Genomic DNA, 288,358 nt, shown 5'->3' on the forward strand with positions numbered 1-288,358 from the left:
CGTTTTTTTCCTTCCTCCCAAATTTTTGTCATTGTGCTTGATGCTTCAGTATTTTCCAGGTGGACCTGGTAAGAATGAAACAGCAGTGGATACAGACTGGTATTTGGATATCTGCTTTGTTAGGGGTGCTTCTAGTAATTTGATGGTGGGTTTTTTTTTGGCAATTAGTTCTTTATCAGGATAGCAAAATCTATCTTTGAGTGATTTAATCCTCAGCTAAGTCCTGGCGACCCACCACTTATTTTGCAAACAGTTGAGGTACATTTCACTCCTTTCTTATTTTTGTTACTCAAAAATTGTGTCACTGGATTTAAATAGATATTTTGACCTTTCAGTGTGATGACAGTTACCATCCTCTGAAGTGAAAAATTTGTAACACAATTTCTACAAATACTACAGGAGGCTTCATTGGGTACTTGCACAGTTTTGTGAGCTCTGTTATGGGAGGGTTTTAGCTTGAAAATAACCTGTGAGCTTTGTTTTACAAAGGTTTTAGCTGGGAAATACCCTAGAGGCAGGATATTTTTCTGGGTTGGTAAAAGTACTCAAACTCACCGAGGTAATTCTATTATGCTCTGCCTTGTTGGTGAAGAAAGCTGGATTTTTCCCAAGTCTGATCTTGGTAATTCTCTTTTGACGTCCTATCTGCCTGAGCACAGTGTTTTGGTTTTTTTTTTCCCTGGGTTCTACTTCCCATAGTTTTCACGACTTGTGCACATCAGCACTTCTTCTCTGTAACACTTGATGAGATAAAGGACAAATTTTTCCAAACAGGAAAACTCCATGTTTTTCTCATTTAATTTTTGCTAAGTAGAAGTTTACTGAAATTGATTTTATTCAAATGAAGACACAATAATAATAAAAAAATAAAAGAGCAAACTACATTGAGGCTTCACATTATTGCATGATATTTTTCAATGTCACAGGCAAACCTTCAGTTTGGGATCAATGTATTGATTTATATCTACTGAAGGTCTGGCCTGAATAAAATTAACATGTATATATGCCTGTCAAGAAGCTGTGATCTTTTAAGAAAATCTCTGCCTGTTATCAGTGCTGTAACTGTAGCAGATTCCTAATGTTGCACTTAGAAACCTTGTATTTAAAATGCACTTTAGCACTTAGGCGCCTTCTGTGCAATAAACCAGCTAATCAGGAGGAAAAAAATCTGTTTAACATATTGGTGATATAATCCTTGTGAAGCTAACTTCTGTTAGGCAGAGGCTGCTAAGCACACAACAGGCAAGAGATAAGGGAAAGAGAAAAGTTGGGAAATGTTGCCAAAATGACACTAAATGTTAATGATCCGATCACAAAAATTGTCCTTCAAACTGGAGTGTGTAGTAAATAGCAATGAATAAATGTACTTGTCAGGAAGATTTGATTTGTCTAGCAAATCCTTACTGACATATACACTCATTTACTACTATATAGCCTTTTGAAAATGCCATTCCAGCAGAGCATAAAAAAGGTTATTTAGATTAAGTATAGCAACAAGATGAGCAGCATACTGAGTTCATTGGACTACAAGCACATTCATTTAATACCCAGTGCTCCATTACTCTGAATGAAGCTGTCTCTGAAAAAAACAATAGGAAAGAAACAGCAAATAAAAACAAGCATAATGATTTAAAACTAAAAGTATAAGCTTCAGTGTAATGCTGTGTACCACCAATATCTACATTCAGCCCCTGTACAATAGTGCTGGAAAAGGCATAACCATATCAGATGGTGCAAATGACCTTCACCACCCTTTCCCTCCCCTGCTTCCTGACAGCAAAATTGTGACAAACAAAAATTCATCTTCATGAGCACCATTTGAAAATACCTCACAGTGAAAGGAAAAGAAAGAGTCAAATCCAACTTTACATGGCACCTTTAGGCCTGCCTTTCTCATTCAGGGGAATCACATGACACAGTCACATTCTGCACTCTGCTGTATTCCAGCTTTATTGAAAGGATCATTGGGTAGCAAAAAAAGTAGCCTTGTTCTTTGATAGATCAAAGCAATGTTAACATCTCATGATATACCACTGGCTTCAGGTTTAGTGCCTACCTACCAGCTTGTATTTTTTCCACTCTTAATTTTATTGCCATCTCAAGTCAACTTAGGTCTTCCTATATACAGTTTCTGCTGTTATAGGTTAACAGCTTCACATCCTCTTCCTTCAACTCAGGCTTTTGTCAGGAGCTGTTCAAGCATGACAGTCAGGTCAATCATTATTATGATTGCTTCCTTGCATGCAGACAGTGCATGTCTGACACAGAGAGAAACAAGGAACGTCAAACTAAATCCAAAACAGAGTCCAAGAAATGCAAGTGTATGTAGACACTTGCACACACACTTTCACATAGGTGTGTACACACACAGACATACAACATAGTATAAAATGTCTGCACTTTCACATTTTTGACCAGTATAATTGCACATTGTGGTGAAAAATATGTGCAGAATTATAGGATGGCAGCATGTAAAGACTATGCCAGAGGTTTTCACTATTACACTTTATACCAAGTAGTATATAGTGTAAGGATGCTATATTGTGTTCCTTTCCTGGAAGTCTGATTGCAGTCTTCCTTTCTTCAGTGTATGTAGAAAAAAAAGATAAAGCAAAAAGGGTATTGCACTGAATCATATTAGCTGATAAATAATACAAGATCCTTTTACTCAGACCCCTAAACAAAATCTCCCACCCACAAGACTGCAGGAAGAAAGTTTGAAGCTGCATAGCTTATGTGGCCCTGAATATGTTTTCTGTCCTTCTCTGCCCAGCAGAATTCAAAGGTGTGTATTAAGAGCCAGCCTTTCTGCCTGGGCAAACTAAGCACCAGTTCATGCTCAAAGGCTTCCCAGAAGAACACACAAGAAATTGTAACTGCATTATCTGTCTGTCTAGAAGAGAAGTTTAATTGTTTGAGAAGAACGTATGTTTCAGTTGGCTCATCACTATCTCTTGTCTGAACAGTAGAAAAGAGAGAACAATTTTCTACCTCTGCCTTCAAATAAAGCAATTACTAAAATTATTACAGGGGCTTAATAAACATTCCTTACAAGTTTACATGAGCTCATTAGCCCCACTCTTCTTCTTTCTCTTTCCCCTGTTTTTCCATTTTTTAAACCCTTGCCTCTCTTCTCTTCTCTTCTCTTCTCTTCTCTTCTCTTCTCTTCTCTTCTCTTCTCTTCTCTTCTCTTCTCTTCTCTTCTCTTCTCTTCTCTTCTCTTCTCTTCTCTTTTTTGTTTTTTTTTTTGGTAGAAGAAACACTGTCATGCTTGTGGCAGAGCAGAATAATCAGATCAGTTGAGAAAGCAGATGTAGAGAGCAGAGGAGGAATAGAGGGACATGATCTTTTTTCCTCCAGATGCCTTTCCCTGCATCCTGCTCTGCTGTCATTCTAAAAATGAGAAAAATGAGGACCAAGTAAATTGGCTTATGTTCCTGCAGACCCTTGGATTGGTACCATGTTGTGGCTGTAGAACTACATGCACATAATCTCCAAACTATTTCAAAAAGCTTAGTGTGCCTATAGTTTATCTGCTCACTGTACCCTGTGCAATTTATTGAAAAATAGAGAATTTTTTTGGGGTGAGGCTTTCTCTTTCTCTCTGTCTTGTTTTTTTGTGGGTTTCTTTTTGGTGGGTTTTTTGTTGTTTGTTTGTTTGTTTTGTTTTTGTTTTTGTTTTGTTGTTGTTGTTGGTTTTTTTGTTTTGTTTTGTTGGGGTTTTTTTACCAAATTTGGGACCAGTTATATAAGAAAATGATGAAAACTCAAAATCTGTTAGCTATTTGGTTGGGTTTTTTTTTTGAAGGCTTAACAAAACTTTTTCATCAAAACATTCTTTTTATTCAAAACTTCATTTCTGTGAAAAAGGAAAAAAACAGTTTCACACAAAAATACTTTGACTAATTACATTCATAAACAAAGACTCACAGAAACCTCCTTATCTTGTGCATTAAAAGCTAACCTAGGTATGCTCAGATAGAGCATTTCCTGGGTATGTGGGTATGTGTACAGGGGCATATACAGAATCACAGATATAGAATCACAGACTATGCTGAGTTGGATTATCAGGACCATCAAGTACAACTCCTAGCCCTGCACAGGACACCCCAAGAATCACACATGTACCTGAGAGCTTTGTCCAAATTCTTCTTGAATGGCATCAGGCTTGGGGTAGTAACCACTTCCCTGGAGACCCTGTTCCAATGCCCAACCACTCTCAGGGTGAAGAACCTTTTCCTGATATCCAACCTAAACCTCCCCTGACTCAGCTTCATGCCATTCCCTAAAGTCCTGTCACTGGTCACAAGAGTGAAGATATCGATACCTGCCCCTCCTCTTGCCCTTGTGAGGATGATGAAGATGGCAACGAGGTCTCTCCCGAGTCTCCCTCATGCTGAACAAACCAAGTGACCTCAGCCAATCCTCATAAGCCTTCCTCTCCAGAACTTCCTGTCTTTCACCATCTTCATGGCCCTCCTTTGGACATGCTCTAATAGCTTAATGTCATTTTTATACTGTGGTGCCAAAAACTGCACACAGTATTCAAGCTGACGTCACACCAGTGCAAAGCAGAGCAGGACAAGCACCTCCCTCAGCTGGCTGCCAATGTCTCTGTGCATATTAAACAACCCAGAGCAATACCTCTGCCTCCCTCTGCATCTCTTTTTTATCTCCTTCTCTGCTTATAGCAGCATATTTTTCTTGGGTGCTTCACTGTAAATCTAAATTATGTGCTTATGTGCAGCAAAGCACTCTGTGTTCATAGTCAGAGCTCAATTGAAGAAATGGAGTTTAGCTGAGCACTCTTATTATGAAACTTCCTGGAGACCCAAATGCAATTTATTTTGGACTAACAAGTTTACTCAGGATTCTCCCTTTGCAAAGACTAAAATGTCAGGTGACACCTTTATCATAAGTCCACTTCCAGCCTGAGAAAGAGAGGGACAGTTACCAGGCAGATCCAAAGCCTGCTGAGAAAAATAAGAGCTTTTGTACTTTTCAGAGCCAGTAGGACTTGGGCAATAACTGAAGGACTGAATTTGGGTTCCCTCCTTATCACCTTTAGCAGAATTATGAATCACCATTTCAGAGTCTACTTCTCTTCAACCCAAAACAGTTGTTATTGGAAAACTACACACAGCAATAAAGAACCCTGTCCTCATATAACCCACATCAATAAATAACTCACTTCTAATTGAAATTATAGAAAAGGTTTTGCACTTCTACTGCCCATTGTGAGAATACAAACCACAAAATCTTATTAAATTATTAAGCAGAAACCGATCCTTTTCAATTCCCTGTTTAGTACTCACGGTATGATGCAAAAGCCTTATTTCTCTTTAATTGGCTTATCTATAAAAATGATAATTTTCAGACAGTTGGTAGTAAAATCCCTCAGGACTTCAGGAAGCATAATTCCCTTTTTAAAATTCTCTACATTTATTAATGAACTTGAAAAGTAACACTTAAATTTGCTCAGTAGGTTTTCCCTCCTGTGCATTGTACTCTCTACAGACTTTACTGGTGAACTTCAGGCAGTTCTTCCTAATTTTTACCTCCAAGCTATGTTTCCCAAGTGCTAACCTGGATAATCACTGTTAAATTCTGCCCATTAAATGTTTTTGAGAAGATGGAAAGTTGCATATTAGATGTATTTCACCAAGGCCAAGACATGGGCAAGGAATGGTAAGATGCAGGCAAAAAGGCATGCTCACCCTGATTTTCATCACCGTGCTTTTCAAGTCTGCATTTTGTTATTTTCATACTAAAAGAGCACAATTATGTTCATTTCAGTCTTGTCAACCCAGTTTACATTAAGGGAAATGGGAAGGTGCAAAAGCAGATTCTCTTTCAACTCTTATCTACCAGGATTGCCTTTTTTTTGTTTTACCATCTCTACAAGATCCAGAATTAGGGTTCTAGACCTCTCATTGGATTCTTCGGTATTACTGCAATGAAAATGAAAGATATTTACAATCATTTGAAAAGCATAAGTCACATGTTCTACAAGGGATGTAATATTTTGTTACCTTATGTATAATTTTCTCAAGTTTGACCATCAAAAAGAAGTAATGCTAACATTTTAGAATAAATATCAGTCCACCATTTCAATTTTTGCTTTCGCATTAAAGAGTGAGGACATCAACTCAGCTGAGATGCTTATCCTTTGAAAAGTGATCAAAGACTTTTTGTAGATATTGCTTATATGTTCTCTACCTACTTAAGAAATTTGTTTATTTGTTAACCTTGAAACAAAAGCTGCTGTGTGGTTACTAATAGTTCCTTACTGTATGCCAGCAGAAAATGAGTGTATGATGACTTGGAAGACCAGCATCCTTAGTCTTGAGCAAATGAGATCAGATAACATTACCCAAGCATTATCACAGAAAATCTTATCTTCTCAAACATCCTTTTATCACTTTTCAGGAGCAGAAGGCAGGACACTAAATGTGTACATGCTTCATAGGAAATTTTCCATTAGAGTAAAGTGGGATTTCTAACACTGACTGTGATGAACATTATCAAGGGAGAGTTTAACTACTGCCTGGCTGGGAGACAGCTCAGTGAAGATTGGTGAAGATTTGAAACAGCTGGCAGGTGACAAGGGGATATGGTAGGCTGGCACAGGAGCTCACCAGAATGAAGGTAGCTGTGCAAATTTTGCACTTAAACTATATTTTTTGCAAATGTGGTGTAAAGGGATAAAGTAGCACTAGCTAAGCATCATTCCTGCACATGGCAAGGGGGTTGGAACTAGTTGATCTTTGAGGTCCCTTCCAACCAAAACCATTTTGATTCCAATGTGCTATGCTCAGATGAAATGGTGGTTACCATTTCCAGCTTGGATGAGTCCTCCTTCCCTCTTGATTCTCATGAAAAACACCGTGTCCCAAGCTACAGACAGTCCAAATAGGTAAAGCAGGGAAAGAAGCAAAAGGAAGGGAACTACAAGATATCATTAAGTAAGCAGAATGTGAGCCCTTCATCTCAGAAGGGTGAGTTTCTTAACATTAGTTTCACTTAGTACTGCTCTTACTTTCCTGAGAAGAACGCTCACTGCCTTTGCTATGTTGCATACAGAGATTCATTTCTAATTGAATTGGGATCATTTGGTAAAAGTCAAGCCTGCAGTCACATCTGCATTTGAGGGGGAGGTGAAATATGACAAAGATGTGAGTTGGCCCTACTGGCTTAATTAGCCAACTCTTTGAAGAAAGAAGGCAAAAGTAAAGGGGAAAACAAAGCCTTTTTACATGCAATTAATTCTGTCAAAATAAATAAAGAGCAACATAACTGTAGTTAATGGAATTATAAAACAAAAATTCAAAGGAAGAATAATTCTTAGGTTGTGTTAACAACCTGTATTTATGGTTTGTGGCTGTAAAAATAATGCAAGTTTGTGATTTTTGTGCTTTTTCTCTGATGGATCAATGGAAAGATATTTAGAAATATATCAGGAATATAAAGAGCAACAGTATTTTATTTTGTTATTGTAATTAATTTTATTTTCTTAGTAAATTAGAACACAAAATCCCTATATTTTGAAAATTTATATTTTCCTATTGCCTTCATTGCTAAGGTGTTGTGGGATTTTTCATTTGTTTGTTTATTTTTTTGGTGTTTTGCCTTTTTTTTTTTTTTTAGTCTATCATTTCTTTGTTATTCATGTTACATTATCCTTAGGCTCAATATGAAAATCTGCTGTGGATCTGACCAAGAAGGTCCAAGATGCAGAAGATTTCTAAATTGTTTATCTAAATCTAGAATGAAAATATTATGTTTTTATACAGGAATACACTTCTACATCATGAAGAGTGTTATTGGAAAGCAGCAAAAATGTTCATTTTTTACATTGGGAAATTAAAGCAAGATAGAAAACAGTGATGCTACAGTAATCAAAGCATCTGTTTTTTTAAGTTTGAATACTTTCCCTACTGAATCATACTGATAAATAAATAAATGAGAGCTTATTATCATCTTTGTGTTGCCACCGTGCATGATCATTTGCTCTGTGAATTCTGTTAAGCAACGTTTAACATAGAGCAAAACCAAAATCCCTTAGGTCTATCCCTAGCAAGGATCCAGCACAGAGTTTTAACCAGAGGCACTGTGAGCAAGTCATCTATGCCAACAAATTTAGGTGGCTGGGCATATAATTTTTCTGCTTCCTCACTGACTGAATGACCATGTTAGTATAGCAAGCATAAATACTATCCTTCACTTTTGCCAATATACTGCCAATGCTCATCAGGCTTGAATATAGAATAAGGTGGAAACAAAGCAAAAGTGATTTTATTTAAAATGTGGGCAAATATTTGCAGAAACTGTTTTGCATTATTTTTCTCCTCTGTTCAGCACTCTCAGTTCCCAGTGGTATGATGAGAGCTTGAAATACAGAATGTCTCCCAGAGGTGCTCAGCAATTTGCAAGAACAGCCCCACAGCTAATATATTTTTGGTTCAACAGCTTCAAAATAAATTAAAATATTTCTGGGTTCTGCTGGCACTGATAAAGATTGAATAGATGGGAGCTATTTGAGCAACTTATTAGGAGGGCCTGTCTTACTGAGTTTTCTTTCTTTTAGGACAAGTTCATCAATGCAGTTTTACAATGTTTTATTTCTTTCCAGGACAAATTCATGAGGCAATGTTTTAATGACTGGCATAACTGTATATTAACAGATAGGAAAAAGAAGGAAAGAAACAAAGGACAGTAAATAATCACCTTGTAGCCTAATTAACTGTGAAAATTTTCTGTATAAACTGCAACTATGCTATGCCTAGTACACTGGCCATCAACTGTGAAGGGAGGAATACTTCCATTGCAAAAAAGTGTTGTATATTCCAAGGTTCTTGCAACCATTGGCTGGTGGGCTAAGTGTTTAATTGAAGGAAATGAACAAGATTCAACTGTAAAGAAAACTTTATCCATTTTTTCAGAAATTTCTGAGGACAGGCCTGGATATGGTTTTTTGGTATAATTTTATACCAAAAGTGCAGAGGATTTTAGGCTCTGACTATAAAGAATTAGAGGACTTTCCACCAATAATTAGTCTCTATGACTCATAGCTATCATGAGAATGAAGGCATCAAGATGATGCAAGTGTTACTGCAATACTGAGAAAACAAACTCTAGACACATGCTAAGGAAAAAAAAATTGGAGGATATCATAGCAGTATGATTACTATTTTTAGTTTTCCAGAAATTTTTGTATCACCTACAGCTCTTTTTGCCTTTCATTTAATGTAAAACCTGTAGGGATAAGATACCAGATGGCACAGTTTTGAAGTTTTCTTTAGAAAAGAGTTAATTTCTGCACAAAATCAAACCTCAGTGTAATGTTTCACTTAACACACCCCAAACTTCTTGTGGTTGAGCAGATCTGGAAAGCTGAAGTTAAATGTAATGTAAAAAGAATGGGAAAAATGCTTCAGCCAGGATTTACTTACTCATTACAACTCAAAGTGCCCTTGTGTTTGCTATCAGAATTTGCCCAATATATTTTTCCTTCTTTTGTTTGTTTATCTCCATTAGGTTCCTGATTAAAAGATTGATGTTGATTTTAAGTCTGCAGTATTCAACTTTTAGGTGTTGGTAAGTTATGACTGATCAGATAAATTACACATTTTTCAATTTCTCTCTGGTGCAATGAGTCACTTCTTATAAACATTTGCAAACAAATTTATTATTATCTATTTAAATTACCAATTGACAAATAAATTCTAACTATAAGTTCATGAAATTGCTTTATTTTTAATTGTCAAGATCTAGCTTCCTATTTTCAGGCATGCAAGTACTAAAAGTGCTGTTTTCCCATTGCAGAACGGGATTTTTTTATTGATGTTTTTTCATTGGCGTAAATTCCCAAATCTGGTGCAGAGGCCTGAACTGAAATAATATTTTTCTTCACAAGCCTTGCAATAGTATCCTCAAAATGTCTTCTCCACAGCTTTTTAACATGATCCTTAATTTTGACTTACTCAAGAATTAGTCCAGCTATTGAAATTGCAAAAATATTTGCTTGTTTAATAAAGTACTCTTGAGGTTAATAATCTGCAAATCTGACCTACTCATCATTACTATCACTGCTATTTTTTTCCTACATTTGTGGAGCCTATCTTTTATTTCCAGAAGTGGAATTTGGTAATACTTTATTTACAATGCAGGTGCTTCAATGAGCTTATCTACAGAAATGCCTCTTGTATCTATTTAAGGATAATGTTCTGAGCATTGTGATACATGTAAACTTTTCTAGAATATAATATAAGCTATAAAAACCAGATTATCTGCAGAAAAATGGCTCCTAGAGGGAGGTAGAAATAGCACAGCTTGAAATGCCTTGTGCTTTGTAATGTCCTTAGCCACCAGCAAGGCAAGTGTCCTGTGAAAAAGACAAATGCCTGACTTCATAGTGTATGCAAGGATGTAGCTCAGGAGGGTTTGCTGGATAAATATGAAAGCACAAGCGGGAGTTTGTTCTTCTCTCACAGCACTTCTAATGGCATAGGACAGCGGGGAATAATCCTGACTGGGATCTGGATAAATAAGAGCAATGATTTATGTCTTGCTTAAACCCATAACTTGAGGGTAGGAGGGCGGAGGGAAAGAGACACCGTGCTTTACTCAGAGGAAATCAGTGCAAATTTTTCCTACAAAGTTGGGAAAACAGGATTTTACTCTCAAGTTTATAGAGCTGAGGCCAATAGGGAACTCTACCAAAGGCATTTTACAGTTTTCCATGTGGGGCAACTCCTTAAAATTTCACTTTTTTGTCATCTTTTCTCTATTTTCAATATATTCCAATGGGATCAGGCATAAATAATAAAACTAGGCGACTGTTCAACAATACTGAAGGACATTAGAGAAAAATATTATTTAAATCTGTTGAACCAAGTTTAGTCAATGACTAGCCAGCAAAGATTTGACTTGACCCACTTAGAAGCTACAGACTGCCTTCAGGAGCCTAGTTGGATTAGCACTGACTTTAAATCTCTATTTGCTTTCACCACTGAACAACAAAAACTTCAGAAAGTCAACACGCTCTGCACAGATGTAAATCAATAGGAAAGTTTCAGGTCAAAACAGGGTAAGGGTGAATGGTGGCATTTAGTTTATCCTCTAAGACAGTCAAAACCTGTATTACTGCAGTGGCCTTGGCACAAACATTCCATCATTCAATTTTTTTATGTTTTATTTCAATATGAGAAGTTTCTAAGGTATAGAGTATCTTGGGAATCCATTGAGGGTAAATACTGGTAGATCAATCTTTAAGAGGTCTTGCTCTGCATGTGCATAAGAAAGAGAGTGATAGAAGAGATGTAGGGCTTGGTTTGTTACTGCTTTTCACTTTGCATATTGTTTTTCTGTGCCAGGAACAAGATATCCAGTCTACTAAATGCTACCAATTCAGAAAAGTAGTGTTTTACATACTGCCCTGGTACATGTTCTTATGAGCTCTGAAGCAATTGTGACTCTAGTCTATTACAGGCATGACATTAGCTTTGTTGCCATAAACCATGCAGAACAGCAGTGAAGTGTTGTGAATATCTAGGATGAAGGACATAACAAATTCCTACTATTATTATAAGAAAAACAGGAGAAAAGCTACTGCCCACAAAGTACAAACAAATGAACCCAATCATACATTTTATAGTTGAGGCAAAAATAATGCTTTAGGAATTTCTTCTGGGGAAAATGGAATTTATGTGACCCAATATTCTCACATAGCAACAGAGGAACATTCTCTGTAATAACTGTAGTCCAGCCTCCTAAACAGGATCTCCAGCTTTACAAGGTTCAAGTCAAATACCTTTACTAACTATACCAAGTTAGGGCCAATTTAATAGTTTTAATATTGAATTGATACAATGAGTAAGAAATAACACATTAAGCTGTTTTTCTTTATTTCAGAATTTTATAGAGCAATTCCACCTTTATGTATAGAAAAATTTCAATATAAGAGAAAAACTATAAAAGCAAGTACTTACAATGGGGCTAAATAAAGCTGCAAAATTTAAGACATTTAAGACTCTAGATAGATGGATTCTGATTTTCCATGAAGGAAGGTCGCATCAATCATGAAAAGTCTTTTTCACCACTCCTGCTTGGTTCATTTATGAGTGGGATGCACTTACAAACTGATGTTTTGAAAGTTTACCTCTGCAGTGTTTCATTAAAATCTATAAAGTTATGTAATTAAGACATCTGGTAGTGTAAAGCACATATCTGTGACATGTAGAATGTAAACTTTTTCCGTTGCATGAGCACAGGAAATTGAAAAAAAAAGTGTTTGCAAATCCTGTGTTTAACATGTCTATACTCAGTGACTTTCAATAATCTTAGATTTTAGTTTATTTCCTTTAAAGGCAACATTGCTAGTTTAGGTAATGTTCAGTGTATTTGTATAAAAAAAAGTTTGTATAAAGTTTAAGACATCTCAAAGTCAAAAGTTTGCAGAGATAAAGATAGAAAGGAGTAAAAAGAAATAGTGAATAAACAGAGTAGACAAAACCATAAAAAGATGACAGGTGAGCAGAAGAGAGAAAGCTTACCAAAATGCTAACTTTGGAAAGAAAAAGACTTTGTTTAAACTTAGTGTAAGTCTCAGTGTCCAGCTGAATAACATCAGTGATATTAAGCATACAAAGGAACTGTGCTAAATGTGAACTTCTTTCACAGTATAAACTTTTAAGTAGTGTTCTGCTTTGTTATTGTAATGGGTAAAATGAACAAATATCTCCAGTTCTACAAGCTTTATTCTCCTCCAGATTGTGCAGAACTTCATCTGTACAAGTCTGTCCTACACTGTACATCAGGAAGGTTTGCACTCATGGTTTGAGTTGTGCTAGAACAAAGAAAATTAATAGCTATTTAATTAGTCATATAGTTTATAGGGGTAATTCCTTCATCTTAAATTTAAATTATAATTGGAAATTTCAGATCTATTTCTTTACTGTTCTATTTAGTCTCTCTTGAAATTGAGAAAATCAGTACTCCTGGAAGAAGTGGAGGGTCAGACAGTTTTGACTATGCTCAGAGATGGCTCAAGATTATCATAGAAGTTATAAAATTATTGGCAGCTGTTCCTATTATTATTCTTATAATCAGAATGAATGTTTTAATCTTCCAGTTTTAGGACTGTGTTCTCCAATAAGTCAAAATTTAATGCTGCACTTACGTTTTTTCATGTTGTTTTTTAATGTTATTTCTTTAGACATGGTATTGATATTGGTATTTACAACTGGTATTGAACTCAGCAAAGAATGAAACAAGTCCATACTTACACTTATTGAAAACAAATCTGTATGAAAAATTAAGAGTGAGAATTCTTGGAAGACCTTACAGGCTTTAGTTATCTATTATAAATTGAAAAGGAGATGAGTGCCAAAGACTCTCAGAGTCCCTTAAGAACTCACCTTTAAAATCCTCTTGAAGGCAAGAAAAATGTCAGAGAAAATGTCCAATTCCTTTGCCACAGAGCTAAGCAGATCTGATAGTTAACTTCATGCCCATCACAAGCAATACTTTTCACTTCTTTACGAAAGAAACATTGGAGAAAAAGAAAGATGATATAGGAATCTTTGGAAAAAATTTTACCAAAACAGCTGTGAATTGGCAACTGTTTATTTATGAATAGGCAGAGGATGTTTTAAATATTTTGTAAAGTGTGGTAAATTATATAGTGATCACAGTGATTACAATTTCTAACATCACTAAAAGCGAGGAGCAGGAGATGGAATGAGAAGGGCTATCTGCATTGTAGGGCAGATAATGAAACCTTTCTGTGAGTTTCCACCTTCTCCTATCTGATGCATATTTCTGGAGTTACGTACTTCTCTGGACTGTGTAGAGCATTTGCAATATGAAGACCTGTCAAACACAATGCATTGGCCATTTCTTATTTTATAGAAATGTCTTGGTTTTTGCCAAAACTTGCATAGATAATTTATCTGAATATGTGTATTCCTTATTTTCAGACTTAAATGCTTAAGTCTTTAAACAACGACCCAAATTATAGTAATCAATGGAGGACTTTTCTTTTACTTCACCTAACTTAGGATCAGTGATCATTTTCCAAAGGAAAAAAAAAAGAAATCAAGAGTTTCTCTTAAACTCCAAAGGTCACTTGTAGTAAAATTTGAATTAATTCATCTTCCGCTAGTTTGGAAATGTATTTGTGTGTTTTTCTTTCCATCACATACTTCAAGGTTATTATGAGGCTTGTTAGCATAAACAAGGAGAAAAAATGCCTGTTGAGGCAGAAAAAAGTGTATTTTTAAAGCATTTATTTATTAGTACAGGTGAAACTAGGCACAGATTTACCATCAAATGAGCCACCCAGAAGACATATTAATTGGAACCGTAAATTTAAGTGAGCAATATAAAATACATACTGTGAGCCAAACCTGAATTCATAATAGGAACTCTTTTCACTGCAGAAACTGAAATATAAGAATGAAGCCAGTTTTGTTAGAGAACTTATATTTGTTTTATTGCTCACAGCTATCAAACTCTCAGTTCATGTAAAACATTGCAATTTCATAGATTTTACCAGAGCTATGCAGTTTACACTACCCAAAGATCTCAGTGTATCTAGTGAAAGCAGCACAGATCTAAAGTACTGAGTATGCTGATAAATAATTCCAAGAATGTTATCAGTAATTAATTCAGAATATTGAATGCACCTAAATGACATAACTTCCAAGAAAATCCTAGAAAATTAGGAAGTTTGCCTATTGCCTGTTGATATATTTGTAGGAACAGAGGCTTGTTGTGATTAATTTCTGAAGGTAGTTCAACCCATGTCTTAGAGATATGTCTTAGGTGATCTGCTGTCAGGGTTAGGCTTGTATCCCTTCAAAGGATATGATGTTCTGTAAATAATATGTCTTTGGTAGCCATTGTTGTGGTTACTGTTGTCAGGAGAGCAAATAAAACTGACAAGAAGGAAGAGCTCATCCTCCTGAAAGAACCGAGTGTTAGAACCCTCTCACGCACCTTGGTCCTGCCCTTTGCCTTGGGCACGGCCATCTCTCAGTTCCCATGACTAGTCTGCTGGCAGGCAAGAATTGCAATATCAGCTCTAGTCCTGATATGTGGAAACAAACAGAGTGGGGTTTTCAGCACTCAGTAACGTAAATTAGAACACAGTGAGATCCCAATCTGGCCTTCAGTGCCTGCATTTTGCCAGAAGATGCAGAGAGGCAGCATTAACTAAGCCCTTTTCCAATTAAAATCTGTGTAGAATAAGGAAAACTGTTCCGAATGGAATATTAAGAAAATTGTCTGAATTTTTCCTTAGTGCCCTGCTTAGAAAAAAAACAAGGCACGCTTAGTAAGGCTTATAATGCATTACTAAATGAGGCCCCATCTGGTTGTTCAAGTGAAGTGTAAGTTTTCTTCCCAGACAGATTCCCCATTGTGGCTGCACCACAAGCCATCCTGCTAGGAGAAGCAAGAGAAATGGAATATGAATAATAATAGTAATGTAAAGTAAATATATCTCACAAAATAATTAGCTGAAGGTATATGTAATGAAGACTCAGCAGATATTCACAGTGTACTACAGCTGTACCCTATGAAGATTTTAGCCACACTTAGAGTCAGAGCTATGCTATTACTGCTATATATCAGGACTTTATAGTTTAAAAACAGTGTTTTGTGGTTTATAAATTTAACTAAAGTTTGCTTAGGGGGTGTCAAGAAAGGAATAAATTTTTTTGCTGTATTAAGGTTCAATATTTGGATCTGTAGAATTCCTCTATAAAGCTGCTTCAGTTGTTTTCATTCATAGGAAAACAATCTTTTGTTGACTCTGATACCTCACTATACTTAAAACCATTTAGAAATTAATGGCTAGGATCTCTTGCTGTTTGTATTTTAACTGGCAGTGCAATGCTGTCCCATTCAGTTTTGAAAACACCTTTTTTTTAATGTATACTTTTTTCTTACACAGCATTTGTTTTAAAGCTAAATGATTTGACAACAAGTCTGTACCACTGGGAGCTTTACTACTGACTTCAAGGGGAACAGATGAGATCTGTATAGGTCTTTACCTTGGCTTGAACAGACTTTAGATGAATGCCTCTGGTTTCATGTTATACTCAGCTGTCAGTCTTGAGTTAAAATGAAGAAAATGCAACTCCCTCAGGTGAAAAAACCAGAATCATGTTTTTCTTGCATCTTCACTATACTCATGGACAATGCCCAGTTGACACATTGTGTGTTTCTTGTAAAGGAAAACCATAGCATTTCAAAAGCAGCCCTTCCATGACCTTGAACTTTCAGTATATGACTGACCATGTTACCAAAACTGCTGTGTCTTAAATTATGATGAACCGTAGAACTTCACAAGAGTTATGCCTTGCATGTCTTTACATTTATTTGCATGTATAAAGAAAATTTATGTGAGTGGATTTTTTTAGGAGATTCCTTAGTTGCATATCACTTTCCACTCCGTAATTCAGATTCTCCTCTTCCTTGGAGAGGAAGAGCAATTATTTTGCAATTACCGCAAGAGCCTCATGAATGGTCTATATCTACTTAAGAATTCCACCTCTTGAGGTCAGTGATAAATGTGAGATATAACTCATATGATACATTTCAGCATTTTATAAGAAAATATTTAACAGTTCAGGTTGAAAAAGAAACAAAAAATTTTTCTTATGTAGTGAAGACTTTTTCTTACACTCCTGTTTCTACAGAAATTAGATCATGTTCCCACATACATATCATACACAAATATATATATAATAAAAACCCTTCAAACTTTCTTGGACAAACAGTGTTTACTTATTTCAGTAAAAAGTAATAAAGGTAATTAAACAACAAAGAGTTCTAAGATTAATATTTAAAAGTCCAGCTAGTTTCCTAAGAATTAAGGACATTCATCTCTTCAGCATTTTTTTTTTGCTCTTGTTTCAGGATACAGAATACTTGAGCATAATAAACAGGTACAGTTGATCTAATTTTAACTGTCTTAAAAAGCCAAAGGTAGGAAATAGTCATACACAACTCACCACTATAGTATTACTTAGACAATTTAAGTCAATCTTTACTGTTATTGAGATGTGCACAATTTGTTCATTGAGTTTTATATTTTTATCTTTCTGAAGGTATTATGTCTCTTTACATTTGTAACTTACAACATGATAACCCAGGTTCATTTGACTTGTCAGCTGAATTATGTTTCAGGAGACTTTCAGTATTTCTGGCAAGCTGGTGCTTGATAAGTGTTAAAAACAAAACAATAGACTTGAAAAATCAGCTCTTGAGTGCAACAATCCAGTTCAATTTGCAGCATCTGGAAAGAAAATCAAATCCTTTCTGGGAAGAATTAACACAGCAATAATGAGCCTAACAGCAAAGCATGATGCATAATAAGACATGTTTTGGTCTTGTGTCATTGAACATTATCTCCACTTCAAAGGTGTGTAAGTAGCAGTATCTTTTCCCACATAGGGCTAACCTTTAAAAAGTGCACATGCAACTTCAGTTTTTCCCTGCCCATCTGGCTACTGAAATCTCTGGTAACAGAGACAATGAAATCCAAGACATGGCAAGTTTCCATCTAAAATCTAGTGGGACAAAAAGTTAAAAGTTGCTTCAGAAATGCTACTTCTGCTCATATCTGTTTCTTTCAATGACAACACTGCAGTGCTTGGCATTAGCCTCTCCTTCTTTTTCATTAGTAGCCATCAGTTAAGGATATTCTGATTGGACTGCTGTTGACATTTAATGTACAGCCAAGTGCCATCTTTCTAGTGAGGGAATACTTGTTTCAGCTTTTAAAACCACAAAAAACTCCTTAACATGAACTTCACATTCATGTTTTATTTAGATCATTCCAGAAACTATGAATCACTTCCTATTATGGATAATTCAAACATCCAAATTCCTATGTCATAAAACTTCAAATCCCTGCCTTCTACCTCAAAATAACAGCATAAAATTAATATCAAAATCTGGCCTAATCCCTTTCATTTTCTTAAATGAAAAAGGACAATCTGTTCAATCTCCAGAGTTATGCTGCAGGCAGAAAGTCCAGATGGATGTCAAATAGTAGATGAAAGTCAGTGATTTATGAATATTTTCATTCATTAATCTACAAGCACCTTTAAAATAATAAAGACAAACATAATATTTACAGCTGGAGAAATTAAAGTCTGAAGATAAATGTTCTAGTCAGTGTTACAAGAGAGGTCCAGGCCTAGAAACAGAAAGCAGAGCTGGACTTAAATAGCTTCTTGGGTCTGAAGTAGAAATCATGGCAGGTATTAATGTAAAAGGTTGTAAGATATTTATTTAGCTTACTGTCTTTTGCTTAAATGTTGTGGCCATGCAGATTATTTCACGTGGTTTTATTTAGCTGACAGGCTCTTGTAAAAGAATTTTGAGTTACCATGGTCTTGCATCATAATCTGTCTGTGCATTTTGTAATTTCTGTATCTTGTTAGATTTGTTTCTGTTGCATCCACTGCAGAGTATCCTGTGCAGGAGTGAATTGCAGCCCCACAAGCCACTCCTCAGAAACTCACCTTGTGCCCTCCCTTACCTTCTGACAGTCAGCACAGTCCATTACTGAGAGGACAGACCTGTTAACCTGCTGTGAAGCAAAATAGGAACTTAAATACCAGGTAGCAGGCTAAGGAAATAATGAGAAACATGAGAAACTGAAGTGAACTGAAATAAGTTCATTCAGCCAATAACCAGATTTGACCAGCAAAAATGAGCTCTGAGAAAAAGGTTCAAGTTTGTGGCTTAATTAGTGCTGTGATTTCATGGTAGATTTCATTAAACATCCAGGTGGAATTGTATGCTGTATTATCAGAAAAGATCAAAAGCCACCTGATTCAAATGGTGCTGACTCTAAAGAAGTGACCTTGACAGTAGCAACTGATACACAGCTCTGCCAGGCTGCACAAGATGCTCTCCTAAGGATCCACATCTTCCAGATTGCCTTAAGTTTATTTCAGATATGACTCACTCCCAAAGTAATTTAAAAATGGGTTAGTGATTTTGGAATAAATTAGCTTTCCATAGTTCAGAATGTTGTTTCACAAAAGGCCCTGCATAATTATTAATCATATAGATAGTAAAATATTAAGTTGTTTACGATAAGTGGAAGTCTGGGAAGAGATTTACCGTGATAGCAGCTCTGAAAAGACTTCCAGAAATATATTTGCTTTGATGCAAATCATAGTTGTTTGTCCATTGCACTTTCCATGTAAAGTGAACCCAGGGACTAAAAAAACATTACTATTAGTAAGGAAACAATGCCAAATGCTAATGTCTTATTATGAATAAATTTTCAGTCCCTAATGACAATTGAAATTGTCTTGACAGGGACCTGGGTAAAAGAAAGGCTTCTAATTGTTAATGCCAACAACAAAATTAAATAAACACCTGCACAGAGAGTGGTATATCAACTTTGGAATAACTATATTTTTCAGGATTTATTTTTTCATGAGACAGATATATTTAATGTGTAGTTTTCAATCACCATGATGCAGCTCCACATTGTTGGTATAGAGAGCATGTTGCAAGATGATGTCATAAATTTATTAAATAGAGTGTGTTTTGTGACAAAGTAGATCATCCAATCAAGGAAAAGAACCAAGTACTTGGTTTTAGGCAACCAAACACCTATACCCAAAGGAGTACTTGCAAGCAGTCAGTTTGCAATAACACAGGCTACAAGTTGCTTGTGCAGAATAATCAGCAAGTAGTTGGGAGGAACAAACAAATGGTAGCAATCATTGTCCGCTCATAGGTAATTACCATAAGAAGAAAAAGAACTAAAGTAATTGAATAAAATGTACATAGATTGTTTACTCAGCTCTATTAGCAGCAAGCAGCATGCTCTCATTAAAACTGAAAGACGAGAAATAAAACATTGCTTAGAGTCTCAGTGAAACAGTGATATTGTTTTCCACAACATTACCTGGCATTTTAAAGAACACTAACAGAAAACAAGAATTCAAAAGGACCCCACAAATACTTATGCAAGTTTACTTATTCTGTACAGATTATGCACTGTGTGTTGAATACAGTTGCCACTGCCAAAGATTTCACTGAAATTTGAGCAATAATTTATAGCTGGATTTCACACCTTCTGATACCAAGAACAGCCTGCTTTTATTTGATAAATCTTAGCAACTGGTACCAGCAAAAGAGATAAAAATGCTACACTCTGGTCAGAACAGCAAGAAACTTTCAATGGTATTTTTTTAGGAGAAAACCCTTTCACAGTCATGTTTCTTTGTTTAAAAATATTTCTGCTTCTGCATTGTTTTAACATTTTTTGGGTGCCTATATTTTCTTTTTGTGGTAGGGGAACTTAATTTTTATATTCTTTAAAGAAATTTTTCTTGGCCTAAATGGGTGTTTCCATTTACCCTTCCACAATTTGTCAGCTGGTCCAGAAACCTCTTCTACAAAATGATAAAAAAGCACAACTGTACAAGCCAGCTTCTCTTTACTCATGTGGAGTAAAGCGAAGATTTCACTTCCCTCAGGGCTATAGGTAAGCACGCATTAGAGAAGTGACTGGAGAGCTGTAAGACTGCTTTTGCTGCTGCAGCATTCATTCTACTGGACAGATTGTCTTTAACATGAGTCACACAGGCCAAGATTGCAATTTGTAGTTCTGTTTTACAGAAGTTACCTATAGTTTATGCACACATGTATAAACATATGTATGTCCATGTACATACATACAGAGATACATTTATTGATATCTGCCTTTGTCTGCTTATTCTTGTCTTTTTCTCTTGTCTGATACAACTCTTCCTTTGAGCATTTTAAAGATATTTGCTAACTCGATGACAAAGTTAAATTCAGGTCCAAAAAAACCCCAAACAACTTTTAGTATTGGCTAAAATTAGTTTTGAAATGCAACTTTGCCTTTTAAGAAAGCCTTTATATAATTTTTAAACAACATACACAGCAAAGGCATCCTTAAAACCACTTTTACATTAGTAGGTCATACAACTGAGTCCACAGGGAAAGAACCTTATTCATTATTTACATTTTAGTAGCACACCTTGTGTAAGGCTCTGTCCATAGAGACAGCCAGGCAGGTGGTTCCATTGATTTCCTGCAGCATTCCCAAGAACAGGCTTTCAAAAACCCCCCAAAGGGCTGTATGCTGATGTCTGAAGTAGAAGTGCAAGGAGATGGTATCTGGCTTTACACCTTGGTGTTGCAAGCAGTACTTAAGCTGTGCAACACACCGTGGGGCAGAAATCTCCAAACTGGCTTGAAAAGTTAGGTCTAGAGCTGGAAATATCTTAGGAATATAAATGTATTGTGCAAGCTAATTATCCCAAATGAGAGGGAAGCCTAATTAGCAAGGAGAGTACTCCTGACTAGGTGTGCATACCATTCTTATGGTGATTCCATATAGATCACTGCTGCTGACAGTTTTCAGTTTTAAACAACTTTTGCTCCCAGTGAACGCTCGTGTGGGTGTAGATTTAGCTACTGAGGTAACAAAAAAAAAGCTTTAATATCTCTGGCATTTTTCATACTTTTACCATACATATGTCTCTGAATTCAAGGATCTCCACTTTCTTTTCTTGATTTTACTGCTCAGAATCAGTGTGAGAGACGGAATTAATTCATAATTCCAAAAGTAATAGGAGGTCAGAAGAAAAAAAGTGCTATATTTATCTGAAGATATGTTTCTCTTAAGAGTCAAATAGATTTTAAATTTTCCATAAAGAAGAAGAATAAACAACTTACTTTTTTCCTGACCCACCTCTAGGAATGGAAACTTGGGAAGTGCCTGGAAGAAAACACAAATAAGTACTTAAAAATTAGGCACAATAAGCGAAATTGATAGAGGTTATGAAATATTGTGCTGGTCATGTTGACAGGACAATGAAATATAAAGGAAAAAGAAGCATAAGAGATTAATCTCATGACAGGCATGAGGAAAATGAAGGAAAGGACAAGGGAGGAATTTGTGTATTTTAGGGCTCAGGAAAAATTATTCTGCTGGTGAAGTACCTCTGCGCTCAGCTGAACTGAGCTGATTATTATTGTCTTAGGGTGTCCAAGGCTGAGACTGCTATGGTTTTCCTTTAGCACACAACAAAAAACAGAGAGTGAGCTGTCCCTTTTCACTGGAATTTTTCTTTTTTTCTTCAAAACTAATTTCTTAAAAATCAGAGTTATTTACCAGCAGTCTGACCTCCAATCTTCTCCGACTACTCTTTGTTATCCCACAGCTCTCAAAAGGAGGAGTAAAATGTGAGATGAACAGTAAGATTAAAAAGGCTTCTGGGGATCAATTCCATCACTACCAAGGGCAAGAAGACATGGGTTTATGGTCAGTTCAGTGTTTTCTCCAGAGGAGCCATTTCCTGGAACATAAACATTTAATTTAAGTATATTGTGTCAGCAGCATTTTTGGGGCCTGATCCAGCAGCAATAATTGCAAGTTCCTAGGCAAGGTGGCCTTTGGGTTCCCATTAGTGCAATAGGGTTGCAATTGCATAGTCATTTGCACTTCTGCTCTGTGTGATCAACCTTTGGCAGCTCAGCTATCCAGCAAGAGGCCAACCTGCTGCAAACATGGGGCACACGTCCCCTCCTCGGCTCCTGTCATTGCTGTATTCTGCCAACTTCCTGCCACACTGTTTGAGGAAGAAAACCTTACTTGAAAATGGTGCTTCTGTTTTCAGTGTTCTAATATTATCTCTGATGCGAGATAATTTTACTCTATTTACCCTTTATCCTGCATAAGGCTCTTGAATAAAATAAAGTGGTCAAAGGAGAAAGCGTTTGCTTTGAGTTCTTGTCCATTGTATGAGACTAGGGGTGTGATGTGGAAAGAGAAATTAATAACACGAAGCCCAAAACTAGACAATTGCTAGATAGGACAAAAACGCTGTAGCCCTTCATTGTTGCCATTTTCTTCTGTGGAATGCACGTTGTCTGCCATGTGGCTTGGAATTATATTCAGCTCACTGTTCCCTTATTCACAGCATAACTGCATTCCTTTAACAGAGCCCATTTTTAGATACTAAAAAAAATAGAAATTAAAAATCCCTCTTCCCTCCCCAAGTGAGTATTACATCTCACTTATTTCTGTGCTTAGTCACATTCTTTCAAAGCTTAAAGTATCTGCTGGACCCAAACACCATCAGCTGTGTCTAGAGAGTGCATACACATGCATTTAGACACACACCCACCTACATATGAAAATACATTACTCATTCAGATATATCTTTGTGCATTAAAACATATTTTTACACATAAGTGCGTAAACATAGAATTTATGTGCCTCTACCTTTAGTTCTGATAAATAGCATAAACTGTTTGATAAACTTTGTGTCTTTATCAAGCTGCAGAGACAGACTGAATTCAGCTATAGTATATGTGTATATACGAACATGCACATGTGCGTGCACATGGATACATGAGCTGTATGTGCGTATAGACACACAAGAACAGTCTCCCCAGTCTTCCTAATTTGTGAAACATGCTTTCCTGTTGAGGCACTGTGAACAGCAAATGAAGCAGAAAGCACCCAGCACTTCACAAGTCAGATGCTATCTTGAGGCTCCAAGGATTTCTTAATTGAGTAGGGTGAGGTCAGGAGCTAAAATGACTGAGCAGCAATGATGTGTGCAAAAACATTTTTGCTGCTTCAATTTCCATTCCTGACATCCAGGAAACATCTCTCTGAGAAAGAAGAAAACCTTTAGAGCATCACCAGTGGAGGAGAACAGGATTTTACACTGAACTGTTGAAAGAATAAGGAATGCATCCAATGCAAAGATTTATGCAAGAGAGCACAAGCAGCATTAGTTTGCAATTGTGAAATCAGGATGCTGGGCTTATTTCAGCTCCTGCCCCAAATATACAGTGTGATCACTTTATCTTTCTTTATCCCTTTATCTACTAATTAAATTGGAAATGCTCTGTTGAAGGCATTGAACTCTGTACAGCTCCTAATAAAATCAAGACTCAAGTCAGGAAGAGAGCCACTGAAAATATTTGGGTAAATATCATAGGTATGTAAAAAATTGGTCAAATCTATTGATGCCTCACATGATTAATAGCCTGAAATAGGAAGTAATGCTGATGAATTAAGATGGATTTTACATATACAGTGAGCAGTATTCTCCTATGATCATATCAGAAAACAAGTGTTCTAATTTGTGTATTCATGTTGGTCTTGATTTGACTACTGGTGTATAAACTGTTATACAACTGTTATATATGAGCTGGAAGAGACATACATCATGAGCCATCAGCATGACCTTACTCCTCATGCCAGTTTCATACTACCAGTTGTTTAAATAGTCTTCATTTCCTCAGTCTTCAGGACTTTTTGTGGGTGACCTTTGAACATGATAACTCAGAAATTGAATTAGAATTCTGCCTTTTGGTTGAATCTAGAAATGCATACATTTGCAATTACATTCTTCATGAACTTGACAAATACTTTCATGATGGATAATGCACTCAATGAACAAAAATGTTTGATTACTTCTTAAAACTGGACATACTTTGAGGAAAAAACAGTATTAACAGATACCTTCTAAGAATTTAATTGTTACTTTGCCTCACCGAGTGTGTGCCAGGTGACTGTAATGTCTCCATGCTTACCAGAATTATTAGTTTACATTACTCTACTATGCCCTTTTTTCCAGTTTGTACCAGAACTTTCTCTGTTGATCCCTCTTGGTTTGTTTGTTTGTTTGTTTGTTTGGGTTTTTTTGTTTTTGGTTTTTTTTTTTTCAATCAGCTATTATTTTCTCTATTTTATATTTCTCAGTCCTTCAGGTCTCCCTTTCAATACATGACTAATTCTATGCCTTTCTACACCCGTTCTTATTCCACAGTGTCTAAATTCTAAATCCACATCTACCTTCTCTTTCATCTGCTTTTCTTCCCCAAGTCCAAGATCCCTGTTTCTCCATACCCTTATAATACCACCAATTCCATCTTGATTTTGCTGAAACCACACAATATCCAGTTTCTGCTTCACAGTTTGGCCACCAACTGAAATTTGATTGACTGGCTGAGCATAGATAGGACTAAATAAGCTGTTATTTAAATCTTTTCAGGGCCAGCTTTTGAAGTGCACCAAAAGAATGGAGGCCATCAAACTTCAGCACGTGTCAGCAAATTTCAAACTCACTGTGTTTAATTAGCTTTGGAAAAATAATCTTACAGATCTTGCCTTTTCTATATACCGAGACAGTATATGCACAGTATCACTGCAATCTGCTCTGGTGTGCTGAACCCTGGCAGTGAATTTTGAATGTCCCTCTCTCTGAAATCTTTTTTGCTGCAGCAAGTTTTCAGTATCATTGAAGTCTTGGCATGCTAGTTTATGTATAATTAATATAGACCACTTAAGTTTTCTTTGAAAAACACCAAAGAACCATGGTTTATGTTATTTGGATGCTACCTTGCCAACAAAGATTAGGAGTTGAGATTCTGTCATGTGTTAAAATTTTTTATGGGGCCTGAGTAACCAGATGATGAAAAGCAGGTCTTTCCTCCCAGAAAATAAATCTTTAGTGAATTCTTCAGGTCTTTGAAAACAGAAGAATAAAATAAAATCTAGACTTGTACCACACACTCTGTTTATCCTGAATTAATACAAAGTAGACAGAAGTTAAATATTTAAGATATGACCCATCCATTGGAGAAAGCAATTTTGTATAAACACTGTCAGATTTCAAAGAAGTGTTTTTCAATAAGCCATAAAATTAATATCTGAGAACACTGCTCTGATGAAATTCCCCTCCTAAATGGGACCTCATCCTTCTGAACTCTGGTTGAAAATTTCATTTTAAATCAGGCTCTCTAAGCCTGCTTGCATTTTTTAAGAAAGAATTAAAGACATATCTTATGACAAGGCTTGAGCAAACAAAGTAGCATGGATAAACCAAAAATGACTGAAAATTTTCCCCTTCTGTGCTCTGACTTAAGCCCCTTTCAAGAAATAGACAGAATAAATAATATTGCATTTATATAATGTATCTTTCTGGTGAGATCAGGAAGAAACACAAATAGAAAGGTAAAATTAGTATTTCAAAATGGTATTCAGGAATAATCACTATGCTTATTTTGTCTGGCTCTGGGTCCAATAGAGACCAGACAGGACTTTGAGAAAAAATAAAAATGTACAGTTAAGAAAGAAGAACTTCACATTTTGGTCAGAACAAAGGCTCCATTCTCACAGAGAGTTTGCTGCTTCGTTTCCCGGGCTTTGTGTTAGCAGAGGTTTGAGTTCATTATTCATCTTGGAAAAGGAAGACAACTCTGGTCCTCTAGTCAGATTGATTCCCATGATCCATCAGGTTCTCAGGCACTGTCCCTCACTGAGTATGTGAGTTGACTAAAGCATCAGCTAATTACTTTGAGCTGTATTCCTCTGCAACAGAACAGGGAGCCTTTCAGAGCTTCAGCACATCAGAAAATACAGGTGGCTGCTCATAGAAATGTTGAAATGAATAAAGTGTTCAAATGCCCTTTTTTAAACTTGAGTTTTAATTTGGTTCATTTTCATACTGCAAAATAACTTTTGATGTCATGTGGTGCTTCCTACGGCTAATATTTCATATATTATACAAGCTGTCAGAAGAAAGCTGGGTATCTTGTCTGGGGACATTTGGAACATTTGGCAGTCAGTAAGCATAAGAGGCAGCTCAGATTTTCAATATCAGCTTATTAAAGTCATATGTCTTAAAAATCATCACAGATTTCTATGCACAGTGAGGAAAATGTTCATTCCTATCTAAGATAGTTAACACCTCATTAGAAGGAGGAGATTACTTGCTTTTCAGGAGAGTTAACATTATTGAGGAATGAAAGTAAGAGTGATGGAAGATCTGAGATATAAGAGGTTTTGTTTCTAAGTTTCACTGGAAAAGACATTAGCTCTGATCAGATGGCTGAACTAGCCTCATTCACAGCAGGATAAGAACTCAGTTCAATACAGTAGGACTGCTTAGAGACTCATGTAGAAATTTTGTTGAAACTAAATTGAACAAAAAAAAAATTTAGTCTAGAACCCCTAAGGAGTATCTGAATCATGCTAAACAGTATTGCAGTTATCTATGAGAACATTTTCAGGACACTCGGAAAAAGCAAAGTACTGAGAAGTAGGAGGAAGTACAAACCAGGAAATTATGGATCAGACTTTCAGAGTTCCTAGGAACACAAAGGTACAGATAAATATAGATTATGTATACATATAGGTAGACATAAAAATCTTTATATTTATAAAACTAATAACAACAAATCAATCAACCAAACCAAAACCTGGTTTTAACATGCTAAAGAATGAGTTAGGAAGTAACAGCCAGCACAGACTTGTCAAGAAGGAATAATATCAGGCCAATCTAATAAGTTTTTCTAAGAAAAGGTAGCTGATAATGTGCGCAGAACAAGTGGAAGGCATCATATCTTAAGAGATTAACAGGTATGCTGCTTATCAATCTGGACAATATTCAGGCAGAGTAAAACTATAATTTTCAGAACCTAAAATTTTTTGAATGGAATAAGCTTTCTATTTATTCCTCACAATTAGAACAGGAAGCAACAGGTTTAAATGGCAGTAAGAAAGATTTGGGTTGGCAATTGGGAGATAACTTTTCAACTATAGGCATAGCAGAGCACTAATGTACACCAAGGGAGAATGTGCAAACTTCTGCCACTGGAAGTTTTCAAGAACTGGTGAAACAAAAATCTGTCAAAAACAGTTTAGTCATAGCTGATCTTGCCTTTGGGCAATAAGATATATTAGATGACCCCTTGGGACTTTATTTACTATGATTCTGTGATTCCCATGTAAACAACACTGTTGACTCAAGTTCAATTAATGCTCAGAAACTTACATAAATTATTTTAAGAAAAAAAAATAAAATGTACAGTTAAAGAAATATTACCTGTGAAGATTAGACAGTTTTCATTATTTTACAAAAATCATAACGATGAGGAATGCTCGAATGAAGCTACATCTCCATGATGACCTTCTGCCTCCCTGCAGTCTGCTGGCTACAGTTGCATTTCACAATACTTTTAGGTACCTCCCTTTTTTACTACCCACCATTTCACTGTCCAAGTTGTAGCAGAACTTTCAACTCAAAGATACTCTGTTTCCAGATACTCAGTTTAGTATCTGGAAAATTGCCCAGAAGTAAAGATTCAAGCTAAATTATTTGTGCACTAACATCCCTCCTGAATATATCCCCACTACCCTCAATGTCCAAAACAACAATTAGGTTTGCCCATGGGATAGGAGAAAACACCCAGAAGGGCTTTTGAGGGTTCAGAACTGGCAAGGACTGCATTACAGAAATAAGGCTTCTCATAAGGGCTTGGTCAACCTGGTTGCTCAATCCTGGGAGCTGAGTTTGCTTTAGGCAAGAGCATGGTAAGTCTGAAGAAACCTCCAAAAGAATTTTATTCTACATAACAGAAGTTGTTAGCTGGCACTGAACAATGAGGATCTTCATCACTGCCTTGCTCCAAAGATTTCTTTTAATCCTCTTTATTTAAAGCACTTACCTGAGGAAAATAAAATAAAATTTAGGTACCTTAATCTCCTATCTTTCAGCTCAATAATACTGAAAGATTCAGAAATTTGAAGTTACACTTCCTTTTGACCACAGAGGGAACCAAGGCAGGCCAAGGCCCTCATTCAAGCACATCAGAGAAGTCTGTCAAGACAGGAGTAAGGAAGGTAAAGTTCTGGGCCCAGGTTATCTGCATAAATCAAGAGAGATGAATTAGGGCTAACTCCTCAACACTTCACTCATCAGCCAGGATAACTTCGCAGTGTGTAGATCAATCGGATATTCTACAGAAAAGTACAAAGACTCTTACAACAATGTACCCTCAAAACCACTATCCTGTTTTCTTGATCTTAGAAATGTGTGATAGGAGGTCTCTGCAGCAAGCATACAGCTTTCAGAAATATGAAGAATTCTGTATAATCACAATGAGATCTGAAGGTATGAAGGTGCAGGGAGTAGAGAAATTTCAAGGCATTGTCGTGATCTCTGTTGTTGAGTTTCATTTTCTGCAGGAGTATCTTTCTGCTCAAGTCACTGCATCCCTAAGGCTGATGATATTTTTTTCTTTTTTTATGGAAGAAAAAATTGTTTACAGAGGGTGAGTTCTTATTCATGTGCAGCTCTTGGGAGGGAATCGGGCCACATAGCAGGAAGTACTGCACATCTTGAGAAAGTAGCAGCTGCCTTTTGCAGACTCCAGAGGCATATAAAGTTCAGACTCTGTTTATGTCTTCAATGTACTGAACACTACCTAAACTGAAACAAACTTCAGAAGCTGTTGGGGAACCAGGATCATTACAGCAGATGTCTGAAAAAGAGAGATTATCATGTATTTATGCACATCTTTGTGCAGATAGACAAGCACACAGTTATTCACTAGAGCATGTGGTACTAGGTAACTGTGAAATAAAGCCAGGGGTATTCAATTTTAGTAGGGGACAAAAAAAATGTATTCTCTATTCTACAGAAATTCACTTGCTGATGGTAATGGCTGGAGACCCTTTAGATGAACTTGGCAGTGGCATTATAGCTGCTTTGTGGGTATTTTAGAAGACAATCTAACTAAGAAAAAAACCAAGCAGAATTACTAAAATGCACAAAGTGCTTGAGTGGCTGAGCTTCTCACAGTGAAAAAAACCCCAGTGTCTTAAGTAATCCAAGACACACATTTCTGCATCAAGAAAAGTTTCTTAATTTCCAGTGCATCACCAAAGTTAATATAATTGCAAATAGAACTTCTTGTAAGTCTCATCTTTTCTTATGGTCTGGTAATTTTCCAATATTGCACCTTTAAAGTGCAGAGGTACAATGTGATAATCCCAGTTGGATCCAAAATCTAATTATTACAGTGAAAGAACACAAAATGGAACAAAAGCATAAAATTCCTCATCAGAATGAACAAGGATGGTGCAACTTCAAGCTCACATCAACACAGAAACTCAAAGGGCTAGAAACGTGCTTATGATGATGTATACTATGTAAACTAGTTCTACACAGCAGTTGTGAGGCTGCACCTGGACTACTGTGTGCAGTTTTGGTCCCCTCAATTGAAAATAGATGCAGATAGACTGGACAGGGTCCAAAGGAGAGCCACAAATGCGATCAAAGGGCTGAAGAACCTGCCTTAAGAGGAAATGCTGAAGTAGTTAAGTCTTTTCTCCCTGAGGAGAGAGGGGTCAGTGGGGAGCTCATCACAATATTCCACGAGTTTTAGGATGACTAGAAAGATGACAGAGGGTCCCCTTCACAAGGAACCATGAAAAGAAAACAAATGGCAGTGAGTAAGAACTGTACTGGGAAAGGCTTTATCTGGACATAAGAAAGGAGCTTTTTACGGTGAAAACAGACATTCCCTGGAACCACTGGTCATGGAAGTGTCCATTACAGGGAAGTTTCCAAGATGCAAATGAATAGGGTTTGAAATAAATGGGCAGGAGATCTTTCTCCTTTTTAATGCCTTTATTAAGAAGAATCAGCTCAGGTGGGGAGAAATTGACGAGTTGCGCCCTCGCCGCCGTTGCTCCCAGGCATGGCATGGAGAAGGAGGAGGATGCAGCTTTGTCCACTGGTCTGCAGACAGAGCTGAGGATTCCTCCTCACAGGAGAGTCGTGGAGTCCTTCGTTTGTTTGTTTAACACCCCGGGGTGTCTTTTTAATCAGTATCTTTTAGGTTAGGGTGAGAAGCAAAAAGGGTCTAAGCTGGTACGGGACTACACTCCCATCCTTAGACGTCACTTAAGTCACTTGTTGGCTCGTGATTTTAGGGGTTTTTCTTGTAAAAACTGTAAAAATTCGGGGCGCAATGCATTTCTCATCTGCATACTGGCTCTGATGTCACTCCTATTCTCTTTACCTTGGAGGGTCTGTCCTGGTGTCTTCTTGGCAAGTGGCCAGCATCACGGAAACAATAGTTAATCACCGGCCATTAACAGGTAATTAAGGAACTTTTCTTTGGCAGCGAAACCAAAGAGGTCTGACTGGTCTGACTTGTTTTTTAACTCTGAAACTCCAAAAAATACAACTTTCTATTCATAACAGGGTTTTATATAATTTTCTCTAGGCTTCCTTTCCCGCTGAATGTTGGACTAGGTGATATATCAAGGTCCTTTCCAACCTATGTTGTTTTATGATTGATTCTATAAACACAAAGAAAGCACCTATCTGTTTTTTCTCTTTTACTACCATCTTATATTGCTTTTCTTAACAGCAAATGATTCACAACTTTCTATTAGAAGAAAGTAATCTATTCCTTCAAAAGAATATGCATGACAAATTTTTTTCTGGCAGGAGTGAGGCTCATGTATCAGATATTCCAGATTTTACTGCAAGACCTATCTTTTTACTACCTGTTTGCATGACATTATGTTAGTCTACAGTGATTTCTTGTGTACTGTGGATTATGTGTACATTAGATTACGTGTCTGAAGGGAAGGCTCAAAACTTATTCGGACTGCTTAGAGCTATCTGCTCCAAGGTTCTCAACTTCACTTTGGAATTGCAGTTGTAGTTTAAGTCTGAGACATTATCTCTGCATTTGAATGCAGTGTTTTTCTTTTTTTCTTTATAAATAAACTAATCTCAGAAATGAGCTGCTAAGCATTCAGCTGATGAGGAGGTAAGCAAGCAAGCTCCACTTTGAGTATTGTGGCTCACTCCATTTAGTACCTACTTTGGTGCCCAGGTTTGGCTTAAAGAAACATTTTTTCCTACCCCCCATTTTTGCATAATGACTCCCAGGTGGCAGAAATTGCTGAGGAAGATACGTTCTCCTAACACAAAATTGTTTAATGCTTCATAGCCCACTGCTAAGAACCAGAATTTGAGGTTTTGGTCTCTGTTTCAAAGACTGTGCATGCACTTGACTTTAAATGGTAAAGATGCTGAAATGGTCTTGGGAGGAGAGAATCTCCCAGATTGGTGTCTAGGCTATCTCCTAGTCTCATGTGGTAAATTGCATAATTAAGAAAAAAGTTAAATGGGATTTTGACATGTCAGATTTTTCAAAGTTGAAATCTCAGAGCTGGTCTGCAGCTGAAGTCAACTTTAGAGGTGTTTTCTTGCTGTTCTTTACTACTTGCTTATGAACACTGATTTTGATAGGCTTGGGCAGTTAGGGTCCCAGCAAATCCATGCCTAAATTCCTTTTAAGTGCACATGCTAAATTTTCTTTTTCTCTTCAATGCATGGACATTCAAAAAGTGTATCTGACAACTTACAAAAACTACTGAGAACAGCAAAAAAAGCAGAGACATTTGTTTGATTTTCCCTGATAGCTCAAGTTTATGAATTCAAACACAGGGTGCAAACACGATTTTTATATAACTACCATTGAAGAGAGGTGCTTGTGACACCTGGAGCCTTTTCTAAACTTTTCATTTTAAGATAAATTAAATAATATATATTCTTTCTAGATACCAGCCTGGTGGTAGCTAGGCATTTCTCAACCTTCTAAATAGACTGAAAACAATAGTGAGGAATTAACACAATATTTTGCATTAATGACATAAATGAGGAGATCACTGTTGTAGTCAAAGGTAATAACAGAATCTGAAGTTTCCAGTTCTGCCTTTATATATTTTTGGTCACTCTATGCAACTTTATCTTCTAGTTATCCTATGTTTTTGCAAAATGACAAAAAAAGTTTAAGCCATTATAATATATTTATACTAAAAAAAAGTATGGAGTACATTGTGCAAGGGAGAAGAAAAATTAGGATATTTACTCGAAAATTACCATATAGCCAGTTAATAGAAGATTATAGGGAAAAGAATGAAAATTATACTTACTAATTTGTAGTGAGCTGTTAGAGAAATAACTTTGGATACTACTTAAGTGTTTTTTTTAAATACAAAACACAGTGAGGCAAGAAAATCCATTGCTTAATGCTCTTTCCTCATTTTAAATGAAAACACTTTTCGCTTCTTTCCCCATACCTGAGCCTCTTGCTTTCTATTTTTTCTCCATTTTTTTGTTTCTTTTTTTTTTTTTGGTAATTTTTTTTGTTTGGGTTTTTTGTTGTTGTTGTTGTTGTTTTGTGTGTGTGTGTTTTTGTTGTTGTTTTTTTGTTTTGTTTTGTTTGTGTTTTTTTTTTTTGTTTTTTTTTGTTTTTTTTGTTTTTTTTTTAATTTGCACAGCCTGCTCCACAGCACATGGATATTCCTGAAGGAGCTGCAGCCCATGAAGAGGCCATGCTGGACCATGAAAAACTGAAGCCCATGGGAAGGTCTCACACTGAAGTGGGTAAAGAGAGTGTGGAGGAAGAAGCAGTAGAGAGAAGTTATCAGGCTGACTGCAGTCCCTTGCTCCTCATCCCTCTGAGCTACTTGGGAAAGACAACGTATAGGAGCAAGAGATGAGGAAGTGAAACGAACCTGGGGAAGAGTAGGCTTTAGCTCTTGTCTCTGCTTTAGTTTCTGTTTTTGTCTGTTTCTCACCATCAGTGAGAATTAGAAATTATTTGCCAATCAGTTAATTTTCCCCAGATTAAATCTGTTTTGTCCATGACAGTAACTTGCTAAGTGACCGCCCCATTTTTATCTTGACACACCAGCTTTTCCATCTTATTTTCTTCCCCTGTCCTGTTGAGGAAAGGGAGTGAGAGAGCAGCTGGGTGTGCATCTGACAGCCAGCCAAGGTCGAGACACCAGATTCTTTCCTTCTCTGGAGCTTGCAGGAAAACTAGAAAGCAAACAGATTTTATCTAGTCAAATAATATTTCGTGTTTGAAATATTTGTGTCAATGTGAAACCTCATGCATGTTTCTCTCCTTCAAGTTGAAGGACAGAGTTTGTGGAAACAGTGATTTCTCCCAGTTTTGGTATGACAAGGAATTTTAGCCCATAGACCTCAGTCCCTGGTGTGTACATGTCACTGAAGCAGAATGTAAGGCCAGCTTGAAAAACAACCAAAAAAATTATTTGAGTAAGAATGGAAAATACAGATTTAATTAGGGCAACAATGAATAACTAACCTCTGGGTCAAAATATTTATAGGAGGGAAAAGAAGTACTCCTCTAATAATACAGTGACAAAGTAATTGCTTCTGATATTTGTCTTTGGTCAAGGCAAAGATCACATATGTTCCTCTCCTTCCCAAAGAGTGACACATAACAGAAGATGAGAAAAGTCTCCTAATCTGGACACATCTGTATATGAACATGATTTTTCAAAATGTTTAAGAGTAACATACAAAAGTGGTGACCTTCTGATGAAAAAAACATATCAATGACCATGCTTCTGCTGGGATGACTTTGGCTTTTGACCCATTTCTCTTTAATTTCAGTTTCAAACTCTTCTGTTTGGAAATATTAAATGGTCTGGATTCATTAACTAAGCAGTTAGTCAGCTAGCCAGACCATCCAAACACTTATTCATCTATTATTTATTTTACTGAGTGCATTGTGTACCTCAGCTATTGAATGTATGGGTTTCAACACTGTAAGTTCAAAGTGTAGGGGTCTTTTTCTCTGTGAGCGTCAGAAAATATTATGTATCTATTTGTTATTCAGAGGCTTCTCTGAGGATTAACAGCTCATTACTGGCTCCAATTCATGGTCTTCTGCAGCAATATTTCCTGTCCATTTGGCTTCAGTGGAATATTTTCTCTCACTGTTATGGCCGTCATGTAATAGAGAAATCTGCACAGCTCTGCAGGCCAGATTCAGACACACAAAGATGTGCCCAGCAGCATCTTTTTCCTCATAATATGACATAGAGAAAAGATGTTTCTAAGTAAGTTCATCACCATCTAACACTAACTTGCAAAATTTAAAAAATTATTTACATTTAAAAACCTGTATACTGACTTAATAGTATTGGGTAGAAACATAAGAATAACCAATTTCTTTTATATAAAAGTACCATAAATGAGAAAACTTTAGCTTTGAAAACTTAAATGCCTTTGTGGGTAGTAAAAGCCCACAGAAAGACAGGTACAATGATTATAAAACTTTAGAAAATATAGAGACAACTGTATTTCACACTTTTTTGTTTATTTGTTTGTTTGTTTGTTTTCCAGAAGCGATTATTGTAAGGGCCAAGTTCTTAAGGAAGTCCCTAAGGTAGGTGTTCAACATTCAGGGCCCAGTTATAAACATAAAGGCAGCCAATGGCTTAACAGAAGGAATTATTTCATCAAAGGTGAAGTAGACAGACAAGGTTTGCCTATTTAGCTGACCTGTGTAAGCAAGTCACCATTTAGGAGGAAAATATAGGTAAAATAAAAAATATTTTGGATTTTGGTGCCCTTGGAGTACTGCCATTGAAATATGTTGTCCAAATGATGAATTGAAAGGATATTCTTCAATATTCAAAGTAACCTTGTTCTTCTGAAACAGAACAGCTTATCAATAGCTCTGTAAATATCTTTAGGAAAAGGCATTCCATATAACAAAATGAGTATTTGTCATGTTGCATGACAAAATGTATGAAAAGACATTGAGTCTCAGATGTAAAATATATATTCTTATGAGTTATGTGTGTGCTCTTATGAGTTTTTATGTATATTTTGTTATTCATATAATTTTACTGTTTAATAATCTAATATTTTAATTTATTCTCATGTCCCATGAGAGGCAGAGTAAGCTTCTTTTAGATAGATCCTGTTACTGCTGATCACCTGGGCCATTGGTCTTGTGAAGTCTTGGAATCAATACTCTTCCTGAAACTTAAAAATCGTGTTTTCTTAAAGAGGTAAATTAATGTGTCAATGCTATAAATAGAACCTAGAGACAAAGGCTGCACCAAATATTCAGTTTCACATATTTGAACTTGCCCTTCATTCAGAAAAAGATTTTGGGATTTCTATACTGTGCTGCAAGAATTCCATGCTCACTGGTCTTTTCCACATAAGGAATTCTTAGATAAAGTAAACATTTAGGTTTTATCTTTTACATGGTTTGAAATTTGCATTTACTTTCCAGTTGTCTTGTGTGACAGATGAAGGTGAGATAACTTGATTCTTTTGCAAAGGAGTGAAACAACTTGATAACATTATAAAGACTAAGTACTCCATTTCAGTGCTTTATAGACAAGTAGAGAAACACAGTAGATTATTATTAGGAATATTAATTATTGTGTCACTTTGACACATAATGCAGATCAACTTGTACTTGTGTGAATTGATCAAAGTTTTCAGATCATTGTTTTATAGAAGTAAAGAAATCACTAACTGCAAAGTTCCCTCATCTTTTCATTATTTATTTTATCTCATGTTCCTGTAAATATAAATACCCAAAGATAGTTGCCATAATAAGATATATGCAAGCAGTGTAATTCCACAAAGCACTGAGATTCACTTGCCCTCTACAGACCTTTAGATATGACTAAAATCTAAAGCTAAAGTTATCTTTAGATAGACTTGGACATGGGTAAAGGCATTAGAAGCAAATACTGTGGCTATTGTGTCTTCAGGGAAAATTCCACCTTCTTTAGAGGGATTTGAGGATGCATACTTCTAGCTTAGAGCTGTTGGAAATGAGAATCAAACTTTTCTCCATCAGATTTTGTCTCTGCTTTTTAAGATCCAATTATTAGGGCCATAAGAGAGGTGCCTCTGCCCACATTAAGGTGCAAACAAGACCATATGTCAAGTCAATATTATGGATTTTATTTAACAGTAAATGTGAGGTAAAGAGAGGCAAAAAGAAATAGGAAAGGGATAGGGAGGCAGGTAGGAGAGAAAAAGAAAGAGAGACAGGTTAATTAAAAGATATCACCACCCGTGGGTCCCATTGGTCCTTTTTTTCTGGTCATCTCAGCGGTGGGGGTCCTGCAAAACAGAGTTCAATAGATTAATAAATGTTCAGGTGTTCTGAGGAAGGCCCAAGCACTTCCCCTGGGTGAGGGGAGTTTTACACTGTCTTTTGTAACCCTGTGGATCCCGTGCAGTCCTCTGGTGGAAGGGGCTCAGCAATGGGCTGTGGGCTGTGGCCTCCCCAAGCTGGACCTGGCCAGAGCTGATTTTCAGCGCCGCTGCAGAACTGGTTGTCCTAGTGGGCACATTCTTCTTCCCCAGCCTTGTTAACCTCTCCTTAGACCTGAGATAACTGGACAAAGGCACAACCTTTTTCTTACCTCAAATTCTTATCAGGTGGCTTTAACTCAAAGTCCAAATCTCCAGGTATTTGCAGAGACATGCTTGGCGGGGGGTGGGTTTTGGTTGCTTGCAGATAAGCAGCTGCTTTGCACAGTTTGCTGCAGAGGGCAAAGTCCTACTGTGATCTTAACAATGTTGGAGGCAATCACGATCTTTAGGTCTTTTACACTGTTACCAATGAGATATTAACAAATTAGTTACAAACTGATACAAATGTGATTTCTGAAGGTAAGGAAGATGCTATGGAAAACTGAATTTGGAATTAGCGATGATTCACTTAACTAAGAAGCACAAAGTAGTAGAAAATTATTTATTTGGATAAGTAAAAATAAATTTTAAAAAATGAAAGAATAATGAAAATTATTGGTGTTGACTTTCAAAGATCTGCCATTTTTACTGCAAGTAAGGCAGAAAAATATTGAGGAAAGACTTCTAGACTTAATTATACAAATTACTTCTTCTGTAAGAGAGACAGAATAAATAGGAAGTCTATATGGACTGTAAAAAGAGAGATCATCAACTCCATCAGGGAAGTGTTAGATCTTGAAAAGGTTGTTTTAACAAGTAAAAGATACTTCAGCTAAATAAAGAGGACAAGAACAAGGAAAAGAAAAGTGGGGTCAATATACAGTGGGGATATGTTGGAGATTAAAAGGGAGCTGGGAACTGCCCTCAAATGAATAGGATTTTTTGTCCCAGTTTGAAATAGCATAATGATGTCCGGTAAAGTAGATCCTGAGGAGATCATCTCCACTGAAACAAAAGACTTTCTCTCCTCCACTAAGTAAGAAAAATTAGTGTAGTAATTGTAACACAGTTGCTTATTCAAATTTATAACTATTTATGGCAACACATTAAGCTAATTTAAATTCTAGCAAATTCAGTTTCACCCATTGTTAATAGTCTGGGATTACAGTAGCTGTTGAGAATTCATATGTTCCCTGGTTCTTTTTTTGATAGTAAGAATCTCCAAATTCACCCCATTTCTTTCAAGTGGATTATTCCTCACTTCAAAATCAGTGAAAGTATTAATCAGCTTTTCCAAATGAATGAGTTTGAATTGTTTTGTTTCCTTGTCCCTTAAAGTTAAGTTAAAAAAAGACTGAACAGACTGCTAAATGGGTGATTTGAAACTTTCTCTTTTCTCCATAGGGAGTGAAAAGATATATGGAAGGACAGATCCTTCTCTTTGTGCTCTGTATGTGCAGCAATATAAAAACAAAGCTCTCCTGTGAGCTGGAGCCTTCTCTCTGAAGCATACATCTCCTTTTGCAAAAGTTAAACTAACAGAGAACTTTAGTTTTCTTTAAATTTTTACAATCTTCAGAAAAAAGAAGCCAAAACAAAACAAAACAAAACAAACCCAAAACCAAAACAAAACAAAAAAAACCCCAAACCCAACAATACCAAAAAAACCCCCCCAAAACCAAACAAACCAATAGCCAAACCCAACAACGACAAAAAACCCAAAACCCCAAACAAACCCAATGCAGAAAAGTGATTATAGCAGAGCAGATAATATACATAAACTTCTATATATGCAGTGTACATGTATGTATGCATCTTACATACTCTAAGAACATCTGGATTTAAAAGATTACAGTGGATCCTTGCTGCATTTTTACAGGTTTCTTACAAAAGTGACAGCTTGGTAAATAAAAGTTTGGATACGAAAATTGCCAATCTAATTTTGAAACAGAAGTAAAAAAAGCTTTCTGAGTACTTTTTGAGTATTTAAGGAAGAATTAGTTATCATAGTTCCTACACTGAGAAAAAAATCATGTATGCAATCACGTCCAGAAAGAATTTTTTTTCTTTTTTCTATGTATCATTGGGGGAAAATGAACCACAACATTTTAAGCCAACATTCAACAATAAGCAAAACATGAGCATGAACTTTGAAGGAGACCATAACTAAGGAGATGAAAGAAGTGAAAAATTACATAAAACCAGGAAAATTCTCTTTGTGGTATATTTTACCATAGATTTTACAAAGAAACCTTAACTAATGGAAAGACAGACTTGGTCTAGGAAAGAAAATAAACGAAGAAGTTGCCTATGAGAGCAGATAGTTGTCCCTGATGAGCCAGACAACCCTTTCCACTTCAATGTTCCAAAGACATTACATACTCAGGTGGGGTTATTGAACCAACTACTCACCACAACCTCCAATGGGGATTATTTCACTTGGTTTACCCTAGCAAATCTTCAGTATTGCCTGTATCATTCAGGAGCTGGTGGAAAGATGCTTAGCAAGGAAATGAAGAAATAAGATCTGACACCAAGTGAAGTCCCTGGCTGAGTCAGGTAAGCTATTGTCTTTCTTAGTCCACTTTAGGTTTGTTAAAGACCCAGCTCCTCACAGAGTTTACTTCTTCTGAACTGGTGAGTTCTTTGATGACAAACTGACTTCAGTGCAAGTTGAAGTCAGTATTTTAAGGGCCACACAAGAACAATCCAAGTCCACAGGGCATTGTTTAGTGACGTAAATGCATAGGTTTTTTGAGATGGTCTGACTTTCTAACACCTCATATCCAAATTCCTGTAAATTGCACCTGTCTTTACAGCCTCCTGAGCAATACTAAATCTCCAGAATGCTTTTAAGGTGAAACTTTTCTAGTAAGATAGACAAATGTCATGACTTTCTTTGTAGAAACTGCAGTTTATCCCAGTTTTCTTGTACCAAATTTGTTCTTCCTCTACAAGGCTCTCTTCTATTTACTGCTCATCGGCTGCTTTTAAGCCCAAAAGTAAACACATTTTTATACAGCTGTCTGGATGCAGTATTGTTTGTGACAGTTCTTTGGAAGTTAAGTACGCAATATTGTAGTAGTAGTAGCACTAGTAGTACTAGTAGTGATGATGATGATGATGATGACAAAACCTTTTATTATCAATGTTGTAGTTGTTATTATTATTATTATTATTATTATTATTATTACTATTACTATTACTATTATTATTAAGGGATAAGTTGGGAAAAAATTGCATCCAGCATTTCCAGCATTCATCCAGAAATAATTTCTCTGATTAGGAAAGAAGGTAAATATATATATTACGATATACACAAGTGATGTGTTATTCCCCTTAATAGAGAACAGAAAAGAAGAAGGTCTGGTAAAATCTACCCATAAAGAAGATTACATTTGCTGGTTGTATCCCACTTTGCAGAAGGAAGCAGTGAGGTTGGGAAGTGCCTGCACACCAGGGATGGGAACAGGCTCTGACTTTTTATGTCCTGAGAGCTTTAGGTCCCACCTCAAGTTTTGGCTCCAGTGTAATTCTCGTGTTCACCAGAATTTTAAGCTGTTCAGAAGTAAACATGGGTAAGTGTTTGAGGCCTCATTCCCTACCCATCAGTGGAAAGAAGAAGTCTCTCCCTACTGAGAAATGGGGTGAGAAGAGAAGCCCTTGACTCCCTCCATGGACAGGCCTTGCCCTGCTTCACTTCAGGGCTGAGACAGGGACAGTGCCCATGGCTCCCTCTAAAATGTAATTTCTGAAGTTAAGTGAAATAAATGGGCAGGAGATCTTTCTCCTTTTTAATGCCTTTATTAAGAAGAATCAGCTCAGGTGGGGAGAAATCGATGGGTTGCGTCCTCGCCGCCGTTGCTCCCAGGCGTGGCACGAAGGAGGAGGATGATGCAGCTTTGTCCGCTGGTCTGCAGACAGAACTGGGGACTCTGTCCTCATGGGAGAGTCGTTGAGTCCTTGGTTTGTTTGTTTAAAAACCCGGGGGGTCTCTTTAATCAGTTTCTTTTCAGGTTAGGGTGAGAAAATAAAAAGGTCCAAGCAGGTACGGGACTATGCTCCCATCCTTAGACGTCACTTAAGTCACTTGTTGGCTCGTGATTTTAGGGGTTTTTCTTGTAAAAACTGTAAAACTGTAAAAACCCAAGGTGCACTGCATTTCTTATTTGCATACTGGCTCCGATGTCACTCCTATTTTCTTTACCTTGGAGGGGTCTGTCCTGGTGTCTTTTTTTTTGGTAAGTGGCCAGCATCAGGGAAACAATCAGTTAATCACTGGCCATTAACAGGTATTCGAAGAGCTTTTCTTTGGCAGCACACCTAAAGAAGTCTGACCGGTTTGACTTGCTTTTTTTAACTCTGAAACTAAAAAAAATACAATTTTCTATTCATAACATTAAGTGATCATCTATTTTAAAATTAGAAAATATCACTAAGGTTTCAGAGCTCCTGGTGTGGAGAAAAATGCAAAGATATAAACTCTGAGGGCTCAGTAACAAATGCAAATTTTAAAAAGAAAAATAGCACTATTTTTAAACCTCATGGATATTTTGTGGGGGCAGGGAGATGAGGGAAGAGTGCAGAACTGATAAAAAAAGGACTGATTTTGTATTTTTAAAAACAATCTGGGTTTGGCAATCATCCACCATGCTCTAGAAAACCAAGATGTATTCATGAATCTTCCTATTGTATTTTGTGGCTTTTTATTTACAGGATAGAACTATAAATGAAAAATTATGTTAACTGCTTTTGTAATGCAAAAAACAGGAACAGCTTTTTCCTCCCATCTTGCTTGCAGAATCAGAGCCAGGTGAGTAGATTTTTCCCTTATTTATTTAGAAAAATTTCTCTAAAAGACAAGTCAAACTCGTATCTGTTCCCTAATGTGCAGTTAGTACTTATCTGATGAGTTTGGTTGTTTTGTTGTTCTTTTTTTCTAAAGCTATTAGTTTATTTGAACACAATATTTTGAGAGCAACAGACACTTTTCTCTTTGTTGACTCATAAGCACTAAAATGCCATTTTTAAAAAGCATTTTACATAAGCTTAAAAAATCAGAATTAGTTATATGCAGACAGCAAAAGGAAATAATTAGGAGGGAATATGGATATCTCAAAGCACATATTTGGTGGCTATGATATATCTTAAAAAATAATTAGAAATATGTATAGAGAGGAAGAAATTATTTTGGATAAGAAAGAACAAAAAATAAAACCAGCAATATAAAAAAAATTTTTTTGCCTTTTTTCTTTTTTTCTTTTTTATTTTTTAGCATAAGAGGAAAATGGACAGAATTGTCTATTTGTATTTTATTGAGAATTTCCTTAAGGTTACTTTTAGTCTTTGCATTCCAAGAATCACAAAATAATCTGGAAAGCATTCAGACTTAAAAAAAAAAAAAAACAAACCCAAAAATCAGAGAAAATAACTCAAAGACTTTAAGACCTCATCCTCTGTAATTCTTGTGGGATTTCTGATCCCCTGGCTTTTTTGATTATATAGGTAGGCATAAAAATAAATAAAGCTTTCTGATGCATCTGAAGTCTGTGTGCAGCATGTTCCTAGCCAGAAGCTGAATGTTGGACATATATATGACTGCAGTGGAATGAGTGTTATTTTAGTTATGCAATATCCTCCCTAGAATAGTCCTACTTTTGATAATATTTAAAACTTAAGTTTAATTTTGGAACATTTCTACCAGTCTAACAGACCTGACAAATCCAATCCTTTTAAAGCCAAGGTTTCTAAGGAAAAAAAAAAGAAAGAAAAAGACTTCTAAGATGTCAGAAGCCTTTTCAGACACCTAATAGACTTACTGAGCCAAATGCAAACATTTTAGGAAAAGAATGTGCCATTAGTGTCTTTGATATATCATTATTCACTGTTCTGAAGGCACAGATTAGTATCAGTTCTTCAGATAAGTTTTATAAAATAAACTGGTTTTTGGAGACTAAGTCTCAAACAACATAATGAAATGAGTTTGTTTTTGACTTGTCTGTGCTTATATATTTCAGAAGACCAAGTAAAATTGAATATTGCAATACATGCCATTTCTTAGCACATAAGGATTGACTATTTATTTTTCCATTCTTGTGTGCTTAAAGATAGCATGGAAAGACACCTTAAAAAATATATATGTATTTAATGTGCAATGAATCTTGACAATATATGTCATGGTTTGACCTTGGCACAATGCCAGGGCCCCCATGAAAGGTGTATTTCCAAAATGGTTGCTGTGAGCTGTGACCCGGAAACAGAAAAAAGCAGGCTCCCAATTGGGGATGGAGGGAAAACACAACACATTAATAATCTACAACACAGAAACATAAGGGCAAAAAAAAAAAAACACACACAACAATCCAAAATGGAATACTCCCAAAACACTCCTCCTCCCCCCAGTTCTCTAACATTCAAATCCCCTCTAATACATCGATTCTCAGTCTAATACCCTCTTTCACACAAGCTTTCCCCCAGTTAATCAAGAGAGTCTCCCTCTTACACCATGGGCTTCCCCTGGAAACACAGTTGGAACCTCCTGTGCTTCCATGTCACACGCGGCAGCCGCCCGAAGAAAATCTGCCACGGTGACCATCTTCCTTCCATGTTCTGTGCTCTCACCACTGTCCACGGATCTAGACTGCTCCTTGGGTCCTTTTAAGAATGCTTTGTCGCCCAGTTCCAAGAAATGGCCACCTCTCACCATTTGGGACACCTGTCCCCCCCATATTTTTACTCCCCTGGGGCCTGGGTCTCGGGAACAGAGATCCTTCGCTGAAGGCAGAGGGCTCCACCACACCCTCCCCCTCAGTCTCTGTTCTCTCTACTTCTCCTCACGGCCTTATCATTCCTGGCCTCCGGCCATCCGCCTCCCCCAAGGCTGCAGTCTCTGCATTATCAGAAGAAATTGGTCTCGCCCGTGGCTATGTAAGAGAGAAGTCCAGCCAAAGCCACTCCAATCATCTCTTCCATCTGGGGCACTCTCATCTGCTGGTATTTTCTTCACCTACTGGAACCTTTTCTTCTTTCCCATCCTCCGTCCCCTCTAAACTCTCAGCTGGGGAAGAAAAGTGTTTTTACAGCTTCCATTCTTTCAACAGTAAGAGGGTTAAAAGCTCAGCCTGGTCTCCCAGCGGCTGGGCACCTTGTCCCCCCGCTGCTTCTCCTCCTGGCCGTGGTGCCGGCACGAGATATCACATTCCAAGCCAGCACAGTCCCTGCCATCCTCTCCCAGGGGGGATGCCCAAACCATCCCATGTTCTCTTCCACCCCTCCTCCTGCAGGAGCCTCTGGCCTTCTCCCCTCAGGCTGCATGGCCTCCCCCACGCAGACGTAGCTGGGCTGGGGGAGGATATCAGACCAGCTCACCTGCTGCCGGGTCAAAGAGGAAGTTCCTCTGGGAATGCTCTGCTTTTAACCCCTGTGTGTTCTCAGAGGCGTGTCCAAATCTCAGTGGCCAGCACAGCTACCATTTTCAGATCTGGCCACTGATTGGCCTGACCTAGACCTTTCAGAAACACACTTGCGGGCCAAACCACAACAATATAAAATACTGAAATTTTAAAAGCCCATGCAATCCTTGGATCTTTGAGAGCTTTGGGTAACTCTATAATTATGACAGCATATATGAGTCAGTTTTACTTAAATTAGTAACGGCACTGTCATAAAATCAAACAAAATTGAACTTTTAAGCCACAATTTTACCTGCAAGTATGATGACATTCAACCCTCAGAAGGCAAAGAAAACAATACATACAATCACTCTAAAACTTTGGCTTTTTAGGATGAAAAAAATAAATGCTTTTCTACTGCAATGTAGCTGTGCAAACACCTTCAAAATTAAGATTTCTACAAGGTAACTTGCCTTTTACACTGAATAATTAATCAACCTGTCAAAATACAGGAGTAGGTGTGACCTATAATACAAACTATTGGGAAATGCATGTCTGATTTTATACCTGCTCTATACCAGGCTAAATATATCAGGTGCAATACATATGACCTAAAGGAGTATTCCCATAAATCTGCAACTGCACAATAAACAAGTGGTCATGGAAATATTATCCTGTGAAGCCATTCCGCTGGCACTTGCTCCTTTTAAATGAAAAAGTGCCACAGAATGGCCATTTTATCTCTTGCACTCCTTAAGTTTAAAATAAGGCAGTTCTCCTGGCTGATGAAGAAAGAAGCTGTGATCAGACACTTAGCAGCAGAACCTGAGCCAACAGTATTTACCTTTTTTGCAATACTATCTTTTCAATAGAAAGGCAGAATTTAGAAATTTAGGATATACATTAGAGTTGCATGAAAACTTATGTCTCTGAAATTTCTTTATGCTTTCTTTCTTGGACTTCATAAGAGTCCATGAACACTGCACATAATAATCTAAAAATTTCTTTTCCCATTAAATTAGTGAAAAAAATATAGATCTTTGACCATGGAATTTAGCTGAGAAATAGATATAAGAAATAAAATTAGTTACTTCACTAAGTATAACTAAACTATATAAGTCCATTTGATTTGATATTAATAGAAATTTTGAATTTAGAGAAAAAGCCCTCAAAATTTCATGTAGTTTTGTTGCTATAGGACTGTTTGTATAAAATAAGTCCCACAGTAAAATATTAATCTTTCAGATATGAAGTCTATTTGCAAAGATTATCTCTGTTCCTAGCAGAAATGGTGATTTGTTTGTGCTCATGGTGTTTGTCAGAGAACAGACAAACATGAATATTTCAGAGACCAGCCTGCTCCAGAACATAACCCTGTTCCTCTTATTCCAGCCGGAAAACAATGTTGTCTTATAAACTGTGATGTTATTGCATTTTTTCTTAAAGTAGAAAAATATTGTAAGAGAAGTATTTTATTCTTTCTCAGCTTTGCTGAAGGTAATAGACTTCCTTCCTAGAACCGTCAGAAAATGAGAATTTGAGACTTGAGACTTTAGATTTTTTTTTTCATTGAGGGGTTATTGTTTAACTAACACTGTAATTCCTACACAAGGAAATGTTCTTTTTGTGTTTTAATTCCTGCAGCCAAGGGTGATGTAAAATCCTATATCCATTAAAATAAACTGTATTTTTCCAACAGTTTTGCACACACATCACTCTCACTGTTGCATTGTGTGAAGCAGATGAACTATTATGTCTCAGAATTATGCTGTAATGATAATGTCTTTCTTTCTAACCTAACTTCACAATTACATTGCAGGAAAAATATAGGATTTAGGCAAAGTGTTAGGACAATATGACTTTTGTAATCTAAGTCTTAGATTACAAATTACTTGAATACTTGAATTGTAGGAAACAGGCATTTCAATGTCCACTACAACACTTTATTTGTTGTTAGAGTGTCATGGTAAATTTTATATCAAGCAGTGATTATTCCCTGAGATCAGATCCACAAATGAGATGAGCTTTAAAGATGGATTGAGCCCTGGCTTTAATGGTAACCAATTGTTAAGATCCCAAATTGTCTCATTATAGGAAGTTTTCTGTCTTTTTATTAATTGTGATGGGCAACATTTAGAACCATAGAAACAGCGTTAGATTCAATAGAAGACAAATCCTGCTGCCTTTTGAACAAAACACTTCACTTGGGAATAATTCACATATTATATTCTTGCAATATTTTTTAGTCTTAAACATTTTGTTAATGCAAAGCATATCATCAACAAGAGAAAACACTTGTTTGTGTTGAAATACGTGCAATAAACTAAATGCAGTGTTCCTAGGTGTAGAGTTATTCATACATACTGACCAGACAAGGACCTCATGTTCTTGATGCTGGTTTGGACATTGATAGTTATTGCCACCCCAAACGTATCTATGTTTAAGACAGGCAGGTGTGTGATCATCTGCTTGAAAACAGAAGAAGGGTTTCAGCTCCTACCACACAATATAATCCTTGTTCCTTATCCTTTGCTCTGCCACTTCCCTCCTCCTTCCTTTCTTTTTAAATGCAAAAGCATATCTTCTAATTTCTTCTCTTTTGCTTGAGGGTATAAAGAGATTTAGGGAAACGCTGTCTGCATGAAAACACCAGGAAACTACACTATAGTTTCTTTTCTTCCATCACTGTGGAGCAGATACTTGATTATTCACATGCCAGTTTTCATTAGTGTTTCCAGTGCTGTGTCCCTTTCCTTAGCTTCTGGAAAAAATTCCTTGCAGCTAGCTGCATTTCTGTTTATAATTCTACAATGACCACTTGGCTCCTGTTTCAGATCAAGGACACATGCAGAAGGAAGCCAAGATACTGTAGCCTTTGGATTGTAAATTCAGCTAGCTTAAAACTACATTTTAAACATTTTCTTATCCATTTGTAATAAGACAACCTGTGGAATAGCAATTTATGGAAAAATCCAGGTTCAAAGGAATCTCTGGAGGTCATCTGCCAGAACCTTCTTGTGAAAGTAAGGCCTTATTCAGATTAGGATTTTCAAATTAAGCACTGAATATTTACAACAGAGAGATTCTTTTGGGCAACTATCCCAAATCTCAGTTTTTGTCTTTGTGAAGAACTTGTATACAAACTGAATTTACCCTGAAGGAGTTTGTGCTCATATTCTCTTCTCCTGTTGTCATGCATCCTCATGAAGAGAAGATCTCCATCTTCTCTTTAACTCCTTCCAGATACTGGAAAACTGGGGTCCACCTGAGTCTTTTTATTACAAACTTGAAATTCTCCAACATTTCTTGGTATACCAAGTTTTTAATTATCTCAGCTCCTTACTGGTCTTGTGCTAGACTCATTCCAACCTCCCTCTTTTGAACCGGAGACATCAAAACTGGACACAGTATTCCAGGTGTGGCCCAATAAGTGTCTATATAGTCAACAATAATTTTTCTTTGGGAACAGGAGTAACTTAAGAAGAATATACCAAGTAAAACATGTCATGTATAAAAGTTTAGCGATTATGTGAGTATGATTGTGCACAGAGGCTTGTATGTTCACAGAATACACATATAAATGAGGTTGTAAGTGAGAGATTTGCAGCTTGAAAATTTCAGGTAGGCTTCTGTGCCTGAAGAAATTAGAATGAACATAATAAATATACATCTAATAAGGTAGTTACTGACCAGTTTACTTCTTCCTTATATGTTTTCCAAAATTTATTCCTTTTTTTTTTTTAATTTCCTTTTGCCTTTGGGACCCATCTTACACAACCTACATGAGACAAAAGGAGACCTCCATAGAAAAAAATATAGAACAAAACTCTTTTCTGTTTCACATAGGAATTATCAAAAAAAAAAGGCCATTAATTTAGAAGGTTTGACATAATGATAATTTAAAGGAGCAAGGAAGTGAAATTTGTGCTTTTTTAGTTAAGGGTACCCTTTCCTAAGTGGCAGTGCTTGATTTTCTTTTTAGATTGGATAAAGGGAAAAAAAGGGAGCTCAAAAATTAACCCAGTGTAAAAATTTTCTTGATATCCTTTGATCTTAAAACAAGAAGAGTGCTTTTTTTATTTTCTCTTTCTTGAAAAACTGGCTGTCTTGCTAAATAGGGTTTTCTCTTTCCAAGCTGCAGTGAAAGGGTTACTGTGCATGTTCCTATAGTCCTCTCTCCTATGTTCGCTGGTCTGTCAGCTGCTAGGGTTGGGTTCTTAGCAATATTTCTGTAAAATACCAAGTGGAAGACTACATCCTAATGACCTCCAAGACTTTCATTCAGCTTTCCTGGTTGCAAAGCTGGTATGCTATGTCAAAAGCCCCATTGGTTATCCTGACATTAACAATTTTAGAAAGATTTTTTTTACTGAATATTTCTGGGTTGGATATTCAGTTTTGCTTGCAGATCTGTATAAGGCAATGAGATTATACTGATGTCAGAGACCAGCAGAGTATTTCTGATTTGAGGAGCTCTCATATTTCTAGCAGATGAGTCTGCATATTTTGGAATTTAATCTGGAAAGCACTGGGTGGAAAACATGCAAAGGCGACTGCTACCTGACTTGTAAATGAATAACTCATATGAATTTAGGCAAGTACTGCAAGTTTTGCAAAACTCTATTACAGAATTTCCCGATAAAAGTGTATATTTACTGAGTACCAAAGCTTTTTTCTTAAGAGGTCTCTTCTATAATTTCCTCTATCTGCTATCTAAGTGAAAAGACAGAAAACAGAAAACAACATTTGCTGTTAGTTTATTACTTTGGCTCAGGGATTCTCATATTAGTGTTAACTGCCACTGAGAACAGCAGGTGGTAATTTCCAATGGAAACGAGCAGCTACTAGACCAGACAACCCTCATTTACTTACACCTTGTGCAATGCTGCTCGGGAATATTGTCAGCTGTGGGCTCTTTCTCATTTGTCCTTGTTTTAGCTGACATTGTCATTCATGACTATACTGTGAGTGTAAATGATGATCTAATGTCACTTCTATAATTACTTGGCACCCTGAATAAACTGTAATCCCCCTGGGTCAATAACTGCTCTCAGCTTGACATTCAATAAACAAGGTTTGGAGAATTGCTGTAGTTTCACTTTTTTTTTTTTCTTTTTTTTTAATCCCTCCTGGTGCTTTTCAGTGAACGCTATTCAGGAGTAGTTCTGGACCATTAAGAAAAGAAAAGAAACAACTGCACACAGTGGGAGACTGCTGAAGGGACGCCTCTGATTTTTAACACTTACTTACAAAGGCCTCTTACCTGTAGGGTCCAATTCATCTTCAATGCAATTTTTGAGAATTACTTCAGGGGGAGTGAGACCTCCCCCAGTATGGGAGGCTGCTCTTTGTCATGTCATGAATCACAGTTTCAAGGGCACATATTACAGGTATTGTGACTATGTCTGTTGTATCCCTCCTTTATGCCTGAAGATTTTTGTCAGAACTTGACTTTTGTTGTTGTAGCCTTGAATGTGGCTTCACATAATGCAACCCAGGTAGGTGCAACCAAGTCTTTCAGTTACAAAATAAATTGCCTCTGTCATGCACAAGGATGACATGCAACAAGGACAAATCAAGCATTGTTGCAATGCTGTCTGTGTTGGTTTCTGCTGCTCTAACAGCCACCCAAAAATTGCGGTTCTGTAACTACTCAGGGTTCACTTCTGCCCAGACTGCCTAAAGGTCACAGTAATCTGGAGTTTCATTCTCAGTTTTCCTATACCCTTTCCATCTGTGATGGAAACAATACCTTGTTTGCTTGTATATTGTCATGTCCTATGTGCACATGCCATTGTCTAAGAAAAATAAACCCAACTTGTCCTTCTGCTTCTGCCAAACCCAAGAAAGACTTTATTGGGTGGTAGGATTAATCATAAGGTAAATGCAGGTACAGCAGCCACTGCAAGAAATTATTAATAAACTAAGATTATGGTAAAGCTGAGAAGCAAATTATTTATAAATAGCAAAGGTAAAGAAATAGGCCAAACCTTCCATAAGGTGAGGGCTGAGAAAAGTAAATATGGAACTGCTTTGAGGACTTAACCTTTCAAAAGAGACTTGCATGACACAGAACTTCAGAGTTACCTGAACTTCTGATCTGTATGCCATTATTTGAACAAGGAAGAGCAACATATAAAGAAAGAGTGAAAGGGAGAAAAAACTGAAGTGGTCCAGCCATTGTGTACAAAATTGAAAGAAACTGCAAAAAAGTGATCATAGGAAAGACTGGATTTGATGATGGATGGTGGATGATGCCAGAATTTCTTGTCAGAGAGGTTGTGTTCAGTCTGAGACCAATATTTAATTGTTTTTCAAGGACAGATGGACTCTGAGGACTCTTAAAAGAATAATTTACTTTAACCAATCTCTCCTATTTATATTGTTTCTATTTACTCTTTATTATTTGTTATAAATGAAAAATAGCCAATTTTAATTAAAAAATTAAAATAGAATTTATTTCGTGACTGTAATACAGTCCCGACAGCCACCAATCAATCGGACAGCATACCACCCCCGGGAGGTGAGCTGGGTGGACGTGAGATTGGCCTCGCTAGTACCAATTCTTCCCCGTCCATGCTGGGTGCTCCGAGGCAGCGGGTTCTTATACAGTTTATTTTGCCCACGGCAGAGTCCCTTTGTTTCTTTCTGAGTTCTTCATATTCAAGTTGGTTTCTTTCTCTGGCTCGGGCTGCACAAAGCCTTCGTCCGGGAATAGAATAATACACTTCCCCAATTCCCGAAATCTGGCATTCAGGTGGAAGGTGTTGATGGCCCTGGTCATTTCAGATAGGTATCTTGTTAGGGCCGTCATCGCTTCTTGGGCGTCACTGAGTGCATGTTTCTGTGAATGCCCATCTCCTGTACGGCCGAGGTTTCCTTCCCATGTAAATGTTGTGATGCCTCTCTGCCAGTCTGCTGAGGTTTCACCATCCTGGGGGAGAATCTCTCCCCCCTCCCTGTGTACCAGCCGTTTATTTTACACGTATATATTTTATACACCTTTTATTTCCACAAATTACTACCCATAATTCTTACATTATTTTATATAAAATTTAGAGGTATGTTTTGCATACAGCTCCATAAAACTTTGGAGTCACTGTTAAATGTTGATACTGCAAAGAGTAATAAGCCAGCTGTCCCTGCCAGCAAAGCTGTGCCTCTCGCCACTATGAACAAAAACACAAGAGCAAATCAACATTTGCCTAATTGAATATCTGTGTTTTTATGACCAACCCTGTGTTTCTTCTAAAAATAAATATATTAAAATATGCATTGGTCCCAGATAGACCATTCATGAACATGCTGAGAAAGAGTTGAAAGTAACATAGTTGGCATGGAGGCAAGGGCAGGAAAAGAGGGTTGCTTTTCTGGAGTGTGTTGTTAAGCAGCAGAAATACACCCAAATCTTATGTTAGGGTGTCTGTTGGTCTATAGACAAACATCCTGGACACTTTAGTAATGCTGTCAGTTTTCAAAATAAAAATGCATGTAGATCTTTTTCCTAAGATACTTTTCAGTGCCAACATATAGTGAAATCCATGGAGATCCTTTCTGTGTGCAATTAGGTAGTAGAGGGACAATAAAAATTCTTAACACTCTCAGGAATAAAAATTGTAGCCTTAACCACATTATATGTAATAAGTTCATTAAATTGTTCCCTATAGCTTTAAACTCCTCTTAAACACCATTCCCTGTGGCTGGGAACTAAGATCGTCACACAGGAGAAAATCTCTGCACTTAAAAAGTAAAAGGAAGAAAAATACTTTGTTCCTCTACATATCAGTAAGAGAATCTTTATAGGGGACAAAGTATGGAGGGGAAATAGAAATGTAGATGGATTTCATCATTATTTTTGTCCCCTTGAACAGTCATGTTACCTTTCTTGATCAGTGTCTTTGTCAGAAACCCTTCACAGCATTCAAAGACTGACTCAGATCAGGAAGTGCAAATGAAAACTGAGTGAGCGATGAGGACCAGAGAGGATTCAGCACTGGAGAGGAAACAGAAGACCTGTGGAAGAAGGAGCAGAGCTTGAAAGAAGCAGAGGGGACAGTGCCCCAGAACATCATTAATCTTACGCATATAATTGCATAAATTGGCTCAACATCCTATGACCTTCACTGCACCACTGGCAGTACTCACTCTTTGTGCTGCTGTGCAGGTGTTCTAGGACAGTAAACAGCACAAACCATGCAACCCATGTCTTTAACAACTCATTCTTGACATATGGAGAACAAAATGAAGTATGGCAAATCCTTGAGGGCTAGAGCTTCCATAAGCATAGGGGTAAAGCACAGGGAGAAGGTACATTCCCTGTCCCGGGAAAGATTCAAAGTCAGGTTGGACTCTGAGAAACCTGATCTAGATGCAGATGTCGCTGATCATTGCAGGGCAGTTGGACTAACCGGTCCTCAAGTACCTTTGAAACGTCACCTCCAACCCAAACTATTCTGTGATTCTATGATAAACAGCTTACGCTCTCCTCACACCGGTTTGGTGGGTTTTTCTTTTTTGTTTGTTTGGGTTTTTTTTTTTTTTTTTTTTTTTTTTTTTGTTTGTTTTGTCTTGTTTTGTTTTTTTGGGTATGTTTGGTTTTTTTTTTTTTTAATTCCAGGAAAATATTGTTCAATGTTTTTAAGAATTTTTAATGTATCAACATACTTATTTTAGCACCATGATAAATCCCTTTGTTGCTTTTCTAATGTCTTTTAGCAAGTTAATGAAACATTTTTAAAATATTTTTGTCATTTGACTAACAGGTGTGGCATAATTCTGTATTTGTTTTTCATGGAATGATTGAGTTTAATGCCTTTTTTTTTGCATGCAATGAAAATGTTAAGGATACAAAATGCATGCAATGTGTACTATTATGTGTTAAAATATTATCCAGGCTTTTCTATCAGAGAACTGTCAACAATACTGCATATAAGACTAATATTTATCATTCAGGCACAAAAAAATATATTTTTCCCCATAGCACCCGACTTAGTGATTTTTTAAACTTTATCATAGTCCAACATCTTGACAGCTGACTCTAATAAATGCTCTTATTAATGATCACTCTGTCTGTGTCCAGCTACCATCACCCTGACAAGGCACTCCTCTAAAGACCCTGAAACACACAGAAAAGCCAGGTGTATTGGCCTTCCTGAGATCTAAGCTACTACAAGGTCTTTCCCAAAGAAAGCTCTTTCTTCATAGGTGCCACACTACAGATATACTGAGAAGAGCTGTTAGGGACTCTGGACATAAAACCTCCCAAAACCTCAGGATTCAGAAAATGCTTTTTTTGTTGGAAGCAAGCCAGAATATGAACATAATAGTCAGATTTGCACCATGTAGTGATTAAGTAGGAAGTGTAAAGTGGCAAAACTTGTTGATGTAGATAAAGGCCAGGACAGTAGACACTACCTATGTGTAATTCTTTGGGGCACCTGCAAAAGTAACAGGTTTTTTGAAGTTGAGAGAATGGTCTGAATATCCCTTCCAACAATGTATTTATATCTGATCTACAGCATTGTGTTACAAGATGCAAGGCACTTCTCCCTGGACTTGTTCTCAGTTCAAGGAGGTTCAGCAGGGTCCAGAAAAGCAGAGTCTAATTTTTAACTTTGTCCCTATTTCTAGTCCCTATAATGTGATCATGACATACTGCAGATCTGTGTTAGATATCACTCACTTTTCAACTCTGGAACACCCTGGATGACTTTAACAATTAAATTTTTTTTTAAATTACTTCTGAGATTTACAATAGCTGTCATTAAGAGACAGGACAACATATGACTGGACAACATCCTTTGAAAGTGAATAGTGACACAGCTTTCTTCCTGCATTACACTGAAGGACCCTTGTTCCTTAGTACCACACGGTGCCATTTTGATGTGCTTAATCCCTAACTGTGCTGCCTTCCTTTCCCATTGTTTATTTTCTAGGAAGATTATTGATCTCAGAACAACAAAAAATTTCCCTAACCAAACCAATCCAAACCAAAATGTAAAACAAAAACATTTATGCAGACCTCTTTTATTCTCTAATTGTGCGGCCATTCATACTGTCCTTTGATTCCTCCATCCTCCTCTGGCACAATCAACTGTCTAGCAAAAAGGTTGTGAAGAGCCTGTGTTTCATACTCCCCAGAGTACAATCAAAGCTCGAAAAACCAGGGGTGTGTTGCCAGCTGCATCACTCATTTCTTGTTGTATGCCTGAAACCAAGGCTGCTCTGAATGTCTGTGGTAAGTGCTGAAGTAGCAATGAGGAGAGGCAGAAATCTGAGGTAGGGAAACGTCTGTCTGCAGTCATGAAATGACAGAACTTTTCTATTTTCACAGAATTCACACAGACAAATATACCTGTATCAGAATTATGAAATACAGGGGACTGGATATCAAGCAGCTTTCCACTGGATTGAAAAGCTCAGACCTAAGCCAGATCTGCTTGGCCCAAAATCTGTCATTATTTAGCATTTGTTCAGTGAGCTGTGTAAAGTGAATTGGGAAGTTAATCTGATTTTAAGAGCAATGTGATTTGTTTGTTTAAAGATCTTTCTCTGGTTGTCTAAGAAGAGAGACTAAAGGTTGGGATAAACCAAGCTGCATTTAACTTTATTTTTTAAGCCATTGGAAAAATAACCTTAATTTTTTGCATATAAATTTCCAAATATTCTCCTCAACTAAAATTATTAGTACTTTATCTTATTTACCAAATTTTTTGATTTGGGTAAAAATTTTTTTTGGATATTGAAAATAAATTTATTGCTTTCCATTATTTTCTTTGCCTATCATTTTCATAGATGGTTAGTTCTGGTTTATACGTTGTTCTCTAACAAAAAAAAAAAAAAAAAGGAAATGCACAGACAGACAGAAAACTGAGTGGGGTGCCAGGGACTAGAGATTCTGAGAGATTGAACAGGATTACATACAGTTTTCTTTTCTTTTCTTTTCTTTTCTTTTCTTTTCTTTTCTTTTCTTTTCTTTTCTTTTCTTTTCTTTTCTTTTCTTTTCTTTTCTTTTTAATTTTGTCTTTTATGTTGCAGAAAATAAAATACTCATGTAACACTCTTGAGAAAAAGGCAGTTAATCTTTGCATTCTTTCACTGAACATCTTGTGCTGCCACAGGTTCTGTATCTGGCTGTCAACAGCCTGGTCACAGAGACAGTTACAGATCTCTGTTTAATGGTTCAAAAAATAAAATTCAAAGGCGAAGGCTTATATTTTCCTTGGTGTTAGTCAATAAAAGTCACTACATCTTTTTATTGTAACTTTTATTATGTTTTTAAATTTAAGTCTTTGTCCACTTTCTCTTCCTTTTCTTCCTTATTTTTTACTGGAGCTGATGACCAATTTCTGCTCCAATACAAAAAGCTTTGTGCCTTTGATAAATTACAGCATTTTTCAAAAGACTGTCATTGCTTTAATGATATCCCTGTCTTGAGATGTTTCACTTGTGTTTTGCTCCTCTAGAGAAAACTTATGCTATGTACTTGGAAGCACAGTCCTTTTACATTTCCATACCTAAGAAAGTCTAATGAAACATTTCCAATTACAGTAATTTCAAGCTGTTTTATTTAGACCTTACAGAACCAGACTACTGGGTCTTTGAAGGAGCACAATACTGATTTTTCCTTGATCCCTCCAGTCCAGCAAGGCAAATACCGCAATTTCCTTGCACCACATAATATCAGGTTGCTTATATGAATAAAATCCATAACATATCTTTAGGAAAACAACACCACTGGATATACAGCCTTATATAGAAAGAACATCCACAGTTTTTTAAGAGCACCAGGCCTTGACTGACAATAAGTGCAGGTTTTAAGAGTTTATGGCTAGTTTTTGTCAAGAAAAAAACCCCAACTAAACAAGACCAAACAAGGTAGCCATCTGCAATAGCACCATCTGCTGGTCCTCAAAATTTGATACAAATTGTCATCTTCTGGCTGAAAACCATACTGCTCATCACAGACACAGTTTATGAGCACTTACTTGTAGGGAACGGCCAGTATAAATGGAAAATTTTGCAGTAAAAAGCAGCTCAGTTTAGTCCATAATGACTTTCTTTCTTAGAGTGGCCAAAAGTTGGCAGGAGTTCTTGTTTCTTTTAATAGTAATCTGTAAGCTTTAGAATGGGAAATGTTTGCATTTTACCTGAAATTAGGATTAAAAATATGGAGTTTAAGTTATTGTGGGTGATGCATGAAACTTGTCTAAAAGGAAATTTGTAGCAAGTGTGAGCCATTATTTTAAAAATGTTTTTTCTTAAAATGGAAGATACGTATCGTTACTATAGAGATCACATTTTGGTCTTAGTTTCCATTAATTAAATTAAAAACATATTTTTTAGATTGGGTAAAGAAAGACAGACTCAGACTAACTGAGTAAAATGCATAATACAGAAGAAAATTTTACAAATGGAACGAAAAAGAATGAGGTGAAATCTTAAGTGTTATCAGCATCTCTTAAAACAATTAGAGGAGAATGTTGGGTTGTCTTCAGATCAATTGCATTGTTTCTCAAATGGTGATAAAGTTAAATGAGGTTACTAAACAGAGAATGTCTACATTTCAAATAAGAAAAGACAGTATATAAAGAATTTGTAAAGCAAAATAGTTTGTAAATGCACCTTGGGTTAGCCAATATCAATCACTTCAGTCATCAAGCAGTCTTTCTTCAGGACTCTGTTCAATTCTTTACAATATAAAGAATCAAATATTAATATTCAGTTAGCATTGGATCTTCTGCCAATACTCAGAGTGTTTCTTTCTAGATTTTTTTTTTTTTTGAGATCTGACTAAAAGAGTTTTCCTGATGACTTACAGTAGTTCCCAATTTGTGTTAGATGATTCCCCAGAACAACTTCTTCTTTTCTTACTGAATTTTGGATTCTTACAGAGAAGCAAATCAGAATAGACCTGAGTGATGTATTTCAGACTATTATTTATTCACCAGAAATATGTCTGCCAAAATGGAGGGCTTCAGGAGGTGCTATGCCAGAAGGTGAACTATCCAACAAGTTTTACACAAAATGAAAAAATGAGACAGAAAAGCTCAAGGATTGTTTCAGAACTTCAGAAATTTTTGTTTTTCACACACAACTAATAAAAGCCAAGGAAATGAAGAATTAAATGCATCAAATTAGTACCATTCATGACAATGTGAATATGAAGTTCAACAAGGCGAAGTACAAGATCCTGAGCCTGGGCCAAGACAATCCCAAGCACAGATACATACTGGGGGAGGGGGCTGGGTGTGGAGCAGCCCTGAGGAGAAGGACTTGGGCTGTTGGTTGATAAGAAGCTGAATATGCCCTGGCAACGTGCACTTGGAGACCAGACAGCCAACTGTGTCCTGGCTGCTTCAAAGGAGGCATGGCCAGCAGATCCAGGGGGGTGATTCTGCCTTTCTACTCTGCCCTCATGAGACCTCATCTGGAGTGCTACACACAGCTCTAGGGCCCCCAGCACTGACCTGTGTTAGCCCAGAAGAGTCCACCAAGATGACCAGAGGAGGATTGAACCTTCTCTCCTATGAAGATGGGCTGAGAGAGCTGAGGCTGTACAGCATAGGACTTACAGCAGTGTTGCAGGACCTGAAAGGAGACTACAAGAAAGGCAGAGGGTGACTTTTAACAGGGGCATGCAGTGACAAGACAAAGCAAAATATTTTTAAACCAAATGACAGCAGGTTTAGATGAGATTTTAGGAAGTAATTCATTACTGTGAGGATGGTGAGGCACTGGTAGAGGCAGCACCTAGAAGTTGTGGATGTCCTATCCCTGGAAGTGTTTGAGGCAAGATTAGCTCTGGCTTTGAGCAACCTGTTCTATTGGAAGGTGCCCATTCTGTGACAGAGGATTTTGGAAATAGATCACAGAATAATCAAGGTTGGGAGAGATCTTCTAGGTCATGTAGTAAAAACCATATCCTTAAGTGTTACATCCGGATGTCACTTGGACTTCCAGAGATAGCAACTCCACCACCGCCCTGGGCAACTTATTCTAACCACACTGTCAGTGATTTTTTTTTGTCCTAATATCCAATCTGATCTTGTTCTTTCACTTGAGACATGCCGGAAGAGATGATCATTAAGGTCCCTTTGAGCCCCAACCTTTTTATGATTCACAAAGGGTGAGGAAGTGACCTGCAGAAAGTCTCCAAGGAAACCACAGACAGAACCAGAAACCGAGGTCAACCCTCAGTGTCACACTCCACTTGCTATACATTAGGCTATAAAAAAGATCACTGAATTTCTTCAAGGCTTAAACGTTTCTTTAATATTTTCTATATGAACAATTTGTTTGATTCTTATTCATAGGTGTCAGGCTTGCGAGAAAACCCTAGTAAAAAGCATACATATATACTGACCGATGTACCAACCAAGAACCAGATGTTATTCAATGAAAAGGTTTCCCTTTTTATTGAAAATTATTTGAACTCAGTTGCCAGTTTCTCAGAAATTAGGACACCCAAATACATGGAGGAATTTTCCGCACATTTTTCATGCCTTTATTTGCTATTAGAATATGTAGCATACTTCTAGCACTTCACCAAAATTTTTTAAAGACCACTAACCCAAGATGAATGTGACAGTGACCTTGCCAAAACAACTTGAAAATAATGTCTTCTATTAAAAAAGTCATATTGGAATTATATATTTTCCCAGAAATTATATATTTTCCCAGTTTTGTTTGAAATGTTGAAAGTATTTTATTTTTTCTTTGCCTTCCTTTTGAGCATATTCAGGCAGAAATTTTAGTCAAAATGCAGTAAAGACAAGCTTGAGCAATTAGAATTGTCATTAAGAATGTAATTTGTGAGATACATATTCAAGTCCATGCTGTTACTATTAATCAAATATTTCTCTAACCTAGATAAAACAGAAAGTCCTGTAAAAATAGACTTTCACTTACATCCTATTCCTAACCACTAAATAATAGGACCCACTACACTACATGGTCATACACAGTGGAACAGCTTCATAGTGCAAGTTGAAGAGACAAGCTGAAGTCTCATTCTATAGATAAGTAGGATGCTCAAGTGAATTCAAGTAAATCTGTAACATCAGTCTTCTTCCTGATGTTTTTTTCCAGAAAGACATAAGGAAAAGTTCACTTAAATGAAAATCAGAAGAAAACCAATGCTACAAACAAAGCATAATTTAGCACACAATTATCTTTCCCTGCCATCTTGATTTTATACAGTACTAAGAGTAAAATAGTACTTTCATAAACAGAGGGATGCACATGTAAATTTGATAACACTTTTTGTTCAGTTTTCTCCATTTCTCTCAACAGTTCAAAAATATCTCTCTCTTGTGTCCTAAGTTCTCTATGTGGAGTGGACCTACTGACATCCTTAGTCACTGAACACCAGAAATCCTCTCTGGCTTCCTTGAAATTCTGAAGTGACTACTGTTTTAAACAGAAAGATCCATTAAAATGAAAAGGTTGACATGTTTCTCCATGATTCATGCTAGGTAAGTTTTCTAGTATTTGTGTTGTAGATTTATAGAGGAAATTATTTAAGTGATGATGGATGTAAGTAGAGATATCACATCATAAACATACACAGACATAGAAACCTTACTAACACCAGCATAATACACATGTAAATGTGTTGGTACTTTTTGTTCAGTTTTCTCCATTTCTCTCAACTTTTAGAAAAGATTTCCTGGTCTATGTAGCTCTTCTTGCAATGCAAAGCACCTTCAAAAAGAAAAAATATGAATAGCTATATGAAAATTACTCATGGCATAGCCTATATCTTGTGATATGTTTAGAACAGCTAAGAGTAAGCCTTAGTAGTTTAAACCATTTAGCTATAACAAAACATGCTATTTGCATTGTCAGACAGACAAGAATGTGTTAAACAACACATCAGAAAACATTCTTTTGATATTTCTGTCCTACTCAAAAATAAGTCTTTCCGTGAGTATAAAGAAACACTTTGCTCCTTTATTCAGTGACATTGTGTGGTTTATTTTTTGTGACACACATTTCATTTTACGTAAACTAGTTACAACACTGCCTGTAAAAGAAATCAATCTCATCAGCACAGAGGGGGCAATTTTTTCATCTCCAGTTTGACAGGAGAGGGTACTGCAAAATGAATTACTGGAGGAAAGATGTGAGGATTACTTCTAAGTACTTGCTGACATGTTCCTCCCAGATATCTTTTGGCACAGCTTCACTGAGAACTGACTCAAGCTTTACAGAAAAATGTGTTTACAGAGGACCCATGGTAAGTATAATAGTTTTTTTCAGAGCAACATGAACCCAATCTATAGTATTATTGATCTTACTATATGCAGTAGTTTAGTCTGCCTGTCGGTGCTTCATGAGTAATGGAGTCAGGAGAGTACAACACTTTCACAAATGAGGTTATTTAAATATGGAATTTCAATCAAGTTTCTGCTTGATTGAAGCAAAGAAAGTTTAGCACTGTTAGATGGTTATGGTGTTGAGATGAGGATGTGGGGGATAGCTGCAAATGCTAATAAGCAGCCTTCAGGGCGAAAAGGAGACTTCTGAACTACAGGGGACTTCCAAAATTCCTAAAATCCATACTCTTCACATGAACTACATGCCACTCCCTATAATATGTTTATAATAAGAGATCTTTTGCCCATGTTGCAGTTGAAGAACAGGGTCTTTGGTAATTCTTTACTGCTATTTTGTACATGATTTCTTCTTCATTATGTGGATTATTTCTATGACTGTGATACAGGAGACAAAAACACCTTCCTTCTTTCAGGCATGCATGTACATACATGTGCAAATGTACACATATGTATTTCTTATATGATTCATCAAAACCTCTGCATCCTCTGTGTATGTGAAATGCTCTATTATAATTGATGAGGGGATTAGGGAAAGTCTTTAAGCTTCGTATCATTTAATAGAATTTTTTATATGTTCCATTTACATTGTTTTATCTAGTCTATTTCACTAATTCATGAGGGAGAGTTCTGTTGTTAGGGTTACTAACACAGAGCATGAGAGAGAAATACCCCTGAGTAAAAACCTTATTAACAGCTATTCAGTGAATTTAATTCTTTCTGGAATACTGCCACCAATTACTTTTTGGCATGCTGACTTACACAAGTTTCACAGTATCTTATACCAACAGTTGCCATGAGTACACACCATCAGAATTACCTTAATTGGCTCAGTATTTTGGAAGTTTCAGCCTGGCATGACCTGAGCTCACATGGACTAGCAAAATGAGAAGGGAAAACAAAAGAAGTAAAATTTGATGTTGAGGCAGGTACATGAAGTCTGTCCACCCTTTCTGAACTGTAAAGATTTTGTTTGCATTCTTTCTCTGGCATATTTTAACCTTAGAAGTTCCCATTTAATATGAATAAAATGCAATTCCAAGGAAAAGAGGAGGCTTATCATGGAATGTTCTTATATTGAATGACCACTGGCCTGAATTTGGCCAGGACAGAGTAAAATTTTCTCAGTAGCTGTGAGCAGGAGGGGCTGGAACCACTGTGGCAATGTTTAGATTGTTATTCATACCACCTCAGGTCATCATTACAGAAGAAGGGCGTGGTGGTGTAGGGAGAAATTGTGCATTGCTGCAGTGAGCACTTTTGTATTTATCCTTTTTTTATATACTTTTGTTATTAATGTTGTTATCGTTAATTTTTTAAACTCACTCCTCTTTCCAGTAAATTGTTTCTTATCTCAACCCATGCTTATAACCTTTTGGGCTTCCAATTTTCAATTCCATCCCCAAAGTGAGAAGGGGAAGGGGAGGGAGGGAGGGAGGGAGGGAGGGAGGGAGGGAGGGAGGGAGGGAGGGAGGGAGGGAGGGAGGGAGGGAGCATATGATTTAGGATAGTCTTGGGCGGTAGGACACTAAACTGGGCAGTGCCACTCCTAAACCACAGCATTCGGCAAAAGCAAAATATGTGTAGAAGGACTGAGATGCATTTTGGGCACTTTAGACATGAAGTACTCATTTTAAGTGGATAAGGATTTAGTTGTATGGTCACATCCATAGTGGTCAACAGCTAAGAATCCTGATGGAGACACCAATGATGAGTGGTGTCCCTCAGGAGTTTGTACTGGGATCAGTGTTATTTATTATCTTAATTAATGACATAGAAGAAGGGATCGAGTGCACCCTCAGCAAATTGCAGATATCATCAAGCTGAAGAGAGTGGTTGTCACACTTGAAGGGTAGGATGCTGTCTAGAGACACTATGACAAGGCAAATGGGCTCAGGGGAATCTCATGGGGTCTAATAAGACCAAGAGAAGGTGTTGCACCTGATTTGGGGCAACCCTCAGTATCAGTCTGGGCTGGGGGATGAAATGATCAAGAGTAGCCCTGAGAGAGGAACTTGGAGGTGCTGGACATGAGCCAATAATGCATACTTGCAGCCCAAAAAGCCAGTTATATCCTGGTCTGAATCGTAAGAAGCATGGTCAGCCATTTGAGGGACATAATTCTGCCTCTCCGCTCTGGTGAGACCCCACCCGGAGTGCTGCCTCCAGCTCCCGGGTCCCCAGGACGTGAAGGGCATTGACTTGTTGGAATGAGTCTAACAAAGGAACACCAAAATGATTAGTGGGACAAAGCACCTCTCCCATGAGGGAAGGCTGAGACAATTGTGATCATTCAGCCTGGAAAAGAGAAGGCTTTAGGATGACCTTAGCATTGCCTTCCAGTACCTGGAAGGAGTCTGCATGAAATATGAAGAGTGATATTTACAAAGGTGTGTCATGATAGGACAAGGTGGGGGGATGGTTTTGAACTAGAAAAGAGTAGGTTTGGATTAGATTCAAGGAAGAAGACCTTTACTGTGAGGGTGGTGACAGGTTGGCAAGAAAATCTGTGAATGTCCCATCCCTGGATGCATTCAAGGCCAGGTAGAGTAGGCCCCTGAGCAACCTGGTTTTTGGAAAGATGATCCTGCCTATGGCATGGGGATTGATCCTAAAATTATCTTTATGGTCTTTTTCAAACCAAACTCTTTATGATTCTATGATTTTATACAGGAATAGGTATTTTCATGACTCTTAGTAAAATTAAGACCATTTTTATCAGGAGGCGCCACTTCTGTAATAATTCTTAGTCCAGACCGAAAGGGAAACTTTTGTGTCCAGTCATCTGTGGTTTTCTTCTGACAACAACAAATTTAGTGTACGGAAGAAACACTGATATGTGATTGTGGACTGACATGGAAGAAGCTTTTCTTCATCCTGCATGTCTAATGACAGTTTATAGTTTTGACACAGTGACTTTGTGACTTTCCTATTGTAAGAATAGTTATTTTTGTTATCCATGAATATATTAGGATGATTTGAATCCTATTGAGCCTTGACCTAAAAGACAAGTTGTGGAATAATTATCTCAAGCTAATGGTGAATTGTGTATATATTTATTTCCTTTCTATTAATTTAGAAGGGGCTGCCTTTCAGCTCTATAAACTGTAACATCTAGTTATTACAAGAAATTATTTTATTTGCTGTCCCTGAATCATACATTATTTTGAACACTTCAGTACTTTCCTTTTTTATTGTCTTTTCTCTGACCCTATACAATTTAAACTCTTTTTCTTTAAATGCTGCTTTTTTGGGATATATATATATTCATATGTATGAATGTATATTGTCCACATTTAGGAGTAAGTGAAACATTGACATCTGTATGTCACTTACACAACATTATAAAACCAAGAAGCAACTCTATTTTATTAAAGTCAAATCAATTTTCTTTCTCATTTAGATCACTGCCAATTACTTTTATAAAATGTTATAATTAGTCTTAATGTGTCATTACTGAGAAAAAAATGTTTATATGAATCTTAGATCTAAGTGTGTCAAATGGTCATTGCAAACAGAAATATGAATCATAAAGTCTCTCTCAGTTTTAAAGGTCCATTGTTTTTGAGGTGAATTGATTTCAACAATAAAAATTGTATCTCTTGCTTTACAATATTGCAATTATCTATCTTCCCTAGGTAAGAAAGACATTACAAAAATTAAGACCTCACAGTACTTTGTGAAAACATCAATTAACTTCATTTGTTTCTATCAATGGTCAGTAAATATAGATGAGAAAAATCTGTGCCTTCTCCATGCTGGTTACCAGAGTGTGAAGTGAAGGTTTCCAAATAAATCACATGCAGGTACACAACTCTTACCCAATATGTGTTTTCTTTGTAAAGTTTTCATGTGTTACTTAAAATCTAGAATACCATGGGTCTAAAAAACAATAGACCCCTGAGCACTAAATGCAGAGTGAAATACAACCCTTACGCTAAAGTGCTCACATAATAAAGGAGCTCACAATTGAGATGCTTTGATTGAGAAACTGAAGTAAAGATACTGGTACACTAACAGAATAAGATAATTGTCTCATTCAATCAGATGAAAGGGAAAGAATTTGAGAGAAGGTCTACTGGAAAAAAAAAAGTGCCACTACAAAACAATACTGTCTAGAAGGAATTTTAAATTCAGACATGCATAAACCATACCCACTGCTTTCACTGAGAGTTGTCTGCCTATAGCAGAGAGCAGAGCTCATCTTTAGCAGTTGAGGCACAGCTCCTAAGTGATGCTTTGTATATTGTACAAAGCTTACATTATTCCTAGGTTGAGAAAAATAACAGACAAGATTCTCCCCTACCCTCCTTGGCTTTTTGCCATTATACCCATTACTGAAACACACTGTCCGGTGCTCATTATAAGGATGAGGTCATGTCTTGTGAGGTAGTTTTGGGGCTAATTTCCCAAGTGAATCAGGAATGTACAGCTCACTTAAGACACATTCCAAATTCCAGCAATATCAGGAGAGTTGTGTATTAAACGTTGGATTGTTGGATTGCCCTGTATCTTTCACCAGTTAAAAAGAAAAATGTGGTCTTTTGGCTCCATCATTAAAAGCAGCATCAAATGTTTTGCCCATTGAGTTATTGCATATGGAGAATATAAGAAAATATATAAGGACAACAGAAAATACTTGCTAATTTTGTGATAGGGACAAGAGTATAATTTTTTTTCCGTGTGAGTTCCTCTATATTTGCTAGCATTTAAAATAATGAAGCACATTCATATTAAAGATAAAGTAAAAATAAAGCCTCTGGGAACTAAATAGTCAAATATATGAGGACTTGAAAGCTTTATTAAAATATCCATGCTCAGCTAACACCATGTTTTTTGCTTTCAATTTCAGCAAGAGGAAAAGCTTTCTGTCTTTCAGACAATACTAAAATAAAGAGACATCAAATATATAAAATTTTATGTAACAGTGAATTCAGTAAAAACAATTTGCTAATAGTCAGAAATTTACCTTATGTTTCTAAAAAGGTACAAACAATGGTAAATAACAAACTCAAAGAGGTGATCTCAAAAGACATCAAAAAGATTCTCAGGAAAACTTGGAAGGTGATTATTTGAACTGAGAACCTGAGAATTGAGTTAGAAGCTCAAATGTAAGGAAATATTTGTATTCCAGTTCTGATGTTTTTTATCTGTGTTTGCACTGACAAAGATAAAGTTCATAGTGGAAAAACATGGCTGATTTGTTGAGCCTGTGTATTTTCTATTTTCAAATGTCTCATCTACGAGACAGCAAATAAACAATATATGACACTTACCTTCACTGTAGATGTGAGTCTAGCGTTTTATAACAAGAACAAATTTAGCTGAAAACTCTGTCAAACACTTTGGTCAAGACTAAAGCTGACTGAAAGTTGTAAATATATTTTTAAGGCAAAAGAAAGGAAACTCAAAGGTTCACTTCACTTTTAATAGATAGAAATCATAATTTCTTTTTTTTTCCAAATTTTAAATATCACAGAAAAAAGCTTAATTTAAAAGACAGAAAATATTATATTTATAATATTCATGTTTGTATGTAGGTGCATCCATATACATATCCATTAATATTTATGCACGACTCTATAGATATAGATTCTTATTCACAATCAATATATGATAGTGAAAAAATAGCCCTGTGTCAGCAGTAGAATGTGGATCACCACCTTGATGTAATATTTGACACACTGGACAACCTGAAATGCAACAGAGTGCATAATTAAATTCTTCTTTTAGGAAGAAGGAGCTGTCATGAGAAGAGGAGACTTCCTCAACCCTTAGTGTGAGGACATTTCCTTGACCCTTAGTGTTTGATTGCTCTGTCAGTGCCCCAGGAAAGGAAACCCTTGTACCTGACCAGTCTGTCAGTGCCCTTTAGGGGAACCTTTCACTGAGCAGTGCTGCTGGACTGGAGGGCACTTTGACTGACTTATTCACACCAACAGCACAAGGCCCCTCAGCAGGTCTTACCACTTATGACCTCACAGTGGGTCTCCCACTTTACTCAAGACTGTTACCCACTGCCAGTGACTGCCAGCACCTGTGAAGGACTCACCAACGCTTTACAGCAGAATTATATTATTAATATTATTACACGATCATTTTAAGCTTCAAGGATTGTCAGTGACAGTATCCGACAACAAAAACCTGTTCAAATTACTATCTCAAGTCCCCAGCACAAGCATTCAGCATGCACAGAATATAGTTCTAATCCAACAAGCATCCCTATGAGGGAGATAGGGATAGGGTTGACTGATCCCAGCAATAATGATGGCGCCTTCTCTAACTTTTCCTCCATTCTTGACCTATTTTTATACTGTCTTTTTATGTTTATGTGGAGCTTGGGTGAGTGTAGTCCCACCTTCCATTTTTACTCATTGGTGTCAAATTCTCTCACTTCACTTTTAAAGATATCATTAAAAAAACATATTGCATGTGCCCAGTGAGGGATAGTTGTACCTTGGATGTGGGCAACTTTGGGATGGATGTGTGCATTAATCTTAAAATAAGGCTATAATGAACCAAGTTCATATAGGGAAAGAGATTTTGTCAGTTTTGGGCTCATCAGCAGGACAGCTTCTCCTGCCTCCACTATTTGACAGGTGCTATGTGGTTTCTCAGCTGCAAAGTACCACTGAGTTCCCCTCCCTGAAAGAGTTTCCAGAGTCTGAAAAAGACATGGTGTGTCCACTTTGCTCCACCCTCCAATCCGTTCCCCTTAGCAGCTGTTTACTGTTGGGGAATCATCATGGAGCATACCAACTGTGTTCCATCCAGGGAGCAGCAGCTGCATTTTACTCTATAATGTCTGTACCATTACAACTTGTGTTAGGATGTGAATATAACTTAGTTGCATTTGATGTTACCCCCAGTCATCCTTCCAAAATAAGCACAAGGATTCAATCTTGCTTTAGGTCAAAATCCCTAGTTTACAATGAGAATTAGTGCTCTGCTCTTTCTGTGATTCTGTTTTGCACTTGCACTCAAGGCAGAATTTATGAGAAAAGGACAGAGTCCTTCCAAGTTTCTGCCTTGCTTTTTAGATTTCTATCCTTTGGCACTTTCTTAAACAACATAACACTGAAAACATTCTCTCTTCCTAATAAAGAGATGAAAGGCTTTTTTGGTGGTTTGAAACAAAAATAAAATTAATTATATATAGAAGTAACAAGTAAAAAGTCTTGAACTCCAGAGGTCTTACTCCACTTCATCATTCTGTTGAAAATATTTATTTATGAACTTTTGCAATGGACAGTGGCATTTGGGTAAAGACCATTATTGACTTCTGGTCTATGTTTGATTTAATAATAGACTTAGAAAATCTCAGAATCTGTGGGATCTTCTGTACTGTCACATTGTGAATAAGAACCTGACCGGGTACTTTCAATTTATAGTCAATATAAACCTCAGGTGCTGTCAAATTGTGCTCAGGCACAACCAAAATTGTAAAAGAAAATGAAGTCACAGAGTCACAGAAGGTTTGAGGTTGGAAAGGATTTTGTACATCATCTAGTCCAATCTCCTTGTTGAAGTGGATTGGTATAGATCAGGTTGCACAGGTTCACATCTGGGCAGGTTTTGAGTATCTATAGAGAAGAAGGTACTTTACCTATCTGGAAACCTGCTTCAGTGTTCTGTCACCTTCAGGGTAAATAAGTTCTTCCTCATATTCAGCTGGAACTCCCCATATTTTAGTTTGTGCCTGTTGCCTCTTATTCTTTCAATGAGCACCACTGAAAAGAGCCTGTCCCCATTCTCTTGGCACGTGACCTGAAGATATTTGCATGTATTGGTCAGATCTCCGTTCCATCTTCTCCAGTCTAAACAGGCTAAACTCCCTCAGCTTTTCCAGCAGGTTGGCACCCTGTCCTGGCTCAGGCCCCTCCCCTCCACCAGCTCTCTGGCCTGTCCAGGTCTCACAGAATATCAGCACAGCCTGCTGGTGTCAGACACTCCTTCCAGTTTTTATTATCAGCAGAATGGCTGAGGAGACTCTCTGTCCCTGCATCCAGTTCACTGATAAATAAGTCAAACAAAACTGGACCCAGTGCTGTCTCCTGGGCACCAATGCAAACTAAAGGATTCCAACTAGGAACTGTGCCACTGAACACAGCCCTCTGAGCTCTGTCATTCAGACAGGTCTCAATCCACCTCATTATTCATTCAACCTGCTCAAACTTCCTTGAGGATGCTACAGCAGACAAGTCAAAAGGCTTGCTGACGTCCTAATAGACCACATCCACAGTTCTTCCCTCATCTAGACAGTCATTCCATCATAGAAGGCCATCAGATTGGTCAAGAAGGATTTTCCTTTAGAAAACCTGAGTCGACTTCTCCCAATGACCATCTTGTCTTCCATGTGCTTAGAGATGACGTCCAGCATGAGCTGTTTCATTATCTTTCCTGGAATGGAGGTGAGGCTTTCCTTCAGTCCTCAGGTACCTCTCCTGTTCTCCATGACCTTTCCAAGATGATGAAGAGTGGCTTAGCAATAATATCAGTTAAAATATTATCATTTCCCTTCTTCAAAACAACCATGTAGTCTGTTGTGGCTCTCACGCGCTGCGGCCGGTCGGAGCAAAGGGGCGCCGGCTAGCTGCTCCTTGCAAGACCGCAGAGGGGCGCCACAAGACTGGCCGCTCCCAGGTTCCCGTCGGGACTGCCAGGTAGCGGTAACAGCCAGCGGCGTGGGTGCGCAGGCTGATGCAATGAGAGGCACGAGGATCCGAAACAGAGGAAGAAAGAAGGGACACTTGTTTAGGTTCCAAGACGCCTTTAATCCAGGGAGAGATCCAAGGAGAAACGACAGCCGAGGAGGGTCCAGGGACAAATGTCAAAGAACAACTGTCACGGCTAGCCTTATAAAGTAAAGGGGCGTGGGGCGTGGAAATACAAAGGAGCCAATAGCTGAGGGAACAGACAAGCTGATGTAATACATACGAACTAATAGGAAACGTGAGGGGGAGGGAGAGAGGCTTGGGAGCAAATCATAACACAGGCTAAGGATTACTGACATAGAATTTTCTCGAAAAAGGTAGGGGGGGTTAACATAATTGACAAGGGCAAGAGGCAGCACCACGAAGACTAACAAAACTAAATAAGGAATTGGAGGGAGGAACAGGGGACGTCTTACTTTAACTGACAAGCCAGTGGCGGGAAAAATTGGAGAAAAACAACCTAGGGACAAACCATTGTGGGGGTTTAAATGGGGGGAAGGAACAAACCATTGTACAAATCAATCAAGGAATTAAGTAACAATAACAACTTTAAACACACAACGCCACAGTCTGTCTCTTAGAAAAAAATGAAATATAATTAATCAATAAGACTACTCTAATATTGAACTATACTGTTGATATCCCTGACACAAATGTGACTCCTTAGAATAAAGGTATTAATATAGCATAGTTAATAAAAAAAACCCCAACAAACAAACAAACAAACAAAACAAAACAAAAAAAAATCTTGTGGAAAATTTGTGTGAACCAGAGTTTAAAAATGAAATAGAGAAGCAGCATGCAGCTTTAATGAAATCTTTCTCATCTTGCTGCCTCCATTATCTGTAGCAGTAACCATATAAAAACTATAGTATTTTCTTACCCTGTATTATCCATTTTGCAAATAACAATTAGTGGTCATTTGTGTAATTTTCATTTTGAATGTGCAGTCTTCAAAGACTTCTGCTCTGTTCATTCTTCACTGTGATTCTTTCTATTCTAGGCAAATTTGAGTTGCTAGTCTCCAATACACCAAATTTAGATTTTTCTCTTTTTTTGGAGGGTTTTGGTCTGGCGGTGAGTTGTGGTTTTTTGCTTTGTATGGTCTTTGATAGTTCATTGTCCTACAGTCAACCTGATAATGTACCATCCATTCATTGTTAGCTCTCATGTGGTATCCCTCAGGGATCGGCCCTGGGGCTGATAGTGTTCAGCATCCTCTTGGTAACATGGACAGTGGGATTGAGGGCACCCTCAGCAAGTTCACTGACCACACTCACTGAGCTGTGAGGGGCAGTTGATGTGCTGGAGGGAAGGGATGGTATCCAGAGGGACCTGGATAGGCCAGAAAAGTGTGACTGTGCAAACATCCTGAGGTTCAATAAAACAAGGTCCTACATCTGAGTTGAGAGCAGCACTGTGGAGAAGGATCTGGGGGCTATGGCTGATGAAAAACTCAACGTGAGCCAGCAGTGTGTGCTCCCAGCCCAGACAGCCCATGGAACACTGGGCTGCATCGAAAGGAGTTTGGCCAGCAGGTGAAAGGTGATTTTCTTCCTCTAATTTGTTCTTCTGAGACCCCACCTGGAGTGCTGCATCCAGCTCTGGACTCCCCAGTGTAAAAGGACATGGAACTGTTGGAGAAAGTCCAGAGAAGGGCCACAAAGTTGATAAGAGGACTGGAGCACCTCCTCTATGAAGACAAGCAAAACTGGGGCCATTCAGCTGGGAGAAGAGAAGGTTTTGTGGACACGGCTCCAAAGAGCACCTAGCAGGAAGCCAGAGATGGGTTCTTTGTCAGGAACAGTAGTAACAGGAGAAGGAGTAATGGGTACAAACTGAAAGACAAATTTAGGATAAATATTAGGAAGAAATTCTTGGCTGTAAAGGTTGTTGAACAGGCTGCCCAGGAGGTTGTGGATGCCCCAAACCTAGCAGTGTTCAAGGTTGGACAAGTCCTTGAGCAACCTGGGCTAGTGGGAGGTGTCCCTGTCCATGGCAGGAGGGGTTGGAAATAGATTATCTTTGATGTCCCATCTAATTCTTATTTTTCAATGATTCTGTAATTCACATGATTCATTATTATGAATAATTTATGATGTAATTATGCATTATGTTTATGAAAATGTTACAGAGCATTGTTCTGTTGTTACTGCAAATGCTGAGGATAACAAGCAGATTTTGTTAAAAGTACAGAAAATAAAAGCAAATTGTGATTTTTTTTTTTATATATCATGGTTGGCATCTATTTAGAAACAGATGAAGTGAGAAATGGATTTTTATCTGAAAGTTTTATCAATTATCTGGAATTTTAATGAGATCCTGCAACTGAAATTAAATTAATATACATAAAGGTGTTGTCTAAAGTTTATGGGGAAAAATGTGAATCTTACTATTTCCAGGAGAGGCTGCCTTGAGAAAAGACACTGATGACCATCTAATATAAATAACTCCAAACAAAGTAGAAAAGACTAGGGATTGCTATTGCTTTCCACCTACAATCCACCACTACACTTCCCCCCATCTCACCAAAACCCCATGAAGCTGATAAATGCATTTTCTTTAACTTAATAACATGCTTGTTAGGAGAAGTTAATGATTCTCTTTTGAATTGGAATATATATGCCAGGGTGATCTATTTGTGCAGTACTTTTCACATTACAATGACTCTTGAAATTCTCCATGATACATGAGTAACATTTAAACTTCTGGTGTGAAATGAGAAGATTCCCAATACCACCTTTAATATCCAGAATGCATTCCAAATACAGTCTCCTTCACTATGCCTACCTTGATATAATAGAAAAATGATGTATTTTTTTAGAAAAACATTTCATGTGAACCGACCCAATTTCAATAAATTTCAAGGAGTGTGTGGTCAGAACCATCAGTAACAATACCAAATATGCTTAAATGATTTAATAGCAACAGTCATATCCAGCAGCAATCCTCTGTAGTCTCAGGTTTCAGTCACAATGTTAAAAGTAGCACTAGAAATTGCTCTCCAAGCTTGAAAGGGAAATTGTTACACCTTTTCTGTGAAAAAACTAAAGAACAGTTTATGTTGCTATATGTAATTGTTTATGATTAATTCAAAGAGTAATAGTTTCCTGTGTTGCTAGGAAACAGCTGGCATCCAAAAGATAAAATTTTTTCTTTATAAAGCTTTACCGTCTGAGTGTACCATCTAATACAAATATGTATATATTTTCCCAATTTCAAAGTTTCTTTAAAATTCACTCACAGATTAAGTCATCAACCTTCCTAGGCAAAAATCATATTTCTGAAATATTGAGAATATTTAAAGACTAAGGTCTTTTTAATTTAAAACTTCTATCTAACTTGCTTTCAATGTTTAGAGAGAGTCTTCATTTTACACAAAGTTTTTTACTGTGAATAATTCAGCCCCAGCTTATTGGTAACATGTAAAGTGAAGATATTCAAGTGTGTGTGCATGTGTAGGATGTATTCATTATAAACAAATGTTACAAAATGAAAGTATGTTCTATTATGTGCTTCATCATTAAAAAATAATTGCAACATTAAAACTTTTCTTTTTCTCTCCATAAAGAAATCCACATCTTCTCACTCATACTGAGTGCCATACTTCTGATATTAGGAATAATAACAGTCAGAAAATTATTTTCAAATTGATTTTCAGAAAAAGTCAAACAGAATAATTTCTGACTTGCAATTGTTTGTTCATGTACATTTTGGCATGACAAGAAAAAATTAGATAACAAAGAACAAAAGAAATTATATTGATATTTAAGATGATTTCATGATCCTTTTTACAGGTTAGATTTGAAGACACTTGGAAGTAACATTAAGGCAATATTTCACAGTGGACATTAAAAAAAAATAAGGTTATCTGGAGTTAAACCCATATTTGCATATCTAATTATTGTCATTATGACACTATTGACTCTCCAGTGAAAGGGTAGGTGAGACTGCTGAGATTAGCTTTAAAATATGCTCTGATCATCTGTGGCGGCTTCCTCTGAATATGCAGTATTAATTCTGCTATTCACTTAAAAATAAAAGCAATTTCTACAGCCACTGCAAAAATATACATTGTATATATTACATACAAGGCACATTAAAGTTCCTTAGAAATTATTTTTATTCAGTTTGAGTTAATGTACAATACTTTTTAAATACAATAAGAAATCCACATATTTTAATTTTCCTCAACATATACTGGTTACTATTTCTAACAGTACTTTAACATTAACTTGTCTGGATCCATTCTACTTGTGACTGACTTATATTTTATTGAGGAGGATTTTGACAGCGCTTTTAGGTTTACCCCTAAAAAGAAAAATGAAGACTAATTCATGCCCAAATTGATACAATAAAGAACAAATATCCATCAAAAAGGTTTGAGATGCATTGTCAGAAAAAATATTTACCTAATCTCTGGTTCTTAAAGCCTTTCATATATTCTGAAGTAAGAGGGTTTTATCTTTTCTAAAATTCTCTTTTCCAGAATAGATCTCACACCCTTGAAGTCATAGGAAACCCATTCAGTCCAATTGGTGCAGGGTCAAACACTTAATCCTACTGTTACAGGTTTGTATAGTCTTGTTATCTGTGTAAATGTTAAATCCTTCTTTTAACCCAGATAAGCTCTTGGCCTTGGTGATACCTTCAGGCAATTAGTTTCCAAAGGTGCTTGTGTGAGAATGCTTTTTCTTTTTATCAGTCATAAAGTTGCAGCATGTCAATTTTCCTGGATGTTTAGTACTGTGAGACAAAGTGGACACATCTCTTTAAAGTTTTCTCAACACTATGGAATGAAATGAAATGAAAATTAATGGAATGAAATGGACATTTTTCCATTTCTAAGTTATTCAGTCCTGTTTCTTCAGTAAACAGTTCATCCCTTTTCAGTTATAGGGAGGCAGAATTAGGAGTCTTTCTGCTGAAAGTAATGCTGAGTGAGTTTGTTCTTGGTTTAAACGAACATTAGCTCTCAGGACTGCTACTTCCACATTCTGATCTGCAGCTTTTTTTGATGTTATGTCTAATTTTATTTAAAAATAAGTGTTAATTTAACTATTTTGAGAAAGATGTTAAATGATTTTGACATATGGGAAATGTTTTCCACCAACTAAGCTTCCTAAAATATATGTGAAAGAAATTATCTTGAAAAAACAATTCAGAGTATAGAAGCAGACAAATAAATAAGAGGGAATTTTGGATGTATTTATACTTTTAATGTATTTTAATTACACTGGCACTTTCATTTTCCGTAATTGCACCTTAATTGCATATATTTTTCTAAATTTAAAAAAGTAGTTAAAATGGCATTGTACTAGATGAAATAATTTCAGGCACTTACTGCAGCTGTTTTAAACAATCCATGTGTGGAATAATTTCATGGTCTTATTATATAAGACATTTAAAAACTGTACTTGAGCAATTCTGCCTGCAATCAACAACAATCCTACAATACCATTTTTTAGTCATCAAAAAAAAAAAAAACCACCCCCAAAAAAAAAAAAAAAAAAAAAGAACCAAAGCTGAAACCTGTGAACTAAAATAGACTATTCCTTTTGCCTTCTGCATGGCCTCTTGAGGCTCCAAAGTTTTGAAAATCATTTGACCTAGGTTCCACCTTCTCAATTTTGGGGGCTCTTGTGGCCTAACCCCAGCTGACACCTCAGCTCCTTGCAGCTGCTCTTTCACACTCCCCTGGTGGGATGGGGAGAGAATCACAAGGGTAAAAGTGAGAAAACTCATGGGTTGAGAAAAAGACAGTTTAATAGGGAAAGCAAAAGCCACACACATGAACAAAGCAAAACCAGGAATTAATTCACTGCTTCCCAAGGGCAGACGGGTGTTCAGCTATACACAAAAAAGCAGGGTGCCATCACACATAATGGTGGCTTGAGAAGACAAACACCATCACTCTGGACATCCCTCCCTTCCTTCTTTCTCAGTTTTATGTGCTGGGTGTGATACTCTATGGTCTGGAATATCCCTTAGATCAGTTGGGGTCAGCTGTCTCAACTATGTCTCCTCCTGACTTCCCATTCCTCCCCTACTTCCTTGACAGCAGGGCAGTGTGAGAAGCAGAAAAGCCTTTGGCTCTGTGCAAGAACTGCTCAGCAATAACAAAAACATTGGCACTGTGTTGTCAGCAATGTTTTCAGCACAAATCCAAACCCAGCCCCTTACCTGCTATTAGGAAGAAAATTTTCTTTTTCCTAACTGAAACTAGCACAGAGACTAACTCAAGGAATTTTCCTTACAGATATGGTTCTCACTCTTTATTACTTTCTGATGCATTTTCTTATTGTGACTGTCTGAATATTAAGGCAAAGAACCCCACATTTATGTCAGATTTCTGTATGTGGCTGGTGTTTTGGATTCTCTTATGAGAAACACTTTGTGACACATTCTTTCTTGAAAATGTAGGACTTTATTTGAATACCACTCACGTGCATAATGTGTGTCATGCTTGACAGTGACCACAGTCAGTTTGTGGAACCTGAGATTACATTTCAGTTTAGAAGATTTTAGCCTTTGAATTGTACATAATTACAATTATCTAGCAGGCTGCTAATACTGCAGCAATTAATATTACAATTAATATCATTTTAGCGGCCAGGCACCACACTGAAGGTGAAGACTCATTTTGTACAAAGCATTAACATATTCTCTAATTATCTTTGATGGATTTGATATTGAATCTAAAACTAAAGGCAAATGTGGCCATGACAGATAATCTGAAAAAAGTTGAAACCAGCAAACAGCATCTTTGCAAGAAATCTGTTGTTGTGTGTCAACGGATTTCATTATACCTTAAATGTTTTTGCTAAAGCTCTCAGTTAATTCTTTGGGAGTTCTGTTTTAAAGCAAGAAATTTCATTGTGACTCTTTGTGTTGGATTTTTGCTCTTTTTTCTGTCATGCACTTTGCTCTTCATTGTCCAAGGTGTGTTTAACAGTATGTAGGCTATTTCCTTTCATCCTGAACATATTATTTATACAGATTCAGTATTGACTAACCAATAAACTGTTTATAGGCCATTGCTAATGAGAAGCAATTATTTGTAATTTTACATTTGGAGATGTTTATAGAGACATTGTAATAAAGTTTATGAAACTATTAAGTTTCTCACAATGCAGCAATGTGCACCATTAGAAACAGGCACAAAGGTTCTGGGAAAAAAAAAGCAGACAATTACAGCCAGATGAAAACTAGAAAGTGAACAGAGAAACATCCTTGATTCAATACATGCAACAGTGAAATGAATTTGCCACCTTTGTTCTGTTTCTGCCCTGGTAAAACTCTCCCTTGGCTTTTATAATGGAAACAGATGGTAGGGCATAGAGCAACTGTTCCAAATACCTACATCATCAAATATGAGTTATCTATACATTCCCCTTTCCAAGCATAAACATAAAAAGTAATGTGCAGTTTACTCTAGCTTAATATATAATAAATAATAATAGCAATATCATTTAGAACTTTTATGGTACTTTTCATCTGGAAATCTCAAAGCAGCTTACACAAGGGGGATAGCAGAGTAGCTCTGGCATCAAAGAGCCTTTCAAACTCACACATCATCCATTTGAGGAGTGCAAAGAACACAAAAACTGAGAAGTACGTTCCTCCCATAGGCAAAGTTACTGCTAAATCTTGCATTGTTTTAGCAACAGTCTAAAAGAGGTAGAATTGCAGCACTAAAACTATGAAGATACATGAAAACCTAAAGCTTGGTATACAAATTTCCCCCAAAAGGTAGATAGTGAGTTCCAGGCCACTAAAATCCATGTCACAATGCTTTGCTATCAGTCACAGAGGTATCTCCCCTTCACTGGGGAATGAGAATGACAATAGGACTTAAATTCTACCCGTTCTGACTCTATGCTGTAAAAGAATCAGACAAGGATTAAGTCCACCAAATTATCACAGATCTTTATAGGTAGTTTGGTTTTATGTGGACAGTCAAAAAAAGAAGATAAAAGCTCAAAAAAAAATCAGCAGATTTTTTTTTGCAATGGTAAGTTTAACAAAAATCCACAATTACAGCAAAAATATGACAGTGTTGTTAAAAATAAGAATCCTCATCTCTACAAATCTCCTCTTTCTTAATTTTTTCTTTCTTCATCTATTTTCTCAGCCTTTTGGACTCAAATAATTGTAAAGGGTGAATTTAAAGGGAAAATGTAGGAGGAAAAGAAAGGAAATTCAAAATATTTCAGACGATTTTTTTTCCTATTATTTATCTAGAATATTATCTGAAAATCATTTTTTTTTCACTCTTCTAAGTAAAATTCTTCAGAAATATGAACATAGAGACCACACAGAGTATCTAGTATGTTGTTGTAGATGCCAGGGAAGACAAATAATATTTTGATATTTCTGACAGAAATAGTTTTTTAACTTTACATTCATGCTGTTTCTTCATCATGTAATTTAATGCTATATTTGATATCTACATAATTGTGTAGGTATCAAATGACAGGAAACAGTCAGGAAAGTCACCTGCAATTTCCCTGTTCCAAGTCACAGGGAAACAAGTTACCTGTTTCCTTAAAAAGCAAAAAAAAAAGACAACACCAAAAAAAAAAAAAAAGGGAGCTACATTCTAGCAACTTTTGGCACATTTTTCTATAATTTTTAGTTGATCTCTTTCTTGAAATATTGCTAGACAGACAGTAGGTTATATATCACTGATTCTTTGATCTCCTACATTTAACTGAGGACACTAACAAGATCTTTCATGTTTAGAGGCCAGAAATGAGTAAAAAGCAATGTTTCATGTAAAGACTGACAAATTGTCTTTTCTTCTTTTTCTGCCACCCCTCCTTTTTTTCTCTTTGTTGTCTTAAAACTGTCAACTCTGTCTCAGAGATTTAAAAAAAAGAGATTAATATGAAAAGCAGAACTGCCATTTCTACAGTAGAGTGACTAGCCTGAATCTCTGCTGCTTTTCCTGATGAAAGCTGGGAGACATGGTAGTCTGTCTGTGCACTGAACTCACTCCATCTACACTAAAAGCAATACATTTCATTGTTATGGTAAAATGAAGTTAATACCTATTTCACAATTCTACCTCCATAGGAAGGCAAGGCTTTGTACACCAAAGATTTCCAAAAAGCTGATGCAATGGAGAGGAAGGCTTTTCCTGTTCTAAGCAGTTGTAGATGTCTGTACCTTAACACCCTTTGTGTTTAAGTTAAAAATGAAATCAGAACATTTTCTAACATGAAAAAAAAATCCATTTAAATTAAATTCCACCTGATAAGGTAAGACATTAACAAGCCTTTTAGGATTAGATTGTCTTGTATACTTCAGGCTTTTACTAATGCATAAGAGAAATCAAAGAACTAGTTCTTGTTGTCTGTATTTCGATCTTGCTATTGAATCTCCAGGATGTTTTATACAGTGTTACATCCTAAGACCGAGTTGGTAAAGGAGAGTGCATATACAAAACTTAAATGAGTAACCCTTATGTGCAGCAGATGGAACCTTGTCACATACAGAGGTAATGGTGAAACCTCCCCACTCCAGGATCAACAGTATAGTTGCTTCTTCATTATGACATTTTACACTTTTGCAACAATTCTCAGCATTTTGAGAAATATTTTTAAAGATGTCTAAAGTGAATGTCATAAGTTTAAAGTCAGTCACTGGTTGACTAGGTAAGTAGTAATGTCTATTTTCATTTGAGCTCCAGATATTGTTGTACAGTAATTTTGGCTGCACTGGATTGCTCTCCTACCATTGAACATAAACTACAGAATTAATTTTTCAGAACAGCTTTTTAAAACAAGGAACAGTAATCTCTTCCTTTGATATGAACTATAGTTGAACAAGCAAGATGACCACATTCTGTTCCAACAGAACTTAACTACTGAAGCTAAGTGGTGTTGATTAAGCAATTGTTCCTGCTAAAGCAAAAGGCTTCAGTGGTTAAGTGGGCTTTTTGAAAACTGACCTTTTTATCATCAAACCTAATTGATGGCTTTTCTTTTCAACTTACCTATTGCTAATAGGCTTCTTTGTGTCTGTCTATTCAGAAAGATTGCATCTTTAAAGCAGGTTATTTTAGAAGGTCACCTTATCAAACGTTTGCTATTGACTAAAATTTGTAGTCAGCCAATTATACCTAATTTATGTGGCTGCTTACCTGCTGTCCTGTGATTGCCCATAAACAATGGGCAGGTTTTACCTGAAACATCTGATTGCTTTTAGAATTGTGACTGTATTTAAATATACACTATCCTGAATGTCTTTGTTGCTACCTTAGTTCACATTAACTTCAGGCCGTAGGAAGCTGGTGGGGTTTGATTTATTTTCAAATGTACTGGGTGAAATTCTATACTGAATAAAGTTTAAAAAAAGTAAATGGATAAAATTCAGTGAGGCCAAATGTTCAATTGCAAATTCAATTTCTAGTAAGAAAACAGACAAACCATCACTTATAACTATTCAATCTAGCATCAATGAAGTCAACTAGAAAAACTAGCACTGACTTCAAACCAGACATGGTTTAGTTCCAAAAGGATTTCTTTTAACTGACTGAAGATTCCCCAGTTTTTCCATTTCACTTCAGGCAGAATGAAGGCTAAATCCAAATGACTCAAGGAAAAAAAAAATCTAATTTCTTTTCTTTTTTTTTTTTTTTTTTTTTTTTTTTTTTTTTTTTTTGTTTCTTTGTTTTTGCTTTGTGGCTAGATGGAGCTCACTGTATGAATAGGAAAATTTCATGTTACCATGCCCACACTGTAATCTTCCTCTAACAAAAGTGATTCATGTGCACTAGATTGTCAGAAGCGAAAATTGTCTTCCATTTCAGACTTAAAATAAAAAGCCATTGGGAAACACAATAACCTGTTCAGTTGCTCTTTCTAAGGTTGGAAACTAGACCTGGGAATACTGTGATTAAAATGAAGCATGGGTGTTACATTGCTGGCGTGCAAAGATCATCACCTTGTATAAAACAGCTGTTTGTCATTATTTAGGACAATAATAGGAAATAAGAAAAAACATTTTCTGAGTGTATTGCAAATGAGATAGTTGACCATGATGGATGAACAACAAGGAAATCTTAGTTTATATTTATTGAAAGCTTTTGATAGATACAATTTCTTAGAGGAGGAAGGAGACAGCTGTCTGGCTTCCTGCATATCACAGGACAGAGTACGCAAGACCTTCTTACACTTCATCTCAGCTGCTCTGTAGCAAGGTAGTAACGCAAAGTTTCAACAGCGTATTTGCATCCAAAGGTGAGATAGTCAAAAGTAATTCACCCATTGCTGAAATAAGCACGGAAGTTCTTCCCCTGTACTTGGCACTGGTGAGGCTGCACTTGAGTGCTGTGTCCAGTTCTGGGCCCCTCAGTTTGGAAGGATGTTGAGACGTTTCAGCGCATCCGGAGGAGGGCAACGAGGTTGATGAGGGGCTTGGAACACAAGCCATGTGAGGAACGACTGAGGGAGCTGGGGTTGTTTAACCTGGAGAAAAGGAGACTCAGAGGTGACCTTATCACTCTCTACAACTCCCTGAAAGGTGGCTGTAGTCAGGCGGTGATTTGGTTCTTTCTCCAGGCAGCAACTGTCGGAATGAGAGGACGCAGACTTAAGCTACATCAAGGGAAATATAGGTTGGATATTAGAAAAAAGTTTATTATGGAAAGAGTGATAAAGTGCTGGAATTATCTGCCCAGGGAGATGGTGGAATCCACCTGGATGTCCATCCCTGGATGTGTTTAGAAAAGTCTGGATGTGGCACTTAGTGCCATGGTTTAGTTGAGGCGTTAGGGCTGGTTTGGACTTGATGATCCTGAAGGTCTCTTCCAACCTAGTCATTCTGTGATTCTGCAATAAAACTGTCTGAGAAGGCATGGCAACACTGCATAACAAATTATCATGAGGTGTGAAGTAAAGTAGGACTTCATCTGCAATCCAAATATGCAAATTTAACCACCTGAGATTATTTTTTTTCTGTGTTGATAACAGAACTGAAATCCGATTTCTTTGAATAACTTCTTTGAGAACCTTTCAAAACTCTGGAAGCAGTTCATCAGGTTTGGGGAATACAGTCCAGCTTGTTCAATCACATAAGAAGGCACAAATGCCAGAAATATTCCCCCTCATATACACTACCTACATTCTTCCTAAAGCATATGATTTATCACCTTGAGTGAAATAAGAATTATTCAATGCATTTTTATGTTATCAAATCAAGACTAAAAGCTATAGCATGAAATTAAATTACAATATTAAATTTCCTTATTTCCTATGAGTTTCTCATTGTTAAGAAGATTAAATGATGATGATGATGACAATGATGACAATGATGATGCAGCAACCAACTAAAATTTGGGAAAAACTAAGCACAATCTCCTTGGACAAATCTTTCTTGGCTAATGAAAACATCTGATGCAAGTTTACTGGAGGTTTTATTGCAGATAAAAAATTTGGAAAATTGTCAATATCATTAGGTCTTATAGTCAGTTCAAGAAAAGACTGAAAACTGCAAAGCCTCACCTGCCAGCCCCCTCAGCTGGCATTTCAACAGAAGTTCCCCAGTTTTAACAGTGTCTCTGTTTCTTGCCCATTCTTCTAAAAAGACCACATACAAAGTAAATCAACATGGCTGAAAATTTATTCTTACTGGTCACTGTATTGCTTCACAAAAGTAATTGTCAAAATTTTTTTACATACTTTCATGAAAAAAGATGTATATTGTAAAATGGCTTGTGTAATTTATTAGTTCCTAATATCCCTGCTATGGTCTAACTCTTAATTAGTTCTGGAGGAAAAGCATATAATTCTAAGTTAATTAATAACAAATAAGCTGTTGACCACAATTGTCATTCTAAGATTAAAAAAAAAAAAAAAAGGAAGAAAATTCAGCTACCAAAATTAATATACAATACAATTTTTAGAAAGAGTTTGCTTATGCCTCTGAACAGCAATAGAAAAATTGATTTGAAAAATCAGAATTTTCCATAAGATTGAGATGATAAGAGAAAATAAATTCCCTTTTTTACTTCTGGAGTGATATAACCACTATGTAGTTTACAAGATGAATTTAAAAACACTTTTCTCAATTGCTACCTTTGCAGCACAATTTGTAATTATAAGAAGTAAAGGTTATAAAATTGTAACTGTTGTTACTGACCACTGCCAAGAAACAGTATCCAACAATTTAAACAATTTAGAGGGCAGGGAATGTGTATAAAGGAAAATAAGTTTATATAGCCTTTTGTCACAGAAATTGGACAGAAAGAGAAAACTGTGAGTGGACACGTCAGTAACTGAAAGGGAATTGATAAGAGAAGTAACTGAGAATAAATTAGACATCTCATGAAAAATTCCTGTTCTATTCCAAGTGTTTTAATTAATAAACAGATAAATATGCACCAGACCCTAAAAGAATAATATAATTTTCTCTGAACACTTATAGAATAAAATCTTTTCATATGAGTTTTTTCTTCTTCAAAGAAACATGACTGAAAAAATGGTTCCATTTAGTGAGTATTCTCAAACTGACACAAATGAACCAAAAATCTATTTCACTAACATTTGAGCTAAAAAGAGAACTCTAAATAACTTTAAAAAATTATACAAGTACGTTTTCTATTTTATCTTAATTTAGATGCTACAGTTTTTGTTGATGACACTGCTTCACTGTCTAAATCTCAAAAGAAAATTTTATATAACCTGAAAATATTGCTGGGGAAAAAAAATCCCTTCTTTACATCACCTGATGAGCAAGTCTGTTTTTCTAAGTTTGAAAAAATGGACACTCTTGCACAAATTTTTAATTTATTTTTAAAGATTAGGAACAAAAAGAGATTTTCTATTTCTGCTTGTGTTTAGTTTATTTGAATGGGGTTTTTTTCCCCCTGCTGAGTAGTTTTATATTCTATTGCAAGGGTAGGTGCAATAATAAAAAAGAAAATACTAAAAAAAAAAAAAAAATCTGAAGTCAAGCAGGCCAGACGAGGCTTGCTGCCAGTCTGATCCAGCAGGAAAGCTCTTATGCTTCAGGGAAACAGAACTCCTCGTGTGGCCAGCCTTTTGAGTTCTCATATTAAATAACACCTTTTATTAGATCAGAAATAATTTCTGGGGTATGGTTGGTCAGTTTTTTGCATATGTAGTTTACATCATGTCTTCTTACATGGTTCTGAAGTGTTAAAAATTATGAAACACTCAGTTTTTGGTGGCAGAATCCAGATGTAATTACTCGAAATAAAGTTGTAATTTGAGCCCTTTTGCTGTAAAACCTAATAAATAAAAAAACAACTTTTTTTTTAAAGAGTCCCTGTGGCCGGTGTGCTGATGCAGTGTGTTTAATGCAGAAAACAGAAATCCCTGAATATATTAAGTACAAAGAATGAGCCTGCAAGCCACCTCAAAGGCTGTATCTTGATGACCTTTTACAAGACTCTTAGAAAGAAAATTCCTTATCAGCTGTTACTTGATTGGTAATTTATGTCTCAAACAGCAGGCCATGATACAGTCATTATTCTAGATACTTTACAGGTAGAGTAGTTTCAATTATCATTGCTAATACGTACATAAATATATATATACCTGTATGTTTACATATTTATTCATACTGCAAATATATTAATACTGTGATAGCTGGCTAGGAAGAGAAGATTCAGAGCTGTTAAAACTTATGTGCTTTTTAAAAACTTCCTGAAATTTAACAGAAATATGGATAAGTAAACTTTTCTCTTTGTTTCTTCTTCATGTCTGCAACACACACCAGCTGACCAAAGACTGAGCTCTCAGTTGGAATAGTTAGTAGAGGTCTGAATTTAAGTCATTCAGACCTTATTACACTAATTAATACATTGTGATACCAAGAATTAAGGGTGCTTCACCTTTTCATCAGAAGGACTCTCAAGGACTTGATAAAAGTTTGTCAAAACAAATACTTGAATTTCTCACTCATATTGTGCTAACCTTGCATATTTAGTGTAGTGTGGGCACAACTGCAGGAAGAAATTTGAAAATAACCAACCATATACATGCATTAAAATTTTGACTTAATATACCACCTGAATGTGCTTCCAACAAAGAGCTGATATGGCCTGGGCCACAGTTAAGAAGAAGACCTAGCTGGATGCCATTCTGAAAGATAAGCAGTAATTAAACTAGAAGTAATGGGTCTCATAAGGAAAGTAGTGTGGCATATCATGATCTGAACTACGCAGGAGATCTTAGTGAATTACCTGATTTCATTGTGTGATGCATTGTATTCCGTGACCGTGTGAATTAAAATCTGTCGCTCAAATATCTCAGTACTAGAAAAGTCTGTTAGAATAAGAATAATATAAATTGCTTACTTCCATGGAGCAAAACTATCACAAAACTTAATTATATATTTGATATGAGTTTTATGAGCTCAGGTTCAAAAAGTAACAACATTTAGAGTTTTGTCACAGTGGTATTCACTACACACGTTCTCTCCTCTGGGTAGTCACACCTGGACCACATTAGTTTTCTCTGCTGAAGTTGCTGGCATGTTTAATAGCTGCATGACACATGAACTAAAGACCTCAAATCAATGTTTCTCACTGTCTTGCTCTGCTTGGTTGGCAGCTTTTTCTGTTGGGTTAAGACTGTGTCTGTTTCTGCTTCTGATGAGTGTGATTGTTTATTGCATTACATTAAATTCACTGTGGATGGCTGGGTAGCAAATGGACAAGCTATAAGCTGGAACCATAGGATTGTTGTCAACACTGCAGTAAGCTAGTGCTTTATCATCAGAAACCAAAGAGTACTTAAATGATACTGGCTCTAGTTATGGTCATAATTTATTACCCTCAAATGACTACTTTCTGTATGGTGCCCTGCCTTTCCTTCTCTGAATTTCTGTTTTGCTGTAGTTGGCATTATAAAATCTCACTTCTCTTGGACAAAATCTTTATCTCTATAATATAAGAGAAGACAAGAAAGGATATGCAGCAGAGAGGTGGGGAGGCTAATAATACTTTGCGACATTGTGGAGTTTTATGTAAGGCCTTTGGGAAAAACTCCAACACTCTCAGTCAATGCTGAATGAACAAACTCATCTTTCCTGATATCTCTACTCTCAATGTTTTTCTAAAAGGTTTTAGTTAAACAAGCCATTTTATTGCATCTACATATCAGTTCTACAATTTGATAGAAACTACATGGTTTTCCTAAGCATTCCTGAAATTGGTCAAGAATTCATTATTTTGACAAAGATCACACTGTCTTAATTTAATTTAGGTTTTCTTTCTCAAATTCGTTCAGTCTGTAAAAACCCATCAATTTTTGGTTTTAAAATTTTCTTTTCCTAGAAAGTTAATTCCTTCTTAAAAATAAAAATCTCCCCCAAAACCTTATTTCCCAAAACCTATTTTATTTTCTCAAGAATTAACTGTTCTTTGGGCTCAAGTTAATACCTAGGGATTAAATAAGCAGCAAGATTCTTTATTATGCACTATGAACATGATATGAACTACATAGTTCTTCCTCCAAAGACATTAGCTTCTAAAACTAAAGCTAGGATAATGTTGTGACAAATGTGTTTCATTTCTGCTAAATTGTTTTCAGTTGCTTTGCCTTGCTCTGCTCTTGACAAGATATACAAGCACCAAAATGTTGCATCGACAACCTTCTCCAAATGTCAACTTCATGAGTGAGTGAGATCAAGGGAAATCTTGGTACTTCACCTGTCCATCACCACCCTCACAGTCTTTCAAGAGATGTAAGACAACATAATAAAAAGAAGGCGGTGAAACCCATCTCCATTTAAATTAATGCAGCTCAGAGTTTAGCATAGAAACAGCTTGGGTTTTAGTGTCCATTAGAAAAGGTCTGAATAGCTTGTTGAGGCTTGTTAAGGATTTAGTTCTTAGCAATTCTTTATTAATAAATTTTCTGACCATATTGGCCATGAAGCAGGCTGTTGATAGCCCTCTTTACTCCAGGGGTTCCCAGAGAGCTTTGCTGGAGTAAGTTATCCCATTCCCTCTGAGAGATCCCCAGCACTCTTTGTGTCACAGCTGAACTGAGACCAGTATTCCACAAGTCATACTGTATGAGGACCTCTATGGGGAGCTTTCAGCTTCAGGATGTCTTCCTCATGCACCCAGTGGGAAAATCTATGCTTAATTCACCCACATATCCTATCTAGCCTATGTCTAGCCTATCATTTGCCTTGGTGCTCCTCTTAGCTTATTATGTCATGTGAACAAAATAATCGTGTTACTCTCAGTTTTACCAGTTTCTTACATCTATTCATATTTTGTTATTGCATTTTTCAGCACAGCAAATTAGTTCTTTTAGCCTTTTTTTTCCTTCTACTAATCTTTACTGTCCCTTACTGTCAACAGCTGTCAAACAGAAAGGGAAAGAGAAAAATGTTTTTTGCCTTGGTGTAGTTTTCTAAATAATGGCATTTATTTGATTCTCCATCAGTTGTTTTTATTCCTACACTTGAGTACAGTTTCAGCTACTGCAGCTATTATTTAACTTTAGAATAGAGGTGACCACAGCTTAGGTGGTGCCATAATTACATGCTATTATATTCTCTTCATCAGGTATTGCCTACCACCATTTCTTGTGCTTTTTTTCCTCCTTTTTTAATATGATAGTCTTTCCTGGAATTAGGTTTTGGGTTTCTGGTTTCCTGGGGAGGGGAATCAAGAGACTGCAATTTGACAAAACATCATATTTTCCAGAATGTCCAGATATATTATATACATATATTCCTTATGTATCTCGAAAATCAATTTGATAGATGTTTCCATTTACCAGAAATTTTGGAGAGATTACTGTATGTAAAGAAAAATAGCGCTTGAATATGCCTGGAGGCTGCAAGATCAAGCTCTTAGTTTTAATGTTCTACTTTGCATACTGAGAATAAATCACATGCTTGATCAATTATGCCATTTTTCAAGATTTCTATGGAAATAGCATGCTTAAGTTTTGCATGAAATTGTAACATTGCACAGCCAGTAGAAGTATTCCATTAGTGTCGGGCAGGGAGTGATTCTAGCCATACCTACAGTTTAAGGCTTTCTGTCAGATACTTTCTACTATTTTTCTCAGCTCTCTGGCAGAATTCCATCAGACGAATGCTAAAGTTGTATACTAAGAATCTAAAAATGGTCCCTAGCATTGTCGCAGATTTAGTGTGTGAAATGAGAAAGGGCACATAACTTTCACATTTTTTTGTTTTTTTCTTCAAGTATAAAGTCTCAACTAATTCTAATACTTGATGTTAATGGGAAATCATTGTTCCTTTAGATTTTGCTTTCCCTGGAACGGAACCTCCTTATTGTCATGTGGAATTAGTTGAGGGTTTTTTTTGAATGTCAATAAATAGTGAAATACCACTGGCTTTTTCAAGAATCAAAAGAAAGTTTATATTTTCTTGTTTAGATAATTCTATAGAATTAGACTTGAGAAAAAAATCTGTTTCCCTACCACCCACAGTGTTCCAAGAAGAGCAAAATTAATATTTCTACAGCTGCAGCCTGTAGCAAATATTTCATAAAGGATTACAGGAAATTATACACAACTGATTACTGCAAAAATATTAAACATATATTGAAAACATTCTTTTTTGTCATTTCCACCCATGCAAGGACACTGTTCTGAGTTTAAAAATTGGCTATTTGAGGGCCTTACTTACTGCAACAGCCCTACTTGAGAGCTGTTGCATTTTAAATTAACAAATCAGACTAAAGGTTTAAACTCCTTGAAGTTCCAATTAAAGAGAAAATAAAGGTATTGCACATTCTCTACCAAATACCCCCACACTAATTGATTATTTAAATCAGTATGATTCTTTAAAAAAAAATAAAACAAAACCAAAATCTTTTTGTTGGATGAATGCTCAATCTTTTGGGGAGAAAAACTAAATAAGAAGGAATTAAAAAACAAAAAGAAGGCATTTGATACTCTGAAGAATATTTACTAACTATATTTGTTCAGAATAACATTAAAGACCTTTGCTGTTCAACTAATATAATTTTGTGTGCAAAAACCCCAATAACCTTCTGCAGAACCTGGGCTTTATGACAATAAACCTCATATATAAGAAGCTCACATATCGTTTTCATAACAACATTTTGATTTGGAAAACCAGATGAACCTGAATAATCATGGATCTTTCTAGAGGAAAGAACATTGGACCAGCTACCAAAGACAGGATGTCATTATTCTTCAATATAATTAAAGATAAAAAGATAAAATATAGAGTTTCTCATCTTCTGCAAAAATTGTCAAGATTATATCATATTAGGACAAATTCGAAGTTCAAGTAATTGTCAAGGTATTTTCAGCATAAATGAAGAAAGACCTGAGTACTCCCACTTCTAGGACTTCATTAATTTTGGTGTTCAGCCTTCCTTAGCTGGTTGGTTGCCTGACAACTTGCCTACTAAAACTTTCCTTTAAACTTGCCTACTAAAACTTCTCTTTGCAGTTTTACAGAGCATAGACTATGCTAAACTCCATTGAGAAAGTTGTAGGAGAGTATAACATATGAAGGCATTCACAGAATGGGTGAGGTTGGAGGGACTTCAGCATATCACAGCTGGTGGAAATCCATCCATTTGAAAGCCAAAGCATGCTTGATTACTTCTAATTGGTTTTTCATCTTTCACTGACCTTAACTAGGCAAACATTCCCAATAAGTTCAGCATGGAACAGGGTTTACTACAGGCAAAGACAGCAAAAAAGAAAAGCATTCCTGCCTCACCAGCTGTTTCCTGCCTCCTGAGCTAGCCAAGATAAATCTTAAATTTTCCATATACAATTTCTAGTGAGAATAACTTTCAATTTTCTGCAAATTTTCAGCATCTGTTCAACATATACAGATTCTTTTGAAGTCTAGGAGTCTGAGAAGGAAAATAACAGCAAGACAATTTGTGCCAGCCTTTTCTTGCAGCAGTTCTAGAGCTGAAGCCCAGGATATATATTCTAGTGTGTTCTGCTTGGAGGCTGGTGATTACATGTCCAAGATGAAAAGCGCCTCTGCATTATGAACCTTTTAGTTACAAATGAGCGTTTCTTGATGCGTATTAAACTTGACACATCAGCTCCTGGATGAATTGCTTACAAAGGGAGCTGCTTAAGACTATTAAGATATATACAGTGAAATCCTAGGTGCTAAGTAGAGTTAACATTATTCCAAAGTGTATTTCTTTTTAAAGTGTCTGGTTTAGCTTAAGTTTCTCTCTTTAATCATGCACAGTGCCCCAGGCTGCCAAAAAGGCAGCCATCAGCATTGCTTAGTGAAGGCAGCTTAGGGCTGTCAGCCATCTTATCTTCCCTGCTGCATGGGCGATAGCTTTTATCTGTGAGTATAAACATTAAAATGGAACTGTAATCCCACCTTAGTCCTACAGAAGATTTCCAGCTGTTTCTCAGATATGGAAAAACTCCTCCTGCTACAGAAAGGAATGTGTGTCTCTGTGTTTCTTTGTATATGTTTGGACAGTAAAACGTGTATGTTTGGACAGTAAAATCATGATGAGCAGGAATTTGGACAAAAAATTCTACCATAGGAACTTGGAAAAGCCAGCTAAGCCAAGGAGACAGTTTTGTGTAAAAATCTTGATCTAACTTACTGAATGCAATTTAAAATATTTAAATATACTTATAATGTGACACCATGGCCACAAGTTTTAAAACTTCATTCTCTTTAATGCACCATTCTTTTTTTCTTTCAGGACTTTTCCTGTACAGCATCTCAGACCATCAGTTTAATTATGGAAATAAAATACAGAAAAGGCACTAGGATATAATATCCTAAACATAAGTTTGTTTCAGAATTATTTATGAAACAGAAGGAAAACAAATTTAATCAATATCTTAAGAATGTATTACCATTTCTGCCTGAGAACTAAAAGTTCTTTCCTTCTCAGTCATCAGTTGAGTGCAATAACATTTTCCAAAGCATACTAAGTACACAAATCTAGAAAATAACACTTTTTTTTCTAAAATCAGTAAAAACATGCAGGATTGTTTAGACTTATATTGTCTCATCATTCCTTTAATATATTATTCTGTCCTCTTGTCACTGTCCCTGCCTGCAGCCATGTCATTATTAGATCCTTTGTGCTATAGAACTGCCTTTTGGAGCAACCTCCCTCCATAGTTTTTACTGCAATAACACTTCTATTTTTTCTGACCATAAATTATTAATTTCTTACTCTTAGTTGCTTTCCTCTCCTGTTAATGTTGCATGAAAGTTAACTTTGGGAATACAAAGAATGCTCCTGGTTGAGCTGGGGTTGACAGAAAAGAAGAAAAGATGGATGATACTGGGCTGTCTTTCTTCTGCTTTTACATTGTTTCCTCAAAATGGAGTGTGTATCAGACCAGGGAACACAGAGCATGAAGATCTCATCCATCAAGACAAAAAATTGCCATTTTCTCAGCTGACCACTGACTTCCATTGAAAACTCCTACTTCATTCTAAATATCCAATTAAAAAATTGGACACAAAATATGAAAAAGTTATATTTAACTAAAAGAGCATAAGCAATTGTCTTCATGTGCTTGAAGTAGAATTCTTTCCTAAACATTTATAGAAGTCCTTAAAATATTTTTGTTAGGTTATCAAAGCCATACAAAGGGTTTTGATTCCCAATTATCATTAGAAATTAATTGAAACAGGGTATTGAAATCCCTTATGTACAGTTCTGAATATGCAACTCATATAATGTGGATAAGCAGAAATTAATGGGAAATAGCTGCCCCAATGCACTAAAAGCCTTGATCCTGAAAATAAATTTACTGTACATTCTTGAGATTCTAACTATTTTCTTAGAATTTTATTCCCAAGAACTAATCTGACAATGAAAAAGTCAGCAAAAAATTATAGAAATTTAAGCTGTCATTTTAGAATCTCCAATATATATTTATATAACAGATAGAGATAGTTACAACAAGAATAACTTCTGTTAATTTAACAAGACAGATATCTACTAAAACCACATATCTACTAAAAATGTACACAGAAAGTCATTATTATGTTTAATAGAATCTCTATGTTCTTTCTTTCTTTTCATTTAATACTTTTCAAGGATCTTTGATTGCAGCTGGTTTTAAGCCTCTGTGGAAGCATTTCACATTCTTACCCTGGGGTTTGATCCAGGAATGTGTCCTCAAATCAAGACAAGTCTCATCAGACTGGGATTATTACTGTCCTCCCTCACTGAAATCAATAGTTTATACCAGCTAGATTAGAACAGACTAGATATATAAACTGTTCCTTGTCATTGCTAACTGCACAAAAGTAAATGCATTAAATGAAATAAATCGAAAAAAAGTCTTGACTATTTCCATTTGGAATATACTCTCTTGATGAAAAAAAAAAAAAAACAAACCAAAAAACAATCCACTTAATTTTCATTGAATACTTCATATATATGATCACAAAACCAGAATTATCAAATTATTCTTGCTTTATTAAAATCATGAGAAAAAAAATCCCTTTCTCATTCCGTAGACCTGGATCAAGCCCCTTACAAGCAGTTTCAGTATAAACAGTGGAATTGCTTACAATAGAATTTGACCTGAACTTTGAATAATTATTCTGATATCATCTGAATTATAAAAAAAAAAAAAAAAAAGAAAAGAAAAAAGAAAAAAAAAATAGAATTAAAAAAAAAAGACAAAAAAATTGTTCTATTTTTGATGAAGCACAGGGATTTTTTTAATGTAAATTTTTATCTTGTGATGATTAAAATGAAACAAATTGTTAAAATAGTTCCCAACTTCCCAGTCATACCGAATGAGGGGGAAATTTTACACTGAAGAGATAATTGGCATATTTAGCTAATCTTTTATTAATGTAGCACAATTGTAACATACATCTTGTCTCAGAAAAGTCAGCATGAAAATTTTTATATCATTATGCTGTGGCTCTACTATTTAATAATTCTCTGTAGATTCAGTTTTTTGCAACAAAAATGAGATTTTTCATTTTTATATGTACTGTATACTCCACAGTTCTATTCAGTGAAGAAAGAGCAGGTTCTTTTCATTACTAAATCTTTATGCAATGTATTTCTATTGTGGGAACAATGCAAAAATTTCAGTTATACATTTTAATCTAAAGAAAAATAATAATAGTGATTGCTCTTTATGCTTTTGATATCTAGCATTTTATACAAAATCTTGTTTTATGGAATGTATAAAAAAAACATTCTCAATCACAAAATGTCATCTGATTAACAAGAGGTTTGTGACATCTCAAAAGGCTGTACAGAAAGGTATCAATTATAACTCTTCAGTACGTTAATGTGAAAAGTTTGACTCTTAATTTTGCAATCAGTATTTCAGATAAAAGAAAGTTCTTCAAGAGTACAGAAACCAAAGGTATAAATTAATGATAGGTATATACTTGAAAAACTGTCACTAGATATAAAGAATAGGCAAGAATTCCTTATTTATAGAAGGATAAAATTATACTGACTCATCAAAATTTAAAGAGGGTAAGAGTATGTAATGTCCTCAAGTGTCCATTCCAGTGGTTTAGGAGGAATACAAACATCTGAAAGGGAAAGAGTGTTAACAGAATCCATTCCATATTTTAAATGTAGCCACCTAGGACAGAATTTGGTGAATCTTGTTAGTGCTACATGAATACTCACACTAGAAAGAGATGATCAATAATTTCAACACCATTGCACTTCTGCAATGATTTTTACTCTCTAGATTGTAGTACTTCCATTAATTGGGATTCAAATTCTTCAAATCTCTGAGCACCCAGAAAGGACACTTCATCTAGGAAAAACAAATATAATGGTGGATAGCATTGGTCATAATAATTAGGTAGTATGTGAATTTAGAATCACAGGGTGCTTAAGGCTAGAGGCGACCCCCTGAAGTCATGCAGTCCGAACCTCTACTCAAAGCAGAGTTATGAGGTTGCAGATGCAATTGCACAAATGCTGAGTAGAGGGAAAGGATCCCATGGCCTGCTTGCTACCATGCTGCTCATGCATGGTAGTGTCCCAGTGTGTGGACAGCCATATTCTCTCCAAGGCACATTGCTGACTCTTCTTTGGTTTGCTGTTTCCTAATCAGCCAATTGCCATCTTGTACTGTTGAGTGGGATTATTCTACCCTACCGGTATGAAATTGCATTTGCTTTGTTCTCTCCTGTTAAATCCCCATCAGCCTATCTTTCCAAGCTTGTCTAGATCACAGTGGCAGCCCTGCCGTCCAGCATAATGGCCTAGTATTTACTGAATTTCTAAGGCTAGATTCGATTTTGTGACATATTCCATGTCATTAATAAAGTAATTCAACAGTTTTGATGCAAGAGTCAGTCCCTAAAGAACATCATTAAACAAGCAGCTGCCAGACATCCTTCCAAATTTCCATTCATTTGTAGTCCTCTTGTCCTGTCCCTGTATCACTGATTTACCTATAATGACACCATGGTAGATGGGGTCAGGAGCCTTGCTGAAGTCAAGGAAAACAACATCTGCTCTCCCTGTTCACAGAGATGGCCTTTTCAACATGATTTAGCAAGAGAATATTTCCCCTTGCTAAATTCATGAGAGCTGTTCCTCATCATTGTCTTGTCATCCATGCCTTTGTAAATGGCTTCTGCTGGATTTGCTCCATAACATTGTCATGGACTAAGGTGAGGCTGACTATTTTGCAGTTCCCTAGTTCCTCCTCTTGTTTTCTTGAAAATGACTGTGATGTTGGTCTTTTCAAACTCCAGCAAGTTCTCTGATTGGTATGACCTTTCCATTATGGTAAAGATCTTGCAGTGACATCAGTCAGTTCCCTCAGTACCCCTGGACGCAATCCCTCTGCAGCCCATCAATTTCTGTACATCTAGATGACCCAGGTGCTCCCCAATATGTTTTTTCTGCTGTGGTTACTGTTTCACTTGCAAAGACTGCAAGCAGTACAAGGAGTTGAATAACATAAAACCAGATTCCACCACTTAAAAAAAAAGAAAAATCAAAAAAGCATAGATAATTTTGGCCTTTTCTGTGTCCTTTATCAACAGGTTCCTTACCCTACTGAACAGTGAATCCACCTTTTTCTTATCTTTTTGCTGCTGCTATATTTATAGTACTCAATGTCCACTAAAAGTAAGTGATAAAAATAAAGAATTTTCTATTGGTTTTATTTTTCTTTACAAGATAGAGGGGAAAACAAGTTTCAACCAACTCTGTTTGGGATCAGAAACTAGAGGTGAGGGAGAACTACACAAAAAATTGTACTTTTCTATGCTGCTGATGTTAAAATTCTAGCAAATAGTCAATCAGCTTATTTTTCAGACTAATCTGAAGTCTACATTCAACAAAAATAATACTTATTGAATATCTATAAATAAAATTATAAAAGACATCAAAATGGCTGACATTCATTTTCTGTTAAGCATTCTGAACTGTTTATTTTTCTTGTGCAATTTAAAATAATCGTGGAGCAGCACAAACAGATTTAAATCGGGCTACAACAGTTCCCCACTTCCTCCCTCTTCTTTTGTAGCAGCTCCAGCTTTCATTTGGCCTACCAATGAATCAATTCAACTTACTGAGCTTTCAAGAATCTATTCTGTTTCTTTTTTGGGTTAGTTTTCTGCTGACTTTGCAAGTGAACTGACATATCAGAGAGCCAAGATAAGCTAATGTGCCAGAACAAAGGGTGCACTGACACTTAGAGTTACTTAATCTCTCATGAAACTTCTCCCTGAACTAATATCCAAAATATAATGCTTGTCTAGATATTTGAAATTCTACATTTATCTATTTTGTTTGTTCTTTCTATTTATTATTACAGTAGCAGCTATAAGTAGGTTAGAATTGCCTGTGAGTTGTTGCTCAAGTACAGGGTAAGAAAAAGTCATCATCTAATGGCCAAGGCAAAGGAAAGCCAGAGGAACAGAAGAACAGAATTTCCTCCAAATAGTGTCAGTATCTTAACTGAAAGCAGAGCTGAAGTCTTCTTAATTCAATTTTAATGCCTGTCTGCTAGAGAGAAAACAGGATTATGAGTGCATTTCCCACTCAGAAAAAGTCTGCTCCCTGCATATGAGTATTGGTCTTGTTCTCCTCCCTGGCTGGGAAGTATCTTCTAAATACTGATAAGGTTTGACAGTCCTCCAGAAAGTCAATAGCAAAACTAGTAATTCACTTCCAGCTCCACAATTCATTTTGTTAAAACAATATCTACTGAATTTTGGACTACAAACAGATAGGCATCCAAGTGCATGACTACCAGTGCAAGGAAAAAGTTAAAAGCGAAGAATAATAAAACACCCAACATTTTATGGACATAATTCAACTAACAGAGGATTCTGATAAAAATATTTATTTCATCACAAACAGTAAATATGACATATTTCTAGTTTGTGGGGGTTTTTGTTTATTTGTTTGTTTTCTTTTTTTTTTCCCATTAGCCTTACTTGTTCAATAAATTACAAAACTTAAGCAAATACTGTTTGGGTTTCTTTTTAAATCCTAGCTACACAAGGCCCTTGTGTTAAGTACACATTAGCAAAGCTACACATAGTTAATTTTAATGCTGGAACAATATTTTGCTATGTCACCTGGAGGAAGGATAATGAAAAGCATTGAAACCCACGAAAACGCTCTTTATGTGGCAAGATGTTGGATGTGCCGGCGCTGCCCGGGCCGGCCCCAGGCGGTGCCGGCGGCTGCAGCGGCCCCAGCGCAGGGCACGGCTGAGCCCCTCAGCCCCGGGGAAAGCCTGGCCAAGGGAGGGCAATACGCTGCCCGGCAGCCAGGGCTGAGCCAGGGGAAGCGAGCGAGAAACAGCGCTGCGAGCCCCGAGGGGACAGCGGGAGCAGGGACGGGGCAGGAGAGGCCCGGCAGGGATGGCCCTGCGGTCATTGTTACAAAATGGTGAAAGTTAATAATTAAGTAAATTGATCCTATGGAACATTTCAGTTCTCCAACAGATGCTATAACCTATACTTGTTATTTTTTTTTTTCCTCATTTTTGGAGATGGTTGGAGAAACAGAAATAATAAACATCAGAAATTTAGTGTTCCAATTTTGTGTTTGCTTTACTATTAAAAACTGAATGTAATTACCTACAAAGTCAATAGGACATAAAACTACTTTTAATTTATTGATTGATAGGAATGTGTTTAAGTATATACATAAGAGATTAAGCCTATACTTAAGAGATTAAACCTTCTCTGCTGAATTACAACCCTTTTGGGATATTATGGCAGTAGTCGCATCATTGAACTTTGACAGGGATACACATAGTTAATTAATGTCTTAGAGGAATGGGTAAGATTTTCAAGCTCAAGTGCCTTTTTAGCACTTTTCCTAATTATTTAGATCTGAAATGAGAGTACATTGTATTATATAAGTTCTCTGAGATGTACATCTATAAAGAAGATGTCCAATCTAACCAGGAGAGCATTAAAAGTGGTTCTCCTTAGCAATAACACCGTGATTTTCCAAATCAGCTTGCTAATGACCTGGAACAAAGTAGAACTACATCAGTGATGCATCCTCTTACAAACTTCCAAAGTCTTTTTCAGGAGTAGACCCTTGGGCTATCAAGCCAACGGCAAAATGTACATTAATTTCAAAGTGGCTTATATTTCAGCTAGAAATCATTGTTATAAATAGAAAAGTTCCATCAGAAAAAGGAATATTTTGCTTTAGAAGTCTGTATTCTTCTGAGGAAGGAAAGTTGATCTGGATGGCTGTTTTTGGGGAAAGAAACATAGGGACAAATGCTAAGGAATGCAGATCATAACTGTTGACTGAAGCTTATTTGAGCCTTACAGTAATACAGTGATAAATAGATAGCAAATACTCTCTGAACTTTAAAATTGAGGTCAGATGTCTTTCTCAAGCATATGTTCTAATACCACGGGTTATTTGTTATGGTGCAGGAATTAGGAAACAGAGCTTTTGAGGTTAAACAGTGTCCAAAGGTCAGACTGGTTCATTGCATTGTTCTTACAGCATGTAAAATCTATGACAGTATGAGCTTCGGAGCTGAACCTTGCACACCAAAGTATTTGTTCTCCTATATATAAAAATGAAGCTCCTTTATGTGAGAGACTTGACATACCAGAATAAAGTGCATCAGCCTGCTTTCTGAAATATTATGTATCAGATCCATTGTGAGAAAATTACCCTTTATGTATATGGTGGTATATACATTGCAAAAATTGACAGCTTTTGCAAAAATCTCTCTACTCTTCTTTACTATGATATAGGCTGCTGTTTAAAAGACACTGTGCTATTTCCTCTCTACAGCACTGAATTTTAATGTATACTTGATAAGATTTGAGCTGCAATGATGTCTAACACTTTTGTACTTTACAATTGTTGCTCCCTATTTGTAGTTACATATCTTATTAGTTACTGGTTTTGATGTTTGGTACTTGCAAGGAACTAGCAACAGCTTATGCTGTATTTGATTACACAGTTATACAGTACAGTTTAGTACAATATAGTACAATTAGAACTACTCCAAAAATCTACTTAGCCTTCATCTTGTAAAGTCATGAGTGGTCTAAATATGCAATGTGCCCTTTTCATGTAGACATTCTACAGGAATGTGCATAATAGGCTTTTATTTTATTCTTTCCTTCTGTAAAGAGGGAGTAAACTGAAATGACAAGATAAATCCTGTGTGAATATTTCCTCTGGGACTTTAAAGAATGTAAAAAGAAACTTGATTAACTTCTGGTCCAGAGCATATAGAGTGATAGAAGTTGGAGAAGAAAGACTGGAGCAAACAAACAAGTAGAATTGCAAAGATTCAAGTACAGGTCCATTTGGAGTTTTATTTTAAGAAAGATTTTTTTTTTGGTCTCTCATCAGAAGACAAGTTCCATAATAATCAAAATTCCTCATGAAGGCATTTCAGGGATATATATTAAAAACATGTATATTCTTTGGGATTAGGGTAGAACTGCTTGGTTCTGGAATCAGTTCCTTTCTCAGTCCTTACTTACAGCTAAAGGATCAGAACATGTGATTTTATGTTCCAATGATTGCAAAAATCAGTAGGTCACCTGGGGTGTGAAAAAATACTTATCAGTGGTTGACTACTCGATTAGTTTGAAGAGATAGCTAAAGAGCTGAACAAGCTTGGTCCATATTAATAAATCACCAGGTGGCTAAAATACTTATGGGGAAATAACCAAGTCTGAGTCTCCCACTTCCTAAAGTCAAGACCCTCCTTAACAGGATTTTTGGTATTTTCACTTCTGCAGAGTTAATCTCTAAAATCTGCAAAATCTCACTCTCATCACACTCACAAAGAACTGAAAAGGCATTCTGGGCTTGAGAATGCACGAAGGCACAGGAGACATTTTCAACACAGTTCTAATGACCTGGATAACAGGCAAAAGTAGTGCTGGACTTGAATCCCCTATGTTACTGTCACATAAGTCCTAACAAACATTCAAAATCACAATGCTTGTCATTATCAACAATTTTTGCACTGGTAGTCTGAAGTTTTCTTTCTTTTTGTAAGTTTTTCTCAGTTTCTTTAATCTATGTGATTTTCAAAACAGATTTTCAAATGTTATTGCAATTTCCTGGTTATTAATAGATCAAAAATATCAGAAGATCACAGTTATCAAACTCTTTGTTTTCAGATTTTTGCTCTTGATCTCAGGAAATAAAGATTAAGTGTAAAATTATTGTATCAACCTTTAAAAACTTTGGCTTCATTTTGAAGATCCAAAACAATTTCAACTTTAGAATACTTGTTTGTTCCTTTTACAAATTCTTCAGCATATATTTTCACAGCTTGCAGGCTACTGTCAGAGATACTTACTAACTGTGTTGCTAACACCAAGTAAAACCCTGTTACATTTAAACCCTTTTTTACTTTTTCCATCTCCAGCATGTGGAAGATTATAATATGGAAGAAAAAGTGACTTTTCAAAGGTACATCACAAAGTACCTCTTAAAACTGATGGCCACTATTGGTGACAGCTGCTGCTGTTACTCAAGGTCAGATAATCACTAGATTAAGTAGGTGACAATCTTTAACCTCGTCTCAAACACAAATTTATGTGAAATAAATATTGTTTGAATTTTAGTTGGTCTGTGTTTTACCAACTCATGAAGGCTCATTCATGAGCTCCACCTAAATGAGTCCTTACTGTGAGTGCTCCTCATAATTTTAGAAGAAATTACAGAGAATATTATTTACAGTGCATTTTACATAAAAGTGTTAATGGCCTTTTCAATCTCTTTCTAACCTAGAGCTATAAATACAGTCTAACTTGAGAAGCTGTCAGTTTTTCTGTAGTTACATTGCCATAACTATGTCAGCAGTGCTTCAGAGCAGGGATTGTATACACTAGCAGAAGGAATTTCTCCCTCAGTAGTTTTACTACCTCCATGCAAAATATGCTATAAGCTGGCAAAACTATTCTGGTGAAAAGGCTGCATTTATGTGAGGAAAGAAGAATTATTTCAGCTGGAGTATGATTTTCTCACATTACACTGACAATACTAGGCAACAAAACTTGTGGATCAGGCTTAGGTATTTGTCCTTGATTTTTTGGTCCATTTCCATCTGTATACCATCTTCCTCCTAGCCAATCTCAGCTCAAAGACCCTAATTTAAAGCCAGTATAGAACAATAAAAAACAAATGATCCCTAGGCATGGTTAGGGCTTAAGACAGCTGAATGAGATTAATTTCTTTAATTGTATTTCCAGCCAAGTGGTTTCTTCCCATACATTAACTATGTATACCGGTGCTTCCAAATATGCTTCCTAAACAGTATGTAATGAAAATAATATTCCTCTGTAACTGTAATTCGTAAACCAGTAAAGGCTACAATTCATGCATTCATGTAGTCATGTGAGGGGGGAAAAAAAAAGAAATAATCTCTTTGCATTTTTTGGAGCACAAAGTTCTGTATTAACAGTAAAATCAAAACACAGCAGAACTGGTGAATGCAGACGATGTGATCCTTAGTTGGTTACAAAAGCACTGAAACACAGTCTTTTCTGTATTTTATTGACACTGGTATAAAGAGGAACATTTTGATTTCATCAAAACAATAATGAAAATCTTTGTGCCTTTCAAGAGCGTCTCTTGAAAGAGCCTTTCTTTATACATCCATATATAATTTAAATATAAAACCAAATATAGCTGGGTAGTTTGTGTAGCAGACTGATACTGTGTGATTTCCTGTGCTTACTGCAATATTCCAGCTGTGACATGTTGGCATTTTTGTAAACATTTGTTTGATTTACCCATATTTCCAGGCAGATAACTTGCTGGTATAACGCTTCTCAGAATGGTCTACTGCACAAAGTCTGAGAAGTTTGGGCAGTTCCAACCTAGAGTGTCTCTCAAGTATCTTGTAATTTGTCTTTGATATATTATTTGAGCTCTCTCATTTCATGGTATTAAGCCATTTCCTCAGGCACTGGATGCCTTTTTTCCAGACTTGTTCCTTTGAGATCTGGGCAGCAAATTTGGGTTTAATCCACTTCCATCTTCATTGTAGTTTTACTGGAAGCAGCTGTTACCCCTTCTTTAACAGTTTTCTCTCTGTCAGGCAGCCTGAGGGACCCACCATATGACATCCGTCCCGGGTTCTAAATATACACCTGCACAATGTGTTTTCTTAGGGCAAGAGTGGAGCAGAGGGACTTTTGCTTCCTTTTGCACAAATGTATTTTCATCTCTTGACTGAAAAACTTTTATTTATTCCCTGTATTTATACTTGGAAACTTTTCATCTTTTGAATTGAAGGGTTAATTCTACTTTTTCTACAGTCTGGAAATGAAGTACAGCTTCATTGCCTGCTTTACTAGACATAAACATTAACACTACAAAATATAAGTGTGTTGCTCGTTAAATCTCATTACAGCTTTATAAAGAATGTTTAGACAAATTTTGGTTAAGAGAATAAGAGAGGCCATGGATATAACCCATATCCTCTAACTATCATATTAGTAGAAGTAGGCTCAGAAAAGATGTTGTAAAATAGCAATATTTTTTCAGAACAGAAGATAACAGTAAGATTAAACATGACAGTGTACATGTCAGCCATAAACCTAAAGAGTTGAAAAGTGAAAGAAAGTTCTCTAGAATGATAGGGACAAAAAGACAGCAACGATACAGAAACCTGTCATTACATTTTTTGTTTCCTGCACTATATCGCAGACTGATGGGTCATAGTAATGGAATCAAAAGTGAAGCCTAGAGAACAACCCTTCACCAAAAGAAAAAAAGAAAAAAAGAGAAAAGCCCAGAATAATAGCACTTATCAGAGAAAATATAATTTTGAATAGATGTGATACATATTATATCTTGCAAAGTTGAACAGTGAATTTAAAGCTATTATACTTGTATGAGGTTTTCTCAGTCTTAAAGACACTCATGTCCATACCATGCAAGAATTATACTGAAATAATAATTTAAAGAAATTAGAAATTAGAAATTTACTCAGGACCTCAATGAAAAAAGCAGTAGAAATCTCAAATTAGCAAACTCTATACTAGCTTATCAAATATATTCTTTAGTGCTGTTATTGGGAAAATATATACTTATAAGATGCTGATATTAGATATTGGAGATGGAAATGACCAAAATTATTAATCAGAAGTTTCTGTTCTTCATCCCTGTGTCTTCAATTGCGACATGTAGACAGAATGGGATTTACCCATTAAGATTTTATTTTCAGATCTTGTCTTTCATGTTGGAACATGTTAGCACATTTATTATTACAACCAAGAATTTATTTTCTCAGATAACAATAAATAGAAATTTGACTCTAGTAAACTCGTTTTTAGCAAGTATTTCCATAAGCTATTCTGGTTATTCCTAAAGATTGTATATCAGTAGCAAAGCTCTCAAAAATGCTGCCAATATCTGCTATTTATAAGATTGCAGGGAAGGAAGGACTTATATAACTAACTAGATATCTCCTTTACATTGTTCCTCTTGTTTACAAATATTGTAGTCCAGTCACTGAACAACAGCAATAACAAATGATGTATGTCTTGGATGAGACCATAAAAGTAGTCAGAGATAAAGACAAAGGTGAGGCAAATAGTTGTGAACTACTTGAAAAGATATATTAAGCTCTAGCACAGGTTACGCCCTGATCACTGTTCTATTTTCAGGACTAGGCTGAGATATTCACATAGCAAAAGTAGTGTCAGAGATCTCTAAAAGTAGCTCAGAACATCTATTCCTGCTATAGCTCTGAGCACCTCCATCCACCTTGCGTATTTTCTAGTAGAAAGTCACTGTGATTTCTGAGATTCTGAAAGCACAGAGCAGGTGCTACCCTCCTTTTGAAAGCTGATCAAGAGCATGTTAGAGGATGTAAACAGCAACAATGAAAAAAATAAGTCCAGCACACACAATTCTATCTGGTTTGTATTTTAAATAGCTAAAACCCAAACAACAAACAAAGACAATAAATGAAACTAAAGGATTCATAAAAGAACTAAAAGGATTGTTATAGTCTACAAACAGGTTTAATTGAATGGACAAATTAGCCAGTGCAAACAGCAGTTGCTGCATTGGGTGATTCACAGTGAACACTACGATACACTGTTCTGCAGGTATTTTACCTTGGAGGAAGGATATGGAAAACCATTTGATGGGGAATAAATGTTTGAATACAGAAAATATTTTCACATATGCCTAGAAGTTCTGCTAAGTTGTATTCAAGGAAAACCTGTTTCATTGATCAAGACGCTTCCAAGAATATTGAGGAATTGTCTGTTATTAGCACCCGTTTCACTAAAAAGTATGTGATTTATAGAAGATATGAAACCTTTAACTTTCTCTAGAAGTTCAAGTGGGTAATAAAAAGCAGAAGCATCAGTTATCTGTAGTAATTCTCAAAGTGGAGGCCAATACAGAAATGATTGAAAGTAAAAGTGCGCATTGTTGAAGTATTTCAGGCCTAGAGTCAAATTTCAGGATGAACAAATGAAAGGAGTACAGCTCAGAGGGGCTGAAGTCACACTTCTGATTTGGATTTGTGAACGTAGATGGCTGGGCTGAGGCTGTGGTCTGGAATTTTTCCACAGTTCAGTTCATCTTTTCATTTGGGCTTCTGCTAGCAGAAATAGGAATTGGCTAAATTAATTGCAGTTTTCTTGTTTGCCAATACTGTTAGCTTTAATAATCTAGTCTATTTTCAAGATCTACCAACAGTATATTCATGTACTTTTCATCTCTTTACATCAGTCTAAGATTTTCAGTCAATTTGCCCTACGATACGTCACATACATAGCTACACTATTTATTGATTCTTCACTTCCACCCACAAATGGCCTATAAAACCTCTCAAAACAAAGAGTATGATTTACAAGGCAATCTCAGCAAGAAACAACAAATGGTCTCATACATTTAAATGCCCCTGTAAGATCAAGTGAATACGCTGGGCAAAATATGTTGTTCTGTACAAATCTGAAGTGTGCTTCAGGCACACTTTTTTATGTATAGAGATCATGAGGTGACCTACCCTTAGATGTAAAAAAAATATTTACTGTCAGGGACCAAAATCAGGGTAATGAGTGTTTCTTGTTTCTCCATTGTCCTAGGTTAGGAAGGAAGTGAGTTTTTTGGGAGGTTGTGGTCAAACCAATCAGTGCTGGGATTTGAATATTGGCACCTGGTTTGGCCACTGAAGGTATGGAGCACCTCTGAGAATACAGGGGGTTAAAAGCAAGAACTCCCAGGGGACCTCTCTCTTGGTCCCAGTCCGTGAAGGAGCTCAGAGCTCCCCTGCCCGGCCAGGGTTGGCTGGGAGAGGGAAGCCATGCGGCCGGGTGAGGTAGGCCGGAGCCTCGGGCAGAGGAGGGGGGTGAAGGCCTTGCAGGATGGAAGGTGGAGGAACCCTGAGAAGCATTGGGCCCCAACCCCCCAGGAGAGAGAGAGAGAGAGCCAGTGCCTGTGCTGCCTTGGAATTTGATATCATGGACTGGCAGCACATCCGGCCAGAAGGAGAAGTGGGGGATGCGGCGAGAGAAGGTGCCCGGCAGCTGTGGGAGTTCTGGGCAGACAGAGGAGAAGATTTAAACCCCTTTGTAGAATAATGGAAACCTTACAAATACTGATCCTCCTGAATCAGAATGAGGAGAGAGAGATGAAGCATGACGAAATGGGCAAGTGTGAGGAAAGTTGGAATAGGTGAGAAGAATCCTAGGTGGGAAGAGATGATGGAGTGGCCTTGAGCTGGACTCTTTCTTGTATGGCCATGGACAGAACTGTGTTTTTCTCTGTGACCCGGAGACTGTATTTAGGGGGAGGCAATACTGTGGAGTCAAGAGTGAAGCAGTGGCATGAACAGAGACGGCTGAGGAAGGTGTGAGATGCCCTCTGTCTCTGTGGAGGGGAAGATCTCTGTTCACGAGGCCCCTTGGCCCCAGGGGGTGAAATCTGGAGGGGACTGGTGTCCTGAAGTTGAGAGACTGCTGTTTTGGAACTGGGTGGAGCATCCTTAAACGGGGAACCCTAAAAGCAGTCCTGGCCCATGTGCAGTGGTGAGAGCACTGGACATGGTGGGGAGAAGTCATGAGGGCCGATGTTCTCTGGGCGGTGCCACGAGTGACACGGAAACACAAGAGGTTTCAATCGTGCTTCCGGGGGAAGCCTGTGGTGCAAGGGGGGGCTCCTCTCTCCCTGATGGATTTGAGGGTTGATTATTTGAGGGGTGGTGATGGACTGAAAGTTGATTATCTGAGAGATGGTGACAAGGTGGAAATCTATGGTGTTATTTCATTCTGTGGAGAAAATGGAGGGGAGGAGGAGGAATGTGTTTGGAGGGTTTTCATTCTTCATTCTGCGTCTGTTTCTTTTACTTTTATATGTTGTAATTAATAAAGTTTGTTTCCTTTATTCCTAAGTTGGAGCCTGCTTTGCTCTGTTCCTGATCACATCTCACAGAAGCCACTAGAGAAAGTGCATTTTCATGGAGGCACTGGCATTGTGCCAGAGTCAAACCATGACACCCATAAAAATAAAGCTAGAGAGATGTGTGATTGGTAAGCTGAGCTTAGTCTCAGGTAAGGTCTGTTTCCGGCAGAAATCATTGTGCTTCAGATTCAAGGTGTCTGAGTTACTTGGAACAACACATATGACATGGAATAGAAATGTTTAAATGGTGCCGTTTGAAGCAGTGATTCAGTCCCTATACATTTTGAGATAGATTAATGAAGTCACTAATGGAATTGGAATGCAATATAAGAAACAAAAGTATTAGCTTTCTCTTGAGACCCTGGATAGGTGGCAACAACGAGTATGAAGTGAGAAATCTTCAGGAACTTGGGAGTAGTACTTCTAAGGAAAATTTTGTACTGTGATACTTTTCTTGGCCTCATAATATTACTTTCAAGGTTAGCCTAGGCCTCCATATAAAAATGGGGAAAAATTATTCTAAAAACTGTGCATTTTTTTCTAATTGTCAAAAATAGACAAAATTATTATCACATATTTTTCTATAAAATGACAAAAATGAGTGAGGCTTGCTGAATTGTATTCAATATGCAGTATATCCTGCACAGTCACATCTAAAACAACATTGTGTCTTGTAAGAAAACATTCAATGTGCTGGTGATCAGGTATTCAGAATTTTAAAGAGTAGGATCTTGAACTAAAGTTCTTAAATATATGTTTAAGTATCTAATAAAAGCCTTGTGGTAGTTTTGGCTTGGTTAATGTTCTTCACAGTAGCTAGCAAGGAGCTGTATTTTGCATCTGTGCTGGAAACAGTGTTGATAAACAAAGATATTTTAGTTATTGCCGAGCGGGACTTGTATGGAGCCAAGACCATTTCTGCTCCTCACACTGCCCCACCAGTGAGGGGGCTGGGAGTATACAAAGAGAAGACACAGCTGGGACAGCTGATCCCAAAGGGATATTCCAGACCACGTGGTGTCATGCTCAACATATAAAGCTGAGAACGAGGAAGGAGGAAAGGGATGTTCATTGTGATGGTTCTTGCCTTCCTAAGTCACCATTAGGCATGGTAGAGCCTGGCTTTTCTGGAGGTGGCTGCCCATGGGAAGTGATAAATCAAGTCCTTGTTTTCCTTTGCTTGTGGGTGTGGCTTTTCCTTTCCCTCTTAATCTGTCTTTATCTCAACTCATGAATTCTTTCACTTTTATCCTTCCAATTCTCACTCTCATCCCACCAGGGAAGGAGTGGTTGCATGGGGCTTAGTTGCCAGCTAAGCAACTAAGTTTAAACTATGGGTTTAAACTATGACAGGCTTATTGTTTTAGGATGATAAGATGTGTAGATTTCTGTCGCTGGACTGGGGTTTTGTGCACCTTTCAAAAAAAAAAAAAGTTACATTCACAAAAGTATTTCAGTGTTAAATCTCTAAAAAGAAATTTAATAACATGCTACAGTGGAGTTCTAATTAGCACAGTGCAACTTTTTAGAATCATGATATTAATTCTGAAGAATCAAGATATTAAATAATTCAGGTTAAGTGTGCAAATAATATACTTGCTAACAATAAGTTTACTTGATCCTGAGAATAACTGGCTTAAAGTAGTGGAATGATGCCAAAAAGGTGGAGATAAACTGTAGAGGAAGCATAATGAAAAAGAATGTGAAAAATATAAAGGAAAATAGGCATATTAATGTATAATTAAAATTTTCATTGCAGTAAATAAAGCATGTGAAATATTAACCTATAAATATGTAAATTTACATAAAATTACATAGCTTTGTAAAATTACATTGCTTAATTTTACTCAAGGGATTGGAGAATATTTTCAGATTTTAGTTCCTAAATAGCAAATACGTTTGTAGTTTTTTTAATGTCAGGTTTAATCTTCAATGATACCATTCAGGAATCTATGGCAATACAGAAGAAACATTCGGTGATGTCTATGGTACCCCAGTTTCTAAATGTGGTGTATAGACAAACCCATGCTGTATTCATTTTTTACATCTTGTGGACAGAATTTAATACTTTTGCTTTCAACACTAAACAGCAGAATAAATAAGCCAGCAGTATACAAGGTTATGTGTGGATGAAGAGAGTTACAATTCCATTTATTTTTGTATTTTAAGGGTATAAAGGGATAAAAATAAAAAGAAACCTCTCAGCAATGGTATTATCAGATGATGAAACTTTTTTGAGGGACATTACAAATGATTTATAAAATTCAACACCAAGTAGAATTTCAGGGAGGTCTTAACATTAATCAACTTTCTTAAAACTTTTTCGAGGTATAAAAATATATGATTTCTACCAGCTATTCCCTCTTGCTAAGTCCATAGTTTACTCACAGTACTATATGATTGCCACTTAGAATTAAACACCTTTTCACACCATTTGCTGTCCAGATGGCAAAGTGCTCTGAGTATGACAGAGCTGAAACCCCAGGAGCCCTGAGAAGTGCACTGGAACTACATCACAATAAGCAGATACCTATTATCTACTCTTGACTTGGCTGTAATCTCCTCCTCCAAATCCTTGTCTATCTGCTCTTCCCTTTGACTTTTTTCTCAAAATACATTACCTCTGCACTTTTTTTAGAAAGCTTTGGAGAGGAGATCTCTAGACCACCCTCTGTAAAGTTCAACAGTTTGACAATTTGCACCTCTCACTGCCTGGCAGCCAGCAGTGGGTATCATCTCTTCTGTGCTCTAAGCTGTGAACATGTTTGTCAGTGGTGTGAGAGAAAGAGCTGCTTAAAGCAGCTGTAGAGCAAGTCCTGTGGTGTTCTCCATGCTCCTGGGCCATCCAGATTCTGCCAGTTGCTGCTCTGGAAGATGGGTACAAAAGCAGGGATATTGTATCACCTCTCCTCCATGTATCCTCCTGATTCTGAGGCTTTCACATTTCCTTTACAGCTGCACTCATCCCTCTCTCAACTTTCATATCTCACTTTCAGCTTAAACCCTTGTACCAGATTTTCAAATGGTCATTTCTTAGCCAGATCTCAATAATTCTTGTCTATCACCCCGCTATTTCTGCCCATCAACCATCCTGGACAGTTAACCATATTCTTCTCCATGAGATTTTCTCTGTATTACATTTTCTGAGCCTATGACTTTCCCCTCCTCTACTCCTGGGTTTTTAGTAACTCTTTACTTGGTTACTTGGTGTGTCTTTCAAAGGACTCTTCCTTCTTTAAATTCCTGTTTCCTGGAGTTCAGTCACAACTCTTCATTCTCCATAATTCCTTAGGTTAACTTCAATCATTGATGCATATTTAACTCTGAACATTTTGCAGGCAATGCACTGCTTTCATTCCATACTCCTAAAGATTATCTTAAATTCTCATCTTGTCTCTCTGACATAAACAACTAACACTTCAGCCCTTCCTTCTTTCTCCCAACCCACTTTCTGTCCCTCACCTCGCTTCATGCTTCAACGCTTACTTTGACATCATCAGATTTTGACGTATCTCATCATCAACAAATCAAGACTATGTTAGATATATACAGATTTTCTGTATACTGTTTTCAACTTCAGCTTTTGTCAAAATGGCAGCTTGCCATCTCCTTGCAACACCTTTCACAGGTATAAGAACAGAATAATTATCAACTGTCCTCCTTCAGAATGCCACTAATGGAATTTAATCCCAGCTTCCCTTTTCCTATTTCTCTACTTGTGTCTTCATTATGTCAAACATACTACTTATTTTCATTCCCAGGATTCCCCAAGTCCCTCTCTATTTTTCTTCTACAGAATAATTTTCTATTGCATCTTCTTGTTATTGAAATTGTCTATAAACATCTGGTTTCATCATACTTTAAATCCATCTTAAAAATCCTTTTTAAAGACAGCTTTAATGAACAAGAAGCTTGTAAGAAGGATGGAGACAGACATTTTAGTAGGGCCAGAGGATAATGGTTTCAAACGAAAAGAGGGTAGATTCAGTTTAGAGATAAGGAAGACACTTTTACCACGAAAGTAGAGGAACAGGTGAGGATAGTGGAAGTTGGAACAGGTTTCCCAGAGAGGTGGTAGATGCTGCATCCCTGCAAACATTCAAGGTCAGGCTGGACAGGGCTCTTAGCAACTTGATCTAGTTGAATATGTCCCTGTGCAGTGCAGGGGAGTTTGGACTCAGAAGGCCTTTAAAGGTTCCTTCCTACCCAAACTATTCTATGATTCTATAACAGGAAATTTTTATACTTCTGCTGTACCAAGGTCTTTCATTCTCTGTTGTGCTCTTCAAATTGACTTTCTCACACTGTTACGTCCTGTTATATTCTATAAGCTCTTTGAAGCTTGGATGATCTTTCCATTTTGTTTTGGGTTAGTATGTTCCTGCTTCATTACAATATTCTTTCCCCTTCATGAATTGCCTTGCAAAATTGCTCTTTTCACTGGGCCATTGTTCCAGAAAAAATCCATAAAATGTTTATCAATTTCTCAAGGATTTAATTTACTGATTAACTTTTTTTTTTTTTTTTTCAATAGAATAACATAATATACATTTTGGTAAGGCTCACATTTGTTACATGAGTGAGTTATTATCACATCACAGAGAACTTTATTTAAATGCATTATGGACATATTTATGTCTGGATTTCAGAACAGAACTGGAAGATAATCTTGGCTTACTGGGTAGTTCTCAGAGACAATTCATACAAGTAAGTGACTGTTTAGGTGCACTTTATGCACCAGTGGAATACTCTGCTGTGCCCTGCAGAGCAGAATGAGCTCAAACAACATGCTAAGGGAGAGGGAGAACTGAATAAAAATACCCTGCTACTTTTTTTTTTTGCTAGGCAAGAAAAAAAAAAGACCAATTAACAATGTTGAAGAAAAAAATAAAAATCCTACTTACAGATTTCAGAAAAGGAAATAGACCTGAGTCCAGGTATATCCACAGACAGAAGTAATATCTCAGACTTGTTACTGGGGAATAACTGTACAAACTTACAAAACTGAAAAAAAAACCACCTTCAGAAATACTCTTATTTGTAGGAACTTACAATTAATAATGCATTGTACTTTTCCAAGAAATCTTTTTGACAAAAATGATATTTAATATGAATATATAGTATTACCCTCTCCTCCCTCAGCATGAATGTGTATTCTAAGAAAATTAATAATTATAAAGTCATTTAAAATGGGGGTGGGGTTGCTTGTCTTTCAGAACTGAGAGGAAATTATTTTCTAGAATTTGTAGTTAAAAAAAAAGAAGAAAGAAATGCAATTAACATTCACAGTAAATATAGATATATGTAGCAAAAGAAAAGAAATTTAGAAGTGCAACCACAGTAATTAGCAGAGACTTAATTTACAGCTGTTGCAACAATGAGTTAGTGAAGTACCTGGAAAGTTATATTTTTCAGGCTTATAGTTCAGTGAAACATGTTTCCTCTTCCATTTCATGGCATCCATGGATCCCTATGAAGAAGAGAGAACTGCATAATAGTATATCTACCAAAAGGATTCACTTCTAAGCAGTCTGAGCAAACCCAATTTGAGGTCTTCTTAAGCTTAATGAAAGAGCCTAAACCTCCTCTTCTGGAATACTGACTCCTGCTGCATCATGTTGTGTGTACATATATACTTGTCAGTATTGAATTTGCTGTTTATCTGTTTAAAAGATACTAAAAGTAGGGAAATCTATTATTTTGTTTATTTCAAGTGGCCCTTTCAGCTTTGCTCAAGCATAGAAATAATCTGAAATACTGTGCGCTATTATTGCTCTCCTAACAGGAAGGAAACTCTCTTTGTTCAAGAGCCCAAACCTGCCAATCCACACACTATGCAAGACTGATCCTTATTGCATACATATTCCTGACCAGCACATAGGCAATTTAAGCCATGATATATTAGCCAGTTACAGCTGAGGCCCAAGGACAATCATCCTTTTACTTAAACAAAGAAAATCTAAAGGGAAAGCAGATTCATCAGGAACAGTGTTGGGAGTGCAGCACCCTCCTGACCTGGGTTGCCATGCCCTGGGAAGCATCAGCTCTCTTTCTCTGGCCATCAAACAGGTAAGCCTCCCCATAAGTCTCTGTCTCAGAGTCCATAACTGGGGTATCAGAGGTTAAATAACCTATGCAGTGTGAGTATGAAAACACACACCAGTCTTAAACTCCTTATTTTAGAAAGTTAGCAATAATCTGAAAAATACTGCTAGTTTTCATGGGATATGTGATATTATTTCTGCTGAAATAAATCCATTTTGATGTCAACAAAGAGAAAAATAATGATTTATCTGTATCTAGATATCTACTATAGCATGACATTAATTATTTTCTTGAAGCATTTCTTTATTTTTAATGACTATAGAGAAAGAGCCTAGGGTGATTCTGATGTAGAACTCCAGACAATAAATATACTTGGATCAGTGAATCTCAGATCTGCATGGCAGTCAACTCCAAGTGTTTAGCTACAGCTCACCTGAGACAAGGCCCTTAGTTAGATTAGCCATAACTTACAAACTTGTTTAGCAGTGCTTTACTTGTATTCATTCAGCTCTCACACCTGTGGAAGTATCAGTAAGAAAAAAAGCAAAAATAAATGCTTCTTGGGCAGCCCAGGACTCTGAGATGTATCAAGATCTGTGCACTGCAAGTGGACACAACCAAATCTCTTACCTGGACTCTGCACCAAACAGGAATTGCTTTTCTGTTGTGCCCAGCTCTGGAGTGAGGTGCCATCCAGCATTTATGGACAGATAAGCAGGAAACCCTCCTCTTTCCTCTCTTTGGGATGAGCCATTTCAAAGGATGCAGGTATCATAGATCTTCCTATGCTGGACCTAGGTATCCAGCTGGAGAGTAGAAGGGTGTTACTGTTAATTTAATAATTTATTTTGTCATGAATGGCGGCAAGTTTATTAGTCAATGGCTCAGTGTTTAACAACATGAACTCAAGATCAGCATTCCCATCTGTCAGTGCCTTGTATTACTGAGATGAAACAGATGGCAAAGCTAATGGAATTCAAACTACACCCCTCAGTCCAGGTTTACACCCTACTGCATCACCTTTCCCTGTCTTATGACTGGCTGCAGAGGGGGAAAATCTTTATTTGTAGAATACCTGAATACAAGGAATGGGAGGGAATGCCACTGCATTGCTAAGGCCACAGGAGAGGGGCTGTGCTTCTGAGAAAATGCCTAACACCGCTGATGGATTCTCAGATTTTATTGAAGCATGAGATTTTTTTTTCTCTAAGAATCACTATGCTGAAATACAAAGTTATGTTTCTAACTCAGCTAAGTCAGACTCAGGTGTAGCAATGACAGGCACTTTCACCCATTCCTACAGTTTCATACAATTTTAAAATGATTGATTTTTTCATCAACATTAAACTTGGTTGCAGGCAACTTTAAAATAAAATAGATTTCTTTTAAAAGAGAATTAAGTTATATAAAAGAAAAATAAAGCTGTTTCCTTCCAACAATTTAATTAGTTATTTAATGTGTTTTACTCTGAATAAAACCTGGTGTATGCATTATATTTTCAACTCTCAGTAGTATGAACATGTAAAGTTTAGTTAATGATTTCCATCATAAAAAATGTTATATGCAAAGGATCCTTATCTTTTTAATTCTTAGAAGTGTACATAGATGAAAATTTTTTTGTGCCATAGGGATAAATGATGTAAATTTTGACTGTGAAACTTCTTACCTTGTACTGGGACTAGACTTTTCTTTACAGAAACAGAACTCTGCATTGAGATCCAATGTTTCCAAAGTTGTGGAATATTTTACCTGCAATACAGTCAAAACTTCAATATTTTTGGCACCAAATAGATTTAAGTGAACAGCATAATATAACTCTCAATTTATAATAGGCTTGCAATTGTGACAGAACAAGAGATTTTTTAATAGGTGTGGTTTAGTGTAGGGTATTCTTGCCCAACAGAAATGTCACTGAATCTGGTAACTATGAAAATGTGTGTGATCTTCCTTGAAAATCTACTTTACTGAAATTAGTTAATCCAAATCTGTATTTTGATTTAGTTTGTTTGGTTGTTTTTCTTAATAGCTTGTTGGTTTTGGGTTTTTTTTTCCCTTGATCACAGGGAATCTATATTAAAATTTTTCAGTATGTTAGAAGTACCAGAAATATCTGAATTTTATTATTTATGTCACTCTTTAAAATGAGAAATTACATTTCCTTCTTTACCTTCTCCTTTCAACAAAGTAAAGGCGAATTGTGAAAAAAAGGAACCAAACCAGCAAACTTCAGCATGTTTTGGTTTTTTTTTTTTTTTCCAGTAAGATTTCTGGCAGATAAATTATTCTTACATCATTAATCATTGTAATTCTGTCATTTTTGTACTTACTGGGGTAGCCTCTGAAATAAAATATTCTTCTTTTGCCTCATATTTCTTCATTTTACCAAATTTAGTGCTTTAAAAGTTACATTTCTTGCCTGAGTTATTGAGATTCCTCCACTAGTCAAGTCTCCAGTTTATTATCTCCAGGCAAAAAGAAGCTTTGAAGACTGAAATTGTATAAACTCCTATATTTGGAATGACTGAAGTTAGAGGGCAGGAATCCCATTCTGGAGTCATAATTTTTTTAAAATCATAGTTTTATCATGATTTGAAGCTTAGCATTTTCCTAGTGCAACACTCTGGATCCTACACAAGAAGGATTATGCAGTATGGTGGATTTAATTGAAATATATTATATCCTAAAGTTTCTGGTAAATATACAAAGGAAAGTATCCAAAATGAGTAAAACATCTTTCCATATTAATCTCTTGCACTCCGACCCTACTTTTGAGTGCTTTTTATGTTTCATCTAATTTCTGAACGAAGCATGAACCATACTTCACAAAAAAAAAGAAAGAAAAAAAAAATCTATTCTGATGAGAAGTTAAAATGCATTTTATGTTGTAAATATTTCAAGATGTCTGAAAATATGATTTTTAATTTTATTGCTGTTTTTGTTTTTATCATTGGTTTGAGAAATAGCAGAAAAAGAGATTTTAATGTTTCTAGAGTAGTGGTACCTCAGACTTTCTAACTGTGATAAAGCTCTTAGGGGGACCTGTTTGGAATTGCAGTGAGAGGGTGCCTATGCATTTTCTCTGCCTCCTGATGGAACAGTCAAGACATGAAGAAGTTTCTGACAGCATTTACCTTTCCTGAGACTGAGTTACTATACTGTTCCAGGATTATTTTTGGCTTGCCCATATCCTTCCTCCTTAGTGGTCACAAAATCATATCCCCTTCCCCCCGATAATGTTTATCCTGAGTTTGTGCCTAATTTTGGAATTACCTGAAATACCACCTTTTTATAATTTATCTTCCTCACAATTTATCCATCAAATGCTGCAGAACGGAAAGACAGCATTTTTTCTTCATGGGCTTTCTGTTCTCAGTCCATCTTCTGTGCATAAAGGAAAAAAAAAAAAGTTCCCCAGAGAGCCGACTGTTCAGCATTGGGACAAATCTGCTGTCTCCCAGCAGTGGAGCAGCACCATAGCCATGAAACCTGACCAAATGCAATGTTGTTAACTTGGAGGTGAAGGCAGTGGCAAAAGCTACAGGAGCCTGAACTGATTATTACCTTCGGGAAAAATAACCCCCAAGAACACAAAAAAAAAAAAAAAAAAGGCAAAAAAAAAAAAACCAAAAAAAAACCCTTGCAGTGATGGTTTTACACAAGTGTAAGTACCAGTCTTACCAGCTGCTGTGGCAGGACGTGTCCTCCCCCTCTCCACGACAGAGAGCTGGTGCAGATATGGAAGAGATAACTCAGGGTTAAAGGCCCAGCAAGGGGTCATCTCTGCTGCCTAAAAGGCTCAGGCCCCAGCTAAGAATCAGCATCGAAGTCTGGAGAGCAGATGTGGGAAGTGATAAAAGAAATATCCTTGACTGAGAGATACTGTTTTACAAACTGTAAAAAGACAAGTTATCAAAAAGACAGAAGGCTGTTACGTGCTAACAAATGTTCGAGACTTCTCTCCGAATTTCGGACGCAGATTCCACAGTTATTTTCCCAGTAATTGAGGGAAAGGATCTTGATCTGTGCCCCATCAACAATTGGATGGTGAGGTACATTGAATCCTAAGTTATATTATTTCTTCACTAGCTGTAAAATTAATGGTACCTTTTACCTTGAGCTGAATGTATCTATTAGTAGTGTCTTTTTTTCCCCCCTTATTTTTGTGTACTATATAGTTTGTTTTAAGTCTTACATCTGTTAGTTTTGTGTGTGTTAAAAAAAAAATCATCCTATCATAGCCTGAATCAGGTATTATTAAACAGCTTGTGAATGAGAGTGGGTTTTGGGGTGCTGGCCACCTCAATAAAGCTACTGCCTGCTGCTGGAGACCTGGGCAAAAGGCAGGGACTTATCTAAACTCCCACATCTATTCATAAAATTTGTGACTGTTCATGATTTAAATGGACTTAAAAGGAAAGTGACTGAAGTTTATACTACCAGTGTGTAAGGACCTGCAGTACTGAAAACAAAAATATGCACCATATTATGAAACATACAGGAAAGTATTCTGGAGTTTTAGTTTGCTTGATTATCCAATAACATTAAAACATGTACCTCTATTTGCTATTTAGAGTGGTGTTCATGTCCTGATCTGGAGAGGACCAGGGAAGTTCTAATGATTCCTGTGGCAAAATTAGTCATAAATGAGGTCAATGCTACACCCACAAACAGTTTACTAATACAGAAATTTGCCCTAACAGAAGTGATGGGAAAGGTAGAGATAAAGGAAGGAAAATAAACAATATTTTGGAGAGTTGAGAGAGAGTTACCACCGATTTCATCAGTCAGTGGGTGGCTGGTGCACAAGCAGGGGCAGGAGGCTGGTAGGTGATGCAGTTCATAATTCCTCATACACAGCATAAAATTATTGGTTCTCAAGGAGGGTTGCCCGAAGAAATCCTCCTAGCAACATAGCCTCCCTCTGCACTCAAGGGGATTGTCCAAAGAAATCTTCCTTGGAGCAGAACCACCCAGCAACAGAGGCTCTCTCTGTCCTCCTCCCCATGACGACTATGGATCCCAGAACATTTCTTTTCATGTCTGCTACCACAGCTCAAATGCTGCTTCTCCAGTATTTTTCCGAATACAGAAGTGGCAACTAAAGCACTTAACGTTAGTTCTTGCAGTTAAACAGATTTCTAAGCAACAGCTCAAAATGAATTTCAAACAATACTGAGACATTTTCATCTTAGTGTTCATCAGTACCTCACAAGTGGCCATAGGAATAAATATTCATGCTGCCGTACATCTTTTATGAAGTCTATGGTTATTCTTATATTTGGGGGGTTTCTGCATGTTCAGGTATTCATTGTGCAGTGTCTGAACAGGAACTACAGGTTCACATTGTTGGACTTTGCTTCGGGGAGGGGGGCTAGTGAGGATCACTACTGCTTCAGAGAAATCTCAGAAATATTTGTGTTGCATAAAATATTCCATGTACTAGAACTAAGGGGAGCATGGATAGTCAGATAGGCCTTGCTCTTCTTAAAGACTGAAATAGAGAAGCATCCACTGCTCTTCATCCACTGTGCAGAGAGTGAGACATGTCCCTGCCTCTTTGTCATCTGATTTTTCATACCTGCTGACTATGCTGGCCTCTCTCTTGCCTCTCAAGGACCTAGAAGGAGATAAAGTTCTTTCGTTCCTAAATAGATTTACAGAAAAAAAATTTTAAAAAACTCATCCAATGAGATCTAATCCATCACCAAGTGATGGCTCACTTGGTCTCCCTCTCACTGTCTGTCTAATACCTCTTTTGCACACTGTGATATTCTGGTATTATTAGGAACATGGCTTATAAACTTTCCAGGGGTGTAGAATAGCCAAGTTGTTCTAGACATTTCCTCACTTTGCATTAACACTGTCTAGAAAACTTCAGTATGTTCTGTTTATCAAAAAAGCCTGGAATGTTCAATTCAAATGAAAAAAAACCCCTCTACTATATATGTGTATATTTGAAGAAAGGAATTTAATTAATGTTTTATATTTTAAAATTTATTTAAGTATCATTATATATATCTTATAATTTGCAATAATTACACAATGAGATTACAGGTACAAGGATAATGTGAACTCAATGCTAAATATTTTCAAGAGGTTTTTCCCCTTCATTAGCAGGATATAATTTAGATAGACTTGTTTCTGCATATCTACTAAATGTATTTGTAGGATTTCTGCTTGCATGTTTTACCTAACATGAAGTCTTTTTCTCAAAAATATCTTCCTTTCTGATCTGCAATCCTACCCCTTTGATATATCTATTCCACAGAAGTACCCAGATTATGAGGAATTATTTCTTATTTATTTTGTGAATTGTTCTGCACTTCCCTAAAAATCAACCTCCTCCCTGGCAAAAAAACCCCACCAAATTACAAAACCCAACCAACCGAACAAACAAAATAGAAACTCAAATCAACTCAACAAGTATCTTCCTCTGTTTCTGAGTTTCACTCAGCTGAAGGGTGGAAACATCTTCAAATGGATTTGGAAATAAAAATTTTGGCATTAGGTATGAGAAAACAAACATAAGGCCAAGTTGGATAGGACTTTGAGCGACTTTTTATAGTGGAAGGTGTCTTTGACCCTGGCAGGGTTGTTAGGACTGGGTGATGTTTAGGGTAACTTTAGACTTATGCCATTCTATGATTCTATGAAAAATAGACAGTTTTTCAAGATGAGTAAGATGTTTTATTGCTATATAAATTTTCAGAATAAAAGTGTTGCACCCTTCAACTAATATATTAAAAATCCCTTTCGAATTTCAGAAGTCTGGAGTGATGAAATCTCATTGACTTCCTCACCAATAGGAAGAAAACAGGTGCTGTGAAAAAGTGAAAAATTTGGGCTGCCTTTCTAAAAGGCCATTTTTTAGTAGTGATGTGTTTTTTCTGATTTAAAAAAGAAAATCAAAATAATTTTATAATGCTAGTCTACTGTATAAATGGCACATATATTTTTTGAACTCTGGATTTTCAGACATGCCTTGCAATTAAACTGCATTTTATTATTCTAGGAAAAACTCAGAGGAGAATGAAAGTACTATCAAAAAACTAAACAGTTCCCAGAATGATATTGCTATGAATCCTGATATTGCTATGAATCCTGAAATAAGCATATTTGTTTCTTCTAACTACTCCTTTTTATGTGGGATGGAGGGCATCATCTATTTAACAACTGTCTAAAAGTCAGATAAAGCAAACTTGGCTGCCTCAGTACACATACAAAAACAACTGGAAACAATCCATTTGGAGGAGGAAAACACATGAAAAAGAAAGACTGTAATGGCCTTGCATTAAGGTAACAATTCTATGCAGCATAGAGATCTGAATAAGCTTTCTTGGAACAGGATATGTTCTAGGGCTTGAACTTTATAGTTGGGTAGGTTTTTAACAGCCTTAGATATTTTTATTTTATCTTTCTGTGTTGTTGTTTCTACTTGTATTCATTAAATTTAAGATTTTGATAAAATCGGCCAGAAAATGGGAAAAAAAAGGTGGGAAAAAAAAGTCTTTGGAACTTGACTATTTCATAAGTCTGGAAGAACACTCTTAATTTCCAAAACAAGTTACTTGTTTCATGAAAGACATGTGAAATATATTCTCCCTCTCTTTTTTTTTTTTTGATGTTTAGCATAAAAATGTGAAATAATTAAAATGGTTAATTCACTTCACATCTAGATTTGAAAGCTGAAAAGCCAGATGTTGCTGTTATTGACTTCGGAACTTACTTTTGTATCTGCCCATTAGCTCCATGCATATGTGAGAAACTGACGACCCATTTTAGCAGAGAATTGAGGTTAAAGTCCACATTTCTGCTCCCAGTCCAACTTCCACAAAGTTTAAGCAAAGTTTGTCTTGCTACAGCCTTGCTCTTGGAGTTCCTCCTGCTCTATTAATGTCTGTGAAGACGAGCTTGAGGCAATAGCTGATGTTCAGTAAGCAAAGTGGTAAAAAAGGCATCTGTCATTGCATTCTGCTGTCCTGATTAGCAGAGCATGAGCTGCTTAACTTTACAAAAGGGGAACCGGATTATTTGAAATATTCTTTTTTTTTTTTCTTTCTCCTCTCTGATGAGAATTCAATCACCCAGGAAATTTTGCTGAGAAACTGACTTAACAAAATGTAGAAAACTGCTAACAGAAACTGGGTGGCAGCCAACTGGTTGACATCCAGATATGACAAAAACTGAAAGCAACATGTAATTCAAATACTAGAAAAGGGCAGAGATTTTTTTTCTACCAAAGGTGGCTGTTCTTCAAGGAGAACTTGTCATGAATGTTCATCTTCTTGTCATGAGCAATTTTCATCTTGAACATCATTACTGTTCAAAAGTTAAAGTTTATTATGGTTTTCAGACATGTCAGTGTCTTAAAAAATGCTTTTGACCGCTAAATATTCATGCTACTAGAGAATAGAATGATTAATAGAAATGCTTAAGAGTAAGAAAAAAGTAGTTCTCATTTGTGATATCCTCTATTATTGCCACACTGGAGAAAGAACTCGAAATCCAAAATCCAAGCAAAATTTAATTTTCAAATGAGGTTGTGGAAACTGGATATGGTTCTTCAGTTAGCTGTCTATGCAGAGTTAAAAATATATACCTAGGAATATTTTAATAATATTCTTAGCTTTGAAACTAAATTTTACTTTTTCATGCAGTTGTAATAATAAAATTGCAATACCACTGACATATGGCAAGATGACAAATGGCAGAACTCGGTAAGTATAGCTCTTCCTAGGAAAATGGTTTAATTTAGATGGAATTTACCTTCAGTATTGAAACTTTTGAAACTGCCTGCCAGCTGTGGAGCCATGTGAAACTGTAACTTCTGAAATGCAGGATTTAAATATTTTGCTGGCTCTTTGGCTGTTAGGTTTATATTCAAACTGTGGAACATCAATGTATGATTCCATGCCAGGGCAAGGTCTGGAAGTATTCCAAATGTCTGCTTCTTGCCTCCCCCTGTTGGATTCCCATCAAAAGGCAGAGTAGAGGTGCAGGGTATTAGGAAACTGGACTTGGTTTGGACAGGTCTAGAGGAGTCCATCATCATGCCAGGGTATCCACATGGTCTGCAAACTAGTTGCAGTATAAAAGTCTCCCACCTTAACCTTGTCAAGAAATACTTTACTGGTATCAAGGCTATTCAAAAGCAAAGGAATTATATTCTATACAGAAGTCTATTCCTCTCCTTTGTAACTTATAAATAATATGAGCAAATAAACTATATTTTCAGGCTGCCTTTCAGGCTGAACCAAAGCTTCTGTTACAATCTTTCCTGGTCCTTTTTTCTAGCTCTGGTTTAATACTTACATAAACCATTGACAACTACCCATAGTTCCCCAAAACATAATATTTGCAATTGGAACTGTTACTTGCAACTTGGAAGTAGCTCATGGCCACGATTTTCTGGTTACTTGAGACTAGACAAACAGAATCCCCAAATGTATTTGCCACCCACCACACAGATTGCTTGCTCAAATACAACAGTCAAACCAGTTGTATGAAACTGACTCAGCTGGTTGTGTCCTTACCTGCTTATTCTAAAACATATAAAAGTGTAGACACAGTGAGACACAGCACACATTACAACAAAGTGGTGTTAAATTGCAAGCAAAAGAGTAACAAAGACAGGAAAGTATGAAATGTCTAACTTTTTTTTGCTATGTTTTTATTTTTTCATTAAGGGTCATGTCTACATATATCTCTATATTTACAAAATTATTATAGTTGAATAAAATATCTTCCTAACCAAAGAATAGTGTAATCAGTACAGATAGTAGAATGGATTTTGCTGTATAACTATTACAGTCCTCCTGCCACAGTAATCAAATGTGTATAAGCTATTCCAGCAGAAATGCTTTTATACCAGTTCACTTATGCCCACTGCAGAGCTGGTAGTTTATATGGTGGAAGTGGTGCAAATATCACATGTAAATAATCCTTTTACATTCCATAAGTGAAATTGTGCCTTACCAACTTCAATATGACTGAGAATACCCAGCTGTGCAGTTTTCCCATTAATCAGGTAGGATTATCAATGTTTGCTTACCTCATAGCAGTTCAGGGAAGATTATTGTATTTTCATCCTTTTTAGGATGAAAAGTGCTACACAGATAGTAACCACTGCAAAAGAAGCTGTGATGACCTGCAGACCAAGGTACTGCTATGCTGTGCTGTGTTTTCCACTGGAACTGCCCGTTCACAGGCATTAATCTCTTCCTGAAATCTAGCAAATAAATGCTTTCCAGTGTTTAAGGGATTTTTAGGTCTGAGCAAAAGCAACTGCAGTGCTTTGCAGTGTGCAGTGGGTGAAAAAAACCACCAAACTTATGAAATCATTCATTGTCTCTTGAAAGACACAGCAGTAATTTTGTGAAAAGATGAAGTTGTATTCTCAGCCCTGTCCAAAGAAAATTCCTGTGGCTGCCCCGACCATTTGTTGGCTCACATTGGGCAGGACTTCATCTTTCCACTGAGAAGTTGTAGCTGCTTTCCCCTTACAGCAAGGGCTATTAACTCCACAGATGTCACTGGGTTTTACCCAGCAGTGCCACCATTACAATTTAAAAATTTTATGCTACAGTATTGTAAATCATTAGCTTCATTTTCCCCAGAGTTTTATAATTAGCAGCCCTAAGAAAAAAAAATTGCATGTGCTGCAGATCTGGCCTTGAAAATGCCATTATACACGAACATGCTTGGTGCTAACAACAAAGGATACAGGTAGAAAATTATCAAATTAGTACCTGTGTCAGATGAAAAGCAAAGGGTTTACAGTTGTATTTCTTTCCTAATTTTCTCTAGTTTTTTAAAAGTGAAGGGGAAAGCAGGAGTGGAGGGATGCAAGGTTTCCCACGAAACTACAGAGCTAGATCACCAAAGCAACTGTAACATAAAGGAAAAAAATGCTGCTGAAGTACAGTCTACAGAAGAAGCAGCTTTGTGTTCTTTGACTCTGACTTTTTTTTGCTACTGAGCAGATTTTTGTTGATACTTAGATTTATAGTTCACTGTTGTTTATTTAAAATATACTTTGTGTTCAAGAAGAATCTATTGCTATTTGAGAGGGGAAAAAAATCTATTTATTTTATATTAATTTATTGTCTAATTATTCATTCTAAAAAAATGTAAATATTTTTCTTAAAATGCTTTTAATAATCATTCCAAGAGCAATATTCTTCAAGTTTTCATTTAAAACTGCTTTTATTGCTAAGCTCTGCTGCCATTATGTTGTGTAGGGATTTAATCACTATTCTTGAATGTGCACACAATTTCTATTAATGCAAATTAATAATCACTGATTGTAAAAAGAAACACATAATTGTTTCTAATTTTCATTTTTCACAGAAATTGTTTCAGCAAAGTATTTGTTACTTTTATGGTGACATAAATAGTTTTCCATTAAAACTAAGTCAACAGTAGAAGATTTAGATGTGTATTTTTTTCCTTTTTCTTCCAATTTGAATATATAAAACCTATTAATTTGTGAATTAAATGGAATTTAATAATGTGAATTTTTGTGGATTTAAGGGAAATTAAAAAAATCAATGAGGTTGGACTGATCATGGATTTCACTGGCATCAGCTGAAGTATGAATTATATCTATTAGAACTGAAATTGTATAGAAAGGTGTAACATTCATAGTTTGGTATTTTCTTACAGAAGCAAGAACAAAGTTCTGGCAGAATGTCAATTCCCTTGAATTCTGGGACAAAGTTCAGTGAAAACAGGCCGGGATTTCAGCATGCTTATTCGGAAGCATTCTGCTCACATGTGATACTACCTCAACATGAAAATATGAGTCAAAAGAAAAAGGCTTCTAGAAACAGACAATATAGCCAGTTCTGGTGTATGATTTTTGGCAGCTGTATAGAGACAGTTAATTGTTGATTCCACAACTGCAAAAACTAGCCTGTGTTTGGAGTCATCTGAACAGTAGAAATCAGGTGCTGGTTGCACAAAGAACTTCTTGTACTGCTCTGCTGTATGTGCTTTTAAACACATTTATAAATAACTGCACTGAAATGTATTAAAAATTTCAGCTGTTCCTGGCAGTTTAGCCTTCATATTGCTACAAAGTTTTAATTTTCTCCTATCTCTGCAAAAAATGGATTGTATGACAATAAATTTTTTTCAGAAATGCTTTTTTATATGTTATAATTTCCTTCACTACATATATAGGTATATAATATTTTACACTGTTTTCAGCAGGCGAACAGTTAAAGATCACCTGCATATTGTTTTTTAATGTTAAGTTAATGACATTCTTTTGAGTGTCATTAACCATAACTAATATTGATTACTTTTTTTTTAAAGAACTTACTATTCTCTTCTAAACACATGGAAAAAATACTATATGCTGAACCTATGTATCTTAAAATAATTTATTGACATGTGTAGACAACCACTTTAAAATATCACATATGACTTGGCAAATATGCACACATATCCTGTCCATGTCCTGAATGTTTCTTCTTACAATTTTTTAGACTTGTGCTGTTTTTTATTTTTGTTGAAAATAAGTTTTCATTGGTGAAGCAATTTCACATTGAAAGAGCATCTTCTCCTAATATATACACGTAAGTTTGCAATCTAATTTTTTGGTAGGTGGCCTTTTTTTTTCCCCAAAATAAGAATGTTCAGTAACAAAGACAATTGGTATAATTTACTCTTTTGTCAATGGGAAATTAAATTGGAAATGCAAGACTAGGCTGCGACTGTTTATAATTGCGAACATCAATCCCAGTTTTCAGGATAGGCTGTTTTACTTTTTTTTTCTTTTTTTTTTTTTTTTCCCCCACAAAGCCTTGATAAATAATCTACAGAGATTTTTTGTAAAATACTGAAGGTTTGGCTATGAAGCACTGTAGTGGAGTACTGATTTATCTTAAAAATGCACAAAACGCAGTATACTGCTGATTATAATCACACATTTCTCTAAAACTCATTTGAGTGTATTTTTTCAACAGAGCTGAAGCTGAAAATCTGTCTCAAGCAGAATGCCAAATGTATCAGTATGCCAGAATGTCTCAGTGTAGGAGTGGCTCAAGTGCCATAGCATCAATCCATACTTTCACAGTTTTTCTCTCTTTTGGGTTGAAATATATGTATACACATACTTCACAATGCCATACAAATTTTTAATAAATGCACTTAGAATAAAGTAGAAAAAATTTAAACATCATCTTATCATGTAAAAATATAAGATAATAATAGATAAATAGTACCATACAGGCATGGTAGAATGTGGTTAAAATTGAAAATTACTTCTTAATGCAGCGCCACTTCCCTCATCATAATATCTACTTTCTAGAGGTCCACTTAGGGTGTTAAAATTTTACTAAATGCAATCTTATTAAACTAAAGCTTGTATGCAATATTTGGTTTGGTTGAGGGTGGTTTTTTTTGTTTGTTTGGTTGGTTTTGGGGGTTTTTGGGGGTTTTTTGCGGGGATTTGGGGAATTTGGAAAGAAAAAAAAGAAAAGAAAATTGCTGTGTATTCATAAAACTGAGGATTTTGTTTATTCATATCAGCCATAAGATTATACAGGTATGTATAACCTTTGCTATTACCACAGTTTATTACTGTACAAGTATATAGAATATACTTAAGAGCATGCGTGTTGATTTGTCTTTGTCTTATACATGTTAAATTTTGTTTTGGAAAATCAATATCTGTAAAGGATATAAGAAAACAAAAGACCTTTTAAGAGAGGATTTTAAAGAGCAAGGAGATATCCAAATATTCTGTGGACCTTAAATTATACATTTTCAAATTAAAAGATACTGAAGGAAGAGGTAGATGAAAATAAAAACCCTCTTTGTATTCAACCATAAAAAAAGGGAAGAACAGATTTTTTAAAATATGAATCTTACTTTTTAACAACAGAATGAAATTTATATTCGTGTTCTTGAATCCACATGTTCCATACACTTATTCAAATATATTTTTACTCAGAATTCACAAAATTTGCTGTTCTTACTCTAACTGCTTTCAGAAAATGCAATTATAAATATTTACACCATTCTGGTAACTATTTCACATGCATTTTAAGAGCCAAATTGCATGAATTTTAACATCTTCTAATTAACTGAAGAAGTTCAGTAATAGCCAGTTTAAGAGTTTTCCCCCTTCTTCTTCTCAAGTGAAACCACCTGGCAGCTATTCAGCTATTCATCTTTAATTTTTTTTGTGTGATTATTTGTAAATCAGTATTTGAAAGGTTTGGAAAGAAGTACGCTATTAAGGAAAGCAACAAGAAAAATATTAGACTGAGGAAGCTAATATATAAAGTTATTCAGAATAAATCTGTGTCAAAAAAATCTTTCACATTATTAGAAAAATATGGCATGTTCAGGAATCATCAATTTGGAATGAGCCGCTATTTATATTCTCTAGATTTCATTTTTGAGCCTGTAATAATTAGTTTCCTTGCCCCGTAATAATTGGGTTCTTTTTTTTTGAAAATCAGAGTAAAAGAAAAGCCAGATTTGTGTCAAAAAGATGACTTCCAAAGCATCTCTTCATCTTTATGGATGAAGAAAATACACAAGAGCCCAGACAAGTGTATTGCTATTGACTGGAAACCTGAACAGGATGTTCAGTAAGGGTTTGTATCTAACAGAATACCTTTTTGACTTCTAGCATATTCAACTTATTCCTGATTTCACACCACACTTTTGCAATATTTTTTGGTGGGGGGGCGGGGGTGGTTTGGGGTGGGTTTTTTTTTTTGTTTTTTTCTAGCTAACATTCCAAAGCCTTATTTTTTGAGGATTGAAACAGAAAAGAAGTAAGGAAAACCTTTAAGGTGGGAAATCACTTATCTAACCAAGATGATTGGACAGAAAAAGAGGTACAAACAATTAAATGTATTTCAAAATAGCATAGCCAAATTCTGCATATAAGGTTAACATGTAACTGTGCAACATGAATAAAACTGTGTGTGTTCAGGGCATGACACCAGAAACCTGCCCTTCCCATACTTTGTCAGAGCATATGAACAATTTTGCAGTATAGTCAGGTCTTATGCACAGGGTAGTACACGTGCCTTGTACATATGTGAGCTGAATATGTTTTCCCCAAACCCTTGAAACCTCCTGCAAATCTCTTAGTATTTTTTGCAACAGGCAACCTCTGTGACCAAAAAAATTTCCTCCTGCCCCAAATCAAGATAGTGAAGGACATATTTTTGAACTTAGAAAATAAATGTTGGCTTTCAACTTCAGGATCCTCACATATTTGCAAATGACTAATAGAAGATGGAAATTGTGTGGGCAGATGACTTCAGGGATACAGCTATAAAAATGGTTGAAGCTTAAGAGATGCTGAGATGCTGAAGTTGGAAGGGACACATCCTTAGAGAAAACTACAGGACTTGGAAACTCATTGTTATAGGACTTATACTGTTATATAATGTTAAAACTCTCATTGTTCTTTTCTCTACCCTCACTCTGTAATGTACCCCAGAGAAAATTATTCTTTTTAGCTATATAGGATTTCAAAGAGTTAAAACCATCAACCAAAGCCCCCACAATCAAACTGTCATTCATGCCCAATGAGGATATTAACTTTTGAAACCTTTTTAAAGCTGTTTTTCTATCTTCATAGAAAAGTGCATGGCATGCACTGCATAGTCCTAGTCTAATCAAAAATTATTTCATTAAAAAATTGCTGCATAGGTGTTTTTTTCCAGTAGACTACACACAGCATTTTAAGTTATCTATCACTTTTTCCCTTTGGACTTTACCGTTTACAAATGGCGTTTCATGCTTCATGAAACAGAGACTTTCAGGCTGCTTAGGCAACCACAAGCAACAGGACAGGAAGATGATGATCTGAGGCAGAATCTGAAATCCCAGGCAAAAGCACATCAGACTGGGAGTCGGTTTACGACACCTCCAGTGCCCACCCCACAGGAGTGAGGAATAGCAACTTCTATGATTTCACTGAGGTTTTTTACAGTTCTACAGATCACTGTCTCTCTGCATCATGCTTGAACCAGGAGTCATAATATTTTAGAAAAGACTGTCTGTTTCACACTCTTTTAAGGTAGCCTATTATTTTTGGAACAAGTGTTGCTATTTCTTGTGTTTGGTAGAACAGTACTCATCCAGCTGTATAGTCCTGTCCCTAGTGATGCCCAGGGATGACTCCCTTTGAGAGGATAACAAAGAGGGCTGCTAAGAATAACATGAATGAAAAAAATTATTTCTGCCCCAATGAGCAGAGCACTGCATACCCTGAGGGCAGTGCACAATTGCTGTGTTGACTCACTGAAAAGCAAGAGAATTCATATTATCTTGAGGGAATGTCTGCTATTCCAACATGTACATGACACGTACTTATTCCTTTCCTATTGAATCCAGTTCACTGCCTAATTTTTTTTCTGGAATGAATACTGAGTAGCAACTGGATTTGCATGCTTTGTTTCCCATTAAACAAAAATAATAATAGAAAATTCTCTGAACTCTTCAGATAGAGGGGAAATACAAATTTCTCACACAGCAAAAAAAAAAAAAAGTCTTGAATTAATATTATTTTTAAATATGCAACTGTGTTCTATAATCAAGCATTGCCTATACTACTGAATTACTTGAAGCAGCATTAGGGTGGCACTATGGAGATAGCTGAATTCATGCACTTTCAAGCACATGTGGGACCACCCTGGAACAAAGATAACAGGATAAATCAGAAATTGCTTCAAGGTGAGGAGTAATTAAATTCACAGTGCTGGATAACATAAGAGAAGGAACTGAGCAATTATGCAGCCAGAGCAAAAATAATTGTTCATACAAGTGCAAGGCACAGCAAACAATTAACTTAAAGATACACAAGAAAAACCTTAAGATCACACCAAAGTTACAGATACAAGTTTGACATTACATGGAGCAATTTTATACATTGCTGTAAAGGTTTCTGTACAAATAATATACTGTGGGTATATAGTGGGTGCCACATTTTACAGTGAGTAGACTTGACAATGTTTTTTTCTCAGTCAATTGCTGACCTAATGTCTGGTCTCTGGAAAACAGCTCACAGCTTCACATTGCTGAGGATGAAACAAGGAGCAGGCACTCCTTGGGCTGCTCTTCACAGTGTCTCAACTGGCTGCACCCTACCAGCACACCCACCACCATGTAACCAGTCTCTCTTGTAAGCACAGACATTTTTATGTATAGAGACAGCAATGTGAAAGGAACCAGACTAAACTCTTTTTCCAAAGGGACACATTATGTCTGTATTCCTGTAGGAGTTATGCCTGCTCTTAGAGGTCTCACACGCCATTGAACTCATAGGATTGAAATTGCTCTCTCCACAAAGATCTCAGATAACCCTTTGTATCAGTTGTATTTCTTACGTTTTACTTCTGCCACTGTTTTATGGGTGGTTTAAACTGATCAGTGGACAACTCATCCACGACCCTGTACTGTTACCTCACCTGTGCTGATGCTTGGGACCACCAAGTGACATGCCAATAGCAGTCACAGCATTTGGACCATGAGGCAAAGGAAACCAAGAGCACAGGACTCACTGCAACACTCACCTCAAGTGACATGAGTGGCCTTGGTTATAAGTGTGATATTTGGGCATGTCACTGCTGCTAGTTTAACAATTTTTAATGGAAATAAATAAAATAATCAAATGATAATCACAGCTTTGCTATTTGAATATGTCCGTATCTGTTTCAGCACACTACAAAACATGGATATTGGATGTATTTTCCTGCGCTTTATTTCTGAGAAAATAGATATTCTTTCCTGTGCTCAGTAAAAAGGAAAAAAAATAGTCAGGCTTTCACAAACCGCAGTTCAAATCTTGCATTAAACATGACTGATTTTCTGTCTAACTTCAGTGGCAGAGATTTCTGGAGATTTCAGTAGGAGTTTGCAGCAGACATCAAAACATACATATCTACTTGTTTGGATTCCCACAGACTTGCTTAATTCCCATTGAGTGACTAGAAACATTCTGGTTGACTTAAATAGCTTTTTGATCCATACCAGTCTCCTTTGGAGCAGCCAAATTCTGTTGAATGAGAACTAGCCCCCTAAGAGTTATCACAGCATGCATCTATATCCTTGTTTCATGAAACTTTTTCTTCCCTGCTAGCACCATTAGCTTTTTGAAAGTGTACCAAGGGTTCTTTTGCTAATCATAAACTTTAATGCTAAATTCTCTCTACAGACATCTAATTCTAAATACAAAGAAATTTTATTAAAATGATAAAAGACCCTTTGCACAATCAGAATGCCTTAGAAAAATATTACACATTCATAAATTTCTTTGTATCTTTTAATCAACATTATTTTTCTTGATATTAATAGTTTTATTCCCTTTTTTATGTATTGATTTTATCTATCTATTCCTCTCAAATGGAACAAAACCTTAGATTATAAAGACTAATGGCCACCTGTCTACTACTTCCACTAGCAAATGCAGTATAAATTGACCAAAACCAGTCTGTACATTGCTCTGTGCTTACGAGATAAAAATTTATAAATTTGGACCCTTTCTATTTACAAGAAGTACTCAAATAATCTGTTATTGGCATTTGGCTGTTGGAAAGAATTACAATCAGAAATAGAGAGGCAAGAAAATTAGTTTCTGTACTGGACACAGTTTGACATTTATGCTTAGTTTAGTCTACTTTTTCTGAGCAGAAGTTTTCCACATTTTGGGACAATTCATAGTCTTTCATGACATGGAAAGGAACAGATAATTTTCTTCTACCAGATGCTAGCAAAAGAGTTCTAAAATATTATCATTATTCTTGTAATCCCTAAACCAATCTTTCCCTTTTCAAATAATACAATAATCATATTCAATAATGTTTTAATATTTCAGCCTTAAAAATTTTATCTGCTCAGGATTATCTCTCCTTCTAACAGCACATTTTATAAGTCTATCACAGTTTTTCACTTTCTAAGGTCTTTGACACTAGAATTCTTTAAATAACAAGATGAATATATTTTAATTAAAAAACTGCAGCATCCTATAGTTGTTGATGATGACAGAATCACAAGATTGGAAGAGACCTTCAGGGTCATTGAGTCCAACCTGTTCCCTGACACCTCAACTAAACCATGTCACTGAGTGCCACATCCAGGTTTTTTTTTAAACACATCCAGAGATGGTGACTCCACCACCTCCCCGGGCAGACAATTCTAGAATTTTATCACTCTTTCTGTAAAAAACTTTTTCTTAATATCCAACCTATATTTCCCTTGACACAGCTTGAGACTGTGATCTCTCATTCTGCCAGTTGCTGCCTGAAGAAAGAGACCAACCCCCACCTGGCTACAACCACCTTTCAGGAAGTTGTAGAGAGTGATAAGATCACCTCTGGGTCTCCTTTTCTCCAGGCTAAACACCCTCAGCTCCCTCAGTCACTCCTCACAGGGTTGTGTTCCCAGCCCCTCACCAGCCCCGTTGCCTTCCTCTGGATGCACTCAAGCCTCCCAAAGTCCTTCCAGAACTGGACACAGCACTCAAGGTGTGGCCTCACCAGTGCCAAGTACAGGGGAAGAATGACCTCCCTGCTCCTGCTGGCCACACTATTCCTGATCCAGGCCAGGACACCTTCTTGGCCACCAGGGCACACTGCTGGCTCATGTTCAGCTGCTGTCAACCAACACCCCCAGGTCCCTTTCTGCCTGGGCACTGTCCAGCCACACCGTTCCCAGCCTGTAGCATTGCAGGGGGTTGTTGTGGCCAAAATGCAGGACTTGACACTTGGACATATTAGACTTCATCTTGTTAGACTCTGCCCATCCATCCAATCATTCCAGGTCTCTCTGCAGAGCCCTCCTACCTTCCAACAGATTGTCACACGCTCCCAGCTTAGTGTCATCTGCACATTTACTAATAAAAGACTCAATCCCCTCATCCATGTCATCAATAAAAATATTGAACAGAACTGGCCCCAGCACAGACCCCTGAGGGACACCACTGGTGACTGACCGCCAGGCAGATGCAGCACCGTTCACCAGCACTCTGGGCCCGGCCATCCAGCCAGTTCCTAACCCAGCAAAGAGTGCTCCTGTCCAGTCATGGGCTGCAGCTTTTGCAGGAGTGTGCTGTGGGATACAATGTCAAAGGCCTTGCTGAAGTCCAAATAGCCACCATCCACAGCCTTTCCTGCATCCACCAGGCAGGTCACCTGGTCATAAAAGGAGACCAGGTTGGTCAAACACAACCTACCCCTCCTAAGCCCATGCTGGCTGGTATAAATTGCTCCATTATCTTGCCAGTACTGAGGTCAGGCTGCCTGGTCTATATTTGCTAGGATCTTCCTTCCCACCCTTTTTGTGAATGGGTGTCACATTGGCCAGCTTTCAGTCATCTGGAACCTCACCAGTGAGCCAGTACTCTTGGTAAATGATGGAGAGTGGCTTTGCAAGTTCATCTGCCAGCTCCCTTATCACCCTGGGGTGGATCCCCTCTGGTCCCATAGATTTATGAATATTGAAGCATCTCAGAAGTTCTCTGACTGCCTCCTCTTGGATAATGGGGGGGACCAACTACCAACCCAAGAGGACAGTTGTCCTGGGGACAAGCCATCTTCCCACTAAAGACTGAGGCAAAGAAGGCATTAAGCACTTCTGCCTTCTCCTCATCTGCAGTCACTAAGTTCCGTCTCTCATCCAGTAAAGAATAAAGGCTGGTCTTACCCTTCCTTTGATCATTAATATATTTGTAAATACACTTTTTATTATCGTTTACAGAAATCGCCATTTTAGTTCAAACTGAGCTTCGGCCTCCCTATTTTTTTTCCCTACATGCTCTAGCAGCCCCCTTAAATACTTCTTAAGAGACCTGACTCTCCTTCCAAAGACAACACATCCTCCTTTTATTCCTAATTTCTTCCAAGATCTCATTGCTCATCCAACCTGGACATTTACCTCGTTGACTTGTCTTTGGGCACACAGGGACAGTCTGTTCCTCTGTCTTCAAGATCTCTGTTTTGAAGCATGCCCACCTATCCTGGACTCCTTTGTTTTTAAGGGCTGCTTCCCAAAGAACTCTCTGAATAAGTCCCCTTGCACATTTACTCTCTCTAGGCCATGGTGATGTCACACTGGTGTCATATTGGATGATATAACTATTTTTCGTCAAGATATTGCTTCTCCTCTGAAGATACATCTTTCCTATCTAGACAATATTAATTTTGTTACCAGTAAAATTATAATAATTTTGTTATTTTTTCCCTTTGTAAATTCTCTATGAATTTGCTGTTTACTGCATGCAGACTTATTTATTTTTTACTTTTCCTCTGAGTCAAACATGGTTAAATCGTGTTATTTAGTACTCGTTCATAACTGCATTGCATTTAGAACTGAAAGGCTCTGCTCACAAAACAATTGTAAAGGGATGGGAGAAGTTTTAAGCTCTCCTGCAAGCGTGCAGATACACATGATGTTTCATATGCACAAAATGCAGCAGCTCCCACCAAAGGAAAATAATTCTTTAATGGAGGTTCTAGGAGATCCAGATGCTAATTCTTAACAGACAATAAAGTTTTCCATGTAGAAAAGTAATTTATGAAATTTTATACATTTCTATTTAGACTGTTTGAAATGAGCATTTTCTTTTGAATAATATTTTTAGTTGTAAATTGTAAATTAAAAATTGCTTTTATATAAAGTCCAGTTTTATAATTTATCTTTTTCTTTATTTGAAAAAAAAGCAAAAAAAGACAAAAATAAGAGAATGTGAAAAATTCTTTCTCATGCAACCTTTTTACATTTTTTAAAAACCCCTGTTTTCTGGGTTATCCTATTTGGAAACCAAAAAGTATGGAAAGTAGCTCTTTTCACATTTTCTCCTTTGCCTTGCTTCCTTCAATACACTTAATTGATGGCAACTGGTTTTTCCAAAAGAATTAAAGTGTCAGGGGGCAGGGGAAGGTTATATCCATAGTGTGGATAGTGATAATATGGCCAGAGCATTTTAAACTAGAAAAGTACAAGAAACTTGATAATGCTCAGTATTCATTGCCATTCCTGCCTGAAAGCAGGTTATCTGTCTGAAAGCTAAAGTATGTGTAGCGAAAAACACCTGGTAGAAATTTCCATGGATCATCTATAATCAAGCATATGACTGTGATATTTTGCTAAATTCTATTATGTGTACTAAACTATATACAGAAATGCCATTGTTATGAGTACACAAGGTAGTTCTAGGTAGATCAGCACTGCACTTTTTTTGGAAATACAAAAATCTAATAGACATTTTAGGTGAATTTGAATGAGAAAGATAAAAAAGTTTAAACTTAGGCCCTGCTTTCACCACACAATTAAAAAAAAATAGTGATGTTAAGTGTAAATTTTATTTGTTGAGGTTATTAAATGTTGGTCAAGAATAAGACAAGGAAAACCATAGGCTAGTTTTAAGGTTGTGTGATGTTTTTCCTCACATGAAATTGTTGTTTATTTGCATACATATTATGTACTGTAGAGCACAGTCACTTCCACCAAATCACAAATGCCAAAGTATGATGAGCAATGCTTTCAGAATAAAATGCATAATTAGAGAACAATTGCAACCTGTGGTACACAGATCAAAACATTGCAGCTGAGCTACCTCCTGCACCTACAAGCAAATGTGTATCAGTCCCCTGGGTTCTGCCAGAGCATAGAAAAGAAAGCCAAAGCCCTGTAGTCTATTACAAATACAAATTCAATATATTTTCCTTAATTACTTTTTAATTTCCATCTCATTTATGTATAGTAGCTACAGAATGAAAAAGAGTTCTATTCCTTATTCTGCCACTGTCTTGCATATTTGACCTTAGTCATATTACAATTACTCTGTTGCTTAATTGATTCTTCTGCATCATATGCATAATTAAAACTACTTGTCTTTTAGGTGTTAAGTGGACTTACGATTACCTTTTACACTGTGAGAGAAATGTTTTAAAGAGGAAGCTCAAATGAATATTATTTTTTTTAAATTCAAATTGTTACTTTAGAGTTCCGAGCTCAAAATTAATTTACTAAATTATTTAGTTTTGTACATGAGCTACATATTGCTCTAAAATGTTCAATTCTAATGCAATTTAACTTAAACTTTCTTTTTAATACTAGAAATATATTCCTTTTTTTGTTCAGGTAATGAAAAAAAAGGAACCCACAGGCTAAGAAAAAAATGTTGTTTTGTCTTTCTTTTTTGATATTGGTCTGTAGGATATTGTTCTGACTATTGAAAGAAAGCCTCATTTGGAAGTTTTATATAAGGCAAATAGGATTGCAGAGTATAGATCAAAGTGTATAGAATCTTCCTGAAAATCAAGACAATGGAAATCAATGAACATTATAGGAGTAATTTTTATAGACAAATAATCCTTTTTTTTTTCCCCATGGATTGGATCTTACTTTATTAAATGTACCTACTGCCTTCTGTGTGATCATCTATACACTAAGGAAATAATGCCATGGGGATTTTATTGTGCCTTATTGTACAGCCTCACTCCAAATACAACCAAAATATCCAAGACTGCCTGGGATTTGAGAAAAAGTAAGCAAGTACAATAGGCAAAGATGTTGAATATAATATATAATGCCTAGATACTAAATATAGAATATAAAGATTTTGGTATATTCTGTATTCTGTAATGAATGGTAAGACAGATGAGTGACTAGCACAGTTATTGTTACTTCATTCAACACTTACATTAAACTTTACTTTGAAATGCTGACCCTGCCATTTCTCTTGTGGATAAATTATACCTCATTGTCAGTTCTGTGCTTGAAGCAGTCTTCAAAGGAAAATATAATTCCAGATGCACTGTATGTTGAACAAGACGTAAATCAAGCCTTCTCTCTTCATTCTCTTGTTTTTCCTCTTTGTGGTCCTCTGTGAAACAGCAGTATCGCTTGTCAAGATAGGTCACCTCTGTCACTCAGCCTTCATTTTTGTGATAGCAGTCAAAAATATCCAAAAATGAAATGCAGAAGACTCTTCTGCAAACAGAATACAATATCAGTGCTGTCTGTTCATGTGCTGACTTATCAGCTGAATTTACTAAATACAGAGTACACTGTGTATCAAATACAAAGTCATCCAGGAAAATAGTACATGTCAATTGGTCAAAAATGAGAATTAATTCAAACATTAATGGGTACTTCACAGATATATGATTCAACCTATGACCACCATGGAACCTGATACTATAAGAAAATTTATACAGAAAGAATAGAATATATCTATTTTCAATAACTTGAAATATCCTGTGACAGGATATTGCTGAAAACTCTCCTGTGAACAATGGACATGGCTCACATGATTTAAAGTTACTTTGGAACTAAAGTTACATGATTCAAAGTTGTGATGGAATGACCATCTGGCATTGGAGGTAATGCTTTGTACCTTGATTACTTCACATGCACAACAAAGGAATATGCTCTGCAAATAAGACACAAACTGAAAGTATCCATTTCAGCCTATTAAGAAAAAAAAATAAACCCTCCAACATATAAATTTACAAAAATATAGGATGATTTTAAATACCTATCCTCGTTATTAACCTATTTATATACTATTTATATCCTATTTATTTCCTCGCTTAACCTATTTATAATGTATGTCTGTTTCAAAGCAAATCAATATATTTCAGTTTACTGTACTAGTTTTATTTGTCATAAAAGTGTATATTATGCTTTCTTTGAGATTCAGAGCATTATAAATACCATGCAACAACTTTGTTGGATCTCCCAAATTGTTTAAGTAAAACAGACTTCTTCTACCTATTGGTGCAGAGATTATAGTTGCAGTTCAGTAGTTCTGATTCTATCTCACAGAAGTGAATGGAAAATATCAGTATAAAACTGGGTAGGTTTGTCACTATACCACAGGCAGAATACTTACAGCAAACAGCGAGATGTCATAAGAATTCTGAGGGCTTAATTTAAGCATGAATTATTTAACATTACAAGCCTTAAACTTGCATTGCTGGGGACTTTATGGTAAAAATCATGCTCACTCTGATTTGAGCTGCTTGAGCATGCTGAAGTGATAAAGCTGATCTTGCTTACAAATTAAATTTTTAAAGCTGGTGGATTAGTATGACCATAGGCTTGATCCATATAAAGTGCTGAAGCTTTCTAGATTCATGTGGGATTAGGAGACAAGCCTCCAGTAAAACCTTTCTCTAACTGAGACATGTATAGAGACTCAAAACCCAATTAGGTTGTGCTGCTTGGAGGTGTGAGTTCTATTGCCAGAATCATCTATATCAGATAAGTTTCTTAACCTCTCTACATATCATTTCTATATTTTTCAGAAAAAGGGTATCATCATCTCCCATGCTGTTGAAAGGCTTTCAGATGAAAGACTTTATGTAGTCAAAAAGCAGTAGTAAGTAAGTAATGGCTATCAATTTAAGAGTTTAATTTAAGCAAAGTGGAATATCACTCTGTGTTCTGTTGTATCATTGTATGCCTGCTAAAACTGTTTTATGATCTGTTCTCATAATAACTTGAGATGTTTTGTGACACAGGTTGAAAAGATGAAAGAAATCATATTATAATGCATGCTGTGGAATTCATTTTCTCAACACCTTTATCTAACACAGCCTCATAAAATGCCCTTTATCTAAAATAGCCTATACATTCAGTATGGTCAAGCCTGGATACAGACAAATCCACCTACTAAATTTTTCTGGTGTTGCAAAACAAGGGGAGTTCTGACCCGAGGGAGAGAAAAGGATATTAAAAAAAACCCCAAATCCCAAATTACAATCATCCTTTCATGGTCCATGCTTCTGTGTTTGACTACTTGCTTGCTAAATGCATGTCCATGCAATGTTTGTGGTATACGTCCTGAAGATTATGAGACAAATTTTCTTAAAATTTTACTTTCCTTGTCTACAAAGATGACAGAAACCTAAGATCAGTATTTTCCAACTTTTACAAACTTTTTGAAAATTCAGCAGGGAGCTATGTTGCAAAGGTTGGTTTGCCTGTGTGGACATCTGAGCCTTGCCTCATGGCTGCCTCTTACGCCAGTGCTGACCTGCATCAAAAACATTGTGGTGTCTTTCCAATCAGCTGCTCCCAGAACATCACATACTCCCTCCCTGCATAACAATTCAGTCAGCTCTTCCACCAAAGGATTGGGATGGACCCTAATACAGTGTGACAGATTCTTTCAGACATGTCAACAACTGCCTTCTAGGCAAAGATTGATCCACAATTCCATTAGTAGTTTAACAGCCCTTTTCAAAAAATTGGATCACTAACTTATAATAGTGAAATAGGACCACTTGACCCTCTGCTATTTTTTTTTTTTTATGCCAGAATGGATACTCTGTGAGATACATGATGCTGATACACTGTAGAGACACAAATCATCATGCTTCTTCATTCTTTTTTCTCACATTATCTGCCCACTTCTCTTACATATGTCTTCTAAAAATCCACACAATCCCATACTTAAGAGCTGTGGATTCTTGCCCTTAATAGCCATGAAGCTTTCTTACTTTAGGGAGAGGCTGTTTCAGCTTGTGTCAAACAGTAGTGACTTTGTCATATTCTTAGTGCAATACTGACCAGGAGAATGACCTGACTTGTGTCAGTCACAGTGACAGGTTTTTAGTGGTGAACTCACAGATGCCTTGTGCATATGATCACAAGAGTGGTCCTAAAAACTGCAGCTTCCACATTGGGGAATCTGTGAAATCTTTGTGCCAGCTTCATGAACCTTCTTTTCTCTTCACCATGTGTCAAAAAATTTGAGCTATGAATGAAGCACCAAAATAGGTGAGGATGCTGAAGGTCTGAGTCGTGATACTGACAAAGGCTGCCAGCGTGGGCCATATTTTGGCCACAGCAGAACAAAGTGGGATCCTGCTCATCGGGAGCATTTTCTTGGCTGAAGTGCAGTGTGAGGGCTACAGATCCTACAACTGAAATACAGGACTGTGCATGGCAACATGTGGCCCAGGCAGCCTAGGACTGCTGTCATGAAGACTTCTCCCAAAAGGAGCCTGTAGCTATTACATCTCTATGATAGCCTCTACGCAGAGCCAGAGGAGGATATTTGGCACAATATAAACCTATAATGGTTAATTTATTTCTGCCTTTTTGTACCAAAGAAACGTTGTATCACACTGTCAAACTATTTTGGCAAGTGCTGCATAAATCCGGTGAAGGGCATATTTTATGCTTACTTTAATTTTTCTCCTTGTTGTATCCATTTTTAGCAGGTACCAGTGCGATGTCAGAAATGGAACTTAAGCCTGGAAGTAGTAGAAACATCAGCAGAAGGTAATGAGAAAGGCTGTACCTTTACTTGTACTTGTACAACGTACAACAGATGCTCTTGTAACAGCTGGAAGGAAATAATTAGCACAACAAAAAGACATGTTATAGTGTTGCATCAAAAAATTTCAGCAAATAAGACCTTGGTCTTCAACTATCAAGACAACTAAATATATTTAAATGGATTCTTTCTAGTTGAAATCTACTTGGCTAAAAGCAGCGAGACAAATGTCATTTCGGTAGTCCTGAGTCCTCCAGTAGTTTTGTTACATGCTAGTCAGCATCTCACTTATTCTTTGGCCAGCAGAGACTAGGAATACCAGAAGGAACAGAGCAAAACACAAGACACAAAGGAGATACAATTAATTGTTTCACTTATTTAGCTGATAATATTCAGTGGTTTCTGATCAGTTTGAAGGATAAGTGAGGGAAGCAGCAAATAGAATTTATTAATGTAAGTATTTATTAAATTCAGTAAGTAAAACTAACCCAACTAACAATTCTTCAATTTAATGGCCTTTGTTCCTTTATTTTGTCTTTCCCATTAGCACACATCATCAGCATAGGGTTCTCCTGTTTACTTACTTATAAAAGCTATGAAAAACTAGAGACATTTTCCTTTTCCCTATTTCCTCGTCATAACTCTGAATCCCTCAGAGTAATCTAAAACCCATAATCCCACCAACAGAAAGACAAAAACACACTTTCATTTGAAAAGCACTATGTTCAAAATGCTCTTTGTGCTTATAGGATCACAGAATCATTTAGGGTGGAAGAGGTTATTGAGTCTAACTTAACACTGCCAAGTCCACCGCTCAACCATGTCCCTAAGTTCCATGCCTACAATGCCACTTCTACAGTGCCATGTCTTTTTAATGCCTCCAGAGATGGTGACTCCAGAACTTCCCTGGGCAGGCTGTCCCAGTGCTCGTCAATCCTTTGGGTGGAGAAATTTTTCCCAGTTTTCAAAATAAAGTTTCCCTGGTGCAACTTGGGGCCATTTCTTCTTGTCATGTGGCTTTTTACTTGAGAGAAGAGACCGACAGCCACTGTGCTACAGCCTTCTTTCAGGTAGTGTACAGAGGAATTTGTCAGAGAAATTAGTTAAAGAAACTACTCCAAGGATTAACATTTATTTACTCACTAAATCACATTTATGATTTAAATTATTAATGATAGCTTTAATTCTATTAGAACATGAAAAGATATCCACAAATATGACAACAAATAGAGGTAGTAAAGAGCTTCTTTCCTAAGAGCCACTGCATTTCCCCCTGTCTTCTGATTTTAACTAACTCCCAGTTCAACAAATATTAACAAAAGACACCTTTAAAACCCTAAGCTTAAAATTTCCATATAAAAAACTGCCCACTCTCATTAGAATGACTGGAAAAATGTTAAAGTAGCAAAGGAGGTCAGGTAATTTGGGATGTTCATTTCAATGCAGTAAGCTGTTCTGCATTAAAGGCTTTTGGAGATGGAGCTAAATAGTGAAGAATTGCTTTCTAATTTCTTTTTTTTTTTTCTTAAAGGTAGAATGATTGTGCCATCCAGACTAGAGTCCAGGATGATTGAACAGTGTAAGGAGGAGATGGCAGAACATGGGTGTCAGAAGTTGGCCTCACAGCAATGATGAGTAAGAAGGTCCCTTCAGATCTGTCAACATCAGGGGATGCTTGCAGGATACAGCAGCTCTTCCTTACTGTGGCGTGGGCTCCACAGAACATCAAGCTGAGCTCATGGGTCAGGCCAGGTGGGCTGTAGCCATGCTGGACTTTGTCCATCTACACAGTACCTACACATCAGTACACCCAGATGAGTGGGCAATTGTAGCTGGACTAACACCACCAGAATAATTCTTACATCTGCTTTCCATCTGTCATGTCCTCCTCAGCATTCTTAAACTCCTTCCTATGGAACAATAAGCACGTCCAAAACAACTAATTCAACTTGCTGCCTACTGTCTGTGCAATCCCTATAGGGCTTCTTTCCTCAGGGCAGACAGGGTCCTACAAGCAGCCACAGTCACTGAAAGGAGTGACACTAATGATCTCAGGAACCTTTGTTAGGGACAAGTCATAACAATTGGTAACTGTCAAATCTTCTCTTCTCCCTGCCTAAATCAAACATTAGAAAATTGTCAAATGTTTTTTCTTCAGGCTATACATTTTTTATCAATGTCAATAATTAAATTTAAAAAATAGAATTCTCTATTTTTTTCTCTGAAATTAGAAATGACCATAAAAAGAGGCTATATATATTTTTGTCATTAAGTTCTCGACCAGGAGATATATTTTATTTGGAAAAAAAAAATCCCTAAATCCATCAAAGTTAAAAAGAAAAATACTTCTGAAAAAGATCACAAATCAAAACATCACATGAAATAAGCAGATAACTAGGCACAAAAAAAGGAAAAAAAGAGAAAAACTGGCATCCAGACAGACAGATATTCCATGCAAAAGAAGTGCTAGTTAATGTCTTTTAGCAAATCTGATTCTATTTTCATCCCCAAAATATCCCTTCTCCAGAGAATATATAAGAGAGAGCAAAGAAAGTTTTGGACTTTCATAGTATTTGTTCTTATGAGGGAAAGAAAAAAAAGGTTAAATTTATTCTCTTTGGAAAAGGGAAGACTTTGAGGTGACCTACTTAGCTTCTGTGGTCTTTGTTACTTGGCAACATATGAAATAGGATGGCAAACAGAATAAATGTGTTTAAGAGCCAGAAAAGACACTTTTATAGACAAAGGGGTTAAATGATATAGTTACAAAGCAGAGAGGTGAGGTTAAAATAAATCTAAAGGATGCAATCTTACCAAGGCATGTGGCCTTTTCCTGACCAACAATCTTTTATGTCCTTGTGATAGGTTTATTAATCGAAATAAAATACAAAGTTTTACGTGTGCTGGCTCCAGTGCAGTAAGTAAAATGGTAGGTATAAGAATGAAAAATAAGAATTTTATGAAGCATTTTTCTCATTAATGCCTACATTTTGTTTTCAGAAGTAACCACATTCTGTCTACTGATAAGAGGTGGTAAGGGAGACAGCTTTAAATCTATTAAGGCTGACAGGTATATGGTTATTTGAAATACTGCCTTTTCCCCATCCCAGTTCTCTCTTGTCCGCAAATGTCACTATTCTAATCAAGCTACTGCTCTTCAGTAACTGCTAATGTCATCTAGACACAGAATCATGCTTTGGACCTTTAAAATATCTCAAAAATGTGTTAAAAGGCTTATTCATTGTGTGAAAAAAAAACAAAGAAAATTAAAGGGATTAAACAACAACAAAGATTTTTAAGGTGGAAGACCAGAAGTAGCTACTCCAATCCTGCTTGACATCTATCTTCTACATTTTGGTGTGATTTACAGTACTTAATTCTGTTAATTTCCATCTCTGATTACTCTGCAAAGCATCACTTCAGAAGACTAAGCTCAAGATCAACCTTAGTGCATTGCATGAAAATAGTTATTTTAAAACATTTCTAGTGTGAGGGTTGAGGTTAGAAGAAAGGAGTTAATTCTGGAGGCAAGATCTGGTAGTGACTGTGGACAATTCCATAAAAATGGATTCCTGGTTACAGGAACCAGGAAGATGCTGCCCTTGGCAAGGTCAGGAGGGCTTTTGGACACTTTCTTGGGGAATTTACAGCAGAAGGTGACATCACAGAGCAGATGGTGCAACCCAGAAAGTCATGGTTGTTTCCTGCAATTTAGGCACCTCTGACAAGTGTTTGGCTTCTGGCCAACCTGCCTCATTTCCTCATACCTGCTCCGAAAATAATTACCCTGCGCCCCCACTGGTACTGGCACTGGGGAAGGCAGGAAGGGTGAGGGCAAGATCCATATCAATAGGATATGGATCAATAGGCTCCTCATGAGTTTGGAAGGTCCAGACTCAGGAGAATGGGAAAGCTTGTGACTAGGTGAAGTTGCTCTCTGTATGTACATAAAAGTATATATATGTATGCATGTATATGCAGTATATTTTGCATTTCTCATAACCAGTGAAATGATGTCTTTTTACCTGCAAGGAAGCTTCACTCGGTCATAATCTAAAACAAGTGTAACTAGATTTCAGCAAAAGATATTCTTATATTGTAACTTCCTAATAGAAGGAGAGATAATTGAAACTACAGTTCATTGAAAGCACTCAGGATTTTAGGTGAAATTTGATCAAATTAAGCAAATTAAAAGCCATCACAACATTTAAATTTAGCAGAAAATTACATAAAAAATTACAGTTATACGATTTGTTAAGTTCTAACTAATTTACAAGTATCTGTTGAGGTGAGTAGTTTCCTTGGAAAAATACTGCTAGAGAATATGAAACAACATGGAGAGATGCTACATCATTGCTATAAAAATGCCAGCAGAAAAAGTAAATAATCAAATTTTATAAATCACCCCCTTTTACCTGCAAATCATACCAGACTGGCCTGTGATTTTTTTTGCCTCTTTGAAGTAGAATGTCATAAAAGGAAATGTAGTCAGGTGTATGCAATAATCTGTTATCCTGTCTCCAGGGAACAGAGAAGCAGGAAATCTCAATCCAAAAGACGAGAGAAATAATGAAGCTCAATGCTTGTTTGTTTTCAAACAAACAAATAAGGAAGCAAACAGGCTCTACACAACTTGGAGATAAATGCTAATCTCAATTGTTTTAACTTTGATTATACAATAGTCAACTTTTTGAAAATTGAACTATTGTTCTGCTCCAATTTCAAAACTCAAATAGAAACATATTTTGCTTACAATGAACTTTAATTGCCTGAATTTTTCAAAGGACCCTTGAGTCACCTAGATAATAGGGGTTTAGATCTACTCAGCAAATGTAAGCAGAAAATGCACATCCATAGGGCATCATAATGCGGTTGTTTCTGGCTCGGGCAATAGCAATATTCTAAATATGTAAGTTTTTATTCCATAAGGGACTTGACTTTAATCTCTTCATGGAAATAAGAGAGATTAGATGCTCAGATGAAGAAGATTGTCACAGTTTCGGGGCTTTCAATGAATGCAGTGTACATTAGCTAAGAACCTTTATAGCAACAATCTATGTTTCAAGGAAATTTCCTTTCTCCATCAAAGTCCATCTAAATGGTTGATTACTTTTGCAATATGGTAACTATGTACACTTACAATCAATTGCTTTAAGTGCAAATTTTATGTTGCATGTTGTAGTTTTTTCTTCTGTAATTCATTTTTAGCACACCATTTGTGATAAATATATTGACATTTATCCATTGAAGGAGAGATTGTGTTTGAACCTCAAGTATGATGATATTTATGATAAAAATGTAAAAATAACAAAATGCTGAGATGGATCTTAGGTCCCCTGAAGGGTGATTTTGTAGACTCTTAGCAGAAAACTATCAATACAGTTATGAATTGATACAGCTATGCTGAAAATCTGACTTATGCTGTGTACCTACTAACATATCCAAATTTAAATATCAAGAGAGACTTTTATGTTTGCATGATGTATCTTAATCTTAAAACACTAGAAATGTGTATTCTAGCTTACAGGACTCACGGTTAGAAGCGAGCATAGTTTATGCCCCTCCTCTCATGAATTTATTGACTAAGAGGAATGACGTTTTCTTGGCATTGTAAGTTTGTCCGTATCCATTTATGTATAGGTACATAAATATTGTTAACAGTAGTAACAACAGCAGTAAAGACTAAAACCATAAGCAAAGCACCACCCAATCCCACCCTCCCTGAAAAAACCCCACCCCTCTAAAAAGCCCCTCCTTGCAACTTGCTAGGAATACTTAACTGTACCTAATCTTGTCTATGAAAAAGGGCAGTGAAATGATTAATACAAACTGCCGACCTAAACAAAACTTCCCATTCTCCATTTCCTCCCAACACCTTCCACTGCTTCTTCATACTGCTACATTGATAATAGTTCCTCCTCACTGCCAAGCTGCTCAGCACTTCAGAATCATATCAGCCTTTGGCCCAGAGTTCAATCTCAAGCCAAGAAACATGGCAGAATGTATTGTCTTCTGTCTTCACAAAACCTTTCATTTTTTTTTTGAGCAATTCCAGTGATGAACATACAATAGCAAAATACATTTTGTAAATAAATTACTTTATTTACATTCCTAATCAACATAATTTCTCTGTAATGAGTAGCGAGAAAAGTAAAGGCAAGGAAAAAGTTGGCTTTATAATGTGGTGTTGTCAACCAAGTCTTTGCAACTCCATGAGCTTCTCTTTTTGGATAATGGGATATATATTGGTGATAGATACAGGAAAGTATGAGTCATATTCCTTGTAGAGATGTGAAGTTGAAGATTTACCAAATGCGTACAGAATATTTCTATCACTGATGGTGGAAACAGCAAGTATTTGGAGGAAAAGCCTTTTTAAAAAAGTGTGGAAATAAACCTAACAGCCTTACAGATTTACATGTACAGGAGACATAAGCTATTCACTTAATGCAAGATTTTTCACTGCTATTTTTTTTCTAATGTGAAAAGAAAGAGTTATTCAATAGAATGTATCTTGAGAAAATCCTAAACCCTGCTGGACAGAAAAACTTAAGTCTCAAGAACAATCATAGCTGTGAATATTAAAACCTTCTACAAACTAAAGCAGGAAAACAGAATCCAGTGATTTTTAATAGGAAATGACAAGTGAATTGTCATCTGAAAGGATTAAGTTAAATCTTTAATCTCCCCATTTCTCCGTATGGAAAACAACACCCAAACAATTTCTCTCAAAAAGCATGAAACACCATTGCAATATTTTTCACAGAGGCTACTTTTGCTACTTTTTTTTTTTCATCAAAAGGTTGTTTTTATGGTTCCATCATCTTTATTCCGCATGCATTACTTCTTTAAATCTGTTTCAGCATGGTGGGGGAATGGATAATGTTTACTTTTCTAAAAGTCTTTCTATTTAACTACATTCTCAATTTTTGTTATGCTATCACACTACCAAGAGTAAATAAATCAAAAATTACCAAAGCCCTGCACCTCCATCTTTCAGAAGGAACTTGGAGCTGTATCCACTACTAATATGATTCCAATTCTGCTGCAGATAGTGTCTGGCAAGTATTTGCTAGTGGAGTAAAAGCATTTGGCCAAGATGCTACACTTCAAAATCAGATGATTTTTAGAACCATTTTTCTGTACACAGTTTAGGTCTCTAATGCTAACAGAGAAATAAAAGTCTGATGCAAATAAACAGAAGAAAGATGTTCCTCCTGACAGAGATTACATCTGTAACCACTCATTGCTCCTCATCTATTCTTGAGTTCAAAAAGAAGCAGGAGCCAGGACCAGAAAATGGGGAGTCAGAGAAAACCCTTCTTTGTAGAGTCATTCCCAGCAATTACTTCACATTGACTTCTTGTGTTAGGAAATTTTCATGGAGGAAAAGTTTTAACCATCAACCAAGATTTACACAGAACATGTGGTGGGATGGAAATTTGTTAAATTAGTATCTCACATGTTTGCTCCTACATGTCCTAAACAATTTGCAGTAGTTCTTGTCTATTCTTAAAAACATCCATTGATGAAAATGTCCAAATACTGATGTATTTCAGTGCTCCAAGGCTCTTCTCAATTTTTGGTGACAAGGCAGGAGAGTTATTTCTTCCATCTTTGTACCATTCCTTGAACTTTGAGGATTACTTTGTTGACCTCTTATTTGCCCAGTTTCTCAAGTGCTCACTGCTTGATTTTTTCCAGGCTTCTAACATGTCTAATTTTTCCATGCAGTTCTTCCATATCTGCATTGTCCTGATTCAGAGCAATAGCCATAAAATAATTATTAATAGACAGAGCACATATCAATTAATGCAAAGAGATTGCAAACAAATTCAAGAACTCTGCTTTGTCATGCTTTGCTAAATGCTCTTTACAAATTATCGGTACTTTCAGCTGCTTAAGATTCAGTAGTTTATGTGAGGTACTGTAGCTAGATTTTTAGACCAGGGCACCTGTTTTTCACTCTCTACCAGCAATCTTTAAGTAGATACATCATTTCAGACCTGCACTTTCACATCTATCTATTTATCTATCTATCTATCTATCTATCTATCTATCTATCTATCTATCTATCTACATATTTTCTACTCTCTATTTAAAATTGTATTAAGGTACATAGCTGAAAATTTATCATTTTCCTAACGAAAAAGGTGAGGTTATTTTATGCGGATATTTTTAGAAAGAATCTATGTGATTACTTGCTGTCTTGCAACTGTGATTGTATTATCCTTGGTAATTTTACTGGACTTCAAGCTTGAGTTTCCAGAGCCAAGTGTTCCAGGAATTTGTATCTACAAAACTTGTGAGGCACAGTTTGAGTGTGAGGTTGTCCTCTTCTTAGCCTGCAGAGCTATCTGGCTTCAGGCAGAGTATGGCCTTCAGACAGAGTATTCTCTGGAATATGCTACATGAATAGCCAAGTATTTTGAAATGATAACCCATGGAAAATGTATTTATGACATTTGGACAAACAAACCTGTTCAGAGTAGTGCTGACTTAGATTAACATAGTCATCAAATCAATAAATCTTTCAGCAGTCATTCTTTTCCCTCCCTCCCCATTAGTAATTTATCCAGCAGAAAACCTCAACTGGTGTCCCAGTCAGACAGAACTTGACAGGGATGAATGAAAGAAAAATGTATTTCAACAAAACTATTTCATGTAGTCCAGGCATTAAATTAATCTCATGTAATGGTAATAGGAAAGATGAAACATTGTTTCTGTTGACATGTGGAGAGTCAAGACAAACTGCAACTCTTCAGGTGCTTACCTTACTGATCAATTCCTGATACCATCATTTCAAGAGAATTCTTCATCTCCTTTACCCTCAAGGACATCTGAACACTTCAGTGATTCCAGTTTCCCTTAAATCAGTGAGAATGCTTGCTTAATTTCCAGAAAACACTGGTTCTTACTAGTACAGCTAAAGCTTCAGGTATTTTCATGTGTTTTCACCTGACTTGAGAACAACTGAAGCCTTCAAATGTCCTGGAGTACTAAAATATTACATGTGTTACTGTTAGGACCACCACTGTTAACACTTTCAGAAAATCTACAGCTGATGAGGATTTATGATGTTTTGCATACCCTATAACACTGATAAATGTGACATTCACATCCCAAGTCACATGAATTATTCTTGAAAAAACTTTACTATTGGTACTTAAAATACAAAGTGTCTATTTGCAGAGTTAAGATTGAGGGGAGAAGACTGAAAAAACAATCCTAAAACACATATAATCTACACTTGCTGTGTAAGGAAAAAAAAATTAAATTGTAAGACTTTGAAAACTGTAGTCCAAGTAATATGTCAATGTTACATGAAGACCACAGAATACTATCTATGAAAATAAAACTATAAAAAGGAGGGGAAATTAAGCGCTAAGTCCTAAAGAGAGCATTTTTAAGTAAACCAACAGCTACCATTATTACTATTATTACTATTATTACTGTATTATTATTATTATTATTAGTTGTTGTTGTTGTTGTTGTTGTTGTTGTTCTTATTGTTGTTTTACTTTAGTTTTTATTTCTCTTCTTATTTCTACTATGCCACTGTAAATCTAGAATAATCTGCTAGGGGAAACAAAAAAAAAAAGGTATCTAATTTTACATTGGCTATGTTTCTTCTGCAGTAGGCATCATTACAGTTAATTGCAAACACTAAATGAACACAAGACTGAGTCTGTTTTGCAATTTTGACTACTGCATTAGCATTTATATTTGATTCAATGTAAATGATTTTTCATTTGGAATATATGCTCCTCACTTTTTATCCGCATACATATTGCCAGTGAATCAAGATATGAACTAAGTGCCAATGGTAAACTGCAATAGCTCAAGTGGTTATAGCCTATTGTCATCTCTGATCAGAAGTCATTAGATTGTTCAGCTAATCTAATGAGGTTTTGTTTTATTCAAGTTCAGAAAATCCTGGCCTACCTGGCTAACTTTTCACTGTGAAAGTTAAAATTTAAGTCTCCACTTTAAAGAAAGTGAGCTGAGTACTGAAATCTCACTCTACCAGGAGCTCAAAATCCCTGGTGATCACCTGAGCTACTGAACCTTCTACTTCATCTTTCTGTGAGAGCTATTTCACTTTTCAAAAGTAATCAATCTTTGGAGCAGAGACAGAAGTAATTAGTGGCTCTTATGAACAGAATTTTGTCTTACTCATGTCCAGCCACATCCCTTCTTTGCTTCAGAGCTTTGACCTCTCTGGTGTTATATATGAGCCGTCTCCATGGACATATATATGGAGAAAATTAAATCTCAGGACTTTTGGATAGTGAGGATAGCTATAGTACCTCACAGGAGCTGTACTAAGGAGAGGCTGTCAGTCTTCCAATGTGTATTTATAATGCTGACAGTGGTGGTGTTATGACCTTTCTCATGTCAAGGCAGCATAAATGACCCATGGAAGAAATATATGCTTTCATAGTCATTTGCAGATGGATCTTACCTGAAATACAGAATCTGACTTTCATATTTTTAATATGCAGAATCTGACTTTAGATCTTCATTTTGCTCAGTGGTTTACAAACATTGTTGAATTGATTATGAATGAATATTTTTAACTGTAAAGCCATCATTTCTCCCTTCAGTACATATCAATTCTTAGCTAAGCCTGCAGCTCTACATTAAATGCAACAATGCCTTACAAGTAAAAGTTATCTTTGATTTTAAATACTAGATGAGGAGGGCAAACAAGTTCCCATTTCTCCCAGGTGCTGCTGAATCTAGATATCCTTGGTAATAGCTACTAATTATGTGTTACTGCCTAATCCAACAAGCTGCCCTCATAAGCGCTTCTGGCAGCAGCTCTGTTATTAATTTATATGTTAATTTTCCAGTGATGTTGAAAATTGTAGCCAAAATTTTTTACAATATATTTCCTTGAGCAATCTTCTAATTTTAGATACCATGACTTCATTAAACTTGCAGTTTACAGTAATCCTGTGTAAGGCATGATCCAAACCCATTAAAGTCAATGCATACCTTAATTTTAGCATATAAAAGCATAAACACACACCTCCATACAAGAATTTTGGTGTTGGTACAACGAGATAAATATGACAGGAAGTTTTTGCAAGAGTTAGTACTTTACCTGTTAATGACATTTGTCTCAAGTTTGAGATTCCTAACCCTTTTTTACTGATTTCGGATGTCTCAAAGCCATTTAGAAAAATATTTAATAAGAACTAAATAGAAAAAATAGAATAATATAATTTCTAAAAGTCCAGTACTGCCTAGCCTACTATTCAGTTCAATATTGACATTTATATGTTGATGTTTTATCTGCAATTCAACTTAGCATTTAAACTTTGACCTCTTTTCTTAATTAAAATGTAAGGGTTCACATGGGAGTTTAGAAAGAAAACAAAAGGCAGGCAAAAAAATATAAATACATCAATTATGGTGATGATGTCAAATATAATTCTTGGGGCTGAGTAGACAAATACAGTGTGAATTTAGACAGATTTAAGACTACTTTGTACTTCTTACGGAATACTAAACACTGATTAATTTTGTGATGTCAGCTATTTTCTGAAGGAAGTTTTTTGATATTATAGGGCCAAGCACCAATAGATCTTTCTCCTTCCACACAAAATCTAGATGTGCTTAGTGCAGCATTTAATGATTTCACTTAAAATGTCATTTCTCTGTGTCAGCTGGCAGCATTTGTTATGAAAGCTTATAATTATGCATGTTTTTAAATCTATTTATATGTAGGGTTAAAATATAGTATATGGAATTTAATGACTAACATTTTATTGTGAAATTTCAAAACATCTTTTTAGTGTTATTTAAAAGCCCATATAGTGATATCAGTGGGCACAAAAATTTCTTAAAATGTCAACTGCAAGCATCTATTTTTGAGCACACTTATAATAGTGAAATAATATTTCTCCTGTGAAATTATGCAGGTTTTTTTAATACTGATATGTAATACAAATACAATTTCAATGTGGGATCAGAAAACACAGTATGGGAATCTAACTTTTAACTGGAAGTTACAACTTTTGAGTCCAGAGTTCTTTCTTTCAACCCATGCAGAAGTCAACCATAAACACATTGAGGAAATGTGAGAGTGAACCAGCTATCCACCTGCACCTACAAAATTTCCCCTGGGGAAAAATCCCCTGGGGGAAAAAAAAAGAAAATAAATAATTCTCATACTCCGATTCAACCTAATGGAAGGTTGACAGTCTAGAAAGCTTAAAAAACATTTGTGCTTCATTTCCTCTGGCAGAAACCACCTTTGACCCACAGGCTAAAAGCTGCCTTTGTGTTACATCCTGACCACAGCAAGGCCTGCCCACAGACACCCAGAGCTCTTCTGCTCTGCCTCCAATTCCAGCTTTCAGCACACCTAACTCTCTGCAAGAAAAATAAGAGATTAAAGCTTTCATCCTAAATTCTGAGGAGGTCTCTTTTATATTTGAAAGAGCGTGAGCCTTTGGAATTTAATATGTTCAGTCTGTCTACATCATTTATCTGCCTGTCATAGTTGAGGCTTGGGTATTTTCTTTTTTTTTTTTTTTTTTTTTTTTTTTTTTTTTTGTTTGTTTTTGTTTGTTTTTGTTTTGTTTTTTTTTGTTTTTGTTTTTTTTTAAAGTGCCTTTACCTATATTTGATTGTAAGAAAGTATTTAGTAATAAAGTGCATAGACAACCATGAATCAATGTCCCTGGGCAAAAGCTCATTATATTAAATATTAGCAACTGTGCAGAAGAGACAGTTAATAAACAATATCTTGCATAAGATCATAACAAAACAGATCCCTGAAAGAACAATACTATACCAATAGTGGTCACAGAAGAAGAGCCATTTATCTGTAAATGAAGTAGCATTTTTTTTTCATGTGGCACTTTCTGCCACTCAGTGCAGCCTGCTCAGTATTGACATCGGGGTTCTATGAGGAACTAGTATCTGCTGTCAAAGCAGTAGTTACAGAACTCCCTTTGCATCTTCATTAGAGATCTAAATCTAGAGCCTCCTGCTATAGATTTCTGGTGGTACATGAGACAAGGAGAGGAAAGAGTAAGATCTGAAAAAAAAAAAGGGGTGGTGAGAAACGGCTTAGTGAAAAACCAAAACCTTAAAAATTCCCTCTACATTGGCTCCCCAAAACTCCCTGTTTGAAGGTAGAATCAACCAAGACCAGAATATCAGAAACATCAGTTCAACCCAGGCTGAGCAATGCTTAATAGACACCACTTTAGATACAACTATTTGCATTTCATATGTTTTGTACTCACCTCTTGTCTGCTGGCTCACCAGGAGAGAAGACCTGTACTTACATAAAGGAATAAATACCATGCCATGGCTTTCAAATGCCATGGCTTTCAAAATCACCATCATCATTGTATTTTCTAGTAAGAAGTGAATAGTAAATGAACCGTCAAATAGTTTAGCTTGCTTCTTGTTTCCTATGAAGAATTCACCAGTTTCTCTCTCTGCATTTCTGCAACAGTTGGGCTGGCTGACAGCAAAGAAGCTGAAAAAGTGATGGGAATACTCTCTGCTGTTTACCCTGAGGGTGTCCGCAGAGCAAAAGAAAAATGCAGGCTTTGACCTTACTGTTCGACTTGCTTGTTCTGAGCAGGTTGCAATTACAGGCCACTTATCATTTTTCTATACTCAAAAATACAGAGCACAAGTGCAAATGCAGTTAAAAAGAGCTTAGAAGCAGATGTTGTCTTTTCCCAGCTAAAACAGTGATAGAGGTAACAATAAGAGATCCTTATTTTCATGCTAGGGCTACATAGCGTATTCTTTTTGAAGTTGTGTTTGTGTTGGAGGCATCTATGCCAGGGAAATTAAAGTATTATACAATAAGAAACAGAGGCAGTTTGCCTTTCAGGCGATGGCCACAAAAAATAGTTTCTGATCCAGAATATGGTGACTTATGTTGGATTAATTTTTCACCCTAGCCCCTTATTAGAGGGATAGAGGAGTCTTTCTCAGGTGTGAATGTCTAGGATGTTTTGCTTAATACATGAAGTCAGTCTTGGGATTCTGTGCTACTAATAAGGACTGGGCTGTGAAGTATCTGGATTGAGCAGGGTCAGAACTAGATGATCTTTAGGGTCCCTTTCAACCCAGATCATGTTATGATTATCATGGTGTGATTCTATGATTCTGTGTGCTGGTGCACTAGCATATCCAAACTAAAATATGTTCAGCTTTTACCAAAGCTGATTTTAGATATATTTAAAATATTTTTTTTCCTATTCTAAGAAGTAAAATAGATTAGTATAAAAAAGAAAAAAAAGGATGAACAGCTTCAACAGCAATTTTTTGCTGAAAACTGGTATTCAGGCATGCAGACTCATGATAGAGCATTTTCTTTTTCAATTGGCTTTTAAGATATGAATGAAGATAATCCATGTCTGGCTAGAGACAGATATTTTAGGGCTTCTACTAAATCAATTTTCCTAATGCATTTGAGGGTTTTGTTAGACATCTTTTCCTTTTTATTGGGGAAATACGTATTAAAAATCTAGTTTAAAAATAATGAAGTTATAAAGCCTCCAAATTGCAGGAAATGACAAAAGTTAAGTGGTCCATGCAATTTTGACATTTTCTATGACTCCAAATAGCAATCTCTAACTGCATGTTGTTATTTCCACAGGACATAATTCCTCTGTGAGGGAACTTAACAAATGGAGACAAACTAACAAATTGCATATTTACAGGATTCTGAATTTAAAATAATTTTTGAAAAACAAGGTCTATGTATCATTACCAATATAAGGAAATGATAGAATTAGTTTCAAAAATCTCCCTTGTGGAAGGCACATGTGTAACATATTTGATCTTTACATGTAATCCATCTGCAAATGAGAGAACATTCTGTAGCTGTTGAGAACAAAATTGATGCTTACAGAGCCAGCAAGATACTTATATAAAAATAGATAATCAGCAGAGTAAAAATGCATACAATCCAGCAATATTGGGGTCCTGGGTACAGCAGACAGGGGAGGGAGGAAGTGGCGGAAGGAAGTGGCGGAAGGAAGTGGAGGAAGGAAGGAAGTGGCGGAAGGAAGTAAGGAAGGAAGTGGCGGAAGGAAGTGGCGAAGTAAGGAAGGAAGTGGAGGAAGGAAGGAAGTGGCGGAAGGAAGTGGCGGAAGGAAGGAAGTGGCGGAAGGAAGGAAGGAAGTGGCGGAAGGAAGTGGCAGAAGGAAGTGGAGGAAGGAAGGAAGTGGCGGAAGGAAGTAAGGAAGGGAGTGGCGGAAGGAAGTGGCGAATTAAGGAAGGAAGTGGAGGAAGGAAGTGGCGGAAGGAAGGAAGTGGCGGAAGGAAGTGGCGGAAGGAAGGAAGGAAGGAAGTGGCGGAAGGAAGGAAGTGGCGGAAGGAAGGAAGGAAGGAAGTGGCAGAAGGAAGGAAGGAAGTGGCGGAAGGAAGGAAGGAAGTGGCGGAAGGAAGGAAGGAAGTGGCGGAAGGAAGGAAGGAAGGAAGGAAGGAAGGAAGGAAGGAAGGAAGGAAGGAAGGAAGGAAGGAAGGAAGGAAGGAAGGAAGGAAGGAAGGAAGTGGCGGAAGGAAGGAAGGAAGGAAGGAAGGAAGGAAGGAAGGAAGGAAGGAAGGAAGGAAGGAAGGAAGGAAGGAAGGAAGGAAGGAAGGAAGGAAGGAAGGAAGGAAGGAAGGAAGGAAGGAAGGAAGGAAGGAAGGAAGGAAGGAAGTGGCGGAAGGAAGTGGCGGAAGGAAGTGGCGGAAGGAAGTGGCGGAAGGAAGGAAGGAAGGAAGGAAGGAAGGAAGGAAGGAAGGAAGGAAGGAAGGAAGGAAGGAAGGAAGGAAGGAAGGAAGGAAGGAAGGAAGGAAGGAAGGAAGGAAGGAAGGAAGGAAGGAAGGAAGGAAGGAAGGAAGGAAGTGGCGGAAGGAAGGAAGTGGCGGAAGGAAGGAAGGAAGGAAGGAAGGAAGGAAGGAAGGAAGGAAGGAAGGAAGGAAGGAAGGAAGGAAGGAAGGAAGGAAGGAAGGAAGGAAGGAAGGAAGGAAGGAAGGAAGGAAGGAAGTGGCGGAAGGAAGGAAGGAAGGAAGTGGCGGAAGGAAGGAAGGAAGGAAGGAAGGAAGGAAGTGGCGGAAGGAAGGAAGTGGCGGAAGGAAGGAAGTGGCGGAAGGAAGGAAGTGGCGGAAGGAAGGAAGTGGCGGAAGGAAGGAAGTGGCGGAAGGAAGGAAGGAAGGAAGGAAGGAAGGAAGGAAGGAAGGAAGGAAGGAAGGAAGGAAGGAAGGAAGGAAGGAAGGAAGGAAGGAAGGAAGGAAGGAAGGAAGGAAGGAAGTGGCGGAAGGAAGGAAGTGGCGGAAGGAAGGAAGTGGCGGAAGGAAGGAAGGAAGGAAGGAAGGAAGGAAGGAAGGAAGGAAGGAAGGAAGGAAGTGGCGGAAGGAAGGAAGTGGCGGAAGGAAGGAAGGAAGGAAGGAAGGAAGGAAGGAAGGAAGGAAGGAAGGAAGGAAGGAAGGAAGGAAGGAAGGAAGGAAGGAAGGAAGGAAGGAAGGAAGGAAGGAAGGAAGGAAGGAAGGAAGGAAGGAAGGAAGGAAGGAAGGAAGGAAGGAAGGAAGGAAGGAAGGAAGGAAGGAAGGAAGGAAGGAAGGAAGGAAGGAAGGAAGGAAGGAAGGAAGGAAGGAAGGAAGGAAGGAAGGAAGGAAGGAAGGAAGGAAGGAAGGAAGGAAGGAAGGAAGGAAGGAAGGAAGGAAGGAAGGAAGGAGACTGAAAGCTGAATTCATCTTTCTGAGCTGCAACGCATAATAATCTTTGCCTATTTTCTACACTGCCTAAATAAGTCCAGTATCCTTCCCTTTTTGAATAAATTTCTGTGAGTAATAAATGTGCAACTAATTTATCTACTTCAGAATGTTCTACAAAATACAAGTCTGTAAAAATCATACCAACTTAATCAATAGAAGTGTATTTGTTGATTTTTGTACATGAGAAAAATTTAGCTATCTGAAATCTTACTGCATAACTCAGGTTCTCAAGAAAAACTTTTCAGTATTTAGTTTGATTGCAAGAAAAAAATGTAAAACAGAAGAAGGAACACTCTATCATGGTCCACTTTAGAAGGAACTTTATTTCCTGAAGAGGGAGCAAACTGTAAGTGGCAAATACTATCCTCTTAATGTGCTGTTGCTAAGAAGCAAGCACCAAGGTATGATACTGTAGATGTCAGAAAGATAAGAAAAAAAGAAGCAGAAAAATAATCCACACATGCTCTCTCCAAAAATAGTCCTAGAGAATATAAACTACCTTTTGCGCAGCAGGTGTGAACTGTAAGCGTCAGTCCAAAAGTGTTGCAGGTCTGTAATTCCACCACAAACCTGGATGCAGGAAGCAGGTCCCTGGTGCTCCCAGCACCTGCTGAAGATGCTTTATTCACTGCGCAGAGCACAGTGCAGGAGGTGCTCAGTTTTGGCTGGCTCTCTCTCCAGAGCATGCAGGATTCAGTATCTGTGGATACAGGCGGGCTTGCTTGCCATGGTGCAGGCTGTGTCTGCATTTAGTGTGTGGGCACTTGCCCTGCAAGCACCAGGGTCTCGGGCAGAAAAACGTGCAAACAGGAGGCAGAGGCCAGCTGGGCTCATGCTCTGGAGGCTGCTGTTCCAGAGCCAGGTACACACAGCCCTGGCAGACCTGCCTTATGTGCGTGATCACCATGTCGCACCACTGATATTTTCCCCTTTCTTTTTGTCTTCCCATCAACAAGACTTTGATGTTCTTCCCTAATGTCTCCATGTCTTACTTAAATATCTTTCATAATCACCATCCTCTTTCTTATATTTCCCTTCCTTAATATATAGGTAGAATATAAATATTCACAAATAAAGCCTCAAAAACACCTAAGAAAGTAAAAAACTATTGTATTTATTTTATGTTTTCAATTAATTCAAAGGACAAATTTATGGGAAATCAATGTGGTATTGGAAGTAAATCATTCAAGCAACATTGCAAGCTAGGCAAAACAGCTCTCTTGGCAATTGAAAAGCTAACTGAGCAGGTTGCACTGTAATTGATCACATAGGTAGCTTAAAGAATAGATTCATTTAATTTTGCTCTCTATAGGCTTTTTTTTCCCCAGTCTGGACACCACAAAAAGTATTGTGCATGCATGGCTAATACATTTACAATTTTCATTCACAACATATTGTAAAAAAGTAATATTCTATTTTCAAAATTTATGCAGAGTTTATTTCTATTCTTTTTTTTTCATGCAGTAGTTCACATGTGATGCATGTCACTATATTACTATGGGTAGTCTCATCTCCCCTTGCACGGCCTGTCAAAACTTAAATCTATTTAGCAAACATAAATAAAAATAAAACTGCAAAGTAGAAATTGCTGCAGTACACCTTTCTGGCCATGGACAGGAAGATATCTGTTTTCTATAACCTTTTCTGTTCATTCTGGGCAGATTTTCATTTTCCTCTGCAGTAATGCTTGAGTGGATTGCTGCCTTGTTCCTCATTCTGACCAATGTTCTTCTACAATCCCTTCTAGCTTTGAAACATCATCCATGGGTCATCTCTCATGCCAGATAGGAGGATTAGAATTTCTTTAATCCTATTAAGTTTAATATCAATAGGTTATTTTCACAGAGGCATCTTTTGCTAAATCCTTTCCTGTGCGATGTTTAAAGCTGTTTCGTGGCTGTTTGCTTACTGTGTTGCCTGATGGGTGGGCAATCTCCTGAGAGGTAGGAGAAGACTGATCAGACACGCTTTCAGCTTGATTTGGAGCAGTCACAGGAAACTAAATCTTTGACCTTCCAGAAAGGTACTGTCTTCATCCAACTGCAAAATCCAGTCTCTCTTAAACAAGCCATTCAGCTTTTGAACACTCCTAATCAAATAGAGGTGCATTGGCAGAACTGAGGCCAACCTTTGCTCAGCTCAGCAAATAGTCTGGCAATTGAGGCAGGAGGAGTGGAAAGGTTAAAGAGGAGTGTGGAGAGTTTCTGTCATCTCAAGCTGAAGAGAAAATCCTCACTGACTCTCTTACATCCTGTATAATGACTTTGATCATATCATGGAAAAATTCTTTCACTTTCCTGAAATATTGTATTTTGTTTCATTGGTCTTTATTACAAGAAGCCACATTTCCTGTTCCAGCATTTAAAAATGTTGAAATTTAAAAATGTTATTTGCCTAAACCAGACTTGTGTTTTTTCAAGTATCATTGAAATAAAAGAAAATATTTAAATTTTATTTAGTTTTTTATTAATATAATGGCTATTGAATAAAAATATTAAACAGTTCTTCCTACTGTATTTACTACACCGATATAGAAAATATGCACAGAATCCAAAGCTGATTTTCTGTATCTAAAGAAAAATACAACTTATTCACAACCAGCTTCAGTATGCACTTATGAACTCATTGTAGATCTGTACATTACTTATACTAAGAGCAGATTGTGGTCATTACTTCTTTCAATGATTATTTTTTAAATTTAATTTCAGAGGTTATGCAGATAATTTCTTCCTCAAAACTGAAAACAACATGGAGCCATTATATCTTTTTCTTTGCCATGAGGTCTAATCTGACTAATGACTGAGATTTTTAGACCAGAGAGTTTTGCTTGACTTGTATTTGATCTATCATAACTGATATCCTGGAATTTTGCTTGTTTCTTGAGATAATTTCATAAGTCAGTAAACATATTTATTGTAAAACAAGCAAGATATCAGCCAAGATGAACTTATTTGCATTTCTCTAGCAATACAGCCAACACAATTCTAAATCCATTTACATTCTGGCACTAATATGTGAAAATATATGATGATGGTATGCATTTCGAAATCAGATATTTAATTCAAAAATAAGATGCTCCATACCTAACTCTAATTTAGCATACTTAAGAATTCTATTTTAGCTGGCAATCTGTTATAAGTGTAAGACAGAGTGTAAGAAAAACAATGCAGAGAAATTAAATACCCAAACCCACCCTCCTTCACTCACTAATGACTAAGATTATATGAGATGAAGGAAGGATTTGCCATTGACAGGAAAATGAAGTACTATCAGTTTCTAAAGTTTAAAGAAAGGGAGAAGGAATATGAAAATATGAAATATCAAACTGTGAAAAGACTCAGCAGGTTTGGGGTCAGGAATTGCATTCAATTTTGTGTGTCCCATTTGTTTCTGAGTTTTCTATTCTCTTCTCTTTCTGGCTCAGATCTTCTCTCTCTGTGGCTCAGGACATTAATCATTATAGTTCTAAACCAAAGATTTTAGCTAGATCTGCACAAAACTTTTATAATGAAACTGGAGAAATTCAGACTAACCTGCTTTGGGGTTTTACTCCTACAAGCAGCAAAGAGACACTCATAAGAAAGAGAAAAAAATTGTCGAAAGAAAGTGAGCTAGATGTTTCATTTCTGAGTTCAATAAAAAATATTCAATAGTTCATCTATGTGTTCATTTAGCAAATGGGCAAAATTATTTCTGATGTTGTTTTTTAATACTCTTTGTTACCACTTTCTGCTAGAAATTACAGCTGTTATAACAGTAGAGCTATAGGCCTGGAACATGGGAGCGTGTCCTTTCCCGGTCATCTCACTGCCAGCCAATTTGATCTGCAGCCATCTATAAATTGCCATGTGAACCAGCTGAAATGAAGTTGTCTCAGCCTCCAGTTGTGGGGCATAACCTCACATTTTTATGCATTGTTGTGTTAACCTCTCCAGAAAAAGACGTTTGATCATGTCTTCACTCACACGGTTTTGGTAACAAATAATGTGGAAAGGCACAATCCTCTACTGGGCCTACTGACACATGCAGATGCTGCATGGAGCTTTCATACTGCAAGAAGCCAAATTTTATGAAGGAAAACCCTAAACAGAGATAAAATGAGGAACAGCTCTGTTGGAAGTATTGACCAAATGAAAAGTGACAAGTTTTGGCAGAGTTCTGCCTTTCTGCAGCTGGCCACATTGTTTTGAGTCAGAACCATGTTCTTGGAAATTATCTGACATTACAATTACAATGAAGTTTTCATGGTCAACATTGTAAAACATAATTGGAGTGTAAGCTTCATCACTCTGCATTTGCATTGTAGAGGAACATGAGGAAAGCAAAAGTTCATTCCTATTCAAATTATAGAGATAATCTTTTGGCTAAACTACTTCATGAGGCATATAAACTCACAAGTAAGAGAACAAGTCTGCATTTTTTTAAAGTTTACATTTCCTCTAGTATATAGTAAGAATATACAAATATATATATATTATATATATATTAGAAATAGAAAACATACTAATATGAGAGATATACAAATATAGTAAAAATGCTGGTATAATAGTACAAATATCACTGGTACTAAGTGATTAGTGAAATTCAGAAAAAAATACTGAGAAATCCAAATAGAATAAAATTTTCATCCTGCTAAGTATGGGAAAATACCTAGCTGATGGACTCAGCTGTTCTGTGTGGTGGGATCCTTGTGGAGTTGTCTGGCTGCCCTACAGGCACATCACACTCTTCCTGTCCCCAAACCCTACCCTTGGACCCCTCACCAACTGCTGAACACCTACACCCAAGTCAGTAGAGACAAACAGAAAAGTTTTAAGGTGAGCTTCACTTTACATGTTCATTAAAACCTCTGTATTTGGGAAAGATGAATTGCACTGGAGAGGAATGTATTTCTCTTCCCTGCCTTTACAGAGAAACTAAACAATTTGATCAGATGTAGATTTTTCATACAGAGATTATCTGAAACTTAGTGAGAAGCACACCATCAAGTAAGAATTAAATTAACATCTCCATACAAACATTCTAAAAGATGAAAATTGGTTAAAGATAGCTACATAGGGGCTGATAAAGATTATAAAACTTATTTGTAATAGAAAATAAAATTATTTGTACTAGAAGTAGATCTATGTTTCAAGAAAAAATTAAAGTGGCTTAATTTTTATTTAATTTTTGTGACAGAATGTTTCATTCATATGATAATTTTGTATGCTAAAGGTTATGTTAATTTCTCTTAATATTCTGAAAAAAGACACTACCATTAAAAAATAAAATCTAGTTGTTTCAAATTTATTTGTGATACTTTCCAGTTCAAGAGAAATTTCAGAAAAATTGATATTCTTTTCTGATAAATATTCTGCTCCCCCAATACCCCCACAAAAGCTGGCATACCTAGCTCAACTCAAGGTACAAAGGATAATGTGCAAATAGAAGCTTGAAGCAACAAGAAAAATAGTGTTTGACAGATCTGAAAACTCATTTAATGTTGTTTGCATGCATACTTAAACATGTTCTAATTTTTTAATCTGCACAGAAGAGGATATTTGAATGCATACAAAAAGTTATTTAATCACACTTAAAAAGAATATTTTATCACACTTACATAATCTATGCATTGCTGTTTTCCAAAAAATATTTAAAATTGTTTATGAGATTGCCTCAGCTACATAATTTCACCTTCTGCATTTCATATTACTTATTAATAATTAATACATTAATTATTAATAACATTAATAATGTCTGTTAATGGAATCAGCATTCCTACCTGGAATGTATTGACTGAACTCTCAGTTGTTGTTAGCCAACTTAACCTACACAGTAGAAATGTCTTAAATAAATAAATATCTTGCTGTGTTAAAAAAAAAAAAAAAAAAAAAAAAAAAAGATTGCTCTAATAAAGCTAGGTAATTTATGTGAAATCTAAACAAATTATAATTTTGAGGTGACTAATATGCCTAATGAAAAAAGACATAACAATGAGGGATATTCTGTCCAAAATATCTGTCCTAAGACATAATTGACATTTTATTTTTGTGTAATTCTGATATTTAAAAGCTTCCTTGTTGACACTCTGACATTAGCACTCTGTAACAAGTATCTTGGGAATAGGATCCTTCAGCAGTTGTACACACACACTTTCCCAGACATGCCAGTTTCTGTACACTTTCCATGTTGATCAAGCATTAAGGAAACTTGATGCCAGTTATTTCAGAGTGTTCTGCTTTAACTGCAAGCGACATTGTCATTTATGCTGAAAGGCTAATGGGGGAAAAGGCAAAAAAAAAAACCACCCAAAACTACTCACTGCAACATTTGACATAACAGCAAAAATTCTGGTATTCCCCTTTTGTAAATAATTCCACATGTAATCCTGTTCCAACAACATTGATTTGAAGCAGCCTCAAAGCATGGACAGTTGTTCTAAAGACAACACTAAGAAACAAGAGTCCTAAGACAAGACTAAGAGCTTTAGTGTTTATGTGGACATCACTAAATTTCCAGAGGACATCGATATGGCCCAGTTAGCCTCCTTTCCATGTGATATTTCTTGGAAGAACAAAATGGAGAAATTATCACCAAAGCTTCTAGTTTTAATTAGAGAAAACTCTTCATTTTAATATATAAACTCTGTAATGGATTATACTTTATTTTTTATATATTTTTTTCCTTTTTAAGAACCAAAGATTTAAGATTTTTGCAAAGCATATCTAATATGTTGATGTGCAAAAGATGTGAATATGGGTCCTCATCTTCAACTTTTCCAGTTTTAATGGTCTTATTTCATTCTGCTTAACTTCAGATACCCAAAGATTTTCCTTAAACAGTAGAAGGGCTTATTAATTGTGAAGAAATTCTTTAGCCCAAAATTATTAATGAAAAACTATGTAGATAGCAGCCTGGTTATGTGGTTAAAACTAGGAACTAATACTTGCTGTTACTGTTTTCTGAGGTAAAAACAAATGTTATTTATGATCATGCAAAATATTTAATGAATACTGTTAACAACAGTAAATTTTCATTGTTAGTCTGCTGCATACACAAATATATCCTTCCTTTTTATATTCTTAGCCTGTTGATTTTAATTGTTTTCATCCTCCCACTTCTCTAAATATATTTTATAACTAAATATGTTTTATGTGGTTATTCAAAATGCATATTGATAGGAGTAGAAAATACCTAGTGTATTTATATAAATGCGCCTGTAGGCTCTGTAGTTTTGAACTACCTACATGAAGATGCCTGACAACACATGCACAGTGTACAGCCATTCCCTCAAAAACACCTAATCTCTGAATCAGTTTGATGCAATTTCTTTTGGTCACATGTACCATGCAAAACAATCACTTCTTGCAGCCAGTCTAGCAGCTATTAGGTAAACAAAATGTTCTCTGTAATTTTGTGTTTCAGACACAGCTAATTACAGTATTTCATCACTTGTAACAGGTTAACTTATTTTATTTGGTTAAATCTTCGTGGTAATGAATTTACTTGTGAACAGATGGTAAATAATCATAAATAACTGTTACAGAAAACACCTTCATTTTACTATTTGACATGAATAGGATATTTAAAAAGTTCCTGATGCTGGTAAGTTATACTTTATATAAATACACATATGAACACCAACCACTTTGATTGCTGATGCATGAGAATAAGTATTTGCTTGCATTTTTGTAATGCTCAGTGCCAGGATCCCTCTTTCTGGGCCTCCTCATTAATTCTTTTTTCATGTGAGGCTCCAGAATTCTACATAGACCCAAGTATAAGCATTCCTGTGTATTTTGGTCAGATGGTATGTTGCAGCTGACTGCAGTTCAGTAAAACTTCCATCTCATTTCAGACATGTATGTAGCTTCTTAACAACCTGCAGCCTAAAGTATACCCTTTTAAACCTTTATTAACAGAAAATCTAAAACATTCAAGATAAAATATGAGCTATATAAAGAGAGAAACTAACTCAGTTTAATAAAAAGAGAGGGACAAAAATTATTTTTTCCCATTTATTGCAGTGTGTCTTGTTACCACTTTTTAACAACATGCAAATGAGTGAAGATGAGATTACCTTTGTAGAAGTGAAAGAGTTTAAAGAAATATGTAACCTTGCAGAGTGGAACTTGCCTAAATTTACACGGATCCGTGACAAATTAGAAACCTTTAACCTTTTTTATTGGCACTGACTTGAAATTCAGAAGTCAGAAATATAGCTGCAGTATTTTGACATCAGACATCAGATGGTGAACCAAGAATCTATGTAAATAGAGGAGACTGATGAAACATAGGGTCTTGAACTTAGAACTATCAGGATACATGAAGTTATAAAAGTAATCAGGATAGAAAGCTGGGAAGGCAGATCAGAGGTAGCTGTATGTAAGCTGCAGAGCAACAGGAGAAGAAATTGTCAAATAGTCAATACCTAAGTGAGCCTTCAGGGAAAAACTGAAAGATGATGAGGAGAAAATAAAGAGCATAAATTTACACAGACCCAAGCAAATCCCAGAGTCTGGAAACATCCATGTGCACAAAACAAACTTCTTACCTCTCATTAATTTAAAACAAATATGTGAAACTAATTTGATTAGTGCCAATCATATTTTGTAAGTTGGAAATATCTCTATGAAATTATTTTAAGGATGTGATAAGAAGAGAAAAGTCAAGAGTTAATCTGAGACTCAAGACAGTGTACGAAGACCAAAATGAAGGGAGGGAAAGGTAGGCTAGCTCCATGCATCAATAAAGGGTCTAGCCAGTATGTAACAGGAAATGCACTAACCATGTGTAACTAGAGCACAGGATCAAACACCTTTGAACATATTCACTTTCACAATATATCTGGAGAAATGCTGAAATTTCTGAGTTTCAGTCATGTTTGGAGCATTGCAACCATCAAAGGTCATAAATTAAAATTATTTTACAGCAACAAATCATTGAGTTCTGCAGTTCATAGCCCTACTGGATATCTAGTCCTACCTCTGACATATATTTTTTCCCCTTTTTCTAGTTTTTGTTTGCTCATCTCTTCACAAGGTCAGAGCTTCAAGGCTTCACCATTACTGAAATTTCAGGAACAAAATGAGAATAAACCTCTTGAGAACTTAAGTTAACTTGCTCAGCTGTATAAACTTTAGTGTCAGTGAAATATGACAAATAACAGTAGCTAAAGTCAAGTGTCATATGATTTTCCTTTAAAATTTTACCAAAATATTTAAGTGCTAGCCAGTACCACTCTTTTCTGCCTTGCAATAATGCCTGTAGCACTCCCTCAGGAACTACTCAGAGAGCACAAGAAAAAAAAGGAAGCTACTTGGAGACCTTCAATTATATTTCATGAGAGAACTAACTATGTATTGAGTCCTGATGATCTTCGGAAGTGAAAGCTGATGTATTGAGCCAGTACAGCATTCCAATATGCAGAGCACCAGTTTATGATAATTACTTTTGCATCTGCATTTAGAGTACCACATGTAATTACTGAAGTGTATAGTTTTCTCTCAGCAATGGTATGCAATTTCCATTAGTGGTCTTGGCAGTCATGCACATGCATTACAAGACCTCTAAGTAATCTGTAGCCCCTTGTAATTAAATGTAAAAAAAAAAAAAAATAAAATACAGCCAGTAGAACATAGTGAATAATTCACAAGCAATAACTTGCCTGATGAATTTAACCTATTTTTATGTGACAAAACACAATCAGGTATTCCATTTATTCTTGTGCATTAAGTTGCTCATTTATTACTTCATTCATCTGTGGTCCTTTTGTAACTTTGTGCAAAATATGTATATATATATATATATTCAATATTTAAGTATTGGAATGATACTGATTGTTTACATATTTCCTTGTTTAAATTTTACATTAGGGATTTGAAAAAAAATGCTGAAGCTTTGAAATTTGAGGCTTTTGTCTTTACAAAGTCACCTATTTGAAAAAATTCTTCTGTAAAAGAGAAAACCATTCAAAATCTCTATCTTCAAACAGCTTTCACTAGAATTACTTGAAAAGCATAACTTCCACCCAGCAGTAGTCTTATAGTTTGAAATTCAAGCAGTACACAAGTGGAAGGAGCCTCCTAGGTCTTTGAATCTTTTCACTCACATTGGGGTTTGCCATATTATCTCTTTAAAAACTAAAATTGTTCCTTCTTAAACAGCAGCTACATTACTTTCCTTCTACAGTTTCCTCACACATTTTTTTACAGGTTCAATATACAAATGTTTCCTTCTGTCAATTCTGTATTTTATGAAATAGCTCTTATTCTTTTATGAACATAAACCAGATGCATTTGCAAACAGCAGTAATTTTTCTTTCAGAATTTATTTTGTTAGGTTTAAAGAAAAAAGAAATATACTCTCCTCATTTCATCTGGAAGACTTATCTTTTATGTAATTTGTTATTTCTGTATTGTATGATATTTCCTCTTTGCACTTATACTCTACATTCATTCTGCTTCTCAAGTATGAATGACTGGAATTTTACATGGTACTGTAAATGATGTTATACTTTTGTCCAAACCAGAACCAAACTCTAGACTATAAAACACTGTGGAAGAAAGAATTTCATAAGATCTATTTTGAATTACAACAGAACAACGTAGGGACTCCTGTGCTCACCATAATACTGAATTTTATCAAGAAATTTCATCACCAGAATGGAGAAGATGAGAAGAGGCTGGATTACTGCACAAGAGAAGTTCTGCAATTGCACAGAAAATCTCAAAGCCCCAAAAAATTCTTGGTAGACTGCAAAGCATTTTTACAGAGTGGAACAGTGTAATGAACCCTATTTAAATCAAGTTTGGTAAAGTGAATTGCCCTACCAAAGGAAAAATAAATGCCAGGAACACATATTTTTAAGTCACACACTGTGTTTTCTGCTCAGTACATTTTTTCTGTTTTTTAATAAAAACACTTAAATCAATATTTTCCACAGAAAATTTCAATTTTTAAATCTGATTTTTTAGTATGATATTGCCACCAATAAAGTGTATTATATCTAGATTACACATATTTAGAATTCTGTAATAACTTTGTGCTACAGAAATAAAAAATAATTTATAAAAAATAATTGTGAAACCTTTTTAAAGATGTTTTGATATTAACATAAATAATAAGACTTATTAGATTAGTAGTAGATAGATTAAATTTATGTGTTTCAATTCTATTACCCCTCTTGAAAAAACAATGACACAAAGTAGTGAAAAGGCCCATTAGTGAAGCAATGGAATTTTGCTGAGTTGTTTTCCTTTGTGTTAAAAAAAAATATGACTATATACCTGTCTACACATTTTCTTGGGTTTTGTGCTTTGGTTTGACTTGGTTATTTGGGTTTTTTTATGTGAAACTTTTGGTTCTATGTCTCTTTCAACTTAAAAGGCCTCTGAGTGGTGTTTTCTCTAGAAAGAGTCTCTTGTCTAATGATGACCAAACGGGAATTTTAAATTCAAGTTTCATCTCCTATAGTATTTACAGTACTTATGCTACAATATATGGCATCAAAATCTGTGTTTGTCATATAAAATTTAAGAAAATATATTACTATTCTTAAACACTAAAACATTCTATTCTCTGTCATTGTTTTGTAAGAAACACCTGTTAAATAGGAATTGGACGGATGTTGCCTGTGCTCTGGGATGAATAAAAATGAAATTTTGCAAGCTGTGATATAACCAGGCATCAATTGTGTGTTCTATGTTCATGGTCTTTCATAAATAAATTTTTTCTGGTAAGACAAAAAAACCCAAACAAACAAACAAAAACACAAACCAAAAAAACCCAAAAAAACCACACACACACAAACCCCTCCCCCCCCCCCAAATAAAAATAAAAAAAAAAAAACACTAAAAAAATCCAAAAAGAAACAAGCCATAAAATTAAGGGGTTCTTTTTCATCAGCATCAAGGCATTTCAAATATATCCGCACAATTGCTAAATGGAATACAATTTATAGTTTATATGATTACAAACTAACTTAAGAAAACAGAAGACGTGCTTGCTCTAACTACAAGTAACCCCTCTAAAAATAATATTTTAATTCAAGGGAAAAGAAATCATAAGTGCTTTGTTAGAGCAAGATTTTATCAGATACCCAGAAGGAAGCCATGAGTGCATACTCTCAATCAAGTATTTAAAGATACACAGAGCAATGCAGATTATAATTTTCAAGGTCTGGTTTCATTTTCCCCTTTTTCTTTTGTTAATTCAGTATGTCTGAAATCAGCCCTGGGAGTCTAATTTATAATTAATTTCTATTATTAGCAAGTCATTTCAGCTTGTCTAGAAAATGGAATTTGATTCTACACTTGCTGAAACAAACTCCTAGGGTAAGAATTCTCTTCTCATGTCCCCCAAACATCATAGGGAAAGAAGCATCAAAAGAACCATTATTACCCTAATTTACCTCATTTTAGGATTCCATGTACTTCATTTTGGGGTTCCATTACTTCATTATAGGAGGCCACAGACAAGAAGATAGGAAAGATGGGAGTCCAAAAGAAACACAGAAATTATACAGAGGCATGGATTGTACTACCTTAAAGCAGAGATATAAAACCGTAAGTTAAAATCCTAGCAAAACCTACTGGTCTTTTTCAGTAGATTAATCATAAAACTTGTTTTTCCTCAAAGACACAAAGAGCCTATATAGTGAAATATCACTTAAATTCCCGTATGAATTTATCCTTCCATCCATCCTTTTATATATCATTTGCACATACACAAATGGACTATTAGTGACCAAATATAGTTGCATATAATTATGAACAAGAATCTTTTACTTGCAAAAATCTAAGTTGCCATTGAAAAAAAGGGAAGTGTTTACACAACCATAAAATAAGAAAAAAGAGAATTTTCTGGGTCTATTCCACTCACTTTTATACTTTCCTGGAAAAAAAATAAAGATGAATCATTCTGGTGAACTATCATCATCACACTCAACAGGCCATTTCAACAACTGAATGTTCAACCATGTCTAAATGAACTGGCTTGACTTTAACCGCTTTCAGAATAGAGACAAAAATGTGTTGCCATCTTGTTGCAAAGGTTTTATATCTTTGCAACAAGACGGCAGCACATTTTCATCTTGGTGATTTCTCATAGGCAGCTCCTCACAGCACTGATGACTCCTCCTCCTCTGCACAGCCAACAAAATCCATCTTACATCTCCATCTCGACCAGCCAACCTACTCTTTTACAATACCCCTCCTAATTGGATGTGGCCCATTAAAGGCAGGCTTGTTCTTTATTCTTGATAATTAGCACAGCTATAACTCCTTAGGGGTGAGATTACCTTCACCACTGTCTCTGTTCTCCTACATTCTATCTATTCACAAAAATGGTATGTAAATTTTATATGGACTGAATATGTGTGTATGTGCAAGTATGTTGCATGCATTCTACCTATTACACATGATAATTACTCAGGCCAGGAATGCAACAAACACAAATGTATATTAAGGCATTCATTTTAAGACATCAGAATATGAACATATTTCTTCTTTAAGAACAAACTACCCAAGTAAATGATTAAAACATATGTTTAATTGCTCTGATTAACTAGAAAAAGAGTAATAAAAGGCTTACACACATGCTTAGCTCCTTATGATAGAAGTGAAATTATACTATTCCTTTAGAACCTGTACAGGAGTCAAATACACCAACTGGCTGTGCACTGAATTATTATTTAGAAAATAATCTGTTCAACACCCTTGAAAAGTACATGGGATAAATTTAAAATCAACAAATTATTTTTCTGATTTGAATACCTATTGCAAACTCTGTTTTCAATAAACTTAGTAGACAATATATAGAAATATCACCATTTTTATGGAGCTGCTTTGTGAAAAGTATAGAAAAAGCAATTATTTTGAAAGATATATAAAAAATTAATCTAAAACAACTTATTAACTTTGGAAAAAAGATGTAATGACTAATCAGTTATTTGATTATGAGACAGACTAATTATGTTACTAAGATGTCTAGTGGAAACCCATTAGTAACTGAATAAATCTATTGTCTTTAGGGAATATATCAATTGCAACAACATACATACATATATATATATATATATATATATATACACACTTCAATTTTGGCAAGATGGTTAAGGTAATTAGGATCATGAAAAGACAAACATTTCAGATTTTCCAAATATTAATTATATGCCAAAAATATTATCTACGACAAATAGAGATTGTAATAATATATAAATTTGTAAGGCAAAGGCTGCCAGTCCGCATTTAATACATGGTAACAGAATGAACACTGTGTTCTCAGCAAGCCATTAAAAAAAATAGCTGCAGACAGCTGAGGTACAGTTGAACAAGTACAGATTTAGAATTCAGTGGTAGAAACTGTAGGGGGTTTTTTCTCTCTTGGAATAACTTTTTACCTTCAAAACCAAACTTGACCAAAGCCTACTGAAGCTAATAGAGCCTTCTTGGCTTTGGGACAGTCTTTGAAGAATATTCTTTTGACTGGGTAGAGTTAATTTTCTTCAAAGTGACTAGTGTGGGTCTATACTTTGGAATTCTGTTGAAAACAGAGCATGGCTTACAGAAAGGCAAGGTTTTTTTCTGCATTTTTTACTGCCACACTGGAGACTGAGAATGCTTGGGAGTTTGTCAGGAGATGCAGTGGGGACAGGTGACACAAACTGACCAAAGTGATATTCCCTAAGACATCATGCTCAGGGAAGCGCAGGGAAGAAAGTGGGGCAGGGGGGGACATTTGGAATGATGAATTTGTCTTTACAAGTCACTGTTACATGTGATGGGGTCCTGCTCTTCTGGTAATGGCTGTACTCCTGCCCAGCCATGGGAAGCCTTATTTTGCTTGCTTGCTGGTGTGGTTTTTGCTTTCCCTATGAAAATGTCTTTATCTCAACCCATGACTTGTCCAGCTTTTACCCTTCCAATTCTCTCCTCAGTCCCACTGGTGGGGGAGTAAGAGAGTGGCTGTGTGGGGCTTGGCTGCAGTCTGTGGCTTAACTGTGCCAGACCTTTTGGTGCTCTATGTGAAGCCTAAAGGGTTGAGATTATGACAAATTTGACTGGGATGTGCAAGACAGAATTAATAGCTGTTAGAACTGCTTAGCTAATCACCAGCATGTTCCTGTTCTTGCCATGGGGCTCAATTTCCTGACTATATATTTGCAGCCAGTGCTCACTATAGCCTTCCCAGAGGGCACAGAGAAATTCTGTAAACTCTTCTGAATGAAAAAAATATTTGCCCTGAATTGTTGCTTGAAGTGTAATCATGGTGAATACTCCTTTGCAAGTGGATGAAGTTTGGATTAAAAATATTTCCCTAAATATAGCTTCCAGCTCTATTCAAAGGTGAAATTGTAAAAAAATGGAGAAAATTGTCCTCAAATCATCTCATATGTATATCACTCAGAAGTATTTCTACAACTATAATCCAAATAAGTGTGTTAGAGTTAGTCCAAGAACTTGATAACCGTAGACATTAAAAATAATTTCTACATGCCACAGTGGAGAAAAGTATTTAGCATTGTGCTAATTCACTTACACTTCTGACATTATGCATTTTCACATATTAGAGAAAAATGAAGCACATGCATTATGAAATTTTCTAAAGTGCCTCTGGTTTGGAGTCAGTAAATACTTATCTGATTGGGTTCCTACATTCCATATCCATGAAGATATATGATTATTCATCATTAGTAAAGCAGAGAATTAAGAGTCAATTTTATATTATTTTTATGGATTTAGGCTCAAATAAGTTTAACCACAAAAAAACCTGCTTATAAAATGTAATAATAAATATAAATTTCCGGAGATAATAATGAGAAATATTTGTAATTGTATTTCTTCTTCCTGTTTTGAAAGGGTTAAATTATTTCTTAGTCTTGTGTTCTTATGAATCCTTGCTGTGTAAAAAACAAAGTTTATTTCAGCTGGCAATGTGGAAAGCTTGATTTTAATAAAGAGTATTCACACTGTCAGATACAATGTGTTTGATAGCCAGACCATTTAAATATTTAAGTGGACTGTTAAATAGTGCATGGTAAAAACAAAAATACATCTAATCTTATTTGTTTGTCATGTTACCGTGCTACTTTTCCAATTTCCAATAAAAATAGCTAATAGGGATCAGAACAGAAAGTGGTAAGGTGCATGAAGAGCTAGAGCCTCTTTAAGAATTTATTGTATTTTGCTTACCCTTGTAAGTATGCCAGAAGAAAAACAGATTTCATGTTTCAATCACTTTAATTTGTTCAGATGAATAGACTTACATAATATATAATCCTTGGTACAATTATTTTCCATAGTATCAGTTTCTTTTTTGCTTCATAAGAATGAGTTGCTAATTTTAAGAAGTAATTCACCCACGTCTTCCTTCTCAGGTAAGTATAGTTAATGGTTGAAGATTAAACTAAATTTATAGGTTATATTAAATTTGTGGTCACTGAAGTATTTGTGAAAGTAGTTGTATTATCATATACATATCAAGAAACGTAATTTAATTGCCACAATTATAAGTTTCTGCTCATAAAAATAAAGCTACTCTGCAGAGCTGCGAAAAGATCAATAAATTTGTTTAAAATTGAAAAATTATTAAATCTAGGTCATTCTGATCATCTTTAAATCTAGCAAGCTTTGATATCTCAGAAAAATTTTAATTAACAATGTTAATCAAATCTATCAAATACTGGACTGAGGATTCTTCAACTCTTAAAAGCTTTTTGAATAAACAAAAAGAATAAATAAGAAATTGGCATATAAGCAAGAAATTTTTGAAAAAGCTTTGTTTTTCATAGTTTCCTCATTGAGTTTTTCTGTTGTTCTTATGACATTTCTGTACATAAACCCCCATTCTCTGCTTGTGTGAATACTGCTGTGGGGAGCACTCATCCAAAGGCAGTGTGCATTCTTCTGAAATGTGACTCTCGTAGGCAGCAGACAGGGTGAAAGTATCAGCATGCATATCCTTGTTTCCTTCACCCAAAAATAAGTAAGTAAATGCTGTAAATTTACCAGAAATTATATTGTCGTGTGAAGTTACTGCCCACCATTAAAGCTATGAATTCCATTCTGTAAATCAAACCATCAATTAGACAAGCTCTAGGATGTTTCTATTTCACACCCATGTGGTATGACCTCAACAAGCCTTCCTGAGCTGATTAATACTTTGCTGTTGAGAGTGAATTTATTTTCCTGGACTTAACTACTCCAGCTCTCTGCCACTGGCGATAGATATGGATGACCATCATTCAACTAATTAACCAAAAGTTTCTAAGTCATTAATGAATCTTGCATTCTAAGAGGAAAGGAAAATTAATCTTCTACAATTAACTGATTGGATGCTTTTGCTAAGGAATCGAGCTATCAGCTGGGGATATGTTGTAGGTTACATAATGATCTACTGCAAAATTTCATTTTGCATATTTTGTAAAATAATTACGGGAATGCTCTAGACTTATTAGTGGAGTATGGAAGATGTAAAAGAAACATCAAAAGTCCTTTGAGTCATAGTAAAGTATGAACAGAATCATACATGAACTGGAAGGACAGACTACCTGTAGGTTTATTGAGCAGTCTTTCCTAAGATCCCAGGCTAGTAGGATCACTCAGGTATATGTTTAATCCCCTGAGTATGACTAAATAGCACAGATTTCTGGGCTCCTGAGAACCTTAATTAACTGTTTGGTTTTTTTTTTTTTTTTTTTTTTTCACAAGGAAGGGGCTTAAGTTATTGTTTAAAAGTTGAACTCATCCTTAAACCCTCTTCTTAATGCAAACGTAGGCCAGGGTTTGACAGAAAAGACAACCATTCTGGTATTTTTTTTTGTCTTCAAAACTCCCGTCTTGTAGCTCTAAGTAAAAAATAATGCAATGTCCTGTTTCTGTATTCATTTGCCGTATACTAACACCAGCAGTCAGTGAGTGGTGTTTATACAGTTATGTTAACAATTACCATTAGATGACAGCTAGAAAATTTGTGTGCACCATGTACATATACCTTACATGTGCCTTTATTGATTTAAAGCTCCTTTATCTATAGCCTTCTGGGAAAAGCAGTATGGAAATAATAGAATTAATGTTAGCTAAAATAAATGCGATAACTTGATTGCCTTCAAGATGCTAATTACTCCTACAATGCAGTCTTTTAATGTTACTAAATTAACCAATTCTCTTTAGTTGAACTATCTTCATTTTTGAACGAAAATTCTATATTCAGGGAGAAATACTTAAGCTTAGCAGGCCATTTTTACATATTAGTTAATTTCCAGTGTAAAAGGAACATACTTCAGAGTCATCAGGGCTACTGAGATCTTATCAGCTATCTATAAATCTAAAATGTTCTTTCTAGCAGTAATGATTAGATAGGTAGACAAATTAAAATTGAACTCATGGTAGCTGAAATAAGAAATAGAAAGAAAAATTATCTGATGTGACCTAAATTAAAAAAAAATAAAATAAAATCCTCCTTAAAATTTACCACATTTAGTTGGCTTTTAGGGTCTGTACTTGTATTTTTTAAATTAAATGAAAAAATCTAGTATTGTTTGAGGTCAATTAGTAGATCCCAAGGAACTTCATAAAAGTGGGGTTTTGCATTTTCTTTTTTTAAATAAAAATAAATTACTTTAAAAATAAATGCATAATGCAAATTTCAGTTGTATTATACATTTTACATGGACTTAACAAGCCAAGAAGCTTCTGTCTGCCAACACTTCTAGATTTTTATATTGCAAAATATAATATGCTTTGTCATATCCAACTCATTAAATACTTGCCCTGTAGTATAGTTTGTGATTATATTTTCATTAAGTAGCTGCTAAGATATTGCATAGAAATAATTCCTATTAGTTTTGTGGGAACCGTCTGCTTTCACAAGAGGAAATAATCAGTACACTGCAGTGTTGCAGTTGAAATTTTAATAGTACTACAGGTTTATTGTACAACTTTATAAACAGGATCATTTTTCAAAGTATATGCCAATTCAAGTAAAATCTGCAGACATGTAATATGAAAAAATGGCTCTTCAAAAATAAACAAAATCCCCTAATAGTAAAGAATGTGTATATTTCTTCAGCTTTGGGGAATATTCTCAACATTGGCCACATTGCTGGTGAGATATTGAGCCCTTTATATATATGGGAAGAAAAGAAAGAAAGATAATGGGTACAGTAATGATCCTAATAATACCACAAGCTGAATTTCAACTTCCAAACCTCTCTTCAAAAGCAAAAGTTAGCTTCCAAATCTTTTTAAGATGCTGCTGCCCTTTTCAAACCACATTTTAGGTGCATCATTCTTGCTGATTTATACATGCTAAATTCTATGTGCCCTATTCTTCTTGCTCAAAGCCGAAGAAGACTGTGTAATTTCATTCTGCACCCTGGCAACCTCGTTCAGTTCAGACTGGCTGAAAAGTGTCAAGGCTAATTACATGAATATTGGTCCTGGACTGAGCCAGGGATGGATAGGACCTACATCTTGTGTCTGACAAGATGGTTTTGGACAAGTCTTTAAGTGTTTTTGTATTTTCTCTCTGAACTTCTGATTCTCTCCAGTGTCTTTATAATCAATTCTTGCCTGGTTTTGACCATATATGAAAAAGTAATACCTACATAAAGAAATGGGTGGGGATTTTTTGGGCTTTAGTTGTTGGGTTTGGGATGGTTTTGTAATTACTGTTTGTTTTGTTTGGCTTTTTTTTTTTTTTATTTAGGTTTTTGTGTTCTGTTTGTTTTCTTGGGGTTTGTTTTTATGTTTGGTTTAGTTTTTTTGTTGTTGTTGTTTTTTTGGTTGGTTGGTTTTGTATTTAGTTTTGATCTTAAATGTAATGTAAGGACTTTTTGGTTTAAAATGATACTGCCTAGAAACATTTTGAGTTCTAGAAAGAGCTGAGCACTCTAATAGCATTGAAGCTATTAGAGTCATTACTTGCAGTGTTCTAACACATCTTTTGATTTTTATGTAAAACTGAAGAAGTGACAACAGCTACTGCAATAAGGCGTTAACAGTGCTGCCTAAAGCAAATGTTGCTGTTTGTAGGGATGAAGAGGAATCTGCAAGCACTTGATAGACTGAATCATTGCTCTGTGTGACTCAGCAGAGGATCAATTTAGGTATTTTTGTGTGAAGATGTTCAGCTGCAGAACCAGTAGCTTCTCAGTGCTGAACATTTTTCTTGCAGACAGTAACGAAAATCATAAAGGAAGTTAAGCCAAAGGGACCCTTTGGAAACAAAGGAAACAAAATCTAGGAAGACAACTACAAAATGGGAATCTCTGTACAGTGATATTTGTATATTCTATGAAAATATCCCAATGTGACGGTACCCAGGAGATTTGAACAAAATAAGACATGCTTTACACTCTGCAATCAGCTTCCAGTCTCCTTTCATCTACAAGCACGGGGAGCTTGTAAATGCAGTATCTAACTGCTCAAAAACTAGTGTTGAAAATTTTTTGTATACAAGAAACCATCTAATGTCAATGTTAATAGAGTCTCTAGTCATTTCTAGAAGGATTCTCAGTTATGTTTTGTTTGGCTTGATTGCAATTTGCAAACCTATGGAAAGCAAGTCTAAAAGAGGAAGACAAAAAGGGGCTATTTTGACTGTTTTCGAGTATTAAATTTTTACCAAGCAGCTTCCCTCTAGAAGTGATCTAGCTGTTATTTAAACATCTCTGGGAGTTCCAATAAACTTGCTCTCAAATTTAAGCCACCTACACTCTAAGTAAAAGCAATTAATTATGTTCAGAAAAGATAGGAAAAGTTTTTAATAAACACACTGTTGCCTCACCAGAGAAATAAAGGGTTGGTACATTTCTACCCTGTAGTGCACAGCACTAAGGATTTGGAGAAATGACAGAATCGTCCTAACCTAACATACATCCTTAGGTACAAAACAAAGTATTGGTAGCATGAATTTCTCTACTTCAGTGGAGTCTGGGTCAGGGCACAAGATTTCACAACATGAGCAAAGAACTTTAGAGAAAAGGCTGAGGGAGCTGACCTAAAGCACAAGAGGAGAGAAAGTTAAAGTTCCCCCCACTCCATGCAAGCCCTGTACAATTTTCTTTCATGTATAAATAATAGCCATACTGCATAAAAAGTGCAAGATAGATCATCTTTAATGGCTTAAAACGGCAGCCAAAAATAGAGTCTTGATATGTTTTTTTTTTAGTCCTTTTAGCACATTCTAGGACAAAGCCCTTGTCAAGAGAAACAGACATTTTTGGACAAGCCAGCACATTTGTTCCCATAACCTCAAATGGAAATTCCCAACCATCCGTGAAATCAAAGGGAAGACAGGTTCCTCCTACAAGAAGACATTTGTAATTATACTGTTAGGGATCAGCATTCTCTCTCTTTTATACTCCTACTCCTCCTGTTTTTTCTTGAGATCTCTAACCAGGTCTCATTAGAAGAGAAAGTCAGAGTGAGGAAAATAGACACAAAATATGCAACACTTACTTAAACTGACTTACAATATGAGAAGTCTTTTAGCTGCACAGACAAGAGAGTTAATCTGCACATACTGAACAAGTAATAAAAAACTCCAAAAATATAAATACTAAAACCAAATTAATACAGTCAGAAACCTTATAACCTGAAAAAATACACAAGCCCTATATCCTCTAGACGGTTATAGCCTGCACATATTCTGTTATAATTTAAGCAGATTTCCTTTTTACTCTAACTTCAGGAGATATATCTATGAAGGACTCTTCCCTGCAGTTGAAAACTGAATTTATTGAATGCTGACAAGACTGTTGCTGTTGATTATGCTTGATATACCACCAGCCTTTAACCTTACCTGTCAGACTAATTGCACTGTGAAAAGGCAGATTGAAGAGACTTCTATGCTGTGTTTTATATCACCAGGATGGTTCAGGGGAAGCTGTATACTTATCTCTAGTCAGTGACACACAGAAGTCGTGGCTTCCCCGTATTCATTGAAAAGTGCATTGTGCTACTGCCTACAGGAAGAATAAAATATCATCTGACCAAATTTGGGTAAAATTCAGAAATGAAAAGGACTGACAAATTTTATAAAAAAAAATAAATTACCTATGCATGAGCTGGCTGAGATGGAAGTGAGCAGCAGGGAAAGAAAAAGTGTTTGGAGGACTCAGAATGGAGTGAGGACACATTTATATTAAAGGTAGAAAAGTAACTATTAATTTTCATTCACCCTTTTGCCTGTGTGTGCATGGAGTTATGCATGCTACCTTGTGAATGTCAGGATCCACATGACTGAATACGTCTAACAAAGGCAATAAACTGTTTCAAGTTTGTGATCCAGGGTATGGCAAAGGGAAGGTAACTGTTCCATTAATGGGATCTGAGTGCTCTTTCAAACCCCTGGGTATGTGATAATATTTGGAGGGCATATGTTGTACATACTACATGGAAAGTTATGCAGAATTCTCCTCAGTTTCTGTACAAGTAGACTAAAGAATTTCCAGAAAGTAATCTAAATTAATAGCTTTGAAAAGAAGAAATGCAGACTCAAGGTGTTTTTCTTCCTGTGAATTATGGGTAAACAACTTCAGACAGTTCCCCACACAGGAAAACTTTCCTACCTTTTCACTTTCACAACCTACTCAACAGAGCATGAACTAAGGGGTACCAGGTATTTCAGAGTGTACATGCTCTTTTCTTTCACTTTTTCCTTCACACTCCCTCCTGCAGTCCTCCCAGATTTTTTTTTTCTTTTATCATAAGCTCAGCTCTGTCAATCTGGTCCAACTAATCACTGCATCAGTTCAGCTATACTAGTTCAGTACAGCTGTATCTAACGAGGTGTTTACCTCTGAAGCATTTGCAGCTAATTCCCATTTGCTATGGACTGCCCCAAGAAAGACAGATATCCTGTATTTCCTGCCTTTCAGGAAGCAGTATTGTGGAAAGTCAGAAAATACACAAGAAAACCTTCCATCTGCTAAAGTTTTTGGCTTTTTGTCATTTGATATGTAAGATGAATAAACAGGCTTAACATGGAATCAAGTTAAAATACTAACATCAAACACAGAAGAGGCAGTTATGTGTCCAAATGGGTAAAAGACACCAGAAGGTTTATACAGAGCCAGTAGCAAAGTGCGTGGTCTAGCAAAAAAATTGGAACAGGACAAACAGTGTCAGCTCAGCCGTTTAGAAATTCTTTTCCTCTCCACAGATAAAATGGGGGCACAGCAGTATTTCTTCATATTTTTATTACAGGAATACTCAAAGGTTCTGAGGGAGATAAGAACCTTACTGTCCTTTCTTTTACGCCTGTGTAGCCCAACTAGACAAGAAATAGGCAATTATTATGGTTTTACAGATGCAGAACTGATGTCCAGTGACAAAATCATTGATTTTTCTGAAAGCCTGTAGCAGAGGTAAAGCAAAGAACGGAGATCCTTGAATCACAGAATAATAATTGTGTAATGCATTGCCATCTTCCCCTGCTCTTCCAGGAAAAGGAATAGGCGATTCAATTTGATGTTTCATCTTCTGTTTCTTCATACAACAAAAATAATTCCCATGATGAATTTCTGTGTTGATACTCCTACTTCAGGTTTGATACTGTTTCAATTTAATCATTTCTCCTCTGTGTGTGTTTTATTAGCTGAAGGTGTTTATGAAATATCATCTTATTTTCTTGTGTAAATGCATTCAGGTTTCAAAGATCACCCCTTTGTCTTTCCTTTGCCTTTGTATTATCAACTAACTTCAGGATACAATTTGAATATGGATGCTGTGATTAATTTTCATGACTTGATGAAGAAGTTTTCTAAAGTGTTAAATGGCTTCTTACTGGGACGCAGATACTTTAAATTTTTCACTATGTTATGAAAACATATCCTCCTTTTACAGAAATATTTGTTTAATACACATAAAAGCTTATAGAATCCTGAAGATTCGGATTCTTACAGCCATACACAGGCTTTGTGTGGTGACAAGTAAAAGTATTTGTGAGAGACAGAGTTTTCCAGCTTTATGTGGAACAGGCATTCTGATGCTTTCCAGTACCTTTATGGAACTGGTGGAAAATCAAAAAATAAGGTCAATGAGATTAAAGTACATGGATTTACTTCCTCTTTCTCAAAGGCAGAAAATCCGTAGTTCTGGAGCTATTCATCCCCTGGATCAACTTTCTTTGTACACCCTCCACAGACAGTAGGATTAGATCATCTGTCATGAAGATGGTCCACTTATATCCAGGTTGCTTTGTAGAGTGTGGAATTATCTTATTTAAGGCAAATCTAGAATAATTCCACTGCAGTGAATGTGATTTCTCTGATTTTTCTTTCGAATAGGAATGAAAGCAGAATATATCTCAGTTAAGTAAATTCTGACATCCCTGCCTTCTAAGAAGAGCTGAAATGCAAAATGTAAAGGTGAGAGACTTAATGTATTCATGTCTAATGGTTTAATACAAATGCATTACGAGTGCATGTTCTCATAGTTATTTGTATTCATCTTATATATTTTTTAAATTTCTATCACTCATATGATTGAACCAACTGAACAAGCAGCTGAGCTGAAATCTGGGTGACAACAAGATAATTCGAAGCAGAGAACTCTTTTTCTCCATGGACAGCTGTCCTCTCTTTCCACACTGGAATGTTTTATTACATCTTAAAGACAGACTTGACTCACCAGTTAACACTACACAGCAAGGACAGTGAAGAAATCATGGCAAGATTGAATTTTAGAGGTTTTATGTGAGAGAGCACTTACATAAGTAATTCCATTTATTTCATTGTGCTGCTGTGTGTAATCTGTTAGCTTCTAAAAATGGGTAGGTTGGCTATTGGCAATAATCAGCTCACTGTATTGTTTTGTACCTGAACAAGAAAGTATAAATCTTTGTGTCCAGATCAAAATTTTATGATGTTTGTATGGCATTTATGCCATAAAGTGTGTATTGTTCTGACCAGTGGCTCCTTCCTCTCCAAAACGCAAGTGCAGATGACTAGGAGAGGAGCTGCTTTTTTGGACTTTTTCATCTGCAGAGTAATAATTGTTTTCTCTAACCCAGAAATGAAGTTTATAAGGAATTAATCCCAGTTTTTCTAGGAATATTGCCAAAGTATGTGATAGAGCATTAAAAAAAGTATTTTCTCTCTGAGTTTTCTTTTTTTCTATGGTTGACTTCCTGAGACTCTAAAATCAAATGTCTGATATTCCATGGCAAAAGGATATCCCTCTCCTGCAAAATCTTTATCATTCCAGTAACCCACAGTCATTAATGGTCACCTTGATTTTGATGGGATGAGAAACTTTGGCAAGGTAAAAAACATCTTCACCTGTATGCAACCAAATTCTTGCTAAGCTGTACTTTAATCCATAAATAGTCTCACTGAAGTCAAGAGGAACAATTATTATGTAAAGAACTCCCAATAAGCATAGGTATCAGAGCTGGGCTTACCCAAATAAGTCCCAGCCCATTAATGAATTTTATGCAATTGCCATTCCACAACCATATACAGCCCCATTTGCTTCAACCAGGATCCATCAGGGACTCATTGCAAAACTAGGTCTTAAAGGCAGGCTGCCAAGAATGAATGGTTTAACTTCAGGGATGATGTTAAAATGATTTAGATTGACAGTTAAATTAAGTGAAACTACCTGTGTAGACACACACCAGTTTAGTATGCCCCCGTAATTTACAGTTTAAAACCCCAGGAGTGCCCACACACCACTTCACAGGGGCTTAGTACTGCAACATAACAGACTTTGTTTGCTAACAGCACTCAAGAGGCACATTCTATCTGACAATTTCTGCCCACTTTGTGAATCAAGTAGTCTGCAGCATGACCTATGCCTAATGATGTGTTTCTTTTCTTTACCAGGATTCTTTACCTATCTGTCTTGCCCTGTCTGCTCCTGCACTCTCTGATCACCTTGTACATCTGTGCAGGGGATGGACTGTTCATTGCTGACCATGTTTATCCTTTTCATGATCCCATTTGGTCTGTGAGAAATAAATGGGCCTGTGAGTTCTGGTTTTTGAAATCTCACCAGAGATATTTTTACAGAAAATATACTTTTAAAATCTTACATAAATGGACTAAAATATTTTTCCTGGCCTAGTAATCTTGTGCTGCATTCAGTAAACAGTATTCCATATCTTAATACAGTATAATATGAAAATTAAATGGAGAGACCAGTGTTGACTCCAAGCCCCATGCCAGTGATTTTACTGAGCTGTGAATAAGACCCAATAGCAGATAATTTGTTGTGGATATAACACAATGAACTGTTTTTCAAATATTCCTGTTCTCTGTTTTTTAATTCTGGATTTGGCAATAAATTGCTGGTCCTTGATCTTGTGGTCCTTTATCTGTCACAAGCCTGTGCCAGCTTTATACAATATCCATAAAGCCACACTATGGTCTGGTAGGTAACTCTGTAATATCTGTAACTTGTAGATAGCCTAACCCGGGTTTTTTTGGTTTTGTTTTGTTTTGTTTTTTCCACTGTAAAAAAGGTGTTGAGCATTTTTGTGCTGTGTTCTCTAATGAGTAGGACAAAAGGTATGGGCTAGACAAGGGGTTTTGTTTGCTTTCTTTTCTTTCACCTCTCCGTAGCCCTCAAAAAAACCCTTACAGACATTTTATGACATACTTCATGTTGATTAAAAAAATATTTAGAAATATTTGAAGGTGAAGATAGGACATAAAAAATTCAGTGTTTTGTACTGAACTCTGTTCATTCCTTCACTGGCATTTAGACTCACAGTAAGAGTTCAGACTAACTTGAAGTGTCAGCAAACATGTTTTTATAAAACAAAACAAAACAAAATAAATTAAATAAACCTCAAAACACAGATAAATTGATGGATATACTTTTCTCTGAATATAGATGCACATGGCCAGGATGGGGCTCTGAGCAACCTGGTCTAAGGGAAGTGTCCCTGTTCACTGCAGTGGGGTAGGAACTAGGTGGTCTTCAAGGTCCACTTCAACCCAAACCATTTTATGGTTCTATTATAGGCTTTTTTCCCCTATCATTTTTATCTCTTATTTCTCCATTTATTTTGTTTTCTTTGATCTTCCATGTGTACATTACTGCCCCTTATTTCTAGGGAGGTAATTCTCCCCCAGAAATTCTCAGGTAAACTGTCCTATGCAGAATGTCATAAAATGTCCACTACCCAAACTGTAAACATCCTTCTATGCAAAACTGAACCCTGAAATAAAGGCTGGAACCTGTGGCTAAAGATGAGTTTTTTCCAGAACTAGAGTAAGTAAGTAAAAATTCATTTCAGAATTACAATTGGCTCTAAATATGTCTCTAATGGAAGAACATGACTAAGCTAAATGAAAACTGTGTTAATTAAATTGTGTTAGTATTCAGTATTCAATTTTCAGCCATTTATTTCTCTTAGGAATGGAGAGCTGTGATATTCACATTTGCCATAAACACTTTTCAAGGTTTTGTCCTCTCTAGCTGCTCTTTAAAATCCCAACTTAATGGACTATTTGCAGGTTCTCTGGGCTATATTAGTAGGCTTGGAATCTACAATCAGATATAAAATTAAATGCATATTTAAGAACTTATCTGAAAGAGAGCTAAAAATCCTGAAGCTGGCAACAGTTTTTAAGTCAACAGTAATTAAATATTGTGGAGTCCATGAAAGTTTATTTAAAAAATAATAATATATATAATAGAAAAATAAGAAACTATATATTAAATAAAGAAAAACCCACACAAATAAGAAGAAAATATATATACACACATATAAAAGCTTCTATACTCCCAATAGGAAAAGAATCATTTGGGGGTATAAAATCTGTGCAATCAAGAAAGGAAAGAAAAGCGGGTTTTAATCCAAATGCTTTATGCATTTTTGGTATATATTGAATCAGCTTAGAAAAGCCCAGCAAATAACTCATGGTGTACAATTTATAGAAAGGGATCAAATATCTTATGTTCTAAACCTGTCTAATTTCAAATTTTTATTGACAGGAAAAGTACACAATGTTTATGTGCTGTATTCTTTCAGGAAAAAAAATGAAAGAGAAAAGAGAAGCATCACTCTAAACCCACTCACATCTCATCTCATCAGTTGTAACCTGCATGAATGATAATAGGTATTCAAAGCTCTCTAGTTCTATGTGACAGTTCTAATAATGCAGTGCCAGATGTTTAAAATGTCTGCAATACCCAGAGGTTGCAGTGCACTGACCTCCATAGTCTCCCATTCAATGGAATTGGTCGGTAAATCTAAACATAATTACAGTGCAATCCATTTCCAATAGGCATGATTGCAATATAGCAAAAAAAAAAAGCACAGCAACAACAACAAAAAAATGCCGAAAAACCTAAATATGTTAAATGAAATGTATTGTTTTCTCATTATAATAGATACTATTTGGGTGTCTATTATTACTGCCTCCTAAGAAGAGAGCAGGGAAGGAGCTTTGAGCATGTTTGAGAGATGGAAGAACATTAAGTAATGTAACCTTTGTGCTTTCATTCCCACAAGCTGTGTAAACCACTGAGTCAAAATAAATATTTCTAAAAAAACGAAAATTTTTTTTTGTTTTGCTAAGCCTCTGCAACAGCACATTGGACATGTTCTTACAGTCCAGAGTCATTGGCAGACAGCTGGAAGAGCAGCATTATCCTTATCACATTTTACCAGCAAACTTGCTGTAATAATAGTACATCCTCGTTTTCAAAATTAATTTAGCAGGCACACAGAATTAATGCACGGCATTTTTCAAGACCCAAAGCCTGACCCAAACCAAATGAAAAAATTCCCTTTATTCTTGATGGTAAAAATTCCTGCAAAATAAATGAACAGAACACTCATTGGCACTGAGAGTAAGTGGATGTGAAGTCAGCATGCAAGTATTTTAAGTTACATTAGCTACACAACCAGTGTCAGTGAAATGACAACACAAGAGCTGTCTGTTGCAAACTGGAATGGTTTGTAATCACCATCAGGTTGCTGTAGTTAGCGGTTCTGTCTGTGAAAGAGTAAATGCTGCATCTATTGCTATCACATCATTGTTATTAGTAGGTTATTAAAATATATTGCAGAGAAGAACTGAAGAGGCCTTTGTTTGATTCAATACTCATCACACAGAAAAGCAAGTGACAGTGCATGTTACAGATGGCATTTCAGCCACCCCTACAGCCTGAACAGATCAGAGATGAGGGGCCCCTCAGAGGAAGCAATATAGTTATGTAAAACAGAGGAAGCTGGTAGATTAGCAGGTCAGGGCTGGTGTTCCCTAAACTGATTCTTCTTATCCTCACTTTTCTCCAGAGAAATTCAGCAGATAATGAGCAGTTCTCACGAAGCCTGCCCTCTCCATGTGGAATGCAAGGGGTTAATTTAATCTAGTGATGTTTCTCTTAAGCTCTGGTGAAAAAGTTCCCATGAACACACTTCTGAAATGCTGCCCTTTCATTTTTCAAGGGCTCATGATGTCTTTCACTGTGGGATTTTCATTTCGGTCCCGAACAAAGAGAGTGTTCAGACCCTTCTCTTCCTCTCTAATTCAGTTATATTTGGAATTTGATGACTGGAGGTTCTCAGGAGAAACCTGTCCCACCACCAGTGTCTGCCTTACTGCACAATGCAATCACAACTGACCACAAAATCTCCACCTCTCAGCCCATGGTGGGTTTCACTGAGCTGCCTTCCTCAGCTCACCATCTTCTCTCATTAACAATCAAGCCAGACCCAGAGCCTGCCTTCACACACAATTTGGCAGGACTGAGAGAAGCATTTTGCCTCTTCCTGCTGCTCAGAGGCATCTAAAGTGCCTGTCAGCTTGCATGTAGAAGCAGTGACTTATCCTTTCCTACTGCAAAGCCATTTGATACTGGGTCACTTCTGCAGGCACCAAATTCTGCTAAACTCACCAAGAAACCTGGCTCTGATTGAGCTTCCTTACCACAGGAGAAAATTAAAACCTCATTCTGTAGAAACTTTGCAAAAAGCACAAATTCTTCATGCTTCTCAACCATCTCTTTTAGGATCAGGGCTTCATTTATCAGGTTCTTCTATTTCCAGAGCTGGCCATAATAATACTGACATGGATAGTTGTCCACTTAAGTTCAGGGACAAGTTCACAAGTTTATAAACAAACTCCTACTCATGGAGAGACAAGTTTTGAGACACTTTTTGTGTAGATAAAATATTGTGAACACAATATGTGGATCACTCTAAAGGCAAGTAACTTTACTTTGTAGAGTTACAGAGTAATGTTTTTATAAATCTTGAGCTATAAAATATGAAACATTGTTGCTTTTTACACCATTGAACTATTTTAGAAAGCTGAAATTTTCTGAGAAATGTGTTGGCTTGGTTTTGTTGTGTTTTTGTTTTTGTTTTTTCCAAACACATCAATAATATTCAATTTAATTTATATACCGGCAGCTGACAGCTAGCTCCAAACCCTCTTAGTGCAGTGACATGGAAACATTTTTACTGAAAACATCTTAGGAATACCTTAGAGAGTTCACATTCATATCTATTTAAGTCAGCAGATGAATAGAATCTACCTAACCTAATTGGGGGCAGAGGAAAAAAATCAATAAAGAAAGCTTTCCTCTTATCAGCTCTTATCCCATTTCTTGTTGGTTACTGCTTGCTCTGTGGCTTATTTGAAGGAAACCTTTGTTCAGAGTTTAATTTGTTCTGCTCATTCCATGGTCATTCCCTTGGTTATAAAATTCTCTTCTCTCTCTCTAATAACTAAGGAGTAGTATATGGAAATAAAACATTATGGAAGACATCCACCTCGCAAACACAGTTTCATTACATGTTTTTTCATAATGGGAAAAATGTTAACTTTTATATCTAGTTAATTAAAGCACATCAGAGGAAATTCAACATACTATCATGCATTAGGTGTTTGGGTTTGTCTTTTATCTTATCCTGACGAGTGTACCATATCTGCCTAGTGACAGTCAGAGTCAATGAAGGTTCATAGAAGCAAAGAGGATTCATCATTCCAGGAGGCAAAATTTTTCACAAGAAAGGAAGAAGTGTCTTAACTTTGGTTTCAATAACAATGGTTCCCTGGCTTATAAAGTTTCTGGAATAATTCCACCAGATTCAAGTTACCTCACCCTGCACCAAAAGGCAGGGATTTAGTTCCCTGAAGTTTCCATTGGATTTGAAGGAGACTTTTAGCTTCTGCACTACCACCTGGCTTCTCTAGATTTTTTCTGAATTTATTATTCTGGATCCTGTACAAATCAAACTGCTACAGCATCTTCTTTTGAGACATTGCTTTTGTGGGTCTCCCTAAATGAAGATAGAAGTCATATAAATGGCAATATGAAATATCTGTATGAAGTATCCCAGTTTTGAGTCATCCTGCTGCTGTTTTGAGTATGCAACAAAAAACCTCATCATCTTCAACTACAGCAAGAGAAAGAAATACTCTGCACTTGAGCCTGCAGATCAGATTCTAGGATAATGACAGAAAAAGCGGAAAGAGCAGTATTCACCACACCTTGCTTCCCCAGGCTAGAGCTGTGATTCAGGGGGAAAAAGAATAAAGAAAAAAAATCTGGGGTCTCAAAGAACACAATCTTTGATCATCACAGTACTATAGCCACAGGTGTTGCAATGTGCAACACAATGTAATGCTGTACAGAGACATTGCTTCGAGGAAATATCTGAGACATTCAGGAAAGTAGTGTGTAAGTGACGAAAAAAAATGTGTCTGGTTTGTTATTTTGCACTAGACTGAGACTAGACTGCTGGTATTCCAAGACTGGTGATATGCTTGCTGTTGTAGATACTAATTCCCAAGAAATCAGGAACTTTCACTGTGGATGAAACACAGCAGGTCATTCTCTAAATGCTCCCAGTTTCCTGTCTTGCAGTGCACTCAAGCTTCAGTGCATTTTTATTGCTGGGGGAAATAAAATTAAATATTGTAAAAAAAAAAAAAGAAATGGAAAATAAAATATCTTTGTTCTTGTGCATGGTTGAGGGAGAAAATTTGGCTAAAGGGCTTTAGGCTGTGGTGCTATCAATTTTATGAATGAAGTTGAACAATCATTTTTCTAAGACCTGTTTCACATTTAATTACAAAGACACTTATTTGTATGCTTTTTTACATCTTCAACAAAGGGACAATTACATCCATGTAAAGTATTACAAAAGAAGCTATAAAACTGATATTATAATAATAATAAAAATAATAATCTCTTTTGTTCCTACTGGGTGAAAATGTGATGATTAATTGTGTCTAATTTATCCCCTAATGTGTTGCCATGATACAACTGTCCTTATCTCCAACTTTTTTAAACTTTAAATGTGTAAGAAATTCTAGAGAATGAGTTATGATGTAGGTTTTGCAATGATAGTTCCTACACATGAAGAAAAGGCCCTCTCTGCCTGATTTGTATATGATTTTTTCTATCACTTGTTGCTAAGAAAAATCATATAAGAATTTAGGAAAGAAAATCATAGAGTAAAATAATCAATACTGTAAATATTAACAGATATTCTCCCTAATTTAGCAAATGGGGTATATTACAAACTGTAATTTATTTTTGTGCCTATTTTTAAGAAAGCTCATAGCTTACTATAATTCCTAGGGCAGGATAGTTAAAAGGACCTAAAGATAATATGACACATGAGATTTCTGATAGAGCTCACTGTGAATACCCATGGGCAATTGCTTAGAAGCTATCTGAAATTACCGGTTTTTATAACAATTTCGTTGTTTTTATGCTGGTCTGGATTCTGCACCTTTATGCCATCAGACTTCATGGCACTCTTAGCCCTGCTAATTCTTCTAAAGATTTGGCTGCTTAAAATTACTTGTTCATACTATCTGTATAACAAATTGTCTTCTTCAAGGTGATAAATTATTTATTAGTCTAATGAACAAATCAATCAGTAGAGCTGGATAACTGGAACACACAGCTTTTGGCAAAGTAAGGTCTGCAAGTTTACATTTATCACAGAAAAGACTTGACTTTGATGCAGACCTTTCAGGGGTGTTTATTAATCATGATCTCATTACGGTTTTGGTAGACTAATAGCTTTTTATTAGTCAGAATGGTTTCTGATGATATAGTGTTGTTGTCCTAAAAATACAGATCTATTTACACTATTTAACCTTCTATAAAATTGTTCAAAGGTATCTTATTCCTAACATTGTGCTTTATATTAAAACAAATCAAGATTAATAACTTAAGTCAGGGGGATTTCAGAGCTGGTGTCTGTGAAATGTCATGGCTCTCAGGTCCAGAACCCAGAAGCAGTTCATGGGTCAGCTGCAGCACACAGTAGTGACTCACAGCAGAATTGAAAGTGTTACTCGGTATCAGGTACAATACTTTTGGAATATGGCAGGGAGCCTCTAACTGCAGAAACATACACAGTGAGTACTTAAGCATATTTTAGTGTTTATTAGGGAGAGATTTGGGTTTTAGACTAGAATGTACTCTGAAACTAAACTAAATGCACAACTTCTGAAGGATGAAATGGCATGTACTGTTACTCATCAAAATAATAAGTGTGAATTAGCTCCTGAACCATACCTCTACAGCCTATTCTCATCATATTTGGCAGGAAATTGTTAAAAGGGCCTATAATGAAAGGAGTGAATTCATATCAATGTAAGAATGTAGCCACAAAATTGCCATTAATTCACTGAGTGTTGCCTGATAAAATTCCTTTTAGCTGTTTTGGATCTTTGCAACCAATGAGTTTCATGTTTCTTTTTACTTGTTTGGTTTTTTCAGGTTTTTTTTTGGTGAAAAATCTCTGCAAAATGCCAGTTATACTGCTATGGCAGAAGATGATCAGGAAAATGAAATATATTTGGGGGAAATGTTCTAATGTCAAACTTTTAATCTGCTTTATATCAAATATTCAGAATAAAGCAGTTGTAGCATGAAATTAAATTATCAGACTGGTCAACTGTGAGACCATATATTAGACAAGTGAAACTAGTCATGTTAACAGGCACAACTTTTCCAGTGTTTGTATTTAGCAGTAAAATTACTTGGTTTAGTAAAATTGCCTTAGCAAAAAAACTGAGACACACTTAGCTGTACATACAATTAATTGCAAACATTATTATTAGTGATTAGAAATTGCAGCCTTCAGCCTCAATTCATCTTGGTGGCACATGTTATTGATGATGAAATGCTGTTGATATATACCGAGATTTGACCTGTATTTAGATGAATATATGGAGCAATCAGTTTTCTTCATGACATCTTACTTCTGGTGTTGAAATTAAATTTAAGTTTTAAGTTGGAATCAGGACATCTAATGAGAGTTCATGGGCAAAGCTCTATCAACATGAGAGATGTGGGCATAAAGCATTGATCAATGAACTATTCCCTCTTGAAAAACTAAATGCTTTAATCCTGAGGCAGAATATGCACTTTGTGTTGGTCTCATGCATATAAATAGCCACTTTTGAGTCCCAGTTTAATCTGAGTGAAAACGTCTCCACATAATTTTAAATGTGAACGTTTCCCACCGCTCCCTTCCCCCCTTCAGTGTGATCAATGGGAATTGGCTTGAAGGGAAGAAGGATCTGACCTACAAATTCTGCTAAGCAAATTCTTGGTTGCTTGGTGTCAGGCACAAGGTACCATTTATATATTATTATTATTATTTTAACACAGTAGTCTAAGTGAACATGTAAACATATTTCTGCAACCTTTGTAAAAGAGGACTAAATCCTTATGTCCATTGGTAATTTAGGGATAGGGTTAAGCAAAATTTCACTTCTCTCCAAACTTTTATTCTTTTATTCTCTCTTTTACCTGATGCTTCTGGGTAAATGTATATGTTTGTCTGACTTCCAATAAATTCTTCATTTTGGTGCACCTTCCCTCAGAATTACAAACAGTACAACATCATCACTGTGGCGTGGTAAAATGCTGGTAAAGTCAATAATGGGTTGTGGATTTTCTTGATTGATATGCAAAGGTGTTTTTTAAAAAATGAAAGATCTCTTTTATAATACCTTGGATGACCCATAAGATAGTTTTGGTCTTGAAGATCTCACATTCATATGGACATAATAGTGGAAGAGAAGCAGCAGAGGAAGGTATTTGGGTGGTTTTGATTTTTGATTTTTATTTTTTTTTTAAACAGGGAATCTCTGTTAACTTGCCTGACTCACAAACACTTTGTGGCAGATATGACAAAGTAAACACCTTTATTTGAATATCTGTTGTCTCATTTTCAAATGGCATGCTCTTGTGTCATTTGGGTATTCAGCTACATGTAGTTTCCGTTCACTCTAGCTGAAAGTGGTTGAAGTGGTGATGACTTCTGAGAATCCAATGCCACCAAAAATCAGGCTGACAGTGTAGAATTGCAGACTGCAGCATTAGCATCCTACTTTCCAGTACCTGTGCACCACTGTCCATGTTCACTTTAGATAGTGACAGTGCCTTTGAAATCCTCACACAAGGCACTGTACTGCACTTTAGCCTTTTATTATCTCACGCTACAGTCACTTTATCCAATTAACATGCATATTCTGGGCAGGCTACATGATGATCCTTGTGGGTCCCTTCCAACTCAGGATATTCTATGGGTTCTATGGGTAGAAAAAGGATTAAATAAGAGAACCCAGGAAGGAAGGAAAAAGAACAAGCCATATTCTCATGTCACACAAATTCTTGGGATTTACAATTCTTGGTTCCAAATAATATAAATGTAATAAATACTAATTTATACTAGCAGATATTACATTTCCTGATAGTTATCCTGCTTTTTTTACCTTTCTGCTCTTTCAGTAAAACACTAATTTATGAACTGATTTAAATATTGAGAGCTGAGGCAGAACTGAATAAAATGGACTTTAAAAGATTTGTTTTCCCCCTTTCAGCCTCTACCATCTTTGCAGTATCAAAGTATTGTGGGTTTTTTCCCAAGTAATGAGTAGCTCCTTTTTGTCTGGTGCTAATAACTCTCTTAGTAGCTCTCTTGTTCTTAAACTTGATGCTTACAGAAACACATGCCACTGTTCTCCTTTTCTGGAAGTATTTCAGAGTATCGAATATAACCTGGTCTGAAGTAGAATAGCTAATGAAGTATAATTCAGAATAACGGATACTGAAGTATTCTAAGTTGCTAGTTAACTTGAATTTTATTAAAGAACATGTTATATTTTTACATTAATATCTGAGCCTATTTTGGAGAAAGGCAAGTATAAGGTATTCACTTCACAAATGTAGAACCTGAGACACTGACATCCCTTTTTCAAGCTAGAACAGAAAGCACAGTTCCTCAGTTTCTACATTTATGCCCTGATCATGGAACAACACTGATAAATCAGTTCACTTTTCCTGGATATACAGCATCTTGGAGACTTATAAAAGAAAAGAATATTATGTTCTCACTGAGAGCCTCATCTCTGTAGTGACTTAGCTGAAATTGAATATATTAACAGCAGCTCATCCAACAGTGAAATGCAACAAGTGTTTCAATCAAACATCATTTTCCTTTAACAATACAACAAAAACATTATGAAGTGTGGTTACAACTATGGACATACAGCTAGCTGACAAGGAAAGGCATCTTATTGAGTTACTGTTTTTTGGAGCTGGAAGGGGAAAGACAAGAAGAATGCAGAAGAGAACTGGTCTTTTATGTGATTCTACTGCATTAGTTGGCTGCAGTGTTGCTTAGAAATGCTGCTACCATAGAGGTAGGTTCATGACACCAATGAAAATGTATATGAGGTGCCTATAATTAAATCAGACATCTGTTAAGCAATCGTATTGAACTACACATAAGCCAATATATGCACTGCCATAATTCTGCTTAAGTACTATCCTGCTGAAAGTACTAGGCAATTAAGAAGCTACTAACTTCAGATGGAGAAAAAAAAACCCACAATTTTTTGTAAGGTTGTTATTATTAAAGTTGTAAACTAGAAGACTAAAAATTACAGAAATTCATGAATATTTGTTGGCTTGAGTTCTAATGCATAATGATTTAGCTATAATATTCTACATTGCAATGGAATATCACAGATGCTTATCTATACACATATTATTATAATCAATATTTTGCTAAAAATTACATACTGGTAAAATAATCAGGATGAAAATCTCTGCTGGTCCATGGGGTTATTTCTCCCCAAGTGGAGATCTTGGCAATTCTATTTGAAATTCATGAGATTCCCATCAGCCCATTTTTCCACCTTACTTACATCCTTCTTTTAGCTCTGCCCTTTATTATTAGCCAGTTTTGTATTGTCTGGAAATGTGTGGAGTGTAATGTCTTGCATCATCCAGTTATTAACTAAAAAAGTATTACACAGATTGACCCCTGTATCTACTGGAAAGAACGCCACTAAGTAACCAGATGGCAGTAGAATTTGCTATGGTTGTTCACCACAATTTGAGCACAGAGATAAAGTACATTTTCCGCCCATTTCATATCTCACAAACCTGACTCTAAACATGTTGGAAGCTATGTTGAAAACATTTTTTAACCAAGTTGCTAAAGTATACAGGCAGAGAGCCAACTCTAGTCCCAAATCCTATGAGTGTGATAGAAATGTAGATTGGAGCCTAAACAACCATGATGTAGCCAAGGGTAGCCCTGATGGTGGCAGCAAGGCTGGAACTATGTGATCCTTAAGGTCTCTTCCAACCCAAACCATTCTCTGATTCTAGAACTGCTTCTGGGTGGAAGACATCAAAAGACAGGAAAGCATAGATTTACTGGGGTCAGTGTCTAAAACCAAAGACTATGATTCTAGGACCATATAAGGGTAAAAAATCTGCAAAACCTGAGCAAAGAAAGAGTAAAAAGGACAGCTTGTTTGTTGAGAAAAAGGAGAAACAAGAGAATACTGAGTGGCAAATAATTTGACTGGGTTGTTTGAGAGTACTGTTAAGGAGAAGCAAAGTTGGTTATTCTCCAGATGAGAAGGAAAACTGGGAGTTGAGACAACAAAACTGGTGGGGCTGTGTCGTCTCTAACAAAGGCAGTCCTACAGAAACTGAACAAGAATAGCAAAGCAGAACAGAGGATGTTAATCAGGCAAGTGTCCAGAACACTAAGCATGTCCATGGTGACAACAAAAATCTGAGGTCAAGCTGGGAAGTCAAGTCCACGGGTCAGGCTCAGAATGAACAGGGTACATGATCAGGCACAGATACATCAACAATGTAGCTTGGACAAGAAACTGTCAACACTGCTCCAAACAAAGGGAGGCCAGAACCTTGCTTCATTCAAAACTCTGACATCCACATCTTTCCCAGAAATCTGATCCAAGATTCCACAGCTGCATTAAATCAGAGTTGGCCTTGAGCACTGGAAGCCAAAACCCTGGGAAGGAGGGGTGGAGGAAGAGGTTGTCGACCCCATTGATGAACCTGATGGGTGTGGCAGTGGTAGGGTAATAACCCTGTACCATCTGTACCCTATGAGTCCAGTTTGCTTCCCTGACTGTGGGACCTAGTGCCAAAGGGACAGACTAGATGCCCCTAACACTAGCTAAAAAATAGCCAGGAGGGCTTTCCTCATCTTCACAGGCAGCTACCTCATACACTAAGAAAGAACTAATTCAGAAGTATGCCTTATGTTTAAAAACACCTACAGAAAAATATAACAAACTTTCCCACATCAGATAAAATTTGTTTTCCCCTTGCATTTCCTCTGTCTTCTAAAAGTTTCATAGATATCCATACACATCTTTCTCTAGTACAAGGAACTTGGTATCTCAAATTTTTTGCAAGTGTATGAAGAAACCTGTTATCCAAGGACTTACTTTCAAGTACTGTTTTTTTAAATAATTAGTTTTCATACTTTTTAAAAAAAGTTTTGTGTGTAGAAAGCAGGGTAATTTTATTCTTAACTCACAGGAAGTGTATTATAATATTAGTATATTGACCTGAGAATGTCAGTGCTGGGAATGTCAATACTACAGATAAACTGTGAGTCTTCGATAGTATTTGCATTATAACCTAATCAGAAGATATAATGATATTAGAAGAGCACAGAAAGTCTTTCTCTTCACATCAATCCAGTTTACCCAGCAGTTTTTGGTGTAAATACTGTTCTACAAGTAAGCTCCACAACCTGTCCTTCACACCTGCCAGTCTACAGAAAAGGAACATCAGTAATGAGTTCTGAGGACATCAGTAACAGACTTCCTGAGGAGACTGATGAGTGTATACTTTGATTTCCTTTTTCTCTTCCTTTAGTGTGAAGAAAAGCATAGTTCCTTAACTTGAATGTCCACATTCTCTGAAAGTAAAATTCCTACAACCATCACAAATTTATACTGTCTGCCTAAGTATACAGATGACTGTTTCAGAATCAACATTCCCCAAGAAAAAAATTATTTGTTGATGAATCATACAAAAAATTAAGTGCTGCATTTGTTACATAACTTCTTATTTATGGGATTTTATGCATCACAAGCACCTTCCTCGAATTGATACCACCAATATACATGCCAATATCTATGTAGGTTACTATATATTTAAGTATATATCTTTGATACTGGGTTTTCTTAAAAGTTAAAGATGTAAGGTGCATGTTTTATACAAATTACTACATAATGATAGTGCTTCCAAACTGCACTATCCCTATCTCTCACTTCTACTCTTCTTACACCAAAAATATTTATAAACATAAAGCTCTGATATTCAAAGTGTCCAAAGAAGCTCAGCTGAGGAGAGAATAAGTATGGGCTATGTACAGCCATGTTGACATTAATGTTTTTCCACAGAACCCCAAAGAACCATGAAAAATTAGGTTTGCTTGTTGGGTACAAAGTCAATAAGTTTGTTGGAGCTGCACAGTTGCATCCATTTCTCAAGATGTCATTTGTTCACCCGGGCATACATAAAATTTGGTGTAAGATCCCAAGTAGGGCCCATTTTGTAAATGTTGGTCTCATCACCTAATTTTTTCAAGGATTAGATACTATATTCTGTGAAAATGACAGGCCAGTCTTATTTAAAATTACTCTTGCACAGGTCCTGAGCTGCACACATTAAAAAGAAACACAGAATCAAAATGGTTTGGGTGGGAAAGGGCCTTAAAAATTGTCTGCTTCCAATGAACCTCCCCCCCTACCCTTTCCATGAAGGGGGACACCTTTCATTCGATCAGATTTCTCAGAGTCCCATGCAACCTGTCCTTGAACACTTCCAAAACTAGGGCATCCATCGCTTTGCTGGGAAACCTGTGCCATGGTCTTATAACCCTCTCAGTAAAAGAGCTCTCCCTCACACTTTATCATAGCCTAGGCTGCAGAGGTGAATACACAGGTCTGCAAAAAACTCTGCTGAGAACCTTCCTGTGCTGTCTGTGACAGAATTTCATATGGATAGGGAAAATAAAAAGTGCAGAAGGAAGAAACTGGAAGGTGAGTGACACAAGATGGTATAATAAGCCCTATTCATGTTATCAGCTCTTAATTGGTCAAGTAATCTTAATGAAAACACTGGAAAGGATGGCATGAATCAAGACCATCTGTGTCAGGACTACACACTTGGATGATGAAAAGTGATGAAAGTAGTGATTCAGAGCAGCAGGCCTTTAAAATATATGAAGAAGGGAAATTAAAAGAGACCTTAATCTGCCATAAATTTTCTCTTAATTACTTATAATTTTGAAGAATCTTATTGCCTGAGTTAAAGGTCTCTGGACTCAAGCCCTGATTTAGACTAAATATCAAAGTATTTGGGATATGGGAAAAATAAAATAAATTAACTATGAATTTTTATTTATCTTTTAACTCAACCAGTAAGCAGCATCTCTAGAGAAATGATGTCCTGTGAACAACCTGCTTAATTTTAACCTGCAGTGCACAGAAAGCAAACAACACTACCCTTCATCAAAGTGTTGAACCAGTATTTGAAGAGCAGACAGCTGTGGTCTTGTAAGCCTCTGGATTTTTTTTCATCTCTGTGTACTTAAGTAAACAGAAAAAAACTGCTTGCTTTGTATAAGAAATAGGAGGATGGTAAAAATGCTATAACTCTGCTTGGAATTCATCCAAACTAAAGAAATTAAGTTTCTGTCTGTACCAAATGACATTCCTCCTTCTTTCACCCATCAGCCTCCCTCATGAAATCTTAAAATGTCAGCTTGAGCTGCCCACCCCTACTCTTTGGAATTTTATTAAGTTAGTTATCAAAACTGCCTTCATTTATATCTGCTAGATAATTCCTATGAAGTAGGAGACGAGCATATGCAGTGTCCTGAGTTGCCATTCACAAGAGATGATGTGCATTTTATATAAGAAATAATATTCCTTGCACTCCCACAGCTTGAAACATGGCCCTTTGAAATTTTTTTATTACCAACTTGTTTTTGCTTCTTTTCAAGCTTTTGTTGCCCATGGGAACACTATAGGTTTAGGATTTTTTTTTTTTTTTTTTTTTTTTTTTGCTACAGGGTGTTGAAGTAGGAGATGAAACAGAAGCAGCATGAATAGAACAGTCATTCATTTATCTATTTTAAAATACAAACCACAAAACTAAACCAAACAATGTTTCTTAAAGTTTCAAGAATATATTTTTAAAGTAAATAAAGGAATCATACAAGGAAATTCAGTTTCCAAAATTTCTTTAACTGCAATTCTATTATGTTTGAAAGGAGCCTATTATGAGCCCCAATGATTTTCAAATTGCTCTGAAGGTGAAGTTAGTTGAATTCTCCTGTAGAATATGTAAGAAAATACCACTGATCTCTATAAACAATGTCACTGTTTTTCCTTATTTATGCATTCATTTCACAAAGCTGATCTTGCAGAAGCCATGATATGACACTACCACACAGAGGAAATCTGGTCTGCACAAGCATGTGTACATTAACACAAGTGTCCTTTCAACATGCAAAAGTGTAGGAGGTTGTGGGAGTGTAATACTTTACCTGTATCACCTGGAACTGAGATAATAAAATGGAAAAGATAACATTTTCTTCCACACTGGATCTTTATATGGTGTAAGACAAGTGAGTGTGCAAAGAAACCGGGGGGGGGAATGATCGATTGATTGATTCAGTCTTAGCCCTTTTGAAGCTTAGAGTTTCAAATCAGGCTGCTGGGAGCTATACCGTACTTCTGAGCTGGTTTTCTGTTCTGTCATTAACATCACAGGAAGTCTAAGAGACTGTGCTGTACAAAAACCCCAAAAAACCCCAAAAATCCAGGAAACCTTAAGCAATAACTACTAAAATGCACTTCCCATCCTTTCAAGTTGTTGTTTCCTCTGTTTTGGTTTAAAACATCTTTGAAAGCTCTCAATTTTCCCTGTATTTATTTACATCATCATTCATTTGCTCTGTACAGGAAAGATTATGCCAGATCTTTCATTTTTAAACTATTGCTAATCTTTAAATAGTCAGTTTTGAAAATTCATTTCAGGCTTCGCATAAATGATCTTAGCTTAGAAGGTTAAAATCAGATGCTTAATTGTTGCATCCTCTTTTCCCACAGGAAATTCAGCCACACATGCTTAGCTGATAGAAAGGATTAGGTTTAGTATTTTTTGATATTTTTCAGATATAAGAAGAGAAAAATGAAAAACAATGTTTCATAGGAACTGCAAGTCTAACTTCCAAATTTTATCCTTAGTTTCTTCTAATCTTTTCAGTCAAGATGTAGGGACTATAATTTGCTTTTCTTTTTTTCTTTTTTTTTTGATTTTTCTTGAATGGTTCTTTAATATAACCTCAATCATTTAACTGAGTATTTGATAATTGTTACACTTGCCCCACAGTACTGGAACCTGTTCTTCTCTGTAATTTTTACACTGTTTTATAGTCTGCAGTATATCTTGGTAGCAAAATGGTTTCAGCACTGAGACTACTTCAGTGCCTGTGCAACTTTCTTGCTTAAAAGGAAGAAGGAGATGTTTGAAGGGAAGTATAGTACATTTGTTCCTTTGTCTGAATGTTGCTACAGAAGATGAATTCTTCCTCACCTGACACATAACATAAACAGCAGTGTCAAAACTATTTTTATCATTATATTCTAAGAATGTTCTTCAGAATGGGTAGTTTACTTTTTCTCAGCCTGTTGAATAAGACTGCTCACTCAACTCATTTGAGTTTGGGTTTCACATGCCTTTAAAAAAAGGGTTGCCTGTCTAAGAAAAGGTAAACTGTGCTCATTACAGCAATTCTGAGTTTATGTTCCAGGAGAAATTAAGGAAATACTTTTCTAAATATGTTCCTATCCACAGTGCAACCTTTTAGCAGATTCATTTATTATTCTCAGATTGTAATCAACAGAGTATTGACAGATGCTGCAGGATGGAAACAGAGATGCTGCTAAGGAAGGGAGGAAACGCAAATGCCCCTCTGGAAGAGGACCTTCCCGAATTGAGAGGTATTGAGCAGGAAAAAACCTCATCTGGGACTTAGGAGCCTGGTATCTATAGACAAGGATGTTGGCAAAGAGATCGGAGCTGCAGCTTGGAGGGGATGAAAGGAGCTTTTTCTCTGGGGGTAGATAGCACTGAGAAAGTTTGTTGTAATCTGGGAATTTTTGCATGTCAGATCTGAAAGTAAGAACCTGACTTGGAAAAAGAAAGCACTAAGGAAAAGAGTAGCTTACAAGTTTTCTTTTTCAAATTTTCTGCTCTCCCTCACCTACATGTTTTAATTTTTCTCAGTGCAAGTATTTAATTATTCCAGCTAATGTCTTAATGAAGCCTTGTTTATTTAAAACTCTTTGTTGTTCTTTCATAAAATTGTTCTAAGAAGAAAGACCAGGAGGATAAATTACAAAGTCAGTTAAATCTTCCAAAAAAATCTCTGTTCATCATTGTTTATTCTTAACTTATCTAGAACATATCTTAACATATTATACCAAACGATATATGTATACATTCTAAGTACTTAATTGCCATCCATGGTCTCTAAAGGAACATTCACAACTGGGAAAGTTCTGTGTGATCACCTCTACAGGTCTTGTTCTGGAAAGGTGGTCTTAAAATTTTCTTTTGTTCACATTGTACATTTGCTCAACACTCAGTGTGACAGGTTCCAAATTCGGACTCTAAAAAGGTATTTATATTCTGAAGTAATAATAAGTATTTTTCTGAATTAAAAAAAAAAGAAGTTTAATAAATATTCATATTATTTTACCATTATTATAACTTGTGCTGATGAAAAAACAGTCTTCTGCCATATTTGCAAAAAAAGGAAGTCATTGTGGGGCTTCACACCTCTCCCAAATATTTAATTCTTTTTCCAAAACAGTGAGATAGGACAGTGTCATAGAACAGAGAAGTATCTTTTAATACTTCCAACCTTACTATCAGACACAGTTTATCCATATTAAAAATGGTTTCCTCCCTTCACCACATAAATTCTTTGAGCAGGACTAAAGATACTTCATGACAAAAAGGTTTAAAACTGTGAATGGAATGATCAAGAATTGCAAGTCCCTGAACTTGTGCTTATGACTATCTAGTCAAGGTTACACTGGTATTTGTTGGATAGATATGAATTAGATTGCCCATAAAAGTCACTGTGAAAAGGCAGTGGATGTTACGTACTTCATCCTTTTATTCAAATAAGCACAGACATAATTTCCTTAAAGTTGCTCTTGTTTGACCACTTTGATATTATTCATACGACAGTAGAAATGTCTGCAAAAGGTCAGGAAATCAGCCAGATTCCCTGCAATACTAGAAACGTCTTCAGGAAGCTGCCCATTTAGTATGAACAAAACATTTCGGGCTCACAATTTCAGTGAAATCATCCTGAGTTTGATGTTAGCTTCTGCTTCAAACTGTCCAAACACACTGTTTCGTAAAATTTTCACTAATTTGAAATAACCAACCAAAACAAGCAAGGAGACAAACAAAGGAAAATCTCTTTTTCTTTGTTACTATTTTTCCTGAAGGCATTCTGTTCTTGTGTGACATAAAATATATCTCTACTAAGATGTTAATTTTGTCTCAATCCTTTTGAAAAAGGTAAAGTCTAAAAATACCTGATTAAAAATAATTGTGTCAGGTGAAGAACATGTCAACAACTGTCCTTTATTCAATTCTACTCTGTCGTTTCCCATATTCGAGAAGACAAGCAAAAGTTATGTCGGATCAAGGAAAAGGGTGGAGGAAAGACAAAACCACACAGTGTAAGTAAAAAAAAAAAATTAAAGAAAAAAATGTCAGCTGTTACTATTCTCTGTCTTTGGACGGCTTTAGACAAAGTTAATTCCTTTATTTATTCAAGGATATGAGCTGATTCCAAGCAATTGAATTGCTCAGTGTGTAGTCCAAATATTTTAACTATTTCAGGTCTTCTTTCCTATCTCGAAATAATTCTAGAAATTCCCTTTCTCATCTGATGGTTTCCAGAAAGAGAGGAATCTTTTGGTCCTTATTTAGCTGGTATCTTACCCCCTCTCTGTTCCTGACCTTTCTGTGTGCGATGATTTATGGAGCAGAGAGAGGGTAAGAAAAGAATTCCAAGCATTACTCAAACACCAGACACAAACTTCAGCTGACCTTTCCTGTAACTGGGCAATATGAGGATGGTTCCTTTCCTTCAGTTCACATACGAGAAAATTGGTAAAATAAAATTTTTTAATAATCTGTCATCTCCACCATGAGAAGCCCAAAGTTTGGATAACATTTCAAGGCAGTGCAAATAACATGTGCCTTGGCAGGTGATAGGATTTCATAGCTACATAAAATGTAGTTAGATAATGTAATATAACTTCCTTACTTTGTCAAATGCAAAAGGCTAACATATTCTCCACTGCCTCAGGCCAGCATATCACCTGAAATGAAAAGCATCATTACCTGTCTTGTCTAGCTATAACACTGTTATCTGCTGAGGTCTTACCTTTGTATGAGGAAGGTGAAGTCATCAGCATCCATGACTATAGTGGATGATATGAAATGTATCTCCACCAAAACTTTGGAACTTTAAACCATTAAAGAGACTTGATAGGATAAGTTATGCTGGGGTTTGACAGGGACCACCAGTCCTGGTGGAGAAAATGAACGTTTGGGCATAAGCTGTCAGGACTGATCCCTACTGTGGGCTTTAAACTAGACACAATGGGGAAGGGGATACCAACAGGGTTGCAGCAGGTAAGCCAAGGGTTGGCATCACATTTCCTGGGTGTTTCAATGCTAGTGGGAATATTTACAATGCCCTCAGGAGCACTGAGGTCTCAGAAGCATATCTGAAGTGCTTGTACACTGATGCAGGCAGCATGAGAAACAAACAGGATGAGCTGTAAATGTTGGTAAGCTTCCAGAGCTACAATACACTAGGTCTTAGTGAGACTTGGTGGTATGGATGCCAGGACTGGAGAAGTGGGATGGAGGGCTATAGGGTCTCCAGGAGGGATAGGCAGGAAAGGCAAGGTGGAGGTGTCACATTATTCTTGAGAGTTTTGATTACACTGCCTTTACAGTTAGTGGTGATGTGGTTGAGATCCTCTGGGTGGAGTTTAGGAGGATGGAAAACAAAGGAGATGTTGTAGTGGGTGCCTACTACTGATTGCCCAGACAGGAAGTAAGCACTGATGAGATATATTTTAGGCAACTGAAGCTAAATGAATTTTCTGCTGAGACCTGAACAAGTGAAAATGTGCCCTCTTTTCCTACATACCCTCTTTAAAAGGACCTGGTCTCATTTTGAGTGCAATGGTTGTAGTTGCTGCAATATGCAAAGGACTAGATGATCATTGTAGGTCCTTTTCACTTCAAATGGTCTATTCCATTTTAGCTTTTCTGTTGATATTTACCTGAAAATATTTTGCCTGGAGCAGATTATTCCTTACCATTGCTTCCAATCCAGTAACCCTCTGGCTGTATTTCCCTGTGTTCTTTTACTGTGACAGATGAGAGTATAACACAATTGCAGAGTAGAACATAGTTGCTATAAATGCATTATCAGAGCATGAATTCATGTTCATGCCTTTCCTCACTTTTACCTTCTCAGCAACAAAGATGCTCTTCATTGTTCCAAGTGCATCTTGTTCCCACTTTTGCTCTCCTAAACACAGACATTCTAGGAAAATTACCTCAGAAAATATGCAATTTTCCAGCAAATAACAAGTGAAAAACCAGGAATAGAGCAGGGAAATGGAATGATGACATGGAAAATTCTCAAAAAAAATGGACTTTAATGATTTCTGTTCACTGTAATAGGCAAGAGAAATAGATGTGGAAACAGATGGACTGGCTTTGCTCTGTTTTTCACTGTTACAAAGTAGGGGCAATGTCAGAGGTGTGCAGAAGAGAGTTCACAGTGGTTACAGAATTTATTGTTACCTATCAAGATGTAATAGGTCAACCAATCTTTTTCTTATCATTGACTCTGATAAGAGCTGTGGGGTATTTTTTCATTTTCAGTTCTCAGGTACATCAAGGAATGTATCTACCACATGTATTAGGTCATTACTCTGTTAATTTTGTAACAAGGAAACAACAGAACAGGCGGAATAATTTGCTCAGATCCATTTCTTTTCATTTGCATACCTTGACCAATGCATCTGTTTGGATCCACATTCAATTAGCCACATTTCTCAAAATGAATATTACATTAGGTCTCCAAACTTTCAACAATTTTATTCTGGAAATATACAGTTTGCAACTAATTTTTCCTATTTCTTATTCTACTACTAAAGATTTAATTCTGCAACAAAACATTAAAAAAAGCCAAATATCACTCACTGAAATGAATGGTATTACATTACACAATGCAGAAAATAGTAAATTTTTCCTGGAAAGAATACCTGGTGATATTTTTGCAAGCCATTGTGAGCTAAATGAGAAACACAAATGTGAAAATCTCATTTTAATCAATAGCCTTACCTAAACATCAGCTTTGTGTCTGAATTTGCTTAGTGCTATCACAGAAAATTTGTTTCCTTGCCTCATATAAAATTTGATGAATTTGTTCTGATGGAAAATTGCTAACTCAATATCTTAAACAAGTGCTAGTTCTTTATTTTCCAAATGCCATGGGAAGTTTTACACGATGCTTAAAAATTTATAAAGTATGCTTAAAAATTCCAGCAGATTTTGGAAAGCATTAAACATTCAAAGAGAACACCCGAATTTAAATCTAAAAATGGGACAGACTATGACTCTGAAACTGCTTGGCATTTCTTAGTCACCACAACCTCTCTCTGGGGGAGGCGCAAGGTATCATGGCTCTGTCAGGGGTCTGAGAACCTTTCTTGAAGTATTGAGCCTCACGCTTCCCCAGATATATCACCATTTAAGGTTTGAGACCTGAACTTTCTTTCTGATATGACAGTGTTGCATGAAAATATAATCTCTACTTTTTCTTTTCTTCCTTTTTTTTTTTTTTCCCCCAGTATTGTTCCTGTTTAACCTGTCAGCTTTTAAGGTGGAGACAATGAATCATCTCATAAAGCATGAAGGAATAAGAAATCTTTTCCTAAAGTTATCATATCATCTTTTTGGCAACCTGGTGTAAAATTCAGACAGAACAATATTTTAAAGCTAACCCCACTGCTACTTCAAAGTATTGTAAGACTGTTTTTGACTTTTGGGAGAAGATCAAGTGTAAATTAATCATAGTTAAAACGCTAAAGAGAGCCTCACTCTGACCTTGAGTACACATTTCATTAGCCATTAATTATTTTCAGTTCAGATGCCTTTTCATATCAAAACAGCAGTTGAAAGTGCTTCTTCCTCCCTTCTTTTCCCTGAGGAAAAAAAAAGTTACATTTGTTATTTCTTGCTAACTGCAACTTTAGGGAACCACTTTTTACATGGAAATAGATTTAAAGTAAGCATTTAGTTTCATAAGAGAAAAAAAAGGACTTAAACTCCTCCAAATTCTTGCTTTGATAAATTGTAGCTTTGCCATGAGAAACATTAAACTATGATTGTTTAATTACACCTCACATGTTGTTACTGTTGCTCTCGTTTGCCTGAAAAGACTTCAGTAGTATTCGTATTGATTTCCCACTGTACAGCAAGGAGAATAGTTCTATAATTATGTTATTTCTTAGTTGGATTTGGGATTTGGGGAGGGAGTTAATTTCTTCTAAATTCAAATTAAAGCAGAATTATATTTCCTTCCTCTGTGCCTAGATGAGTAAAATGCTATATTTAAAAGCTGTATAAGAGTCATAGCTGATATTTGTTGTAGTGCAGAAAATAGAAATTAAAGAATGTAAAAAAAACCAAACCAGTTTTAATAATTTTTATGGCTTTTACATAAGCCCTCATTTAAATGGCATTATCAGAACCGTATAGGATGCATGGTAATCTATGATTGTTCCCTGTTTTCTGAGAAACATAGTCCCTCATATTTTCTGATTTTGGTCATGAAGACTAAAAGTGAGCATGCTAAGAATATGTATCAATTCCTTATTAATTAAATATATATATATATATATATATATATATACACACGTCTATAGCTCAATATAGACCTAAAATATCTGTTTTTCTATTGAAGCAATACAAAAATTAAAAAAAAATAAATTAAGAGTGGCACTTAAAGTGTATGGTGATAAAAAGATGTATTGATTCAATACTGTTGTAACTGTACACACAACTTACTGGAAAAGAAATAATCAAAACACTGATGAGGTATGTAATGAAATATGAAAGCAATATTGGAGAGTGGCATGCTTTTAAGGTACTTAGCAAAATCAGATAGATTATTCAGGGCTCAGGTAAAAGTATTAACTATCTTAACAAATGGTTTCTTTAATTTTGATGACTGAGCATGAACAAGAAGAATGTAACTAGCTAACTGCCAAGAGAGAAATATGGAGTGGGGGATCTGCTTATTTGCTTCATGTATATTCAAACAGTATTGCTAGTATTTGTAAAAAAACTGTACTGACCTATTACATTTTATACCAGTGAAGATCACAGAGAAGCATGGGGATATGAACCCAATTGGAAAATTTTCATTTCACACCATGAAAGTTAAGAAGAAAAGGAACAGGGTGAAGAATACCTGCTTGGCAAGATTCATCAACCATTCTGTACTTAGGTCTTCTTTGATTTGAGTCTACATTACTTGCTTTTATTTTTAGAACACTAGAGGAGGCTCAGGAGTCAGGATTGTTTCTTTTTTTAACAGAATGAACAAATTAGAAAAGCAACTACTGGATGGTGTGAACAAGAATATACTCATTGTTTCTTGATCCAGCTTTAGGGCCTTCAGCTGAACTACATCAAGATTAATTCTGACCTTAGAGGACTGTGCTTATATACTTAAAAATGTTCTGTGATAATTTTCATTCCCATGAAAATTACACTCCTTGGCTTTTTCTCTTTCTGCCCCAGAAGGCTTAGGACATGCTTGGCATTGGTTTAGGTTTATTTTATTTTTTTCTTGTATCATTTAGTTTACCATTTTTGCTATGGCTCTCTATTTTAGATTCTTTTATCACCCTACTTCCTTGCTTTGGCTGCTGCTTGCAAATGTTTTTTTAATAAAACATTGTTTAATGTAGACTGATATACAGTCTTTTTGTTCTTTCTAATTTAAAATTTCTTAGTATTCTGTTTATAGTATATATGGTAAAGTCTTAATTAAAAATCACACAGGGTATTTGAAGAAATATATTCTATACAGGCACTAGCTTCTAGTTGGTCAGAATTCTGAAAGAGCTTAATGTCAAAGATTTAATGCTATCTAGGAATCTAAGTGTTAAAGCAATGCATTTTACTCAAGACAATCATATCTTTTCTATTAACTGTTAAACAGAGTGTAGATCAATTTTACAACAGAATTCAAGTAAATCTACATCCTAGTCACTATGAGGACAATTCCCACCACCACTGTTCTACAGAATCATAGTAAAACATAAGCTGGAAGGGATCCCCAGAGACCATTCAGCCTCTTTTCACCCAAGGCTGATGTGAAAACTTTCTGATCATGTTGTTCAGGCTAGTGTCCAGCTGAGAGTTTAAGTATCTCCAAGAAATCCTACAGATCCTCGAGACACTTGGTCTACATGATTGATCACTGTTAAATGAGAATATTTCCCTTGTACCTAGCAAGAATTTCCCCATGTTTCAGCTGGCATCCATTGCTTCTTCTGCCCCTACTGCACACTTTTGAGAACAGTCTGGCTTCATCTTTCTATATTGTCCCAATGGTAACTCGATGTTTTGTACTGAAAATTCCCAAGCTGAATTAGTACTTCATATTTGATCTCACAGGAATTGAGTGGGACACAAAATCCACTGCTTGAACTGTTGGCTGTCCCATTGCTAATCCAGCCAAGCATGTGGATGGCCTTGATTGCTGCCAGGGTGCACTGATGACTTCTCCAGTTCAACTGGTTTTCCACACAGAAACCCAGGTCCTGAATTCTAGGCAGACAACACCAAGATTGTAGTGCTGCATGAATTTAGTCTATCCCAGGGGCAAAAGTCTGTGTTTACCAAAGCTGACCTTCATTCAGTTCTTGTCATCCCCTTGGTCTATTTGTGTGGTTCCTTGAAGAGTAACCCCATCCTCCAGCCTTTCTTCATGCCACTGTTGTCCAGAATTGCATGGGAAGTGCACCCTGTAAGCACCAGATTGTTATGGAGGATTTCCCAGGACATGAGGTGAAGCTGATATGCCTGTAGTTTTGTGGATACTCCTCCTTTCCCATCTTCAAGATGGTGGTATTGTTTCCCTTTTCCAAATTATCATCAGCCTAACACAGACAGCAGCTAAACCCCCCAGCACACTTGTGTGTATTCTGTCTGCCCCCTTGACCTTACATTTGTCCATATGACTTAACTGCATCTTCACTTGATTATACCTCTATTGTTAGTAATGTTACAGACTCTGTTAACAGATCTGAGCATCTAGGAAGCACATGGGCAAACACAGCCAGTGAAAAAAAATGAAGTAAACCACTATTGGGTACCTTAAAAAATGAAGTAAACCACCTTGGGTACCTGGTCTCTGTATCATTTATCACTATTTTTTCAACTCCACTGAGATGTAGTCCCATGTTTATTTCACCTTCCTTTGCTGCCAGCATACTCATAGAAGCCTTTTTGGCTGTATTTCACATCCCACAAGTTCCAGTTCCAGCTTAACTTTGGCTATTCTAGATCTATCTCTGCATGCTTGGGCAGTGCTTCTGTATTGCTAGCCTACCCCTGCTTCCAGCTTCTGGGCTCTTCCTTTATGTGGTTGAGCTCAATCAGGAGTTCCATGCTGATCCATGTTGGCCTTCTGTCATGCTTGCTATGATAGTCCTTGAAATATAAGTTCTTACATTGGACCAATTCTTTGAAATAATAGCTCTTGATATTAGTTCAGTTTTGTTTTGTTTTGTTTTGTTGTTTTGTTTTTTTTTTTTTTAATTTAAATTTCAGCTAATTTAATTTAGCTACAGAGTTAGCTACAGGGAAATCAATAGTTACACAACTGTGAAGCAGGAACAAAACTGGAACAAGTAGTCTTAGCACCACTTGTTATAGCTGCCTGAAACTTTTCATGGCCTCCTGCTTAGCAAAAGAGAACTTTGCCAAACTGCCAATGTTTCAACTTCTGGTGAAAGTTTTGGACATATCTCACTTGTAAGAATCAGGCTAAGATGAGAATTCAAGTGCCGAAATCAAAAACCCCACTTTTCCTTAAAAGGAAATCCATGCAAAACCTCCCTTTGAAAGGCTTAGCACCACTGTGGTTGTATATACAATCTGCTTATCAGGCATCAGTTTTACTGCTCCCTCCAAAATCCATTCAGATACTGTGAAGAGTGACAAAAAACAACTGCCGGTGACTGAGTGGTATATACTGTAACTCATAATTCAGGCTGCTCCTTCCATTTCTAATATCTAGCCAAATGAAGCAATCAAAACGAGGAAAAGCCAGAGGTAAGTATGTTTCCAAGCAAGTGGACACTAGAATCTAGCCCGTTTCACAGAAACAAAGTACCCAGCATCACCTTCTGCAAAGCAAGGGCCTATGAAAAACATAATGCCCACTGGCTAATTGCCCTGCAGGTGAGATGTCAGCTACCAAATTTAGCAATGATGTATCAGGATCCTGTTTCTCACAGGTTCTGCTTGCCAGCTGAAGCAGTCATTCTGCAGTGCCTGGTGGATCTAAAGGGAAGCAATTGTTTTCCCTTTTGTGAAGTTGAGGGTCTGGTTAGAATCTCTGTTTTCAAATATAAAAATTTCACAGAAGTGGAAAGAGTCATATCTTTATTTAAAAAAAACCAAAACAACAAAACAAAAACCAACAACAACAAAAAAACCAACCAACCAACCAAACAAAAAAGCCCAAAAAACCAAAACAAACAAAAAAAAAAACCAAAAAACCCCCCAAAAACCAAACCCAAAACTCCTATAAATAAAATCAGCAGTGTTGATATTTTTGTAGTCTTAAATTATATACATGTCAAAATGTATATAATTTAATATTTAAAAATCTTTAATCTTTTAAAAAACCAAAGTCACCCCAATGTTTCATGATACAATATTTCTTGAATGTAGTAAAATGCTTGACCACCACCAGAAGGATTGGTAGCATTCTGAAAAAAAAAAAAACCCAAAAAAACCCCACTAAAAAGGCTAATTGAGGTACTGGGCCTTTAAGAGAATGAATAGTGAGGTATAATATTAATATTAAAATACCTGAAGTATTTCTTTGCAGGTATTTCATTAATAAAATTTTGAAATTTATTAATCCTGTAAGAACTACAGGTTAGTTAAAAAATGTTATGGCCATTGTACATTTGTATTGCACAAAAAAAATTGACTGTTTTTAAAATAAATATATTTGGTTCAGCATGAACACACACAGATGCCTAACTGGAACTCATCACGGCTTATTAGCAGCATCAGTGAGGTATTGTTAGACTACTTCACCACACAGGTGGAGGGTGTAATTTTGAAGGCTACTGAGCACTGTGAATCTCCCAATGTATCACAATTACAGAAACACCTGTGTTAAATAACTTTGCACTGATTCCCCATGAAAATGCATGGCGTTCAATAGTCCTTAGAATTAAATGCCTTGCCAACAAGCCACAGGTGTACGCCACAGGAGCACATGATAATGTAATTGTGAAGGATGTGATGACAGCTCTCCATCCATAATACCACCTTCCCAAGATGCACTCATGCATCTATTTCATATTTAGGTATTTTATAACTGCAGCTTCAGAGTCATCTAAGCAAGCAGTATCAATTCCAAAAGTAACACTAAACAGGAAAGAATGAAAACAACAAAACAAACCAACAAAAAAGCAAAACAAAAAACCCAAAAACCCCCAAACCACCAAAAACCTAAAACAAAAGCCCAAACACTCAATGGATTTAAAACTGATTGAACCCAGTCCAGAAAGGGACAAAATGTAACCACCACCCTTGCACCCGCAAAAGACCCCCACAAAAAATATGAGGGCCTGCCAAAAGCCTTCCTTACAGGAATTGTTACTACAGAAACTACTGACAAGATAAATATTTCAAATCCGTTGAAATCTTTATAGAAATATTATTAATCCTGTAAGATCTACAGGTTCGTTTAAAGATTCTATGGCCATTGTACATTTCTATTGAAGAAAAAAATGTATCTGGATTCTCAGACATAGACTGATGTCAGTCCTATTCTATCAAACAGAATTTGTACAAGGACTAACTACCCCTGTAAAATTTGTGAGGCTTTACATGATGTGAAAATTCCAGAAACATTTGGACATTCTAATCAGTCATCTGTGAGAATTCTGAAGAAAATAACCAAACATGGCTAGTAAGGAAGCTCCTTCAAAATTATTTCATAATTATGAAAAAAAAAGTATATCTTAAACATGAGGGTTTCTGATCAGTAAACATCTCAGAAACTTACAGTGTCCTAAAAGATTCTATAAAATGATAAAACTATCAGTGGCAATTTACTAAGCAGTAATCTATCCATAGTCACCAATGAGTACTGCCCTTTGTTTTATTGTTCTTTTTGGAGAACATGGCCTAAAATTCAGTCAGGAAAACTTAATTTTATCATGATTGCAATTAAGAGATCTTGAAGTGCCAGAGTGGGTGACTGGATGAAAGCAGACTCTGTAACTGTGAAGAGCTGGGGAATAGATGTGAGCTTGGCTAGACGTGAGCTTTAGTAAGAGGAAGAGTAAAGCAAGATGGCTAAGTATCCTCTTGCTTCTCTCTGCTTTTGGTGTAATTTTTGGTTTGAATCTTTTCCACAGGCTTAGTCAGATCATGGCTACACTTATCTGTACAGAAATTTGTGTAGTAGTGAAGCTGTACAAAACTTGTTTATTAGATCATGTGTTTTTACTTTAAGTGCACAATTGTGAGTAGCCTCATCTCAAGTAGCTACAAATTTGTGACAAGTTCTGTGCAAGATCTTGCCATTGAAACTTTGCCTTTAGTTTCCTCCCTTGGGTCTGCCTATTTTCAGTTGGATGACATTCACCTTTTACCCGCAGCCTAATTATTAAAATGTTGAGTAGAAATTCTGTGGGGATAAGAATGAGCAAATATGTTATCCCCCAATCTACAAATATGCTAGGAGAATGAATCCTAGAATCACAGAAGAAATTTTTCTGTCCACAATAGCCACTGTGTGTCAGATTAGTGTCATTTAATTACCATAAATTTGAGTCAATAACTTATTCAATTAACTTGCACCTAATTGTTCATAGAATTCTGGGGCAAACTCTTTCCTCAAAGTGCTGAATACTGAGTAGGGGTGAGATTTTCCCTCACATTACCACTCTGTAAATGCCTCCTCCTCTGCTTTTCTCTTTCATACATAAAGGACAATTAGAGATTCAGTCAATTTTAAGTGCTCTCTCTCTCTCTCTATCTCTCTCACTCTTGCTCTCTCTCAGGGGGTGGATATGTGTCTTCTCAACAACAGAATCCAGAGTGAGCTTTAGAAAGAAGCATCTATTATGTCACAGTCTTTTAGGTACTATGATTTTAACAGCTATCAACATGATTGATGATTGATATCTATGCTGAGCAGTGGAAGACTTCAGGGGATTAAACAATAAGACTGAAGCTGAAAATCCATGGCCTCTAGTAAAACTACAATAAAAGTCACCCTCTTTGGTGACTACAGTAGGAGCAGAGAGCACACACTGACCAATGGACTATGCAACTGCCTCCTGATTTCTGCGGATTTGTTCAGAAAATTCAAAACAAAAGATATTTTCCTTTATATTCAGCTCCATACATGGTTGATTCATCATCTCTCCCCTGGATAAACAAAAATGAATTGATGTCTGCACCCAGAGGGTGCTGTAAATGGAGTTAAATGCAGCTGATGGCTGGTCACACATGGGGTTTCCCAGGACTTTGTACTGGGAACAGTCCTGTTCAACAACTTTACTAATAATCTGGATGATGGGATTGAGTAACACATGATGGGATCTCCAGTAACAGATAATATCAACTTGGGCGAGGGTGTTGTTCTGCTAGAGAGTGGGAAAGCTACAGAAGACTCTGGCCGGCTGGATCCTTGGACTGAGGCCAGTGGGATGAAATTCCATAAGGCCAAGTCCTGCACTTGAGCCCAAGCAATGTTACAGGCTGGGGCAAGAGTGGCTGGAAAGCTGCCCATTGGAAAAGGAGGTGTTGGCAGGGGGTGTTGGTCAGCAGGCAGCTGAACATGAACCAGCTGTGCCCAGGTGGCCAAAAAGGCCAATGGCATCCTGGCATTTATCAGCAATGCTGTGGTCAAGAGGACCAGGGCTGGGATTGTCCACCTGTACTCAGCACTGGTGAGGCTGCACCTTAAATACTGTGTCCAGTTTTGGGCTCCTCATAACAAGAAGGACGCTGAGATGCTGGACTGTGTCCAGAGAAGGGCAATGGAATGGCAAAGGGTCTGGAGCACAAGTTATACTTAGAGCAGCTGAGGGAGTTGATGTTGTATTGCCTGGAGAAAAGGAGGCTCAGGGGAGACCTTTTTGCCCTCAACAACTGCCTGAAAGGGGCGTGTAGCCAGGTGAAGGTTGTTCTGTTCTCCCAGTAACAAGTGACAGGAAGAGAGAAAAAGGCCAGGGGAGGTTAAGATCTTTTATCAGGAAACATTTCTTCACAGAAAAATTGTCAAGTGTTGGAACAGGCTGTCAAAGGGAAGTAGTGGAATCATCATCTGGAGGTATTTGAAAGACATGTAGATGTGTCTTTTAGGAACATGGCTAACTGGTGGATTTGGCAGTGCTGGGTTAATGCTTGGACTTGCTGATCCTAAAGGGTTTTTTTCAAACTAAACAAGTCTATGTCTAGTCTCCTATTACCTGCTCTTTGCTTTTGCAATGTTGATATTTTCATGTAATACACTATATTTCTCAACCCAGTTTCTCTTCCTGCTTAATCTTGTAGCCAAACCCAGTCCTGCTCTTTTGAGCATCACAGTCTAAGGCAATTCAGTATTACAAATTCCTTTTCAAGTCACAGAAAAGGATAACACAGGTCATGAAGAAAGAAATTTTTCTCATGAGTAAATAGCTTTGATAGACTGATTGCAAAGCATGACAAAAATTAAAATATGTAGAAATTAATTTAGCTCAGTAATATTTCATTCTTTGTTTGCATGCTTCTGATCAATGCTTTCATAAAATTATAAAATAATGGACCAAAGTTTCTGTTCTGGATCAAATGAAAAACAAGGCCCAACTAGAGACACAAAACCATCCCACATATAAATATATCTATGCTGTAGTTCCACATACTTGAAACTCCACGGTCAAAAAGGAGACAGCTAAGCACATTCCTAAGTCCTTAGAGGATCAGGGAGTCTGAATAAAATTCAATGTCTCTTTGAAGTGAGTGCACTGGCATCAACTTCTACACATATTTTCTATAACATGGCATTAAGATATTCTCAAAGATTGGTAAAGATTTTTAGAGGAATAATATACACCATGCAAAATTTCAATTGTTACCACCTCTCCTGAAAAAGTCCTCCATTGTTGTGGGATTTAGTTAAGATACACTGAAGAATATAACATATAATCAGGAATACAGATGATATAGAATTAAGTGTACACTTTAAACATACATGAAAACCATATGCTGTTAAATATTGAGATGTATAGAAGCTAATAGAATACCCTCAGTGGGGTTGAGGTAAGCCAGTCTTCAAGTAAATTAATTTATTCAAACAAAGCTAATTTCTCAGTATTCATAATTTTAAGTTCCATCCATCCATCCATCCATCCATCCATCCATCCATCCATCCATCCATCCCTTCACTCACCCACATTTTGTCCCCCTTGCTGTGGCAGAACAGTGGGCACAAAAACACTATTGAAATGTGAAGGCATTTTTGTTTTTCTCAAGCAGATTAAAAATAAATAGAAATATGGGGACTCATCCACAAAGGTTTTTAAAGTTTTTCATTAAATTCTTTCCACTTCACATTACTATAAAAGAATAATCAATTTAAAGGGTCTTGTGCATTGCCTCCTTTTTAAAGTCATTTTTGTCTGCATTTTCTACCTTTAATTAAATGCTGTTTCATTACAAAAAGTGTACTGATCATTGTATTCATGGATGCTCCTAGGCCTCTGCATATGAACAAGTACAGCAGATAATCATGAGCCCTGTTTAAGATAATTCCTAGGTTAGGTCTGGTAAAAGGATAAAAATTAGTATCTCAGTGGATGCACTTACAGAGACCAAAAGCTCAACAGCTGTGCAGATAGACCTGTAATAATGGTAACAGTTAAAAATTAATTCATTCTGTTTACATTCTTGAAATTAATTTCATGTCCGGGGACAACAGTGTTAAATGAGTTTCATAAGATGGTTACATATTGTACTGTTGAATCATTTTAGGAAGAGACTTATCTTAAAGTAGATGGATAGTTTTGGTAATTTCTCCTGTGCATAGAAAGATAAAAGTAACTCTGATTGCACTCTGTAGTTCATCCAGCATTATATCAACTGCTTTGATTTTTTCTGAAATATTAGCTGAATAAAATTAAAATTGTTGTTTTCACATTTTCATTAATCTAAGGCTACATGCAGCTGTTTCTTGGAGGAAGAAAACATAAGCACCGCACTGGTGCACAGGCTCTAAATACCTTTGTATTGGCAGCATGACCAATTTCTATCACTAATACCCAAAGCAGGGCTTATCGTGATCTTCCTTCTTATCTGCTTTCCAAAGAAGTTTATAAATGCTGATATATAAAAAGAAAGATGCATAAGTACATGAATACACACACACTCTGGAGAATGTTAAACAGAAGATAAAAATGTTAGCTGTTACATTCTGGATATCTAAGTCCAGTTTCTGCTAGTGAAAATCAGTTTGACAGTTTCCTTTCAGTCTTAGTTGCACAAAAGTATCACAAAATATTGATGTTATTGGCAGATTCCCTTTAGCAAGAGCATCTTGTGCAGATCGGGATGGAGGTATGTATGTAGACCTGTGCAAAAAACTTTTGAAAATTGCTATTTCTTACATTTCGTGAACACTAACCCAGTGTAAAAATATTTTAAAATGTCAAATCTCAGTGAAGAAAAAAACTTTTTCTGCTGCATCTACAGGCAGGTCTACATTTTTGCTCTCATAAAAAAAAAAGCTAACTACACAAGGAAATGTTTCTTCTGTAGAAAATTCTCTGGACTTTAACTTACAGTGATAAGTCTGCTCCACTTGTGAATGTGTCTTAACACTAAACTATTTTATGTTTATAGAATCTGTCAGACAATGGCTATCAGTGAGGTGGGTAGGCTAGCTGTCTAATTGACACCCATCCAATTTCCCATCATACCAAACATATCTTGTGTCGTCTGCTTTGAATCCCCAATACTATATGTAAATTTATGTTTAAAGTGGGAGCACAGACATGCAATTTCTCACCCCTCTACTTCTGTGCCTTGGTTTTGAAAGTGGAAAGAAAAGCCTGTCCATCAAGACCGAAAGGGAACAACAACGAGCTCTGTCAGCTTCCCACTATTGATCCTGTAGGAATCAGGGTTCTCACATGGGCCGTGGTACACATCTGGTACTCAGCATAAACTTAATTTTTCTGTAGCTAGGCAACGATATGCAGATGGTAATACTTGCTGAAGACAGAATTATCAATGACTGTGGAGTGTTCCAGTACCACAACAGCACAATATTTGAGCAATTGGACTCACTGTGATACACTTCTGTTTGTTAATGGTGCATCCAAATTTAGGTAAACTAGCTCAGTGTGCAGCCCAGCTGCCATTTTGTGATGCACAGAACATTACAGTTAGTGATGCAGATTTTCCTTTTCTTCTATTTTGTTAGTGTAGAAGAAAAGTCCTTCAAAACAAACATATATACCTGCCTCTATGTGTTTGTATGTGTGCATGCTCATAGAAAATTATAACATGCACCTTGGAAGCCTTCATATAATCTTCATATCCTGTGAGATTTAATAGGATTTTCATGCTGAATTGTTTAAGTCTTGCTGTTTTTCTTTGGGAGCAAATGGCCCACGGCTGCAAGAACCCAAAGTTAATGGCACTGGCTTATCTCTTAACCATCCTCCAGATTAACTTGGGGCCAGTTATCTGTGCATACCAAATTAATTCCTAGGACGTTATGGCTAAACAGTGTGGATTCACTTATGTATGGCAACCTCATGTTACAGTTCTCTAACATCCATTAAAATTGTTCTGTAAATAATGAAAGACAAATAACCCTTGCAAACAACCCTGGAAAAAATCCATCAGGTTAAGGGTACAACTCAAGTTTGCATGGGAAATTAAATTAGACTAAACAGAGGACATAAGAATGTAAAGTGTAATAGGAGTAGACATGCTAATCCACTATCATAGCTAATATTTACAATGCTAAATTTGATACATAACCAGAGAACCAAAACACTGTTTATTTTGGTAAGATAAGAAGGCATTTGGTCTCAAAGTTTCTTAGCTTCTGACACCTCCTTTTCATCACATTACTAGAAAAGGCTGCTGCCTATTATACCTGAAAACAGCTTAGGAAAATTATATAGTAGTAAGTGGAAGTCTCAGGATTTTTAAGTCACTTACAAAATAATTTGAAAAAGTCAGTGTTCCAAAGACATTTCACTTCTGAGGCCTGATGTGACCACTGACACAGAAAGGACAAACAATTTAATACATAATTATCAGTAGAAGCAGACAAGACTATAAAGAAAATGAGGGAAGAAGGCCCAACATAGCAGGTAAGTATACGATTTTGTGACAGGTGAAAAAATATTAAATGGCATTTTTAGGAGCTTGAAAGTTAGCTGAAGAGCATAGGAAGTGACAAAAAGAGGCAGCAAAAATATTCTGTGAGAAACATGAAAAAGAAAAACTAAGAAAAAAATGAAGTTTGGAAAAATTATTTGTTTATTATTATTGTCTAATTATTGTTGGGTTTTTGAGCTTTTTCCTGTTTTAAACAAGTGGGGAGTAGACAATTTCTTTCCAGACTTAAGTGGTTATTTTTTGTAACTCACACTGACTTTCCTTTTTTTTACTGTTGACAAGAACTAGATAACATTTGTCAGCTCTCTGAGAGCCTGATCCAGCACCACTTGAGTCAACAGAAGTTTGTCTAGTGACCACAAAAGGCTGAAGATCAAGCAATGAATGAATGAAATGTCTTCCATGTGTGTGCCAATAATAACAAACTCATCCCATACCCTATGAGTGCATCTGATCCAATATCCTCCCCCTCCCCAAAACACAAAGTGAAGTGAAAGCGATAAGTACACAGCTGCAGCTGTGACATCTTAATGGACCTCATGTCAAAAGGTAATACAAAGCTTTCAAAATCTCCCAGCATAAATCACTTGCTATGAAAAGAAACATAACATCACTGCTTATACTTTCACAAAATACTGTAAATAATAATGAAGACTGTGAGACACATGCCTGCCCATTTTAGGATATTAGATTTACCACATTAGGAGCAAGAAAAAGAAAACATAATCAACAGGCAAATGTTTATTAAGTGGAAAACAGAAGACAAGTACAAAATGCTCTTCTGAGGTAACTGCCGCATGACAGCCAAATTTGAAGAAGACAATTAGGCTAGTTCTTTAAACTGGCAACTCTGTGTTAGTTTGTGTGAACCAGCCTAAGTTCTTTTCATCATTTTTGCACATGATAATTATATTTCAGATGTAAAACAACATTTTGCCATAATTTTAATTGTGGAATGAGCCTATAAATAGATAAAGAATTATTGTTCTTTATTCATACAATTCTAATTCCATTGTACTTTGACTAGGGCCATAGTATTTTAATTTTACTTAACTTTTATGTTTAAATTTAAATACTACTTTTACATATGTAAAAGTAAAGGGTTAGATCATCCACTCTGATGTCATTTGAGAATTAGTCTCAACTCATACCAAAACATATCCTAATAAAAAAAGTATCACATTGTGGTAAACCCTGTGGGCTTACATGCAAGCTCTGTGTTAAATTCTTCATAAATACAATCACCTACATATATTATTTAATAATTGTTCATGATGCTGATAATATTCTTAATAGATACCAAATTCGTTGCACAAGGTGTTCATTTAGTGACCAAACATCAGGCTATAAAATCCTGCTACATATTTCAGAGAAGAGATATGAGTTTTAACCATAGAGCAATAAACTGCTAATGCTGAAGGCCTTATATCATCATTAAATATTTAACAGATTATCCTAATTTGCACACTAGCATTTAATCTAAGGCTTTATCTTTAACATCTTTCTAATCTTAAACAATAGTAATACTGTTTAAAGTTGACTTGAGAACTTCATACTTACTGCATACCAAATGCTGGGTAATACAGCTGAAAAACTCCTAGTGTATCATGACTGTATTTTTCTAGATGCTGCACTTTTTTACAGTTTTTAGGAAGACCTTAAACTGTGAACCTCAGTAAACCTGAGCTGCAGGCAGAGGCACAGGGGTGCATGTGGCGGGGTGAATATCACTCACTGTTCTCTCTCCATTAGTGTACGATAGACTGAAATAGTCTTACCCTTTCTCTCTTTATTGTTAACTTTCTACACAGAAGCTTTCGTGCAGGGCTCTGTTTAAACAATGTGTCAGGGGACAAACCTGCAGAAATTGTATAAAAAGAATAAATTGTCAGTTGTGAAATCTAGAGTTCATGAACTAGTCCTGAGTTGTTTTAAAATTTCATATATAAATTTTAAAACTTACGCCAGTGAAAAACTGAGAAGGGCAATTGATCACATATGGGGAGATGGCTTCATGGATAGTGATTCAAAATATATGCAAGATATGAAAAACGAAAGAAAAATAAGATATATTGAAGACAAAATGCACATATGCCTGCATATGATCATCTAAACATAAACACACTTATTTTCAGGCACAAAGGACATTGTTTTGTTAGAACACTCCAGAAATTTTACTTCCGCCCTAACCACTTGTGTGTGCAGCAGTCAGATCAAAGAATCAAAATGTCACGCACTTCATGCCTGAAGTCTCCAACATGTTTTTCTCTGCTGAGGGTAAACAGGCCAAGGAAGATGATATGCTAGTTAGCTTCAGAAAAAAGGAAAAAGAAAAAAGCTTTCTTTATTCACAGAACCATTGAACTGACACTGCAGTAATTAAAGAAGACAGGACTACAAAGCATATCCTTGGACTGTACTTCCTTACTCAGACTGAGTCCTTGCATGTTAGGAAAGTTTTGTATGAAAGGTCAGAGTTTAACTTGTTTTTTGTTAGCCATTTACTTCAACTTGATTTCAATCTGCCGTTTATGACTATCTCTCCATGATTGTTTTTGATGCTGAAAATATTATAGACATTTTTGTGATCCTTGTTTTGATGTATTTTTCCCACCACTTTGATTGTAGACAGAGAGAAGTTAGTTATTCTGATTTTTTTTTCCCCAAAATAGACGTTGCTATTTAGTTTCAATTTTATTCTTAAAATATTACTGAGGAAAAACAATGTGAAGAACTATCTACTTTTCAGTAAAGGTTAATGCAAGAAAATGCAGTCCCTGTACAGCTGCTACAGCAGGAATGCAAGAATGCATGGACTCTGAAAAACTCATATCAAAGAATCTCTATTTTGCCTTCATTTCTACCATGCCTGTGACTACCATCCAGAGGGACCTGGACAGGCTGGAGATGTGGGCCCATGTAAATCTCATGAAGTCCAACAAAGCCAAGTGCAGGGTCCTGCACATGGGTCAGGACAATCCTAGGAACACCCACAGGCTGGGCAGAGAGGTGATTTGGAGCAGCCCTGAGGAGAAGGACCTGGGAGCAATGGCTGATGAAAAACTCAACATGAGCCAGCAGTGTGTGCTCCCAGCCCAGACAGCCAATGGAGCCCTGGGCTGCATCCAAAGGAGCATGGCCAGCAGGATAAAGGAGGTGATTCTCCCCTTCTACTCTGCTCTAGTGAGACCCCACCTTGAGTGCTGCACCCAGCTCTGGGGTCCCCAGCATGAAGGGACATGGGACTGTTGGAGCAAGTCCAGAGGAGAAATACAAAGTTGATAAGAATGGAGGATTTCCCTTACAAAGACAAGTTGAGATAGGGCTGTTCAGCAATCTTCCAGGATCTGACTAGGACCTACCAGGAAGCTGGAGACAGGCTTTTTATCAGGAATTGTAGTGATAGGACAAAGAGTAATATATATAAATTAAAAGAGAGGAAATTTATGTTAGATATTAGGAAGAAAATCTTCACTGTGAGGTTGGTAAGACATTGTAACAAGTTTCACAGGAGGTTGTGGATACCCCAACCCTGGCCAGGCTGGACAATGCCTTGAGCAACCTGGTCTAGTGGGAAATTTTCCTGCCCGTGGCATGGTTGGGAATAGATGATCATTAGGTCCTTTCCATCTCTTAACATTCTATGATTCTATGTTTGTGTTCACACTAGTGACAAATGCCTCTAAGGCTGTGAACTAAAACTTGACTGATTGCTAACATCTCCTGCACAGACTAAAGAATTAAGAAAGGTGTTTGACACTAAAATCAACAGTTGGAAAAACTCCTCCAAATAATCAACATCCCACTGGAATAAGTGGTTATAAGTCCAAAAGTAAGCAGAGTACTTGATCCCTGGTCTTTCATGAAAACAAAAGTGTTTACTTTTACCATAGTAAATCATTTGCAATACAGATGTGAGTTGAGCTGCATTGTTGGATGAAGTTTAGGCTTTCAATAGAGAAGAATCCAGCCAAATTTTGAGGCCTTAAAGATCCTTAAAAATTGAATTTTGAAGTTTTTATCCAGCTCCCTAGTTGATAGCATACTAGCTTCATACATAATCGACAAAAAAATTTTCTGTCAAGATGAATTCTGCAGCCTGAATTATCTCTCTCTCAAAAAGAAAAGACAATCCCTATAGATCAGGTTTGAATCATGGGTAAGATAGAGATGTTCTCAACCTCCCTGCCATCTCTAGTAAGCCCAAGGATAAATATAAGACTTCAGTGTCCAGTGCTTTTATAATACCAAGAATTTTGCTCTATTCTTTAAGAAGGAGTAAATCCCCTTTAAGATAATGATGGAAAATGTGCACCAAGGCCTTGGGTGTTAAAAGGAGTATGCTAGGGAATTAAAGAGTTTGCATAAGCGATAAAAACACTTTTGGCAGTGTAATAACATTACTTAAACTGGAATAAATCTTCCTGAATCTGAAGGAAGCTGGTTCACTCTAGGGTAATCTCAATCACTGGCAAAAGCACAGGGAGAGCTTTTGCTCCTGCACAGTTTCATCTCTACCACAGCCAGTTTAATTCACACAGCAGTATAGAGTCCTTATCTAATGTAAGTCAGCACATTTTATTTTGTATAATCAGGCTGATATACCATCAGGACCCAGGACTGAAAATACCCTAGTGAGCATTGCTTATCATGACTCACAGTTTTTGGTTTAGGGATTGGATATACTCTGTATACCTCCTCTACATATACACATGTGACCACAAATGTTCCTACCTTATCTCCCAAACCTCTACAAGAAGGTAATAGAAAGATCATTATGTAGGTACAAACACATCATCCATTGCCAAACATTATTTTACTAGGATACTAACTTTCTATCTAGTACAGCAGTTTATCATCCTTTGCCCTTAACAGACGATAATTTTAAATAATTTCATATTTTTATCCAAGGCAGAGAAATTACAGAATGGTATTTTTAGAATTCAATATAATGAAAAGAAAGTTCAGAATTAATGAGAAGAGCAAAATGAGATAAGGGAAGCAACTAAAAACAGCTATGTAGCAAGGTCAAAAAAGCCCCAACAAAACAAAATGAGTTGTGATCCAAGGCACAGGAGGACAGCCGTTAATGGGAACATGGAAAAGCTACATCAGAAAAAAAAAATTAAAAATATATATGTAAATCCTTCTTAGAAACTTTTAAACTCCTAAAGTAAGAGGAATTGCAGCATCAGTATAAGCTTCAAGAATATTGCAGGTGACCATTTTTCCAGATCACTAAAACCATACACATACAGAGGGGACAGAAAAAGAACAAAGAAAACAGAAGGAACAGCAAAGATACCAGGCAGAACAAATGTCAGAAGTAAAGGCACAGAAGAAAAAATAAAAACCTGAACAACAGTGAAGGTCAAAGAGATATTATATTTCTTTATGGAGAGAAACTTAAGAAAGAAATAAATATCGAGACATAGATCAGCACAATATTGTATATTAAATAAATATTGTATTGTAATGTATTAAAGGAATTTTCTGCATTAAAACTGCATTTAAAAAAATAATACTGTCCCTTTTAGACAAACAAGAAGAGAGAAATGTGAAAGATTCGCCTGATTACAGAATTGACATAGCCAGAAGGAAAGGAAGTCAATGTTTATTACCCATTAACAGATGTGCTCCTATGTTCAGCTTCAAAATAGTCAAAAAAACCCCATGAAAATGACATGGCCTTTCAAAATTTTACTTACATTATCTGTGGGAGTGAAATGTTGTTGCTAGTGATAAAAGCATAGCCAGAGAATCTAATTCCATGGAAATATGGTTTTTGATTATATATATATATATATTAATTATATTAAGCAATATTAGCATGTCTTAAACTTCATTACTATTAGCAGAACTGATAAATAAGAAACTTGAAATACCATTTTAAGTTTTCCATTTTTTGACAATGCACTTGTTTTTTTTCATTATAGTAGCTCAGCTGAAGATCACTTACAGTGGTGGTGATGGCATTAACCTTATTCTACCCTTTGTGGTATGACAGAAGCACTGCCTGGAAGAGGTAGAATCAAACCTGGTTTTCAGCTGACTTTGTGTCTCTTCTTCTCTTTTTTTTTTTTTGCTGCCATGAGTTCAGTATATTGATATATTTGATTATGTGGAGCAGCTTGACATTACAGCAATAAATGGCAGCACAAAGCAATACATCCATGCAGACTCAGTGGGAATACTAGGAGCCATTGGAGAGAGAAAGCTACCCCTGCTCTTAATGTTGCAATCATCTAGGAAGAAAATAAACATTGCATTTCTCAGTTCACGTCCACTTAACATCACACTGATTTCACGTGTTTTACTAAGGTGGCTACAAATCTTAAGCTTTTTCTCAAATGATGAAAATTATCTTTGTTCCCTAATGTTACATAATTTAAACTTCCTACGCTTTATGGACATTGGACCCTGCAGGTAGCTTTTATAATTTTTTTTTTTTTTAAGTCCATATCTGTTAAAATTTCCAAGAGTCTAGTATGGGCTACATTTAGAGCCACAGTTTGTCTAATGGCAAGATACAGCTGTCTTGCCTCTGCTGCTAGGGAGGAACAACTTATAGGCTGTTCCAAGCACATGGGGGGCTTGTGCACAATTTACACACACACACAATTTTCCCATCTCTTGGATGTTCCTCTAAGAGACAAAATCTTAAGAAAAATATAAAAGAGCAAGTAAGGGTTCAAGTGCTTTGATTTCTCCTCTCTGTTTCCTAATTCTCCTCAATCTCTGTTGCCAGAAAAGACAGAGGGAACAATTTGTCTACAGACTCCCTAAACACAACATGTCTGGGAGAGGCAGCCTGGCTAACCAGGCTTCAACTTTCTAGCAATGTCTTATGACTTTGGATCTTGAGTTCGCTTGCCTTCATCTGTGTTGGAAAGCACATGTATCATGTACCTGCAAGTAAAGAACTGTGCAGATGTACCTTTCTTATTGTTTGGTGGCTTATAAAAACATTCATTACTAGAATGACTACAATATTTTTGGGGCTGAATAAAAAGCCTTAAACATTCTAATTTACTGACTCTACTGAGTGTTTCTGAATAATAGATTTACTGGTTGAGTACTGCAAAACATGCAAAATTTTTAGTTAATTACTGACAGCAGAATAAATCTTACCCCCCACTACGTTCTCCTTTGACATTAACATTTCCTTTCAGTTTTCTCTCATTGACCTGTTGATCAATAGCTGAAGTTAACTTCATCTTGAAGTTAAAATTAAGGTGTTTTCCTAAGGGAGTTAGTCTGTTGTAATTATAATACCAGGCTCAGATAGGGTAATTATAGCTTAGTTTTAAAGAGAGAAAAGTCCATTTCAGTTGTGGTAGATTTCATATATGTTGGTTTCAGTGGAGAGGTTGAAGTGAGTCGTAAATCAAAAGTGCAATTGGAGTGATACACAGCATCTACTCCCTTTTCCTTTTTCATTTAAAACATATATTGCTGACTAGGTTACTGCTGAGAGAGACATTAATTTTCCACTGTTGCTTCAATAACATGAAGCAAGGTGCTTCCCATAGGCCAAGATATTCTTATCCTTAAGTGCTGCTTGTGTGCTTCTACAACTTAACACACTCTGGAAGGAACAGTTGAATACTGAAGATTTATCATGGGGAAGTGTGCTTTTTGATCACCTTGATGACATATTTTATTGGAAATTCTTCAAATGAACAGTTATCTTTTTTTTTTTTTTGCTTGATTGCTGTCCAATTTTTTGTGCTAATTCTACAGTTTAGATGATACTTTGACTTCTAATAAAAGCCTTGCATTAATATACAATGCTGTATAAATATATAGAAGGCTTAAATGTGACACAAATGAAAACTCCTTATGTCTTCAGCAAATGTATTTCTGAACTTTTAATAGATTTTTTCAGATCCTGCCTTTTCATTCCAGTTCATAATGAAAATGCATTTTGAAATGTATTTTGAAATGCTGAACTGGAACCTATGAAAAGACTGAAAAACAGCAACAGCTAAATGGCTGCACTTCACTGACAGTTACTCTTTGCTATTTCTGGTTTTCTTCTTGAACATTTATCAACTGCCTGACCAATTCCAATAGGCAGCGGCAGAAAGATCTCTAAAGGCTCATAATTTCAGTGTGTTTCTGTGAGGAAGAAAAGTTGTAAATGTATTTGTTTTGTTCCAAAAGATCCAATTTATTCAAACAAATATTAAAGGAGTATGCGCACTATATATTTTGGTTCTGTTTGTTCAGTTAGACTGTAAGTAGTAGAGATACTAGGATATCTTTTTGAATACTGGGATATAAAATGATCATATTTTTATTAACTGTTGGTAGATGTTTTTCTGTTTTATCTAAGTCAGTTTTCTTGCTTTTGGTTCTGGTCTGATTTTTAGGAAACTCAGTAAACTTTTAGTAAACTTAGAAGCCTTCTTCACAATGAAATTTAACAAAATTTTAAAGAAAAAGAACAGTAAGTAATATTTAACAATTTCTGCAGTCTAAATTAGCACAAATTAAACACCAAAGCACTAAATTAATACAAGCCTTAATGAGGCTTTACTTGTAATCCATATGGCACCTGGAGCTAGAGAAAAATATGTAAATGTACAGAATTTAAGCTCATTGTTTTCTTCTCCATTTTCAAAAATTCTCAGGCAGAGGATATTTACAGATGCTTCCTTAGAGACACACTTGCTTTGAGCTCCTGAAAATTTTATCCACAATGCATCAATGCAAACTTATTGCCCAAAAATGTGGCACAGGGAGAATCATTCTCTCTTTGACCCTTTTAAATTTTTTTTCTTTCTTTTTTATTTCCTCTGTGTGTGTGTTATGATTTGCTTATATGATACATTTCTCAGGAAAACAAAACCAGCAACCTCAGGATTTCTTTTGACAGGATAGGACAAGTTTAATAGCTAAAAAAAAAACCATACACACATTTGTTCCAGATATAATTAGGTCTCCAACTCTGCTACAGGAGTACCAACATGGCATACAAGCAGCTCCCTGATTGGATACTCTCTGCCTGCACATGCTGAGCTCATGCAAAACCATAGGCTTCGGTTGTATTTGCAGGGTTCCCAGACAAATGAAGGAAAGATGAATCTGACTCCATGTTCTTAGAAGGCTAATTTATTATTTTATGATCTATATTATATTGTAGAATACTAAACTACATTATACTAAACTATACTAAAGAATACAGGAAGTATACAGACACAAGGCTAAAAGATACTAAATGCAACTTGTGACTCTCTCTCCCAAGTCTGACACAGTTTGGCCACAATTGGCCAATAAGGCAAAAAAAATTCACATGAAACCAATGAAACAACCACCTGTTGGTAAACAATGTCCAAACCACATTTCAAAGCAGCAAAACACAGGAAAAGCAAATGACATAGTATTGTTTTCCTTATTTTTCTGAGGCTTCTCAGCTTCCCAGGAGAGAAATCCTGGTGAAGGGATTTTTCCAGAAAATACGATGGTGACAGGATTCTACTTTGTCCCTTCAGATCGAGCTTGAGAAGCAAAGACAGGTTTATCTCTCAAAAAACACAGCTCCCGATAGCACAGGCTGTGCTCAAAGGAACAAACACATGCTTTTTATGTTGCCCTTTCCTTGTGTTCAGATAAAAAGTGTTAAAAGTGTCCACAGAGTAAGATCAAATGAAAGAGTCAAAAGGAAAAGGACTTGTCTTTTAATAACAGACTCCAGTAAAGGAAAGAACAAAAAGATAGAGTGCAGGTCTCCAAAACCTCAACGTGCTTTGTCATTAAACATAATAATCTGAAATTTGAGGTGCTTATCCAAAGTGTGTTGTCAGACAAGATCGATTTTCATCTTTTTTTGAGTATTTGTGTGGTGGCGGCAGGGCCGGGGCTGTGCCAGCGCTGCCCGGGCCGGCCCCAGGCGGTGCCGGCGGCTGCAGCGGCCCCAGCGCACGGCACGGCTGAGCCCCTCAGCCCCGGGGAAAGCCTGGCCAAGGGAGGGCAAAACGCTGCCCGGCAGCCAGGGCTGAGCCAGGGGAAGCGAGTTCCCATCTCAGCCCTGTGAGATGGGAACTTGAGAAAAAAAAAAGGAGGGGAGAGGTTTCTCAACACCTATTTTAGTTGACAAAAAATTAAATTAGTTTTCCCCAAGTGAAAATCTGGCAAATCAGTCAGGTGGCCTGAATCAGACAGGCACATTCTTTCTGTTTCAGTGTTTCTTAGCTGTTGGATTTACTCCTAAGAGGTTTAGACAAAAAGAAGCACTAATGCTATGTATTTAGGCTCCCTAAGTAAAAAGCAAAAGTTCATCCCTTCAAAATACAAAAAGGAGAGTCGCTTCCATGGCCTGTGACAATTTCATTCGATTTATACCACATTACAACCTGCTATAGGAATTAAGAATTCCTCAGACGCTGTTTTACCAGCTCAAGTACAGATCACACTGCCCTAGATTTTGCTGATGTCAATCTGTTTCATTTGCTGATGTGCACGAGGTCATTTAGCTCTGGAAAGATTAAATCCAATGATAATATGAACTAGTCAAATGGCTGGTAGGGCTGTTAAGTAGGTTTGTATGGCCTGTCTACAGGGATTTGAGGATCCAGTTAAAATTAGGATAAATTTTAGTTTTAATGAATCAGTAACCAGGCACTGTTCATGATTATTAATTATTGATATTACAGCTCCATAGGTCCTAGCTAATAAGAGAGTTTCATTGAGCAGTATAACTACACCTGTCATGAGACACTCCTTCTCCTAAGCCTTACAGTTCAAATAGAAAGAGAGATAAAGGCTAAGAGAAGAGAAAGGAAAAAAATCCCCACTACTCAAACATTAAAGCAGTTACACAAGACCATGTTCCAAGATCAATGGCAGAAGAGGGGAGAGAAGCAGCTTTTTTAAGTCTGAGCCACATGATGTTCACACTGAGCTGAAATGTCTTTGCCACACATGAACACAAGTGGGAACAGAGATCCCTTGCTGCCTCAACCATTAGTTGTATTCTGACCCTGAAAACTTAAATGTTTCCAAATGTGCTCACAGCTTCTTTGGTTTGCTCACACTTCCTCTGCTAATTCCAGATCATTATGCTGCAGATGGATTTTTCCAGTAAGAAAGTATTATCCTTCATATCAAACAAGACATGCAAAACAAATACATGACAGCATAAATGGAAAATGATGCAAGTGCTTCGGCTGTTCATTTTCTGCTTGTGTCCACCAGCTCTGGAGAGGGACACATCTGGAGAGGTGTCCTGTATATACTGTCTCTTGGTAGGGACAGCCAGAGATTGGCACAGAGGACAGGAGGTGTATCTGCATATGTCACATTCCTCTTCTTTTCCTTGTAGAACCACCTAGCCAGGTCTAAAACAAAGCCAGAATGCACCATTTTATCCCATGGAGGAAACTGCTCTGAAGTTGTACACTGAATCTGTTGCCTTGTAGAGTCAGAGTTTTGCCACTGGCTTTTGTAGAAACTGGATCTGGTGGGAAGAAGGATGACTTAGATAACACAGTGAATAGCTTTTAACCAGATAGTTTGCAATTTAATAAAGAGTCTGTGCAATATTTCTAAGTTGATGAGGACAAACCCTGTTAGGATTGAATTTTTAATTAAAATTGTTACTGCCTCTTTCCCCTTTTGGTGTCAAATAGATCATTTACATATTCAACATAATTTCCTTTAATATCTAAATAAATGTTCCACTTAATGAAAGCATTTAAGCAACTTTTTAATGAAACAGTGAAATATAATATATAGGGCTGAGACTAATTTTCTTGAATTTTATCACACACATGGAACATCTTATGAACTAAGAAAAATATTTTGAACCTGATGGGCTGTAAATTACAACCCTTGGTGTATATTCATTTTTAATTAATTTTCTTAGTCATCCTCCATAATCCTAATAGCTGGCTGAGGGGGTTGAGGAGGGGATTGTACTTTTATATTTCTGAGATGGTTAATAAAAGCTTCATAGCCAACAGTAATAAATAAAAACCAAAATATTTCAAAATTATACAGTCAATAGAAAGCCTGTTCAGATTTTACTTTTACATTAAGCAAATGTCTTTTTTTCTCCCTCCATGAATACAGTTGGAGGTTTATTTTTTCTTAACATCTTAAAATAAATCAGTAAAGAAATATGCACTTTTTTGTTGCATTTCTTGTTAAAATAGCCTATGTTTAAGAAACATCACTGCAATGATTAGAGAGAGAATACATTATTTACCTAAATAGGCACATTAAACCACAAGAAGAGTGGCTTAGATGTTTTAAACAATTTACATAACAAACTACAATTAAGCATAACTCAACTCTTTCTGCTCAGAAATTCTACCTCTACCAGAGCCTATTTAAGCTCTAAAGAGGTATACTACATAGCTGCCTGATTTCTGAAGAAATCAATAGTTTTTGTTTTTCTTTTGGGACTTTTTTTTTCACCACTGGCTGATGTCATCTTCATCAAACAGAATGTTTTTAATAGATGTTTTTGGCTAATTACATTTTACAAATACTGTATTTAGAATTTTAATGTAAGTTATTTTATTGTTTATGGAAAAAGTAGCTTGTGAAAGAATACAGAGGATTTTTTTTCCCTATCAAAGGATGTATAGCATACAAACATTTCAATTAGATAGAATTATGTCTCTTCCCTGAATAGTACAACTTAATACATGCCTTCCAATAATGTTATTTTAGTGATCCAGAACTTGCTAGCTAGAGTTCAAAACCTGTACTTTTCAACTAGCTTTTCAGGTTCACTTCACACAAATATGATTCCAGATGAACTGCAGTGCAAACAAGTTCCACTTCATCTTGATTAGTGCAATATCACCTAGGGACCAATTAAATTGACCTCTATGTAGTAAGACTAAAACCAGAGTTTTCTTTTCCTTTGACTGTAAGATAAAGATGTGAGTAGTCAAAATCTCATTGCCATAAAAAAAATATCCTTTGGGTATATATAGAAACTGTGTGTTTAATAAATTCAGTAACCAAGAACACCCAAGACTTAAAGGAGAAAAATTTTTTTGTTGGATTTTAATAAGCCTTTGTGTTGTGTGATGGGAAAAAGTGATTTTTTTTTTTTGCCCTAAACATCTTAAGCAGAGACAACTCTTCAGTGACTCACCCTGGGGTCAGGAGCAGAGAAATCTGCTCAGTTTATCTCCTAGTGCAAATGCCACAGATACCTGAGCAAAAGTCTTGTGTCTTTACCTTAAGAGATGTTACGAGCCTGACTTCTGCACGAATGTAGCCTTTGTTGCAAGCAATCTGTAGGATGGTTTGGATCCTTACGTTTCTCAACACCCAATTGTACAAGACTGAGTAGCAACAATTTTTAGAGAATAAAACACACAGTGAATGGTATTTACATTCTGAGAATGTTTTCAAAAGGTTAGAGAAATGATCTTAGATGTTACAAACTTCTTTATTGAGTATCCAGAACTACAGAACAAATGTTGAAAGAAAGAGTCAGTAAATGGCAAGCAGAGCAAAAAGCAAACATGGTTTTAGCACATGTAGGTTGTGACATTTATCTGATATCTTTCTTTGAAAAAAAATCAAGGACATTTCTTTCATAAGGATTTGCCAGACTAGGAAAATCTATTTAACTTAGGAAGGGAAAAAACTAAATGAGAGACAACAATAACCACATTTAAAATTGGCATATCAAGTTCAAAGGCAGTTACAAATAAACTTTTTGAAGACTGATGTTAGGTTCTGACTTAAACATTCTCATTGAGGATTCTGGTACTACATGCAGCCTCCTGATAATTCTGTTGATTATATATAATAGAGGTACTGTCAGCACTGGAAAGGATCAGAATCTTACTCTAAGAAAAAACAAAAGACCTTGAGGACTGAAACAAGGAAATGGCATGAGATTTCATAGAAAAACGCAAGGTCACTCATTTGAGGATTAATAACAAGAATATTCTCCTTCACATGGAAAGTCATTAGTTGGAAATGTCAGAGGAAGAGCAAGATCTAGGTGTATTAGTCAATTATAAGATTACTATGAACCATCTCTGTGAATCAGCCATGAAAATGTCAAAAGCAATCCTCGGATTTTTCAGGCAAGGTATTTCACAAAGAAATATGGAAGTATTAATGTCATTGGAGCAGGCACTCCTAATATATCACCTGGAATGCTGCATATAATACAGGTCCATCATGTTGCAGGAAGATGTATTGAATGTCAGGTATATTTCCACTTGTTGTTAAGCCTGAGCTCTACTGCTAGCAAGCCTACTTACCACTGCTGTGAAGTCCTCAATCAGGGGGCACTGATATGAGCTGTGAGGTTGAATTTGTTATTCTCAGAATCCTCCTCCTCTTTTCCATTTATGGACATGATCTGATTGAAGTGCTGTTAACTGCAGTCATTGTTTGGAAAATGCTGCATGAACACAACCTGGAAGGGGAACAGAGGAGAGGCATATTGATGATCACTGGAGTAGAGAATTTCTCTTGCAAGAGAAGCCTAAAAGATCCCAGATCAAATAACCTAGAAAACCTGGTGAAAGGTTGTGATGGGATATATTAATTCAGTTCATTCATTCATTCATTCATTCATTCATTCATTCATTCATTCACTCATTCAAAATAATGAAATTACTAGACTTAGGGCAGAAAACAGAACACATTTCAGTATCACTGGAGGAGGAAGGCAAGCAAGTTTTAAATCTGAAAATGGTTTCCTTTACGGAATTTGACATTTCTGTTCTCAACCCCTTCTTTGCTTACATATTGCCCCCTTTCTCACTTCTTGCACATAGCCCTAGAGCACAGATACCAGGCTGAATGGTAATTTTGAATTTTAAATGTTGACATTTATAAAGCTTTGAATCATACACTTGACTCAATGAAGTATTGTAAGAACTGCATTTTCCAACTGGAGTTACCAATGTTGTACTGCAAAACAGCTGGCATTAAAATTTCACTGTTTTCTTTATTTAGTGACTTCTTCCAGTCTTACGTCTACTCAAACACTCACAAAATAGGTAAATGTAAGTGTAAAATATGAAACTTATTTTAGATTTTATTTTTGCATATATTACCTCAAGGTAACAACATCTTTTCCATGGAAGGAATTTGCAGTGTGAAAATATAACATTACATTAACTTAAAATGTTTGACTTCTGGAAAAATACCCACCAACCAAAACATTTGTCACATATGAAGAGGTGGATGATGTTTACTCAGAAGTCTGATCTTTACGACAACCTAGGCATGGGCTGAGTAAAATACTTTGGACTTGTGTCAATGTATTTCAGACAGAATTTAAATGAAATGACTTAGTATTTACTAACAGCAGCAGCTAAATTTGAATTAATTTGAAGCAACTTAAATAAAAGTTGCGAGTCTTCAAGTGAGATCCTTGTGAGTTGCTCTGCTTTAATATATCTGTGACACCAATTAGTCTCTCAAGATTTTCTACTTAAATTTGCACAAGGCATTTAAAAAAAACAAAACATTGCGTGATCAGTTTCAGAAGCACTTTTTAATTTCCTTTTAAGTTCTGAGCTGGAATTTGGAAGAAATCTCTTCTGGCTTGCTGATAATCCTGATGGAGGCCAATGCAATAATTGATGCTCTCAGGTCCTTATGACTCAACACCTGAAAGTTCCTAGACCTGAAAGTCTAGAACAAGTTTTTGAAAGAAGAAAATAGCCACATTCCCCATGTGCTTCACTTCAATGCAAATGGACTGGGAAGACAAGATAACGCTGAATTGAAAGTTAATGGTGTTTGCAATGTGGCCTTTAGACTTCCTGAAGAAAATGAGGGTCACTTCCTTTTACAGGAACTTCTGCTCTTTGATATGGTTGCTGTCACAGCAACTTGAAGCACAAGACTTTTAAGAAATACAAATGACAACTTTTTTTTGCAGTATATTCTCATGCTTTATGGACAAAATGCCCAGAAAAACAGAGTTTCTGAGAAGTTTAGGGAAGAAGAGGGTGAAAAAGAAACAAGATCCTCTGGACCAGGAGGGTTCTGCAGACTTTTTAAGCAGGTACCATCCGTTACACTTGGTGCCTACTCTTGCAGTACCTCAAGTTGGACATATGTGTGGGGCACAAGTGAACCTACAATAAGAGACTGCCTCATCACTAGGCTTGGAAATCTATCTGGGTCAGCTGTCACTGACATTGCTATTAATAGGCCTAAGGAAGAAAAGGGATTATGCACATAAGGACAATTTTATTTTTCCCTAGTACAGACATATAATTACCAGAAATCATTTCCATTAATAACTCACGTCTAAGCACTTAGCAATAGTATTTTCCATATTCCATACTTAATTGCTATTTAATAAAATTTCCTCTATTTTCTTTAATGAACCATTCTGTGAACCTTCAAACCTCTTCCACTCTTAACACTTCTACATTCTCCAGCTGCAACTTTACCTTTACTGTTGATATTAAAAGAGACAAAGGTAATAAGTGTCTAATAGAAGAGTGAAGTTAGATTATTTAACTTTCTCATTGTTTTGGTTTTTTTCCTATTGAAAATTCAAGGAATATTGAGAGCTGTAATAAATAGTTTACACTGTGTAAATAGGTTAAGAATTTGCTATGGGAATATTAGATGAAAGGGGATAGGAATGCTTTCAATTGTTTAGCTTGTTCCATTGTCACAGAACAGAAGGTTATGTAGAATCTTCACAAGTGTGCTCCATGCAGACTAGGAGGGTTTTGTAAATAATCCCTGCTTCACACTCATTAGAGAATGATATCAATAAGAAGGTCTCAACTATTTGTGTTTTCAGTATTTTGTTTGCATTTGTGTAACATCTTAGTGTCATTAAATGATAGGCCATCTCTGAGGTTAAATAATTTCTTTTTAGGATAGAGACAGCTTTGTTTTAAAATGCCTAGTGGGATTTTAAGGGAAAAAAAAATGCATAAAGAAATAGCATTCTGATTCTGTTACCTAATCATACTGCATGGAAAACCTATTTTTGTAGACTCCTATTCTGGTCCATTGTCACTCAATCAACAAAATAATGAAGACCAATAAAGATAGTTCTTTCTTTTTTTATTTTAAATTATCCAACCAGACCAGTATGTTTTAATGTATCCAATGCCTTGAAAAGAAAGCATGAAAAGAAAATCATCAAAGCACAGAGCACCTGCATCAAAGGAACTAAAATTATAGCAAAGCAAAATGAGGATAAAAAATATGACTAAATCAAACCTCCAAATAGCTAATTAAAAAAAATAGCTTATATTTCACAGTTTATTTTAGCTACAGTTTGACTGTCTTTGTCAAAATTACTGTTGTAATATGAGACATGCAAAACAAGGAAGATTTCATTTTGAAGTGTACTCTTAACAGTTAATTTCACTTGAGCTCAGATAAGCTTCATCTAGCCACTTTGGAAGATTTCTATTAAATGTCATGCATAATTACATAAAACTTGTAGAAATTTATAATCATCATACTTTTGGATGCTTTCAAGATTCTGGAGAACCTCTCAAGCAGTACTAGTCTGATACTCAGCTTTCCTGTTAAGCGGCCAGCTGCCTTGAAATTCAATTTACTGAATGTTTTTCATTCATTTTCCAAGTAATCAGTTTAAACTTGAACAAAAATATTGAATTAACTGTGAAGAAATGTGTCTGTTACATTCAATAATAAAATATGGTAATTTTTCGTGCCCTTTTATTTGAGGCTGTTTTCCTTTTGTATCATATCGCAGACTTTTGATTTGAGAACAGGTTTCTTAGTTTAATTTTCCTTCTGCAGGTTAAGAAAACCAGTATATCTGATTATCATTTAAAAATATTATTTTCAGAAAACATATTACCAACGCTGTGATCAATGTCATCACAGTGTTTTCTCTCAATGGCTATCTTACAAAGCAGTTAGCACAGATTTCTCTTCTGTCCAAACTGATCAATGTCTAGCTCTTCTGACATGCATAAGCTGCATGTATGAATCCCATTTACATGGCTGATTGAAGGGTGATCAGCCTACATCTGAAAAGAAGTTTAATGCTCAATACAGCTAGACAAAAATACAGTACAGGCTAAAAATACGATTTTTCCTCAAAATGGCTCATAAGGTTCCAACAGATTAGTTAAATGCTAAAGAGTTAATGTGATAAAGGGTATTATAAAGTCTCAATAAATTAAGAATACCAAAAACATCCTAAGTTAATTGAAGTTTTGTTTCAATCTGAGAAAAATGCACCTTGTATTCGACGTAAGTGACTACATGCATACCTGAAGCAGTGACCTCCATCACTGACAGAACATCTACAGTTCTGGTGCATAGATAAAAAATAAATCACTGGTTCTGCAGATATACTAAAACCCACAAACAGAATGTCTTTTGGATAGTGCACAGCGTGAACAGAGTCCCAGTTTTGAGAATCCTTTATTTCTGTGTATATGTCTCTAAGTATTTTCCATGTTTAAATATATTTATTTTATGAATAAATGATACTTTTACACTTCTTTTTTATGTTGTGCTACACTTACTTGCCATAGTCTACAATGTGACACATTATTAGTCTGAGAGAAAACTTACAGAAAACAATGCAAATGGGAGTTCTTTGTCTTCTTCCTTCCTTCTTCATTTTATCTCTCAGTGGTCTGGTATAGACTTTGCAGGTGCCTTGTCTTTATCATCCATTAGAAAGCCTAAGAATGTATACTGCTCCCAGTATGCATATTTTCACATTACCTCACATACTATGAAAAACTATTGTATAGGTCAGATCTGGAAGGGAAAACACTGTAAGAGGCACTACCTTCAATTTTTAAGCAGTTCATTGCAATGATAAACAGAGCTTTGTTTCATATGGCTAAGTCTTTTAACTTAAGTTTGTCACAGTTTAGCTCTATTCATGAAAAGACATGAATTTCACTAATTAGTGAAAATCTGTATTTCTCACTATGATTTTTAAAATGAAAACAATCTCCATAGCCACACAACAAGGTCCTCAGGGTCAAGACTAGAGCCAGTTTGGGAGGTTGCTGGGGAAGAGAAGGTTTCTTTCTCTACAGTACAGGGCTCCATCCTAACTGCAGGCCAGGACTTTCTTCAGTATTCACCCCTCAAAGCTGCTGCATGATGGGGGCTGCACCGCAGCCTGCTGAGGTTGAGTGCCTGAAGAGAAGGCATGTAACCAGGACTGGGACTGAGTTCAGAAAAAGTTCAGACATAGCAGTCCCTTGTTTGAGCAATTTTGGGCTCTCTGCTGCTGCCACCTAAGATCATCCTAAAGCATGTGTCAAAACATTTTGCTATGTTTTCATTTTTCTGGGTATACTTGTGCAATACCATTTAACCAATTCTCCCATGTTTGTTTGCCTTGGTTATTGCCCTGTCAAGGTGCTGGGCAGTGATGCACTCAGCAGTGCTCCTTCTGTGTTATGCATATCAGATTAGATTCCAGGGTGCTGGCAATTTCCAAATTCTTAAATTATCAGATCAGAATCAATTCTGATTTCTGTTTCAACAGAATGCCATTCTTGACTACAGGAATACCATCAAGTACAAAATCTGATCTTTTGTTTGATTATAATACATTATCTGGTGTAAAAAAAATACCAGCAAATGAAAACCACAGTTCAAACGTGGGATGAAAGTGGTCTGAGCTGGGTTAGATAGATATCCCTATGTCTTTTTGCTGTCCCAAAGACTCATTGCACTTCTCCTTTTGCACTCTGATATAAAGTGCAGCTATTCCATGGATTTATCTTAATATTATGGCAATTTCTTCTCCAATTCTGATTATGGAGAGTGCCACATGTGAGGAATTGTTACACAGGGATAAACAGCATTCCAGCTAGCAATGTGATTTTCAGGAGAAAAGTTAGCTATAGAAAATGTTTTATTCTGACTAACAAAAGACTTGTGCTGAAAAGGATCCTAGATGACCTGCTAGCTCTGGCAGAGAAAGAAGGATATTTGCACACCTTCCTGCACACTTGTTTTTTGCCCCAGTACATACAACATAACCTAATTATCATAGATTATCACCTTATTTGGAGTGATATAATACATCAGCAAGCAAATGCAATGTGCTCCAAAGCCTGATGTCATGCAGTGATTGGCATCTTGCAATCACTGCATGTCACTTTTTTTGTAGGATGTTATTATACATAACTGTGAACATACTCCCTGATGTCAGCTACAATGTACAGGGAACTGCATGTTCCTTTGAACATTTGCTGACAAGTAAAATATTGAATCACAGCACAAAGCACTGACTGTTGCAGGTTGGATCTAGTCAAACAAATCAAGTGCAATTTGTGTACATCATGTAATTATCCCTCCTTTCAATATTCATATGGGGTGGAGTGAAGTAGGGCAAAGGGAGGATTAATTTAGATTAAAGTTTGCTTTTTGTTTATTTTTTTAAAATATTATTCTTCCTGAAGAGGTCTCCCAAGTGACCCAAGTGTTGTTCAAATAGAGATGTAAAAAAATTTCTGTCAATTTTTTTCGAATAAATATTTCACCCTCTGTCTGAACCTTTGACTTTCCACCTTATGAAAAAGGTGAGGTTTCTTTGTTTTGTGTTGGAGACAGGTGAAGAGAAAGAAATAAAGCTTTCTACAAATCCTGAATGAGTGCTGATACACCCAGAAAAATATGGCCTAGGTGTTGCATTCTCCTTTCCAATTAATGAGACTGTTCTCAGCCATGGTTTGATTTTAGACACATTGCTTATCAAAATCTTTATTCATATCTGGTGTGCTATTTTAACACAATTTTAAAGGTAGAGAGATACTAAAGGTATGGTGGGCATAACACAGAGATCAAAGAATAAAAACTGAGACTCTTCACTTGAAAAACACAGAGTGAAAGCACTTAGATAACCTAGATAACAAGCTACAAACTGCAAACAGATAAAATCTTCTGCTCCATTGACAACATTTGTCTATTGACAATTGACAAAACTGGTTGCTGGAAGACTATTTTTTCAAAATGTGCTACTTTTAAATAAAAAAAATCAATGAAAACAATCAAACATCTCATTTTATAGAGGTATTACAACAGTTCATTTTGATAAGGCTGATATATTTAATTGCACTTGTATAAATTTTATGGTTTGCATTTGATTATAGTATAAATTAAATATATTTTAGCATATTGGAAAAGTCGGGAAGAATTTTAAAGTTTTTATTGGAACAAAATGTTGTGACACAGGTAAAACATCCCAACACCAGTATTATTTCATTACTGGTGTTTTGAAATCATGCATGCAGACTTTCTTCTAATTGATGCAACTTAGAAGACTGAATACTGCTATTTGCAGATTTAGCAAGTAGAAGTAGTAATTACCTTGAATCTTGCTTAGAGACATGAGCTTCAACACAGAAATAGAACCCAAATCTCCACAGAATGGTGCAGTGAAATTCTAGTGTATGAGAGGATATAATTCAGCTTTATATGAAATAGCACAAGATAAATGTTTCCAATATTTGAGAACTATCAATGTTATGCACTTGTAGAGCCTGTAACTAGACATGTACATTACCATGCTTCCAGAATTTCAACTTAAACCCCAATAGTAATAATATCACTAATATTTAGCATCAGAGCTTCCTAGAGTTACCTCTTTGAGGCTACTGTCTTTTTCATATGCTTCATCAGCGGTGTTAACTATTACTAAGTCTTTTTGTGTAAAAAATATGTGTTTCATACCTCTATGTATTGAAACATGAAAAAATAATAACTACAAAAAAATCTCAACAAAACCAGTATTAAAGCTGAAGAATATTTTACAGTTCCAGGATTACTAAGTTTAGATAATCATGGGAACAGTATTCAAGTATGAGCATGTTTAAATATGATTGCTGACCTGTAATGTCCATGAACGAGTGTGGCCATGTTTCTTAAACCTTTTGTTCTATTTAATCTGCCTGAGCTCTTCCACAAAGATTTCCCCTGACACAGTCCAACAAAAGAAACGATGGCCTTTCCCTAAATAAAAATGATGCAGCTTTGGGCAGTCTGCCTTTACAAGTGCCAACAACATTTCTTTCAAAGGCACCTGCTGTTACACATCAACCCTGGCCTGCAAAGAACAGCAACAATGACAGTGTCCTTTATTTCCACTCTGAGAAACTGGAAACTGGAGTCATGAATTGTATACTAATGGCTTTAATTTATGGCATGCAAACAAGGCTGGGTTCCTTTAACCTTCAAAATCATGTATCATAAACATTTCCTAAGAGATTAAGAAGAAACACGCTCACCGAGAATTTGTTTTAGAAACATTCACTGCTTTTCTAGTGTATATAACTGAATTTGAACTTCAGGTTAGACTCCCACACATAAAAAGCATATATTAGCAGGTATTAATATGTCTCCTGCTTTAGTAATTGTCCAGAAGCATTGAGAGTGCTTTTATGTAGGGATGAACCTGATGTGGTTGTTGCAGGAGAAAAAGTACCATCACAACACCCTCATTTTAACAATGCCAATTCCTATGACAGCATGTCTGAAAAGACACTCTTGGTGAGAACACAAGGATTCATCACCACTATGCTGGCAGAATAAGGATTATTACTGGAGCTGTCAGAGATACTTTCAAGATTTTCTTTCTTTAAAAAGCCTGTCATAATGGAATACTCCCTCCTTTTTTATTGTCCTTTTTTTTTTAACAAAAAAACTTTTTGAAACTAAAATTATCTAAATAAATCTATTTTCCGATGACAAATTAGGAGTTATTTTAAATTTTGATTGACACTGTGTTTCTCATCAACTTTGTCCTCTGTTAGAAACGACCAGAAACCTGTATCCAGACTTATGACTATCGTCATAACCATGGTCTGCCTAATGGGGTGCACCATCGGGAAAAAACCTAACTAAACAATGTGGAGTAACTAAGATGAGAAGAGCAAAGTATTCTAAAATGAAATATGTGTCATTTAAATGTGCGAGTTTCTGTTTTCCCAGTATCAGCCTTCAATGACTGCATCATTAGCATCATTAGCATAAGCCGAAGGACACTGAGGAGGGGCAGTTTGTTAGAGGATGACGGCTTTGATATCTGGGATTGCGGCGAGAGCCATATGTTAGGAGAGTGTTGATTGGATGTCTGAATTTCTAGATAGATTTTTTTTTTTCTCTCTTATTCCTTTGTTGATTTTGAGTGCTATATGTATTAGCCTGTTTTTAAATGGACTCCTAATTTCTCATGGGAGATATTTCTTAGGTTCCTATTTCATTTCAAACACAATTGGTTCAACTTTTTTCCCCTCATTAATACTCATATTGCTTACAGAGGAAGCATGTACATCAGTCTCAAGAGTTCAAAGACTTTTGGTCCTTTGTTTTTGGGAAAGACAGGAAAGCTGTCTCCTAAAGCAAGAATATATTTCAGAAGAGATCTTAGAAGGTACTCTACCTGCCACGAAGCAACTTCAGAGAAAGGGGGAAAAAAAAAAGATAGAAAACCAAACATCATGAATGCCTAAGGAAAATGTTAAGTGATTCTGATCTCAGAGCTGAACAAGTTACTGATTTGATTACTGCATTAAAAAGTTCCTTCAAGGGTCACAATACTTTTCCATAGTTAAGATGCCAGAGGTGTAGGGCAGAAAAGGGAGAGCAAAGAAGCCATTATCAATCCTTTTCTTATAGTGGTGCTAAGCATCATGGCTGAGGTAACCATTACATAAAACATCAGGGTTTCTAGACCAGAATAAACAGTGGGCCATCAAATCTAGTAAAATATTTCTGGTAGTATGTAACACCATAAAGCATAACCACCACAATCATTCAATGCTTTTACATGCGGTGTTCTATTGACAGTAATTTCCCCTTGATCCCAATCCCCCAGTGAATTTATTCTCTGAAACAATAAATTTAACTGTTATGAATGACAAAGACACAGTAACTACAGTGTTAATCAGCCTTTATTTTCTTACTTTAGATGTGGTTTATGTTCATCTGCACTCTTAGGTGTGTATATGCAAAGAGAAGTTGACAGCTTCACTGTTCACTCATTGTATTTTCAATTGTATTAATCCACCTTAATGGTTTTAATTTTCGATCTTTCTATGTATCTAACTGAAATCTTTTACACTTCAAATTTATTTCTTTAGCATTTTTGAGTGGTCTAGTTCCTTCTTAACAATAGGTGTGATAGTATTAGTAAAACAATACATATTTAAATAACAAAAACATTTGTAGAAATGCCCATTGTGGAAGGGTTGGCGTAGCCTTTTTTAAAAAAGAAGTTTCATTAGAAACATGTCTCATGAGAGGACAAAAAAAGGACTACCTGCACTTCTTTTTTTTCTTTTTTTCCTCTCTGTTGCTAATAAATAATGTAACTGAAATTCAGTGGATTATATGCATATGTTTTCTTTCTCTTTCTGGTTAGTCTGTTTTCAGGAGAAAAGCACACAGATAAAAATATAGGTTTTGGTTGTTTGACTAAAACCTTAAAGGAAAGTTGTTCCCAGGGAGATGTTTCAGCATGATTATAAGTGAGCACAGAAACACACATACTGAAATACAGTTAAGTTTTTCTTTCTAGAGCTAGTGCTGAAAAAACTAAATTTAATCTGCAAAAGCAAGTATCTTAATAACATGTTTTATTGACCTAATTTTAAATGGTCTGGAAGGTAAAAAAAAATATTTTTGTTTTCTTTGATGAAAAAGAATATGTAGTTGCAAGATGGCAAGTATTCAAAGAAGTTCAAATTATATAATTTAATTCATGCAGGTATAAATACACTCGTTCACAATAACACATCAGTAATATAACTGTTTTAATGTTTGAAATCCAGACTGTGTGCCTGCATATAAAATAAGACTTACCTGGAAAGTCATCTTCATAGCTTTGAGTATAATATAAAGCAGCTTTTGCTCATATATATCTGTATTTTTAAAAGCAGAAAGTATGATTTCTGCTTAAAGTTCTTTGTCCTCTGAAAAAAAAGGATGATAATTTTATTCCTTTTATTTATGAATGAGTTATTTGTTAAAAAAGTAATTCCTGCACTAGATTTTTTTTTTTCCAAATCAATATAAAGACCTTTTAGTAATAAAAGAGAAAATGTTGCATAAACCACATTCAGTGTTTAGAATGCTCTGGTATTGTAAAAGGCTGAAATACACATCTTCAAAGTACTCAAGGGATGAGTTTCAGTAATGGATCATTTTACTATACCAAAGAACAATTAACTTATTCATTACAAATTTAGAAACATGTCTAATTGTATTCGCGAACATATCTAATGGTTATTAATTGAATTTCTCACTTGAGAAAAAAAACTGTTGAAGTATGAGCTGAAGTGTTTTCTTACATACTTCCATCTCTCTGAAGTCACTGAAATATAAGAAGGTGCTTTCATAAGCAGAAATATTATCTTGGCTAGTGAAAATTATTCTTCTGAAGATTGACATGTAAATGACTACCATATTCAGGGTTAACTATATTAATCCATATAAAATATGAAGTGTTCAACAAGAAAAAAAGTCTGTGCAACTTTTTTTGACTTGTATATCATGACCATTGCCTAGACCTAAACATTCCTTTGCTTAGAGTGTTCAACTAAACAAATCTAAATCAAGTTCATCTGAGTCAAAAACTTTATTTTTCTTTGCTAATGTAGCCTCACAGTCCAGCATTAAGAAAAGATTATATGCACCACCAGAGACACCAAGCAGTGGAAAAATTAGCTGTTACATACTGGAGATTTATAAGGATTTCTATTTGGTTCCTAATGCTTTGAGTTACTTTAGTTTCAGCCAGATCAACTCTGTTTGTAACTCTGCCTTGGCTGTGTCCCCACGGCTTCTGGGGGTCTACAAAGTAAGCACATCTACTGAAATTATCTTTGTTAAGAATAACTTAGGCTCATTGATCCAATCTGCTGCCCATCCAATAAGGGGAAACATTCACACAGCACAGGTGTCAGGAGCTCTTGAATCCATCTTGTCTCTGACATGTTTCCATCACTCAAGCCTGAAGGATTCATGCACTGTTCAGTCTGTCACCATTTTACTTTCAGGTACTCTGAAGTATGTATTAAGAGATAGAAAATTGAGGATGAAGTAATCAGAAGGGGTGCTTTCCTGTAGGTTATGGACCAGTCTGTCTTTACCTGTGGTTGTGGGTTGATTGCAGTTAAATTAGGAGGGATACAAGCTGCAGCAGAACTTGCTCTCATGTCATAAAGCAAAGCCCTGCAAGTCCTGGCATGCTCACTTTTCATGTGATAGTTCTTCATGCCTTCACTCTTGGTTTTTTAAGTGGGATATAAATATTTGGTCATTTGTACAAAGCCTCAGAGGGACCCTGACCACAGCTTAGAATGAAGTTTATCCAGTCCAAAACAAAGAATCCTTCCAGGAAGCATGGATTGGGAAAAAAAAAAAAAAAAAAAAAAAAAAAAAAGAGAGAGAGAGAGAAACAAACAAACAAAACAAAATAATGAAATGTGTGTTTGGGAAGGACTTCAAAACATAATAAATCAATGACATTGCTGTCATGCTCTGGCAATCTAATTTGACCGAAATAGCATCCACAATCAGGATGCTTAAACAAACTTGAAGCCTTTCTTCTGTTATCTGAATCTCATATATAAAAGTATCTGGCTCAGCCTAGAGGACAAAATATAAGTGGAAATACGACGAATGACAAAAAATGTAAAGCCTGCCATATTTTCTAGCATTCAATATTGGCAACATGACTTTTAACCCAAATCTTAAATGCTTAAGAATCATCCAACAGTTCACATTTACTTGATGAGAACTGAGAAAAAAATAGAAGACAGATGAATGCAGCCCTTGACTTTAAAATATGTCACCATTTGATATAGAATATATTTGCAGATTTTGAAGTGTTTTGGCAAAACTTTGTAATAGGCAAGACTCCCAGGCTGCATCTGAGCTGGCAGAAGTACATCATTTATAAAACCCAATAGAGCACTGACATTTGCATGACAGGATATTTTATAGTAGCTCAGGAATTCTACTGTATTTTATCTCTGGCATTGCAGCTTTTTCATTTAGACAACAAACTGCTATGGTGGACATTATAGGTTGTGTATTTTAGTGTCCACTTACTCAAGAACAGTTTTTCAGCACTTACAGAAGACTCCAGGAACACTTCATCCATCACCTCCTCTGTCACAAAAGCACTCCTTCTTTCCTCCTGGCCTAGGTTGCACAGTAGTCAGAGGACCAAGACTTCATTGCTGCAAGATCTTTATGCACTTGTAATCAGGCTGTTACGTTCCATGTGTGAAGGGAAATATGTGCAGTCTATTTCTCTAACAATGGATTTACTCAACCAATGAAGAACACAAGAACTTTTTTTTTTCTTTTCATATAGATTTTCCATTGCTTTATTTTTTTTAATTGCTGAAAGTTGTACATACATTTTTCCTAAGGTTTAAAATTTTGAAAATATCAGTGTCTACAGTCCATGGGTATAAACTCTCTAAGAGTTTTTGACATCTTTTCTTCTGGCTGTAGATACACAGAGCTGAGTAGCTAGTCCTGTGCAGCCCCTTACCCTTTACAGTCCTGCTACTAGATGTTATCTCGTGATATATATAAAGGTACTTTGGAACTTTCCCTTGTAAAAATAAAAAAAAAAAGCAACCTGACATAAAGTGTGCTTAATTATGATGATCAGTTATTTATTTAAGGCCTAGAGGGTGCAACAGTTCTTTTTAGTATAAACAGGTACAAGGCATCACTTTTATGAAAGACAAAGGGCTTAAAACCACAAAAAATTGCTACAGTGATATGCAAGGAGACATGACCAGATAAATATACCTCCCTGGAAAGAACATTATTGATTTTTATAGTGTTTGTTCTGCAGGGATTCTTTATTCAACCCTGGCAGCCTTTCAAAATCTGCATTTAAACAAAATTTTTTAAAGTGAGGATCCTGATCCATTTTCTCAATGTCAAGAAATAAAAGTGTACTCTTAATGAAAAAGGCACTCTAGTTATAAAATATTTAAAAGTTTCTTGCTGGAGTACTTGCTGGTTAAAAAAATGGGGTGGAGGTGCAGAGGACACTTAATTATTTATTTTTTTTTATGCCAGCACGAACAGGCAGTTCAGCCAAGAGGAGACTTCAAATCAGTGCCCCATCACTATCCATCAGGCCCACATTTTTATTGAGAATGATGCTTGAAAATTATTGATGACTCAAGGTGCAAAGACCATTTCAAGCTTCCAGTTTTGAGCTCACACATTGAGAAAGTCATCACAAAGCTCTCTGGTCATTGATTACCTTCTGTTCCTTCTTGCTTCCCCCTCCTTCCCCAGGAGCAATTTGCCTGCTAGTGGTCTTCCTGTATGTCATGTACTAAACAAGTGATGATGCCAGGTGGTTTTAACTGTAGAACCTTATTGTTAAAAATAATTCTTTCTCTCCTTGACAAACGTTTATACACTACAATGACTTTTCCACGTTTCAATGTTCAGATTACACTAAAGAAAAAAAGAACAACAAAACAAAATCATTCTGCCTCTCATGGTTCCCTTCTTTCTCCCTCCTTTTCTCCCTCTCTTTCTGGATATACTCTACACATTTGGTAAGAAAGCTGCAATAGTGAGATTTCCACTGTTTGCTTATATGTTGGCCGATTTAGCAAGAGGTTTGAAAGTCAGAATCACATCATAGCTGTCCATACACTTCAAACAGATACACTGACTTCCCAGATCATACTGTAACTGGGATTGTGGTGAAAAAAAGAGAAGGAAACCTTTTCTAAGAGCCACAGTCTCTAAACTGTTACATTTACACTCCCTTCCCTTCCCTTCCCTTCCCTTCCCTTCCCTTCCCTTCCCTTCCCTTCCCTTCCCTTCCCTTCCCTTCCCTTCCCTTCCCTTCCCTTCCCTTCCCTTCCCTTCCCTTCCCTTCCCTTCCCTTCCCTTCCCTTCCCTTCCCTTCCCTTCCCTTCCCTTCCCTTCCCTTCCCTTCCCTTCCCTTCCCTTCCCTTCCCTTCCCTTCCCTTCCCTTCCCTTCCCTTCCCTTCCCTTCCCTTCCCTTCCCTTCCCTTCCCTTCCCTTCCCTTCCCTTCCCTTCCCTTCTCTTCCCTTCCCTTCCCTTCCCTTCCCTTCCCTTCCCTTCCCTTCCTCACTCCCTCCTGTAGCAGAGCAAGCTGCAGCCAGGAACAGAAGTCACAAGAGGACAAGGCTGAGGTACAGCTTCAAATCTGCTCCTCAAGTTCAGATCACTGAAGGAGTTTCAAGCTCTATTAGGAACCTAGGAAGCAGAAGATGGGAGAATAAACAAACAAAAAAAGACTGCTCAGGCTTTTAAATTCTCCAAAAGCCTCCTGATTCTCACTCCTTCCTCACAGTCTCTGTCAATGTCTCTTTCTGTGTTTTTCTCAACTACTCACCCCCTTGCCCTACTAGCCTGAAAATCTCCACTCACTCCCTTGCCACTATACACCACTGCTGTTAAATTGGTTTTATACATACTGTTCAATGCCCAGAGCTACCTCTTTAGGGATCTGCCACGGAGAGAGGACTTTAAGTTTCGTGTTTGCCACCATCTATCATAAGTGCAAGAGGGATCACATTATTTTCCTCATTTCCTTCCCTAGCACTCCCTTAATTATGAGCTTGCATTTAATCTCACCAATCTGAATTCTAGAGTGCTGTATAAACATCTCTGTGTATGTGGAAAAGGGAATATGAAGTATGCCATACTGAAAAACAAGAAAACAGCTAGAAGTAACATTTTATCAAAATCAAACCTACTTCCACGCAAATGAGTTCATGAAGAAAGGGAATGCACCATGAGCTTTTTTCCTGTTAGGAATTTGGATATGTGGAGATACATTTGTGCTTTTTGACCTGAATTCTACTGAAATTGGGAGATGGGGAACTGACACAAAATAGAATGAAGAAAAAGAGTTCCCACAAGATAGCAGTGTCATGTTTCCAGTTTTGAATCAAATCTACCTTACAATGACACTTGCCCCTTTAAAAAACTCTCTCAGGAATTTAAAGACTTAAAAAATGTTCAGGCTGAAATGCACTATGACATCCAATCCAACTACACTAAAAACCAATCCATACTGTAAAAATGTTATAAACAATGTCAGTAGCAGCTATAACAAGAAAACAAAAGATTGTACTTTTGTCAGAGGTATTTATATTTTTTAAAAAAATTGGGATATATTTCTTATTACATAATTAATGTGATACTAGAAATCTCACTGGTGAGTGGGCTCTTGCTGTATGAATAAAATGAAATTAATATGTACATTTTTCCAACATCTTTATCATGTCCAAATACAGGTTTGTGTAGGTCTAATTATATGAAGTTAGAAAAAAAATTGAGTTGCAAATAGCATTGGATATGGAGATATGTACAGGAAAGACTTAGGTCTCTATTAGCTTATTTTTTTTGCTTGATTAAGGATTCAGGGTTTTTGTATACTAATTTCAAAAAGGGGTGCATTAGCAGATATTCAGGCACACAATTTGACAATAGAGCTAAAATTCTTATTTCACAATAGCAAAATACTGTCAAATTATGCACATCTTTCCTTGGGAGACTTAGAATTGTAAAAAAATGGTGAAGAAGAGAATTATTCATGGCATATTTTACAGAACACATTCTTAAGGCTGACAGCAAGCTACAGTCATTTTATTTTCCTTGAATGCCTTCCTGGAGTACAGCACAGTAGGAGATAGGACCTAAATTGTTCAGTGTCTCTTTGGCAGACAGTGCTGACAACGTGATCTTCCTCAGTGGACAGTGATTTTTATGCTATGTAATCTAATAGCGACAGCAAGCACGGTAACAGCAGGTTTTCTATCTGGCATAAGGCAACACAAGACAATCTGTACTGGGGATATCTGAACTAGTCCATTAGGTCATTAAAATGAAAGAATAAAAGCATACTAAAAAAAAAAAATTCCAGACACCAAATAATGGGATAGTCATTAAACTGGTTAGTGAGGATGGGAGCAACAGGTAACATTGTAGACTTGTATTATTAGAGAGATTCTAAAGAGCCATGGACATGAAATCATAGTAATTGCTGTGTAAATATAATAAAAATATGGCTTATTGTTGCAAGCAGTTCAAAGATTATAGTCTACATCTATAATAGTGCTTTCTGAGAAAGAGCTTTGAGAATATATGTGCTAAACAGTAAGCTTAAATCAAACCTGGAATTAAGGAGCTAAATTTTCTAAGTAATTCAGTAATACCTGGAGTTATTCCCTGAATTACTCCCTTAAAAAATGTTATGAATTTAAAAATTAATCACATCAAATGCATAAACCTCATAGCATAAAAAATTGAGAGTGCGCAGGATATAGAAGTAGCAGCAATGCAGTATGAAAATTACAATATTAAGTGTTATCAAAGGTTTCTAAATCTGGTTTGAATTTTATTTAGCACCTATTTCCTTCCTTGTTAACAGGACCTTTGATGAGTGCACTTACTGAGTTATTTCACTGGTGCTCTGGACTACAGATCCAGGGTAGATTTTTCCAGACTTACTCAGTGGTACATCACTGCGTTTGCCTAATTAGTTGAATCACCTGGATGTGCTACCTCAAAGATTAAAGTGCCTCAATGTCTTTGTAAAATAAAAAGCAAAGAACTATACATTTTATTTTAAGTAAAGTTAATAAAGTCACAAAAGGCTTTTTTAATCTCCCAGCTGGAAGCTTCTCCTTGAGGTGAAATGCTGGAAGAAACTGAGTATAGATAAGCTCCAAATATTAAAGACAGTTTGGTTCCACTATTTCCAAGGGGAAATAGAGGGCTCTGGAGACACTGAAGTAGTCCTGATTATGCTTCTTCTTTTAAGGTTAAGGTGTGTGTAGGGAATACAGCTGGTGACTTTGTTATATGCATTCTTTGGCCAACAAGTACATTGTAAAAAGAAGAGAAATTCCAAAAGCAATTTTTAAATAGGACATACAGTTGCTTAACTTGATTAGTCTGCTGCGTGACCATGGCATTCTTAGAACTGTTTAGTACTTTTGCAGCACTAGAGAATAAACACAAATAATTTCAAAAGTTCAGGTTTTCACTCACATTTCAATGACAAACTGTACACTTTGAAATCATCAATTTCACAATAGACAGAACAAAGATCTTAAAGTTGTGGGGAATCATATAAAAATATATGTCCTTGACAGAGAACTGAAAGATACACATGAAAAAAAACCAAATAAATTGAGGTCATTAAGGAATCATGATTCATTTTTGTCTTTGAGTGATACTAGTCCATATTGCCACTGAGTAATTGTCCTTTAAATAAGACAAATCTCCTTTTAACCTTATATTTATTTTTAGGTCAACTAATCTGAAAACACTGGAATGGTACCATGGGAAAAAAGGCTAAGAATACTACATTTTTACACCCAGCTATGTTAATGATTCTGTTAGTGCTAGTCCAAAAGTTAAAAAAAAAACTTTGTAGGACATTTTTTTGATTGAAGCGATACCTTGAGAGGCTTATCTGGAACAGAGACTAGACAGAGTTAAAGGAATAAAACAGCTGTTTATTAAAAGGCCTTAAAAGATATACTTTGGGCAGTACAAGAACCTGGCCAGGGCTGCACCCAAGATGACTTCAAAATGGTCACAAAATGGATGACTGGTCACAAAGTCTCACACTTTTATAAGTTTTTGTTCCATTTATATATTGGGGGCAATTGTGGAATTATAACTTCTGGCTATGAAGTCCCATCATCCTTGTTTGCTCTCTTCAGTTCCCCATTGTTTATGCTTTTTGGGCCTGAAGCTTGTAACGGTTGTCCTTGGTCTCAAGGACAGGGATTGTGTCTACCTACCCTGTGAAGAGAACCTACTAACACTTAATGTGAAGCTCAGAGCTACACCCCCAGGCAGCACAGAATCCAAAAAATATGAAAGTTAAAACTTAGGACATCAGTTAGTGGGTAGACAAATATTACAAACATGATTTCTTCCTTCTGTCAACGTTAAACAGCAGGAAACTGTCCAGGAAGTGCACTTTGATGCTTGCGTTAAAGGACTCTCCAAGGCAGTGCTTAAGAGGAAATGAATATGCTTTTTAATATGTTAGTCTTAAACAACCATAATTGAAATCTTCTGTCTGGAATACAAACAGCCCATGTTTTACTCCAGTAAGCAGACATGATTACTGCTGCTCTGTTGAAGCCCTGTTGCTTAACTGTCTCAGGCTTTCAAATCAAATTATACATCCTCTCCCTCCACTGCATTGAAAGATGATAAAATAAACAAAGCAGTCACAAAACATTCTCATTTTTCCCCCATTGGTCTAGCAGAATCCAAAAGAGAGTGAGGTTGAAACAGAGAGTGGATAAATCCCCTCTGGACCCTCTGCATTAGATAAAGCAGGCTAACAGAGAGAGGCATGATCACTTTACAGCAGAGATGAACTTCTCACAGGAAGTTTGATAAATTGACATCATTCCAGGCAATTTGAGGTAATACAATCTTCATGTCTGAACAGTGTAATTACTAGATATGTTTCCAGCATTTGAAAGCACTTTGTATCAATCACCATGAACAGTTTAAGCACAATTTTTCCAATGGAAAAAAAAAAAAGAGAGGAAAAATAGAAAAAGACAGGTAAAAATGTTAAACAGTAATTTAGGTATTTTTAAATGTAAACAAAATATTAGAGCTGGAGGAAACATATGTCACATCAGTTTAAGGCAATGAGGAGAAGACCTGATGCAAGTGAGATGGTCTCAGAAGGGAGGTAGCCTATCTGATGTCAGGTAGATGGCTGTGCTCCAGAATAATCTAACCTCATTTCCTCAGTGAACCTGCAGCAACTTTGATGCTGTCAGTATGATCCAGGACTAATTCTCCTATCAATCTCTGTATATCCCAGGCTTGACATATAAACATTTTGCCCCATGATGTATGATGTATCAATAATGTCCCATTTTCAAAGGAAGTGTGACAGTACAAGAAGAGCAGAACAAGACAGAAGCAGTGGGTGAAATAAATCCATTGTGTGTACACACCATAAACTGAGTATGAGAAGGTCATTTCTGGCACCTACTCCAAACAGAGAGATAAGGCTGTTTGTAGGGTGGAACTGTAATAAATGGAAACAACTTAGCTATTGGGCTCTTTTTCCCATTACTCATACAGGAAATGTTTGACCCACTGACATGCTAAATTCTCAGCATCACTTTTTCATATAACTCTTCTGTCCTCAGTTTCGTATGGGGTGCATGAGGTTAATTTTTCAAGCTACATGCAATGTTGCAATTAGTAATTTTTCATTTATAATGTCATTTATTAAAGTAGAGAGAGCCACCAATAAAACATGTACTAATTTACTTTCTTTTATTTGTAACATCAGATAAGAGGCAAGCAACAAAAAAACGAATGACCATGTCATATAGGCCATGCAGAATATACTTTTATGAAGACGATTCATTGTAATTGCTCTGAATATTACACTGGTTAGCCATGAAGAGGTTCTGAACAGATGTTCAAAAACATTGTCTGGACTATGCTCGAGCTGTTTTAAATTCTTAACAAATGGAACAAGTCTAAGGCTCCTGCTCCTTCCTGTTGCATTCACAGTGCTCCACTATGTGTAGCCTGCTACTGTATTACATGATGTGTGTTATATGATACATTGTGTATTATATGATGAGGCTGGAGTTTGGCTTGATCATATCTGTAATTTATCAAAAAAATTACTTTACAAAATGAACCACTTTTGAAGATAAAGGTACATTGTCATGTGAGAGTCATTCTTTGCTACGTTGACTAATATTTTTCACTAATATTAGTCCTAAAAGTAAGTATTTCGCTTATAAAAAACCAGAAATCTTTGTCTTGACAAGTATGTCTTATCTTTCCACTAAAGACAGAAGTGTAGCTCTGTTCTGGGTGGAGTGTTAAATTCCAAGGTTTACACATAAAGAGTTGTGGATCATAGTCTTCTGAACAGGATATTATAAAACATATCTAGTGCCCGAGTTAGGAATTTTTTTTTTCAAACTTCTATCTGGTAACTATGAAAACTTTAGGTACCCCAAAATAAAGTGACAGGTACTTCTGATTTTAGGACAGGTGTCATCAATCTTTCCCAAAATAATATATCAGCACCTATGACCAATGGAACAAGTGGAGGCGATACCCTTTTTTACTGTTACTTTTTTGTAATGAACCTTTCTGACTCAGAAGGAATATGACAGGGATAACTGTGAGTTATGCAAGCTCCTTTCTAAGGCGAAACATTGAGACTTTCTGTTTTATAAAGTATATTCTTCTAGTACAAAATAATCTAAAAGAAACTTTACTCAGTAAAATGATTGTGTGTTTTTATATAGTAAAAAATGGTATACAAATTCATTCTTTATTCCAATCCAAATGGAATTTATTTATGATGTTTATGCAAAGACAGAAATGAAGAAGCCCAAAGTTGTGGGTAACGTTAAAAGGTGATAGGGACTGAAGATACGGGCAGCAGAATTTTGGCTATATGACAGGAGAGGAAACATTGCTTCATTTAAACAGCTAACCAGGAATAAAAGAAAATATACTAGAAGAAACTGACAAAAGCAGACAGAAAATTCCAGGAAGAAAAAGGTGCCTATACTCAATATAAAAAGTGTCTATGGTCTATAGTCAAATACTCACTGAACTGCATGTTTCCACAGCGCTGCACTCCAGCTTCTCACTACTTAGTCTGTACATGCATTATAGATTTCATACTTCAAATAATTAATATTTAATTCACCTCAACCGTATATTTTCTGAAAAGGATGAATAAATTTCTGGTTATTCTATAACATAAGTTGCATGTGATTAAACTATAGAGTCTCTAGAAATACTTGAAGTATTATCTTTTCAATGAATATGTTATTTCCAAAGATACTTAGAATATGTCAAGGAGCAACACTTTAAGAAATAGAAATAAAGGAAGAAAAACATTTGTGTGTAAGAAAAAAAGGATAAAACATCAATGCCTAAAGTATTAAAATCCATATAATCACATTTTTATGTATTCATCTATATATATATATATGATATACATGTATATTTGTATATTAACATTTACATGTGTGGATGCACATGTATATTTATTAAAATATGCATTTTTATATATGCACATCAACATATAAACACTTATATATAATATTCATATACATAACCATATATACTTACATTTTGTTTGTATTACGTATCTTGATGTACATATGCACATACACTGCTGAAGTACTTTTGTCAAAACAGATTAAAAATATCAAAAAAAGTGACAGAAATAGAAACTTCAAGTATGGTACCAAAAATAATTAAACACATGAGGTCATCCTAGCAGAATGAAGGAACATTGCAGAAGGAACACTAGTGGATGGTGAGAAAGACACAGTACCACAATAAAAGGTGCTAAAAGCTAAACAATCATCAATGCTTCCTTTTTTTGCAATTCCAGGAAGTAGCTACAAAACCAGAGTTAAATTTACAACTACAATGAAAGAAATCTCTTTGACATCACAAATAAACTGCAATAATCCTTGCCATGGATGCTACAATTAGATTGAATAACTGGTGAAATAAATTAATAATAAGAAAAGATGAGATATTATATGATCAGAATAACCGTAGTTAAGAAATATAAACCATTAGGGCAAGAATCCTGTATGGGTTTAGAAACCCATATGCTATAGGCAAACTTTTCTATAGTAACTCCTCTATAAAATGTTATTACATTTGGAAACTGTGATTTTTCAAAAGTACATTGCAAGTTGTACTTTTTGTTTTTCTTTCAGAAAAGAGCCTCACGTTCAGTTACATGGAGTGCAATTTAATGGTAAGAACACAAATGTTAATATAGTGAATAGTAAAATTAACAAGTTTGACTGTAAGAGTGTTGGGTTGGAAGGGACCTAGAAGATCAACCAGTTCCCCACCATGGGAAAGGACATCTTCCACTAAATGAAATTGCTCAAAGTCCCATCCAGCCTGGTCTTGAAGATGGGTTGCCCTGAGTAATTTCACCATCCCCCACAGGGAAGAGTTTCTTATATCTAATCTAAATCAACTCTTTCAATTTAAAACGATTCCCTCTTGTCCTATCACTACATGCCCTTGTAAAATGTTCCTCTCCAGCTCTCTTGTAGGCTACTGTTAGGTACTGGAAGGAGCTTTGTCTTCTCCAGGCTGAACAGCCTCAGCTCTTTTAGCCTGTCTTTACAGGAAAAGTGCTATGATCATTTTCCCAGCTCTTCTCTAGACTCACTCCAAAAGGTCCATGTTCTTTTTAAGCTGAGGGCCCCAGAGCTGGATGCAGCACCCCAGGTGAGGTATCAGGAGAATGGGATAGAAGGAGAGAAAATCACCTCCCTTGACCCACTGGCAACTCGTCTTTGACGCCCACAATGTGTTTGGCTTTCTGGGCTGCAGGTTCACCTTGCTGTCTGGTCATGTCAAGCTTCTTGTCCACAAAGACCACTGAGTCCTGCTCCTCAGGGCTTTCCTGAATTAATTTTCCACCAGGCTGGATTTGTGCTTGGGCTTGCCTGGCCCATGTGCAGAGGTTGGCCTTGTTGAACTTTGTGAGGATCACAAGGCCCTGCCTCTCAAGTCTATCAAGGTTTATTATTGCTGCAAGCTAGGGATACAAGCAATTCCCCACTTTTATCCAAATTTGAAAACAGGCATATCAACAGAATTCCGTCTAATTTTTCAAGACTGGATATAATCATCTGGTGAAACAGCCTGAGAATGCAAATTAACTTCAACACCATTTTTTCCTCAGCTGCATGTTTTACTTAGGGAGCTAATGATTAAAGCTATCAGAGCAATAGTATAGCAATAGTGGCAAATAACGACAGGCATGAAGTTCAAAGTTTCAGTGTCAAAAAGCCTCAGTTTAATATTACAGCCTAATTTTTATCCAGTTTTCCAAATTATCATGTCTAATTCTAATTGGTTAATAACTTTCTTGCCACTCAGTTCATTGGTTAGAAGGTGTGTACGTGCTAAGACTCTCTCTTTACTGGGTGTTCACATATTTTCGTTGTGGGTTTTCACAGGATAGACTTCTTTTTCATAGATGCAAACTGCCTTCTTACAAGAATAGATTGTTATGCAAACTGATTCTCAATCTTATAATTCTTTCACATGGGAACTTTACAGGCTAGCTGTTAATTCAGCTGAAATAGCAATGTGGCCTGATTTTACAAGGCCTTTTTTTTATAAGGTTTTACCTATATGCAACACAATGTTTTTATTACTCCTTCTGATATCTTCAAAGTCATGCTCAAGTTATGACACAGCACAGATCCACTAGTAGCAGTGCTAGGTTCTGCAATTTACTTCCAGTTTGCACTGCTCTAATAACTGCATCTGCATCTTGTGTGACTGAGGAGTGAAAGATTCACATACACAGTCCATCAAGCTGCAGACATCCTCAACATTTATCCAGACATGGTTTCCTGTTATTGCACTGTGATCAAAAGATGAGCATACAGAAGCCCAATTAAAGCACACAGCAATTAACTGGAAGCCTATAGAAACAAAGCTTCAAAAATAAATCATCTGAAGTTGAAAAGACCACTGAGTGCAGCAGCTGTTACAATCTACAGTATTATTAAACCCTTTAGCACTGAGAGTTTATCAAGATGGCAATGAGATACATAAGATATACTACTTAGCTTTAATAAACATTTTAAAGATCCAAACAGTTACAAATGGGACACTTTCGCGTCTATCAGCATGTACGGTATTTGAAGAAAATATCCCATTCCCTATAATTCTTTCAAGTTATTTCAAATACTATGTTCTGATTATTGAAAAATATAATTTCTTTATGCTTAATTTTTTTTTCTCTGAAATATTTACAGATTCCCTCAATTTGAATGTATACTGTTTCCATAAACCATTAAAAAAAATGGAGAATATGGACAGGATTTTGAAAGTTCCTGGTATTATGTACCTGTGCACACTTGTGTGTGTGTGTGTGTGTGTGTGTGTGTGTCCATGCCTGTTTCTGTGTGTAAATGGTTGGAGGAGCCAGTTAAGCAGGAGCAATTCACTGGTTCTGGAGATACTAATGTTATAGCCATTGAAAAGTTACCCAGGAAGAAAAGTGAAACCTTCCCTGCCTAGATCATCCAGCATGAAAATTTCATTGTTTTTCCTCACCCCCACCCTCCTAGAATAGAGGAAATATTCCTTAACCATATAGCTGTATATAACCCACTAAGAAAATGACAGACACAGCTATTGCATTCCCCTCTTACTCTAAAAAATATTATGTCTCTTTTTTTTTTAAGTATAGGAAAAAAACAATAGTTACAAGTATTTTAGATATCCTTACATTAGGTACATTATTACATTGTAGGCCCCTCCTTCATCTTTTTCCTTTGCAAACATACACCACAACAGGCTACCCTAAATATTTAGGTACTGGCAGAACCACACTAGATGTCTGCTTTTTATCTCATGCTCCTTTCTATTGAGGAAGAATTGAATCATCAATGATGCACACCAAACCTTAAAAAAAAGATTCTTAAACATATTCTATTAGTGTCAAACATTTTTAAACTTTTCCATGAACATTTGACATTAATAAAATATATTCATATAAATAGAAGTTGGATTCATACCAAATGTTGAAGATTTATCTTAAATTTACAAAAATTCTGTCTTTGTATGCAAAATGAATTAATTTACTAATTTTTCTAACTAAATACTCTGCACAGAATGTTGAAAAAGAAGAGTTTACAATAGCAGTTAACAAAACAAAAATTTTCTAATGCGGTTATTAAGAGTTACACATTTCTATTTAAACTCATTCCAAACAATTCTGTTCTTCAGAAGGAATCACTGTATGATAATTAATTTGTCTTTCTATGGATGCAAAGGGAAAATTTTTTCTTGTAACAGCACTAAACCCAGCAGGTCTATAGAGCATCAGTGGACCGTGGGTTTTAGTTTGATTAAAGTTTTAAACCCATACTGTGTGGGATTCACTAACGATAAGACTTGTAAAATGTCTATGCATGTAAAATGAAAGCAATGGGATTTGTCTGGAGGCAAATCATCTTTCAAAAGTAAAATGACGAAAGAGCAGTTTTACTCCATTAAAAGTTCATACTTACTTTTTTTAATATACGTATATGTCCTTAAATCAATGCTAAAATGCTCAAAAATATATAATTGTGTTGTTCACTGTTAAGCAATTATTTCCAGTCTCAAGGCCTTGCTACTATAATATGCCTAAGGCAAACAGTCTGTGCATTCATAAATATTGGAAAGAGTAAGTCATAAATCTGTAATCCAAACATAAACATTCTAGTCTAGGAGTTTTTACTTGTAGTAACGTACACTTCATTTGAAGATTGCTGGTTTTATTTGCCCTTCCCCAATTTCATAATTTGTACAGTATTTTTTACCTGTAATCATTCATCCACCCAATAATTTCTAAATTAATAAGGGCTGCCAAGGAATGAAAAAAGACAAGGACACTGTGTGTCCAATCTTGTTCGCCTTCGGTGATGCAACTGCAAGGGAAATTTTGTCTTGTCTTTCAAAAGTGGGCACATCAAAAATCATACTTTTAGCTGCATTGAGCAAGAATTTAGTAGGAGAAGAATAAAAGTTTCTATACAATTAGAGCAATTTAAGTTTGTCAAACAGAGGTGATATTATACAAATTTATTCATGCAAATGCCATCCCTGAAACAAATAAAAAATCCTAGAGCCCTAGTTTTTATTAATTTGCATTATGGTCTTCCAGAAGAACACAGAGTTGATCTTCTATCAGGTAAATGAGCTGTTACAGATACTCCCTCTAGCCACAGTGTTCAGGAGATCTGTATGGACCATCCATCTTAGAGCTTAGTGTTGAAACCAAGCATTTTCTCTTTTGTCCTTCCTTAAATATTAGCAGTTAATGGAAAAGGAAGAAGGAAAGGAAGGAGGGAACAAACACACCAGACAGCACCAACCATTTCACCTTTCCTTTATTTTATCAGGGAACATCAGGGAGAAAACAAAGGCCAGGAAAGGAAATTAACAGCAACAGGGGGAACGCCACCTTGCTCCCAACTGGAAGCCACTGTCAAGGCAGCATGCAATGCAATATGTGCCATAGTTTGGTAAATAACACTGTCAGACAGAGAGCAATGGCATTGTTTTTCTTATGCTTCTCTCTGGATGGTGGCACAATGAATGGAGAAATGCTCTTGATGTTTTCCTCTGCTCCAAAAGAGCCCAATTCATGGGAAAATCAAACAAGAAAATCTATTAATTTGATTTTTGCAATTATCCATTGTCCTGACAGTCTTCCTTACATTATTTTAAGACAACCCACTCATTTTCTCAGGTTGCTGAAACCTATACATACTGTCCCACGCACAAATAAACCACTGAAGGTGAAAATTAAATATTTCCTCCTTCTTTCTGAAATACAAATAAAAGAGGGAGAAAACAAACCATGAACTTATTTGAGACCACATCTGCTTATATTAAAATACTTATTCCTTTATGCATAATTATTTTCAGAGGTAGGGCTTGAATGTCAAGTCCATCATAATTGCCAAATTTGCTCTCCAGTAACTGTTTTTTGATTCCTGTTACAGCATTTAAGAGTTTTCACTTGTATATCTGCAGGAAAACTTGAAACAGAGGAAGCTGCATCCAACCTATAGTAAATGGTTTTTGATTCTTTGTTTGCTCTCTAATCATCTTCAAGTAGCCACTGAGGGTTAAGAATCAAGTATAAGGAAAAGCAGAAGCACACCTGATGAGAAGTTCCAGTTAAACTGAGAAATAACACATTTGCGAGGCAGCTCAGAATGCCATAGCTTTACTAACTCAGAATGCCATTATTTACAGCATGGAACATGTATCCAGAGGAGGTGGGGCATTATGAGAAATTAAATTCATAGGTGTAGCATTAAAGAGCTGGTTTAGCAAAGTTCAAAAAAGAAAGCTAGGTGATTTCAATAGGATTTGAAAAATAAATCTTAGGAAGTGGATGAAATGACTGAATCTATTTTACAGATAAGTACAGTTAATTGGTGAATGTTTTCAAAGGATTTGCTATTGCTGCATCTTTCAGACATAGAGGTGACAGAAGAAAGAAAAAATTGTATTTTAAGAACATGCTAGGATAAAGGCAACCAGGGTGGTGTGGCTTGAAAGGAGGATAATATCTAGAAACCTGTAAAAAAATATAAAGTGACATAAAATATAATGTAATCAAATTGGAGTGTAAAGAAAATACAAATCATGTGGGGATAATATTGGCCTTCAAAAAGCAGCCAAATGCCTATTAGGGACACATAAACAAAACCTCTTGCTGAAGAGTTGCATTCTCAAATACAGGAGTTTAAATATCTCAGAATGGAACTAAAAGCTGGCAACATCTGCCACTATAATTATTGTGTATTACCTGTATTACAATAGTGCCTGAGGCTCCAATTAAAGTTCATTCCCTGTTATGACAAATACCTACAAATACATTATTAAAATAAGAATCCAAAGGCTGTTGAAGGAAGTAGACAAATGAAAGAAAAACTGAGATCTCTCTTGTATGCTTAAGGATTGAAGAAGCAGAGGTTAACTTCTTACATGTGTTGTAAGGGAGGATTTAGATGCCTAAATTACTGAAGTGCTTTGAAAAAACTTTACCTGTGATTGCAAATGAGGAAACAAAAAAATACAGGGGGAAATTATTCACTTTTATTTATTTCCTAGCTGTTGAACCTGCTTTAATACAGTGGTTGGATTTTTCTCTTTCAGTTAAGAAAGCAAGATTACTAAGTATTTCCCTACTGATTGTGAACTGTTTCACAGAAGGAAGCAGGGGCAGGTTTAAAATAGCCCTATACATGGAGGATAGTAATAAGGATAATTCCAGGTGCACAAGAGGCAGGATTGCAATAAGAATTTTAGGGACCCTTTAAAATTTGAGGAAAACTGTAATTTAATGACAAGTAACTATAACTACTAGAGGGGTCTTTGTGAAGGCCAACTTGGATAAATTTCAGAAGCCAAGAGAATAAAATTAATCTTTACTTACTTTCTATCACAAAAAAATTATTAGGAAGAGTAACAGGTGACATAGAAGAGCCCTGTCAAGTCAGGTAGCAACTAGAAATTATCTAGAATTTATCTAAAACATTATTACTTGAAGGCAGTTGTTGGATGATGCTTGAAGGATGGATTTTTTTAAGAAACATCCCATCAATTCCTAAAGGGGGAGATTTGTTTAGAAATAGAAAAGAGGAATAGTTCATTTAGTAGAAAAATAATGTTTTTATTTTCTAAAGCAATAGTTTTAATTTTTGGAAGCATCTAAGTGTTTTTAAAATGTCAAGGGTCTTTGTTAAGCAAAAACACATTGGTAATTAGAAGCCTAAAATCTCTTCTAAATGAGAACTGCATTCCCAGCACATGGACTGCTGAAGATCATTGTACACTAACAGAGATTTTTGATTTACTATGTCTCCTAACTTGATCAGGGGCAGTTATAGCCTAAATATAAAGATATTAATTCCTCTCTGCACTTCTAAGAAGCCAAGGCAGATATCTCAGGATCCATTAAAGGAACAATATGCATTGATTATGAGTTGTTTTGGTTTTTTTTCTTGCAATGAAATGAGCTCATGAACCAGAGCTGAATGCCTCAGTACAATGTGATATGAACAGAGACATTGGTGCCAAGTGGTAGGATTGAAAGTGATCAGCTTCCTAAACAGTGAAATGCATAGGTGAGCTAAGAAAAAAAATCACAGATAGAAATTCTCTGCAGTGTTGCCTCCCACTTCTAAGTGCCTAAGTGCAGCCCAAATTATGTGCTTATGTGAAAGTGGGAATCATAACCTGGAATCCCACCTGCACCTAAACTCCTTTGATTATGGAAAATTGGCCCACTCTTTTCACTTAAAACCTGTCTGTCAAAGGAGAAGGAGGAGAAATGAATGTTAAAATAGATTAGAGATTTCAGCAGTTTCTAAGGAAACCAAAGTCAATGCCCTCCTCATGCAAAACGAGCTGAAATTCATACCTCTCACCTCCCACAGGAGTGCCCCCTCCACTACTCACCTAGGGCTAGGCCTAGGGCTAAGACACACATCAAATACATGTACAAAGCAGATGCTGTATGGTAAATGTCCAGGTACATACCCTCTAATCCCATTATAAAATCCTTTGAGGCTATAATCCTATAGTTCTGAGGTAATCATTTGATAAAAAGCTATATCTGCTACTGTTGTAGTACTCATGTTCAAATTAAAGAGAAGATTAAGGAAAGGCTAACGCCACACAGAAATTGATCAAACAGTAGGCAAAAAGTGGGAATGCTGCACACCCTCAATAAAATCACTTCAGCAGCGTGGGAGCAGTAAGTGTAACACTATTCTTAGAAGATCATACGTATTAAAAAAAACAAAACAAAAAAAGGAAGAAAAGTGAAAGAAAACAGAACCATTACAAATGTGAATTTTTTTTGACAAACAATATGTAGGGATAGAGATGTTTGTCATACTTTTAGAATAACAATATATGCTAATTGAGTTATTTACTGATTAATCATTAACAGAGAAACTGAAGCTGGAGCAAGACTGGAAAAACATTATACTGTAGGCATACTATATATTCTTTTTTATCAAAAAACTGTGTATTTAATAAGGAAAATCAGTTTTAAAAATAGTTGAAATGAACAGTTCTACTTTTAAATAAACACCTTTGTTACAACTGCACATACCCTGAGTAAGTTTAATCAAAATATTAAATTTTAGAGCAGAAACAGAAGTACAGATGTCCAAGTTAAGCCAGGCAAAACAAGAACAGATGTTCCAAGACAGTGGGCATACAAAGAAATATGAAGCTGGGAGGGGAACCATGAAGGCGCAGAAAATATCAAAAACTAGAATAGAAATAAAATAAACCAAAGTATGAGACCAATACAGAATACGGGGGGAAACTGTGGAAACAGAATTCTTATACTTAAATCTGATGATAAATAACAGGCTTCTGTTTTTGAAGGTAAATATCACATCCTTACGAGTATTATTGGCTCTGCATTAATAGTTGTTTTTCCCAAAATGCAGGCAAATGCAAAAGCAATAAAACCTGGAAAAAAAAAAAAGCAAAAAAAAAAGGCACAAAAATTAAAGATTTCAGCCTGAATGAAACTTAGATTATATGAGGGATCTTGAGAGAAGAGATGAGGACTGGGCCTGAGGAACTCATTCAGTCTCCATTCATTGAGCCAGAATGAGAGCTGCACATCTGTTACATGGCTGCAGCAAGTTCTGGTTTTATATCCCAGGCATCGAGTGTTTGTGTGTTTAACATGGAACTCATTACCTGAAACAGAATTTCCTGCACGACAGAATTGCTTAGATATAAGTAATGTCATCACTTCTGTAGCAGTCACTAAGTTTACACTAGAAACTACTGAAATTCACTGGACTTCTCCTTGCTTTTATATGTCTTTTATGCTATTTACAGCAGCATGTCAGCCCCAGGCCTAATCTGTTATTGCCTCAGAAATTTTCTTACATTCCTTGGAAAGTAACCTACTTTCTTAAAAAGCCATCTTATCAGGACATATCTCTTTAATGACAAGGCAGTTACATACAAAACTACCAGGGACTGTAAATAGCACCTGCCAGTCACTGAGAGATAGGATACTGCATAAAAAGCAAAGTAAAGTTCAATGAGAATATGTTCTGAGAGTCAGGAAATACATTTTTTAGCAAGAGACAAGCATCATTTTCTGTTCTCCTAGTATTTGGCACCAGATCTGCATTTTCTTAGAATGTGTTGAAGTATGACAAACCACCTTATGGAAACAGCCACACACAAAAGACATTCAGTAATTATAACATGCAAAAAGTGCCTAGAAACTTCTGATTAATAATCACATTTTGTTTTCCAAGCTAATTTGTCAGCATTGTCATAGTACTTACAGTACATTGTTGAGTGCTGGTGGCTGGGTTAATCCATATCACGGTAACCTGGCATCTGAAACACCCTGACAGTCCCTGCACTGATACCCATTAACTACTTTGCATGTGCAGTGTTCTGTAATAACCAAGAAGACACAATTCAAGGTCACTGCTATTACAGCTACAGAAACAACCAGAGAAGAAATAAAAAATAATGTTTCAAAAGCAAAGAAGGCTTTCATGAATAATATAGTGAAATATAAGTAAAGGTTCACTCTAATAGTACATGAAGGTAGGCAACACTGTTAAATATTGTACTTAGCTTAATAAATTAGCAGATCTCTCCCTTATTGTCCATTATGGGTGTCTGAGTTGTTGAGAGTGTTTGTTTTGGTGTCTCTAACATTAAGGAAGCCTAGAGGTAGAAGCTGATATTTACAACAAAGAAGCATGTAGGTGTATGAGATATGAATGAGTGTATTTGCTCACACAAACATTGCAAGGGATAAGTGATCTCCACCCCCACTCAGTGTGCTAGGCACGAGGCATAATCAGGCTGTGCCAAGCATTATTTGATGTCCTGCCAGTTGTGTCCTGGCTGTTTGAATCCATGCTTCAAAGTGGACCAGAGCCCTACTTGCTTCTGGGAGAACAAGCATTCCCCTGGGGACACTGAGATCCTTCCTCATCTGACTGAAAATGAATGCTTACTTTCTGGTGTGCTTAGAAATATTTAGTAACCCAAATGTTACACAGATTTGATTACAGCAAAAAAACTACAAGAAGCTACTCATTAAATATAAATGTTCATTGTAACCAGGCAGATCTCTCTAGATCTTTATCCCATTGTCTCCATCCTCACTTATTTTATATGCTTTAAATTTATTAAAATAATAGCAATAATAAGGAATCATTAAAGCAGAAGAAAGATTTTTTTTATTTTAATATGTATATTTATAAGCTTCTTGAAGAGATATGAATGATATAATGCTTGCAAGATGGATTCTATTCTGTTTCAGGGCATTTTGAAGTTATTCCTCATGTTCAATTTCATTTACAATTATTGTAATTTCTATGAACTATTTAGATAAGAAAATAATTGTTTTGCCCTTTTTAGATCTTATTATGAAACATTGCTGAAGAACAAATAAAGGATGAGTCTAGTAAAAGATCAAAATAAAGCAGCAAATCAGACACTGAATGTGCAAGTTTAAAGTCGTCATTTCTTAAAAATGCTAATGTTGCTTATGAAGCTTCTAAGGTCACAGTAATGAACACATATTGAGAAACTCCATCTGTTTCAAAGTGTTATTCGTTACTGTGCAGTATAGAGACCAAGATCTAATTTAATAACTACCAGGAAAAAAAAAGGCAGAGTTTGTAAAGACAAAAATAAATTTAAAAATTGCAAAATACTGGAAAAAAAATAAGTTATTAAAGAAGTTTTTCATTTCCAAAAAAAGCCACAAAAAATAGTTAAAATATTGCATTGAAAGTTGGTTAAGAGATTATTATCCAAACTTGATTTTGTAAATTACTAATCATTCTTATCAAAATCTTTTTCAGGAAGAATTAATTTTTAATAAGTAAAAAACCCTATCAAGAAAAGTTTTCAAGTTTACAATAAAAAATTTCCACAAAAATTCCAACAATATAAACTCTGGGATTGTCAGTCATGCTTCTCAGAATATTTGAGACCTAATGTGCATGGAACCCAAAAAATATTTGCATCTACCCCAACCACTCACAGGTCAGAGTTTTGAAATAGGAACAGTTACTTCGAAGATAGCTATTTTTTCTAAGGATTTCTCCAAGTGACGAGGACAAGAAAAAAAAAACCTCAAAGAATTTTTTATTGGTGTGTGAAGTAGCTTTTATCCAGTACTAATTGCAACAATAGACACTTTCATTTGGCTTCTTGAATTCTTTTTTTTCCCTCAGATAGTTAAGAGTTATACCTGTTCTGTTGAACGGAAACATACTAAATAATTTTTTAAAATCTCATTTCCCTCAGATGGAATTTAAAAACAACCTCTTCCCATTATGCTGCCCTGTTTCTACTTGATGCAACATTTTCTGGATAAAACATTTTTAACAAAAAATGCACAAAAATGTCTGGAGTGCTGCCTATGAAATGCTAATACTTCCTCCCTCTAACTATTCCAGATTTTTATCCTATTAAATTATTGAACTTACATTGGACATAGTTATAGGTTCTATAGAGTAGAGCTTTGCTTTGCAAAAAGAAATATCCAGAGGTGCTTTGTTTTCTTAGGCAGTTGAAATGTCAGAATTCTGAAGTACACACCTGTCCTTACACACTTCTTCTAAAGCATGCTCTATGCTCTCTCTTCACCTTTTTACCTTCCCTAGTGTTGGATAGATGAGGGGTCCTGTAAAACTGATGGCTTAGTCTGCTTCTGAAAGCTTTTGCAGTGGTACCTTAGAGATTCATGTCCTGAAAGATCTGCATAGCAGCTTCCCATCCTGTTTTGAGAGAGCAAAGCACAGTAAGTTTTCTGCAGCTTTCCTGACCTTCTCTGTCCATTTTTCTGTGCAAACAATTCATCTTCTTCAGTGCAGTCTGCAAGCAGAACTCCATCGAGCCAGTAGAGTTATGTCAGGGATTTCCCTGGCTGTCTACCCCTTTGCTCTTTCCTATGTGCTGTCACAGCAGAGAAATGACTCTGTGGCAAGCTAAAGATGATATTTTCTGTGAAGAAAGGTACCAACTGCATAGGAATGAAAAAAAAGAAGATAGTGTGTTTGTGTGCAGATGAGGAGGGGGAAACCCTGACTGCAACATATAAAAGGTCAATATATGCTCTCATTTCTGTGTTGTGCAAATTAAGTGTTTTGCTATACCCCAAATTATTTTATAGAATGGATTATATCTGAAATAGTTTTATAAGTTTGTAGGTCTTGCCAGTTTTTAAAAGGATTACAAAACTTTTTCTTTCAACAAAGCTCTATTACTTTATTTTTGCAGTATGACATTATAGCTTTTGGTGAAATGTCTGCACCTAGCAAAGACAAAAGATCTTTAGGGAAAATTTCTTAGTTACATCAAATGTAAAAGGTCATTGAATCTGAGACCAAATAAACTCTCAGTAAAGAGGAAGAGACTAAAATAGTTGTACCACTGCTGTTAGGTGTCAGTGCTGCCCCTTGTATCACTGCTCATCCCTACTGTACACAAGGGTGACAAGTTCAGGTTGCAAGGAGTGCAGGAGCTGAGGAGGATCAGCATGGCAAAGCTGCAGCCAATGGCATGGATCCAAAGGACAGTGCCATAAAGGAACAGACTGGCAGCAGTCAGATCAGTGTCCCATTAGCCAGCATCAGACTGGTCATCACCACAGCAAGGTCCCAGACAGTACAAGACAGGAAGAAGCAGCTTTCAGCACTTGCTAATTTCAGGAAGAGTGGATTAATTAAAATTACTAAAGAATGAATCACTATCCATTAAATCCTCCTGGTCATGTTTAAGATTGGAAAAGCAAAACACCAAACAATGAAGACCCACATTAATTCAGTATCTTAGCCATTGACATTTTGCAGACAAATCAAAGCAGCTTTAAAGCTGATGCAAAATGCAAATAATTTTTCCCCCCATGCAATTCACATTTATATGGAGATTTATAAGATCCTGTTTCTTTAATGATATCTCCAAATTAGGCAAAGCCTAAAAAATGTTGTTTTTTTTTTTTTTTTTAAACCAAGTATAAAAAAAAAAAGAAGAAAAGGAAAAAAAAAAAAAGAAAACACTGGATAATCAAAAGGATAAACATAAACATGGAACATGGCTGGGAACCAAAGATAAATGCCAGGAGATAAATGTTAAAAGTAGAGTTATAGTAGTAGTTTCCTATAGTATAAGTAGTTATAAGTAGAATTATAAATAAAATTTAAGAGACAGACATCAGAATTCCTCACTTCATTACCATAACCACTGGGGCAGGTACATATTTTCTTCGGAGGAATTCCATTAACGTGTCTTTGCCAACGCTCCATCACTTTTCTCTACTCCCTCAAGAGCCACCCACAGAGTCTTCCCAGGACAGCAGCTTGTAGAGCACTCTTCAAATACAGTCAGTGAAACAACTTTGTGGAACTCACAGACACACAAACATACTACAAAAACCATACTGTTGTAGATTTAACTTGATTCATTTCAATGACCTGATTTGCAGCACAGTCCTACAAACCTCTACATGGAGAAAAAACAGAGGGATTACTAACTGTAGATATGTCAGGAAAGACTAGTCCTAAGTCTGTGTCAGGGTAGGGATATTTTTTTAAGAATTTTTAACCCATGTTTACCACCAAAGAAAATATAGTGTATAATGACATTTTAGGAATGAATGCTTTTAATAATATAACAATCAGTTATACTAGTGGAAAATTTCACCCATTCTATCTTCCCAGGAAGAGCAACATTCAAACAGGTGTTTGAAATGAGGACTAGTGGATTCAAAAATCTCCTTTCCTTTCCCCATTTTACATTCTATTTAGCGACTTCTGTGTCCAGAAGTGCATTATTGTTATCTTTTGAAATATTTTCAACACTGAATCATAAAATGCTTAAACATGTGCTTAACATTTTGTGCTGTGAAAAATACCCGTGTAGATAGAGGCTAATATAGAGGGTAAAATACAATTGAAAGAAAATCTCATCATTAAAGCCTTTCTAAACACACGATCAGTCTGTGGGATGAGGCCTCAACCCTGGACAGTTGCCTTTGATCAAAGGACCAGAGCAATGTGCATTTTTCTGCTGTAAGTTAAGGCAGACCCCCTGATAAAGGAATTGAGTATTCAGCTGGAAGGGCTCCTCTTAAATCCTTATGCAGCCTCTGTACTGTGGGTGGTCCTGTGTCACATAACACTGAAAAGGTACAAGGCTCTGTCAATTCACCAGCTCAGCCTGAAGGGAATGGTACAGCTCAGACTGGCTTTCTGGACCATCTATGTCATACTTCTGCCCCCAAGCTGCAGACCCCATTCACTAGTATTAAAAGGGAACAAAATTATTTTTATTCCTATATATTTGAACCATTTCTGCAGAAAATGGGAAATAAAGGCAAAATGTAATCCCATTTAAAATAACACTGTCAAATAGATATTCAAACACATTCATTTACATACCAGTCAGATCTTTGTTACTAGCTCCAGCTGCCTGACCTAGCCCTGACAATCACAGGATTGCAGAAAGAGCAGGTCTCATCTTATGTCATTCACTAGGTATAAACAAACTAACACTGTTAGTGTCCTGGATCTACAGCTCTACCAAGAAGTGTGGCCCAGCTGAGAAGGAAGGCATAAACAGAAACACAGGTTTGTAAATCACTAAAACTTAATAATGCCAGGTCTTCATGGATATATTGAATATCCACTGAATACTGAAAGTGTTAATAATCACTGTAGCTATTCATCACAATTTTCTTTAAACCTAATGTCATGTAATAATTCTAGGTTTCTTTCTTTCTTTCTTTTTTTTCCTTTTTTTCTCTTTTTTTTTCCCCCCCAGTTATATGTTACTGTTAGAGTTTAAATTATTAAAGAAACATACATTTTCTTTCATAAGCCTTTAGCATTTTCATGAGGGGAAATGGAGGGGCAGGTACTGATCCTTTCACTCTCTTGACCAGTGGCAGGACTCAGGGAAATGTCATGAAGTTGTCAGGGGAGGTTTAGGTTCAATACAAGGGAAATGTGCTTCACCTATAGGGTGACTGAACACTGGAAAGGATCCTCAGGAAAGGGGTCACAGCACCAAGGCTGTCAGAGTTCAATAAGCATTTAGACAATGCTCTCAGATACATCGTGTGATTCTTGGGGTGTTTGTGCTGGGTCAGGACTCGGACTCAATGATCCTGATGGGTCCCTTCCAACTCTGCTCACTCTGTGATTCTATTCTATAAGTGGACAATCATTATCTTAGAACTTTGATACCATAAAATGTGTTTAATTGGTCAAATATTTTTATCCTTTATATGTGCTACTACAAGCCTTTTATGTGGTTTACTACGGCAATCCATCTGGAAGTAAGATATTCAATGAATGATTATAATTGCATCTCTTTCTTGAAATGTGTTTGTTCTCTTTGTGTCACATTAGCATGAAATGTTTGCTGTATCACCATCCTCAATTACAACAAAGGTATTTGGGACATAAGTGAAAGAAACCTATCTACCATCTATGTTTTAGGGAGAAATGTGGAAATGAATGTGTCTCTCTTAATAGGGCAAGTGGACAATTTATAGATAATTCATTAGAAAACAGAAAGGAAAAGACTACAAAACAGAGTGAGAAAGAACCTATTAAATGCCCATTTCTGTTCTGTTAATCTGCCCATTTCTGAACCTATTAATGTCCATTCTTGACATGACCAGTTTTCCTTTTAAGGTTGTACTTTCTCAACAGGTTTTCTCAACACTTTCAACATTTCTGGTCTTTAATATAAATATTGGAGGATAGTATAAATATTTTTTCTAAATTAAATAAATGAATACATAATAAACAATAGACTGTATTTCATGATGTGTGAAATTGTAAATTACATGCCTACTTGCATTTAAAAATCAATAGAAACAAGTGTTTTGTCTGTAGATTCAGCTGTTTAACATACATCATTAATCTCTTTGAAAAGAATAATGTTATAGTCTCATGTCATTTATTTTTTCCTTGAAAGACACATAATGCATTTGTGGAATAGTTGGCATGTAAACACATCTAATTTTATCTTATTGTCTGTAAAGCTACTTACATGGTAATTTCAGAGAAAAATGGAAGAAACTTTTTTGTCTCTCTGCCTTTTCAGTTTCTGTCCATCTTCAGAACTAGATCTAATGCACCTGTCTGTCATAGTAGAAGATAATGAGAAACTCACTATCAGATTTCTGTTTCTTAAAGATTACAAAAGATATTGGGCTCTCAAACATTCAGTGAAATACTGCCTGCTTTTAATGACCTGCACCTTCCTGGAGCAATACTAGAGGTTTCAAGGAAAAGCGCAAAACAAATTTTCCATATAAGTTTGTCATTGTCCCTTAGATTTTTCTTGTACTTCTCTCATCCTTTTTTTTTCTTTACTCTTTAATTCAGCCTACACTGACCTGCCTTTAAAATTGTATTAACAAACTGCAGCTGAAGATACCCAGCTGCAGTTTCTAACTTGAATATCAGCATTTCTTCTTAAAATATGAACTGTAGGATTATTCCCACATAAAGTGAGGTTAGTAGACTAAACATTTTGTATTGTTGTAAGAACACAGTCTTGATGTAATGATGACATTTGAGTACATATTTTGAATATAAACCAGACCTCAATCCATCAAGTCCTTAGGCATGCATTTAGGCATCTTCCCTTATCTCACTGCTTGCCAGTTAAATATGCGATTAAGTAGTTCACTAGCTATAGCTAAGGGTGGCAGTTGGAATGTCAAAAATAACTCACATTCACAAATGAAACCAAGATTTTTGCAGCCAATTAATTTCTGTTCTGACTACTTCACCAAGTAACTTCAGTTTCTTTACAACATATAGGACATATTATTTTGGGTTTTACTCACTAAATGAAAATGCTCTGCACAGAAAACAGCAGGAAAAGCCATGCCATGAAACTCAGAATGCAATTTTAAGTTAACAACATTATTTTTCAAAACCTTTTTTGGGTTCAATACAACTTCTGCTAGACTCCATCTCAAAGCTCAAAAATTATTCAAAAGATATCACTGATTTTTTTTTTTCTAGTATGTTAAGCAAGTTTAGCATATCAGAAGAGTCATATGCAGTCATATCATAAAAGATGTGACTGGAAAGATAGAATCATTTTTCATTCACAACTTTAGTCCTATCAGTATTAAAATATCTTGATACATTGGTTTTTCTAACAGTCTTTTTAAATACAAAGAAGATGCTGAAAATATAGAAGCAAATCAATGACATATTTTGGAACTAGAAAAATTAGAATATTTATATAATTTCTTATTTAAATTTGTAGCAAAGTATTTTAATAATAATGAAAAAAATAAGGTAAGAAAAATAATGCATTTTGGTTGATTAATGATGTATTTTTCCACATGACATAAAATACAGAAACCTTAATGTTTTTTGTTCTTATTTTAAAAAATACAGGTTTTGAAATATCAAAGTTTTTACTTTCTTTACATTTTATTGAAATACTTTTCACAGGTGCCAAATTCAATTTATCAGGATGCTTTATCAGTTCCTTTTCATGTTTTGGGGGGTTTTTGGCTTGCTTTACATTTTGTCTGGGGGGTTTTTTGGAAATTTTTGCAAGTTGTGGAAATTTTTGCAAGTTGTAGAAATTTTCTTATTTTTCAAGGTGTCTCATTACCTGAAGACTTTCTGATATTCCAATAAACTGCTTGCCAGACAACTTCTTTGTAAACATTTTTCAAAGTTCCTTATACAAGTTTTGACAGCTCCTAAAACATATTAGAAATTATTAAAGAATTATAAGAATTTGTATGCTCTGCTTGAGAAAAAATAATTAAACCAGCTCCAATAAAAATGAGAATTGCCTGAACTTGATGAGAGTTTCTTTGATGCTTCAAAAAGCTGGGGTCATTTTTTTCTTTTTCCTTTTACATAAGATTTAATTTCTATTTTCCTCCATAATTTCAGATCCAAGTGGAATCGAAATATCAAATATAACGATGAAGTGTTACAGTGGTATCTCTGACCTCTGAGAAGAAAAGCCCGAGAAATTTCATTAACCTCTCTGTTCTTGTGAGATTTGAATTCCACATCAAGAGGTGTAGATAGTTTGGATTGGATAATCACCTTGTTCTCAAGGTGATATTTGTACTGAAATTCCTACCATTTTGAAGATCACTTTTCAAAATGTGCAACATGAAAAACTATTTCTCATGCTGAAAAAAAAAATCCAAGTTAATTTGAGATCTAAGTGACTGAATGTGCAAGCTCATTGTTATTTACACATTTTTCTACATTATTTTATCCTTTGAGGAAAAATATATTTTTATGGCACTGCAAAAACAGATTCATGAGCAAAAATATTCAAAAGTTAGGAGAACAACACTATGGAATAGCTGACCAAATGTGTACTGAAGATGTATGCAGACTTCATATCTTGTAACATCTCTGTTTATCAATCAGAGGATTTCTTGGGAGTTTGCAGGGATTGGAGGTAGGAGTGATTTTTGCTGTTGTTATCATTGGTTTTGGGTTTTTTTCAGCCTGTCTGTTTCAGTCTTTGGGGGGACACACCTAAGGAAAAAAAGGAAGCAATTGCAATGTCTTACCTTTTTTTGAAAACTACTGTTTGCAAAACCAGGCTACCTTTTAAGTTGTCCTCTAGATTATATTTTATGAGCATAGCCTTTTTACAAATTAAGTCAGCAGTTTGTCCTTAAGAATATTTCCCATGTTCAAACTAGTATCTTTCACTTATTCATATATTTACAGAGGAAATTATCTAATTGTAAAGATATTATTTTTTAACTTCTATATAATATTTGGTTCATAATTCTGCAATAGCTGCTACATTGATATAGCTGTAAACTGGATCAGGATCTTACCTTACAATATTCTTCCAAATGTTCTGCTATCAAGACCAGGAGGCAGCATAAGCTCTATTCTCAAAAAAACCAAAACAACCAGGCAACATAAATACCTTCTTATGTTAACATGGTAATATGCATGTTGCAAAGACAAGGGAGTTTCCTTGGTTTGCTCTTTTTTTTCCTCAACACATGGAAAACCAGCTTTGCAAAAGACACAGCAAACAAAACCAGTGTATTTAACAAAAGAAAGGCATATCCAGTATTTGATTTTTGAGACATGGACATTTCTCTCTCAAGAAATCTGTTCAGTTTTTTACACCAGAAACTTAGGGAACAAGGAAGAGAACACTTTTTATGGGTTCCTGTAATGCTCTATGTCTGATTCAGCTCACAGCTGCACAAATTTGATTTGCATTGGATTAAAACCATATGAATTTTTAAATTGGTATGAAATTATTTAAAAGTCATTAAATCTGTATGAGAACCCTGTTACCTTTCTCTATCATATTTAATTTTCTTTGGTTTTGTTTGGGGTTTTTAAAAAAATTTTTAGTTCTCTGTTCCTACCCTGCCAAACATCAGAATGCTAGATTTTCGCTCCCTAGCTTCAGTGCCCTAGAGACCAATAGGCCTTTCCATCTTAGCATCTACCAAGCTGTAAGAATTTCTAATATGTTTCCCAGGAAATTCAAAAGTCTTATTTCATTGTGGAGTCCCAAGGAGATCAAATTCCAATGTAGTGGTCTTGCATGAGCAAGGAGAATTTTAACTATGTTCTGTGAAGTCTTACATACTTTAGAGCTCACAGTAAGGAGAATAACCTCTCTCTTCTTTTGACTAGTTAGAACTGCTCTGAAAATATTTCTAGAATATACAAAAGCCTGAAATTAAATAACATCATTATGTCTAATAGGAAATGAAGGACTTCTAATATAGGAATTTATTTTCCAAATATCTGGGTATGGAATGAAAATACTCTAATTGATAACCTAGTGGAAAGGCAAGTAATTCCTTTTATATAAACATATTTTTTTAAAAAAATAAGACGCAAGAGATGTTTTTAATACTTTTAAACTGATTGTTATTTCTACCCAGGGAAAAGTGGAAAAGAAGCTGATGCTTAAACTGCCTCAGAGAAGAGCCAAGATATTGGTAGCTATCCAAGTAGAGAATGTCTGTGAAGCGGAACACGGACTAGAGAGATGTTTTCCAGTCCAGGTGATGTTATAGAAAGAAAATAGAATGGTTTATTCCCTGCTCTGTCCCTACAGTGAATGAAAGATTACAATTATTCCTCATATCTTTTTGATACTGTAAAAAAGCTTAGTTTTAGATCTACTTGCAACATTTAAGTTATTGATCCATGCTTCCTGGCTGCATGCAATGCCACTGCCCTCATCACTATCCTGTTTCATAAAACTCCAGGTAAACACCAAGTATATTTGGCAATACAAGTCATAAACAGCCACGTTATAACAGATTTAGTACCATTTGACTTTTAGCATGTATATTAAATCAGCTTTAACACAAAATTATGAAGTAGACAGAATTGTGAAGGGAATGCAAACAATTAAGAACTTAGTTCATATTGTTAACTACTACTTCATTTAGACCAGGCTGCTCAGTCTCATTTATGTTAACAAGATACATACTGGGATTTCCTTATGGAGTGTATATACCTCTTTTTCTTTGAGCATACAAAGAGTTTGAGGAAAATCCTGTAATTCAATAAATTTTCTCTACATGAGGCTTGTTTAGTCTATACTTAATCTTCTAGGCAGATATAAAATTAGAGAATACTGCTTCACTATAGTGCAAAATCATAATCTATTTTATTTTATGAAAACTTGTCAAACAAACATGTTTTTGGAGTTCATGGGGCTACTATTTACCCTTTTGGCCACTCTTTCTGAATTGTTAAGATCCAGAGCCTAAAGAAACATGACAGAACTTTGCAGAGGGTTGAGACATGTATGTCAATTGGGGGGGGAGAACAGAAAAACAAATGTTAATTTTTTAAAACTTGCAGATGAAAATTTGCAGATATCTGATTTGATAAACTTGAAATATAAAAATCAATTAATAAAACAAACCTACAACAGAGATGAAAGACACCTGAGACAGAGCTGCAAGAAAGTTGTGAAACCACTTGACAACTGTGTAGAATATCTAAATGAGTGACACCCATGCTGTGTGATACAGAGGAATTCTCTCCTAGTTCTGAAATGAAAAAAAAAAAACTCAAACCAAAGCAAAATTAACCCCAGAGCAGCAGTTAAGCATAAGCATAAGCTGATGTTCATTGTTTTAAATTATTATTTTAATATTCTAGTGCATGGGAGAATTAAAATATTATAAAAGAAAGTGAAAAGAAGCAATCTCAATCTGCACAAATTTGGAAATGGTCAAATTTATGACTGACATTTGATAAATGATTACTTTAAAATATGAAAAGTTGTGCTAGAAGTAATTACCTGTAACAATAATTCTACCTAAACATAATTGTATTTTAATGGTTGCTTATGTGAAGATTAAATTAAAAACACTGCATCACCAAAATGAAAAGAAACTAAAACTCAGTCTAATTGTTACCTACTTGGAACCAACTGTTCAGAACAGATGGAAGCAAGCCTTATATAAGGGATGTTCTGAAATGGAAAATGAGGAAAAAACTTTAAAGCTTTTTTGTAGCAAAATAGTCTACCTAGAATTAACCAAACATTTCATATAAAAATTGTATATAACATTTTTATTAATGATGAATAGATATCTGGCCAAGACAAAAAAGCATTTTTAATTCCTGTAAACGTGGCAATCGTAGGAAATGGATTTGCAGGACTGGAGTTGAAAAGCTTTCTTTAGAATGCCAGGCAAGTCCTCAGGTTTCTAATTTTTTCATGAGTTTCTGACTGAAACATGATAGTTTTTGTGCACATCTCTCCCTCAGTATAACGTAACTCATTCTTTAACTGAAGTGGGCATGAATTGTCCACTGTCACTCATGTGATTTGGTGAGCAAGCACAACCATGTTTTCTTGTTTGTTATCTGATGCCATGGGTGCCAGTCTGGTTTTGCAATGCTTGAGTCGCTGTGGATAGAAGTAATAACCCATTCCCCATATCCTGAAACAAAAGTAAATACACCACAGAAACATTCTCTTCCAGCGCAAGCTCTATTCTCTTGGTGACCTCATCTACATATTCCTACTTCCTTTCTCAGAGTGGGAACAGATGAACAACAATGGAAATAGAACATAGAATCAGAAAATGATTCACCATACCTTCTTTACTATCTTCCTAATTTTTAAGCTATATACTCTGACACAACTCTTTGCCCTAGGGATAATGTGTAATAGTGTTACACTATTAAGAAGAAAAAAAAACCCCAACCAAACAAACGAAAAATCCAAAAAAACCAACCAACAAATCAAAAATCCACAAAAACCCAAATAACAAACCAAAAAAAAAAAAAGCCCAAAAAACCCAAACAAAAACCCCAAGAAAACAGAAAAACCCAAAAAATGCTTTTATAGGAAATTTTGTAATTCTGATGTTGGAAGTACAACATAGCTGGTTTTTCTTCTAGATCAGGCAGAACCTAAAAAGTCAAAACAATATTGTTTACTAAATTATAATTGATGCCACCAGTCAAAAATCTGTTTGAAGTCCCTTAACACACATCCCAAAGTTAGTATATTAAGTAATTAAGGTATAATTTTGATTCAAAAATTTATTTTTTGGCAGAAAACATTAACAATTAAAGATGTTGCCTCAGAAAAACAATTTATTTTGACCAAACAAATGCTTTTGCAATGATTCAGAAGTTTTTGATTTTCATGTCTCATCTGCAGTAAAGAGGTAATTACAAAAGAGCCATTTACTGCCATTTAAGTTTTTTAACTGCCATTTCTTCTTTTTTTTTTTTTTAATTGTCACAAATCTTGTTTCTATTACATTAAATTTCTAACTGTAGCAGCTACACCATGTCATCACCATGTTTTCCTTGGTCATTACAGGTTATTACTAATTAAAAAAGGTCAAGTAGAACCTTTGATATCATAAAGGGTTTAAAATCTGAAAATAATTACGGGCGTGATCATTGCAAAATTTCTTGAGGGAAATTGTGAACTGTCAAGAAACATATTTAGTCAAGGCAGTTTGATTTATTTATTAATTGGTCAACTCCTTTGGAAGCCAGGTCATTCTTGGTTAGTTTGATAATTAATTAGCTTAACAATCAGTATACCTTGTATAAATACCTCATAGTCTTATCTGTACATCTCTTTTTTTCCTGCTAGCATCGTGTTAGACAGCTTACGACTTCCATAAGCATGTGTTTTGATTCATGTGGAAAACATAATCTCACAGTTAGTTTCATTTTCCACCTGCAGGGCTCTCAAAACACTTTACTTACAATTTACCAAGTTTTGAAAAGTAGCTACTTCACTATTATGGGACAGCCAGCAAAAACCAAGCAATAATTTTGAGCTACCCTGCTATCTACAACAATAAAAATCTACTAAGTCCTTAAACTATAGGAAAGCTATGGTATGATAATGATTTTTTAATGTTATTTCTATTATGTATTTATTTATGCTAAATAAAAAAAAAAAAGAAACCAGCTCATAAATGTCAAACTATCTGTTTATCTCTGCCTGTGAATGTATTAATCAAGTGTTAAGATGCACACATGAATACACATAAAGGTACAGTATATGCCCTGCTGAAATAGTTGATTGAAAAAAAAGGCAACAGACCAGAAAACTTTCTATAGTTGTTAAATAGTATCAATTTTTCATTTATCAATGCAAATACAATTTTCTGAGCATGAGCTTTTCGTAACTGTTCAAGATTGATCTCAACTGCCCTATAGTGAGGTTTGTGCAGATAAGAATACAAAATTTTATAATTAAAAACTGCACTCCTCTTTTTGCTCTGTTGAATAAATTCTGTAACTATTAGAAAATGTGCAAGTTCCACAAAGAATAGTTCATATTAATTGTCAATGTGCATCTAATAACAATTCACAGCACATTTCATTCTTAATATGTGGATTTTTGTTCACAAATATTAAAATGTGCATAGTATCAATACAATATACAAATAGGGTATCATTGTGGGTGGTCATATATATTGGCCATCTTTGTCCAATTTATATGGTTGTTCTTTTGAATTCTGGCCATAAATTATCCAGTTTAATGAAGATATCTTTCTAACATCAAGGCAAATAATTCCCTCTCCTGCCTGTTTGTGACTTTCATAGCTGACTGGTAATAAACAGCAGACCTCTCTTAATAATTTCTAAATTATTTTATCATATAGATAAAATTTGCTTTATTGGCTTATTGCCTCTATCCCACTGGATATTCTAACCTAAGTGTATTAGAAGAGGCAAAGCAGCATAATACTTGCTTACCGTCTCATCAATACTTATTTTCACAGTTATTTACAATACAGCTTCTTCCAACCCCTGGAAATTCAGACAGAAGTGTCTCAGACTAGTTTGTCCTAGCTTATTTTGAAAATAATCCTTATTTTCAAGTATCTCCTTATCTCAGAGCTCTGATTCTTTCATTTTTAAAATGTTTTCATTTTGAAGGGGTTTGAAGAGTTTTTTTGTTTCTTTGGTTTTTTGTTTGGTCTATTCTAGAGAATTGTGCAGGTTTTTTTTGTGCTGTTTTTGTTTGTGTTTGTTTTTTTTTTTTATTTTGTTGTTGTTGTTGTTGTTTTCCCATTTGTTGTTTTCTTTGTTTTTTTTTCCTTCCTGAGGGTTTTTTGGTCATGGGTTTGTTAGGGTTTATTTTTTCCAGATAGGGAAGAAATGAGAATTACCAAAAATATTCAAGATATGTACAAATAATGCTGTGTTCTGTTTTGCTTTCTGACAGTACATTAATAATTCCTAAAATGCTCTATTTGTTCACTTTTTTTTTCTCTTTTCTCAAGCACCTTCCAGTGAGCAGAGAAGCACTCCATCTAACTGATGGAGAGAGGGTACAGAGCAGGATGAGCCTTTGATCTGGTACAGCACATTATGCACGTTGAGACAGTTAAAATATAAATTATTACTAGCTGTTTAAAATAGCTAAGATCACTGAGAAACAGTGGCACAGATAAGGTTGTGAGAAATCCTTCACCTCAATTACAACATTGACAAAGGGGAAATAAGCATCTACATGGAGCAGTTTTGATCCAGAAAAAGACTGTTAATTGTGCTGAATATTTAAAAAATTGGTGCAGTAAACTTGTAAACAGAAAAAAATTTCATAATGTTCTACAGTTTCATCCATGGAAACATGTGTCATCAATAGAATGCTTGAAACAAGACATGGAAGGTTTTTCTCTAATAATTAAGCCTATGATCCGAAGAATTCACCAGAATATGACCTTATATATTGGTGCAAAATGTAAATAGCAAAAAATAAGAAAAAATAAAAGAATCAACAATATTTTGTGCATATTAATTGTGTTATGCAAGTAGAAGTCTTACTTCTATTCCTTCTTAAAATTATGGGAAGGAGTTGGAGGGAAAAGATAGGTGAGGTGAGGAGGAGAAAGTGAAAGCTTAAACATGTAAAACACATTTTGGTTTTAAATCACCACTAAGAATAAAAAAACTTGCTTTATTCCTTTCTGAGATGAACAGAAACTCAGGACAGACATAATTCATGTGTTCATAGAAATCATGGGCCGATACACATTTGGCATAGAATATGCCATTCTAAGAACCACATCATATTACAGAGAACATTATTTCTATTTCAATAGTTGAGTTGTAATGGGAGCAACACTTCCCTATAATCAAATTATGTTATCAGATTTAAGATTTCAGGTAACTGAATTTTGTCATTGTTATAACTCAGTTTGTCAAGATCTATAATTTTGGTTCTGGATAATACTTCATTCTGCACTGCCTTAGAGGCAATATTCTTTTGCACTCTACTGCCAAGTTATCAAAAACCAGTCAGTAATGCTGGTCTATTAAGGTGCCACATCCTATTAAGAAAAACTTTCCATGATCACACATCCTAAGATAGCAATCCATGTTGCATAAGAACATTTAACCTTTATGTACAAAATTATTTCTGTTTTTTTTTTTTTTTTTTTTTTTTTTTTTTTTTTGTTTTGTTTGTTTGTTTGTTTGTTTTTTTCCCCAAATGTTAGGTATTCGGTACTTGGACCACTGCTAGTCTTGCAAACTTAAAGAACTCTTGCAAAGCCTTATTGAGGTTGTATGTCCTAAAACCAGAGCTCCTTATAGTTTTTCTGTGCTATGAAGACAAACAAAGACATTTTAAGGATAAATGAATGTAAAATTAGTCTGCTCTTAGAACTTTGTTTGCCATATAAAGTAAGCTGATTTATAAAACTCTTAAATACATGTTAGTTCCTATCTTGGTTGTTGTTTCTTTATATTTATCTATACAAGTATTTAGAGAATATTAGTAGACACCTGAAAGGAGGTGTAAGAAAACAAGAGTGTTTCAAGGCCTCTCACTACTGAATAATAATTATTTGTGATTTAAGAAGGACCAAAGAAATTAGATTTTAAGGGTGAACTATATTTCTTTATCTATTATTTTAACAACACATAATTTGTCGAGCATCCTTTTTAAAAGTGAGGCAATGAACTTCCTACTGCAAAAACTCTAATTTTCTTAATAGAATAGTTTAGATAGGAAAAGAACATGTTTGAGTCCAGCCATAAACCCAGCACTGCCAATTCCACCACTAAACCATGGTCCTAAATGCCACATCGGCACATTTTTCAAATCCTGCTAGGGATGATGACACTACTGCTTTTTTGAGTAGCCTGGTCCATTGTTTGACAACCCTTTCCACGAAGAAATTTTTTCCTATTTTTTCCTAATCTAACCTCCCCTGGTGCAGCTTGTGGCCATTTCCTCTCATCCTGTCTCTTTTTACTTGTGAGAAGAGCCCTACCATTTCAGGCAGTCGAAAAGAGTGATAAGGTCCTCCTGGAACTTCCTTTTCTCCAGGCTTAACACCCCCAGTTCTCTCAGGCACTTCTCATCAGAGTTGTGCTCCAGACCCTTCCCCAGCTCTGTTGCCCTTCTCTGAACATCCTCCAGCTCCTCAATGTCATTCTTGCTGTGATGGGCCCAGAACTGGACGCAGGGTTTGAGGTCTGGCCTCACCAGTGATGAGTACAGAGGGATGATCAGTGCCAAGATCCTGCTGGCCCCACCACTGCAGATACAAGCCAGCATGCCATTGGCCTTCTGGGCACACATCTGGCTCATGTTCTACCAGCACTGAAATTGCAATGTACTGAAGCATTACATTTTTCACCTATTTTGTGTTCACATAAAGGATCATCATTTCCTAAGAACACCTAGAATAATACACTTCAGGACACCACATCGCTTTTGAGATCAGTTTTCCTCTCCTTCATCCTGAGTTCTTTTCTCAGGCACGATGCCTGCAACATCGTAGGAGTTTTCACTGTTTTTCTGTGAACTCTGAGAAATAATCTGGAATTTGTGAAGATAAAAGCAAGCTAGTTTTTTAAGCAAGATTTCTCTGCAGATTTAGAATGCCACCATTTTCTCTCATCCGAAGCTTTTACTGGCAATCATTTTATTTATACTTCCAAACTATTAACAAAAATAACATGCTGAAAATGGATTTATGATTAGCTTACCAGGATGCTCTGGCTGAATGATGATTCCCTACATGCTTCTATTTTCAAATCTATTTATTAGATTAAAAAATAACTATTAAACATATATATCATTTTATTGTGATTGTGCTCATTGTTTTTAATCAGAATGTTGCATAGTGCTTAACTAAATACTTCATAAGCCAAGAAAAGTACATAAAAACATTGAAGAAAAGAAATTGTAATTCAGTGAAGCAAAACATCAAATTTGTCCTCTATGCTTAAAAATGTTGTGACTGACATTGTGGAATATTATTTTTTAATTCCCTCTGAAAATCATCTTATATTGGTTTTTTATTGCCTCAATATCATGCAAATAGATTCCAGTTAAATGATACTATTAATTGTTTCCCTAGCATTTTGCAGCTCATTGGATTCATGTCTCAATCCCTACATTTGTAAAAAATAATCTTTACTTAATTTTCATATCTGTAGAATAGGAACATTTATTTAATCTGTTACAGTAAAAGTCCATTGAGAGGAAGATGAGCTTCTGATCTCTAGGAGAAAAATATAATATTTACTGGACTATGTAGTCATAATTACTAGGTACATGTAAGTACTTTTACAGGTCTTTTCTGGAGGGTGCTGAATATGAAGCAAATTCATGTGGTTTGCTGCTCACCAACCTTTGTATGGAAACACAGAAACATGTGATTCCATGTATTTCATGTACATTTCAGCTCTTGCATCCAGTGCTCTGCTAAGTCTCTAGAAATCAGCTGTCTACCCTTTTCTATGGAAATCTGTCTTCCTACAGGCTGGACACCCGCTCCCTGACAGAAGCTGTGTGCTAATCAGCTTGTCGTTACAAAGGCCACAGAGGTTACAGCACAATTCTCTGCCACAGTTAACATGAGGAATCGCTGCTGCTGAGAAGGGCACTTGTCCCAGGCAGTCACAGTGGAGTGCTGGTTAGGAAAAGGCACAGCAGTTTAAGATGCTGGACAGAAGAAGATCACACTGATGCAGACATTTAACATAAAAAGAGAACTGGATGAAAAATGACTGACTGGACAGACTCCTTTTCAGATGGAAAGCAGAGAATGTGCCAGATGTCTCACCAACATCATGGAAAATATTGTAAGGGTCCTTCTGGCAGCTGCTGGAGCAACCACAGAAACTGGAATTATCACTATAAGCTCTTACCAGTTAGAAGTTAGGGGCCTGTATGGATGTTACAAATTTGCTGAGCACACAGTAATGTGTTCAGTTTCTTTAGTCCTTTTTTGGAAAATTGAGAAACAAAGGGGAATGTATAGGGCAAAACATAGTAATGTATTAAAAAATAGGTTAGCTTCTGCCTCTGAATTGAACACCATATATTTTATCTATAATCTTGGTCTTTTAATGCTACTAAATATTTTAATGTATTCCTAATAAGTCTTCATATTTGTGATATTTTGGGGTAGCTGAAGTAGTTAAAATGATGTGCTATTTTCGTTATTTTATTGGTTACCTGGCGTCAAGCATTTTAATTTGTATTTAAATCCTACCAGAGCATCTAAAAATTACTCCTTGATGTAGAGATTTACCTTTTCCCACAGTGAAATTGAGGTGTTCTGCTACTTTCACATGGTCCTGTTTTGACAATAAAAGGAAGAAAAACATTAATAGGAAACAAGAAGTTTATTTAAAAAAAAGCTGTTAATTGACATAGTTTTCTGTAAGGCAGTCCATTAAGAGACTTCTTTTTTTGTGCTTTTAATGTAGCATAACTTGAAATATATAATATATATATATATAATAACCTGGATATATAATATATATATATATATCTAAAATAACTTGAAATGTGTCTTGATGGGCAATTCTGAACTTGGCTAATGGCAGATGATTCCTTTGCCTGTTTAGACTTTCACAGGTTCATTGGTTGTGGAAGTTAGCATTGGTCAACGTCCTGCTTTTTCTTGGTTACACTTCCAGAGGAATAAACCTTCAAGAAAAGTTATATCTAGCAGCATAGGGAATTCTCTAATCTCACACATAAAACAAGTTGGTTTAAGTCACTTCTGAACTTTTGTATATAAAAATTGTTTTTCTGCTTTGTTTTAGCTAGTATGTATTTGTATATGCTTATGCAGTAATTGAAAAAGTATATATTTCCTTGGAGAACCTGTGGTCATCGAAAATAAATGCATGTGTAGAGTGAGTGAGGAAAAAAAATGGGTACAGTTATTTTTAATATGGATTATTCAAAGGATTTGAGGTATTCTTTTTGTGAAAAGGAAGACATATTTCCAATATCCTCCTGTTGCATTGCTAGTTGGTTAAAGTTGGGAACTAAAATTGGGTAGAGGAAGTGATGGAGACATAGGAGATTTTTCCTTTCATTTGATCTCTGAGAAAGAACAGAGACAATCAGAGTTTCAATTTTTGTTTGTTTGCTTGCTTTACATACTTTAGAAACAAAAAAACATAATAACTTTTTGATGTTAAGCACCAAATTTGAAATCACAAAAAAAGCCAAAATACTGATTAGAACTTCACACAGCCAAATGAATATATTGCTTCAAACATAACTATGAGTGAACAATTATATGTCTGTTACCATTCTTTTCGTTTGGCATTTCATGTACCACTCTCTGAGAAATGATTAGAAACAAAGAGAAATGTAGCGCTACTTGGCATATAAACCATAAATACATACTGTAATATAACACTTCATTTCCAGTGCCAAAGGAAAAAGAAAAATTATTCCTCTTTTGTAGATTACACTCATTACAGATGGCAATATAGCTGATAAAATATTCCAGCTTTAACAACAGCATACAAACCCAAACACTGTCACCCAGAGGCTGGAAGTGTTTTAGAAAGAGAGACAACCATTTTATTTCCATTTTGAACATGAGCGAGCAAAGACCAGATGTATTAAGCAGCCCATGCAATATCACATGAATCAGTCACAGAGCCTGGGTTAGTGACTTCTAAACATACACTGATTCATTAGCTCATGGATTTCATGTCAGTGTCTTGAGCTTCTAAATATTCATCCTTTCCCTACCACTCTACACCTCCAATTTTTATGCTCTAATCCTATCAATTATTTTTATCCTACAGTGTGACACGTCAACTTTCAGATTAAAAGTCTTTCAACACAGGATTATGAAGTGGTTCTTGCTGATTTAGCTCTTTTCTGCACTTATTAGACCAGAAGTTTTCTATAAATGTTGCCTGCAATAAATCTTTATTTTTATAACGTGTTCTTTACATTTTGTCCTAATCGGTGCTAGATTGCTGCTGAGTTACCCATTTTCAGAGGTGACTGTTTCTCAAATGCTGACCCCACATTTATATAACATTTAGAAATCTTTCAATATACAATTTTTCATAAGTTACATCTAAGAGGAATATTATTTCTCGAAGGTAGCATTTCAGCAGAGAATTTTGAAAAATCAAACGTCACTTGTTCATTCTTTATTTTATTCTTTATTCCAAAAGAATGTCAACTTTCTTGTGTCTTAAAGTCCAAGGACAACCAAAAACTTAAAAAAACCCAACATTTTTAATTATAATTTTCATCAAATAATAGATATGAAAAAGGGTTGCTGTGAATAAAATGTCTGTTTGTGAGTCTGTACATTTTCAGAAGAGAAAAAAGGGGTAGCCGTCAGCAGGAAGTGTTTTTAAACAGAAAGGAGATATAAAACATTGGAAGGCAAAGAAAAAAATTAATTTTTATTAAAAACCCAATTAACTACATGAAATGTAACTAACTTTGTATTTTTAAATTAAACTTATGATATTGTTTTTCATCAAGAAAAATATTAGTAAAATGAAATAGATTTTCAGTGTATTTTTTTAAAGGAATCTAAATATTATGAATCAGTATATTAATTATGACTAGAACAGAAAAACTGTTTCAAAATAAAGATATAAGCACTTACTACAAGCAGATTCACTATGCTATTATTTTTTAATTATTAGTAAATATATGACATTGCTTGTCTATTGGACTTTTAATGAAATGCTTGGCTTACCTTTTGGTATTATGGACATGTAAGAGCAGCAATGTTTATAACAGAGGGTCAGTTACATAACTGATCAACATTAACATCAACTGTTAATCATGATCACTCCTGCAAGTTCAGAACCATTTAGAAAGAAATTAAAATGTATTCACTAAACCAACATAGAATGGAAGGTCTAGTGTTCTTTCAGAGAATTGGCAGCTTCTGTAACTCTTCTAGTGTGAAGCAGCACCTAAACAGGATACAAACTTTGAAAATATGGAATGGAGTCCTTAATAGAATAAATACATCCATGAGAAGTAATCTTAAATTCCATAATAATTGTCAATAAAGCAGGCCAGTATTCAGTTATTAATTTTAGTGTCTTTTGATATTTCTGCATCTGTAGCTACTGACCTTTATTCTTATATGGAAAAATTAGGATTTTTTAAAGCTTTCTGGGTACTTAAATAAACTCTGAAAAAATAAAGGGCTATACACTGATAGGCAGAAACTAATGCTGTAAACTAGGCTGTAAGTATGATAATTATTCTTACTAGGGAAAAAGGATGCAGAATTTCACTGCATTGATTCAAGTTAGTAATTGACATTTTTTAAGATACATTCCTTAATGTTTATAACTTATATACCATATTCCTTTGGAAACAGTCTTAGCTATGAATCTTTATAGTATTGAAATGCTTCCTATGTTCACATATTCTATGTTCACATACCAAAAGTGCCCTGGGTAGGTAGATATTGGGATTTAACACACTATGTCTCAAACAGGACCACAACTGAAGTAAATCTTCCAAGAAGAGTCTGGAGAGACACCTGGATGACTGTGAAAAAGCAGAGCAACGATTACTTCATTCCTTTGCATAATGCAAAATCATTAATTGAATAAAACCAGGGAATTACTAGCTGCCAATATTACTGACTAATGCCTCTTACTATAATGTATAATGAAGATCCATTAGGGTTAATGACCTCTATAGAGCTCACATATAGGAGTTTAGAGAATTTCTCCTTCAAAAACATTACCTATTGACAACCACAGAGTCACTTGGAATTACTGAAGAATAAAGACAAGGATGTGACCCATTTACATGCCCCCATTGGTCCTTCCTGTCTGATGTGTCCCCCAAGGAGCTTTCATTATCCATTGTTCAAACCTTGGTTTTCCTGAATGGGCTCTAACTAACCTATGGTTTCTGCCAGAATGAGATGTAGGGTCACTGAAGCAGAGAGTGAGCACAAGGAAGGTTCAGCCTGTCTGTTACAGAACACCCTGTGAGAATAAAGGAGCAGGGAGTAGAAACCGGCATCATACGCAGGACAGAAAATTTGGTACCATCTGTGCTTCAACATATTGAAGCAAAAAGCTCAAGGTAGTTTTCAACTTTGTACTGAGAACAAAATTATTTTTGTAACCAAGTGTTCAATTAAGTAGTAGGTTATTTTCCACAATATCACATAGGTATATATGCAGATAAGATATATATATATGATATATAATCTCTACATATATAATCTCTCTCTATATATATATCTACAAAGGATTTGAGCAGAAATCTATTGTTTCACATTTTTCAAATTTCTTTACACTATAGGTTGATATAAAACATTCAGACTGGTTTCTTGAACTATCTACAAGGTCCAAATTTCACTGTTAAGAATACCACCTTGCTTTTACCATGAACCTTCAGAAAATCACCTTTGACTATGAACTGTACACACAAATAAACACATTTAATAATGATTCTCTATTCAAAAAAGACTCCGATGAGCTGCATAGATTTATCTTTTCACCCAGCATAAAGTATTAATATAAATAAATTATAAACAGCTGCAAATTCTAAATGCTTGCAATACATAGGTTCAAGTCTTCTCTGACTTCAGAAATGCTGCGGAAAAGCACACTTGATAACTTCAGATACAGAAAGTGACTTGGAACTTCAAACATAAGGAAGTGACTGAGTAACACAGTGTGGACTCAGGAGAAAATAGAAAAAGGAGCTGGGGTAGGAAGATTAATTTGCTGCAAAGTCAGACATTCATTTCAGCTTTATCTTATGTATTAAAATTATTATTTGCTATTAAATCTAAATAATTTACTATAGAAAGTATGGAAAATTTTTTAATATGTGAGTTGATGAATGTGTACAGAGTGTCTTGGGGACATGTACTACAAACCTATTTCCAAGAGCAGTGATAGAAAAGTTTGTTTCTATAAGCAAAAGCAGTGTCATATATTTCTTTCATATTTACCAAAATATGAAAACCTTCCTATTTCACTTCATGATTTCTCCAAGGAATAAAGCAACAATCCCTAACTCCTCCTTAGTATATAAAATGTTATTCTCAGGTACATCTAATGAATTTAGGGGAACAAATCCCAAAGTGGTTCAGCAGAGTTTGCAATGCTGAGTTAGATGTCACTGATAGTCCAGTCTCAGACTCTAGTTAGGAAAGATGGAAGACTTGAAGGAGAAAGCAAATTGACCTCTTAATGTTGCTTTAAACTGTCAGGACCAAACACAAAGACAACTGGGGTAGTGACAGCAAAAACTATACATATTTGAGCTTTTAAAATAGTAAGATGCAGGTGCCTAAATGTCACATACCAAAGGAAAAAAAAAAGCATGCAAAGGCCTTTAAATGATATGAAGAAACCTAGGATCTAAAGAGTCACCACATATTTAATATCCTTAAAGGAACGTGACTGAAAATTGCACTGTCCAAAAAGAAAAATAATAACATTAGTATAACAATAAAGACTCATTTATTTCTTTTTCTTTTGACACCCTGCCTAGGTTTGTGATTCCTAAAAACAACAAGCAAATGAAAAAAAATGAAATTCTGTTGTCAACAACAAAAAAGAAATAGATATTGTATCTGTTTTTGTCTTCAAAGCATGCCTACTAAAATAAGTCCATTTTTTTCTAATATTATACACAAGAACTCTCAGTCACTACACTAAATACAAATTTAGTGATTCCCAATAGTGGGTCAGGAAGAGGAAAAAAGAAGACCACCACTAGTAACCTCCTATCTCTATCCATCTTCTCCAGCAAATAAAAAGACTTCCAAAAAAAAGCAAATAGACAACAAACAGATTATTGCTGTAATGCTGCAGACATTCAAGACTCTATCCTTAACATCATTATGTTAAAGGAATGTTCCTAAATTTGTTGATAATTGCAGGCTTGAAATGTATTTTGCAATGCAATGAAAGAATAAGGACAAATACTAGGGCACTCTCTGTTTCAATTGCAATCTTTTTGAGGAAACAGATTCTAGTATATTAAAAAAAGTCACCACATCCATCAGAGTAGGAGATAAAATAAGGAGACCAATTAGACTCCTTGAAGAGGGCGTCTAATCCATATCTCCATTCCAACATTAGATAAACCCATCGAGAGTGTGCAAAAGGCAGCTTGACTCCATACACCAGAGACATCTTGTATTCCGTCTGTCTTCTCCCATGTTGTTTGCTAACCCGGATAAAATGACCCCCCTAATTAAAGGGCTGCCTGACTCATTGAAGGTTTCTGCAACCCAGTTGCAAGACTGACTTCAAGCTGCTTGTGTAGGAGGGTGGCAAGCTGGACCTCATCTTATGTGGGGGGAAATAGCAGAGGAGCTACCAATTTATGGCTGACAGATGGGATTTGTTCCAAGCCAATTGAGGAATCACATGGCTGTCCAAAGTGTGAAACTCAAGGAAAATGCTTCTTGGTTCAGAGATTGGAACCGGGAAGTTGAATCCTCAAGGAACCACCTATGGAAGGATGGGGTGGGGAATGGTATCTTTTGGGAACTTGTGGATAAACAGCCAATCCAGTATTTACAAATTCTGGTAAAAATGTGGGAGAAAAGCAATTGGAGTCCCCAGATAAGATACTGTCCTTCCTCTATATCCCACAGCCATTAGGTGGTCTCTACAGCCCCATTAGTGAAGCTGTACGCAGCTGATTCTAAGATGC

The 288,358-nt window shown here is 36.0% G+C and overlaps 4 long non-coding RNA genes across 8 annotated transcripts; 1 reads left to right on the forward strand and 3 right to left on the reverse strand.

Moving 5' to 3' along the window:
• Nucleotides 1-36,729: 36,729 nt before the first annotated feature.
• On the reverse strand, nucleotides 36,730-44,404 carry LOC135304699 (uncharacterized). The gene is made up of 3 exons (XR_010365974.1): nucleotides 44,262-44,404; nucleotides 37,124-37,313; nucleotides 36,730-36,818 (listed from the first exon to the last, which is right to left on the reverse strand). It is a non-coding gene; the product is annotated as an uncharacterized LOC135304699 (long non-coding RNA).
• On the forward strand, nucleotides 41,463-143,903 carry LOC135304690 (uncharacterized). Of its 4 annotated transcripts, none has more exons than XR_010365966.1 (6): nucleotides 41,463-41,706; nucleotides 59,579-59,760; nucleotides 73,825-73,907; nucleotides 136,521-136,598; nucleotides 138,441-138,504; nucleotides 140,031-143,903. It is a non-coding gene; the product is annotated as an uncharacterized LOC135304690 (long non-coding RNA). The 4 variants fall into 4 exon arrangements; XR_010365967.1 differs by having other exon boundaries at nucleotides 59,609-59,760; XR_010365969.1 differs by lacking the exon at nucleotides 73,825-73,907.
• LOC135288403 (uncharacterized) lies at nucleotides 92,966-112,036 on the reverse strand. Its single transcript, XR_010351531.1, has 3 exons — nucleotides 111,865-112,036; nucleotides 110,584-110,659; nucleotides 92,966-93,094 (listed from the first exon to the last, which is right to left on the reverse strand). It is a non-coding gene; the product is annotated as an uncharacterized LOC135288403 (long non-coding RNA).
• A 1,119-nt stretch (nucleotides 143,904-145,022) lies between the features above and the next one.
• Nucleotides 145,023-153,707, reverse strand: LOC135304696 (uncharacterized). 2 transcript variants are annotated; one of them, XR_010365971.1, is made up of 3 exons: nucleotides 153,450-153,707; nucleotides 147,273-147,366; nucleotides 145,023-146,254 (listed from the first exon to the last, which is right to left on the reverse strand). It is a non-coding gene; the product is annotated as an uncharacterized LOC135304696 (long non-coding RNA). The 2 variants fall into 2 exon arrangements; XR_010365970.1 differs by lacking the exon at nucleotides 153,450-153,707 and adding an exon at nucleotides 151,308-151,752.
• Between the last annotated feature and the right edge of the window lie 134,651 nt (nucleotides 153,708-288,358).

Source organism: Passer domesticus, chromosome 1, assembly GCF_036417665.1.
Source record: "Passer domesticus isolate bPasDom1 chromosome 1, bPasDom1.hap1, whole genome shotgun sequence".
NCBI lineage: Eukaryota > Metazoa > Chordata > Aves > Passeriformes > Passeridae > Passer > Passer domesticus.